At 37.1% G+C, this 279563-nt stretch overlaps 40 protein-coding genes, 2 non-coding genes and 2 pseudogenes across 64 annotated transcripts in view; 21 read left to right on the top strand and 23 right to left on the bottom strand.

Annotated features, from left to right (window-relative positions):
• LOC119995887 (ATPase family AAA domain-containing protein 3) overlaps positions 1–1083 on the bottom strand; it is a 6667-nt gene extending 5584 nt beyond the window's left edge. Inside the window, exon 1 of the mRNA XM_038842354.1 lies at positions 560–1083. Within this exon, the coding sequence (XP_038698282.1) occupies positions 560–880 (321 nt within the window). The 5' untranslated portion in view covers positions 881–1083. The remainder of the gene's footprint in view (positions 1–559) is intronic.
• Positions 1084–2466: 1383 nt separating this feature from the next.
• Positions 2467–5511, bottom strand: LOC119995799 (4-coumarate--CoA ligase 2-like). The gene is made up of 6 exons (XM_038842240.1): positions 4388–5511; positions 3404–3602; positions 3171–3316; positions 3005–3072; positions 2829–2931; positions 2467–2728 (listed from the first exon to the last, which is right to left on the bottom strand). The coding sequence occupies exons 1-6, from the start codon at positions 5441–5443 to the stop codon at positions 2609–2611; spliced, it is 1692 nt and encodes a 563-aa protein (XP_038698168.1). The 5' UTR covers positions 5444–5511; the 3' UTR covers positions 2467–2608.
• Positions 5512–6555: 1044 nt separating this feature from the next.
• LOC119996875 (FAS1 domain-containing protein SELMODRAFT_448915) lies at positions 6556–7395 on the bottom strand. Its single transcript, XM_038843655.1, has one exon. The coding sequence runs from the start codon at positions 7345–7347 to the stop codon at positions 6556–6558; it is 792 nt and encodes a 263-aa protein (XP_038699583.1). The 5' UTR covers positions 7348–7395.
• Positions 7396–8482: 1087 nt separating this feature from the next.
• On the bottom strand, positions 8483–14599 carry LOC119995862 (cellulose synthase-like protein D2). Of its 2 annotated transcripts, none has more exons than XM_038842318.1 (4): positions 14134–14599; positions 12458–13356; positions 10746–11553; positions 8483–10538 (listed from the first exon to the last, which is right to left on the bottom strand). In XM_038842318.1, the coding sequence occupies exons 2-4, from the start codon at positions 13321–13323 to the stop codon at positions 8784–8786; spliced, it is 3429 nt and encodes a 1142-aa protein (XP_038698246.1). In that variant the 5' UTR covers positions 13324–13356; positions 14134–14599; the 3' UTR covers positions 8483–8783. The 2 variants fall into 2 exon arrangements, with proteins under 2 accessions (XP_038698246.1, XP_038698247.1); XM_038842319.1 differs by lacking the exon at positions 14134–14599 and adding an exon at positions 14013–14111.
• Positions 14600–19521: 4922 nt separating this feature from the next.
• On the bottom strand, positions 19522–25271 carry LOC119997227 (probable arabinosyltransferase ARAD1). Of its 3 annotated transcripts, none has more exons than XM_038844106.1 (9): positions 24678–25271; positions 24069–24242; positions 23646–23803; positions 23367–23430; positions 22700–22815; positions 22478–22616; positions 21370–21480; positions 20973–21041; positions 19522–20011 (listed from the first exon to the last, which is right to left on the bottom strand). In XM_038844106.1, exons 1-9 carry the CDS (start codon positions 25164–25166, stop codon positions 19883–19885), a joined length of 1449 nt encoding a protein of 482 aa, XP_038700034.1. In that variant the 5' UTR covers positions 25167–25271; the 3' UTR covers positions 19522–19882. The 3 variants fall into 3 exon arrangements, with proteins under 3 accessions (XP_038700034.1, XP_038700031.1, XP_038700033.1); XM_038844103.1 differs by having other exon boundaries at positions 23283–23430; positions 24678–25268; XM_038844105.1 differs by lacking the exon at positions 20973–21041 and having other exon boundaries at positions 23283–23430.
• A 109-nt stretch (positions 25272–25380) lies between these two features.
• Positions 25381–28827, top strand: LOC119997228. Its single transcript, XM_038844107.1, has 3 exons — positions 25381–25573; positions 27513–27868; positions 28006–28827. Exons 2-3 carry the CDS (start codon positions 27515–27517, stop codon positions 28570–28572), a joined length of 921 nt encoding a protein of 306 aa, XP_038700035.1. The 5' UTR covers positions 25381–25573; positions 27513–27514; the 3' UTR covers positions 28573–28827.
• Positions 28828–31292: 2465 nt separating this feature from the next.
• Positions 31293–32358, bottom strand: LOC119997465 (nuclear speckle RNA-binding protein B). The gene has a single exon (XM_038844511.1). The coding sequence runs from the start codon at positions 32266–32268 to the stop codon at positions 31516–31518; it is 753 nt and encodes a 250-aa protein (XP_038700439.1). The 5' UTR covers positions 32269–32358; the 3' UTR covers positions 31293–31515.
• A 1308-nt stretch (positions 32359–33666) lies between these two features.
• Positions 33667–33862, top strand: LOC119998017. The gene has a single exon (XR_005468149.1). It is a non-coding gene; the product is annotated as a U2 spliceosomal RNA (small nuclear RNA).
• Positions 33863–34180: 318 nt separating this feature from the next.
• LOC119995904 (glycerol-3-phosphate 2-O-acyltransferase 6-like) lies at positions 34181–36629 on the bottom strand. The gene is made up of 2 exons (XM_038842376.1): positions 35923–36629; positions 34181–34578 (listed from the first exon to the last, which is right to left on the bottom strand). Exons 1-2 carry the CDS (start codon positions 36538–36540, stop codon positions 34522–34524), a joined length of 675 nt encoding a protein of 224 aa, XP_038698304.1. The 5' UTR covers positions 36541–36629; the 3' UTR covers positions 34181–34521.
• A 1470-nt stretch (positions 36630–38099) lies between these two features.
• LOC119996873 (dof zinc finger protein DOF3.5-like) lies at positions 38100–38684 on the top strand. The gene is made up of 2 exons (XM_038843654.1): positions 38100–38476; positions 38558–38684. Exons 1-2 carry the CDS (start codon positions 38100–38102, stop codon positions 38682–38684), a joined length of 504 nt encoding a protein of 167 aa, XP_038699582.1.
• A 187-nt stretch (positions 38685–38871) lies between these two features.
• Positions 38872–42137, bottom strand: LOC119997573. Of its 2 annotated transcripts, none has more exons than XM_038844692.1 (9): positions 41867–42137; positions 41679–41744; positions 40735–40815; positions 40563–40616; positions 40413–40481; positions 39717–39779; positions 39390–39529; positions 39205–39270; positions 38872–39088 (listed from the first exon to the last, which is right to left on the bottom strand). In XM_038844692.1, the coding sequence occupies exons 1-9, from the start codon at positions 42104–42106 to the stop codon at positions 39049–39051; spliced, it is 819 nt and encodes a 272-aa protein (XP_038700620.1). In that variant the 5' UTR covers positions 42107–42137; the 3' UTR covers positions 38872–39048. The 2 variants fall into 2 exon arrangements, with proteins under 2 accessions (XP_038700620.1, XP_038700621.1); XM_038844693.1 differs by having other exon boundaries at positions 39390–39472.
• A 3996-nt stretch (positions 42138–46133) lies between these two features.
• LOC119998029 lies at positions 46134–46233 on the bottom strand (annotated as a pseudogene).
• A 12468-nt stretch (positions 46234–58701) lies between these two features.
• On the top strand, positions 58702–61019 carry LOC119997940 (glycolipid transfer protein 3-like). Of its 2 annotated transcripts, none has more exons than XM_038845174.1 (6): positions 58702–59214; positions 59307–59362; positions 59593–59723; positions 60117–60252; positions 60530–60670; positions 60785–61019. In XM_038845174.1, the coding sequence occupies exons 1-6, from the start codon at positions 59049–59051 to the stop codon at positions 60854–60856; spliced, it is 702 nt and encodes a 233-aa protein (XP_038701102.1). In that variant the 5' UTR covers positions 58702–59048; the 3' UTR covers positions 60857–61019. The 2 variants fall into 2 exon arrangements, with proteins under 2 accessions (XP_038701102.1, XP_038701103.1); XM_038845175.1 differs by having other exon boundaries at positions 60765–61019.
• A 790-nt stretch (positions 61020–61809) lies between these two features.
• LOC119997431 (uncharacterized protein C57A10.07) lies at positions 61810–66111 on the top strand. 2 transcript variants are annotated; one of them, XM_038844453.1, is made up of 4 exons: positions 61810–62134; positions 62242–62922; positions 64721–64845; positions 65560–66111. In XM_038844453.1, the coding sequence occupies exons 2-4, from the start codon at positions 62343–62345 to the stop codon at positions 65878–65880; spliced, it is 1026 nt and encodes a 341-aa protein (XP_038700381.1). In that variant the 5' UTR covers positions 61810–62134; positions 62242–62342; the 3' UTR covers positions 65881–66111. The 2 variants fall into 2 exon arrangements, with proteins under 2 accessions (XP_038700381.1, XP_038700380.1); XM_038844452.1 differs by having other exon boundaries at positions 61810–62922.
• A 256-nt stretch (positions 66112–66367) lies between these two features.
• On the bottom strand, positions 66368–69045 carry LOC119997433 (pathogen-related protein-like). Its single transcript, XM_038844454.1, has 4 exons — positions 67351–69045; positions 67118–67250; positions 66747–67045; positions 66368–66648 (listed from the first exon to the last, which is right to left on the bottom strand). Exons 1-4 carry the CDS (start codon positions 67498–67500, stop codon positions 66499–66501), a joined length of 732 nt encoding a protein of 243 aa, XP_038700382.1. The 5' UTR covers positions 67501–69045; the 3' UTR covers positions 66368–66498.
• Positions 68743–68826, bottom strand: LOC119998047. Its single transcript, XR_005468173.1, has one exon. It is a non-coding gene; the product is annotated as a small nucleolar RNA Z221/R21b (small nucleolar RNA).
• A 246-nt stretch (positions 69046–69291) lies between the features above and the next one.
• On the bottom strand, positions 69292–74209 carry LOC119997430 (protein LAZ1 homolog 1). Of its 2 annotated transcripts, XM_038844450.1 has the most exons (9): positions 74012–74205; positions 73499–73856; positions 73341–73397; positions 72297–72405; positions 71159–71343; positions 70980–71068; positions 70504–70759; positions 70144–70389; positions 69292–69955 (listed from the first exon to the last, which is right to left on the bottom strand). In XM_038844450.1, exons 2-9 carry the CDS (start codon positions 73637–73639, stop codon positions 69659–69661), a joined length of 1380 nt encoding a protein of 459 aa, XP_038700378.1. In that variant the 5' UTR covers positions 73640–73856; positions 74012–74205; the 3' UTR covers positions 69292–69658. The 2 variants fall into 2 exon arrangements, with proteins under 2 accessions (XP_038700378.1, XP_038700379.1); XM_038844451.1 differs by lacking the exon at positions 69292–69955 and having other exon boundaries at positions 70175–70408; positions 74012–74209.
• A 1097-nt stretch (positions 74210–75306) lies between these two features.
• LOC119997429 (putative UDP-glucuronate:xylan alpha-glucuronosyltransferase 3) lies at positions 75307–79577 on the top strand. 2 transcript variants are annotated; one of them, XM_038844448.1, is made up of 5 exons: positions 75307–75524; positions 75851–75889; positions 77049–77258; positions 77483–78123; positions 78390–79577. In XM_038844448.1, the coding sequence occupies exons 1-5, from the start codon at positions 75469–75471 to the stop codon at positions 79409–79411; spliced, it is 1968 nt and encodes a 655-aa protein (XP_038700376.1). In that variant the 5' UTR covers positions 75307–75468; the 3' UTR covers positions 79412–79577. The 2 variants fall into 2 exon arrangements, with proteins under 2 accessions (XP_038700376.1, XP_038700377.1); XM_038844449.1 differs by lacking the exon at positions 75851–75889.
• Positions 79578–88407: 8830 nt separating this feature from the next.
• LOC119996115 (putative transcription elongation factor SPT5 homolog 1) lies at positions 88408–115057 on the bottom strand. Its single transcript, XM_038842639.1, has 22 exons — positions 114630–115057; positions 94593–94828; positions 94334–94480; positions 94040–94198; positions 93874–93957; positions 93107–93177; positions 92666–93023; positions 92379–92534; positions 92181–92278; positions 92055–92103; positions 91828–91980; positions 91603–91746; positions 91388–91481; positions 91078–91239; positions 90947–90995; positions 90772–90869; positions 90552–90630; positions 90316–90370; positions 90041–90158; positions 89803–89946; positions 89109–89209; positions 88408–88711 (listed from the first exon to the last, which is right to left on the bottom strand). The coding sequence occupies exons 1-22, from the start codon at positions 114952–114954 to the stop codon at positions 88463–88465; spliced, it is 3129 nt and encodes a 1042-aa protein (XP_038698567.1). The 5' UTR covers positions 114955–115057; the 3' UTR covers positions 88408–88462.
• Positions 115058–126666: 11609 nt separating this feature from the next.
• Positions 126667–128766, top strand: LOC119997740 (bidirectional sugar transporter SWEET1-like). Its single transcript, XM_038844925.1, has 6 exons — positions 126667–126882; positions 127000–127036; positions 127458–127553; positions 127817–128096; positions 128185–128304; positions 128412–128766. The coding sequence occupies exons 1-6, from the start codon at positions 126846–126848 to the stop codon at positions 128568–128570; spliced, it is 729 nt and encodes a 242-aa protein (XP_038700853.1). The 5' UTR covers positions 126667–126845; the 3' UTR covers positions 128571–128766.
• An 11402-nt stretch (positions 128767–140168) lies between these two features.
• On the top strand, positions 140169–148963 carry LOC119996496 (transcriptional corepressor SEUSS-like). The gene is made up of 10 exons (XM_038843155.1): positions 140169–140500; positions 141030–142440; positions 142533–142652; positions 142926–142974; positions 143091–143305; positions 143439–143507; positions 144707–144804; positions 145417–145510; positions 146590–146659; positions 147809–148963. Exons 2-10 carry the CDS (start codon positions 141370–141372, stop codon positions 148756–148758), a joined length of 2736 nt encoding a protein of 911 aa, XP_038699083.1. The 5' UTR covers positions 140169–140500; positions 141030–141369; the 3' UTR covers positions 148759–148963.
• A 354-nt stretch (positions 148964–149317) lies between these two features.
• On the bottom strand, positions 149318–150212 carry LOC119996497 (thioredoxin 1-like). The gene is made up of 2 exons (XM_038843156.1): positions 149883–150212; positions 149318–149756 (listed from the first exon to the last, which is right to left on the bottom strand). Exons 1-2 carry the CDS (start codon positions 150097–150099, stop codon positions 149437–149439), a joined length of 537 nt encoding a protein of 178 aa, XP_038699084.1. The 5' UTR covers positions 150100–150212; the 3' UTR covers positions 149318–149436.
• A 1250-nt stretch (positions 150213–151462) lies between these two features.
• On the top strand, positions 151463–159698 carry LOC119996481 (small RNA degrading nuclease 5-like). Its single transcript, XM_038843128.1, has 14 exons — positions 151463–151643; positions 151804–151860; positions 151950–152015; positions 152252–152385; positions 152496–152608; positions 154188–154313; positions 154439–154509; positions 155002–155061; positions 156362–156417; positions 157757–157817; positions 157953–158220; positions 158326–158507; positions 158589–158884; positions 159423–159698. Exons 1-14 carry the CDS (start codon positions 151539–151541, stop codon positions 159544–159546), a joined length of 1719 nt encoding a protein of 572 aa, XP_038699056.1. The 5' UTR covers positions 151463–151538; the 3' UTR covers positions 159547–159698.
• A 185-nt stretch (positions 159699–159883) lies between these two features.
• Positions 159884–163722, bottom strand: LOC119996480 (scarecrow-like protein 1). Of its 3 annotated transcripts, none has more exons than XM_038843126.1 (4): positions 163524–163722; positions 163194–163253; positions 162144–162212; positions 159884–161987 (listed from the first exon to the last, which is right to left on the bottom strand). In XM_038843126.1, exon 4 carries the CDS (start codon positions 161916–161918, stop codon positions 160146–160148), a length of 1773 nt encoding a protein of 590 aa, XP_038699054.1. In that variant the 5' UTR covers positions 161919–161987; positions 162144–162212; positions 163194–163253; positions 163524–163722; the 3' UTR covers positions 159884–160145. The 3 variants fall into 3 exon arrangements, with proteins under 3 accessions (XP_038699054.1, XP_038699053.1, XP_038699055.1); XM_038843125.1 differs by having other exon boundaries at positions 163536–163722; XM_038843127.1 differs by having other exon boundaries at positions 163574–163722.
• Positions 163723–172925: 9203 nt separating this feature from the next.
• Positions 172926–174488, top strand: LOC119997742 (transcription factor MYB54-like). Its single transcript, XM_038844927.1, has 2 exons — positions 172926–173235; positions 173445–174488. The coding sequence occupies exons 1-2, from the start codon at positions 173067–173069 to the stop codon at positions 174212–174214; spliced, it is 939 nt and encodes a 312-aa protein (XP_038700855.1). The 5' UTR covers positions 172926–173066; the 3' UTR covers positions 174215–174488.
• Positions 174489–176593: 2105 nt separating this feature from the next.
• LOC119996872 lies at positions 176594–178315 on the top strand (annotated as a pseudogene).
• A 765-nt stretch (positions 178316–179080) lies between these two features.
• LOC119997166 (basic blue protein-like) lies at positions 179081–179657 on the top strand. The gene is made up of 2 exons (XM_038844007.1): positions 179081–179339; positions 179436–179657. The coding sequence occupies exons 1-2, from the start codon at positions 179162–179164 to the stop codon at positions 179633–179635; spliced, it is 378 nt and encodes a 125-aa protein (XP_038699935.1). The 5' UTR covers positions 179081–179161; the 3' UTR covers positions 179636–179657.
• A 1120-nt stretch (positions 179658–180777) lies between these two features.
• On the top strand, positions 180778–182071 carry LOC119997164. Its single transcript, XM_038844005.1, has one exon. The coding sequence runs from the start codon at positions 180861–180863 to the stop codon at positions 181854–181856; it is 996 nt and encodes a 331-aa protein (XP_038699933.1). The 5' UTR covers positions 180778–180860; the 3' UTR covers positions 181857–182071.
• Positions 182072–183077: 1006 nt separating this feature from the next.
• Positions 183078–187179, top strand: LOC119997165 (ras-related protein RABC1). The gene is made up of 7 exons (XM_038844006.1): positions 183078–183319; positions 183422–183582; positions 184200–184268; positions 185142–185207; positions 185523–185644; positions 185967–186095; positions 186894–187179. The coding sequence occupies exons 2-7, from the start codon at positions 183447–183449 to the stop codon at positions 186999–187001; spliced, it is 630 nt and encodes a 209-aa protein (XP_038699934.1). The 5' UTR covers positions 183078–183319; positions 183422–183446; the 3' UTR covers positions 187002–187179.
• A 589-nt stretch (positions 187180–187768) lies between these two features.
• Positions 187769–192151, top strand: LOC119997343 (chaperone protein dnaJ 10-like). 2 transcript variants are annotated; one of them, XM_038844284.1, is made up of 11 exons: positions 187783–187898; positions 188000–188131; positions 188220–188279; positions 188970–189052; positions 189478–189631; positions 190194–190323; positions 190713–190871; positions 190982–191160; positions 191390–191470; positions 191587–191730; positions 191891–192151. In XM_038844284.1, the coding sequence occupies exons 2-11, from the start codon at positions 188045–188047 to the stop codon at positions 191978–191980; spliced, it is 1167 nt and encodes a 388-aa protein (XP_038700212.1). In that variant the 5' UTR covers positions 187783–187898; positions 188000–188044; the 3' UTR covers positions 191981–192151. The 2 variants fall into 2 exon arrangements, with proteins under 2 accessions (XP_038700211.1, XP_038700212.1); XM_038844283.1 differs by having other exon boundaries at positions 187769–188131.
• A 260-nt stretch (positions 192152–192411) lies between these two features.
• On the bottom strand, positions 192412–196713 carry LOC119997344 (F-box protein SKP2A-like). The gene is made up of 5 exons (XM_038844285.1): positions 196558–196713; positions 195946–196249; positions 193973–194321; positions 193753–193894; positions 192412–192882 (listed from the first exon to the last, which is right to left on the bottom strand). The coding sequence occupies exons 2-5, from the start codon at positions 196224–196226 to the stop codon at positions 192512–192514; spliced, it is 1143 nt and encodes a 380-aa protein (XP_038700213.1). The 5' UTR covers positions 196227–196249; positions 196558–196713; the 3' UTR covers positions 192412–192511.
• A 4188-nt stretch (positions 196714–200901) lies between these two features.
• LOC119996309 (pentatricopeptide repeat-containing protein At3g26540) lies at positions 200902–205608 on the bottom strand. 2 transcript variants are annotated; one of them, XM_038842895.1, is made up of 3 exons: positions 203351–205608; positions 202254–202611; positions 200902–201249 (listed from the first exon to the last, which is right to left on the bottom strand). In XM_038842895.1, exon 1 carries the CDS (start codon positions 205577–205579, stop codon positions 203504–203506), a length of 2076 nt encoding a protein of 691 aa, XP_038698823.1. In that variant the 5' UTR covers positions 205580–205608; the 3' UTR covers positions 200902–201249; positions 202254–202611; positions 203351–203503. The 2 variants fall into 2 exon arrangements, with proteins under 2 accessions (XP_038698823.1, XP_038698824.1); XM_038842896.1 differs by lacking the exon at positions 200902–201249 and adding an exon at positions 201268–201525.
• Positions 205609–206689: 1081 nt separating this feature from the next.
• Positions 206690–207397, bottom strand: LOC119997830 (SKP1-like protein 1A). Its single transcript, XM_038845033.1, has one exon. It carries the CDS (start codon positions 207303–207305, stop codon positions 206862–206864), a length of 444 nt encoding a protein of 147 aa, XP_038700961.1. The 5' UTR covers positions 207306–207397; the 3' UTR covers positions 206690–206861.
• Positions 207398–208098: 701 nt separating this feature from the next.
• LOC119996435 (putative pentatricopeptide repeat-containing protein At1g77010, mitochondrial) lies at positions 208099–211309 on the bottom strand. Its single transcript, XM_038843070.1, has one exon. It carries the CDS (start codon positions 211104–211106, stop codon positions 209040–209042), a length of 2067 nt encoding a protein of 688 aa, XP_038698998.1. The 5' UTR covers positions 211107–211309; the 3' UTR covers positions 208099–209039.
• A 4660-nt stretch (positions 211310–215969) lies between these two features.
• LOC119997916 lies at positions 215970–217233 on the top strand. Its single transcript, XM_038845145.1, has 2 exons — positions 215970–216700; positions 216967–217233. The coding sequence occupies exons 1-2, from the start codon at positions 216033–216035 to the stop codon at positions 217025–217027; spliced, it is 729 nt and encodes a 242-aa protein (XP_038701073.1). The 5' UTR covers positions 215970–216032; the 3' UTR covers positions 217028–217233.
• Positions 217234–220119: 2886 nt separating this feature from the next.
• On the top strand, positions 220120–227503 carry LOC119997913 (TOM1-like protein 4). The gene is made up of 10 exons (XM_038845143.1): positions 220120–220319; positions 220752–220936; positions 221514–221592; positions 221875–221973; positions 222108–222221; positions 223300–223448; positions 224507–224588; positions 225815–225900; positions 225981–226169; positions 226622–227503. The coding sequence occupies exons 2-10, from the start codon at positions 220827–220829 to the stop codon at positions 227241–227243; spliced, it is 1530 nt and encodes a 509-aa protein (XP_038701071.1). The 5' UTR covers positions 220120–220319; positions 220752–220826; the 3' UTR covers positions 227244–227503.
• A 466-nt stretch (positions 227504–227969) lies between these two features.
• Positions 227970–230510, bottom strand: LOC119997914 (magnesium dechelatase SGRL, chloroplastic). Its single transcript, XM_038845144.1, has 5 exons — positions 230260–230510; positions 229324–229500; positions 229022–229180; positions 228629–228775; positions 227970–228488 (listed from the first exon to the last, which is right to left on the bottom strand). The coding sequence occupies exons 1-5, from the start codon at positions 230416–230418 to the stop codon at positions 228369–228371; spliced, it is 762 nt and encodes a 253-aa protein (XP_038701072.1). The 5' UTR covers positions 230419–230510; the 3' UTR covers positions 227970–228368.
• Positions 230511–231600: 1090 nt separating this feature from the next.
• LOC119996871 (wall-associated receptor kinase 3-like) lies at positions 231601–247056 on the top strand. The gene is made up of 9 exons (XM_038843653.1): positions 231601–232438; positions 232536–232712; positions 232847–234058; positions 238645–238862; positions 238982–239071; positions 240490–240949; positions 241032–241205; positions 241312–241697; positions 246376–247056. The coding sequence occupies exons 1-9, from the start codon at positions 231601–231603 to the stop codon at positions 247054–247056; spliced, it is 4236 nt and encodes a 1411-aa protein (XP_038699581.1).
• LOC119996870 (magnesium dechelatase SGRL, chloroplastic-like) lies at positions 247053–248154 on the bottom strand. Its single transcript, XM_038843652.1, has 2 exons — positions 247951–248154; positions 247053–247226 (listed from the first exon to the last, which is right to left on the bottom strand). Exons 1-2 carry the CDS (start codon positions 248152–248154, stop codon positions 247053–247055), a joined length of 378 nt encoding a protein of 125 aa, XP_038699580.1.
• Positions 248155–249436: 1282 nt separating this feature from the next.
• Positions 249437–257209, top strand: LOC119996869. The gene is made up of 8 exons (XM_038843650.1): positions 249437–250277; positions 250363–250533; positions 250644–251855; positions 251934–252075; positions 252673–252755; positions 254445–255314; positions 255410–255586; positions 255713–257209. The coding sequence occupies exons 1-8, from the start codon at positions 249437–249439 to the stop codon at positions 256915–256917; spliced, it is 4701 nt and encodes a 1566-aa protein (XP_038699578.1). The 3' UTR covers positions 256918–257209.
• Positions 257210–263330: 6121 nt separating this feature from the next.
• Positions 263331–266429, top strand: LOC119996868 (putative wall-associated receptor kinase-like 16). The gene is made up of 6 exons (XM_038843649.1): positions 263331–263543; positions 263593–263627; positions 263833–263903; positions 263972–264664; positions 264748–264927; positions 265062–266429. The coding sequence occupies exons 1-6, from the start codon at positions 263331–263333 to the stop codon at positions 266279–266281; spliced, it is 2412 nt and encodes an 803-aa protein (XP_038699577.1). The 3' UTR covers positions 266282–266429.
• A 3668-nt stretch (positions 266430–270097) lies between these two features.
• Positions 270098–271262, bottom strand: LOC119997770 (uncharacterized serine-rich protein C215.13-like). The gene has a single exon (XM_038844959.1). It carries the CDS (start codon positions 271217–271219, stop codon positions 270263–270265), a length of 957 nt encoding a protein of 318 aa, XP_038700887.1. The 5' UTR covers positions 271220–271262; the 3' UTR covers positions 270098–270262.
• Positions 271263–272147: 885 nt separating this feature from the next.
• On the top strand, positions 272148–274843 carry LOC119996027 (putative wall-associated receptor kinase-like 16). Its single transcript, XM_038842525.1, has 3 exons — positions 272148–273246; positions 273331–273495; positions 273589–274843. Exons 1-3 carry the CDS (start codon positions 272373–272375, stop codon positions 274800–274802), a joined length of 2253 nt encoding a protein of 750 aa, XP_038698453.1. The 5' UTR covers positions 272148–272372; the 3' UTR covers positions 274803–274843.
• A 1176-nt stretch (positions 274844–276019) lies between these two features.
• On the bottom strand, positions 276020–278822 carry LOC119997558. 11 transcript variants are annotated; one of them, XR_005468042.1, is made up of 7 exons: positions 278324–278543; positions 278181–278240; positions 277366–277499; positions 276896–276990; positions 276728–276820; positions 276545–276591; positions 276020–276114 (listed from the first exon to the last, which is right to left on the bottom strand). XR_005468042.1 is itself a non-coding variant. In XM_038844667.1 (3 exons), exons 1-3 carry the CDS (start codon positions 278649–278651, stop codon positions 278051–278053), a joined length of 381 nt encoding a protein of 126 aa, XP_038700595.1. In that variant the 5' UTR covers positions 278652–278822; the 3' UTR covers positions 277750–278050. The 11 variants fall into 11 exon arrangements, 1 of the variants encoding a protein (XP_038700595.1); XR_005468037.1 differs by having other exon boundaries at positions 276728–276795; XR_005468041.1 differs by lacking the exon at positions 276020–276114 and having other exon boundaries at positions 276426–276591.
• Positions 278823–279563: the final 741 nt, after the last annotated feature.

The raw sequence follows: 279563 nt of genomic DNA, 5'->3' as shown, positions 1-279563 counted from the left end.
CTCTACTTGGTTGATGCGAAAAGACAGGATGTCAAGACCACATAATATCATCCTCTACCTAGTTTGCTGAGAAAAGATTGGTATGTAAACAAAATCCATAATTTTCACTATAAATAAATAGATTGTATTAATTGACAAAATATATTGCATAAACAAAGATCTTATTTTCCTTTCTCCACTTCTCTATAACTCTTTGTAGAGATGATATTTTACTTGGATCAATTACAAAGAAAGACTATGCTGCAAAACAACTACATGAGAACGACACTCTCACTGACACAATAAGTGCCCCAACAGTACAATAATGAAGCAGAACTACTACAGCTTACCCACCAACATCAACTCCAGAAACCTCCAAATCCCTATCAAGCCATGGCATTCCAATGTTTAAAAAATATTTCACAACAACGAAACCGGAAACCACCCTAATTATCGTTGCAACAACAAACCTTTTTGCAGAAAAACAGACAACACAATATTCAATAAGAACAGCAATACGATGCCAAACACAAAAAGAAATCATGGGCAAAGAGCACACGAAGACCACCAAATTCCAAACCTTTTTAGGCTGAGGCGAAGCCTCGATCTCCTTCATGGCTTCGACCCCCCTCTCCAGCGGCACCGGATCAAACCCTGCTGAGCTCGTCCTTGGATTATTATTCCTGGGCTCAGTTTCAGCAGACGATGGAGCCGAATTCTCCGTCCGAGATTTATCTGCAGAATGAGATTGAGGAACATTTGATGGAGGACCAGCAGGAGGAGAAGAAGAGAATGGAGAGAAATTGAAGGGACCATCGGCAGAAGCAAAATTGGATTGGGAGGACAGAGAAGCAGAGGCAGCTAAGGCTGAGATTAGCCCCATTGCATATGTCTTCGCCATTTTTGAGAAAACTTTTGCAGCTCAAACACGCAGGGAAAAAAAATCAAAGTGAGAAACCAAGAAGAAGGAGGTTTATTGCGGGAGTTGCGGCTTGAAGAGAGAGAGAGTTAAGAGGGAAAAATTGATACTTCCCATCGCCGGAGGCAGAGAAGGTTCGGGGGTTTTGGTAGGGTTTATGGTTGGGTGAGCTCGTATGGCGGTTCATATGTTTAGGTTTCGTAGGCGGCGGGCTTTCAGTTTCTGGTGATAGAAAATTATTTTGTAAACGAACCGGGTTCGACGGTTCGTTTACAAAATTCATTTTTTAATATATGTTCGGTTTGTTCGATGAAAAATTAATCTCATGCAAAATAAAAATGAAGCAAAAATTTATCATCAAAAATAAATTAATTTTTTACTGTTTAACATTTTTCATTTTTTTTGGTGGATTATATAAGAATATTTTTCAGGATAAACCTGTGAAGAGAGGGTAAAAAAACCCATACAACTATGCCATACATGGATGCTAAAATACGCATCCACAAATATCAAATTATGAATCAGTACGTGGCTCTTTCAAACTCTAACTCCATTTATTTCGATTCCTACCACAAAAGTAATTCTTTGTGGTATTTCAAAAAAAAACTCCATTTATTTCAAAAAAAAAAATTTTGGAAACTCGTTAATTGAAAACTTGAAACAAATATTCTCAAAACCAAGATGATATGTGTTCATAATTGTTCATAATCTAAGTAGCATGAGGAAAAATGTGGGGACCATTTTATACATCAAAATTATGGACATATAGTGCTTCCGTTCCCAAAATTATGAATTTTCCTAAAATTTAAATTTTCTTAAAACAAACGGAACATAGTATCTAATTTACTTTCAATTCATATTTCATACTAATCGAGAACTTGCGCAATGCGGGAGAAATGTCAACAAAAATATAAATTTTAAGTTTCAACAAAAACAATATTGAAATTAATTTTTTTCAATATATATGTGTGTGTATGTTGTAGTAATAGAATTAAAACCAAGTTATTATTACTATATCCCTAATTATAGAGTCTAAATACAATTACCATACAAATCACATTGATTTTAATGTTTATTTTTCAGTAAAAAATTTTCTCATTGGATACCACCACGTGGTATGACATATGCTCTAAAGATTTCGACTTTTAAGTATTATATATCCACAATAATAAAGATTTTAACACTTGATATTCCAATTATCTCAACGGTTGAGTTGGATGCACAGTACATAAAATCTTGTGCATATAACTCATTCACCGGGATTATTGATTGTATTTAGACTTGTATCATCACTTAGGTATTAAATAATTATACCTCTATTTGGATGTAGAGATTTCATACTACAATTCAGTCGCGAATAAGGGTACCTACAATGAAACTGTAGGTAGTGGAATCATTAGATCGTCCAATCATTCTTTTGAAATAAAAAAAAAAATATGGATCCCACACTTAAAATTAAATCTACGGCCGCAGTGAAAATTGCAACGACTGTCCACCCTTCACTCATCCAGTCGCTCTTTGTAATCACACAATCTTCCAATAAAAAGCTACTTGTTTGGTTCACACGATTGAATATTGAGAAATAAAACGATCTTATTACAAGAACAAATTGTTTTGAAGCAATTGACTTCACATGCAAAGAAAGATGGGAGCAATAGAATACAAATTGTGCAAACACTAATGCAAACAAGCAAGGCCTAGGCCTGGGAATTAAGTATGAGCAGCAGTGGCTAGCTTGGCTCTTAAATCTTTTCTAAGTATTTTTCCAGAGGGAGATTTGGGAATTGCATGAACAAAGTAGACCTTATGCAGCCTCTTGTAGAACACAACCTGCAGCCAAGTTTGCCACAAAAGAAAAATTATTATTAATCTAAAAAGAAAACTCTCAGAGTCAGAGTCCAATAGTAATTAAGTTAAATTGGTACCATACCTGTTTTGATATGAATTCCTTCACAGCCTCTTCAGTGAGTTCAAAACCCTTTGATTGAACGATGAATGCCACCGGAACTTCGCCGGCGACTTCATCCTTTTGGCTGTATAAAAAAGTAATTAATTAGAATCTTAATTAATTAATGTTTGACAAATTTAATTAGTAACTGGACTTACGGAACAACAGCAGCATCAGCAATTGATGGGTGGCTTACAAGGAGGGCCTCCAGTTCTGCTGGTGGCACCTGAAAAATAACCAAAATTAATGTCAATTAAGATAAACAAATATATACATACACATATACGTATACATGTACATATGTGGACTGTAACTCTAACATGCCTGGAAGCCTTTGAATTTGATGATCTCCTTCACTCTGTCAACAATGAAAACCTCTTCGTCGTCGTCGACATAACCAATGTCACCGGTGTGAAGCCAACCCTCGACGTCTGTAGTACTTGCTGTGGCCTCAGGATCATTCAGATACCCTAATCAAGTTGTAACCAGTTTAATTAGTGTAAATTAAATTAAGGTACTATGTGAATAATAATGAATGTATGTTGAGTATACCTTACCTTTCATAATTTGAGATCCACGAATGCAAATCTCCCCAGACTGGTTATAATTAAGGGAGCAACCGGTTTCGGGGTCGATGACCTTGAGCTCGGCATTCCGGACCACCGTGCCACATGAACCAGACTTGGTCGGAAACGGCTGCTTTGCAAATCCAAGGCTCATTGATAGGACCGGTCCCGCCTCCGTCATCCCATAACCCTTTATTTCCATTCAAAATCACAATGTCAAGGCAAGCCTTAACCACCAAAACAATATGATTTTTGTTACTTCTATCTCGTCTAATTGTATCAGTTAAACCGAATACCCGTCACCTAACCGGTATAATTCCGATACATATACGTAAAACACTACTTCAATTATGTGCTCTTTTTTTTGGCACTTACGTTAGATGATTAGGTTTCATTAATGGACGCAATATTAGGTTCATCTGTTTATGTACCTGCCGATGACAGATAGATGAGCACGTCATATGCACCTTAAAAATCAGGTTGTCACTTTCTTGAACCCTAGAGTTTTGCTTTTGGACATATGAACTCTTCCCAAAAGGTTTCAAATCATGAGGATTTTGAAAATTGATTTGTCTATAAAGTATAAATAGAGGGAGAGAGAGAGTCACCAATTCATTGGCTATTGAATATCCACCTAGGCTCTAATTAATTTCAAAGCTATTTGTGGAACCTACCCTTTTATTATTCGATAATGATAAGAAATATCAGTTATCGAGCTACTGAGTTGGGCGTAGAGAATCCTGATGAATTCGTAGTCTTCATATTTCTCATATTATATAAATATATACAACTCATTAAGTAAGATAACTTGGATTCCAACGACTGAGCACCACCTATCTTTCCCCGAAATTTGAAGATGAATGCGAAGCAAAATGACTAAAATACCCTTATACTCTTAGAAAATGACAAAGATACTTCTGTAATTGAACGTGATATTTTTGCGCATACAAGCAACTGTTAGTTAGTGTTACTAACCTGACCAAAAATGGCTTGAGGCAGCCTGTCCCGGAGAGCCAGTTCGAGTTCCTTCCCCAGCGGAGCCGCCCCGGACAACACGACCCGAATGGAGCTCAAGTCGAATTGGGCCACCATCGGATTCTTCGCCAGCGCCAGCACAAGCGGCGGCACCACCGCTGCTACGGACACCTTGTGTCTCTGTATAAGCTCCAAGAATGCCCCAATCTCAAACTTCTGCATCAACAAAACCGCAGCCCCTGCTCTAAGCGAGCACAAGAGGACACTATTCAACGAGTATATGTGAAACAGAGGAAGCACACAAAGAACCACATCTTCTGGTCTCAAATACAGATTCGGGTTCTCTCCATCGACTTGTTGTGCCACACTTGTGATTAAGCTTTTGTGTGTCAAGATTACTCCCTTTGGAAGTCCCGTAGTCCCTGAAGAGAATGGTAATGCTACCGGGTCTTGAGAATCAATTGAGACAATCGGGATCTCTGTTTCTTTTGCTGGTTCAGAGAGTACAGTGAAAGGCAGACAATTCTCTGGTGGGTCGTCAATGGTGATAACCTTGAAATCCTCTCCGAATTTGGGGTTCTCTTTAAGCTTGTCAACGTATTGTGACTGAGTAACGATCAATTTAGCACGACAGGCATTCAATTGCTTGAAGATTTCGGTGGGTGTGTAGAACGGGTTTGCAGTTGTTGTTACTGCACCAATCATTGAAGCACCCATGAAAGTGAACGCGAATTCTGCACAATTTTGGAGAAGAATCATGATCACATCGCCCTTTTTGATCCCTAAGCTTGACAACCCAGCTCCAACGTTCGTTGAAATCAAATGGGTTTCCCCAAAAGTGAAGACCTTCCCAGTGGAGCCAACAATCAAACATGGTCTTTCAGAGAATTCAGAGAGGTTTTGGAAGCAATAGGTGTGGAGAGGGAGGTGATTGGAGATTGGTATTTCCGGTAACTTTGATCTAAAAACATGATCTTTTTCAGTAGATGGTGTAGGAGGAGAAATGGTGGGAGAGATTTCTGGTTTTTGGGTTTCAATGGAAGCTACGGAAATCATGGTCTTTGAGTGTGATATGAAATTATGGCACAAAAATGACTGATTTGTTAGAATATAGACGAGAGTGTGTGTGTGTGTGTGTCTATATATATATACATACATACATAAAGGAAATGAAGAGGGGTAGATAGAGAGAATGGTGATTGAAGTTGGTGGCAATTAGAGGGAAGCCCCAAGGCATGCCCATCGCACGTTCTTCTGCTATACCTACCCTCTCTATTACACTATTACGTGCATACTTCGCCTACCACAACTGCATTTCAGCTTACATTAAATATACCTTTCAGAATTTAATTATTTTTTCAGAATTGGTATTTTGATTTTTTTTTCTGGTATATGCAATGCATATTAGGGAATCACTAATTTTTTTTTTATTATAAATGAATATTGGAATGTCTCTTGTAAATTAATTTATATGTATTGCTGATTTGTGTCCATATGTGTATTGGTATTCTTTTCCTTTTATCTTCCACATCCAAAATGGGAATGAAATCACTCATTGTTTGATACACATAAGACTTTATCATGGGCCTACAATTAGGGGTGACAAAAAAATCGGTTTCAGATCCGTTCTAGTAGGATAACATCACGTGTTTACAAAATATTTACATGTCCAGAATCTAACCCGGATTGGATTTCGGATGTACTTAATTGATCAAATCCAAATTGATTTAAATCCGGACAATAACCTAATCCGGGTTAGAGTCCAGACAAGTCAACCAGACAAGATTTATGTGTTTCAACTTGGACCCAGTTTTAAACCCGACAAAAATTTTGTGTTTGGACTCGGATTTCGAAAATATAACTTATGTCCAAACTTGATTTAATCCTGGTCGAAAAAAAATGCAATCACTCCAACCGAACAAAATTTTGTCACCCCTACCTACAAGTCTACAACTACAAGACCTTACTTAAAATTTAAAATGCGAGTTGGGTTAGTACCTAAACCACCCACACATGGAAAATTGGACTTAATTTTCGATTCAAGCCCAATCCAATACCAAAATTGATCCACAGTAGTTTCTTTTTTCACGTTAAGAACTTTTGACATTTGATGGAACTTGCATGTATTAAAAATGGAAACTTGATGGAACTTGCATTATATTAAATATTTATATAAAAAGCCCCACAATTGGCAGCATGTAAAAAGAATTCAATATTGCTCCATAAGGCCTACATTTGAAAGATGGTGATCTTTGTGGAGGAGGAGGAGGAGGAATGGCTGGAATATTGTGATTAGAATCACCAATTGGAGTATGAGTTGGAGGTGGAGCCAAGAGAACAGGAACTGTGTTATTGGAACAAGTAGGCAAAGGAGGAAACTTGGGCAAGATTTTTTCTGGTAACATTAACACCCCATCAATGCCATGGCACCTAATTGAAGACCCTCTAGTGCAAATATTAGGGCTAATAATTTTCACATTGTTGAGAAAATAACTCAACCTCCCACCATTTGAGATCTTCAACATGTACTCAGGGATCGAGCTAGGAATGAAGGATCCAGTTGGGATGTGTTGGAGGTAATCGAACAGCAAAGGCGATGGAATCGAATGGCGAAGCAAGAAATCGGAGAGATGTTGTTGGGGGATTCTGGTTCTGGATAGCATTCGATCGTTAGGCATCAAGAAAGTGATGTTCCCTTCAAGTCTCTGATCGATCGGAGACATGTTGATTAGCATGACAAAGGTGAAGTGGTTGGCTGTAATCATCTCTTCAATTGCAACAAGGAGGTCTTGGTTCTTTGTTTGGGTGGCCGGTGAGACTACTACTAGTAGTGCCATGAGAAGGGCTAACAAGGTCATGAAATTGGTCGTCGTCATCATCATCAATGGTTGTGTTTTTGTGGTTTTGGTGATGAGAGGAAAAGCTGATTTTGATGGGGTTGGTTTAGCTTGGACATGCATATGTGTAGTGCCAACAACCTTAGATCACATCTCTTGCATGTGTAGCTGTTTTTAGGGGCTTTTTGAGTCACATAATTAACTTATAACAAGAATACATTCACCCTGTATTGAGCTTTTACTTTGGCATTGATTTTGCTCTAGTTGCACATGTCACATTTGATTTCATGCCAATGGTTGCGTACCTGAGTCCACGAGGGTTCTGGACGAACTCTAAAAAATGGGCTCTCTTTTTCTTTATTAGCTTTAAGTTGAAATGAAGTAAGAGGTTATTTGACCTTTTTTTTTTCAAAATTGAGCTTAAATGGGTTTTGGGTTGTTATAGTACTTACTTTTTTTTTCTTTCAAAAACATATAGTCTTGGAGATTTGGGGGTTTTGGACGGCTACCCATGTCGTCCCACCCCGAGGACACCTCTGTTTTATGCATTAAACGTTATTAGTAAATATAATATGCCACATGTTTTGGTTTAAGATATTTAGGGACACTTTGGTGTGATGGGAGTGTTGGATCGGAGCACCCACACCAAAATCTCCCACATGGAAAGATTTGCAGCTATTAATGTAGTTTATGACACTATAAATGTGGCTTAAGGTTCCAATTGTGTACTGCGACCCAATTTGTCCAACAAGTTGCCCAAGTTGTTGCAGATGGATTTGTAGGATTTTCTCAATTCTAGGGAGACCAAGAAGTCAAAATCTTCCTCCATCATGGTTGGGATCCATTAGTCATTTTCTTTGTTTTCAAATATCATTATTTTTAAAAAAAAAATTCTAAAAAATAATAGATAATAGGTATCAAAAATTTTGAATCTAATGTTGAATAAAAACTCAAATTCATTAAAGAAAATGCATGAAAATTTTGAATGGTTCTAAACCATTGACTTTTTATGTATTTGTTTCTCAAAATAATCCGGATTCTGTTTTAGGGGAAAATTTTACTTTAGATGATTGAAAGGATAAAGGCTCAATTGATGAGAAGACATTTACTTTAGATGATAAAAGGAATAAAGGCTCGGTTGATGAATGATGAGATGATAAAAGGGAATCCCTTATTAGTTGCCCTCTGTAACACAATGCACTGAATTTCCAAATAATAGAACTTTTTAATTTTTTTTTTTTACGAAACAGGTTTATGAAGCAATAAAACTGATAGCAGTCATCAATATACATATACTACATCATACAAAAACAAAATGCCCTGTGAACCACTATCAATCTCTCCTGGTACAGTGAAACTTTACTTAAACTGCTACAAGTGAGTGAAACCAAATCTAAATGGGCATCAACAAACAAAGCAATTAGTCTCTTCTCCAGAATGTAATGTTCTTATGAAAAAGAATGTATACTAAGAGGATTATGACATAAAAAAAATTTCAACAATATTGAATTTATATAAAAAGAAAAGAAATATTCCAACTCAACAGTGAGATGTCCTAATCAAGGGAACTGAAAACTGCCTCCAATAGTGTTGTTACCAGCAGGTGGGTTGATTGCAACCCAAAGGAGGGATATGGTGATTGCAATAAGACCTGACCAGACATAAACAATGGTTGGTGTTCTTCCTCTTCTTCCCATGAGTCCTTTCGCAAACGGGTATAGATGAGCCAACACCCAGAAACTGAAGAAAACGCCGCCTAATAGTCGACTCCATTGGGGTATCACACTGTATATTGTTCTGCTAAACCCGACAGCTATAGCAATCAAGTTCACCATCATGATTGTGATTGGCGGTATCATCAGCGATGTCCATTTAACAACATAAAGATCAGCAAACTCATCATCTACATCGTCACCACCTGATTTAGAAGTCAAGGTGAAAGAAATTTCGATTCCAGCAATGACTTTGAGTAGCCCCTGAAGGACAGCAGCAAGGTGAGCACTAGTACCTCCAATTAACCAAAATTGTTCATTCCTCCACCACTCCTCTAGATCAATGCCTGACCATTTAATCTCGAGCACAGCGAGCATGGAGAGTGTCACAGTGATGACCAGAAGGTAAACAAGGAAAGTCACACTGAGGGTCTGCACAATGAACTGGCCAGAAAATAGAGAAAGTGCAGGAAGGAAGCAGTAGACAATCAGGAAGATCGATGTAAAAGGGTAGATTCCAACATTGAGGTACGCTATCCTCTGTAGAAGCTTCATTCTTGTGCTAGCAAGCAATGCATTGTTACGAGAGAAGAAAATCTCAACAGAACCAGTAGCCCACCGAAGGACTTGATGAAGCCTATCAGTCAGATTAATTGGAGCAGTACCACGGAAAGCATCAGGCTTAGTCACGCAATAAACAGATTTCCATCCCCTGTTGTGCATTCTATACCCAGTGACCACATCTTCAGTAACAGACCCATAAATCCACCCAACACGCTGTCCCCACTCAGTCTTGTCTTCATACCAGCAGGAGATGACACTGATTGCCTCTGCAACAGTTGATGCATCAAGGAGTTCACGGGGAATAGTAAGAGCACCGGGGGGGCGTCCATGTTTCACAGCCGGGTGATCAGCAAGGGGGCGACCTTGGAACTCTGCCACTGGGATAGAATCAATAAGGAAACTGGAGTTCCCAAACCTCTTGGGGAGCAGGGATAGGTTCATCTCTTCATCATCAGAATCGCCCATTCTTAGAGCCCGGTTCTCTTCTGGGGTATTTGAAACCGAGGAATTATTTTTTCGACGAGTAAAGCAGGAGCTGCAGCAACCAGAATGGTGCTCTTTTGCTCGAGGAGGGTCAAATCCATAAAGAGCAACCCTTCGAAAGAGGCATCCAGTACCGACATAGACCGGACCCATAAGCCCATCAAGTGCCCTCATGTTTACATCAAAGAAAACGGAATTGTGATTGGCATATCTGTCAGAAGGATCAATGCCTTCGAACCTCTGAGGAAATTGGACATAACAGATACGATCACCTCCTCTATCCATCATGAAGCACATGCCCTCCCTCATCGCTCGGGAGTTGTAAATGTAGTGGTCACAGTCAAGATTGAGAATAAAGGGCCCATTAGACATGATGGCTGATGCTCGAACCAGGGCATTCATGGCACCTGCCTTCTTGTTATGATCATAGCCTGGACGTTTCTCGCGAGAGACATAAACGAGCAGTGGGAGACGGATATCAACATCAGTGAGGTCAATAAGCCCATCCTCAGCAGTTCCATGGAGTGGTTCGTCACTGGGAGGCTTCAACATAACCTACACCCACAAAAATTGTAGTACATACAACAATCATAAATAAAAATTAAAAAAAATTCTCTCATAATAGTATTCTTCTTCCAACTGAGGCCATACACAAGTACCAGAATACCGCAATAATCCCAATGAACCATTAAAACTGGTGGACCCATAATATGTCAATCATAGAGAAATTGAAATTAAGCTATTTCAAGATCAAAGAAATACCTGTATAATACCAGCATGGTCACCCTTAGAGTGCTCAGGTCCAGGCTGTAACCAAGTTCCTGGCCAATGAGTTCCATCAGCCATCCATGTTGCTTTTGGAACCTTGACACTCTCCACAGGTTCATCAACTTTGTTCTGTCGTTGAAGCTTCATGGCCTTGATTTCCTCCCGGGCATGATAGGCATCAGACCGTCGGCGGATGGAATCAGGCGAACCATTGATCCGGACCTTGAACTCGTCATACTCGCGCTTTACTCGTCTGCGATCTTTAACAAAATCTGACTTAACTTTGTTCTTATATGGATCCCTCTTTAAATTGAAGTATGATTCTGGATTCCTAGGCTCAATATCATGTTTACGGCAGAAAGGAACCCAAATGTTAGCAAAACTTGCTGCTTCTGCCATGGCCTCAAAAGTCAAAAGTGCACCTCCATCATCAGACACATAGCAAGCAAGCTTTTCCACAGGGTATCCAGCAGCTAAAATTGACAAGATAGTGTTCGCAGTGACAAGGGGCGGTTCTTTCTCTGGATCTGCAGTAGAAACAAAAATATCTATGCCTGGAAGATCGGATTTTCCCGCGGGATTACTTGGGCTAGGTGTTTCAAATTTCTCCTTCAATACATTTAGATCTGTACAACGATTGACAGGACAGAACTTCGGCAGCTGGTCAAGAAGCCACGAAAAGGCGAACCAGATTTCACAAACAATCGACATCCCCCAGAGCCACATTGCGTCTTTGTTAGGATTGGTGACCCTCCATGTTAAAAACAGTCCAAGAGCAATAATCCGAACAAAAATTAAAAGCCTGTAACCATTGAAACCAGAAAGAAAAACCATCAGCCTATACCACCACAGTATGGTCTCTGTACTAATTACAAACCATGGCTTAAAGCTGAAATCAAATAATGGAAACAGAACCAAACAGGATGTCAATAAACATGATCAGCTATGTGTTGTCTATACAGCATATCAAGGCCTGCACTTTAAAGAAATATCCAAAGAAGGATAAACAACTCCCATGCACAAAGATGAACAAAAGTAAGAGGTGCAGAAGAAAATGGAAAGACTGAGAGGGAGGGAGAAACAGAACTTGGATGAAAATGAAAGCTCCATATGTGACAACCATAGTATCTAAGTTCTAACAAAACCATTTGACTTCATACCATTGAATTTACATGATTTTTTTGGTTTTGTTTTGAATGATCTAAATCATTAACTGATGGCTTCTCGGTTATTTCCATTATCCTCTAATAAGGTGACATAAAAAACTGCAACAAAAGGTTTCCTTATTAGCCAATCAGTTTACAAGGAACTATTTACATATGGTCAACCAATTCACAATCACATGGTACAATTAACAATTTAACATCAAGGTGACTATTTTATTACGTAATTATCAGTGTGTGGACAACAAAGTTGCCACCATGCTTCACGTTTGTTATCACAACCAAGTGACAAACCACATGAAAGCATTGTAAAAAGAATGAATTGTAACACAAATACATGTTAAACAGGGAGAAACATCAGATGCTATTGATCCAAGTTTTATCTTTGTAACCTAATGGAGATTATGCATATGCTAAATATTAAATGGAAAATATCACCGCTGCCCCACTTCAACTCATTTTTGCAAAATGAAAAATTAGAGTAATCCCCATCATAGATGACAATAAAAACTTGGAAAAATGTCTAAGAAACAGACACTGTACCGGTATGGGCTGATAATAGCAGCTGGTATCTTTAGTTTCCGAGTAAGTGGCCTCCATGGTTTGTTCATCAACTCCTGATGCTCAGCAGCTTCATCATCTTTGCCATTTCCAATTCCCCCATCCTTCGGCCATATAGCATTGCCATAACCATAAGTCCCTCTTGTTTCAAACAGCCATCGATTGTGGTCAAAATCTCCAGTTTGGCTTCTCATCAGCACTGACTTTGTTGACTTCATGAGTGAGTACCTTCTCTCCATTTTGGAAATTCCACCTGGGGGAGGAAGTGGGAGTGGCCTCCCATCCTCCACAGCCACTTCATCCAAATCTGTGTTCTTATAAGGTTCCTTACATCCTGGGCAAATTCCACCTCCCGTTTTTACTGCATCAATATAGCAATCTCTGCAAATCTTGAAATCACACTCACAAGGGAGAATATCTTCACCACGCTCGTCACTCATCACTTTGGCATCACAACCAGGAATTGCACATGACGACCCTTTTGCACCAGCCATCTGGGGATGGCTTGCTTCAGATTCAATCACCTTGTCCATGAGATGAGCACGTGTGACACTATTGAATCCACCTGTAAAGAGTGAATTTGACACATACTGCTCTTCAACCTTCTGTGAGACTGATGGATCCATTGGTTGGTTGTCAGGGGTTGGAGGAATGTGCACAGTATAGTTCATGAAATCCGTACTCCCAATTTCACTGTCCAGATCATCCCTTGAGTAGCTAATGTAGCGACCAGAGGAACTTCTCCGGCCAAATGTCACAGTTGGAGGCATTGGAGGCTTTTGAGAATCAAGCACATCGGACGAAGTTGAGAGATTTGACCGACTTCCTTTGAATGATCTGGAAGCCATATTTGAAGGTGGCTAGAGAAGAATTATTAATAGCTGAAATTTCAATATGCAGAGATAATTAGTCTCCATAAGTATACAAAATTGAATAGATTGTACAACTTGTAAGATCAGGGGTTTAATGCTTTATAAAAAAAATACAAAAGAACAGGAATTTAATGGAATTCTTTGATTATCCACCAAGATGTCATAGACAAAAATAAGCAGATATGATATCCTTAGATTTGAACACAGGCCCAACATATGATGAGAAATCTAAGACCATGTTATATTAGTGTCTTTGCAACCAAACAATGCCTGAATCTGAAAAAAAATACCTTTCAGCAATGTTTCAACCAAGTCATCTTTTTTCCTATCATCATCCTTTTTCCTCAAGTCCCACAATCAAGAAATATTTGAGATCTAAAACTTCAATACCATCCATAATCCCACATTTTCTCAGCAGATAAACAAATTGTTTGTCCCTCAAAGCTCATATTCGGTACAAATGTAAACATACAAGGACAATCTTCAAGAAATCATGTACTTGAAAACAGATCATTAAATAAAAATAACAACATGAAGCCCAGAACAACAGGAAAAAAGAAAAGAAAAGACCAATCAAATGAAAAACCCAAGATTCAGAATCCCACTTTCGAGTCAACCAAACAGACTAAAAAAAAAAAACCCAAAAACCCTTTGAAGTAATTTACCAGCTACTAAGCACGAAAAGATAGTACCGCATTCCGTTTAAGAACCCAGAACAGCAGATCCGGAGCTGCACAATACAATACAAGTCTCTTTATCTCTTATAAGAGCTTTAAAGAATCATACCTCTCAACTTGTGGGTCCTCTCTTAGGAATAGACTAACAGAGATCCCTTTTGTCCGATCCTATCAAGACCGTCGTGTTTAGAACAAACGGCAGCAGAACAAGACGCACCACATGACAATCTCAAAATGAAATGTTCAAACTCCTCGTGTTCTGGCGTCCAATTGTGCAAATAAAAGAAATAGAGAGAGCGATAGAGAGAGAGAGAGAGAGAGGAAAAAGGACCAAGTCGTGAGCGAGACTACAAGCACTACTACGCCATGACTGGGACAACAAAAATCTGCTCACAAGTAAGTCGATTGATTTGAATGGGGGGTTTTATTATTATAGAAAAGAAAGTAAATTCAAGGTTCTTGGCTGGCTTTGAAAGCTCAAGAGTGGTGGTAACATGGGTCGCCGGCTATAAAAATAAAATCAAAATTCCATGAGAAACCGTCTGCCTGCCTGTCGTCTGGCTTGTTTTCGTTTTTGTGGGGGGGTTTGTGTGTGGTTTTGTACTTTGTAGTGGCGAAATACGTGTTTTTTTTCAGACACGGAGAGAAAATGATGGCTTTGCGATTATTTTAGGTTTATTACCCAAGTGAGAGGAAAGTGGAATGAGTAGGAAGAAGGGTATTCTCGGTATATTTGGAGTAGATGAGGAAGAATTTTAGGGTATTCACATTTGACAATTTTGGCAAAGAAATTAAAAAAATGTAAATTTATATTTTCTTTTTTTGTAAATTGATACTTTCTTTACATTTTTTCTTTTTTTTTTTTGTAAATGGACACTTTCTTTTGTTTGAACTTTGAACAAGCTTTTAAGTGTGATGGCAAAAGAGAATTGGCAAGGGTCTCCTCTGGATATTTATATAAAAAAATTTGAAAATTTTTTATTCAATAGTGCTAGACAACCCATATAGTGATAATCCATGAGAACCAAAATCTCTTAAACATAATTTTAAAACGTTCTAACACTCAAAATACATGTTAAATTTTTTTAAAAAAATATATATTCAAAATTAGAGCATAAAACTCTTTCTAACAAGATCCATTGTAAATGAATTTTACCTGGTAAGTCGTAATTCCATTATTTTTTTCAATGGAATTTCTTAATTTTATTGTTTTTTTTCAATGAAATTTCAAAAACAAATGAATTCAGAACTAAAACAACGCATTCTAAATTGTGCTTTTAAAAAACAATAGAATCCATATTAAAACAATAAATTTTGGACAATAAATTATGAGATAAAATAGTGTAAATAAAACTTTTTCATTGATTAAATCAATAGAATAACCATGTTGGGCTCTCATGGGTTACCAAACAGAGGTGCTACATGTCATTTTCATTTTTTATTTATAACGAGGTAATTGTTTGTTTTATAAAACGTTTGAACCTTTTTATTTATAATGTGGTAATTTTTTTTTTAGGTTAGGGTAACATAATGTAGTAATTGTCTTATTTTATGAGAAACTATCATAATTTTTTCTCCCCTCGTAAATTATATGATATTTAAGTGAGTATATCACCTCATTCTTAAATTCATAAATTAATTATCCAAAAAAAAAATCACATCTTACTTATTGAAAATGTAAAGAAAAAAAAATCATTGCTCGTCTCTAACATCTCTTATGATATTTTTATAATTATGGATTTGGATTTCAGAATCATCCATTAAGTTTGTACTAACCAGTCCTTGTTCATTCATTCCTAATTTCAAACCATTCCCCCAAACTTGTCATTTTTTTTTGTGTGTATTGTACACGGCAATCCGAAATTGACAACTAGAATGATTCTCATCTAATATAAATCCATATAGAGATAGGGGAGATTCTATTACTGTCAATTGCTTGGATTATCTCGAGAACATCTTCTTTTAGGATAAAGTTTCCGAATCCAAAGTCTTGTGCTAGCATGATTCCAAACCTGAATGCCATGACCTAGCTCCATCTATGTGCAACTCCTTTGTATGTTCTATGCATGAGGGCAATGAGTTCCACTGTTTGGGATGTGACTGGGTTGAATCATCAAAGTCTACTAATTTGGTATGGGGAATAATTTCACCCTTTTAACCACTCCCACCCTACTTTTTCAACTGTTGGATTTGAAGGACCTGAACTAGGTCTTTGATTAACTGTTTAGTTGAATTATAACATAATGCTCTATGGTATTGTTGTAATGGTTTTATCCACGTTGATTTCGGGTCGGATAATAAGACTTATTTATGAATATTTATATGTTTTGACTTAATTTGGATTGAATTTTGAACATATTTAGCTGATTAAACCCATATTGACTTAAATACGGACAAATAAATCGGATAAAATTTATGTGTTTGAACTCATACCCGATTTTAAACAGAACAAAAGTTTTGTGTTTGAATTCAGATTTCGAACATATAACTTATGTTTAAACTTGATTTAATCTAAGTCGGACAAATTCAGTTTTTTCGGATCGGACAAAGTTTTGTTATCCCTAGTTTTATCATTTTTTAGTTGAATTATCTAAATGAAAGGATATAAGGTGTTTTTTTTTCCCCTTTTTTACTCATTAATTGAAAGATCTTTTTTTTTTTTTTGTTCCCTAAAAACTAAAAAACGTGGCTGCTTCGCTTCTCCTCCAGTTCTCCAATTCTGACCCTTTTATCCGTGTTGGCGGGTCAAATGCCAGTTGTCAATTTGTTATTACTCTCTCTGGACAACTTCAGCGCACTTTGCTTAGAGATCTTTGCCCACTAATATCACGCCACGTTTCGATCTTTTTTGTAATTAAAAAACCCGACTTGAGTTTCCGTCTAATAGGAGGTATTGATAAAGAGAATACCTATATTGCCCTTTCTCAAATTCCTAAAGTACCCTTAATTTATCCTCTGGGCCATTAATTGCGGATCTATCGGAATGATTAGCGACGGTTTGTCTGTCTGTGTCCTGGTTGGCTTTTTGCTTTGCGTCTCTATCCATAAACCTACGTTCCTCACAAAGCCGTACACGTCACCGCGTGTTTTTAACTACTTTAATAGAGCGCGTTAACGACACTTTCGAAGGTGTAGGCCTTAACTTTTTATTTTTAAACATGCTTTTTATCCGCTAGGGTCAAAGCATGGAGACGTTAACATGATCGTGTGGGCCCGACTTATTGGCCCACAAAGAGGCCGTTCTCATAAACTTTAAGCCCAACACCCCAATTTTGGCTCTGAAATTTGAATAAAAATGTTTTTTTTTCCTGTACGTTTGGGCGGACAATAATAAGACATCAAAAACAATCATAAGGTTTCTATTCAATCATCGAAATAATCGATTTAGAGTTCCGTAATTCGTTTAAAATTATAAAATTTATAATTTGAATTCAATAATTTGAGATATTTGCCATATCATATCACATTTTTTATTTTTTATTTTTAAAACTTGTATAACTTTTTCTCTATCTTAGATGCGAATTGTAAACTCAGAGAATTATGAAAACCCCAAATCCCAAAATAATTTATATAAACAAATTGATACATGTTATTTTCCATTATGAATATTCTTACTTTCTCTTAAATGGATTTTGAATTTTTCATCCCATGTTATTAGAATAGGAGTCAAATTCTCTCCTCATTCGTTCTTGTTTTCTTCGAGTTTTTCAGTTCGTTTTTTTAGATCAACGCTTTTGGACGAACCTGAAGATATTGTAGAAGATTTGTATGAGTTATTGATTTGTTGTAGTTTTTGTGGACGGAAAAAAAAAAGATCGAATTGCCATTTTTGTGTAATTCAAAGGAGAATGAGTCATTTTTTCTAACAATGTCAATGCATGGGGGGATCGATATCCATGACAGGTGAAGTAGGGCTAAATTTGACCTTGTCTTTTAGTCTTGGAAAATGCACATGGTTGATAATATCAAAGTCAAAAATTGTGTTTCTTAACTTCCTCTTAGACAAAATATCATTTCCCCCAATATTAATTCCTCATTCATGGCAATAGATGAGATATCACTATCATGAGAAGAACTTCTATGGTAGTTTTGCATGGATGTGTGTTTGGTAAAGATTTTTCCTTAACTCAATTATAATCACGAATTAATTGATTCATACGCTACTAACTCTTTCAGACGTACACACATGCATATAATATATATACAGAGTGTCGTTCCCATACACACGCCCATAACTTACAAAGTTAGGGGCATGCTCTTTTTTCTTCTTTTATTCCACTGTTAGTGTGGGGCCCGGTTTGGGCCCCACAGCAGAACATAGTATACAAAATGGACGCCTGTAATAGATGACAATATGCGCATATATATATATAGTTAGCGGTGTAGACGAGTTGAGAGGAGCCTAATAGAGAGGTGTTTGTATTTGTTTATTAAGATTCTTAACAAACTCGAGCCGGGCTCGAACTTTGATCAAGTTTTAAATATACTATTTGAACTATATTTGTTAAGAAATCACCCTGTTAATATATATAGATGATTTAAATTTTTAATTATTAACAATGCGTTTTTCTTGAAGGATAACATCCCGTAATAACTTTTATTCGTGAATATAAACAATCCAAACAGTTTTAAATTAATTGGGGTTTTTTTTTTATTATTTATAATCCAGCAGTTTGCACCTCACGGAACAGTGCATGTGGGGACAAGATGATCATTGTTTGCATTTGCACCACTAAGGTTGATGTGCGTGCACACAGTGTAGTAGTGCATGTGGTGGGCCCGAGACAATTCTTCCCCTCGATCTTTGTGTATCAGATCCATAGACTGCTTGGACCCACAAGAGCCGTCCAGATCTGTTCTAATTTTCTATTCCGGAGAATTTCCAAAGAAAAGCTCCAAGATCTCAAGCTATAATTTAAATTTCTATGAATCTATGATTGTACTATATTTTTATAAAGGGTCCGGCAAACTTTTTATATTAAATAATGTTTTTTAATATCAATTTATCAACCCATAAACTCAAATTACAAATTGCAAATCATAAACTCAACACTGAAAAGTTTTATTCAAATCTGTATTTTAAGTTCAAAAATTTAATTGAGAGTATTCCACACATGACATATTGGGCACCCATCATCAAGACTCATATAAAATATGAAGCTTTCATACTGGCTAGGCTCGACCTAAACTAGTCTCCAGTTTTTTTGGTGGTTGAACTAACAACTTGATTAGATAACTCTCAACATAATATATTGTATTTTTTAAAAATAAAATATAATTACTAAGTCCTCTATTTATTTTTGTTTTAACCATGTATGCATAATTTACTCCCAAATAAGATACGAAAAGATTATTTTTAAGAATTAAACATGTAACCTCGAAGCCCCACCCGTTAACTTTACCAGCTAATTTAAAAGGTCAATTTGGTAACGCCATTAACAGCCATTAGGAAGTAACCAACCATAAGAGCAACTAGAAAGTAACGAAACCATCTTCCTGCCGGTAGCCAAATGCAAATTTTCTTAACCAACCCTAACCGCGCATGGTTTGTTGCTGCTGCTCAAAGAATTCTGATATCACTTTTTCTTGCATAGCTTCAGCATGGGTGATAAAAGTCTGTTCTTTCACCCATTCTAAAAATCCACTAAGAAGAAGCAAAAAGCAGCCTAATGGGGTCTAGAAATTAAGTAAATACATAAGAGCACAAAAAACAAAATTGATATTCGACATAAAACTGTAAATATACAGTACATTCCAAAAATGGCAGGCTATAAACCTAACATTACAGTTAAACTAGCAGCCTTGCACCCATTAGTGGAAGAATAAATGTGAACTGAGAAAGAGTTCTTAATGATACCTTAAGACACGGGGGAGACGACTGTACTGTTGGCTCGCCTGCAATCACAAGTACAAATACTTCTAGACTCTTTCACCACTCGCTGTGATCTGCGAGTGTGAAGTTTGGTATTCACCAACTTTCCAGCCATCTGTTTCAAAAATTGATGGGTTAGCACGATATCACAAATTCACCCTCTTTTGCCATGAATATTGCAATTAATCCAGAATGAGCTTTAATAACATTTTAGACTACATCAGATTCAAAAGGAAAAGAGAAATGGTTGTAATTGCTGAGCTAAGTAAAGTTCTTTCCTACTTTCTGTACAAGTAGTATCATGACTCGTGAGAAATAGAAGAGAGAATTGCATACATATCAATCCACAAATGTCAAAAATATTAAGTTAAACAACCCATCTAGTGAACATCACCTCACTCATCCGGTCATCCTTTAGACCATCCTAGACATTACTCCATACGACAAGGCTCAATTGAATACCCAGAAAATAGTAATCAATTCAAGTCCTAATATCACTCATAACACTTTCTAAAAACCTTTGATCTACTGCTCACGATGGAAAAATAACTGGCTCAATGAAGTACATGTTAAAGACCAATCGGGAAAAGTACGGCACAATTTTTTGTCGCTAAAATGTCTCCAAGAATCCTAAACTAAGCTGCATGGACCTATTCAAAAAACTACAAGTCCAAAGAAAGGCCTCTAGACCAATGTTAAGATAGCCATACAGTAGAAAGTTATCATAAAGTGGTCAAACAAATCGAGCTCTTCTCAAGTACTTAAAGCTGAAGCTTTCCGAGGCTTGAGCTCATCAAACTCACAACTTCAAATATATTGGCAAGTTCAAGTGATTTGAAGTCAAAAAAAATATGAACATGCTTTCAGAATGAGCTTCAGATCAAGACTGAAGTATGAATCAAACTTGAACTCAGCATAATTTTAATCAAGCTGAGGAAAAATATCCAAAAGCTTCACCTTGATTACAGGATTGAGTTTCATGCCACACACTTTTTATAATTACTGATACCATTATGTATAAATGATAACCACAAGCAGGAGCCAATTCAGGGGTACAAAAGGACACAGAAACAAACCATTCTCCAAAACATGTCCTCTGGACCCAAAGGCAAAGCCGGACTGGAATACAGGAAATGCCGTGCATACTGGAAGGAGTGCAAGTAGTATAATCAGTCAATAGGGGGGACAAGAGTCTCATCATAATTTGAAAGGTAAAAATGTAACAAAAATTTAAAAGGCAAGACAATAAAAAAAAACTACTGCTTAGGATAGTATAAAAGGATACGGCAATAATCTCAGATACAAAATAAACTAATAAAGGCATAAACATGCTTCCAGCAACAAAAGAAATGAGATAAATCAGTCTTCCCAGATCTAAACGTCACCTAATGGCTAAAAGAATAGACCATGAGGTGAACATTCTGCATGACAAAACATAACAGTTGACCTTCCACAAACATAACAGCCACAAACCTTGGCAAGGTTCCTTTGCAATTCTCTGGTTTGGGCACGGCTAACACCTTTTAAGAACTTCAAAAGAAAACCTGGTTGTACAGCATCACTCGAAGAAATAAATAATGCAATCTGCATCCAGGATAAAAATATCTTAAGCCCCTGCAAGTGACAAGCAGTGCAATTGTGCAAAACTTCTTCAAATTTGACAAATATAGATTTTGGGGCACGAAACCAGCTGACAATGTGCTCAAAAGTCTAATAGATCAAAATTCAACAGCTAATAAAACACAAGTAGTTGTAAATCACTTTCTCCTTTCTCATCCAATTACCTGCCGTGTATCATGTAGCACATGATAGCTAAACATAATCAAATTAATAATGCTCATTTGAAAATTTTAATTATTTTTTTTAAATGAGAGGCAAAAAAATAAAAATTGATCGAATACAAAAGAACTTCAACGGAATACAGGAAACTGGTACCCATTTCCTCCATTGAGACGTTGGCTCTTCAGCAGTTTGTATGCCTAACATATATCTTAAGCCAACTCCATTTTGTATCTTAATTTACCACTAGTCACCGGGAGGAGAAAATATATTGGTGCAATCATCTAACTCGTTTTTCCCACCTCTTAATGCATCAACTGGAACACGAAATGTTTATATGAGTAACAAAAACACAGTTGCATGCATAATGCCACCTCTCAAAGCCATGATGGCTAAAGATTTACAACCATTGGATCACTTTCAAGACATCAACACACCCGACAAAAATTTAAATGCAAGCCTAGTTTTAAACTTATTCTATAAACAAAAGAACTGATAGATCAAATTTCTAACACCCAAATAAAAACAGTAACACCAGGAAAAAAGAACACTTGAATTTATTAAATGAAACTTTTGAATTGCAGCATATGTAACATGCATAATTTCCCGGAATGAAATTGGTAATACTTAACAGGTTTAACACCATCGTTGCAACACCTGATTTGTCTATGCAAATAATATATTCTGATCGTCTACAATCCTATCAGAAACTCCTCAATTAAACTGTTCAATACCTTAACTATTTCAAGAAATCATTGCGTGAAAGAAAATAAAACAAGCAAGTTTTCGAATTTAAATATACCTTTCTATAGTCTAGTATTCCTTCAAAAGGAAGCTCCAATTCATCACTAACTATAACAGGTATACACCCACTGACAATAGCATCAAATAATCGAGCAGATGATGGAGTGTCACCAGCAGGACTCAAGCAAAAAATAGACCTGATAAGAAAATGAAAAACTCAACTACTTTAATGAAGTGTGAAATAAATACCCTGCAAAAATGGAGGAAATATCCTACTCACTGTCGCATGCCCTTCTGAGCTGCTGCTTTCCCTTCCTCTCCAGCAGTGCCCTCTTCTATCACTACGTTTTCAGCACCACTCAGTTCTGCAACAAGTTTAGCACGTATCTTTCCTCCCTGAAATAATGGTAAAGCAAGCAAAGTTTAACTTAAAAAACATGCAAACAAGCAGGATACAGGAGTAATCATTGTGAAAATGAAATGAAATTAACAGTTTTCCAACTCTATCATTGGAATAATTGATTGAATGGCAGTCAAAGGAAATTATTCTATTGGGATTTTAAGTGGCCAATGGAGAACATAACAAATGCTTAGTTGAACAAGCTGAAGGTTGTTGAAAAAAACTCCTTCATATAGACTTGGTATAACAAAGGGAAAGAGACCATTCATTATTTTAGGCAGTTACAAGGAAATGTTAGAAATCTATTGCATTATGAAAAGGCTTGTGTAGTTCATACATCATTCAAATTAAGCTAGTGCCACTGAATTAAACTTCCACCTCAACAGAAAACAACTATTGTGTTAGCAAAACTTCAACCTACTCATCTGATAATGTAAAGTACTAGTTAGCCCAAAACTCTTACAGCATTTCGTTTGAGCCGTCCACGGAAGTAGAGCAGTATGATCCTCTTTGATTCAGTTTTTGAGAGGCATTCGGTATCACATAACTCCAAGTTGGGGACATAAGGCAGAATTAGGTCTTTCTCCAGCGAAACTTGACCTGGCTTGTACCTGAAATGAAAATAAACACTTAATTAACCAGTTATAAAGGGGATTCAACCACAGGTTCAGTGGTTTAGGGATCACTTCACTCCATTGAGGTGGTGGGCTCAAATCCCATGTCCCCCACCCCCACCCCCTAAAAACGACAAAACGAAAAGAGCTATACAGATAGCAATAAACTTTTTTGTTATTTACACTTAGTTACAGAAATATCATTTAGTTACCAGTTCCCAGTGGAGTCCATATCTGGCAATATCCAAATTGCGTTCTTCATATATCTACGAACAGACTTGAAGGACCAGGGATGATGAATAGGAAGTATGTGATCCCTTCCTTCAGATCGCTTCCATGCTGGCTGATCTGTCACCCACTTCAAAGCTTCCTACACCATGGAGACAGTCCATTACATTTTTCACATCTATCACATGAAAATGCTGCAGATATAATACCACCAAAATCATCTCCTGAAAACACAATATTTTCCAGAGCCTCAGAGAAAGTTTATAAAAAGCAAGAGTTACAACAGAGTATTCAAAGAGAAAGAAGTAGCTTTTGAAATATAAAAAACATTATCTCTAGATGCCAGTGGAGACAAGAAATATGAAAACATTACAGCGATAACAGCAATTCTGGAAATGCACTCACACCCTATAAAGTGGCTTGCATTGTTGCTTCTCCAACAAGAAAAAGCTAATCGTCGTGAAGAAAGGAATGTAGTACAAGTCAGCTTCCTCCTGTCGATGGACTCTCACAACAGTTTTCAAAAGCCTTTCGGACTCAGGAGCAATCAAATCCGCCCAAAGCCAATAATCAATAGAATGCTGCACAGACAAAGTAATAAAATAAACAAACACTCACATCTCCAAAGAGCACAAGACTCAAATCCCCAAAAGTTAAAAGGACTGTCGGGAAACTATCAAACTGGAAAAACTAAGTTCTTTTGGAGGAAATTATTTGTTAGTACATTATTCATTTGATGGTAACTATTCAATCAACTCTCAATTTCGCTAAACAGCTTGGCTTCCTCATGAATCAAAACAGAAAACATGCTAAAAAATAGGCTATTGCCAAAACTACATGCTTCATTGCTAAATTGAGATTAAAAAGACCTATATCTCTTGAAACCGTAAAACAACTTACAAATAGACAATACAACACCTGAATTGTAACAAGTGAATTAAAAAACTTGAATAAGATAAACTAAATTGCAAAGTTAAAGCTACAAAATTTGGTGGAAAAAAATAGAAGAAATAAACCTGTTCAATCAAGCGATGGACGGGGCTTCCATTGGAAGTTAGATTGGAGGTGTCCTTGTATGTATTCCTAAACAGCCAAAGCAAATCGTACGTGAACTTGCTAGGCATCTCGTAAACGTAAACCCGAATGGGCAAATTCACGGGATAGTACGGATCTCCGATCATCCGCTCCGCGTCTCCCCTATACACCATATCGTCCAATCTCTTCACATCCTCATCGGTGGCCTCAGAACGCATCGTATCGTCGCGAGCCGGAGGAGATCTCGGGGCCTTGCGAGTGAGGAAGTGCTCAAGAGATGCCACAAAGGAGGTTTCCGGCTTAAAGTTAGGGCTCGAGTAGTGGTTCTCGTTCGAGTAACGATTTGAGTGAGGGGTGCGAGTGAAGAGGAGGAAGAGAACAGAGAGAGCAAGCAGAGAGAGAGCGAAGAGGAGTATTGGAGATTTAAACGCCGATCTTGTTGACGACAATGGTGTGTACTTGCCTGCCATTCTCGATTTCTCTCTGCTACTGTGTTCGCATGTGTTCAGAGACTAACAATTAACGACGATCATTGAATCGTTGCAGAGAGCCAGAGACGAGCAACAGCCTGCTTGCCGGCCTGGCTTCTAGCCCATTGGGCCGAGAATGAACAAAGCCTGGCCCAAAATAAATAAATGATCTTTATAAGGCATCATTACTGTTATTCTCTGTTTGGGGAAAAAAGAGATTCTAGTGGTTACGCGCCCGGGGTTCTCAACGGAACCCGAAAGCAACCCCGAGTATACGAAACCCTAATTGATTATTGAATTGTAGCTTGTCACACTAATCAATGCTTCACCAGTACTGGCCACCGTTAGCTTCCATCCTCCGTCGCACCACCGTTGTTCGTTGAGACTGTACATAAGTGCTCTTTCTGGTTCGTTTCTTTCCAAATAAATTTGCGGCTAATTGATTCCTCCTGTTGCAGTTAATTAGCTTTCAATTTCTAAATAATTAGGCGTGAGATTGAGATACAGAAATACTTGTTTTCTCTGTTTGCAATTATAGTTTTGTATCGTTGTTTCAGTGGGATTCTCGGATGAAGTAGTTGATCTAGTTTTTAGTTTGTTCTTGCATTTTCATACTAGCGTCGAACAATCATACATGTTTTCGATTTGGCTCGCTAAAAGTGGCTCCATATGTCTCATAAATTTTATGGTTTGGAAACTCACATCACATGCTTAGAGCACCTGGAATCAGTAGATGAGGGCGAATTGAGACTCTAATTTCTTTGGCGAATGCAATTTCATGGATGGACTTCTTGCAATTGGAGGGAGGCTTAGTAGGACCTTCTGAAATAGTTATAGAACATGATCCCTGGATCACAGAACTTACCAGCATACATTTTTCATTGGTTTGCAAATAAATGCAACCTTAATGTCTGATGTAGACAATGAAACAAAAAGGCAGAAAGAGTAGTAAAAATAAATGAAAACATAAAACAAGTACATCAATAAATTAACTAAACTGAGCTAATATTTCATATTAGAGTTTCAATTGAATTGAGCCGAAACCTATTCACCTTTAATTAAAGTTGGTAGAGGACTTCTTTTCATTTCTTCATGCTTGTTGATAATTTCTAAATATCACTCGAATTTATGTGTCACTAAGTTGCTGGTTCTGATATGTAAATTGTAGTTTTTATATTTAATATTAGATATTATTAGAAAAAATTAGAATAAGTTCGAAAAGAGAAAGAATAAAATTTTAGTCAACCTCAGTAAAAGACGGAACTCGCCCCAGGCCTAAATAGTGATAACGAAAATGGAAATGTGGCTATGGCAACAGTATCATAAAGATACACTTATTAAATGAAATACTCTACTTCAATTCTCAATCTAAATAGGAACTATTTAGAATAATTAAACCCATTGTATTACTTAATTATTAATATATTGATTGCAACGAAATCTTTCATAAATTGGAATTGGATTTCAAGCTCGCAACTTCCATTTTTTTCTTTCCTTTCTTTTTCTTCGATTCGGATCGAAAAATAGAACAGTTAAGTGAATAGAAAACCAAAAAGGGGGTTCATGGCCAGGGGTAAGGATGCCCGAGTAAGAGTTATTTTGGAATGCACCGGGTGTGTTTGAACAGTTAAGTGAATCCCGTTTGCCCTTAGTTACAGGATATGGTGGACATCTTTTCCTTTTGATGCCCTTGTTAATAATTTCAAAAATTGTTTAATTGTATTGGAAACCCTCAATGTATAGTTCTCCTTTTGAGAATCTCTAGAAGTCTAGGTTTGTGTAATTTGCAGAAAGAGAAGTTTAGTTGATGTTTCAGTTGAATATTGACTGGTTCTGATATTTGTTGGGTAGAAAGCTCTTAGCTGTTGTTTGATTTGAGCAATGGCTGGTTTTGAGGTGTTGGTTTATCATTCTCTTTAGCTTAGTAATGATAGCTTAAGTGACCATTGATAGGTTGAAAAGAAATTCATCTGTTGATGCCATATTTTTCTTGTATGATCTGTTAATTTCATATACTACCAACTGGCCAATACACAAACTTAGCTTCTTGCCTTTAATGTAGACTTAATACATTGATGCATGGCGTTTGTGGTTTGTTATTTTCGGCAGAGTCATATCTGTACTTGATTTCATTATTCTAGTTGTGCACTACCAGTGAGTGTCAATTTTGACATTATGTCATGCTATGTTTTTAGTTCATTACTCGGTCTTTATGGTTCATGTTCGTGATACTTGGTCAGATTATTACATCATTTGATAAAACTGTCCACATATGCAATCATTATTCTATTGACATTTATGTTCAATTATTTCCTGTAATACAACATCAATGTTTAATTCAATTAGGAATGGACCACTATGACTTGCAAGGACAGAGAAGGGAGATGAAGCATAAAGGGAGGAATGTTGTTTGGTCCATTGCCATGGACAAGTGTTTGATTGAATCTCTTGCTATACAGGCTAGAAATGGGAATAAAATTGACAAATGCTTTAATGAGAATGCATATACTGCTGCTTGTATAGCTGTGAACTCTCGTTTTAATTTGAACTTGAACAACCAAAAAGTTGTCAATCGTCTTAAGACAATCAAGAAAAGGTATAAGGTGATAAGAGATATGCTATGTCATGATGGGTTCAGGTGGAATCTGCATACAAAGATGATTGAGTGTGACAGTGATGATATTTGGAAGAGCTATGTTGCGGTAAGTCATATATATACACACATACACATACACTTTTTCTTCCGATTTCAGATTGATATTTTGACCTTGTAATTGTTTTGGAACCTTTTCACACTACCGTTAGTGCCTTTGTGGTGACCTTAAAATATATTGAACAGGCTCACCCTGATGCAAGAGGCATTCGGGGCAAGCAGATTGAGATGTATGATGAACTGAAAATAGTTTGTGGAAATTATCAACCCCCTAGCCGTTGGGCTAAGATGAAGGACGAATGCCATCCAGCTGAGTTTAGGAATTTTGAAGATGATTCTGCTTCATTTGTCTCTCCAAGTTCTGAAGACCAAAGTGAGACTGATGGAACAGACTCATATACTGCAGGACCTCCTGAGTTTATGCCAGATGGAAGCCAAGATCTTCCTCCTCCTATCCACCCTCTCCGACAACTTCCAAAACGGCCTCGAAGTTCTGAAGCTCTTCAGGATGCATTGTTATCTGTCGCATCAAGCATTCGGCGGTTGGCTGATGCAATGGACCGAAGCAAGAGTGCAATCAATCCCCAGGAACTCTTAGAGGCAGTGATGGAGGTCGATGGTTTGGAAGAGGCAAAACAAATGTATGCTTTTGAATATTTAAATGCAGATCCTGTCAAAGCCAGAGCTTTCATGGCATATAACCCTCGGATGAGGAAGATCTATCTGTTTCGGCAGTTCTGGTGGTGGAAATGAGTGTTTGCAGTACAAACTGGGAATTTTTTTCGCGTATAGTTGACATTTTGTTCGCTGTACACATCAAACTTCAGTCAATCTCAGGATGTAAATATACAGACATTAGATTTTTGTAATGTGATATTGATGGCTGGAAACTGGTACTGTAGAGACATTTTCCGGCTTCTAGCAGTCTCCTTTGGAATCTACAGCCCACAGGTGTTAGATCTTGCTTTGCTTTTCCTTTATAGAAATCAGGCTCCTCTCTTTGTTCTTTCTCAATTTGGTAGCTCACATCCTCATTCGTTATGGTGGAATTTATCTGGTTTAAAATTTTGGTTACATGACTACCCAATGGGGATTCACCCTCTATTGAAGATGGAATTCATCCGGGGGATTATAGCATTTTTTTTCAATGAAAATTAAGTTTTACTGGGAAAAATTTATCATGTTTAATGAAGTTTTGAGCACGCGCGTAGATTAACAAGTCAAATTGAAACAATCGACAAAAATGTGTTGGGAGATGTGAAATTTAGTCATGAGAATTGTTTTGGAGTGACGTATAATTAGGGATTAATTATTTAATCCTCTGATTAATTTATATATTAATCCAGTATGTTGTCTTCATGCCAGCTGACATAAAACTATTCTTTTTCAACAACCGATAATAATAATAATATATAATAATCTCAATTTGATCCTTCATGGCCTGGTTTTTCTTCAAAGAATTTAACTACTCCCACGTAAAAATACTTTTCCATGACAATGTATATAAGTTTTTTTTAATAAAAAGAGTAATCAAGTGATTAACTATAACAATTGGTTTATTGACTTTTGGGTGTAGAAAAGTAGATTTGTCGTGTAGAACATATTTATTACTTATTTACAGCACAAAATCCTTGACTTGTAAGACGACTTTTTAATTGAAAATGTTAATATTTATGGCATATTTACGTAATAAATAGTACTGTGAATAAGAAATTAGATAAAACCATTTTCGTAGGTAAATATTTGATACAACCTTGTTATTGATAAAAGTAAAACACATTTATTTGGTAACTTTTTTTTTTTTATATATCTTATCAAGTATTAGGAATTTACGATCCGAGTCACTAATTGAAGTGGTAAGAATGATGTATATCATCCTGGTAACGTAACGATGGTTCGAATCCCGCTTTCCTCTAATTTAAAAAAAGAGTTATTAGAAATTTATAATGGTTAAAAAAATTACAATTCTCTTATCATAAAAAAAAAAATTAGCAATTACCCTAAAGACAAGGCCCACCGTATGACTTGTTAATCATGGGTTCAAACCCTTAAACCCCACATGCCAATGGAAAAAAACACATTTAGCATGGTCTACTTTTTTTTTTTTTTTTTGACATTTTCTAGCATCAAATCAAAATATAACAAGTCAAAGTTTCCGTTGAAAGTCAACGTCATTATTTAAATTTTGTTGAGTGTGGATGAAAATTATAGAAGAGTCAATGTTTCATCCAATCAAGCCCAACTGTCATTTTAATTAGCTTGTTTATCCAAATCAACCAATGTTGATGTTAGTATATATTTAAAAGAATTTTTATGTGTGTTTTTAACATAGAGTAGAAGGGTATGAAAGTGATTAAGGTTTTGGGAATTGTGCTCTAGACCCAAGTTCCAATCCTACTACCGTGATTTCACGAAGCTTTTTCGGTGACTCAAGTGATTTTCTATTGTTGGTGATAACTAGGCTTTGATCGGACTGATTTAGAGCTTCATTTTGGTAGTTCGTTCGTCGAAAATGATGGTCGAACGGCCAACTTCCGATATGGTGGCGCAAGGAAGGAGGAAGAAGAAGGAGGAGAGAGGGTATTTTGATAAGTTGCTAGACTTTGTCATTTTTTTCTAAAGTTTTTTTTAGATTATCCTTATTAGAATACAACTTTTAAGTTTTGTACTTATGGATAAAAACTCCTTATATATATATCAAAAGATCGGCATTGGGCCTCTCCGGGCCTTTAATTTCTAAACTAATTATTTTTCTTTTGCTTTAGCATTACAATTTTTATTTTTGGATAATGTTTGAGACTTCCAAAAGGTGACCCCCTAAAAGACCTCCATTTAATGTGGAGGGTTGGATGTGAAGTGAATCCTACATGTGTGTTTTTAATCGATGACTATTTTAATGCCACATAGATTCGAGGGATTTTTAGAGGCCAAATTTTAGGAGTCTATAGCATTGTCTTTTATTTTATTAAAATTGTTTAACCTATTTTTGATTAAAAACTAAACGTTACAACTTCTCTTTAAAGATATCGTCGTTCTGTTCTTAATGAAAATACGTATGAGTATTATAAAAAGAAGTACTAGTCTCTATGAGAAGTACGATTTTGAGAAAGACATAAACGAGTATCACAATTCTTGGTGCTTTTGTGTGCAAAGAGTATTCTTACAAAGATTCTGGGTTGTTTTATACTGGGGGATACATTGCTATTCAATGCTAACACAATTCAGAGGCAGAGTCACAAAATCATCTGAAAGAGAGTGACCTAGTTCATGACTCATCCATCATCTCAAGTTTGTGGTTTAGAACATTAATTGCACGCGGAGCCCTTCCAAACTCTCTCTCCCCCCAAATATCTTGAACCCTTCTCCCAAATTTTGTGAGAGAGTTTTTAGATGAGGAAGCATGTAAAAAAGGAGTATTGAAGTAAAATGCAATGTTAGTAATGTCAAATTTCAAATATCATGCACAACAAAAATAGCATCTATAAGAGAGGAGGAATTATATTAAGTCCCATAAGATGAATATTGTAGACAAATTGCCCCTGCATCATATTATCATGGGCCCAACTACATTCAATAAAAAGGAGCAATAAACAAAGCCATTAAGAAGTATCCAACTAGCAAACCTACCCAAAATATTTCAAAATTCCACTTTTAGCCCCCCCAATTTTGTATCTTCGCCCTCTTCATTGAAGATAATTACAAATCAAAGAAATTATTGAAAAGGTCAACGGAAGGTGAAGTCAAATGGGGTGAAAGAAAGCTGCTTTGAGAAGGGCTAGGCATGAAATTACTGTTAATCCCATGTATTGCAGGACTCAAATCATGAAAAAAGCTGCTTTGAGAAGGGCTAGGCATGAAATTACTGTTAACCCCGTGTATTGCAGGACTCAAATCATGAAAAAAGCTCCCAATCCAGTTCGGATCGGATGGCGCAGAGAAAAAGCTCGGTGATATTGGTTGCAGAGAAGCTGGTCCCGGCGACAAAATACCAGGAAAACTAGTACTTATCATGTCCATCAACACATCCTCGCCAATCTCTTCCAATCCCTCATCGCTCACTTTCTTCTTCCCTTCCGGCGAGTTATTAGCCTTCTCGACTGTCGCATATCTGGCCGCAGGCGATACCGCCCCACAATCGTAATTGAACGGATTAGATGTTATACCCGTGGCGGAAGATGAAGAAGAAGAAGACGATGTTGATGATGAGCCCGTGAGCCGTTGAACTAAATTCATGAACTCACCCGGATGGGTGTGAATCACTTTAGGGGAGACGGTGTAAATTATGACCGGAGGCCGCGGTTGCTGTTGTGGCTGCTGTGGTTGTTGTTGTTGTTGTTGATGATGATGTGGTGGTGGTGCCAGCGGTGGTTTTCGGATCTTGTGCGAGTCTTTACGGACCTTTAGAGGCGTCGGCCGTGGGCCCTGCAGTTCTTTTGACGATGAATCCATTGAGTAGACGAAGAGAAGAAGAAAAATCAAGAGCGTGAAAGCGTATTATTGTTTGTATTGTGAAATTTAGGGGGCATATATACATATATACATATATATATATATATATTAAAAATGATGATAGTAAAGTATTGGGTTTTTGTTCAATTAATATATTTATTTTTTGGTAAGGTAAGGTGGGTGGAGGGAAGGAGCTGGTTTCTTACTTTCTTTTAGTGTTGTCCATTTTTGAACTTGTCCAAGTTACCTTATTTTATTTTATTTTATTTATATTGTGAAGGAGTCATGTGTCACATCAGCATTTAAGATTTTGGTTTTAGATTTAGATTTAGATTTAGATTTAGATTTAGATGTGACCCAAAATGAGCCACATCGGGAGGCTGCAGCGTCTAGAAGTAGAAGCATTGAAGACAACAATAACCGGGTCTTCTGAAGGATGGTTGAGCTGTTTAAAAATAATGTAAGAGATGACTGAGGAGAAGAAATAAATAAGGAGATGAGAGAATTTGGTCCAATCCATTTGTACGAGGAAATATTTGGTTACGAGCACTTATCGTATTGCGCTTCCTTGTTAGACCGGTGGAAGACCTTGGTGGTCATGGCTATGGTCCCAACAAATCCCTCCAAAGGTTAAATTTTTTTTTTTTTTTTTTATGGTGAGTAGCATGTCCCATGCTCTACTGAATTGTGTGTCAATCAAGGGATGATTTCACTTTCCATGCTCTTTTCAAGTGCCCCACTATCAAACCTGATTGGAAGTCATGATCTTTCTAGGAATTACTTATGGTTACTGTGGCGATCCCAATGGATCTCTTGCATTCAGTTGAGATCGCACAATTTCATGCAATCAGAGAACGGATCAATTTAGTGAATGTAACAATCATTAGCGATTCGAAGTGAGCACATGAGATGATCCAGCATGTGGATCTCTGTTTGAATGAGGACGGTAGTGTGATTTCAATAAATTAGGAGTTCAAGAGGGGTCTTATATAATCTCGAGTTTCTATATTATTCTACGACTTCTAATAATGTTGTCCATTGTATTGTAGAATTTGCTCTCTGTAGCTCTAATCCGTATTTATAAACTGAATAATATTAACTTCCAAAGACTCTATTAGCATAGACTTTTCCAAATGATTCTTAATAATATGCGGTTCTTACTATCAAATTACGGGGGTGGCCACATTCAAGGCTCTCTTGGGTTAATGAGGTCTTGTTTGTTGATCAATAGTTTTGTAACTTATAATCTTCTGTTATACCCACAACGAACATTTTTTTTTTTTTGGTATGGGAAATGTGTGAAGTGTAGCTGTAGTACAACCTTACTAGACGTTCTTTGGTTGTGCGAAGGTTAAGGGAAGCATACTACAAAACCGACGAAAAAACAACTAACAACTCATACCTTTCTCGGCCTTTTGGCTAAGATCAAGTGTAGTATCTGTTCTTATCAGTTTAATATCTGATACGTGGGCCATTGGTTCACATGATATTAAATTAATTTTTTGAGGGTGACGGCTCAAAACGGTAGCTCGCTGCTGGAGCCCTCGGGCGTCGCTTGTGTGTTGCACTACTACACAGGCCTGGCGCACCCCCTCCAATTTTAGTCTAAATTGTTGCTTTGGTCAAGTTCAAACATGAAGTGGCCTTGGAGCATTTTAAAATTGAAGTAAAGGAATCACATCTTGATTGATTTTTCAGGTCATATCTAACCCTGTTCTTTCCAGGAAACCCAACTTGTGATGATTTTTCCAGGAAACCCAACCCCTGTTCTTTCTATTGTTCAAGACCACAGATAACCTACTTCGCAGAAGACCCAGATCCCATTCATAATTATTGCATCAAAAACTAAACTTTACGGAAAACCCAAATCAATGGCTTAAGTTCGATCAGATCTTATCATTACAAAAGTATAAATATATCAACGTTCTTTATGATATTGAATCATATCTCGATATATTTTTCCAAATATAGAACTCCTGTCTTCATGTTAATACATTAAACACAACAAATAATTGTACAAAGGTGCACAAAACTGCTGCACATTTAGAGATCACAGATGAAAAAAAGAAACGCTGCAAGTAAAAGTTGGCGTTCTTGTGAACACTAGACCTTCTGATAGATAGTTCCAAAACAAGATCACGATAAAGGTCAGCCCCATGAATCTCATGAAGGGAAGGCCTCACTCATCACAAGTTGAGATTTAGTTATGCAGCCCAACGGAAAGGACACTTTGAAACTACACCAACAATATCTCTACACTTTCGATAAATCTAAGGGCTCGCATTTAGTTCTTGGCACCATGTATCCCTCCTGCAGAAGTGCAACAAAACATAGATATTAACTCTAATGACAAAAAAAAAAAAAAAAAACCTCTACTGACAATAAAATTAACATTGACCAATGTCAAGAAATCAAGATTCAAGTAGTGCGGTAGTCATCGTCATCTCCATTACTCCAAGCACTTTTCCTAAGTTACTAAACTGATGATCATCACTGAAAATAATTTCATGCATGTTCTATTAGACAAATAGCGATTAGTAACAAATTGGACAGGTGTGTGTAATTCGTATTTTGCCTTTCCTTTAGTTTACTGTTGAGTTTGCAGCTGATTAGTTGATCGTCGTACAAATGACTAATAGACAACCAAGGATGACTATACCCCAGCAGCACATAACCAAACTTCATGGAAAAATAGAAGTGTTAAGTCAAATGGATTTAAAAAAAAAAATTTGAGCTTGCTTGTTGGTCTAAGTCCTTGCACACTGCGCTCTCATAGATGTCAAGAGGTAAACTCTTATGCACAAGACTCCCATAGTGGGCAGGGTAAGGGCAATAAGGATGCACGCAAATCTTACCACACATAATATGTAGAGATGATGTTTCCAAGGACTAAACCCATGACCTTTATGTTGCACCCCTGCACTCTACTAGGTCGCACCATCTGCATTTCTTGCAGATGTCACAAGAAACGCACTAATTTTTTGTTTAAATAAAGGAATGCACCCATTGAATCAATGATGAAAAGGCATATCTAAATGCATAATCTGCTATTCATGTACTGTACAAGAACCAAATGCACTTAAACATGAATTACAGCTTCACTTGAAAACAATTAAGTGGTTTGGACATAAAGAACGCCAGGTATATGAGTATGAAGGAGCAAGTAGTGGTAACCTGCACCTTATAACTTGCACGAGGTGCAAAGTTCAATTCTCTCCTCCAGCAAAAAATTAATAACAAAACCCAAGAATGTGTCAGAAAAAAAAAGAAAAAAAAGATAGCGTGGTGTTCGTCCTCTCTTAGCATGTGAAAAATAATCAAGTGGTCTGTAAAAAACAATTTGAGATCATGATCATGAGCAAAATAATGCCATAACTTTCCCGATCAAGTTTTGCAAGAAATAAAAAGCAGAGATAGTCCTACATGTAGTCCCCATATTGTGCAAAAAGTCTGTAACAAACGATTTGAGATGATCATGAACAAAATAATGCCATAAATTTCCAGATCAAGTTTTGCAATAAATAAAAAGCAGAGTAGGTGGTCCTACATATAGTACCTATATTGTGCAGAAAAGTAAAATTAAATAGAAGACATTTCGCATAAAAAACAATAAAAAAAATATTAATGTTTAATGATAGATTGCTGTAATCAAACCTTGCATATGGACATGAAATCATGATCCTTTTCTGTATCACCAAGCCCTACATCGGGTAAATTGGTACCAAATTCCATCAAAACCGCATCCCTTTTATGTTTTCCCAAAAGAATTCCTGGTTTACTGACAAACCCAGTTGCCCTCCCCGATGTTGTGACCTCCAACTCCGTTCCAAGAACCTTATCAACCCCTAAGAACGTCTTCGCAAAGGGCTCAACCATAATCCTCAGATTGGCAGTGACTATGTATCTTTTACCGAACGAATTGAACACCTTCCAAGTTATTGGGTGCACATCGACCGCGTAAAGTCTCGGTAACACCGACCTCGAAACAAGCTCGATGTCCTTCAATTTGAGACCAGATAAAGTGATGAAGATGAAAACTTGTGCAGCGAGTGATTCGGATATGAATAAATTAGTGAAGTACACAAATGGAGCTGATACAAAGAGAGTCAAGAACCTCAAAAGGCTACCAGCTTCGAAAGCTAAAAGCATGTAATAAGGGAAAGAACTTGGTGCGACGAGGAGGGTACCGTCTAGATCCGCCGCCACCGTCTGAGTGGATCGTCCTTCTGTGTTGCATTTTGTGATCGGTTCAAAACGCCGATCTGAACCCATCACACGGAGAGGAGTGCTTATTGTGATTGGGAGTAGAGTGCAGACAGTGAGAGGGCGAATCTGGGATTTTAAAGGAATGCGAGCTGACAAAGTTTGACAATGGATTGTCCATGTGTGGTTGAGAAATCAGATTTACAAAATTAGAATTGTTTATATTTATTGTTAATAAAATATTATTTGATGATTTCAAAAAAATTATCATCCAATTATATATCAAAAAGTGGCACCAAGATGCTGAACTGACACATCGGTGAGGTATTGAACAGGCTCTCCCGAGTTGCTGATCAAAGCATAGTCGATATGTCGAGTCAAGCTGAGCAAACGTTATCCGAAGAGTGTGACTGAGAAGATAATACATCTTTGTACGAAATCGTGCAACATGCATCTCGGAAACCCTAGGTGACTAATCACCAAAGGGGGAAATGAGAATTTTGAGGGAGTTCGATTCTTATTAAGAAATGAATTAGGAACTTTTCGAAAATCCTCATGAGAATAGGGGGAAAAAGTTCTTTTATAACTCATATAAAAGGAAGCTTCAGCGTGAGACAAACGATTCTTAACTCTACACTTTTGATTGCTAGTATTGAGATTTGAGAGAGAGTTTTGAACACTAAACACTCTCAATTAATAGTATTCCGAATTGACTTCTTAAGTGTCGGGGAGATTCCCCGAGAATAAACTTGACACCTCATAGCTCACTTTTTTCCTATGCAGAAAGTTAAGTAATGTCGAACAATCACATCTAACACCTAATTTGACCACCTGATACTTCACTAAGACCAAGCTCGTTTTGGATAGTAACACCAATGTCCTAATGTGGACACAGCACAAAACATACTAGTGGTTTTTTTAAAAACAAATTAGCACACCGCACAAGTTACTAGTGGGTTTGATCCCGAGATGTTTACATGGTGGATGGTGGAATAGGGGATGTATTGACCGTGAAAATCAGGGTGTTTTTTTTTTCTTTTGGTAACACATTGTGCACGTGCTATCCACATGCATCTCTCACATTACGTGCATTATTTCTTTGGTGATACGGTATGTCAATGTGAACAGTTCACTGTATTCAACTCCCCACTTAACATGCCCACATCTCGCTTGCTGCGCCTCCTCACTAAATTACCAAACTTCCCATACTTATTACTATTATTGTTATTTATAACAAAAAATGACTAGAAAACACTTGAGTGGCTAAGTTGACCAAACGCTAGTTTAATACACCCAAAGGGGATCGCGATCTTTTGGGTCTAACCACAACCCAATGGAACAAAGGCCGCCACGTGAGGCAATAGAGTCATGACCAATCCGGCTACTATATGCACATTTATCTCTAAACCACATGTTACACTAACCCAACACCACTACACCGAGAATTACGAGTAGCTTAAATGACTTCATATGTGTGATATCTCATAGAGATCTTTAGTTCGAGTCTCCCCATCATCTTTCCCTGTAATTTAAAAAAGAAACACTACACCATATATTATGTCTCTCAAGTGTGTAATTCAGCAAGTATATCCAATCTCAGTGACCAAATGATTTTTCTTCGCCCTTCAATGGTGGAGAATAAGTGGAACTCAAATATTGCTGGTCATGGGGTTGCACCAAATTGCCCTAGTTGTGCCTCTTCAAACACCAAATTTTGCTACTACAACAATTACAGTCTCTCTCAGCATCGTTTCTTTTGCAAGGTCTGTAGGAGGTACGGGACTAGAGGAGGCTCCCTGAGAAATGTACCGGTTGGTGGTGGTTGTCGTAGAAATTGCCGGACCAAGGCTGCTCGCCGGATGATTGACCAGCTTAGTCTTTATTCCATAAGTTCTAGATTGAATGGTGATCAACAGAATTATGTGCAATTTGGGAGTCCTAATTCGGACTCCAGTACAACTCACTCTAACGGGAACCTAATTGACATGACACTTGCTTTTGCTAAGTATTTGAATCAAGATTTCTCCTCTGGAGAAGATTTGTGAACTTCTGGTTCCTCAAATTCTCTGAATCAAGATTATGGTAGGCCGGAAAATCATGTGGCAATCGATCAGGATTATCCGGTGACCGGTCTAATCGGGGAATCGAATTCAATTGAACATGATTTCAAGTTTCCTACAAATTTAATCAGTGATGGTTGGAGGTTCCTTTAATCTTCCAATGTTAGACAATCAAAACGCCACCGTTTTGAACTGGTGATTTATTTACAAGCAAGCCTCGCTTTCACATTTCTACAACAGAAATATATCACGGCATAAAAATTAATACATTTACTGAAATAAATTAAATAATATGAAAAAAAGAGTTTGTGTTTTTGTTACTGATTTTTGGTTATGAAAATGAAATAATTAGACCATACCTTAAATAAAATTAAGGGTTATTTTACAAAGCTGTTTATGGATTAAAAATCTAGGGAATTTTTCTTTTAATAAAAAAAGCAGCTTACCTGACAGCAAAGTTTACAGTTTACACTCAGCGTATGATCTTTTGAGAAAACTAAAATCGACTAATAAGTCACTACTTTGCCTCTGGATGCCACTTTATGCTGCATCCCACACTGTTGGCAGATTACATAAACAAATAAATACATTAAACCCAGCAAGAACAATAGACAAAAACTTCAATGGTATCTGAAATAGACGGGAAAAAATTATTAAACATAGAACTGGGTACCTAGGTTTCTGAATAGTTGATACAGGCTGGCCGCTGAGAACACAATCTATAGCCACGCTTAGATCCCTGAATAAATTACAATTCAAGCATATCTTTATAATAATAATAATAAATCCAAGAAAATAAAATGGATCTTTCTATTTTTTATGGGAAAAAAAAATTATCTTAACATAAAAGAAACCAACCTCCCAGTGACAGGCACATTATTACTAGGCCGGGAATCATCAAATTGTCCATGATATACCAGCTCAAATGGTCTCCGACCATGCTGTGATTCGTGCAATAAATTACCATGGTTAAAAGGTCCGGCAAAACAATTTATAAGCTACATTAAATTTTACAGAACAAGTGTCCATATAAGCAAAAACTGGTTTTACTGGATCAGTCTAGGAGGGAAACTGGGAAAGTAAACTAAATAACCCACACCCTCACAAGTCACAATAGAGTCAAAATGGCATGACACACCAAGCTTGAAAAATAGATGTGGAATAGCTAATCATGATCATAGTCACCTTTCTAAACAGGAAAAATTCAGGCGTGGTAACTGCTCCAAAATCCCGTGCAACATCTTGTGACTGCAGTTAAAAAGTTTTAACTCTGTTAAAACTTCAAAACCTGCTTGCAAGACTGTACATATTCATGAAACGTATAATAGTTCACAACATTACATGATCCAATGAAATTAATAAAAGTTAACATTATTTAGATCATATCAATAAGATAAATGAATGATTTAATACGTTCAAGTGTAAAGATTTTGACTACACAGAAAACTTTAATGAGCTAACAATCTCAACTCCAAGAAAGACTTCTATGGTTTTCAGCTTAGCACATTATAAAGTTCCCCTAAGTCTAACAGAAATTTTTTCAAGATTTTAACAGTAAAAGTCCAGGATCAAGCAGTATCTGAGCATAATGCATAACCATAGGTTTCCCCAACAAACTTTCTGATATTCTGATATGCAATTCTTTACTCGATAGGGTCTTATGGAAGGAGTAAAAACAGAAATTTGCATCAAAAAAATTGTTCTAGATGTGCTTCATCGCCTCCAGGAAGCACAAACCCAAAGAGACAAAGGTATGATTTATTGCTATTGTTAAGTCCTACAAAAATAGGACATATACATTCAGGACAGGCGAACATAACCACGGGGATAAGCCATATAAAAGGAGAGCAATAGAGCAGGTTGAGAATGGAATTAGCATACCTCATCATATAAATAAGGGAAAGGATACTTAAACAATTTCGCCTCTTCTGCCATGAACTGTGGACCATCCTGTGTAGAACATTTCCATATTGGAAAAGTCATTTGACAGCTTCAACACAGCTCTAATCTCAATAATGAAGTCACTAGAACCTGTGGATGAGTAGCTATCGAATTTGAAGATATTGCAACAACTGCAAGTCCTTTCTGCAATGCCACACAACTAAATTTTGATATGATACTTGGGTTTGGCTATTACTAAAAAGACAAAACCAATTTTTGAGTGAAAATTGGAGCAAGCCCCATAAAATAAAAGGATAGTTACCTTCATATAAAAATTCGCAAGCTTCACAATATCCTTCTTCAAGTGTTTAACAAATGGGCAGTGATTGCAGATAAACATTACCTGCAACGCATCTCATAGTCAACTCATAGTTCTTCAGCTATAAGTAAGAATTAGTATTCTAGTTGCATTCTAATAAAAAAACAAAGATAAGCGATTCTTTTTAAGCAAATGCAGCCACGGTTAAATAAATGATCATGCCTCACGGATCCACAGACCTGATTTAAGGCATAAGTAACAAACTCAACCAAAGTTTTTGCACTACATTTATCACATTAATGTGCTCAAGATATAGTAGTAATTTGCATATTTATCCTGCACGTGGAAAACTAAAACCTCTACATGGTCGAATTCAATAACGGCACCGCAAAATGAGTAAAAGAAATATATGAAGAAATATTACAAAACTCAGGACATGTCTCTCAACATATGAGTCAGCCATTCTGCAATATTTTTTTTTCCTATTTGTTCAATTATTTGCTGAATAATCCCTAGGTCCCATGAGTTAGCTAAACAGTAACCTAAAACTGGATTTGATGTTTGATTTCTCATTAGATTTACTTGAAGTGCAAATGTTTAACTTCAATTTTTTCCTTCGACAAGATTCTATGCCTTTCACTAACACTTATGTTAGCCATTACGGCAGACTTGAGAAACAAGCCAAGGAAGTAATGTGAAGTTCCTACTTGGCTCATTAGTGCTCTTCAAGTTTTAGGATATTTCAGCTGGAGATAATTGTTTAGCCCGCTCAATTCAACTCTTCCCACCTCCCATGGGCTTAAATTACAAAAGATTATTGAGGCTTAATAACAACATTCTAACAATGTTAGGGGTACTAAACTACTAATCCGAACTTATGGTCTTCTATCAAGTGGATGAGAAATAACTTCATAGACGCCATAACACAATGAAAAGTAGAGGCATACCAATAAAGCTGGATGTCCTTCAAAATCCTCCAATTGCCATACTTTCCCAGTCAGCGGCTCTGGCAACTAACACTCCCATCATACCCACCAAAAAAAGGGAAAACAAATGAGCTATTAAAGCTAATTCAGAGACGAATCAACTTTCCTTGCAATTATATGAAGTACATACAATTAATAAAGAACAGAACCTGGAAATCGGGGGCCCTGAAGCCAAGCGAGACCCCTTGGGACTCTGTTCTAGCAGCTCGAACTACGAGCTTGCTTGCGGGCGCAGTGTGCTTTTTCTGCAGAGGATATGTGCCCATTTTCGATTTGCAGTTCGAACATGGTGTCACAAACGAAGATGATTTCACCGCTAACGTACGCGGGATGGAGAGTACCAAATGTGCGACTGTTGGAGCAGCGGGCACTGCAGTCACAGCAACCATGATTACCAGATGATTTTGAGTAGAAGACGAATTTTGTTATGTGAAATAATAGGAATAGTACAGAAGGGTAGTGTTGTCTTTTGAAACTGTTTTATCGGGTCTGGTTTGGGCTGAAATTATGGGCCTTGCTCATTAGGCAACCGTCGTCTTTTGGAATAATCGGGGCCGGGTTTTGTCACAGCTTTAGGCCCAGGATAATTATCAGGCTAACTTGCCTTTACATATTTGAGAGTGTAAGTTTTTTTTTTTTAAAATTTTTTTTTTTTACATGGAATCCACCCGTGGTAAACTCCGAACCACATGAAAGACCCGTAGTTTCATTGACCAGTTGAGACCTAGGTAAGACCCAGTGCGGAAAGATAACACATGATGACATTCGCACACGCTGAGCTGAGCAAAGACCTATCTCGCAAATTGGATAATGGAAACACTCAAATTCACAACCTCTCACTTGCATTAAGAGTTAACACGGCCAAGTTCACCATCTCAATCAACAACCGGTTCCGGTTGTTTTGAGAATCTAAGGTGATTGGATCACTTTGATGTTTATATCATGCAAATAATTAGCTTGTGAAACCAATTCAAACATGCATCTTGTATATATTCATGAAAGCATGATGTTTACCACCCATCCCGAAGGGATTACTAACGTTCCTCTAACAAAAAACATACCACCTTGAGAGGAAGAGAAGATTAAAAGGAATATCAAATAGGTAATTATTTCCAAAATATATGTATATTAATGTACATCTCAACAAAATTAGGGAAATAGTTGTATGTTGCAAGTAATGCATTTACATTTGGATAGTAGAAGGTGATTAGTTAGTAAATCAAGGTAATCTAATAACTAATAGAGAATTCCAATTATATTTTTCCATATAATTACTCGAGGATTAGTGTTTAAATATTCCTTAACTAAGCAAATGCATAGTTCTTATAAAAAAATTGTAGTATCATAACTAACATTGTTCCTCTAAAATTGGTTGGTGAGGTTACCAAAGAATCCAAATGCATTCACACCTTGAAATGCGTCACATATATAGTAATATTGTTAAACTACACCATTAATTAGTTTAAGGTTAGCTTCATGTTCGAATCCAAGTTCTGACTGAACTCAACATTTTATGTACATATGTGCTTACGATTAAGATTCTAATCTACCACATACATTATATGTTTTATGGTTCGAGTACTTCTTTTTTGAAATAGGGATTTGGGGAGGGTGACCGGACCTCTATTTTGAGGTCCTAATACTATCTAATTAGGAGGTTCTAGTGTTTATAGTAATTCATTTGTGTTTAAATAAAGTAATTTTACCCTTATACATGTTTCCCGTTGGTTTTGCAGGAAATCGGGCTTAAATGACTGAATTGGGCACCTTTAGAGCTGAAAGAAGAAGCTGGGACTCAGCAGGTGTCCGGACACCTGTCCGGACAGTGTGTCCGGACGCCTCAAGTGCCGTCCGGACACTTTCTTCACAAATTGAGACAGAGGCTTCAAAGTTGATGGAAGCATGAAGTGTCCGGACACCCGTCCGGACACCCGTCCGGACACCTGTCCGGACACCACCGCGGAACTGCAACTTTTCTGCACAACATTTCAAGGGCATTTGGGGTAAATCATGTATATAACCAATGGGGAACGTTTGTATAAGGGCAGTTAGGTATTTTCAATGGTAAAAGGGGGAGAAAACCCTAAGATTTCTTCTTCCTTCACACAATTCATCTCCTCCAAGTTCTTGCCTCCATTGTTTTCTCTCAACTTCTCTCTCTAAGTTTTTCTTGGTTTTTCGTGATTTTGTTTGTAAACGTTGATTTTCATCTATAAAATTGATGTTTATACCCATTATGATGAGTGGCTAAGTTCTCTTTCTAGTTTCTAGTCCCAAACGGTGGGTGCTTGGTTTCAATTACTCAAGGTATGTTCATGGAATTGTAGTTTTGATTTTGCTCTTTTAATTTCGTGGTTGTGTGATTAGATCTATGGAGATGACATATTTGATTGTATCTTTGGATTGTCTAGTCTAGGGATTGCATCTAATGTGTTTGATTGAGAATTGTTAAACCCATTGCATGATTTTCTTAATTAATTGAGTTTTCCATAGCATAGCTATTAATTATGTGTATTGATGATGGAGTTTTGGGTTAATTTAGGAATGTGCATGAGAGAGTTATGGTTAATTGATCTTTGAGTGTGAAACTAGGGTGTTAGCCAAGCCAAGCCCCAAGGGGGAACATTAATCCATAATATTAGGTGCTTATCCCTTTGCGTTCATCGTAGATTAAGAGACCCGATGGCCTACATGTATGAATTGAAGTCTTATATCCCAATTCTCTTTGCATATGCATGATTGATAGTATCACACAATGCATTGTGTATGGTTGTGTGTGTTTGCAATAATACCTTGAGTATGAGAACCGAGTAACCACCGGGACGGACTAGAGACTAGGTTTTTAATTAATTGTTTTAAATTCAATTTGTGCTTACTTTGATTACAAAATCGCTCATGCTACCGAGTCATTCGGCCCATTTCTTTTACTTGCTTTTATTTGATATTCATTGTGTTTATTAGTGTTAGCTAGTCATTTGCATATCATTCACTTCAAATTTGCATTGCTTCCTCGTGGATCGATACCGGACTCACCGGTTTATTACTTGACGATACCCTACACTTGGGGTAAGTACACACACACACTTTGGTGTCGGTCAAGTTTTTGGCGCCGTTGCCGGGGAGGCGAGTGTCAAAGACGGAGTTGGGTGGCTTGTAGATGCTAGCTTTATGCTATTAAACGCCATCAAATAAGGAAGGAGCACGGTCACGCTTCAAGGGTAACTTCGTTCCTCCCTTTTACTTGCTTTCTAGTGTAGTTGATTTAGTGTAGTTGCTGCAAAGAGAAAAAAAAAAAAAAAATCTGTGAGGAGAACTTGGCGGATGGGGCTAACTTAGATTCCTGTGGGCGATGGATGCCACCTTGTTTGCTGCTTGGTAGTGATACGTTGTTTGAGAGAGCTTTGCGCATTTTTCTTTCTATCACTACTTGCTACATCTTGGTGTGTAATTGTTCCTGAGGTTGATTGTCATTCTATTCCTATCTTTGCTCCTGTTCTTGCTTGACATTGTTCTTGGTTGTTTGTTGATTGAAAAATCTGGTGTTACTTGACTTGGTTGGTTGCCATCTTTCGTGTTATTTGATAGTTTTGTTTGCCATCATGTCTCATCTTAGAGATAGTGTTAGTGGGCATGGGTCTAATAGAGATGGGAGAGGTGGTGACATAAATGCGAGTGATGCGGGGAGTGTACGTGGGGGTGATATCAATCTTGATGCATTACGTCGTCTTTTACAACGTGTGAACATTGATGAATTGATGAATCCGGCGCAAGGGCAAGATGCCCAAAATGTGCCAAATGCCCAAAATTTACCAAATGTTCAAGTTGAGCATGCTTTGCAAAATGCACCTCAACCACTTCAACAAGACAATGCGGCACAAATTGCCCCACAAAATGTCTACCAACCTCCCAATATGCCTCCCGCATATCATATACCTCCCCCATACAATTATGTGCATCCCATGTATTATCCAATGCCACAAGTGCCACAATATGCTCCCTTCGGACAAAATTTACATGCACCTCCTCCTGTGGAGTACATTCATGCCCAAGAGCATCGCACTTTGAGGGAGCTTACGCATCCCGCAAGGCAAACTCAACCTTCTTGCATCATCATGCCACCGAACCAACAAAATGTGAGCCTTAAACCATCCATGTTCCAAATGATTCCCAAATTCCATGGAATGGAATCGGAACGACCATATTCACATGTGCGTGATTTTGAATCGGTGTGTACTACTTTTGGTGATGTTACATGCACACAAGAAATTTTGAGACTCAAACTTTTTCCATTCTCTTTGAAGGATCATGCAAAACAATGGTTTGAGAACTTGCGCCCCCAATCCATTGCGACTTGGGCGGCAATGCAAGAAGAATTTCTCAACAAATATTTTCCTTCCCACCGTACCATTTCTTATCAAACACAAATCATGAATTTTCATTGCAAAGAACATGAAACTTTCTTCCAAGCTTGGGAGAGGTTTAAGGATTTGTTGTTTATGTGTCCTCACCATGGATTTCAAAAATTTCAAATTGTGAATTTCTTCCACAAATCTTTGACTCCATCTTTGAAGAAATTGGTTTCCACTATGACTCAAGGTGACTTTTTGAATAGGGATGCCAATGAAGCATTTACTTTCTTTGATGGGTTGGCGGAGGAATCCCGATCTTGGGAAGCTCCTCCCCTAACCCGACATGATGTTGTGCCAAGCTCTAGTGGCAAGTTTGTGTTGAACGAAAATGATGATGTGCATGCTAAACTTGCTTTGTTGTCCAAGAAATTGGAGTCCTTAGAGTCACAAAAGGCCCCTATAAATGTGGTTGGTGTTGACGACCAAGTTGCTTGTACTTTGTGTGAAAGTAGGGATCATAGGACGGATGAGTGTAATGCCTTACCGGCTTGTAAGGAAGTCCTATTTGGGCAAGGTTACAATGGGAACAATTCTCAGAACTTTAGGAAGCCCTACCCTACCAATCACCAAGGTAACAATTCGTACAATGAGAATTACCCTTGGAGGAATCATCCAAACTTTGGGTGGAGGAATGATGGGAATGTTCAATCCCAATCACTCCCCAATCCACCCCAACAACAATTGCCTCCTCCAAGTGTTACACAACCACCTCCACAACCTTACATTCCACCTCCTAAGAGGTCTCTTGAAGACACTCTTAACATTTTCATGCAAGCTCAAATAGGGGAGAATCAAAAGGCCACCAAATTCCAAGAACAAACCAATAGGGCCATTGAGGATATTAAGAGTCAAATCACTAAGGTCACCCAAGCTCTCACCACATATGAGAAGGGTAAATTCCCAGCTCAACCATACCCCAATCCATCCAAACAAGCCAATTTGCTAGAATCTACTAGTGGGGGGGTGAGTGGACATGAACAAGCCCAATCCATCCTCACTTTGAGGAATGGACGCATTGTGGATAGACCCATACCAAATGAGAATGTTGATCAAAATGACGATGTGCAGAATTTTGGTGATAGAGTGGGGAAAAAGGACAAAGGAAATAGTGGAAAGGAAGAGAGTTTGGAGAAATTTGTGCAGGAAAATGATTCACTAGGTGCAAGTGTTCGGACACCTATTTTGGATTGCCCGGACACTTCATCCAGAAACTCAGAAAAATGTGAGAAAATACCAAGAGGAGAAGAGGAGAGTGAGGGGCAATCACATAGGACAAGGGTAGACACGTCTAAGGATAGAGAGTGTATCACAAGGCCACCATTTCCTCACCGATTAGGGAAGAAAACCAATGAGGCTCTACACAAAGAGATGTTTGAACTTTTCAAACAAGTGAAAGTGAACATACCTCTTTTAGATGCCATCAAACAAGTTCCCTCGTACGCAAAGTTCCTCAAGGATTTGTGTACCGTGAAACGCAAATTGAATGTGAAGGAGAAGGCTTTTCTTACGGAGCAAGCAAGCTCCATCTTACAAGCCACCACTCCACCTAAATATAAGGATCCCGGTTGCCCTACCATTCCAATAGTCATAGGGAACCATAGGATTGAGCAAGCATTGTTGGATCTAGGTGCTAGTGTTAATCTCCTTCCATACTCGGTCTATCAACAATTGGGGTTAGGTGAGCTTAAGCCTACAAGAATTACCTTGCAACTAGCCGATAGATCCGTCAAGATTCCTAGAGGAATAGTTGAAGATGTGCTAGTTCAAGTGGATGAATTCTACTTCCCGGTTGACTTTGTGGTTTTAGATACTCAGCCCCTCCCTAGTTTTAGCAAACCAATCTCGGTCCTTCTAGGTAGACCCTTCCTAGCAACTTCAAATGCTTTGATCAATTGTAGGAATGGTGTCATGGTGCTATCTTTTGGGAATATGACCGCGGAGATGAACATTTTTAATGTGTCTAAGCAAATGGGAGAGTTTGAAGACATTAGGGAAGTAGATTGGATCCATTCATATGTTGAGGAGAACTTAGAGAAAACTCTTGCTAGGGATTCGGTGGAAGGTGTGCTAGCTTTGAGCGAAAAAGGTAGTCAATTTTTAGTTGAGGAAGAGGAAATTAATGAGGTTTTGGAGTCTTTAGCTATCCATAGCATAGGACGATTCAACCCACCCATTGAGGAATTAGAACCTTCCAAGACTAAGCTTGAATCATCTCTAGAGCATCCACCAACGCCGGAAAGGAAACCCTTACCAAGTGAGCTGAAATATGTATTTTTGGGAGAGAATGAGTCATACCCCGTTGTGATATCTTCCCTACTTACTTCTTCCCAAGAAATGAAACTTGTGCAAGTGTTGCAAAGGTATAGAAGGGCAATAGGTTGGACAATTGCTGATTTGAAGGGTATTAGTCCTTTGGTTTGTACTCATAGGATTTACATGGAAGAGGAAGCTAAGCCCATTAGACAAATGCAAAGACGTTTAAATCCGAACATGAAGGAGGTAGTTAGGGGGGAGGTGCTAAAATTGCTTGATGCGGGGATAGTTTATCCCATTGCGGATTCCAAATGGGTATCTCCTACCCAAGTGGTCCCCAAAAAGTCCGGAATTACGGTAGTTAAGAATGACAAGAACGAATTGGTTCCCACTCGAATTCAAACCGGGTGGCGCATGTGCATTGACTACCGTAGACTCAATATGGTTACTCGAAAAGACCATTTCCCCTTACCCTTCCTTGATCAAGTCCTTGAGAGAGTAGCGGGTAGAGCCTATTATTGCTTCCTTGATGGGTATTCCGGATATAATCAAATAGAGATAGCCTTAGAAGACCAAGACAAGACCACATTTACATGTCCATTTGGAACTTTTGCTTATAGACGCATGCCTTTTGGGTTATGCAATGCTCCGGCTACCTTTCAAAGGTGCATGATGAGTATCTTTAGTGACATGGTTGAGAAAATTGTGGAGGTCTTTATGGATGATTTCTCGGTTTATGGAGATACCTATGATCAATGCCTTGCTAATTTGGCAAGTGTGTTAAAAAGATGTGAGGAGAGCCAATTGGTTCTCAATTGGGAAAAGTGTCATTTCATGGTGACACATGGAATTGTATTGGGACACATTGTGTCATCCAAAGGGATAGAGGTTGACAAGGCAAAAATTGAATTAATTCAAAAGTTACCTCCCCCTACATGTGTTAAAGATGTGAGATCTTTTTTGGGTCATGCGGGTTTCTATAGAAGGTTCATTAATTCTTTTAGTGCCATTGCCAAACCTTTAAGTAACTTGCTTGCTCAAGATGTCTCTTTTGAATGGACACCACAATGTCAAAAAGCCTTTGATGATTTGAAAGGTGCCCTAACCACCGCACCCATTATGCAAACTCCCAATTGGAGTATGCCCTTTGAACTCATGTGTGATGCAAGTGATGTGGCGGTTGGGGCGGTCCTAGGACAAAGAAAAGAAAAAAATGCTCATGTTATATACTATGCTAGTAAGACTTTGAATGATGCTCAAGTGAATTATACCACCACTGAAAAGGAATTACTAGCTATAGTCTTTGCTTTGGACAAGTTTAGATCTTATTTGGTTGGCTCGAAAGTCATCATCTTCACCGACCATGCGGCTTTGAAGTATTTGCTTTCAAAAGCGAATGCCAAGCCTAGGTTGTTAAGATGGATTCTCTTACTTCAAGAATTTGACCTTGAAATTAAAGATAAAAAAGGAGTGGAGAATGTAGTAGCCGACCATTTATCTAGACTTCCCGGACAAAATTTGATTTCACATGGCATACCCATCAATGAACATTTCCCGGATGAACAACTCTTCCTCACCAATGCCATCTCATCCAAATTGACTCCATGGTATGCGGACATCGCCAACTTTTTGGTGTCCGGAAAAATGCCATCTCATTGGAGCAAGATTGATAGATCCAAATTCCTTCGCAATGTGCGAAACTTCTTTTGGGATGACCCATATTTGTTCAAGTATTGTTCCGATCAAGTGATTCGGAGATGCATCCCCAATAATGAATTTGAAAGTGTCATGGCCTTTTGCCATAAATATGCTTGTGGAGGCCATTTTTCCTCCAAAAAGACCGCGGCCAAAATTCTTCAAAGTGGCTTATATTGGCCTTCTTTGCACAAAGATGTCCATGCTTATTGCCTATCTTGTGACAATTGCCAAAGGTTAGGTAATTTAGGAAAACGTGAGATGATGCCCCTCCAACCTATTAACATCTTGGAAATTTTTGATTGTTGGGCCATTGATTTCATGGGACCTTTCCCTAATTCATTTGGTTATTTGTATATCTTGGTTGGTGTGGATTATGTGTCAAAGTGGGTAGAGGCTATCCCTTCTCGAACAAATGATCACCAAGTTGTGATAAAATTTTTAAAAGAAAACATTTTCTCAAGATTTGGGATGCCTCGAGCCATCATAAGTGATGGTGGGTCTCACTTTTGCAATGCCCCGGTTAGAACTTTGATGAAACGATATGGCATTTTGCACAAAGTTGGCACCCCATATCATCCACAAACAAGTGGCCAAGCGGAATTGGCAAATAGGGAGATTAAACGTATTCTTGAAAAAACGGTTGGTCCCAATAGAAAAGATTGGTCTTCCAAATTGATTGATGCTTTGTGGGCTTACCGTACTGCATATAAGACTGCCCTTGGAATGTCTCCTTATAGACTTGTCTATGGCAAGGCTTGCCACTTGCCGGTGGAATTGGAGCACAAGGCCTATTGGGCCATTCGCACTTTGAATGACTCCACCGATCAAGTTGGGGGGCATCGCAAACTCCAAATCCAAGAGATTGAGGAGTTGAGGAATGATGCTTTCGAAAATGCCAAAATTGCTAAGCTCAAAATGAAAAGATACCATGACAAGCACATTGTGAGGAAAGTTTTTCATGAGGGACAAAAGGTTCTTTTATACAACTCCCGGTTACACTTGTTTCCCGGGAAGTTACGTACCAAATGGACCGGACCTTTTATTGTCCGCAAGGTTTCCCCATATGGAAGCATTGACATTGATGATCCTAGGAGTGGAAAAACTTTTAAGGTTAATGGCCAACGATTGAAACCATACTTGGAAAATTTTAATGAATTGGCCGAAGAATGGGACCTTGTGGATCCCACCCCTTCCTAGTGTGCGTGAAAAGAGCTCTCTTGTAAATATGTAGTGTTAGATTATTTTTCATTCATTTTTGGTGTGTTTTTGTATGTTCACAATGCATTTTACAATTTGTTCTTGCCTTGTTTATCATGCTTGACATTGAGGACAATGTCTCATTTAAGTTGGGGGGTGAGAGAATTGTGAATTCATTGTGAAACTTGCTTTATTTTGGTGTGCTTTTGTGAATATTTAAAAAAAAAAAAATAAAAAAAAATAAAAAATAAAAAAATAAAAAATCTTGTTGTGTCATGCTTGGATAGTGTGGTTGGTATTAACTTTTTCAGGATACGCTTCGTTTCTCACGATTCCGATCACTTTTGAAGAGTATGGTATGATTTCCTACCCTCTATCCTATTGTGTTGTGCTTTGTTGTTCATACATGCCAAATGGACTTTAGGAAGGGAAGGGTAGATGCTTTTGGGATTCACTACCAATTTCAACGTTAATTTCTTATTCTTGTTCGAACGTGCAAGTGTAGAGTAGGTTTCTTGATTTCTTTTGTGAAGTCGAAGCATGTGATTGAGTAGGATGACTATGATCAATCTTTCTTGGGATGATTGGGACCTAGTTTGATATCAAAACTGTGATTAAGTGGGCATCTTGGCATTGAAGCAATTGTATGACTGCGTTTTTGGATCCTTTTGTCTGAAAATAGAATTACCTTTTTACCCTTCTCATTCTTTTGAGCCATTCTTCGTGATATATATGGGGTTTTTGGGTGATTCTTTTCACCAATTATTCATTTGACATCTTATAAGCGTGTTCTTCAATAGCTTTGCATTCATTACATTTGATTACTGAGAAGTGTGATTTTTGTATGTGCCACTTGCTTATGAACTTAGGATTGATGGATTCATTAGGTTGAGAGATTTGAGCCTAGCCTATTTATTTGTGAGTGATCATAAGCCTATATTTCTTTAAGCCTTTTATTTCACTTACAAGCCTTGTGTGAACCATTTTCCCAAATATTTCCCACCTTTGGTTGCAAGGTTGGGTAGGAGCTTCAAAAATAAGTCGGCAGTGATATTATCCCTCCTTATTCTGAAAAAAAAAAAAAAAAAAAAAAATTGAGGGTGGTTGTAGCCATTAAAAAAAAAAAAAAAAAAAAAAAAAAAAAAAAAAAAAAAAAAAACCGCATAGAAAAAATAATCAAAAAGAGGTGTATGCAATAAAGTTAATCCTTTGTGTGTAAAGGATGAGAAGTGTTTGAATTTGTGGTGCAATGGAAGGGGTGACAAAATGAGAATTTAGCTCACATGTTTGAACTTAACCTTGCAACTTGTTACCTAGTTCCAAATTCTTCCTACCTTGTCCCTTAGCCACATTACAAACCATTTAACCTTTTGATGAATTTGATTCAAGGTAAGCAAGTGAGTTGGCGGATGCATTAATTGCTCTTGTAGGTGATTTCTTTCTCAAAGCTATGCCCATCCAAATTATCTTTTATAAACACATATATTTAATTCAATTGTGTAAGTCATTTACTTAGCACAATGTTTTTATGTTTTTGTGTACATTTGGGATTGGGGATTTATGAACACCAAAAGGTTCCGTAACAAGGTTTTACTTGTGTGAATGTATTGAGTTGTCTTGCTTGATTGCACTTATATTTTTCATAGTATAAAAATGTTCTTAGTCATCTTTGAGGGGATTTGAGATTGATTTTCTAAAGATTTTGCATGCCTTCAACTAGCGGGGAAATTGGGGGATTAGCTCTATTTCTTGCATGTAAGAACTTAAGAATCATTTATGGTGCTTTCAAAGTAATAGTGGATCCCTTGGCAAGTGTTTGTGGGTATCGCTCTGATAAGCCCTCACGAGACTACAACTCGTCCACTAGGGTGACCTAGGGGTTTAAAGGCTTGTTGCATATGCTAAATGCAACCGTGATGCCTACGTCAGTGAGTTAGGATTTTATTTTTAGAAGTGTTTGCATTGCTAGGGACTAGCAACGTCTAAGTTGGGGGGTGTGACCGGACCTCTATTTTGAGGTCCTAATACTATCTAATTAGGAGGTTCTAGTGTTTATAGTAATTCATTTGTGTTTAAATAAAGTAATTTTACCCTTATACATGTTTCCCGTTGGTTTTGCAGGAAATCGGGCTTAAATGACTGAATTGGGCACCTTTAGAGCTGAAAGAAGAAGCTGGGACTCAGCAGGTGTCCGGACACCTGTCCGGACAGTGTGTCCGGACGCCTCAAGTGCCGTCCGGACACTTTCTTCACAAATTGAGACAGAGGCTTCAAAGTTGATGGAAGCATGAAGTGTCCGGACACCTGTCCGGACACCACCGCGGAACTGCAACTTTTCTGCACAACATTTCAAGGGCATTTGGGGTAAATCATGTATATAACCAATGGGGAACGTTTGTATAAGGGCAGTTAGGTATTTTCAATGGTAAAAGGGGGAGAAAACCCTAAGATTTCTTCTTCCTTCACACAATTCATCTCCTCCAAGTTCTTGCCTCCATTGTTTTCTCTCAACTTCTCTCTCTAAGTTTTTCTTGGTTTTTCGTGATTTTGTTTGTAAACGTTGATTTTCATCTATAAAATTGATGTTTATACCCATTATGATGAGTGGCTAAGTTCTCTTTCTAGTTTCTAGTCCCAAACGGTGGGTGCTTGGTTTCAATTACTCAAGGTATGTTCATGGAATTGTAGTTTTGATTTTGCTCTTTTAATTTCGTGGTTGTGTGATTAGATCTATGGAGATGACATATTTGATTGTATCTTTGGATTGTCTAGTCTAGGGATTGCATCTAATGTGTTTGATTGAGAATTGTTAAACCCATTGCATGATTTTCTTAATTAATTGAGTTTTCCATAGCATAGCTATTAATTATGTGTATTGATGATGGAGTTTTGGGTTAATTTAGGAATGTGCATGAGAGAGTTATGGTTAATTGATCTTTGAGTGTGAAACTAGGGTGTTAGCCAAGCCAAGCCCCAAGGGGGAACATTAATCCATAATATTAGGTGCTTATCCCTTTGCGTTCATCGTAGATTAAGAGACCCGATGGCCTACATGTATGAATTGAAGTCTTATATCCCAATTCTCTTTGCATATGCATGATTGATAGTATCACACAATGCATTGTGTATGGTTGTGTGTGTTTGCAATAATACCTTGAGTATGAGAACCGAGTAACCACCGGGACGGACTAGAGACTAGGTTTTTAATTAATTGTTTTAAATTCAATTTGTGCTTACTTTGATTACAAAATCGCTCATGCTACCGAGTCATTCGGCCCATTTCTTTTACTTGCTTTTATTTGATATTCATTGTGTTTATTAGTGTTAGCTAGTCATTTGCATATCATTCACTTCAAATTTGCATTGCTTCCTCGTGGATCGATACCGGACTCACCGGTTTATTACTTGACGATACCCTACACTTGGGGTAAGTACACACACACACTTTGGTGTCGGTCAGAGGGGATAGGATTCGAACTCACGACTTGATGGGTGGATAATCGCTTACATGCAATGTGATTATCGTTCAATCAACGGCTCACTTGCTGCTCAAGTACTACTTATTACTTAATGATACGATATAATAAGTAATTAATTTTATGACAACTGGCTTACACAATTGCTCGTCATTCCTAAAAAATACTTCAGTAGTTATTCGTGATAATAATAACTATATATGGAAGTGATGGGAACAAGCCATCAGTCAGACTGACTTAATTGGATTGAAATCACATATTAGTATAATAAAATATAATTATTAAATATATTGAATTTTATGAAACCTATAAAAACATGGAAATATTTAGCGAGTAAATTCTGTTGATGGTTGTTGAAAATCTCAACCCTACTCATATTAACGATATTGTTCCCTTAGGGGTTTACTGGTTCTCGTGGATACATCGAGCCTGCACAACTTTGTTCTTCCTAAACCGTCTCACTTAATGTTACTTAGGTCCAATAAAAGACCTCAATGAGTGGTAGGGACTTGGATTATTTTCTTATAAATCTACATCATTTGGGTTATCCGAGTGATGTGGGATATTTAACACTCTCATGCATGTATAGGTTGGGTCATACACTTACACCATACCCAACAAGTGGACAAGTAGATGCTCCAATATCATGTTCAAAATCTCAGTTTTACTCACATCAACGATATTGTCCACTTTGGAATGTATGACTTTATTGATACAACAAATTAAGTTAGCAACTTAGTATGTATAGTAACGACGAATTGTTGTTTCAATAGATGCTAACCAAGCTTTTAAAATTTGGAACAGGTCAATTCACAAACAAATAATGACATTATAGAAGTTGGATCATAATTGAAAAAGGTTTAGAGGATATATATATATATATATATATCAAACGTAAGATTCTTTTTAGAATAAAAAATTAGGGCATGATTTTGATCACTATTTCAGGGTATGCTTTGCGACTTGATGTTAACTAATAATTAAGAACTAATAGAAGCTTCTATGAGACACGAAAGTGACTTAAAATGCATAATCTTTTTAAAGAATTGTAATTGATGTAGATATCAAACTTTTTGGAAAGAAAAAAGAAAAGAAAAGAAAAGAATACCACCGGCCTTGGGAAGAAAAGAAGTTTAAAAGGAGTATCAAATTGTTAATTATCCCATATATGATATATGGTTGGTTATAATGTATTGCCAAACTCTTTTTAAGATGTAGGGTGGGTCCAAAATAGGGAGACCTATATTATAAACTTTGGAATTTTTTTCTCTGTTGAGTGAATCCAAGTTGTGCACTTATATTTTACGCTAAAAAGTGATTAATTAGTAGATAAAGATAATCTAAGAAATATTCCAAGAAGTAATGGATAAATCCAATTATATTATTTCATAGAAGTCAAGGATATTACGGGGCATTTGGTTGGTATTTTAAAGAGGGAATGAGGCGAGCCGAGGGTGAGAATCACTAATTCCCACGTTTGGTTGAGTTTGGGAGGGTGGAATCTCAAACTATCCCACCCTCATTATCTCCTTATGGAGATTAGTCAAACTCACTAAAATTGTGAGATTTACTAATCTCCACAACGGAGAATGAGTTTGATAATCAAAAGACTATCATATTCCTTATTAAAAAGTAATCACAACCATTAAATTAATCTATTCTTATTTTTATGTACAAAAAATTGGGTAATATGAAAATTGTACAATTAAAATTCTAACACTCATGCTCATTTTTCATTTCATACCAAAGATGGTAATGTTCATCTTACACTCATCTCATACTCACTTGGAGTGGATTGAAAGAACATCCTAATCGTATATGCTCCCTGGGACAGCAACCGACTAGTGGACGACTTAGCATCCTTCTGCTTTGATTATGTAAAATTGCAAACACAATCATCTTATGGGGAGTAGTTCCACCTTCTCTAATGTCCTTTTACGTTTCAAAATGTATTGATTTGATATCAATACTGTTGTGAATAACGATGGCTCAATTCGATGAAACAATAATACAGAAACAAAATAAAGAAAACGAGCAAAACACAAGTTTAATGAGGTTCGACAAATTGTTTATTTCTAGGACGAAGCCAATGAAAGTTCCATTAATATGAACAAAGATTACAAAGAATTCCAAAGAGAAAACTCTCTATGCCAAGAACTATCCAAAATCTCACTCGGAAACAACAATCAACTCTCTCACACTCTTCCCAAACAAAGCGGATCAACAAAACCTCAAAGTTGTCAAAGGATTGCCGCAAAGAAAAGAATATGTCTAACTTTTGTTGTGTGTATCTAGTGTTTACAACATATAACCTATTTATACTATATGAAGAGTTTAGGGTGCCCGAAAAACTAAACTGATTCACGTTAGAACTGCTATTGTACGCCAGCTGTCCGGACGGCCACGTCTATGTTAAATTCTGCCTCCAAGACTGCTCTGACCGTCGACTGTCCGGACAAGTGCAAAACTGCAGCATCTCCAAGGTTTGTTTTTCACCACAATTTTCAACAAATACAATTTCCTTCTCAAAAAAATAAGTACATATTCTTTAACCAGATGAGCTAAGCAATTACGTATATATTTCTTGTAAAGGAAAAAAAAATTTAGTGCATGTCACAACTCACAACTAATGTGACCTAAAATTGATTGATGAGATATTACTCAAAGAATCCATGGCATTCACACCTTCAAATATTGCGCCACATAGTAATGTTAATTTAACTACATCATTATCTTAATTAATTAGCTTCATGTTCTTATCTAAGTTTGAATGAACTTAGCATGCTTGTGCACATGTCTGCTTACGATTAACATTTCAAACTATGACACACATGCATTAGTTGTTCTTATAGCTCAAGTTTATGTTATATCTCATAATAATTAGTCTTTTAATGAGGGTTATTTTATCTCAACTAGCTTACTTAAATGTTCGTCATTCTTGCAATTTGTCAACAGACAATAGTTGTCGAGATAATAACATCTCTGTTGAAGGGGGAAAAAAACACAATGTAGAGATCGACCATTTTTTACAGTCAAGTAATTATTATTCCCTGTGAAAGTTGGAGTAATAATTAATATTCTACGTGATTACAATGATATTGTTCCCAATGAAAATTCAGGTTAGAACCTTATGAGTCGATATGATTTGACCCTAGAGAGATTCATTAGTAATTTATTATTAAATGGTTCAAAAATCACTTCAAAAATACCCCTAAACTTCTAAACCCAACTCATAAACCTTAAATCAATTTTAATCTCAGCATTTGATTATATCCAAGAGCGTAAAAATTCAAGCCTTTACATAATAAACCCTAATAATCAATAGCTATCACTTCAAAAATACCCTTAAACTTCTAAACCCAACTCATAAACCTTAAATCAATTTTAATCTCAGCATAGCATTTGATCATATCCAGGAGCGTAAAAATACAAGCCTTTACATAATAAACCCTAGTAGTCAATAGCTATTAAAAGCTTCTATGAGACACAAAAGTGATACTCAGTCCCTATGTAAATGACAAGATAGTATAATAAAACCAAACTGTGACCTGGTCAAACTTCCAAAAGAGTGGCAAATCACAAATTTGTTATAATAATGTATCCCATATACTATATTGAAAATCTTAATCACACTCATATCAACGATATTATTCATTTTACGTTTACGGTTCTCATGGATACATCGGACTACCCTCACTGAATTTCTTCCTCCCAAACCCAACAAATGAGTTAACTCAACCCACTTAAACTTAGGAAAAGATCTAATTGATGATAAATTTAAAGACCTAATTGATGATATGATCGTTATCTGTTCAAGCAATCAAATCTAATGAACGGCTAGGAACGCTTTCTCTATTCCATCTGCTCACACACATTATCACAATCACAAGAAACCAAATATGATATATATATCCAAATAATTTTACATTGTAATAACAGTATTATGATAAGACATATATAGATGTCCTCAATGTCAAATTTTGGGTCACCATCAATGCCTTACATGAGATATGAACGATAAATAAATTCATATTATGAAATACCCAATAAATTGAATCATTAAAAAACAAAAGATAGCTACTTGATTCCATCCATATTTCTTCCAGTAATTAACAAATACTTTGTCCCTATGAAACTAATAAATTTTTAATACCTGTTTGATTACTCTCTCTTGTTGGTGGTTGCTTGTCACAACTCACAGTACAGCAATAATATATATATATATATGAACCCCAACTGTGAGAGTCAAGAATAAGTGCAGAAGAGAGAAAGAGAAGAGAAACACAGAGGTTATTGAGATGAAGAGGACAAGAGAAGTGGAGAGAAGATCAGAAATAAAGTGTTCCATTGAAGAACTCTCCATATTTGTCAAACTTAACCCTCCTGTTGGTGACAACTACGATTCTGCCCATATACCCACCAAGTCTTTTCTCTGTATTTGCAATTTGCTTCTTCAAGTTCTGGGTTAGTTTCGCTCTTCAACTTCTTCTTCCTCTTCTTATATCTTTAGATGTAGTTGATTTCTTGTGGTCGTGTCTTTGTCCTTTCTTTTGCAGATAAGATAGGCCCAACAATGGCCGTTTTGAGACAAGACATTTATCAGAATATCCAGGTAATTCAAACCCATTACTGTTCATTTTTTAATTTTCTTCCTTCCAATACTAATATAATGGCTTCACCAACAAAACCCACAAAATATTTTCAACAATTTTTAGTCTTTCTTTTTGGGTTCAATGTGGCCATTTCTGTTCATTGTGTTGACAATTTTTCAATGTCGGTAGAACAGTGATTTAAAAGTGTTTTAAACTTCTTTTTGTCTCTCTTGTTTTGTCTCATTCCAAGAGGATAGAGGTGGTGTGCGAATCTGATTCTGCAGTGAATTCAAATTTGGTTGAGATGTTGAAGAAAGAAACCAATCAAGGCATTGCAAAAAAGGGTAACACCTCAAGTAAAGCCTTTGTTTGGCTTACCAGGTAACTAGCATCATAAACAATGATCCTTCAAAATCTGTGAACTTAGTTTCCTGTGCCATAAACAATGAGTCAATGACTCATATACTTGATTGCTCAACTTTGGACCTTATCTGTCATAGAACTTAGAGATGCTTGAAAAACAATATATTATCAGAATCTGTTAGGTTTGATCTTCCATCGTTGGTTTTCACAGCAAGAATTTGTCCGCTTTGATTTCTACTTAAAGCCTTAAACTTCATCTGCTTTGTTTGAATTGAGGAGAGCCAGCCGATTCCGATTGAATTATAGAAAGATAACTTTTGAAATTGTATAAAGATTGATGAACTGTGTTAATTTTTTAAGATGCTTACTTATTTTTAGGGAATCAAAATTAACTAGCATTGTATCCCTCAGATCATTGGATTTTACGGTGGCTTTATTGTTACGATTATCAAAGGACCCGGGGCAGAACATGGAACAAGCTGTGGAGGAGTCATATAACATCACTCTGAAGCCATGGCATGGATGGATTTCATCTGCTGCTTTTAAAGTAACTACACATCCTTTCATTCTTTCATTCCCTCCTGCATTTTTTCCCCATCTTGCGCTGTTATGAAGATACACTAATATACTTTTCGGATTAAATTAAAAATTGTAAATTTGATTGTGTCACTGAATCCATACTAATCTGACATATTGCCCATCCCAATTCCTCTATGTTCTTGACAGCTCTTCTTTGTCTGAGTAGAAAGAATTATCAGTCTCCATCTTCATCCCAGTTCAATGTTTTGTTGTTGGAGTCTCCTACTAAGGAATAGTGTGTGCAGGTAGCTTTGAAACTAGTACCTGATAACGAGACTTTCATTGATATTCTCACGGCGAAGGGCGAAACCTATGAAGCGCTCGAGGATATCCAAAACTATGTTACATTACTTGCACCCATGTTAGAATACATCCATTCCACTCTGGTAAGGATTAGTACATACATATTCACAAGGCATAACAAGAATACTATTTTTTTTTCCCGTCTTCATTTTATTTACTATCGCCTAAATTTTGCAGAGATTCTATGATTTGGACAGGTTAAAGTCTACCTGAGGATAAATTTTGGGCAAATCAAGAGCATTGTACATTGTCACTTACACAGCTTTTAGTTTTCTACAGCATGGTTCTCTTTTATTTTTTTATATATGTAGACATCTCTGTAGTTCCTGACTTGTAACAAAGATATGTATATCAGCTGCACTTGGAACTCTCACATGACTTGTAAAAATTTTCACAGCTTGAAGTAATGACAGATTTTCTTGTCCTGATGTCTTTCTTAACACAGCAGTTTTTATTAGTTACAATATCACTGTGTTCTAATTAAGTAAATGCAGAACATCTTTCCTCAATAGATGAGAATCCATGGAAACAAAGACGAAGCGATTGAAATCATCTTTTCCTAGCAGAAGTAGTACACCAGTTTCTTGAACAATAATGAGAGAGATTGCAAGGAATGAGTGAAGACAAGTACACCAGTGCAAGTATGAAGTAGAAAACATTTACCTGTTTTACATGTTACCTCAACTTCCTGGTTCCGCTGTTTTGTTCTTCCATTCTTTGTTGACTTCATTATATGCAAGTATGAAGTAGAAACATAAGTGATACGGATCCCAATTATCCCAGTAATCAATCATGTTCTTTGATTGATGTATACTAGATTTTGCGGGCCTCTACACTTACATCAATTAATGATCAAGATTGATTACTGGTATCTCTAACATTTTTATATCAAGAAATCTTGGTATCTGGGAATAGACCAAACTGGTATCTTCGATAAGATCATCTTGACTACTTCAACTCCATGAAAAGAAAAAGTTTTCTACTTCCAGAAAAAGTTTTCTACTTCCAAAAATGTTAAGGATCTCAATTATCCCGGTAACCAATCTTGGCGATTGATTGATGTATGTGTAAGCTTCTTATCAATGGAAAAAAAAAAAAAAAAAAAAGCCCGTATGGGCTCATGGGCTATGGCTACCGTCAACTAAAGGCCGTATAATTGGGCCTTACATGAGGAAATAAGCAAGACCTTTTACTGGACTACTCCTTTTTAGAATGGTTCGTGCTCGTTAAATTTCTCTCTGTCTCGGTTGACAAATTCGACTTACATGATACATCACAAAATAAAAGTTGAAGAGCTGGAAATGACAATGGTGAGTTTGAATTGTTCGAATCCAGACGAAGCAAATCCTGATCAAATTCTGGCTTTCGATGGTACTTTTTTCACATGATTCTCTCAAAAAGTACTCTCTTTAAGTAATAGTTTTCTTCCATGCACAAAAAAGTCTGTAGATCGAAAGCGGTCAGAGTAACCAACAATTTATAAGTTCTCTGCACTTGTTTCACTCCTGCGCGTTGATTTCTGTATCTGGAATTCCAATCCCCACCTGGTATTTTCTTGATTCCGAGCTGTGGGATTGATTGACCGACATTGTCTCTGATGTTGTGATTAATCGATCGTTTCTTCTAAGTTGCCTGTGTTTGATTCCTTATACAGATTACGAAATTCACGATCCCATCGATTTGTTTCTCTGAATTTACATGTGGGTATGCCTGAATTCCTAAATCTTTCGCTCAATAAGCTGGGCTGGTGCTATCATGAACATTAATCCATTTGGGTCAAATAGTCAAAAGTCCTTCAATGCATACCCAAGAGACTTTGATTTAGAATCTGGAAGCTTTAGAAGACCCAGAAGACCCAAAGGTTCAACATTTCACCCCTTCAGAATGCTCAAATCTCTTGGTAATCGTCTTCACTATTATTGCAAGTTGCATCCTTGTCTTGTGTTCTTCCTTTGCTTGTCATTTGTAGTCACGATTATCATAATTCTGCCATTCCATTATCGACCCATGAATAATTATCAAAACTTTGATATGGGGTCGGAGAATAATCCATTTGCGAAGCTTAAGAACCTTGTAATGGTTGCTGGCCATTCGGTGTATACTAGCAGTAGTTGTGAGAAAGTTGATAAGGAGGATTCCTGGTTTTTGGAGTCCTATCAGAATCATCCAGGTCAGGCCGCTACTTTTGTGACTCATATAGAGGAAGGGATTGAGTCTGCATCGAAAGATGATGGGGCATTGCTTCTGTTTAGTGGTGGTGAGACTCGAAAAGATGCCGGGCCACGTAGTGAGGCACAGAGTTATTGGACTGTTGCTGAATCTAGAGGATGGTTCGGTAAGTCTTTTGCTTTTCTTACCCTTTAATTAATTTTGGCCTGCAATTGTTTGAGTTGCCATCTCATATTTTCTTATTGCTAGAATTATATTTTGTGCATTTTTGTCCCACACAAGGGAAGCACAGTGGAGAGGGAGGGTTGTGGATTATTCCTAGTATCTGGGGTTTTCTCTGTATGGATGGCTCCAATGTGGTCTGTCTTGTATAGCTTTCTTTCTTCTTCTTTTGATATGTGCCCCGGAGAGCTTTCTTATATAAAAAAAAAAGAAGCACTTTTCAGTTGTGGATTCTATGGGGATTGTCAATTAGTTTCCCACTTTTCCTTGGTTGTAAAGACCAACTCTTATACAACTAAAACTGCTCTCATCAGGGGTATCTATTTGTGAGGAGAGAGAATTATATAGGAGTAGACGCTAGAAGAAATGGTTAAGGTTTCAGATGAAATATGAAATACTATAAGTCACCATAATTTAGTGCTCTTTCACTGACTAGAAGTGTGTATTAGATGCAAATGAACCTCTTCTGTATTTTTGTGCTTTTTCATAAGATCATTTGATATATTAAACTTTTCTTTGATTAAACATGAGAACCTTGAAACTTGATATCCTGTTCGTAGGCATCCGGAGTGTGATAGAAACTACTTAAAAGCTCACGAGTCATGGTTCATATTTCAAAGTTTTTAGCTTGAGGGATTTATATCATCTATTCAATATCAGTGAGAAGTTAGGTTGGGGAATTTTGAAAGGCATGTTTACAAAAATGTAGCTCTACATTGATCTGCATAGATATTCTGAGAGTCCAAGGAAGGTTGGAAGGTTGAAGCCATATTTTTTTGCCAGAACTTGGTCAGGCCAATGTTCTGGGTGCAATTTCAAATGCTTATTAACATCTGCTGTTTTCTTTTGAATGCCATATTTCCATACCTATTGTAACTGTTGCTTTGTTTTGTGTGATTTGCAAAGAGGTTTTCTGCTTTGGGGTGAAAAACAAAATTTTTGCTCTTAATGGCAGAAACTTAAGTTAGTTTGTGGTGCCTGAAATATTTTCATATCTGTATCTATTGCTTGTGAGTGCAAGTACGTTTGGCCTATGGCTAAATGTATTTGTTAGGGTTGATGACTCCTTAAGAAACTCCTAGGTTACTAGCAAATTAATTGTATAGAACCGAATTCACCCTAGGAAATTCGATTTTGTTTATGCTTCTTGGTCTAGAAAACTCTCTTATTTTACCACCTTCAACAAAAAATTGTATATTGAGTATGGTGGCAACAAATTTAAGGAATCCAAGAATTCTGCTTGCATATTCATTGTTGATTTGAAGTATTTAGAAGCACCCTCTTTAACATTTTTGTCATTGTTGGAAAAGTACCCTGTTTCTCAACTTTCCTCCTGAATGCTGGTCGAAATACAAGCTTGACTAAAAAATGTGGTGGTAAAGTCACCTGTAGCTGCATGATCATCAGTAAAAAATAATTCACTACATTAATCTGCAATTCTGCATCATCAAAGAAGTATTTTGAAGTAAAAGGCCACATAATTGAGTCTTTTAATGCAGCTTACAGATTTTTAGATTAAGGCATTAAGAAGCACGTAAGGAACCTTTTGACCACTATTTCAGGATCTTTTGGTTGCACTTAAGGTTACTGATTGCTAAAAAAAAAGGGAGATGGAAAAGGAAATCTCATGACATTAATTTTACACTATGCTCAATTGTATTTGTAGACATTATTGCCTGTATGGTGGTTTTGAGCCATCTAATCGTGATTATTATTATTTTTTTCATTATGTGAGATATCAGGCAAGGAAGAAAGCGTGAGATGGAGAGCATTGACAGAAGAGCATGCCAGAGATAGCTTTGAGAATCTTCTCTTTAGCGTGTGTCGGTTCCGAGAGGTCACTGGCGCATATCCTCAAAATATAACTGTAAGCTTCTCTTTAGCTGCTTTTTATTTATTTTTCTGTAGAGCTATCTGCCTTTAATGGAATAAGAAATATGGGAGACAAAAAGATAATTGAAAACCTAGGTTTGAATTTATAAATGAGGACAACATTGAATGTGATTGTAGGCAAAGGTACAAACATGGATGCTAGAATTTCCAAAAGCATAGGCGCTTGAATGTCCAGTTGTATTTGTAATAGTGTATGTATGGATGCAATGCAATGAACTTCTAGCTGCATATAACCCGACTGACCTAGACAAAATAATGGCTTAAAAAAACACCTAGAAGCACGCAAACCAATTAAAAGGGAAATCTTTTTCACAAAGATTCCTTGACTCTTAAAAAATTAAAAGAAAGAAAAACCAAATTAATGTAATGGCTTCATGCATCAGTTACGCTAGCACGCAAGTCTCTACTGCTATTTTTCCCAAATATAAGGTTTGCCAATTTTAAAAATCTCACCAAACACCTTAGACCTTATAAGTTAGCTTTTTTTTTAGAGCTTATAAGCTAGGTTATTTTTACCAAATATGATATCTATCAAACAGAGCCACTGTATTGCCATTGCTTGATTATTTTTGATGTACTTTGCATTCTATGGTGGTTGTCTTTTCTTTCCTTTTCATACGGGTTGAGTTTTAGCCTTTTAGGCAGGTTGGGTGTTAAAGTGTATTTTAACATTTTGTGAATTTGTTAGGTTGTAAGCTACGATTTCAAAGAAGAGAGATTCGCACATCTGCATCGCCTTGCAATCAGATTCCCAGAGTCAAGGTTCTTCTACTCTGGTACCCCTGCCTCATCAACTTCCAAGAAAGCAGCTTTGCAAGGTGAGGCATTGGTTAGAGCCCAATTCCAAGAAGATCCTTATGGGTGTAAAGGTTCACTAAAGCGGAAAAAAGTACGACGTGATCCTTTTCATCGCACAATCCCTTACCCTAATGGCTGTCCTGAAATTCAAGGTTTGTTCAGATATTGTGGGTCAGTTACTTATCCAGGGTCCCTACCTTGGACTGAGTAGAAATATACATAGCTGTTTTTCTTAATCCATGACAAGCCACCTAAAAGTAACAGAAACAGATGTTTCATACTTTCATTAGATGAATAGGAATTCTCATTTCTGACTTTGATGAGGTTGTTGTCAGATAATAGGATATTAGTTTTGCTTGGTTTATCGACATGTTTGTTGGAAGAGCTCTATATCTGGTCATTTCAATATGATAGATGAGAACCTGAATTGCCCGTGGCTTGAGTTTCTTGCCTGCTATATTAACTTGTAATGTGCGCTAACAAAAGCCTTGTTGTTTTCATTGATATAAAGTAAGGGGTCACCAAACCAGTCCGAGCCTGCGGGCAAAAATCCAGCCCAAGCTTGAAATGACAACGAGCCCTGGGCAGTCCGAAAAGACTTTTGTCCCAAGCCCGGCTCAAAGTCCAAATGGTCAATCCAGACTTGGGTCCGATGCCGAGGCCTAACTGTAGTGATTACATTTGATCCAAGAAAAGTGTTAAAAACAACTTAAACCATCTGAAAATGCTTTATTTCTCTTTGAAACATCCAATTCAAACATTACAAATAATAATAAAAAAAAACCCCCACACTTTAACATGATCATGCACAGAAGGAATGTTGCATTGATCAACCTGTGTTCCTCAAGACCGGGCAGCTTGATGCTGCAGCAGATGCCTCCATTTGAGCATCCAATTTAGGACCCTTTGAGAGAGGCCCAAGCAACTCTCCCGGGTCATAAAAGAACTCCACCTTCACAACTCTCATCTTCTCATCCACCTTTTTCAACCCCAAAACAAGGAAAAAAAGAAAAGAGAGTTTTGATTCAAGAGGAAAAAAATTGGAATTGAAGAAACAATAATAAAAAAAAAGTATACCTCAAAAATGGTCATGCCGTAGAATTGCACCAATTCTCCGGTAGGGGCATGGTCTTTGAAAGGACCTTCCATGTAACCCCAGTGCCTGAATTTGTATACAATCACCGGCGGACCTGAATAAACATGGAGAACCTCCACTGCAAATCCCCGTGGGAATGTCGTTGTAAAAGCCTTATGAGATGATTCTGCAGTTTCATCAGCAGGATTGTACAACCTTAACTCTTCAGGGATGGCAGTTTGCAGCAGAGCGTTATAGCCACCTAGTTTTTGCAATTCAGCTAAGCTAAAAGCTTTTCTTCCTGTAAAAGAAAAGACGTTAAATTTGAACAATTAATCTTGTTTTTGATTGAGCAAATCATGGATTACCATACCATTTAGGCTTAAAGTGAACTTGTTTGGGTCAACTGATTTGTAGTCATCAAGACATGCCTTGTGGAACAGCTCCATTTCATAAGTCTTCACCAGGTTCTGCACCGTTTCTTCAAGTGAACCAGATGACCATATCTGCCATGAATAAGTTCAATTTCAATTCATATCTTCTATTAAAGAAAGGGAAAAAGAAAAAAGAAAAAAGAGAGAGATAAACGGAGAGAAAGAGAGAGACCTTAGTTCTGCCTTGTTCGAAAAGCTTGTTGACAACATCATAATTGGGAGCAGCACCAAATCTCCATTTGGTGTTTTTCTCTCCTTCTCCATGTAAGAAGGAACGGTACTTATCTCCACCTACAACACCAGCTGATAAGGATTCTTCCATGTCAACTCAGTAGACAAGAAAAATGGGGGTTTGTTCTTCAATCTGAAATTTCAGGACAGGGGGATTTCATATAAAACAATATCAAGTCTGTTTGTACAAAGTGTGAAAAGAACACTAGGGTGGTGGTTAGAATGTCGGCATTCCTAACACATCAAAATTGCATATTAACAAATAGAGTTGTATTAAGAATGCAACCACCCTATACAGATAATACTATTCTAAGTATTGTTGATTCTAGATATTCCCCAATTTACCAATGAATCAATCCAGCAAATACTAAGTTGTATTAGAATTTTCAGTCAAATACATATTAACAAAATTGTCCGTTTTGAGTTATTCAATTATCATATATACATAGTGCCCACACTGTTTTGTTTTCATAAAAAGTTTAACTGCATAGTTACAATGAGATATTTAGGGTTACTAATACTTGATGATCTATCCATAAGGATATCAAAAAGGGCTAATAGGTTACCCAAATGTAAGGAATTGACTTCGATACAATACTATAATTTTCAACCCAATACACATTAAAATCTTGTTCATTTTGTATTGTTCAATTCTCCTGAATATATTGAATCTGCACACAACTTTACCTTCCTAAAAATTCATCTCAATAGTATTCTCACAAAAACAAAATCACAAAAACAAAAACACGTTTAATTATGAAGTTACCGTCGTATGTTTTCCTTTAAGAAAGGAGTGTATATTTTCCTTCAAGAAATCCCGTTGTTAATAATTAAGAAGTGAAATTATGTATGTTAACAGACTGACCTTTGCCAATGAATCAATCCAACAAATACTAGATTGACTTTGTGTGATTGAAATGTTCAGTACTCAGTAGACACTAGATACCATGGTCAGTCACACATAATTTGAGGCAAGGAGAGGTTGTTCACAACGTTTCAAGCCCTGGACTGCAAAAGATCTTTGTGATCGCTAATCCAAAAACAAGAAACCAAACAAAATCAAATCGGAAAAATATGAACTTTAAACAAATGTCGTCAGTCAATATTACGAACAACAATTTAGGGACTTTTTCTCTCAGAAAGAAAAATCAAAGCAGGGAGGAGGACCATCAGAAACCGAATGTAATCCCCAGAAGCAGAAACTGCTATGCGGTCCGCATCGTGGTTGAATCAAAGAAGATCCACATCACTTGGTTACCTCCTCTATGCTTTACATCAATTTCTTTCATAAACAAATCGAATCAACAAAAAACAAAACGAAGAAATTCAATAAGGGCTCAGATACGAATGGGTAATTCAGAATTTATCAGCACAGATTTCATCAGAGTGGTGCATGACTTGTTCCTCATCACCGCCCCCAAAATTCAACACATCTAATTCAAAACAAACAAAATCAAACGACAATTTATAAAATCTACACTAAAAAGAAAACCAAGACTCAGAATGACAAAGGTGCGTGCTTTCCTACGAGAGGAGGTTTCAATGAAGAAGAACGATGGCTGTGCTCCACTATTTATGTATTTGGAAGACGAAAACCCTAATGATCTCCCTTAAAACCGAAATGACGTATTTACCCTTGTCTTTCCAATTATCTCCTCCTCACCCTTAGGCCTTAGGAAGAAACTGATCCATGGCCCATGGGCTTAATAAATTAACTACTTCTTTGTATTACTTGCTCCCTCGTTCAGTTTGTTCTTAACCTCTTTACTCATTCGCAGAACATGCTGTATGAAGTTGAACAATCACAGTCCTTAACCTTTTTCACCACCTTCTTTTCCCAAAAAAGATCAGCTCCACCAGAGGGAACTGAAGAAACAAGCTATTGAAACAACTGAACTTCACTTGTAAAGCCAAAATCTGTATGATTTCCAGAACTGCTAACAATTAAGTATCCTCAATTTACAGAACTGATAAAAATGAAGTATCCTCCATTTACAGTGAAAATTGATGCGTCTCTTCAGCCTAGCAGACTCTGCAGCAAAACTTAAATAATTGTTCATCAACAATTGTTCCACTGAATCATTTCTATACATTTCAGAGTTAGAAGGTATTATTAGCCTATTAGGTTCTCTCCCTGGGGAGAAGGGTTTTGCAGGGAGACTTTTTAGACGTGGATATATCTACCAACATGATAGCAGAATGCCGGTTAGGTGTTGCTTCTATATTCATATAATCCACAGTTTTGAACATCATCTGCCACTTCTCCTCAAAGATGCAGTCCCTTTCGGATGATAATGTTGTCTGTTTCCATTAGCCAAACCACTGTCACTGATGCTCCCTTCATTAAGGTTATCATTAAGCTCAGAAAACTCTCTCGACCATGAATTCAAGGGGATAAGAAAACTATCATCCTTGGTGCTCTTCCTCTGCTCCTCGTGACGTTTTACATTTTCAGATATCTGATGAATGGTCTTATTTATCTTTGCAAGTCCCCTTTCAACTGGCTCAACAACATGTGAAACTGTGTACTTCATGTCGTCCACAATCTAGCACAACATAAGGAAAATGGAAGGGTAAGAAGCATGAGGTAAATAATTAAGTATATGAGTATTTGCCTTACCTCAAAGACTTCAACAATCCGACCATCTAAAGGATTTAGCTAAAGATAAAAATAGAAAGACTGTAGATAAAATATGAATGCAATAAATGGGGAGGTAAAAGTTAACCATCTTACAATTTCACCACTACCGAGGACCACATCACGAACACTCTGCGGGAAATTCAGACGCTTCTCTGTCTCATCATGCCGAGCCAGGCGAACTCTAGTAGTTCTTTCACAATCACGAACCTCCTCTGGATCTGGAGGTGTTCCTAGAGATGCATAGTCCGATAATACAGCTACATTACGAACACATCGATCTCCTTTCTTGTAGGGTACCGCAGGGAAGACGTAAAGATGCACAACAGCAGCAACTCCCATCTGCCAACAAGTATTGTATCTTATAGGAACCCAAAAGAAATAACTACTATTTTCAGAGACTATATTCAGATTTTTCCACTTGAAAATGGTGACAATAAAAAACTCTTTACATACCTCTATGCAGATGATATAGTCTTGTATACGTGTTTTTAGCTCTTGCGCCAAAGACCCTTTGAAGGCTCCCATGGAGAACAAAAATGCGATAGCAACACCTTGCCACCACGTCAGGAAAACAATTGACTTGAACGTCAGAAACTTGGCGAGGGGTTTAATTGGTTGTAATTTGTCTTTAATTACGGAATAGAATTGTACAAGGCAATACAGGGCCCATGTCTGACTGAAATTGAGAATAACTGCCAAGTATGGATAGCTGCAAACAAATAGGATTCATGTCGGAAATAAGGAGCATGATGACTATAAAAAAATTCAGTTTACCATGTTCTGACAGAAATAATAATCAGGTTACCTAGTTAGTTATAACAAGAAAACAGAAAATTACAAGAAGAAACCAAAAGGTCAAACTCAGACACTCATTTCGTCTATCATGCAAGAACACCGAAATAATACCACAGTGAATAAGGATGTCCTACCCGTATCTCCACTCAAATTTCCCCTCTCCATAAACCCCAAAAGCTTCAAGAATCATTGCTATAAGTGCACAAATCAGCTTTAATATCATCTGGAGATCAGATCTTTCAATAAGTGACAGAAACAGCAACAGAAAGTGAAGAACCAATGAAATTAAAATAAGATAAAAGTAAGCACATACATACTGAACAATGCCGATTTTGACAGCATGGTAGAAGTCCGCGCCAAGATTCCAATTTCTGAGCAAGCAGTTCAAAGGAAAAGGATGTTCTACTTCTCCATAAGCGTACGAGTCTTTCAAAAGAGGGGTGCTGGAATCGATTAAGGTCTGACTTTCCATAAAATCAATTGTGCTTTCCTCCCCACCTTAGGAAAGAAAATTTTATGCACAATAAGGAGAGGAAAGAGAAGAAAAAGTTTTAAAAAAAAATAAATCAAGGGTGATGCATAAAATCAGTTGGCTGTACTTCGCCTGAATATGTACACAGACAGAAAATAATGCATATTTACAGAGAGAAATCTCTCAACAGTGACAAACATATTTAAATGAGTATTGTACATCTATGTGAAACTAAAGCCAAGCAATACTTAAATGCAATATGCATCACCTTCCTCCGAGATCTACATGGCATAGCAATGGTCATCAGACTGTCCGAGTTCTACAGCAACTTCGATATAGTTCCAGACTCTTTCTAAACAGGGAAGTCTCTAATAGAAATATTACCACTGCGGCTTTGCTACGTTCTCAGTAATAAGTAATAACATTTAACAACACCGCAATATTTTCCTTTGAAGCAATGAAATAGAAAATTTCTACTTCAGTGAGTTTGAACTAGCAGTTTCTAACCAAATTTCATCATGCCACATCAAAAAAATAAAATAAAAATTGAATGATCTTATTGAAGCACCAAGAAGGCACAGCCGAAACTAGGAAAGCTAAACTAATGGCCTCAAAAACTGTTACAAAGTAAGGAAGACAAAATTTTGACACAATGAAACCAATTATCTATAAATACGTCCATCGAGGCATGCTTAAAGTTAAAAATCCTATTATTTCTCTCGAGCCATATCAAACACATACCGCATTCAAATTACTGTCATGAGTCCATTTCTTCATGCTGTAACCCTTATAGATCATTTCAAAAATCGATATTTCTTATAATGATGACCTAAAAGACACCAATCTATGGAAGTTGGATCCATGAAAACAATTTCGGAGGAAAAAAGGGGAGATCTTATCAGCAATTTCAATGTTGAAATATTATTTTCACAGAACACAATCAATGCAATATAATTGCCACCAAATGAAATCAGCATACCCAAGCAGGCTATCAGATATCTCTCAAAGCAATACAAAGCAAAAGCTTCATAACAGTCTCGAATTGCTTCCCAGTTGAATGCAGAACCTGAATCCAATAGTGATAAAAACTGCCCAAAGATGAAATAGAGAACCATGTTTCAGAATCACCCTAACAAATTCATTGTTAACAACTAAGCTGGACAAGCTGAATTAAAGTGTATTGTGCTAGCAGTGAGAAAAAGCGTTCCTAAGTAAAACAACAGAAGACAGAGAGTCAGAGAGATATAACTAGAGCAGAATATAACATCCTCAGTTCTCATTCAAGAATAAGAATTGCCATCACTTGATTATAAGTTAGCTTTTGCTCATCCATATTTTTGGAGAATACATAAGACGGAAAGCGGAAAAAATGATGTTTTCCCAATATGAAAATCCTTTTCGTTTTTCCACATGATTTTATTTTAAAAAATTTAACTTCATCATTTGTTTTGAAAGAAAACCATAATTTTCAAATGTTGCATCATATTAACTAAATATTGCATATTTTTGAATGATCACCGCAGATTATATATTTTCCATTGTTTACCATATTCATGTATCGCATGCCATGACACACCCCAAATCTTCCGTGAAATATAACTTATTGGAATGCCTAAAAAATCGAGCCAGATACTGATTTGTCTTCAACCACACACACAAAATCTTGTAACGATTACTTATAAATTTCATAATTGCAGCTTTTGAACCTGGAAATGCCATAGATTAGCCTCGTAAAGCATTTGAGCTACAAGCCACAATAAAAATGGCCCAAAGAAGTAACAATAAAAAAATAACGATGTGTGAAAGTGAAACAAGGTCAGCCTGTAGAAAGGTTCCACCAAGCTCTTGAAAGTGCAATCGACGACCAGATAATTTTTTCTTTTTTTACATTCAAGCAAGTACATCTACAAATAATCTACTTTAAGACTATCAAATGCACAGAAATTAGTAAACCATCAAAAAGTATGAAATCAAGAAAGAAGCAATAAAAGAGGGGAAGGCATAGATGGGTTTCTTTGCATACCGATTCCAGTGCATAAACAGGAACCATTAGAATGAGCCCAATCAGAAACTTCTGCTCCTGAAATCAAATGTTACAAGGAAATAACATATATAAGCATAATCCCAAAATGGAATGTAAAAAGAATAAATAAAAAGGAATGTAGAATTTAAGGCAAAAACCTCCGGCTGATTATAAGCAGCTAAGTGCTCAAAGATTAGGTACATTGACAGGACAAGAGCAACAAGTACAAATATACTGGCACTGAAGATTGGCCAGCTTAAGGTTACAGAGGAATCAGCACCCAGATTTAAGGTCAACATTTGCCCCGATTTGCCAGACAATTCAACCAGTGGGGAAACAAAAGGCAAAGACTACAATGCCCCCTCACAAGCCATTGTGAAAAACCATAAAACGAATGCGATACTTTCTGATCAATCGTAGAATATGCTTAACCGTTTCGCAAATTGCTCCGGAGCATCAGACTCATCAAAAAGAAGAACACATCTCACTTTCTCCGACAAGAAACCTACTTTTCTTCTGTTACACAAAATACAAATCAACAGTGAAAACTCCGAAAGGCAAACCACATTTCACAAAAAATACATAAGTAGAGAAACCAATAAGGAAAGAACAAGCAGAAAACCCTAGACCACATCATAAATCAAATACAGAATCGACAAAGTAAATCCAACCTCTTTAAATCCGCATAGTTTCGTAACGTGGAAGAGGTTCGAGCCTCCTGGCCAGAGATTTTCCCGTAAAATCGACCCTTGATCGTCACGCCGAGAAAGAAAGATCGTTTACGGGTCTGTGCGAGTCGTTGAAAGGAAGGTATGACTTGGTGGTCAGGGGAGGCGGTTGCGCAAAGCTTTTCTGCAACGTGGATTCCTTCATCAGTACTCATATGGGACTGGAGAAGGGCTACTCTCACCGCAGCAAGGCAAGTTTGGTTCTAACTTGATGTATTTGCTGCGAATGGAGGAGTTCCACGTTGGATGTTTTGGATGATATGTCAACCTGTGGCGTTGCACTGCCTGACCCAACGTCATTTTAGTATAAGGATCGTAACATTGTTTATCTAATTAATTAATTATCACGTGGAACTTTCTCTCCACCCGAGCAAGTGTCCACGGCAGCAAAGAAATATGTTCTGAAAGCCAGGTCAGTGAGAAGTACCTGTTGACGTGGCGGTTGAGTGTGTGCAAAGTGTGCAACTTCTTTATATCAACTTTTTTAAAGTTAACCTTATCACCAGTATTATCAGACCCGGACCGGCCCATCAGTCGAATTGCCTCACCCGGACTTTTATACTGAAGATGGGCCGATTCTGTTGTTGGCCGGAACACTCATCTGACCCGCATCAACAGTCAAATAAATAGGGTTAGGACTTAGGACTAGGGAGGAGTGATGGACTATCCAATCCTTTTGTCTTTTTCTTCTTTTTTTGTGTTTTTCTGATTTGGCCCAGCCCATTTATGCCTATGGAACAGGTGTAGACTTGTAGTCAAATTATTAATTAAAAATTAATTGCTGTTGCAACTTTCTGTTTTTCACATATTATAAATTGAATCCCCAACTAATCTCCTTTCATTATCAACTACTACTCATCCCATTCAAAAAATCATCAACTACTCGTTGAATTATTTATTCGAATATAATTTATTTTTAAAAAATATCAGTTAGAGATTAGCTTCAATTTCAAAAGCTGTAAATATTGATTACATGAGTTGTATTTCCAGGGCATGAATGTAACACCCAACACCATTAATTCTAGCCACTTTTTTTTTTTTTTTAAATTACCTTCATGTTATTTCCTTTTGATAACAATGTCCTGTTTTCACTTCGAGTTTGCGGTAACTGTCTTGTTTTTATTATTGACAGCATTTAGAAAATAAAATTTGAAAAGAAAAACATTAACTGAAATTAAAAAGATTATTAATTTTATTTTCACCAGTCTAGTCAATACTGGTACAGTGGTAATACGCTGTGAAATTTAACACTTCAAAGTCCGCCATCGCCAATCACCGGACGCAGATTTCATGTCTCTCTCTTTCCCCTCAATAAACAAACACTACCACGCACCAACTCTCTCTACTCCTCGAAATTGTTTATGAGAGTTTGATGCACATATGCCGCAGCTGAATCGAAGATGAGAGGAGCCTCCCCCAGTCCGATTGAGGCCAGGCACCGCCCTTCCTCCTCCTCGTCAGTAACTTCCTCCCTCTCTCTTTTATGTATTCTGATAATTTCTTGGAGCATTATATATGCTTGTTTCTTGCGTTTACTTTCGTTGACTGTCCTTGGCATTCGGATTGTACTTCATCATTGTCGAGCAGTGTTCGTGCTTCGGATCTATTGCAATTATCGATTTTGTGTTGCTGCTATAGATATATATTTTTTAATATCCGTGTTTGGTTTGGTTTGGTTTTCGTTTTTTGTGCTAGGCGTGTTTGCGTTGTTTGTCAGTGTGGAATGATCGGGTTTTTTTTTCTTCATGATATTATTGTTGACTCTTTGATTCTATGAATTAGGTCTTTTAAGTCTCAGGATCTCGATTTGGTACTCGGCAGGTACGTTTCCAATATTAGCAAATTATGTGATTTCCTGCATTTTGGCAGTTATGCTTATGGATAAAGAAATTTGACTTCGCTCTCAAACATGAAGAATCAACTTTAGTGTTAACTTGTTTATTCACACACTATAATCTCCTCATCTTACTTTTTCTTTATAATTATGTTTAGCATTCCCTTTCAAGGTTGTTGCTCCTATTAGAAGAAACCAAAGAATAATCAGTTGTGTATTATACTTCTATTGATGATTACATCGCATCTTTTAGAGTCATCATATTGATTCTTTCTGTTTGGCTCTTTTGCAATCCTCTGATAAACCAATTGAAGTATTTCACTGCTAGAATGAATGTATGAGACAATCTATAGATTTAGGTTTGGCTTTGGTGTCTCCAGCACTCTTTAGGTTTAGCTACAACAGAATAATTACAATTTAATGATTTTGTGGTGAATGGTGACTTGGTGAGTGATTCCACATTTCGAAAGCAAAAGGGCAAATGGAGTGGGCACTTGAATAGAATAGTAATATGATGCTTTTTCTCCATTCATCGTCTTTAGGCATTGATGCTTTCTGCACTAATTGCCAATTTGACAGATAAAGTTTTCTTTTCAAATTTGACAAAGAAACTAAAAATATATGAAACTCTGTCTTATGTGTAGAATAACTAAAGAATCGCACTAGTGTTTCTGTGAATTCTATTTACTGCATTGATTTTAACTCAGTTTTTACATTAGGGAATTTGTTATGCATTGGATGGATTTGGGGGCTCCACAATTCCCTAGAGTCTTCAATTCATATATATCATGGTGGAGAAAAAGTTGGACAAATTTTAAAAATGGAAAAACAAAAAGGTGTTATGATGTGGCACACCTCCCAAACCATTGGATTCAAATTGTAGACTCTACAATTTTAAACGAATTGCGGATCCGGAGTGGATGCCCGAAGGGAATTATTACGTCAACTGTCAGTGTTGTGGTCAGTGCATTTGCCCAAAAAATATCGTTGATTTTTCAAGCCACAATAGCACAGGCCTTCACTGTCAATTCATACTTTGTTTGCCTCGTTGGATGATTTTGTTTATCTTGTATTTGCCATTTTGGCATTCTTTTGTTTCTTTCATAAATAAGGTGTAATGTATTGATGGACACCTTCTTGGAACAGTGAAGAGACGAACAAAAAAAGATTCTCAAGAGATTGGGACCTGAAAGATGATGAAAAGGCCCTGCATCTTCCCATCCAATTTAGGAAGTTAAACTGCAAGATATCTCCCTTAAAAGTAGCGCTGGTCATCATTGTATTGGTAGCTTTTGTCACTTTCTTGCACTCTCCTGCAGTTCACATTACAGATCGTCCATCCCATATTAATTCTTGGTATGTTTTTTTTATGAATATTTTTATTCATTTTTTGTTACCAAAATTTTTTCGACCTTCTCTAAGCTTTCTTTTGTTTTCTTATCTTCTTTTTGGTTGCTGAATTTGTTTCTTTTCACCTTTGTGGTAATTAAGTCATTTGGCTAATGGTCGCCTAACCTTTTCTTCCCTAAAAAGGATTGACCTTTTTTATGATATCTTGAATGGAAAATTATTACATGCAGGTCACCAAGTTTTGTAAACAGGTGGATTAAAGAGACTAATGCAATCGATTCGCATTATATATCAACTTTGGAGGTCAACTGGGATAAACTTTCTGATATTATTGAGAGACTGAATGACCGCAATCTGTACCAGGGTGTTGGCTTGCTAAACTTTAATGACAGTGAGATTGATCAATGGCAGCAGCTGATACCAGATGTTGAGCATGTTGTTCTGCTTTTAGACCATGTCTCTACGAACATCACTTGGGAATCACTGTACCCCGAATGGATTGATGAAGAGGAGGAATTTGAGGTTCCTACATGTCCTTCTTTACCCTGGCTTCAAGTTCCTGGAAAGCCTCGTATGGATCTTATTGCTGTCAAGCTCCCATGCAACAAGAATGGAAAGTGGTCAAGAGATGTGGCTCGTTTGCATTTGCAGCTTGCCACTGCCAGGCTTGCTGCTTCAAGTAAAGCTTATCATCCAGTACGTGTGTTATTGGTGACTGATTGCTTTCCAATACCGAATTTATTCACTTGTAAGGACCTTGTTTTGCATGAAGAGAATGCATGGCTGTATGAACCCAACCTCAATGCGTTAAGGGAAAAGGTTCAGCTCCCAGTAGGTTCATGTGAACTTACTGTTCCTCTCAGGGCTAAAGGTCAGATTTAGACATGTTCGTTACATTTTCTGTTTCTCTAATTTACTCTTAAAATTTTGTGCCTGTATAGCCCTTGGTATGTTTAGTTGAATTATTTATCGTGTGCATTTGTCATATGCTGTTGACATTTGTCACATGCTGCATATGCCTGTTCTTGTTATTTTCATTACTCAAAGGTCTTTTTTTTATTGTATTGGTAGTCTGGGAAGCATGTTGGAACTGTGTTTCTATAGGTTCAAGAAACTAACTAAAACCTTCTGTAACAGATAATTTTTTCTCTGAAAGACCTCTCCGAGAAGCATATGCAACAATTCTGCACTCTGCACATGTATATGTTTGTGGAGCAATTGCTGCTGCTCAGAGTATCCGAATGGCAGGTTCAACAAGGGATCTTGTGATACTTGTCGATGACACAATTAGTGACTATCACAGAGGGGGTTTGGAGGCTGCTGGGTGGAAGATCCATACAATCCAAAGAATCAGGAACCCTAAAGCTGAACGTGATGCATACAATGAATGGAATTACAGCAAATTCCGCCTTTGGCAATTGACAGATTATGACAAGATCATTTTTATTGATGCTGATCTGCTTATACTCAGAAATATTGATTTCCTCTTTGAGATGCCAGAAATATCTGCTATTGGAAATAATGCTACGTTGTTTAACTCTGGTGTTATGGTGGTAGAACCATCAAATTGTACATTCCAGCTTCTTATGGATCACATCAATGAGATTGTTTCCTATAACGGTGGGGATCAAGGGTATCTTAATGAAATTTTCACATGGTGGCACCGAATTCCAAAGCACATGAACTTCTTGAAGCATTTCTGGGAAGGTGATGAGGAGGAAAAAAAAGAGAAGAAAACTAGTCTTTTTGCTGCTGATCCTCCTATCCTTTATGTCCTCCATTACCTGGGTAATAAACCATGGCTATGCTTTCGGGACTATGACTGCAACTGGAATGTAGACATTTTGCAGGAGTTTGCTAGTAATATTGCTCACAAGAGGTGGTGGAAGGTGCATGATGCCATGCCGGAGAATTTGCAGAAGTTCTGCTTACTACGTTCTAAGCAGAAGGCACAATTGGAGTGGGATCGGAGGCAGGCTGAGAAAGGAAATTATACTGATGGCCACTGGAAAGTCAAGATAAAAGACAAACGACTAAAGACTTGCTTTGAGGACTTCTGCTACTGGGAAAGCATGTTGTGGCACTGGGGCGAGACAAATTGGACAGACAATGCAACTGCTACTCCGTCACCACCTGCTATTACTACTGCCAGGCTCTAATTCTTTGTGACCCTGCTTCTTCATACTTACAAATTACATGTAAATGATACAGGAGAGCACAATTGAGTTTCCCCAAATGTTTACATTGTGCACAAACTCTACTCCTCTGCGCCCTTGATGCAAATGAAGCCTCTTGTTATGATGTCTTATCCATTGATTTTCCTAACTCTAGCATTTGCCTTAAATTTTACTGTTGTGTTTTGTATATGTAGTTAGAATTTCCCTGATTCGCCTGATGCTGTCCTGGCGACTTCTTACTACTTTGAAGCTCACGTAAACTCCACCACTTTCCTCTGGCGGTTTAGATCAAAGCATTTGGACTACGTAGGCTCTGGAGTCTGGGTTTCTGGTTTCTGTCTCTCATCTACTCTTGGTAGTGGAAAAGAAAAAGAATGTAATCGTTTTTAAGAGCTTCTTAGAGAAGGATTGCAAATCCCTTTCTATTTTGGTTTCAACTGTCGGATTTCGTCTCAGGAACCAGGATTGCCTTCCCATTGAAGGAGAGGCAAGACTACTGTTCCAATGAATTGAACCCTTGATTTAAAGGGAAACCATAACATGGTTATTTGGCTTTTTACTAGTGATGACAAAACTCTTTCAGGTCCAGATGATCGAATTTGTCAGACCCTGATTAAATCAAATTCGGACATAAGTTATATATCTGAAATTGAGGTCCAAACATGTCCGGTTTAAAACCGGATCCGAGTCCAAACACATAAATCTTGTCCAGTTTTGTTGTCTGGACCCTAACCCGGATTAAGTTATTGTCCGATTTACTTGTCTGGATTTAAACCAATATGAGTGTGGTCAATTGAATACGTTCGAAATCCTATCCGAATTAGGGTCCTAACATGTAAATATTTCGTGAACACATGATGTTGTCCGACCTGAAATCGATTTTTTTTTGCCACCCCTACTTTTTACAACAGAATACCTCAAACAAACTAACAAAGTGATGTGTGTGTATTCACAGAAAAGTGTGATATGTTAGTAATAGAAAAGTCTTTTTTTCCTCATCTTCAGTCACAAAATTAAAGGGCCCCATGCCCCCCTCCGATTGCGCCTGAGATACCGCACTTGATCAGGGAGTGCCGCATGCGCCAACTAGAATAATGAGTCAACATACAGATAGAAATGTGAAACCCAAGATGAATCTGTGCAGAGGAGAAATCTAAGGAAAGTGAGGTGAAGGTTACGTAGACATTATCCTGATTTAGAATAATACAGTCATGAAGATCGAACACACACCTACACACACATTGTAAAATGTAAATACATGTACATGTGAAAACAGGGACAAACACACGATTTTTTGTGTTGTTATTTTCTTCTTCGTCTATGTGCTGGTACATATACAAGTAAGGTCATGATGGTCATGATGACCTACACATGTAGAGATTTCCTAGTCTAAAATGACGGCCATGATGGCCTACACATGTGGACATTTCCTAGTCTAAAATGACGGCTTAATGTGGACATTTCCTAGTTTAAAATGACGGCCATGATGACCTACACATGTAGACATTTCCTAGTCTAAAATGACGGTCATGATGGCCTACACATATGGACATTTCCTAGTTTAAAATGACGGCTTAATGTGGACAAATCAACGTCATGACAAACATATCTTCAGTCAACTTTGTGTGTCCCGATTATTCTCCTTGACATCCTGAATATCTGCTCTAACATCCTTGACATCTGTTTTAACACTCCCCCTCAAGTGGGAATAAATGTTGATGATTCCCAACTTGTTAATCAAGGCCAAGAATTGTGAAATCCCTACTGATTTGGTAAAAATATCTGCCGGCTGTTTCAAAGTTGGAACATGGAAAGTTTTGATCAATCCAGCTTGAATCTTCTCTCTCACAAGGTGGCAGTCAATTTCTATGTGTTTGGTTCGCTCGTGGAACACAGGGTTTGATGCAATGTGTAGGGCTGCTTGGTTGTCACAATGCAGCCTAGCTGGTTGTGAATGTTTAATACCAAGGTCATGTAAAATGTATCGTACCCAAGTTATCTCACAACATGCTGATGCCATCGAGCGATATTCCGCTTCTGCGCTTGATCGTGAAACCGTGTGTTGTTTCTTGGTTTTCCAAGAGATTAGTGAATGTCCAAGGAAGACACAATATCCCGTAGTTGAGCGCCTTGTGTCACGACACCTTGCCCAATCTGAATCACAATAAGCATTAATCTCCATGAGACTGGTTGCCGAAAATAGAATTCCTTGTCCTGGTGCCTGCTTGACGTAACGTAACACTCGGTGAGCTGCTTCCAGATGAGGAGTACGTGGTTTGTCCATGTACTGACTAAGTATATGAACAGCATATACCAGATCCGGTCGAGTAATCGTCAAGTATATCAATCTTCCAACTAGTCTTCGGTAGGAAGTGGGATCACTTATGTACTCTCCTTCATTCTTGCTAAGTGACAAATTCTGTTCCGTAGGGGTATTAACTGGCTTGGCACCAAGGTAACCTGCATCTTCCAGTAACTCAAGGGCATATTTACGCTGTGAAATTGCAATCCCTTTGTTGGAGCGAGCAATTTCTATTCCTAGAAAATACTTCAATGCACCGAGATTCTTGAGTTTGAACTGTCTCATGAGATCGGTTGTGGTCTCTTTGATGTCTTGTAAGCTGCTTCCTGTGAGGATTATGTCATCAACGTGAACAAGCAAAGCAGTAAAGCTTCTACCTCGGGTTCGGATGAATAATGAGTGATCTGATTTAGATTGAGAGAAACCAGTCAATTTGAGTGCAGTAGTCAACTTAATAAACCATTGACGAGAGGCCTGCTTCAATCCGTATAAAGATTTGTGTAATCTACATACTCGAGTCTCCCCCTTTCGTCCGAATCCCGGAGGTAAAGACATGTAAACTTCTTCCTCGAGATCACCATGAAGAAAGGCGTTGTTGATATCAAGTTGGCGAAGATGCCAGTGTTGGGTGGCTGCCACAGCGAGGAGAATGCGGACTGTAACAAGTTTGGCAACTGGGCCAAAGGTCTCACGGTAGTCAAAGCCGACAACTTGATTGTACCCTTTGGCAACCAATCGGGCTTTGTAGCGTTCAACAGTACCATCAGGATTAAGTTTGATCTTGTAGACCCATTTGCATCCAATGGCTTTCTTGTGTGGGGGAAGGGATTGTAGAGACCATGTATTGTTGTCTTGAAGGGCCCGAAGTTCTTGATCCATAGCTTGACGCCATTGAGGATCCTGAACTGCTTGGGAGAAGGTGTTTGGTGTTTTGATGGCAGAGATGGAAGTAGCAAAAACTCTGTACAAGGGAGACAACTGATTATAGGAAACAACATGAGAAAGGGAGTGATAAATACCTGCATGTCCAGCCAATGAAGAGGTTGATGTTGGTGGAGATCGAGCGGGCAATGAAGCTTCTGCATGGTAGTCTTGGAGATAGCTGGGTACACGAGTTGGGCGTTGTGATCGAGTGGAAGGCAGAGACTGTAGGGAAGTAGATTCTGATGTGGTGGTGTTGGGTGGAATAGGTTCAAGTGTAGGAGAGGAATGTAGTTATTGCTCATGAATAGGAAGTGTCGGTGGCTGGATGTTTGCATGAGAAGGATGGGGTTCTTGTAGTATCGGATGAAGAAGGAAATAAAGGTGAAGTAGTGGGAGGAATGGCAGCGGAAGTGGAATGAGGGAATATTTGTTCATAGAATATGACATCCCGAGAGATAAAAAACTTTCCAGTTTCTAAGTTATAGACTCGGTACCCCTTTGTCCCATATGGATATCCAAGAAATATGCAACGGATGGAACGGACATCAAATTTAGTAGGGCGATGGTGATGTGTGGAGGCAAAGCATAGGCAACCGAATACGCGCAGATGCATATAGGAGGGTGGTTTCTTGAAGAGAATTTCATATGGCGTTTTACCTTGAAGGACAGCAGTGGGTGTCCGATTGATAAGGTAAGCAGCTGTAAGAATGGAATCCCCCCAAAATGTTTTGGGAAGTTGGGCTTGAAACAAGAGTGCACGGGCAACATTTAGAAGGTGGCGATGCTTGCGCTCGGCGACTCCATTTTGTTGTGGAGTGGAAACGCAACTGGTTTGATGTAAAATTCCCCTGTTAGAAAAAAAATCTTGCATTGAAAATTATGGGCCATTGTCACTACGGATAATTTTGATGCAAGATGAGAATTGTGTTTCAACAAAATTGATGAATGAAACAAGGAATTTCCGTGCATCTGATTTGGCATGCAAAAGGTAAACCCATGTGCAGCGAGAAAAATCGTCAACAATGGTAAGGAAATATTTGTCTCCATTGAATGTTGGAATGTGATAGCCCCCCCAAATATCAACATGGATTAACTCGAATGGTATTTTTGTAGTAATAGAACTTAAATGAAAAGGTTTACGAGTTTGTTTGGCAAGGGGACAGATAACACAATCATCAATAGAGCAAAAATCAATATTCTTGGTAGACAAGGAAATAGCTTGTAGGCTTTTATTGGACAAATGACCTAAACGTTGATGCCAGAGATTGGAGGAAGTTGAGGCTGCTGTGGAGACAGAGTGACACCCAGATATCTTCGAAACGTCCAAATAGTAAAGCCCATTGCGCTCAGTTCCCATCCCAATCATCTTCCCCGATCGTTGGTCCTGAACAAAACAAGATGTATCAGAAAACGTTGCACAACATAAGGAGGTCTTAGCAAGTTTGGCTACGGAAATTAAATTCAGTTTGAATGAAGGAACACAGAGTACATTATAGAGAACGAATGTATCTGAAAGGCGGATGGTCCCGATGTGTGTTACAAGAGCAAGTGCATGGTTGGGTAGATGTACATGTTGGTTAAGGACTGGTGTCTTGGTGGTCAGAAAGGTCAGTGAACATACCATGTGATCGGTGGCCCCTGTGTCAAAAATCCATTGGGTGTCTGGAATAAAATTGTTTGCACAAACTTTGTTACCTGACATGTTGCTCATGGTGGTGGCTGCACTCACTTGACTTGCCATGTTTCCAATTTTGTTTTGATTTATGAGGGCAATGAGATCATGATATTGTTCTGCCGTGAGATTGTAAGGAGTGGATGGTGTATCAGTTCTTTCTGATTGGGAATCAACATGATGTGCCTTTGAGCGGAAATTGGAATTGACATTGGATTGGTTGTTCCTATCACCGTGATTATTGGCTCGCTTCAACTTTCGACAAATATCAACAGTGTGTCCTTTGTGACCACAGTATTCACACTTGAGGTGTGCACGACAGTCTTCAGCAGTGTGCCCCATGAGATTGCAGCGGTGGCAACGCACATTGTTGTTTTGCTTCGAGAATCTCTTTTGAGCCGAACTGAAACTATTCCTGGCAGCAAAGGCTGCTGCTTCCGATGTCTTTCCCAAGACTTGGGATGATACGACTCGCTGTTTTTCATCCTGGTTAATGAGGGAAAACACTTTGTTGACTGGAGGTAAAGGTTCCATGAGTAAAATCTGTCCACGTGCGGCTGCGTAGACCTCATTGAGTCCCATGAGGAACTTGATGGAACGTTGTGTTTGTTGGTACTGCAGTAGCGTCTTGGCGATATCTCCACTGCAAGATGACATAGGACATAGAGCATCTCGCTTATCCCATAAACTTTTCAATTTAGTATAGTACTCACCAATGGTCATGTTACCTTGTAGGCAATCATGAATTTGTTGTTCAATTTGGAATAAGTATACACTGTTGGAAAGGCCAAGTCGATCCTTCAACTCATTCCAAAGATTGTGCGCGTCTTCATTATACATGACGCTTTGTCCAATGTCAGGTGATATTGTGTTGAGGATCCATCCTTTGACAAGAAGGTTGCATCGAATCCATTGTTTCATCTCCACTACGGACTCTGCAGGTGGTTTAGTCACAGTCCCATTAATGAAACCATCCTTGTTCTTTGCAATGAGAGCCATGAGCATCGCATGACTCCAAAGAGAGTAGTTGTCTTGATTTAGTGTTTGATTCACTAGGACAAGACCAGGTTGATCCGAGTGATGAAGATAGAGAGGATTGCTTGGGTCGTCATACTTGTGTGATTGAACTTTGGTCATCTCAGATTTTTCTGGAGTGCCGTCGTTGTTCTTGGCCATTGGTGCTGTTGGTAGTGATGGAAGAAGATGGTTTGTTGCTGGTTTTGTTTACGTAGTGTGTTCTTGAACCTACTCCGATACCATGTGAAAACAGGGACAAACACACGATTTTTGGTGTTGTTATTTTCTTCTTCGTCTATGTGCTGGTACATATACAAGTAAGGTCATGATGGCCATGATGACCTACACATGTAGAGATTTCTTAGTCTAAAATGACGGCCATGATGGCCTACACATGTGGACATTTCCTAGTCTAAAATGACGGCTTAATGTGGACATTTCCTAGTCTAAAATGACGGCCATGATGGCCTACACATATGGACATTTCCTAGTCTAAAATGACGGCTTAATGTGGACAAATCAATGTCATGACAAACATATCTTCAGTCAACTTTGTGTGTCCCGATTATTCTCCTTGACATCCTGAATATCTGCTCTAACATCCTTGACATCTGTTTTAACAGTACATTTTCTGGATAAGAATGTACGAATATCAGTCCAAACAACCACGCACCATTACTTGTTTCTTATTAGATCCCAAATTCAACAAAAAGATTCAAACTTCCCCCCTTTCTAATGTAATAAGCATGGAAAACAGATATAAAGAAATTCCATGTTACAATTTCCAAAATAAAAAATACCATAACCCCTTCAAAGTAGAGGCAAACTCGTTTATCCCAAAAACAAGTTTCCCTCATAAATGAAAGGAATCGAACAACGATCAAGCAGCGGAATAATAAAAAAAAATTTGATTCCTAATCCAAGGATCTGTTTAAAATCAACATTCGATTATGAGTTTAGAATAGTTATCCTTATAGCGCGCCTTTCGTACTGTCGAAGCATACAACGAACACGAACTTTCTGATCGTGTCTCTATGGTATCCACAAGAACAATGCAATCTTCGTGTACGTCTCACGTCCACGAACGAAACTCACGAGCCCTCCGATTGCTAGACCGAAACAAACCCGCCGTCTTCAAATCCGATTCAACACCTTGAATCAGTATAGTGAACAAAATAGGAGAACACCTTTCGAAAGACTCTCAACCTGTTCTTGGAAGAACTCACGTATAACTTATATGTTTTCACAAAACATATATTCACCTTTTTTTTTTCTTTGTCGAATATATATATATAATTGAAAACGGAATCCACACTTCAATTATATCTCTTTGTTAACATATATATATATGTATGTATGTATGTATATGCACGTTCAAAACAAATGTGGTTTATCTATATATCTATATATATAACGTGTGTGTATATATATATAAAGAAAATGAGATAAAATAGAATTCCAAAAATGTTTTGAGTCCTAGTCAAATACTTCTCTTGGATTCTAGAAATTTATTAATACCAAAGTCAAAATATCCTAGTCCAACTAGGACCGAAAAATGCTCACATTAAATATGAAATTCATCTCATGAATTTTACGTTCCGTATTGCTTATCATTCTTAGTGTATGACCCTGTAGGTTCCCGTAATGTTGGTAGTAATTATAAAATCCTATTTTAGAATTACAAGCAGTGAGTGATGTCTAGCAACATATCACTGTTACCCAAATTACGAGAAAGTTAATATTTCGACTCAACCTTTACCGCGACTAATGTTACCGTGTTGTAAATTCCTTTTATCCTCGATATCTTGATTGAACACGAGACATGGATATGTCACCCTCGTATAGCTCAATCAATGTTTCCTGATTCCCGAATAGGCTAATCGAAACAAATGACATTGATATCATTATATCAACTCATTTGAGCATGGCCATGCATTTATCAACTCTATTCAATCAAGAGGCTTTAGATATCAATCCCGTGTTATGAGAAGGACAAATTCCATCTTGATCACTCATATCCCTCTACATAATTTATTATACACCTGATCATCACCTTTATAGCCACCTTGTTAAGGGCAACGTTTGACAGTGTCAAAATGAACAATTTCTTATGTCGGGAACAATGGTGATCTAAGGTCGAAGGACTACAAAACACCATCATCCCTATGAAATTATTTATGACATCCATAACATGATCCATGTAATGATTTCATGGTGGGTCGATCCAGTACATAAATTCTCCAATTTATGTATCTACGTGTCGACTTAATATCATATATTAATCAAGCACATATTAGCCTCTACATATTATTGTCGTCCCTATTAACAATAATATTTGGCTAAGGACATTTAAGAATATACATTATATTCTAGGGACATTATTACAATAATTCATACTACACAGATATAAATAATTGCAATAACTAAAAATAACTTTATTAATAAAATATCCATGATAATATAATGTGTTAAACAATCATCATATGATTAACTTTAGTGCACACTCTCCAATAATAAAAAATTCATAGATCATTTTTCGAAAAATATATGAACTTTTACAATATTTATCCCTTTTCTAATACCACATCGTTTAATTCAAGTGTGTGTAGTATATAAGGCTAGTAAACCAAACATCTTTTTAAAGCCCTTAGGAGCGGTGTTTGGTTAGCTAGTTTTGTATGTTGTGTTTATGTTTGTCTTTCAAAAAAACTAAACTTCCCGTTTCAGTTCGGTGTGTGTATTTGCCTAAATTGTTTGAGTTCGCTTAAAAATCGTGGTGTAAAAAATACCACATCGTTTAATTCAAGTGTGTGTATAATATATAAGGCTAGTAAACCAAACATCTTTAAAACCCTTAGGGCGATGTTTGGTTAGCTAGTTTTGTTTTTGTATGTTTGTGTATGATTGTCTTTCAAAAAAACAAAAATGTAAAGAGGGAGATCTTCATTAATTAACTATTAGTCCACTCATTGCTACTCATTAATTTTGATATGCAATCAATAAAAAGTGTTCCGGGACAGCAAGGGAATTTTAAGAACAGCAAAATACAAAATTTTGACGATCTACCAAAAAGGCATATAATATACATATAATTTAGTTGAATCATTTATTAGCAAGTCTATGATGATTGTGCCAGTTTTGCCAGTAAAACCATGTCTAAAATCTTAACATCAAGAGTGTCATCGACTTTTACAATTCCATCAGTGCCATCTACACCAATCAACCTACCGGTGGCTCCACGTTGCCCACCACCCATGATCTTAATCTTATCTGATTTCCTTGGAGCCACAATCTCAATTTCACTGGGAGCTACTGTCACAGTTTCACCATTGCCATTCGCCCCAAGGGCTACCCTACAAGTTCCATCCTGAAACGCATGATACCAGCGTTAATCCACCATTCCAAGAAACACATTCAAAATACTCAGCTTCAAGAGAACAAGAAGATTTTCAAAACCCTGAAGCCTTCACATGGCTCCTTCATGCAACAATGACCAATTTTTTAGGTGTATTGTGAGTAATTGATCCCACAATTTACAAATCCCCCCCACTCCTAGTGGAATCAAGAAGGGGAGAAGCTGCCTAGAAGTATAGATTCCAATTCTATATCTTTTTTTTGAGGTAAAGGGGTGGAATTACATCCATAGCCTATTACTTTCTGAATTCCTTTGGCATGCGCATTTCAAGTGTTCCGAGTACTCGTTAAATTCTGTCGGAAAAAAGAGTCAAAAGAAAATTTGAATTGAAGCTATCAGGAATACATACCGGAAGCATCTCTTGGATGACACCAACAACAGAATCATCTCCTGACCTGCGTACATTAACCTGGATGTCTGGCACGAACCACGGTCCTTCAATCTCGCCACCTACACGATACAAGGCGGCAACTTAGGACTTATGAAAGAAAAGAACTTATCTATAAAAATAAAAACTACATGAGAGGAAAATACTGATACATGAGAAGGCAGGATGGCAGAAGACTACAGCTATTATGAAGTTCAATACAAATCAATCCATCCGCTGGAAATCAGTGTGTAACTTTAATTGCACAAATTAGGATTTAGATGATACAATGAATTGCCAATAAAAGAAAAGAAAAACAACTTTAGGATCTCAAAAACTGTAGATATTCCTCAACGTGACATGGGTACTTCCATTTTAGACATAATTGTCTTCTCTCTGCAAATAGATGGGATGCCCTAAGATGGAATCTTTGGTGCTCCAACAAAAACAGAAAGGAAAGGAAAGAAGCTTTCAATAGATGACAAAAGTAAACCTAAAATGGAATAGGGATCTGGTGACTTCGAAAAATCTAGAACTAGCAATAGAAAGACTATGTGATGCAATCTCAGTGACAACACTTAAGGACATTCACAAAGAACTGTTATATAACTGCAGCAAAATTTACAGAGCCATCACATAATATAAGGTAGCAAGGATGTGACACTGAAACTCAGACCTATAACAGGTGACATAACATCAAGGCCACCCGTTCCAGGTGTCATTGGCTGTCCTCCAGGTGTGCCAGGAAGATAGGATGCTGAGCTTGGCGTCATTGGCTGCCCACCAGGAGTTGATGGCAAATATGGGCTTGGAGTATTTGCTATAAAATGCATAAAATTCATTAGGAGGGGAAAAAGAAGATAATACTCCGACAATCACATAAACATATTATACATAGTAATTGCTGTCTCTACCATAAGAAGAACTGCTGTCTCTTGGTGTTCCAGCTTCATGATAATTGCCACCAGAGGTGTTTGCCCAGCCTGAACCAGGGGTTGGTGCTTCATATGCCCGCGAAGGAGGACTTCCTGGCTGAAAAAAAGGGAAGAAGAGAGATGAAAATGGGAGAGATTTTTCTTCTCTCTCAAAGAGTAAGTGTATGCACAAGTGCGTATATATGCGATTCCGACCGTATATACATATAAAAATTTGCACCGATAATAAAGGAAAATCAAACAAAATTTCTTACCTGATACTGTGGACTTGTTCCCCAAGACCCAGGATTCCCATCTTCCCAATTATCCCTATTTTGTTGTCAGCAGCATTGCAATGAAATAGATCAGGAAAAAAAAAAAGGTCAACAGTTAACTGCCCCCAATTAATAAAGCATCTCATAGTAGAATTTCTAGACCATATTTGATTATTCCATCCAATCAATTTCGAGAGAATAATTGCAAGAATTATACGCAAGTTTCAAGAACAAACCTTGGTGGACTCATGGGTGTATAAGGATTCCATGCCCGGTCCCGCATAGGTGTCCTCATGCCATCATGAATAGGTGTTGCTGAAAAATTACATAAAAAAGAAACAGAGCAGAATAAAATTTAATTTTGAATATAAAATCTTCTTTTCTAATTGACCTGGCAATCAATAGACAGCGTGTAAAGCTTTAATATAAATAAAACCACCAATAAATAGTACAAACCTCCAGAATCTCTCATAGGAGTCATATATGGATGCAATGGAGTACGAGAAGGATGCATGGGAGTTTCACTTCCCATCCCATACCGATGAGGTGTATCACTGGAAGAGTGTACATATCGATCAGAAAATTATCAATGACTAAAGTACAAACATGTAAATATGAAACACATATTTACCGGTATGGGGTCGAAATGGCTACACCATCAGCAATAGACTTGCGATCAACTGCAAATAAGACAACTGTTATAATTATATAGGAAATAGGCATCCAGTATACACAGGTATTTCCCCGAGCCAGCAGACTTGCCTGTGACAACCTTCATTTGGGACTCTAATTCTACTCGAACTGATTGGCCTTTAACATCTACAACTCGACCTCGGTAACCCTTAAACGGACCCTGGCGTATTTTTACTGTTGTACCAACCAAAGCATCATGTCCACCTCTTCCACCTCTATTCTGTCCTCGAGCTTTAATCATTGAAGAAGAAGATATACAAGAGAACTCAGTTTTTATCGAAAATAAATTACACATTATAAGACGGAGTAAAGCTCACCCTAAGAAATGCCAAGAACCTGAATGATGGAATATAAATACTTTAATGTATTAACAACTTACAATTAATTGGAGGGCCTCCTCTAAGAAAATTCCTTGGTGATGGGGGTATACGAGAAGGAGCTTTAAAGCTGTTAAACCTGGAGTAAGCGTCACCCTAGCAAAATGGTTTATAATTGATTGTAAAGAAATCCGAATCAAAAGGTACTAAACAACCAAGCTGCATCCTCAATAGAGAACAAATTTTATGAATGGTAATTGAGCACAAGAGAAATTACATTTCTGTCACCGTTGGCACGAGATCCACCAACAACAATACAATAATCGGACTTAGCACAAATAAACCCAGTATGCTCGAGGTAATGGCGATCATATATGAACAGGACTCCTCTATATATGTGCTCCACAGGTCCTTGTTTGCCCTACCAAAACAAAAACAGGTACCGCCAATGATCTATGAACTTATGTGATGTGTTAAACTAAACAAGATATAAGAATCTTACTTTACAAGGACCCTCCAGTATCCTAACAATGTCTTTAACCGATACAATATTCTTGTATCGATCCTGCCCATCGAACTTCTTCTCTAACTTGCATTTGATCTCTCTTAATTTAGTAAGAGTGACCTCAGGTCTCTCTGGAACTCCCTTAAGAACCTATAATAAGCAATAGAGTTAGTGCAGTAAGATGGGGACTAATGTGCGTCAGACATGCAAGTTAATTCTCAGACCTGAAATGCTTCACTTTCCACACGTATAATAACACCGAAGCTCCTATTACTGCGCCAAGTAAAATGCAAAATAAGAATGCAAGTGGTATAACTACATTTTTAATTCTTTGGCAAACGATAGCTTACTCTAGTAGTACAAGATCATGGAGCTCATACTCCCCCATTTTAGTAACACCAGTAGTAACCTCAGAGCTCTCTACAACATCATCAGCAAAGACACGGATCTGAAGATACAAATAACATGTTTATTAAATTGCAATAAAAAAGCAACCCATAGACTCCAAAATATTGCTCATACTGTTCTGGAAGAAATATGTCACTCACGTGTTCTTTCGTTGTGTCAGAGAGAATGATCAGAACATGTTGCTCCACCTTAACAACCATACCAGTTGCTCCTTCTTGTGTCCCAGAAACAATCTTGACATGATTCCCAGGTTCAAAATATTTGCAAAGCTCTTTTTGATTGACGGCAAGAGTTGTCTGCATAATATAATTCAAACAAAGTCGTGACTTAAGTCCTATTATCATTATATCAACGGCTACTCGTACTAAAATGATATTACATATGAGAATAAGCTCAGCAGTATATAGCATTCCAGATAAATTCTTACCGGAAGACCCTTCATTTCGGGTCTAATATGGACATTCTCTTCCTCCACTTTCTCAACCCATCCCTTTAGGTTTTTCAGATCTCCTTTCACAACAAGAACTGCATCACCCTTCATAAAATGACCTTTTTTCCTATTTGCAAATAACGTTGACAAATTCGTCATATCTCCATCTCCATGCTCTCCGGGCCTTTGAAACTTTTCAAGTTCATCAAACGTGGGTTTTATATTCTGGGAGCTAATTGATTTGATCGACGCAGTTTTATACAAAAAACAATCTTTAAATAGCATCCCACCAATGTTCTCAAAGTAATCACCAGTCATTGGATCCCGTCGACGCTCTACTCGTATATGCAGTTCCCTAAACATATGCAGAAAATCAAGAAGCTGTCAAAAAATATTTCAGAATAATTACATACAGAAATAAAAGAAAATCACAATTACCTGGCTTCATCAACATTCATAAAACGTGGAGGAGGAACAAATGCCTTCTTCTTTGGAACCTCTCTGCCTTCCTGTAAAAAATAAACAATACATAGATAAATACGGAGAAAAATTATTGTTCTTGCAATTACAAGGTAAACAAACATACAAATGCAGCTAAAATTTATTATAACAACTTAATGGGTAGAAATTCACTTGTATAACCCATGTAAAAGTCAGTTCACTAATCCAACTCCAAATTGACATTATCTCAAAGTTATTCTTATTAATGCAGAAGAATATTTATTCAGGGCCACCAAGGAGGTGAAACCCAAGGAGAAAGATACACTAAGATCAGTTACAAAGCACAGGACAAGAAAAAAAATCATTAAGTACCCCCGCAAGGTCAATTGTATGTAGAAAGTTGTTAAAATTTTATCAGCAGAGAGCTAATTATATATATACTGTCTACGTCAGTTTCCTTTTCAGTGATAATTCTTTCGTTTCTTTCCAACAAAACAAGCTAACACGTGATCATTGGTAAACTATGTTATGACTTATGACATCCCTTTTTCCTTTGTCTCTAAAAATATTACTGCATGCAATAAATTATGAAGCTAAATCATTGCTGACAATTGCTCAGAGTACCATAATAAATAACTTGGCATTTGGCAACAAGTATTAGGCTTATTCATTTACACACAGAAAATTAAGACAAATGTCCATGCATGGCAAGTTTGGTATGAAGAAAAACAAGTGTAGAACACCTGAAAATTGTTTATACTCACCAACTTACTTGCAAGTGCTTGTAAGTCAATCCTCGGAATTAGTTTAACTGTAACTCTCTGCCTAACATTATCCACATCAACAACCTTTGGAGAAGACAAGAAACTTGGGATCAGATAAAATAAAAAGTAAGATCAGCGCATATAAGATAAAAGTTATAGACCATGCCTGCGCTAAGTCTCCTTTGTAAGTTCCGATTTTCATTCTGACCCAAGTGTCCCTAGAAAGATCGATGCTCTTGGTTTCAACAGAAAGAACATCAGTCATTTCTACGATTGGAACAAGCGTTATTTTCTGGGCATATATATTGCGCAGGCCTTTGCATGCCTGCAAAACAAACAACCAAGAGGGGAAAAAAAGAGAAATTGAAAATAGCACAGAAATATGGCAAGATCATCATTCTATAACACTAGCATGTGTCGCCAAATAAATAAACTTACTTATGCAGTAAACAAGGATTACCTCCCTCACGTGGGCTTCTTTGTCTGCTTCTATATAGATATAGTTTTTCAGATGATCAAGGGCAATTGCAGACCTGATTTGTAATTCAGATCCTTTGTCGATATATTTTTGCATTAGGCAAACAGCCGTCTCTCGCTCACGACCAATCTGATTGTCAAAAATGCAAAGTTCAAATGTCCCATATCCTCGAGCCACAAAAGTACGACCTTATAAACTGTAAAAACAAAGGATAAAGATCAAACAGAAATGATAATCGTACCGCACATTTGACCATCCACAACTTTGGATCCCGAACGGATGGTAGAAGTGCTTGTTGGTCAACATCTGTAGTCTCCTCATCATACTCTGCATGACTTGACCTTGCGTATCTTGCCTGAATGCTTCTCTCCAGAGCTTCAACATCTTCTTGTTCGTCCTCACGAGGAAGCAATGGCCGTCGATGGATTCTTCTATCATCTTCATCACCTAGCTCGGCACCATTTTCTTCTATGAAGTCTGCATGCCTCATTATAAATATGTATCAGTAACACTGAAGCCATAATACACACCAGCAAGCAGAAATAATAAAGAATACATAAAAAATGCAAAGAAAACTAGCATCAGTCTACAAAGGCATGGGCTCAATTATTTCAGCCACATTGACTAGTGAAAGCGCGCGCGCGCACACACACACACACACATATTACACCAATAGATATTCACAGGATCTTAAATAGATGAAACTTCATATGGGGTATGCTAAAATTAGTGAATGGACCAAGTTGACTAATGGATTTTCTGGCCATGGTTGCTCATCTACAATATGCACTTCATTCTATGTTACCTTTTAAACAGATTAGTAGTTATCAAATGCAAACTCGCATTATTATTTGCAGTCCCGATCTCGGTACAAGGAGATTAAAGATATATGAACAACAAAACCTCACATATGGGAAAGCTAAGATTGTTTTCTCTTTTTTGAGGAGCTGAGGGAAATTTAAAAATCAGATTACACTTTTAACTAAGTTCCTAGAAAATTATAATTCTGTCAGCAGAAATCCCCTATAATACACAAACGCAACTCTGGATGAAAAAGTAGTACTCATCCAATCATTAAACTGACAGTCTGACACGCCCATTTGCTACGGTTGAAAACAATAAAAAGTGATCAACTCAAACTACAAACTATCTTCAACTTTACAATATATTTCTGAAATACCTTTCAGAAATTTTAGGAGGATTTCAGAAATTAATGATGACGACAGTTAACAGTTTTATATTGTTGGGTTAGTTACATTAAACTTGACGTTCCATTCTCCATTAAAATTTTATTGTGGCCTTAAGCTTAGCTGCCTCCTATTCTCTTTCGCACATGGTTGTTGCTCTAATAATCGTTTTTTTCTATACCCAATGTAAACCTTAGTGACTCCCAAAACAGACACAGTCAATGAACAAGTAACATACCCAACGTAATTCAGTCGATTCCTTAGGTTTTTCCTTAGGCTAAACTTTGGAATCAAACTTGATTCTTCAGCAGCCAAACAGAATTAATACCATAAGTGAATCAAAGTATCAAATCACAGAAAATTTAGCAGAAACGTGAAAGAACATTGATTACATTGCATGTCATCCAAAAAAAATTTAAAATATAAATATAGCGATTCACAAAAAAGCTAATAGCTGTTAAAAGAAGTATAGCGTATTTTTTAAAGATAGGCCTTTCAAAGTACAAAAGTAAACCCCAAAACTGCTATAACACCTAGTAATCAATATCTTTTATATAGTTCCTTCAAAAGAATATATTATAACATTAACAATAAGTATATAGACTATGGTGATAAGTTGATTCTCCTTTTGATTTGACAGGAGGATTTTCCAAATCCACAGCAACCAAAACCTGAATTTTGTTCTAAAACTAGAGCAAACCCAAACCAGCTAAACAGCCTAAACTACAAAATTGGCATTTTTGGTTTGGTTTTAACAGTTAAGTCCTTGGTTCATGGCTATACTTGGAAGGGCCTGGCGAACATTTTTCACTAAATATCCAGAATATAAATGGAATGATAAAAGTTTAAAAAACCTTAAAAAATGAAACTTTCAGATCAGAAGCTTTAACATCCACTAGACAATTTCAAAGAGCAAACTGATGATCCAAAACAGTAAAATCTATTATGTAAAGTAAGCCCAATTTATCTGATAAGGCAGGCCTCTGCAAGCATCCTATCACTCCACGCCACGGGCGAACAAAAAATAGAAATTCACAAAAATAATTAGCAATAGATTTATTCGCAGTTGAAGCAACCGGCTTGAAAAACAATGAAGTCGCCACCAATTGATTTTTAGGATGCAATTGGACATCCGTTCTGGTCTACGAGAAAAATGGGCAAGGGGGTCTATTGAGCATGGGGAAGGTGTTAGGCACCCCACAACTCCCGAAAACAGTTACCTTTGAATGTTTTCCTATTTGGCTCTGATTTGTTTTTGAAAATCCCATTTTGATGGGTTTTATTGGGATGTAAATGAAAAATCCACTTGGAGTGGTTTGGAGAACAAGGTGCACGGGATCATTGGGGCCATTCCCGGCTTGGCCAAGGATTGGAGAAAACACCACTTGGAGTGGGTTTGGATATTTGGAAAAAGGGGCTGCACGGGATCATTGGGGCCATTCCCGGCTTGGCCAAAGATTGGATAAAGCACCACTTGGAGTGGGTTTGGATATTTTTGAAGAAGGATTTTTTGAGGACTTGGTTGATGTACCAAAAGGGCCCACAATCAAGAAATATTTAATTTAAGTCTTACTCACAATTATGTTCTTCATGAGAAAAGAAAGAATCCATTTATGGCTCATTGAATGGGTCAAATATCTTTAAACCCACCGTTGAGTCCGTAAATAAATTCTCCTAATCCCTAAAAACACATTTGCTTTCCGGATCCACGAAATCCAAATGTTTTCAATGAATGCCCATGGAACCCCAATATCTTGAAGGCTCTTTGGTATTTAATCAAAACATAAGGATTCCATAATTTAATCTTGATGTGTTTTATTAATGTGAGACGGCTTGGATTAATCCAATGACTAACGTGTTGCATTTATTTTCATGACATTCAAATAATCCTAGCATACGTCTAAACATCATGGCATGGCGTGAAAAATCAAAATCCTAAGCATGCATTCTAATGCAATCATCATTCACACAATCATCTCCTAATATCTATATGCTTCTAACACCCTAACATATTTATGTATGCATTTCTATTTTTACATCTACTATTTTTTATCCAATTACAAGGCTTACTCTTTACAATTATGTACACAAGACAAATATAAAATATTATACAACAATTGGGATGTTGCCCACGAGACCCATTGCTCAAATCCGGCCCAAATCCTCTAAGTTGCCCTTCGGCCCATGCGGTCACAAGCCCGATTCAAGCCCAACAAGTAAACACAAAAATGGGTCAATAAGTATCCAAATATAATATCAAACCAAGCTCTTTTTGAAGATTTATATACATATAAACATATATACAGTATATACATACACGCTCATACATACATATATAACACATTAAATATGCACACACAGACCCACGGTATCTACACATATACATACACTGACAAATGCATATATACACATACAACATATATATACACACACAGACACCATAAATATAATATATACACTCAAACATAATATATATATATACACCACACACGGCATATAATATATACACACAAACAAACAAATTCATACATCCCCCACCATATATATATATATACATACACACGGACACAAACCCATATATATATATACATTCACAGATACATGCTCAGATCAAAAAATAACAAAGGCCATATTTCATTCAAGATCAACCATAGATGTTCTAGCAACGCACGGACAAGTTAAAATCAAACTCAAATTAGTATATCACATACAGGAGACAGAGTTTCGATCATTCATCATCACCAGATGATAAACACATACGCACGTACTCACACTATGAACCTGAACTAAGCATAATGACATAGAACTACACACACATGGGCATAACAAACATATTTTCAAAAACTTGCAGAAATGGATTCACAAGTATCTTCAGAAACGGTATCATCAGAAACATAGAGTTTGAGGAAGGATGAACATATGGGCAAGCTTTTTTACTGTCACAGTCATGGAAGCCAACCAATATAAACTAGAATCAAGGCACCTACAAAAAAAAATGAAATCAGATTCAGAGGGATGGATAACTACCTTCTTAGGAGGATGAATCCCGATTTACGTCTTAGCTCCTTTCGTCCCCCCCTTCTCCCAACGGTCCCTTCTTCTTTAAGTTCAGTTCCCCTTCCAGTCTTTTTTTTTTCTTTTTTTTTTCCTCGGCTGCTTCCCTCTTCTTCCTTTTTTTTTTCTCCTCCTTCCCCCTCTTCTCTCCCGATCTCCCCCCCTTTTCTCTCCTCCTCCTCCTTTTCTTCTTTTTCTCTTTTTTATTTACCCAATTTCCCCCTACTTTTTCTCTCTTTCTCCCCTACCTTTTTCTCTCCTCCTCCTCCTTTTCTTCTTTTTTTCTTTTTTATTTACCCAATTTCCCCCTACTTTTTCTCTCTTTCTCCCCTACCTTTTCTCTCCTTTCTTCTCCTTTTTCTTTTCCACTTTCGGCCACTTTTCTTTTTTTATTTTTTTTATTATTTTTTTTTGTTATTTTTTAATATATTTTATATATTTTTTATTTTTTTATTTTTGTATTTTTTTTTGGCCGGACGAAAACCGGTTACTACAGCTGCCCCCCTTTGTATGTCTTTTATGAAATAAAAGGCAGACAAAGGTGTAGTTAACCGAATTTCGTACGGAAAGGATAAGGAAAGATGCTCGGGATCACTGTAGCCATTCCCGGCTTGACTGAAAAAGTGCTCGGGATCATTGGGGCCATTCCCGGCTTGGCCGATGCTTGAATGAAATCCCACTTGGAGTGGGTTTTGTAAATTGAAAAAACAGTGTGCTCGGGATCATTGGGGCCATTCCCGGCTTGGCCGATGCTTGAATGAAATCCCACTTGGAGTGGGTTTTGTAAATTGAAAAAACAGTGTGCTCGGGATCATTGGGGCCATTCCCGGCTTGGCCGATGCTTGAATGAAATCCCACTTGGAGTGGGTTTTGTAAATTGAAAAAACAGTGTGCTCGGGATCATTGGGGCCATTCCCGGCTTGGCCAATGCTTGAATGAAATCCCACTTGGAGTGGGTTTTGTAAATTGAAAAAAACAGTGTGCTCGGGATCATTGGGGCCATTCCCGGCTTGGCCAATGCTTGAATGAAATCCCACTTGGAGTGAGTTTTGTAAATTGAAAAAGACAATGTGCACGGGATCATAGGGCCATCCCCGGCTTGGCCAATGCTTGAATGAAATCCCACTTGGAGTGGGTTTTGTAAATTGAAAAAACAGTGTGCTCGGGATCATTGGGGCCATTCCCGGCTTGGCCAATACTTGAATGAAATCCCACTTGGAGTGGGTTTTGTAAATTGAAAAAACAGTGTGCACGGGATCATTGGGGCCATTCCCGGCTTGGCCAAAAATTTTCTTTTTGTTTGAGAAAAATTGCTCGGGAGTTTTTTGTAATCTCACCTTGACAGAAAGATGTTTCGAGCAGATGATATGCTTTGATTTGAGGAGAATGACTACGTCCAAGCGGTATCTTCTGCATAAACCTGCCATAATACAAAGAGGACAAACCATATGCAAAAATGATGCATGTAATGACCTATTTTGCTCAAATATGAATGTCTCATTAATGAGTGAATGCATGCTCTCTCAAGGCTTTGCCGTCCTTAGTCACGCGTACAGTTGCGAATTGCTAGAACAAATCTGCTTCTTTGTAGGGTTTGACCTTCTGATTATGGATTTTCGATGCATCTTCTCTATACTGATTAGCAAAAGCCTTCGCTCATTCCCAAACCCAACTCTTCAGCTATCTCTTTTCTTCTCTGCATGTGTGCCCACTTTTGAGCTCAAGGCTGCCAATTCATCTGGATTTATTTTCATTTCGTTGTGCGCGTCACATGATTATGATCTTCCCTTTCCTGCTAATGCTTACCTCGGCTTCAAGTCTTTTATTCAAATCCTTTCCAGCTTAGGATGCCAAAATCCAATCAAATTCCTAGCAAGAGTAATGTCCTAATGCATATTCCACATTTCCTGTCAAAACTTTATCAGTGATAAATTCAATAGTATAGCCATGCATGTCAATTAATGAATGCAGGTGATAAACTTTTTGGAACATGGATGGAGAATGGAGTTGGGGTATGGAAAACAGATGCCACAAGTGACAAAACTACAGAAATGAATTTCTTCACCATTTTTATTGAAAGGACGAGTGCCGATTGACAAAGGTATGTACAAGAATGTAGAGAAGTCAAAGGAAGAAGGGACAAACCCAACTTCTCCAAGATGAAATATGTAATAATTCAAAGATTCCACCAAAACTGCCCCAGTTTTGGTGTGCACCCAATTAACAATGATCAAATCTGACTCGTCTGAGACTGTCTCTGAGTCCTCCATTTTTGCCAACAAACTTCTCATTCTGTTTAACGAACAAACAAATGATAGTATAAAGAGCATCCTGAGAACTGCCCCAGTTTTGGATGTTTGCCCAAATAACTGTCCTCCAATCTGGCAACTACGAGGTCGATTCTGTACTCCGCACCAATGTCAATGCAAGACAAGTTAACAACCAACAGACTCATGTCTCGACCTCCTTTCTTGCAGCCATAATTAGAGTACCCGTGAGGGTTTTCACTCCAATAAAAGTTCTTGTTGTCCCTAATTTTTGCCTAGAGCGCCTTTTCAGGCTTTCACTCTAGCGGGTTTTTTTTTTTTTTTTTTTTTTTTTTTTTTTTTTTTTTTTTTTTAAGCATAATACTGCCTGAGAACCTCAACATTTACTGGGTGAGGCAAATCATCTCCATCCATCCTTGTCAAAATTACTGCTCCACCAGAGAATGCTTTCTTCACCACATATGGTCCCTCGTAGGTAGGAGTCCATTTTCCACGGTGATCTTTTTGAGGTGGCTGAATCATCTTTAGCACTAAATCCCCTTCTCTGAAACAACGAGGGCGCACCCTCTTGTGATGTGCTCTTATCATTCGTCTTTGATAAAGTTGTCCTCTACAAAGTGCCCCTAATCTTCTCTCCTCAATAAAATTTAGATGTTCATAACGGGCTCGGACCCACTCCGTCTCCTCCAAGTTGGCCTCCATCACTACTCTTAGCGAAGGGATTTCTACTTCAATGGGAAGGACCGCCTCTGTCCCATATACTAAAGCAAAAGGACTTTCACCAGTGGATGTACGCACCGAAGTTCGGTACCCATATAAAGCGAAAGGAAGCTTTTCATGCCAATCTTTGTAATTCTCTGTCATCTTCTGGATGATTTTCTTGATATTTTTGTTAGCCGCCTCAACAGCCCCGTTCATCTTGGGACGATAAGGAGATGAATTATGATGCTTGATCTTGAACTGCTCGCATAAATCATTTACTATCTTGCTGTTGAAATTCGTGCCATTGTCAGTAATGATCCTTTCGGGAACCCCATAGCGACATACAATATCTTTTCTCAAGAATCGGGCGATAACGTTACTTGTTACTTTAGCATAAGAATTTGCTTCCACCCACTTTGTAAAATAATCAATTGCAACCAGGATGAAACGATGTCCGTTGGAAGCTTTGGGCTCGATAGAGCCAATAACATCGATACCCCACATTGAAAAGGGCCAAGGTGCTGCTAATACCCACAGAGGGTTCACTGGGACATGAGTTTTATCAGCATAAATTTGGCACTTATGGCATCTGATCGCATAGTTAATACAATCTCTTTCCATGGTAAGCCAATAGTAGCCTGCTCGCAATATCTTCCTTGCCATTGAATACCCACCTGCATGAGTACCACATATTCCTTCATGAATATCTTCCATAATCTGTTTGGCTCCATCAGTATCCACGCATCGAAGAAGTACAAATCCCGAGCTTCTCTTATACAACACGTCTTTATCCAAGAAAAAGGAGCTTGAGAGCCTTCGGATGGTGCGTTTGTCATTATCTGAGGCCTCTGGAGGGTATTCTCCTTTCTCCAAATACTGCTTCACATCATAATACCAGGGTTTGCCATCAGGTTCTGCTACTATATTCAAACAGTGCGCCTGAATTTTACGCTTCTCAATCCTGATAACCTCTACTTCTCCTCGAGGGTCCAAATCAAACATAGCTGCCAGAGTGGCCAAAGCATCTGCCATCTGGTTTTCTTCTCTTGGAATATGATCAAATTCTACACAATCGAAAAACTTCATCAATTCCTTGATATGCTGATAATACGGGACTAACTTGGCATCCCTGGTTTCCCATTCGTCACACAATTGCCTGATCACCAATTGAGAGTCACCATAAACCTGAAGCTTTTTAATCCCAACATCAACAGCAGCTTGAATTCCCATGGCACAGGCCTCATACTCGGACACATTATTGGTACAGTTGAAATAAAGCTTAGCAGTAAACGGGGTAACTTTTCCTTCTGGAGAAATAAGCACAGCCCCAATCCCATTACCAACGATATTAGAAGCGCCATCAAACAACATAACCCATCTGTCAATATCTTTCCGACTCTCCATCTCTAAGGACAAGATTTCTCCATCTGGGAACCCTGGATTCATAGGCTGAGAGTCATCAATCGCCTGCTCTGCTAAGTAATCTGCTATTGCACTTCCCTTCACTGCCTTCTGAGCAACATACAAAATATCGTATTCTGACAACAGCATCTGCCATTTTGCAATCCTCCCCGAAAGAGATGGTTTTTCAAAAATATACTTGATCGGATCCATCCTCGAGATCAACCAAGTAGTGTGATAAAGCATATATTGCCTGAGCCTATGCGCAGCCCATGCCAATGAACAACAAGTTTTCTCCAACATGGAGTAGTTTGCCTCACAACTGGTGAATTTCTTGCTCAAGTAGTAGATCGCATGCTCTATTCTTCCTGATGAATTGTGTTGCCCTAACATACACCCCATCGACTTGTCCGATATAGTCAGGTAGAGAATAAGTGGTTTCCCAACAACCGGAGGCATCAAGACCGGTGGATTTTGTAAATACTGTTTAATTCTCTCAAAGGCACTTTGACATTCATCATTCCATTCTGATGGGTTATTCTTCCGAAGTAACTTAAAAATTGGCTCACACGTAGTTGTCAACTGTGAAATGAACCTTGCAATATAATTGAGTCTGCCCAAGAAACCTCTGACTTCTTTCTCGGTGCGAGGGGTCGGCATCTCTATAATCGCCTTCACTTTATCCGGGTCTACTTCAATACCTCTTCTACTGACAATAAAACCCAACAACTTCCCTGAGGTTGCCCCAAATGTGCATTTCGAGGGATTCAACTTCAATTGGTGCCTTCTCAACCTCTTGAACAACTTCTCCAGGTTAATCACGTGATCTTCATCCTCCTTTGACTTAGCAATCATGTCATCCACATACACCTCAATCTCTTTATGCATCATATCATGAAACAGAGTAACCATTGCTCGCTGATAAGTAGCTCCCGCATTCTTTAGACCAAATGGCATGACTTTGTAACAAAAGGTACCCCATAAAGTGATGAAAGTAGTTTTCTCCTGATCTTCCGGTGCCATCTTGATCTGGTTATATCCTGAGAATCCATCCATGAAGGAGAACGCAAAATGTTTAGCAGTGTTGTCTACTAGTATATCAATTTGGGGTAAAGGAAAGTCATCTTTCGGGCTCGCCCGATTAAGATCCCTGTAATCCACGCACATCCGAACCTTACCGTCTTTCTTTGGGACTGGTACGATATTTGCAACCCAATCAGGGTATTTTGCTACAGCAAGGAATCCTGCATCAAATTGCTTTTTTACTTCATCTCTAATCTTCAAAAGCATCTCCGGCTTCAATCTTCTCAACTTTTGCTTCACTGGCAGACAATCTGGTTTCAATGGCAATTTATGGACCACTATGTTTGTATCAAGTCCTGGCATATCTTGATATGACCATGCAAAAACGTCCTGATATTCATGTAGCAAACGTATCAATCTTTTTCTATCTCCTCCTTCAAAAGCTGCACCAATCCTAACCACCTTTTTCTGATCTTCAGTTCCCAAGTTAACAACCTCAGTTATTTCTTTATGCGGCTGAACTATCTTCTCCTCTTGGTTAACTTGCCTTAACATTTCTGGCGATATCTCAAATTCATCCTCAGTGTCGGAATCAGATTCAACATTGTTAATGGGTGCCCCAAAATCTGGTTCATTCGGTTCATCTTTTTTATTATCATCAATTTCAGTCCTGTTGAAAGGGAATGTGTGAGATTTGAATTTTTAGAAGTGATGTATGAAATAAGGTGAACAGATGTGAGAATTTTGAACAAAGATTTTTATTTATGATAAGCATAGCAGAATCATCCGAAACATGAGAATATGCGAAGGCCATACTATGCGAATTCATCAAAAGATAAAGTAAAGACATGCTCATTACAAAAACCCAATCAGTGGCCGTGAGCTAGACCACAGATCATAGTGCATATGGAGATTACTCTTGAAGGCTGTTGATCGAGACTGGCAGTTCAAAACTGGTCCAGTTGTTGAGCCCAAAACCTGGAGGCCGAGGAATGACAAAATAAGGCTTAGCAACAAAGTTCGGATCTTCCTCTATAACAGCAACATGAAAATCTTCCAACTGCTCACACAGCTCTTCAAAATTCGCCCCAGCTAGATTCCTTTCAACTTGATCAATGGGAAAATTAAGGGTCAATTTTCCTAGAATTGCCCCTGCATTGAGCGGATTGACCTTTTCCAAGAAATCTCCAAACACGAAACTGTCATACAACCAAGGAATTGACCTTTTCAGAATATTCAGCTCTCGACCCTCAAAACGAGCGATTCGCCTTGCCTGTTTCTCAGCTTGGGCCTGGACCTTATCAATTCTACTGGGCTTATACCCAAGCCCCCAGCGCTCAGCCTGTTTCAATACAGCTATTGGCTTCTTTATCCCCTGCTCCTCTTTACCTAAACCTCCTCCTGGTCGGAATCCCATCTTCAACATAATTCTTCCAATAAACTTAGCCACTTTTGATAAACGGGGCTGCATCAGAAGCTGCTCCTCCTTCACAAAACTGGCAGTAGCAATTTCAAGGGACTGGAAGGAGCTTTCAATCCCCTGCAGGGGCGCATCGATATGGAGTGAGTTTGAAACGCTAGCCACCATCCATTCCGACTGGCCTTTAACAATGTAGACTCTTCCTCCGTGAGCAAATTTGAGATTCTGATGTAAAGACGATGGTACAGCACCAGCAGTATGGATCCACGGCCTACCTAATAGGCAACTGTAAGTCGGCGATATATCCATCACCATAAAGGGGACATTGAATGTAACATTTGCGATCTCCAAAGGGACCTCGATCTCCCCCATTATCTCCTTCTTGGTTCCATCAAAGGCTTTAGCCACCACTAGTACTTGCTTCAAATATGATCTGTCAATTGGCAGCCTATCAAAAGTCTCCTTTGGTAGGATATTCAACGACGATCCATTGTCGATCAAAATACTTGCCACTTCAAAACCCCTACACATGGCCGAAATGTGCAACGCTTTGTTATGGCCCATCCCCTCATCTGGAATCTCCTCTTCAGTAAATGATAATAAGTGAGTTGCGAGCACATTTCCGATGATCCCGTCAAAAGATTCTGTTGGTATCTTTTCTGGCACATAGGCCTGATTCAACATTCTCAACAACACTTTACGGTGTGGCTCCGAACTCATGATTAATTCTAAGATGGAAATCTTTGCCGGGGTCTTTTTCAACTGGTCTACAATCATATACTCGCTTTGACGGACAATCTTCAGAAACTCCTGAATTTCTACATCAGTCACTGCTTTCTTAATTTCCTCACATACAATATGATCTTTCTTTAAATCTTTCAAATTCTCTTCCGCTCCTACAACGTCCTTGCCCTTCCTTTTCCTTTCAGCTTCCGCTCCTGACATTGGGTCACCTGACTCCTCTCGAGAATAAACCCGTCCAGTTCGGGTTATCCTACTCACCCCTGAGATATTATCCACAGCAACCTCAAGATCATTTTTCTCGTATACCCACGGAACAGCCTTATCACTTACGTAAGAAGGCTTTGAAGGATGTGGACCTTTGACAAACGGTTGATCTTCTAAAAAGTACTGCAAAACAATTGGCTTCGTCCTCCCACCAGGCCTTGGTCCTTTATAGAATTCATCCCCAATAACATTGACTGCATTCAGGCACCCTGACTTCACACCAAATACTACTTTCTTGCTATCAATCAAATCCTGCACCCTTGCTTGAAATTGAAAACAATTCTCCAGAGAATGTCCCTCAACTCCTTTGTGAAATTCACAAGTCTTCAACTCATCATAACCATCGTATCTCAACGTCAAGTCCAACTCCTCTCTTTTAATAAGTCCTTCATTTTCCAAAGCACCCAGCACCAAACTCAGAGACATAGTTACCTCCGCAATTTTCCTCCTAAAGTCATCCGAATTCTCAACAGCATTGGTACCTCCATTGCCATGGTCTGGCAGAGGATTAGTGGTTACATCGGGCTTCCTGATCCCATCAAAATTCAACCATCCAGAATTGACCATATTTTGCACAATCCTCTTGAAGGCCAGACAATTTTCAATTGAATGTCCAGGCGACTCTCCGTGATAGGCACATGTCACCTCAGGGTTATACCAAGGGGGGTAAGGTGGATTCTGGGGTTTCCCTCCCGGGATAGGTGCAATAGCTGCATTTGACAATAACTTGTCATAACATTGGGCATAAGTCATCGGTATCGAAGCGAACTGCTCTATCTGCCTTTGGGGCTTGGGATTATTTTCAAAGTTTCGGTAATTTTGGCGGGGTGGTTGGTACGCTTGCTGAGGTGGTTGGTAATTTTGGTGAGGTGGCCGGTAAGCTTGTTGAGGTGATTGGTAAGTCTGTTGTGGTGGTTGGTAAGTCTGTTGTGGTGGTTGGTAAGTCTGTTGTGGTGGTCGATAAGAATACTGAGGTGGCAGGTAGGAATTTGAGTTTGGGTAGTGGCTATATGGACTCGACAGCCTAGGAGCATTGCTTCGCGGCCTGTAATCAGAAGTGGGAGACCCATAAGTGGGATTGCTGCTATAATTAACGGTATGCACCTCGTTTTCCTTCTTCTTCATCTTCCCTCCCTTCTGATACTCTGGCTTTTCAAGCATCGGGACGCTAATGCTAATATTTCCTCTTTGCATGCATCTCTCAATACGTTCCCCTGCTCGGATCATTTCTCCTAAACCTGCATGCCCCCCTCCAGCAATTTTTGAAGTATAAGGCTCTCGAAGTGCGTCAATGAATGCATTAACCAGATCTTGTTCCGCCAATGGAGGGTGCATCTGGGATGCTAAGTCTCTCCATCTATGGGCCCAATCCCGAAAACTTTCTCCTTCCTTCATGACAGTACCCTGAAGATCATAGATGGTAGGGACCTTCTCCATGTTATGCTCATACTTCTTAAGGAATAAATTAGCCAGATCCTCCCAAGTCTCAACAGTAGACGGATCTAAGCTTGTAAACCACCGAGTTGCACTCCCCGTCAAACTTTCCTGGAAAAAGTGAATCAATATCTTTTCATCATGAACATATGGCTGCATCCTCCGACAATACATGGTCAGATGATCTAGAGGGATTCCAGTACCATCAAAGAGAGTAAAAGCCGGAAGTTTGAAATCAGGAGGAATGATCAAATCCTTCACCAGACATAACTTATAGGGACTTAAAGCGCCAACAGGCCCAAATCCTTCCATTGAATTCATCCATTTTTCCATCTTTTTGTATTGCTCCATAGTAAGACCTCTTCCTTGCTCCCCTTTAGCCTCTACGGGCATGACATATGTTTTCTGCTGGCAATCCAGTGATGGAAATCCACCATCCCGGGCTGGCCCAACTACCGGCGCATTTCCTGAGAAGTTCATTGCCGCGTTGTCATAAAGCTGAAGCATGGGCTCTCCTTTCTGTGCTGAACTTTCTGCAACTGCTTTTCCTTTCATAAGCTGCGACATCTGAGTAATCAACATAGCCATTTGTTCTTTCAGATCTGTAATTTCCTGGCTCTGTTTCTGGATCAGCTCTTTCTGCTGTTCGTTCTCCATTGTTCTAGCGATTCGCAACTGTAATCTGGTGCGATAAGGATGACGGTGATATGAATGAATTGGTGCTTTTTCTTTTTTATGTGCCACCTTCATGATGAAAGAAACATTTATTAGTTAATCAGATCTGTTAACTATGCATATGCATGATTGTGAGTTTATGTGCTTCCTAGATTTCTTTGTAATTGGACAAGAGAACAAGATTGTCTTCTTTTATTCATTTCATTCATTCAAAGCATACAAGAAGAAACATCAGATTCAGTCCACTTGAACAACCGGAATTTCAACCATAACAGCACCTCCTGCTTGGATTGCATTCAACCTCCTCTGAAGCTCCTGTAAGTCACTTTTCAAATTTTTCAAAAATGCCCATATCTGTGTCAACTCTGGCATTTCCAAAATAGGATTGGAACTCAACTTCTGCAGACGTCGTTCATAAACCTCAGCCCATTCTGATAGGGTCATCAAGCGACTCATCATCAACCTTACTTTGAATTTGGTACTTGTCTGCTCCTGTTGGACCTCCTCCAGCATTGAATGAAAATAATCATTCTGTTCCCTTAAAGTTGTGATCCCTTCCATCTGTTGCTGGTTTTCTTCAAGCATCTTATTCATCTGGTCTGTCAATCTATTCTTCTCAGCTTCTATTCTTCTTTGCTCTTCTTTGTCTAAATACATCTGCAATTGCAGTTGATAAGCGTCCTCCTTCCGAGATGCAAGTTCTTCATTTAGCCTCTGAATATGCTCCTGCATTTCTTGAAGTTCTGCTTGTGTCCTACAATGTTTTGTTGCATCCTTCTCTTTTCTTTTCTTCATCCTCTTCTGTAGCTTCGAGAACTTTTCCTTCAGTGCATCAAACTGTCCTTTTTCTACTTCTCGGGCTTCCCTCTCCCCCTGGACCTTCTTTTTCAATTTTTTGCATTTGTTCTTATATCTGTTATACTTTTCTCTCCAGGAATTCTGAGCTATTTCTACCTCTTCGGCAATCAAGGTGTCTACTGCTTCATCAAGCTCATTTGATGGTATTTCCAGACCTGAATTTTCATTTCCAACAGGTATCGTCTCTTTCTTTTTCATGCTAACAAAGCTATGACACTGGGTGATAGTCTTCTTCCTTCCTCGGAGCCATTGCACATATCGATATTTCCCTTCCGGGTCTGCAGTAAGCCTTCCGCGCTCCATTATGTGGGTCCTTTTCCATGCTTCTAACACTTGGTAAGACATACGTTTCGCCTTCTCATCCCCATGCGCGAATTCAAACTCCCACAAGCCATGTGTAATTGGCGTACATAAATTGCCAGCCTCTTGACGCAAGAACATTGCAGGTGCTTGACTGGTGCCTCCCCAGGGTCCCACCAAAGGCACCCAGTTGTAATTACCACATCTATAAAGCAAACCTTTGGGCTTGTACCATGTTGCTCGATCAAATGTCTCCTTCGGTTCTAATTCCTCTAGGAATTGTCTCCACACGTCAACAGCTGGTACATTAGATTGCATCTCGGCCATCTTGAAATTCTGAATGGGATCTCTAAGCATCCGGGTATGATCTTCAAATACAATCATCGGAGCTCCAATTCTTTTTGGGTACTTTAAGTGACTCACCAACCAGAGTCCTAATAATTGCGAACACCCCCGAAAGCTGCCTTCTCCTTGAGTGCGACAATGATTAAGGGACCGGATTGTCTCGCATAACATTGCAGGTATTGGATTGGTACCATACTTGACAAGGTGAACCAATTTAATCACGTTCTTTTCTACATATCCTCCTGCACAAGGAAATAACACTGCTCCATACACTGCAAGGGCAAAAGCCATCTGCCCTTCCGGAGTTGCAAACCTCCCCTGAGCGAAACCCACAAGCCTGTCAATTGGAAACACCCAAATATTACCTTTATCCTTTCCAGGAGTCCTGGTATGCTCTATCTGTAAAAGACGGTGAACAATCTTCCTTCCATCAGTAACTTCCTCCGGATTATAAACCTTGTTCACATGTGGATCATATCCCAACAACTGCCCATATTCTTCTAATAAAGGAGACAAATCTGTTGTATTGAAAGTAAAGCAGCGATATGCAGGGTCCCAGAAATGCATAGCAGCCTGAAGAAGAGTTACCGGTGTTTTGACAGTTAATAGATGCCCAATACGTCCATAAATTTTCCCAAAATTACTGCGTGCTTCATCACTTTGTGCCTCCCAAAACTGTGCTAACCCTGGTGGTGCCTGTTCTTGAAACTGTGTCTTCCGAACAATTCCCAATGGTAAATCGTCTTTTAAACTATCTCCGAGTTCTGCCCGCAATTTCTCCAACACATCTCTAGTTTCCCACGGGTTGTCTCGTCTTATGTCACTGGTTCCTATCACTGCTTCCGCAAACATCCTCTTGTCCAATTGCAAAGAATGTGCCTAGTGAATGCATGGGGGAATGAAAAGGATGAATATAAGATATGTATGAACATGTATGAGTGATTAACAAACATGCAAGCATATATGGACACGTATGGCAAGTATCATAACCTAGGCTAACATATTCATGGCAAGTGTATAAGACATGTACATGTATGGTTTGATGAATATATACATATAGGTATGTATCAAATACATATAAACATGTAAATGAGGAATAAAGGTACATGGTATTTAAATGTACAGGAAATAAATGGAGTTAAGGATAGGAGAATCCCCCATTGTTCCTAACAAAATCAGGTTCCTACCAATTTCTGAAGGTCTCGAACCGGATCTAGGGTTATGTAATGTGCATATGGGTGGCATTTCTAACTATAACGCGGCTACGCGAGAGGCCACTGGATCAGGTTAGTTCACACCCCATATCTGGAAGTGGAACCCATCCCCCAATATCTTGAAGGGACGTCAATCCAGGAGGATGTCTTTCCTTGCTTACGTGAGGACAAAATCCATCAAAAGCAAAGATCAACCCTCACTAATCACTAGTAGGACCCGGTTTTTATGGGCCATTTGTGTGCATGTGAATAGTGATGTGTGTGCGGGAGAATCATACCATATCCTCAACAAACACTCAATTTTATGAAACACAAAAAAAAACCTGTTATTTTATCTACAATCATGAACAAACACATTAGATTCCTCGAAATGTTGAAAGAAAAATGTACAACAAAATAAACAAATCAACCAAATAGGAAAATACTAACAAAAAGGCCCGACCCCTTTGGTACAACAACCAATAGTCCCCAGTGAAGTCGCCAGCTGAAGCAACCGGCTTGAAAAACAATGAAGTCGCCACCAATTGATTTTTAGGATGCAATTGGACATCCGTTCTGGTCTACGAGAAAAATGGGCAAGGGGGTCTATTGAGCATGGGGAAGGTGTTAGGCACCCCACAACTCCCGAAAACAGTTACCTTTGAATGTTTTCCTATTTGGCTCTGATTTGTTTTTGAAAATCCCATTTTGATGGGTTTTATTGGGATGTAAATGAAAAATCCACTTGGAGTGGTTTGGAGAACAAGGTGCACGGGATCATTGGGGCCATTCCCGGCTTGGCCAAGGATTGGAGAAAACACCACTTGGAGTGGGTTTGGATATTTGGAAAAAGGGGCTGCACGGGATCATTGGGGCCATTCCCGGCTTGGCCAAAGATTGGATAAAGCACCACTTGGAGTGGGTTTGGATATTTTTGAAGAAGGATTTTTTGAGGACTTGGTTGATGTACCAAAAGGGCCCACAATCAAGAAATATTTAATTTAAGTCTTACTCACAATTATGTTCTTCATGAGAAAAGAAAGAATCCATTTATGGCTCATTGAATGGGTCAAATATCTTTAAACCCACCGTTGAGTCCGTAAATAAATTCTCCTAATCCCTAAAAACACATTTGCTTTCCGGATCCACGAAATCCAAATGTTTTCAATGAATGCCCATGGAACCCCAATATCTTGAAGGCTCTTTGGTATTTAATCAAAACATAAGGATTCCATAATTTAATCTTGATGTGTTTTATTAATGTGAGACGGCTTGGATTAATCCAATGACTAACGTGTTGCATTTATTTTCATGACATTCAAATAATCCTAGCATACGTCTAAACATCATGGCATGGCGTGAAAAATCAAAATCCTAAGCATGCATTCTAATGCAATCATCATTCACACAATCATCTCCTAATATCTATATGCTTCTAACACCCTAACATATTTATGTATGCATTTCTATTTTTACATCTACTATTTTTTATCCAATTACAAGGCTTACTCTTTACAATTATGTACACAAGACAAATATAAAATATTATACAACAATTGGGATGTTGCCCACGAGACCCATTGCTCAAATCCGGCCCAAATCCTCTAAGTTGCCCTTCGGCCCATGCGGTCACAAGCCCGATTCAAGCCCAACAAGTAAACACAAAAATGGGTCAATAAGTATCCAAATATAATATCAAACCAAGCTCTTTTTGAAGATTTATATACATATAAACATATATACAGTATATACATACACGCTCATACATACATATATAACACATTAAATATGCACACACAGACCCACGGTATCTACACATATACATACACTGACAAATGCATATATACACATACAACATATATATACACACACAGACACCATAAATATAATATATACACTCAAACATAATATATATATATACACCACACACGGCATATAATATATACACACAAACAAACAAATTCATACATCCCCCACCATATATATATATATACATACACACGGACACAAACCCATATATATATATACATTCACAGATACATGCTCAGATCAAAAAATAACAAAGGCCATATTTCATTCAAGATCAACCATAGATGTTCTAGCAACGCACGGACAAGTTAAAATCAAACTCAAATTAGTATATCACATACAGGAGACAGAGTTTCGATCATTCATCATCACCAGATGATAAACACATACGCACGTACTCACACTATGAACCTGAACTAAGCATAATGACATAGAACTACACACACATGGGCATAACAAACATATTTTCAAAAACTTGCAGAAATGGATTCACAAGTATCTTCAGAAACGGTATCATCAGAAACATAGAGTTTGAGGAAGGATGAACATATGGGCAAGCTTTTTTACTGTCACAGTCATGGAAGCCAACCAATATAAACTAGAATCAAGGCACCTACAAAAAAAAATGAAATCAGATTCAGAGGGATGGATAACTACCTTCTTAGGAGGATGAATCCCGATTTACGTCTTAGCTCCTTTCGTCCCCCCCTTCTCCCAACGGTCCCTTCTTCTTTAAGTTCAGTTCCCCTTCCAGTCTTTTTTTTTTCTTTTTTTTTTCCTCGGCTGCTTCCCTCTTCTTCCTTTTTTTTTTCTCCTCCTTCCCCCTCTTCTCTCCCGATCTCCCCCCCTTTTCTCTCCTCCTCCTCCTTTTCTTCTTTTTCTCTTTTTTATTTACCCAATTTCCCCCTACTTTTTCTCTCTTTCTCCCCTACCTTTTTCTCTCCTCCTCCTCCTTTTCTTCTTTTTTTCTTTTTTATTTACCCAATTTCCCCCTACTTTTTCTCTCTTTCTCCCCTACCTTTTCTCTCCTTTCTTCTCCTTTTTCTTTTCCACTTTCGGCCACTTTTCTTTTTTTATTTTTTTTATTATTTTTTTTTTGTTATTTTTTAATATATTTTATATATTTTTTATTTTTTTATTTTTGTATTTTTTTTTGGCCGGACGAAAACCGGTTACTACAGCAGTCTTTTTTTACAGCAGATAATTTCTACCCAGCTCAGCATTAATACATTCCCACTTTAATTATGCTGGAAAGAGATGCAACTTATAATAATTCTCCTGACTCCTGAGGCAAAGATGAAGATATATTCAACAAGGATTATAAGTAGCCCTCATCTATTTAAGTAAGAAATGGCCTTGATGGAGACAAAAGAGCATTTTAAGCTTAGTCTCTTCATATGCTCTTTTGCACCCGGTTGTTGTATATATATACATATATATATTTATTTATTTATTCCCATTCAAAAAAATAGAAAAATTAAGACTTGTACCAAATCCCCTCAACTAAACCCTAATTCTAACATTACTTCTCACACAAATTAAGACTTCTATCAAAACCGACTAAGAAAATCAAGATGAGAAAAACTGAATATAATTTCATACCTTCCTCGCCGTCCTCCTCTTCTTCCTCCTCATCGCTATCAACTGTCGCTTCTATATCAAAAAAGTCCCTCGCGGTTCGCCTCTTCGGTTTTCGCCTCCTCCCACCACCACCACCACCACCACCACCGCGATAATCATCATCGTCGTCGTCTTCCTCCTCCTCCTCCTCTTCGTCCTCCTCAGCCAAATCGTCGATAAAATCTGATCTCCTACGCTTCCTATTGGAAGCCCCTCTGTCCTCTTCTAAATCTTCCTCGTCGAACGCGTACTCCTCCTCTTCGGGGTCCAGCTCTTCTTCGTATTCGTATTCTCGGTGACGAGCCATGTCTAGCAACGCCTGAAGCTCTTTCGCGAAGTGATATGTGCTCAGTGCTCCTGCCAATCTACCGCCATCTGCAGGTTTACAAAATTATATGATGACAAGCTTTCGTCTCCGCGTTGCTTCATATCTTTCTTACATTTATACTTTTTGTGAGCTCGGGCTGCATCCTGGGCCAAACAGGCCCATATAGATATGGATTCTTTGTAAACTAAGCACTTTCAGTAAAACAAAATGCAATTACCACTAAATACAGAATTTGAATAACACTAAATTAATGTTACTATTTTCGTTTTTGTTTTGGTTTAACTAGTTTTTGTGGCTGTCTTTTTGATGGATCTAATTCTCATATGTATAAATTTATCTGTTCAACTTATTTTTTGTAATAGGAAGTTTATTTGTCAAGATTCATTTTTCGTTTTGGTGTTTTTATGCTGGTTTTTTTAATTTTTTTTTCTTTATGTTTTCAACTTATTTATTCAAACAAAAACCCTAATACGAAGTTTGTCTTTGAAAATGTATCTGTGTAAACTTATCAATGGGAATTTGATGTTTATTTCATCTTCTTTTTGTTTCCAGTAAAAAATTCTATACTCGTAGGTATAAAGATTGTGTGCGAAAGATAAAGATTTTTTGTTTAATTATGTTGCGCTCACACAAGCCAGCCATATAAAGATTGTGTGCGAAAGATACGGTTAATAACTTAATATAATAGTCACACACAAGTTTATATGGCTAATAACTTGATTCGACTTTCTCATATAAAAGTCGAATCCTGCAACCATCAAAGCATGCATGCCCTTCCAATTCTGATTTTTGATGGCTAAGCTTGATAGCTGTGATATGGCTTCAGTCCTTCAATGGAACAAACTCCAACCTCCCTGCTTACTCATCCCAACTCAAACATGTCATCTCCATGTCTCAAATTCAAGTCAGCAATCTCGATTTTTTTGCCTCCGATGCCGCAAAAGTACTCTTGGCATGGGTTGGTTATCTGGCATTGTTGCTATTTACTAACCTCTTTGGCTAGTGCTTCTAATTGGTTCCACACTCCTGCTTGGTTGGTTATGGTGTTCAATATCTCTTTCTTACAAACCTGCAGGTTTGATTTCCTCTCTCTGGTATGCACATATTTTCTATCTCACTGTGCTAGCCGGAAATAGTATTTGCTTGATTAACTCCGGTTTGCTATGTTGTTGCCTTTTGTAATTTTCCATCCAACCGTCAGGTTGCCAATGGACTAACAACCAGCTTCCAAGGATTGAGTGTTAAAATCTACAGAGACATAGTTGATGCCGTCTAACACTCCATTCCGAAGCGCTTTCCCTGTCCATTCGCATGCTTGTGATAAATGAGAGCTACTGAGCAGCCAAATAACAAGGATCCAATTGGAACATTGTGATTGTAAATATTCCCATTGGATCTTGTTGTTTGGCTGCCCAACAGCCAATGGCGGAGATAGGCGGGTGGAGTGACCCCACTCAATTTTTTTAAAAAAAAAATTAATATATGTAATATTTTATTTGTTATTTGTCAAATTGTAATGTGTTTGTTTTTATGACTATGATTATTTGGATTATTTTAACTAATATTATTTTGTCCTCTTAATAGGTTATTTTGGTATATAATTGTTCATCATTATAGAAAGTACGACCCCAATGACAATCCATCCCAACTCCGCCACTGCCAACAGCTCTCATTTATCACAAGCATCCAAATGGACATGGAAGGGGCTTGGGAATGGAGTGTTATGCAAGATCAACTATGTCTGTATAGATTTTAGCACTCAATCCTTGGAAGCTGGTTGCTAGTCAATTACTAATGGCGACAGCATAGCAAGCAATGTTGATCCAACAAATACTATTTCCGGCTAGCACCGTGAGACAGAAAATATGTGCACATGACAGAGATGAAATATATATGGTTTGTAAGAAAGAGATATTGAACACCATAACTATTGTGCCCAGGAACTCCGAGATAAATATAAATACAAACAGACAGAGATATTTACATGGTTTGGCAATTGCTTATGTCCACGGGTGGTAGAGATTAATCACTTTATCACCAACGAGATTACAAGAATAAGTACCACTCACAAACCCAAAACCCAATTACACCCGATGTCTCACAAACACTCTCTTTTTATGAACTCTCACACACTCACTTTTCTCTGTCTGTCTTGCTTGCTTCACTCTATATATAACATGGAACAAAGCTTGCCTATTTATAGCTCTAACCTACCGAGAAACATGCTAAGTATTCAATGCATATTGAAGACTTTTCCATGGACATATCTTGTAGTTGATATGCGCATGGCTTCATGTCATCTTCATGCATGCCTTCATTTCAACTATAAGATTGCCTTTTGCAATCTTGCAAACTTATCTTCCCATACGCCATTAATAATTTGGCTACACATGCATTCATACATTTATGAATGTATGCAACCATTTGTCATGCGTGACCTTCATTGTGAGCCAATATTCAACCAACCAACCCAAGAGTTTTGCAGCATTGGAGGCAAATGCGAGATTGTTGAGTTGAATTTGAGACATGGAGAGGAGATGCTTGAGTTGGGATGAACAGGTACGAAAGTTGGTGTTTGTTCCATTGACGGACAGAAGCCATATCACTACCGGTCACCAAGCTTAGCCATCTAAAAGCAGGATTGGTTGCAGGGGCGAACTCACACAAAAAGCTCAAAAGGTCCAAACTTCCTTTAGGATTCAGGCATAGATTCAAACGCATGTAATAAGATTTGTAAACATTTTTTTAATACTTTTTAAAAAGAAAAAAAAAGACCTAATAGTAAATATTTTGTTTTATGCTAGAGATTATTACTTGCCAAATGTCACCAACTTCATCATTCGATATTTCGATTCGCCACATTATATAGTAACTTGTGACCTACAAATATACTTTGAGAGAGTGGACTAATGGAAGTACGTACGTATTCGGAATTTACATGAACCAAAATTTCGAGATTATACATTATAAGCTTTAGTAAAACGTATAATAGTATTGAAATTATGAAGTATTGTAGAATTGTGGAATTAGAGAATTTGAACACGTAACAAAATTTTCAAATTTCATTTTTGTTTATTTATGTTGCATGAATGAAAGAGCATGCATGACACGTGTCATGAAGAATGAAAAAATAGAAAAACAACTGGCAATGTGCGCCTCACTACTTTGGATGACGATGATGGCTCACCTACAAAGACAAGGAAGGTATAGGTAGACAAATTTGTCTCCAAAATTGGTCTTAAAATGATGTTATACTACAAAGATGGAAGTTATCAAAACGTAGCAAAAACTAGCTCTCTCTTCTTTCTCTTATATTGACATGTCTCTAATATTTGGTGCTATGTCGTTGACCAAGTATTCAAGGATATTCGCATATCTATGTATATGATTGTCTTTCCTTATATATGAGAGGGGCAATTAAGTTATGAGTCTTCTTTTTCCAACTCTAAATCATGACATAACAATTTCAATGTACGTAGTAAGGTATTGAAAGATTGATTTAACATGTGTTGACTGTGTTTGTGCCAAATTAACACAAAGTTCGATTGTGCATGTTTTTCCAGAGATGAGTCGACTGCTGAACAATAAAATTAGGAATACGGACCCATTTTAGGGAAATATATGTGTGTGTGTGTTGTAATTTGAGGAAAAATAATTTAGAAATATCTTTTTTATATAAATAATATGATTTATTAGTTATTTTTATTGTGAGAAAATATTTTTGATTTCTTCAAAATCTTAAGGAGTGATTATCACTTGACCAGCGGATCTTTGTCTAATACATCTACAATCATAGAATAAATCCCTTCCCAGATAACTTTTCTTGCTTGCATTAAGAAGGCCAAGAAAAATACAAGACAATACATTTAAATTCAATCAACAGAATTCCATTTGATGTTACAAATACTATAATTGATTTCATTAATTAACAACTATTATTTGCATGATATTATTTATTTTATACGTGTTACATATATATACCCATCTCTTTTGCATGTATAAAGTATCATTAATTTCCTATGCTACATGCCATCACGTTATAATGATAAATGATAACTATATAACTAAAGTATTTTTTTTACCCATTGATGTAAGTCTATATTAATTTCGAGTACCTTAATTTAATTTTTTTCATAATTTTTCAAGATTTATATATTGTGGGATTTGGTTCAAACATTTTTGGCTGTAGTCATTGAGCTGGAGCGGATGTCGTTGTGCTAGAGCGCACTTGGACAATTCAGTGACCCGGCTGAAGCACTCACACTGACCAGTCACTTGAGCGGAATGCCATGTCTCTCAGACCAGAATGTGAGCGCTCGAACGAGAAATCCTATGCTCTAGATCTTTACTACTCGTTGACGTAGATTATTGTCGAACCAAGTAAATCTCTCTCGTGACTTTTACAGTGCTTGGGTTTGATTATCTTTGATTTGTTTAGATCTTAATATTGGTTTAGTAAGGCTATTATATTGTGTGATTTGTCTATATTTTTTTTATTAGTATCATTATCCATACTTCACCATGTAGTTCTTGCGAATAGAGTTGAAGTCATCCCACTAATTAGGTATTTTATTGAATTTTGAATTCCTTTTGTGATCTTTTTCTGGTGGTCTGGAGTTATCTTCAACAAAAAAAATTCCTTCTTTTTGTTATACGAAGAGAAAGAAATAAAATTAAAGATCGATCAATCGACAATCATTGATAAATGTCTAATAGAATTGCTTTATACACCTAAAAAAGCATGGAACATTCCATGAAACAGTGGCATGCATTATTTTGTTTCTTATCATATCCACTGCATTATATTAGAGAGATAGTCTTTTTAATTAAAAGTCAGAAGAAAAAAAAAAACGTCTCTACATATATTAATTCGTAATCCATTATAAGTGTATGCTTTCAACATCTTCCACATTATATGGGATAAGTACGTACTAAAGATTATGCATATGCATGCGTTTGAAGATGATCATGATGTAGGATTAATTTTGCTATATTTACAATAAAACCACTTAGTAGGACTGAAAATTGTTATGTTGTCAGAATTGCATGAAATTTGACCAAGTGACTCGGGTCAACGTATTTGAACAAGACAAGTTGCTAGGCCTTCAATCCCACCCTAGTTTTGCGAAATTTCAACGTTTAGGGCCTTAAACTGATTGTTTTATGTTTCAGGGGTATTGTAATAATTTTACATTTTACATTTTTCATACTTTTAGGGCTGTAGCCGGCCCTAGAAGTCATTAATTTTGATTTTGAGAAATATATTGAAATCTTAGAGAGTTTTCTTTCAAATCTGGTGGATTCCAATGCTCTATTTGTTGATTAAACGTTGATTTGATCCTTTTTGTTGTATCCGTTTGTGTCAGATCATATATCGTGTTTCATTCAATTAATTTATTATTATTATTAATCACATAATCAAGATAGATATCTATAAAGAGGAATGTGACACGATACACCACTTTGAGACAATGAAGAAAGGATATTACAAAGAAATTGAATTGATCATGATCTCCAACCAAAGTTGTTGTGAATTGATGCAAAGAACAAACGAATTATCGAGAGAGAAATGGAATAAAAGGGTTTTGTTGGGGATACCGAGTCTTAATTGGAGAGTCCATGCGCATAATCGTGCATGTTTGCATACCTCTTTGGCTAAACCTTGAAAATATTAATGTCAATGTTTTTAAAATCCTCCTAACCATTATCCTATACTACAATAATTCTTGCTAACAAAAATATTCATGCAGTGACAATTCCACCTAGAAGGTAATGAGTTACTCCTACAATATGTCCTATATACGAGTAGGTTACATATATATATATACATAATTGTACTTTATTCCAATTCCAAATTTTTATTGTATTAGGTTATGAGCCGATCTATATATATTAATCACTTAACACTCTTTTATTACTTAGTCGATGTAGCATAAATCTCGCATCGATTAGGTAAGTCTCAACCGAGTGATTTATATGGGCAAGTCTATCACCTTAAAATCAACTAGGCATTTTCCTAGGCTTAGTAAGTTGGGCTTAGCCCACTTACTGGGTTTTGGAGGAACAAATTCATGAGGGTAGTATGTTGTAATCACGGGAACCGAAACCCCAAAGCAGACAAATATAGTTGGTTGTTTGGGGTGTGAATTTCTGACATGGTATCGGAGCAATTCTGTCCAAATAGATATAATCTCTACTCCACTTATTGGGTCTGGCATAACGCAGATCATAAGTGTGGGGGAGTATTATTATTCATCAGATAGTGTTCCGTCACACAAACACGAATATGAATTGTGCGAACATTAATTTTTTAAAAATTGCTCTTTTTTTGCATTGCCCCCGCACCATTAACAGAACATTATTTGGTCGCGGCTGCCTGAAATTTTATTTCAAAAGTAAGATTACGTGATAGATATGTATGTTGGTCGTATCATGGAGGTTAATAATGCACTAATTTATAGATACAAATTGGTTTCATGAATATATATGTAAGCATCACCTTATCCTAAAGAGTTAATATGGGTTACATAAAAGCATGTTCTATTTATAAAAAAAGAGAAAGTATGTCTTATTATTTATGCATGCTACGTGTTTGAACCTCCCATGCAGATCACTTTAGCCTAAAATTAAAAAAAAAAAACTTGGATTAATTCTTTCTCCATTTCACTAGATATTAAAAAAAAAGTATTATATTATACAAAAACAAATTTAGTGTTGGTGCGTTTATGGGTCTCACATGGAATTGTTGGCATTATGATCTGCTGCGCAACTCACAAGGCTTGTCAGTCTGTTTTGTGGTAGCTAGTGCAATGTATTGCTCATGCTAGTGCGTTTATGGGTCTTGTATGCATATATATAATTCTCACACAAAAAAAAAAACCCACCTATTGTCACAACAAAAAGGTTATTAAATATAAGGTAGGAGTAAGCACATATTGAAGATAAGTTACATGAAAATCGTTTAAAATGGTATAGACATGTTCAACATAGAGATAGTGGTGTGGCGATGAAGATAAACGAAAGAATTTGTCTAGAAGAGAGTAGGAGGCGGCGAGAAAGACTTTAAAAGATATGACTTGAAGTAATAACAAATGATATGAACTTAATGGGAGTAGATGAATGTATGATCCATGATAAAAATAAATGGAGAAAACGAATACATGTGGTGAATTCCCGTTGATGTTCTTACAAACATGTAACCGACCCCAAACTTGAGTAAAAGATTTTGATGATGATGATGATTCCAAGTAGATCATTAATGGTCCCCGTGGGTTGTTTCTGCATTCGATTTTGAATTGAATTGATCATGCTAGTGCGTTATGGGTCTTGCATACGTTTCATATGGGCGATGTATTAACATATATTTCATGATTTATTTCACATTTGGAGAGACAAAATTGATCCAAATATTCGAGAATTTACGTGAATTCTAACCCAAAACAATTTATGAGCTATAAAATTAAGTATATGCAAGCCCATTAAATCCACACGAAAACTATAAAAAAAAAGTAGGTCTTAGTCCACACACCATGGTAAGTAGAGAAAGAAAGATAATTACCAATAATTGAAATTAAAACCATAGATAGGATTTTTGGTGCAATATTTGCTATATATTATGTAGGTTGCTTTGTATATATTCATATGAGTAGGTGTGACGTGTTATCAATGCTTGGAATTCAAAGATTACCAAGGCAGAACTACCTTCTATGCATGATGGATTGGTAGAACAGAAGCTTATCTGTTTTGCTAAGTAAAGGATAGATTGGACTCTCTCCCACCCCCCAATCTTTGTACTACAAAAAGCACATGTGTAGTGGTTCGAATATATATCATTATAACCCTTTAAAGGGAATGTTTTCATCTTTTTATTCTTTAATTTGATTTGTATGTGTGGTTTGTGCTAACACTTTTTATTATTGCTAAGCAAATATATATATACTTTTCAATCAACAGTATTATTCGGTTCCTTTTCATTGTTTGCATCTTGTACGTGTAAGAATATATGCAAACTATTTAGTGATAGTTTAGTTGCTTATCTCTCTGGACTTAAGGTGTATGATGCTCGAGGTCGGGAGTTCTGACCAACTAGATGTGATATTTCCTTATGTAATCTTGGTTTATTGGTTGTCCCACTTCCGGGACTCTAACCACATGGGTTTTGGCCTAATTTTACATGTTGTGAACTTGGTGCGGGATGATATGGTGGTTTGAAGTTTACGCCCATTCAGTTGTTCGAAAGTCATATTGACCAATTGGGTTAGGTGATTTCTCGGTTATCATAAAAAGTGTTATTAGCTAATTAATTTAATATTCTCAATAATTGTCTCCTCCCTTTTTTCTTGTTGGAAGACAAAAGCACTTTGAATTTTAAATTTGGGAATGGAACTCCTAATTTGCGTATATTTGGAGGACTTTTCCATAAATTGAAAGAGTTTGAATTATGGTTAATCTGCCTAAACCCTATCATTATAAGTTGCTGAATATATATATATCTCATTATCAAAAAAAAAAAACAAATATATATATATATATATATCTCATGTGTTTGCCATGTTAATATTCCTATTAACTAATTTGGATTGTCTTGGAAGCAAACCGATCTTTGACTGATGCAGACACATACATGATACATCTCCTATGTTTTGGGTAACTTACCATATCTATAATGTCTTCCGTCCATGAACATTTTATTATTGTTAGATGTTATTGAATGTTGAAGTAACATATATATATATATATATATATATATATATATATATATATATATATATATATATATATACATACATATATATAGGTGCATATATGGTTAAAGTTTCCCCCATTTTTTCAGTCAATCCTGGAAATATTGTAGCCATTGGTCTAAATTTTAAAAATATGGACATGTGCTTAATTGCTTGTTGAGCTCTAGGTGATAAATAAGGACCAAAATCAAGATCAAAATAACATACCAGGAAAAATTGGAACATAACTTACGATATCATAAAAAGACACCAAGAAACTGGCTTGAAAACTGGTATTAATATACCAGGCAGAAAATGGAAACATATATATATATATATATATATATATATATATATATATATATATATATAACTCACAAATGAAGGGTTTAAAAGTGATTCTACGTAGCTATATATATGTATATGTAACTTGTTCCTTAATAAAGAATAACTCTTCCAACCAGCCACTCCTAGATTTCATGTAACTTACTTTTTAAGTTTGACCAATTGAATATGATATCAATCAAGTTCATTAGGAGACATACAGAATGATTTATTTATAGATATGTTGTGCCAAATGCTCTCGAATATTTCTTTCTTTTATCCCTCTAATTTATTTATTTTAAAATTATTTGTTTTGTATTCAAGAAGAATACTCCATAGTTGATATTTTACAAAAAAAAAAAAACACATTATCGATTATTCTTTTTAGTTGAAAAGAGGCAAAGCTCAAATTGGACTTTATTTTTTCCAGAAAAAGGTGGTGAATGATTTGTTGGACAAAAGTCTCACATCGGTCAATGACCAGGCAAAGTGTCTGTATATAGGAGCAAGCCTCCTCTCCCCTTAATAAGACCTTTTATGGGGAGTTGGATAGGGCCCAAAATTATTTACATCATTGCCCATTGCCAATCTGGATTCCAAATCATGTTTGCTACTCTTGTGTATTAATATTTATATTGGTTTGGCACTGTATCTATATATATATATATATATATATATAGCTACTCCCATACTCTTTTCTTATAATGCACAAATAATTAATGTTATGCTAAGTTGTTAACTAGTGCCTTAAGTGGATATTAAAACTATACAGTGTCAACTCCTTACTTTCACATCCAATAATCGAAAACATGATCAACCGTTAATATCTTGCAAAATTAAGTAATGATTGATAAGACAGCTGGTATCCCGGTTGACGAATTGTACGTACATGATTTCATGTACATCATGTGGGATATGTGGAACCCACGAATTCACTCGAATCATGTGTTGATGTCTGTCCAACTCAGCAATTATGATAATTATTGGGATTTTCATCATTTTCGTGTAAAATTTTCATCGATAATTAATTTCTGATTTTTCAAAAAATACTTTACTTTATAAATTGAAAAAAAGAAGAAGAAGAAGGATGGGTTCCTTCTTTCAAAAAAAAATTCCTATTTTTAGGTATAGTGCATTAAAGATGGGTCCCGCCCAAATGCTTCATATGTAACTGAACACCATCAACCATGTCATAGACTCATATAGTCGTTAATCAGTGCCTTTTTTAAAAATTATTTTTCACCTCATGATCCCAAAACTTGTATGGTATTTCCACTCCCTGAACAGGATAAATGAATGAGTATATTCCATATATTTTAAAATATGAACCAATTTCAGTCAACGCATATATATATATATATAAACTGATGTAGTAAATAATGCTATTTCACTATTTCAGGAAGTTTAGTTTACCCAGATGGTCTTTTGGACTCTTTACACTCAATGTACCATAAACACAACAAAGTGAACAAACTCTAATTGCTCCCTTTGTATGCTTAATCAATCATTCTAGCCGAGAATCTAACGTTGGACTTATTATATTAACATCTCTCTTACATACTATACTAAGCTCGTCAATAGCTAGGGTTTGGTTTCGGAAAATAACCCGTGGATAGGCCTAGCTACTACTTACTACTAATGTGTTTCTAGCTAGAGGATGGATTGTTGCCTCTTAAACAAGTAGTGATCAAGTTGTATGTTCTACCAAACCCTAAGTGATTAGTAAGTGAAGCATTGGCACATTTGAGAGTACAAACCAGATCGAAGCATTTGCTGCCATTAATTTTCTGATGATAAAAGTGTTTGTATTGAATTACGGCCCCCCAACACCAAGATCATAAATTGCTACGTCCAAAAACACGATCACATTTGTGTGTTTCTTTCATCAAAATAGACCAAAAAGGGGACCATATTATGGAGTCCGTCAATCATCACTATTTCGGCAAAAAAAGAACACCGGAGAGAACGAATAAAGTGTTCAACTTTTTTTTGGCAATAGGCTCATGCGGTTTGATGACTCGACTTTAGGCTCGTATCATATATCCAAATATTAAACTTGTATCCTGTCGTTCTTGCTTACGAAAAAAAATCAAACCTTCCACCCAATGGTGCAGAAACATACGTACACGGTACAACAGCTTCAATAGTACTGTGACCTTCTTTGCACCAATTCAGCCAAAACTCACACTTTGTATTATCTCATAAACGAACAAATCCAAAAGGAGTGAAAAAGCAAACAACTTGAATCTTGAATCCCCAAAATGAACATCATCATCATTATCATCCGAGCCTTTATCCCAAAAATTTAAGATCGGCGTCTATCTATGAGAACATGATCGAATATAATCCCCAAAATGAACAGCATTGTAAAAATATAGAAAGTTAGAAGGAAAAAAAGAAGAAGCCCTTTTCTCAATTTCTTTTTTTACCGTATCACATGTCACACTCACCCTCCATACGTACAATGTCAGTTAGCGAGCAGTTTCAGGAATCACACACAGAGAAATTGACAGTTTTCCTTACTAAAGCCTAGGCTATACGGATAAGAACGAAATCAAGAATTTACAGTCTATGAGTGTGTGTTTGTGTATATAAACTATAAAGGGCAGTCATTTTTATTTGGGTGTTTGTCTGTTGTTGCCTATATAAACCGCTCCCTCTTGCTTGTTCTTCTCATTCATTGCCACTTACGATTTAATGCAAAGGCGCGTGTGCCATTCTCTCAAAGCAAGTTCTGGTTCTTTTAAAGGGGAAAAACTTCCTTCTCTCTAGAGTTCTTGATTAGATAAGATTGAAAGAAATTGTTGGAAGAAGATACTAGTAATGGAGGATATCGCGCGTTTATTGATTGGAATCTTTGGTGGGTTTTTGATTTCTTTTCTCTTCAATTTTCTTTGCTTCTGAGGAGTGATATGGGTGTGCTCTGTTTCTTGGTTTTTTTGGGGCTCTGATGGCCGCTCTGTTTTTGTTTGTGCAGGAAATGCAAGTGCTCTCTTTCTGTTCTTGGCACCCACGTATGTTCCGTGAAAACACAATTTCTCTGGCTTTTTCCCTGTGATTTCTTGAGATTCCATCTCGGTTTTTTGAGATTCTCCACGTTTACAAGTTCTCTTCAAAATTTTCTTGATCATGCACTATCAAAGAGAAACTGTAGATAAATATAATTCTTCCTAGTGCCCACGTATGTTCCTTGAAAAAACAATTTTTGTAGCTTTTTTCATCGTGATTTCTTGAAATTCCATCTAGGTTTTTGACATTTCTCTCCGTTTACTATTTTTCTGCAAAATGGGTCTAAGAAAACCCACGAAAAAATTTTCTTGCTCACACGCCACTAATTCATTCCCCTTTGTCCATCTCAAGAAAAACTGAAAATGGAAGTTACTACTATTCTTTTGTTGAATCTTTTTGAGAATTTTGAGTTGTATTTTGTTTCAGAATTACGTTTAAGAGGATCATAAGAAGCAAATCAACGGAGCAATTCTCTGGAATCCCATACGTGATGACCTTGCTCAACTGTCTCCTTTCTGCGTGGTTAGTTTCGCTTTGTTCTGACTACGTTTCTTTACTTTTACCTTTTTAACCCTCCATTTGGTCTTTTATTACTTGCAAAAGTAGTCATAAAATTCAGAGTTTGCGAAAACAGCCAAAGAATTTGGCTCTCCGGGTGCCTGCAACTGTTATGATCTGATCTCTACGCCACCAAATTTCTTCAATTGTTCTTGAAGTTGTGATTTCTTTGTGGAATCAAAGATGGGATTTCATTCGTTCACGTTTTGATAAATTGGGGCATGCAGGTACGGTCTTCCATTTGTGTCAAAAGGCAACATCTTGGTTGCCATAATCAATGGCACAGGAGCAGCCATTGAAATCATATATGTGCTTCTCTTCATCTTCTATGCACCAAAGAAGGAGAAAGCCAAAATCCTTGGACTTTTCACAGCAGTACTCGCTGTGTTCTCGGCCGTGGCGTTGATCTCATTGTTTGTCTTGCATGGCAAGACCAGGAAGCTCTCCTGTGGATTTGCTGCCACGGTTTTCTCAATCATCATGTACGGCTCACCTCTGTCAATCATAGTAAGTCTCATACCCACCAAAACCCATAAATCAATTCTTCTTCTTTTCTTCCTCAAATTGAGATTATAACATATGGATTTTATTGCAGAGGATGGTGATTAAGACCAAGAGTGTGGAGTACATGCCTTTCTTTTTGTCACTGTTTGTGTTCTTGTGTGGCACTTCATGGTTTGTGTTTGGACTACTTGGTGGCGACCCATTTGTTGCTGTAAGTTCAATTTCCTCCATTTCTTCCAATCCCAAGAAGTTTAATCAATCTTGAGATGTTTCAGTGAAATGGGTATTTGGGTTTGTCTGTTTGTTTGTGTTTTGCAGGTGCCGAATGGATTCGGGTCGGGTCTCGGTGCGATCCAGTTGATTCTATATGCGATTTACCGGAACAACAAAAAGGCCACCATTGATGAGTCTCTGGAAGAGATGAAACTTCCAAAGGAGAAGCAGTGCTCACGAAATGGTGGTGATGAGCAAGTGTAACCAGTGTTGGTGTAATGGTGTGTGTTACGTGTCTGCGTTTCGAGCAGCTTGTGTGAGTCATAAAAGAAGAATCTTTGCAAAAGTTTCTGGTTTTCAGGGCCCAAAGAGGCTTACGTTTGCACTTAATTTCTCTGTGTACGTGGTGTAATTTTGTTTTCAAGTTAATGACAATGGCGGACGCTTCTCCACTTTAATATGTCATCTGTGTTCGGAAATTGTGTGGTTAAAAAATCAACAGTTACGAATCCCACATTGATTAGATGTGGGAGTTTCATCCGCTTGTTTAATCTCTTAACATCTTAGAGGCCATTTAGGATGGGGTGTCGGGGCTCTGCTGTTACAGCAGGCCCCGCTGTAATAGTAATTTAAGACAAAAAAAAAATTTATTTTATTTTGAAAAAATTATAGATGTATAGTTTATGGTCTAACTAATCCAACGATATATTTTTTGTTCAAAACAAAAATCATATGCTACATGAAAAATGCTTAACAATTTTAGACCGTCGGATATAAACTCAAAACATTTGATGTCTGGATCAAGATGAATTTGATTTTTGTTTCAAATAAAAAATATATCGTTTGGTTCGTTAGATCATAAACTACACATTTATAATTTTTTCAAAATAAAATAAAAAAATTTTGTCATCCAAAACATCTACAGCGGGGTCTGTTGTAGTAAAAACTACAGCAGACCCTGCCACCCTTTAGGATGAGCTTTTGGGCTAATATGAGACAATATTTTAAGTGTTGTTGGACCTAACATTTCTCCCATATCCATTCTTCAAATCATCACACAAAAAATGAGCGTGGAACTAATAAATTATATTGAGACGCTTTAATATCAAAACAATATCACTTTGATCGGCCTTAAAAAAAATTGCAATACTTCCTGATAAAAATTTTTTATGGTTGTTTACAACTTCTTGAAATTATATTATCAATAAATATTCATATTGATGTTTGGTTTCATAAAATAATAAAAAATATTAAAATAAATACATATTAAAGTTGATGAAAAATAAAAAAATCATATGTAATATGAAATAATATCTATTGAAGTTGTGCTCAATCAAATTTAAGGAATATATAAATCATCTAACTTAATTTTAATGATTTGAGTTTTGAGAGACGGCTTGCTTCTCTATATTAGTTTCACTCAGAGTCCAAAACTATCGGACTCCACTAAAATAGTATGCTGGAGTCAAAAAGAACCACTCAAAAAGATGTGCTTTAATTTATTGTATCAGTGAAAACGTCACTCCTATGTATTCCATATTTTTTGGGCACTAATTTTCTCAGTTGGTCCAACGAATTTGTCACTACAGTAATTTGTGATTACAATAACCTCTCCGTCGTGAAACAACAAACACATGTAAAGTAATGTCAGGATTGATTTATACGTGTCAAATATTGAGTGCGTCATGCGCACCACGTCATCACGATGATGTGGTGTGCTGATACCACTGAATATTTTCTCTTCTTGTTATGGATTAGTCCACATCATTTGGCTTGACATGCATAACTCATGCTGTATTTTTTTTAAGCCAAAGAAAAAACTTACAAATACACTTAACATTATTTATAAAAATTAAAAAAAAAAGATTTGGATTGGGCTACAGCTCAGTGCAGCCAGGCACAATCTCTGCCCTTCATGTCAAATCTTGTTAATTAATCAGGATGGTTAGAGTTTGGGCCGATTAAAATAAAAATTAAGATAATAATCACAATTACTGTTAGTTGTGTGGTTGATGTCATCAAATAAATGGTACTAAGGATACGTTTGTTTTAAGGACCATGCTTTTTCTTGTTTTCTAAAAGAAAAAACTTAGTGAGAAGTAAAAATTTTGAAGGAAAGAAGTGGAGGAAAAAAATTTGTCTAATCTATTTTGAGGAGAACAAGTAAATTTTAGTCCAACGTAACAAAATTGTCTATATATATATATATATATATATATATATTAGCCCATTTTTAACCTAGTCGACCAAGGCTCCCTTTGTTTCAAGTAAAATCAAACTTTTTTGAAAATATATAGTTTTCATAAGGGAAAATAATTAGTTTTTCAAAACATAATGTATGAAAATATATATGCACCAGCCCTTTTGATCATTTCTTCACATGTACCACTAGTAGCATTCAAGTGATGCCTTTTGATTTCACATGTTTCAGCCTGTAGTTTGTGAATCGGCATAAAATAAGAAATGATCTCTCCAACGCATAAATGATTGGGAAAAAGAAAAACTATTTGAAACAAATACGCAAAGGCGGAAACTATGAGTTTTTCAACAATTTAGGGTCTGTTTAGTATCACTTTTGTTTCTTGTTTCTTGTTTTAGTTTTTAAAAAATAGAAAACAAAAACAAAAAAAATATTGTTTGTTTGTATTTTCTGTTTTGATTTTATGACCAAAAACAAACTTTCAAAACTTTTGAAAAAAAAAAAAAAGTTTTTAAAAGTTTTGGAAACAATATTTTTTGTTTTTGTTTTTTATTTTTTGAAAACTAAAACAAAAAACAAAAGTGATACCAAACAGACCCTTAGCTTTGCTTGAAACAAAACGAAACATAAGTGTGTTGTTTAATTTAGCTTTGAACTTCCAGATGATGATTAAGGCTATGCTTAGCATGAGGGTTAAGAAATATTTTATTAGAAAAATAAATATTTTAGTATCGAAATCCTTCCAAACACTTGTCGTTCCTATTCTCATGAACCCTCTAAGCAAATATAACCTTAGGGTAAGTTCGGGAGGAAGATTTGCAATGGTTGGGTAGGGGATGGTTCGAAAGGATTCCCATAAAAATACATATAAATTCTATTATAACCAGCATGAATCATCCACTTCCCAACCAACGTTAAACATTTCTCCCAAATTAACTTAGCCCGAGCTTGTTAGTAGTGGAGAGATGTTGGGGCTCTGCAACAGAAATAAAAATAAAATTAATATGAAAAATCTATGTAATGTTTTTGACTTATATCCAATGATTTAGAATTATTATGCAATTTTTATGTTGAATTTGATTTTTATTTTGAAAAACAAATATATGATTGCATTAGTAAAACGATGAAAACATAAATATAATTTTCAAATTTTTTTAAAAAAAATGTAAGTCTTATAAACCTAGAGCGGAGGCTGCTGTAAGAAATTTATAGCAGCCCCCTGTCATCCTTAGTGGAGTGACTAACAAGCATGATCATGATCATCATGCCCCCTTATTCAATTAGATCAAAAGTGGGAAATGATTATTCCTTGTCCAACCTCGAGTGGGTTTCACTGTTCTATGCCTTATATATATATATATATGATTATTCCTTATATATGTACATGAATTCAGTACTAATATATATATATATATTTAATTCCATTTACCACTAATAACTTGGGCAACCAATATTGCCTCTTAATTAGCAACCATTGTCAATGAAAGCGAAATGGGTTCAATGATCTTGCATGTGCATGTTCTGAGTGCTTAGAGAGATGGGTTTTGGAAATTGCAAACTCTTACAAGTGTCTGGAGCTTAATTGAATCGTTTTAATGTCATATTGAAATGAAAAATGTGGTAATTAAAGCAGATTCTCTTCTTTTGGAGAATCTTGGACAGGGAAAGTCAATGTATTGTGGATATATCATATATATATAAACGGTCCCAAATTGGAACCCACTAGCAAAGAACAATATTATGTATTGGCAGGTAGTGTGGTCTATTAGCAAAACAGGCTTTTAATTTGCATGCATGCATGCGAATGCCTGAGCTGATAAACTGGCCAAATGACCCGCTCCGAGTCTTAAAACGGAACGACGCATTCCTCATTAAGGATGGCAAAAAAAAATCGGCTCAGATCGGTTTTGAGTTGGACAACGGTCGACACATGTTTACGAAATGTTTATATGTCCGAACTACTTCTTGGACAGTGGCCACGACCCTCAGAGCCATTACTTTGGGCTCTAATGCCAGTTTAATCGGTTTCGTTTGTTTACTGTTCAATCCATATGTTTAAAAAACTATTAGTGTTATAATAATCCCTAACTCATTTAAGTAACATGACATTTAATTACTTTTTAAGAGGGCCCCCTGTTTTAGAGTTCATCTAGGATCCCCGAAAACTCAGGTAGACCATTGTTAGTTTTCATATAGAACATCACTTCACATTAATTATTTGTCTAGATTCCAACATAGTTTTCTATAATCTTCATTTTTATGCATCATGATTTTTTGAACAACCAATTTTTTATTTTTTTTTTTGGTGCTTGTGATATGTGTCTACATAAACAAGGTATTCGTAGATCTTTGGTGTTCTTATGATTGAATTTAATTTCATATCAAAATTAATGAAACTAGATAAAATTAGGGGACAAGAATAAAAGGCTTACCTCTTGATGGCCTATCAATTTTTGGTGATTGTGATAACATATGCATTCTTTACATTCGCCAGGACCCTAGCTTTAATTTGAATATATTCACTACGAAAATATTCTTTTTATTTATGAATAAGAATGAAATATAATCAAAGTTGTATATCAAATCATGATCAAATAAGCGAAGGAGAAAATTGAGCTAATGAATCGTTTTTTATGATATGGAGGAATCCAGTTACGTATTTCAATTCGATCTGTTGAAATTAGAACATTCGCAGACAACACAGATAATAGAGCAAAGGTAAATAGAACAATCAAAATAAAGAGAAAGAAGAAGAACATGATAGGTTTACGTGTTGAAAGAGAGCTTGAGGAAGCTTAGTGGCTTGTTTATCTTGTGTGAGGTGAGTTCTTTTCCCAGTTTTCTTCTCCATTTTGTCTCTAGAGCACTTAAAAGAACAAGATGGCACCTAAAGCAAGCTCGTTCTCTTTGTATTGAGTAGTCTCTCAGTTTGTAAATCTTCTCCTTATAGTGAAATTGGATCTCTACGGTCCATGGACGTAGGATCACGTAAAGTTCGCCTCTTTTCATTATTGCTTTGATTCTTTGCATATTTAGCTTTTGGGTGTTTAATTTCGTCAATCCATTTGATGCTTTGTCTGTGAGTATTGGGATTTATCACAACAAATAAGAACTCTAACCGTGAATCATTAGATGCCAAACAATGCCTTCTGAGCCCTGGCTTTTGTCATGATTAATCTATAACAATTAACAAACAAAATTTTAAAAGATCATCGTCAAAATCATATTTGGAGTACCATTGTGGAAGCTTTTAGGTTCATTTGTCAAGTTCTGGAATGGCAGGCATATTGTCTAGGGTTTTAGCTAGCTAGGTAGCCATTGAAGTTGATCATGGGCCAAGCTAATTCAGTGCATATGTGTTGTTGTTGCCATTGTCGACATGTTTTGGGCCGGGGCAGACGGTGACAATTCATTTTTCTGTTTGGCCCATTTCTTTATATTAGCTTAATTAGTTTTATATATATTATAGTTTGGTCGTTGTTTTTTTTTTTTATCAATCTTCAAAGCATGATCATTCCTTGCTCAAGTTTAAGGGTGAATTTGTTTGGAGGATTAAGGTTCTCTTTAATGATATTTGAATTGTAGAATAAAGAGTTAAGTCGAGTGAATGAGGGGAAAACTTTCCAGTCACTCGACTCTACAAATCAACATTTTGTAAAACCCCAAAATACAATATACCAACAAAACTAGGACTGTTCAAAAAAAAAATCGTGTCAAACCGAACTGATCGATTGGTCAGTTATTATCAAATACCATATATTAGTGAGGGTCGATCGAACACCGACAATAATTGACCGTTCGGTCGGTTAAATTTTTGTCAAAAAATTGAAAAAAAAAAAAAACATACCGGGACACCCTAATCAAAAGGACTAAAATTCACATACTCTCAAGTATAAAAGCCTAGCAACATTTTAAATTGAACTTCAATTCGATTGAGCTTTCTTTATCCAAGTATATGCAAATCTGAATTCAAATGAAATGCCAATGTTTTCATGTTGAATAAAAATCAATGTTTGACCTTGAATTCAAAATTCTTAATGAAATCCAATAACAAATTAGAATTTGGCAAAGTCAATTTAAGTGGAATTTAAACGATTTTAAACTCAAATTTTTCATAAGATTTTGAATCTATTTATTATTTTTTTCGATTTCATTAAAAGGAAAATAGAGAGTCTGGGAGAAGATCATTTGAATATAATAGAATGGGATATACCCAAGTGGACCTCAAATGACATATTACTATATTTAGAGAGGCAAGAGAGAATCTTCTTTTATAAGTTCAGGTCCGTCCAACTGTCAACTTGCTGCGCTTGATATTACCTTTAACCGGCCGTTATGCCTTTTTGTCCTCTTAAAATAACGGTGTTCCTTCCGTCAAATGACACGCAATCACGTCACTCCATCCATCAACATCCATTCCCATGCAATGCATACATACATACATACATATCAATGACAATGGCATGCATGTACATGTCATTCATATACAAAGCATTTGAAAAACTTTTAAAGATTATTAATCATGATTAGGGTTTTCTTTTGTAGTAGTAGTTCTAACGTCGCCGCTTACGTAAGAATTTCAGAACTTACAATTACGAGTTTACCCTTGTATTTTCATAAATAAACAAATATGAGCCATTTATGATTTATCATATTTTAACTTTGACGAGGAGAATCATGGGGTCTTTTAGTCCATCTAAATCTTGAATACTTCTCAAAATATATTGACGAGTCATGAGATGATAAAATATGCAGAAAAAAAGTTCATTGCCATTAAATTGATACTTGTTTTCAAGGGATTTTAGGTACGTACTCCGAATTTTCCAAACAAATTAAAAACGAAAAAGTATAAAAAACAAACATATCAAACATATTCTTAGATCTTTTACACCTAAGCTATATACTACGGGAATTAATGGGACCAACAAATGACAAACCAATGGGAATAGAAATGAAGTAAATGAAGGGTGGTGATTTTGAGATCAAAGGTTTCTCTGGAAGGTAAAGATTTTTTTTTTAAAATACCGTTGAGAATTGAAATATATTTTCCATTATAATCGCACTTTGGACACACATATGTTTAATACTATCAATTGCCAACCAAGTCACATTTTGTTGATAGAAGGTAATTTCTTATACACATGGTCCATGAGAAGCGATTGAAAAGCCTTTGATCTCATCAAAGAAAGAAGAAGAGAAAAGACCATACTTTGAAGAATAATTTGATTGCATGTAACCCTAATTTTCATATTTTTTGGCCTTCTCGTTATGATTAAATCTAGAGCATTTAAATTCCAAAGTCATCAAATATAGCTCAATATGTTGGAAATGTCAACCCATCAAACATAGCTCAATATTATTATTATTATAACCACATTAGAGAGTAGCCACAACAACTTTTAGTAGAAAGCCAATGTCGTTTTGACTGATCACAACTTGGTCTTCAGATTTCAGTCTTCAATAATCATATTATATTATGGCCTAATTTTATTTTATTTATTTGGATTGCAATAGTGGCCGACCTTATAGTTAAGCATGAGTTGTACAATGGCATGCCCCCTCTACGCATGATCTGGAGGTTCTTTTGCTGTTCACTCGAAATACACTATTTTATTGAGATATTTTCTCCCCATCAGGGATATTTTTGGAATTTCATGCACTCAGCATGGATATGGTTGAAGTATATCATGATTGGAAATGATTCTAATTGATAGAAACCCATTGCACTGTTAAGTTGAAGTTTCGTCATTTCGTTCGTGTAGTTGGGTTTCATGTTGTGGCTCGCATCTCTCCTGCATTTACAATCAATTGGGTGATAGTTTTATCGGTGAATTTTTATGAGGTTAAACAAAATGGATTTGGGATGTTTGAAATTCGATTTCCATTAGGAATGATATTATTGTGACCACGCATTAGGTTTCGGACAAACTTATCATATCGTTAGGTAATAAACTTTTATACTTGCGGGTCAGACGATACAAGTTTAGGTTTATAGTATATGCCTAAATTGCAAACTCGTATGATGTCGTTCTCGATTATATAAAAAAAATATCTTTTGTGTTTGCTTCTACGTGTCATGTACATGGAGCTTATACATTGTGTAACTACTCACACTTGTGACTTGTCCATTAGAGAACAATACCACACAACTACACAAGATCATTTCGTGGAATAATTATATATTTAAAAATATTCCTTATTATTATTGTTATTTATGAGATAAATTGAACATTATAAAATATCTTATAATATTTTTGAAGAAAAAAAGTTTTTTTTTTGTTTCCAAGATATCCCTAGACAAGCGCAGGACTAATCATCGGAGGTACAATCGGACGCCAAAGGCGGGGACCTCTCCCAATAAGGTTTTCTGCATCCATAAGGACTCGAACCCAAGATCTTACTTAAGCGACCAAAGCCCCTTACCACTCAAACCAATATTCATTGGTGAAAAAAAGGTTATTCATGTTGGGGTCAGATAATATTCTGGTATTTAATAAAGCCTGGATAAAAATTTATTTTATAACAAAATCAACGTTCTAAAATTCTGGTATGTGTGATATCAATTCTAGTTAGTGACCCGCTAACATTGCACTTTTAGTAAAGTGCAAACTGCAAACAGGTTAAAAAGAGTCAATGGAGCTAGGACCATTCAACGGCCGTGATTGAGACCCTCAAACGAACAAACGAAGACTCTGTACAAATTCTAGGTGATTAGAGGAGTAGTCTGTAAGTGATTATTTATTCATCTAGATGTGATTAAACATTGGTTTATATATACATATACTCATTCTCCGGTGCGGGATCCATCTAAGATCATTTATTTTGATATAAGTGCAGGTCAACACGTTAATGGTGTTACATGAATTCCGCACTAGAACACAACTCTATACCTTTCACACAATAAATTTTGAACGAAGTAGGCTTGCCAGGCCCAGTAAAAAAGAAATGGACCTTGACAGTAGTGGTAAAAATTGTCTGAAAGGCCTGATGGCAGAGGCCCAATTTGAAAGAAAAGGTGCATAAAAACACAAAGCCTCGTGGATTTTTGCAAGAAAGATCAAGTCAATGGGTTATGGGAATCAACATTTGAAAGAAAAAAAGTTGTTGAGACAATGATTAAAGACCACGATAAAATTGTTAGAAGAGAGAGAGATGAGATAACGGAAACCCCTACAATGGTCATTCATCTTTTTGGGATCATTCATCTAAGGGTTGTTATGAGTAACACTCCCTCTCGAGTTGTTATCAGTACTCTGATTTATAGTGCTAGTCATTTTTTTTTAATTTGAGAAGTTGTTTCTCACTGACGACGATGCCAAACTGATGACATTCAAAATTGTCGTTGATCTTGGTGACATATAAGGTGGTAGATTGACATTGGATAATTTCATAGTTACTGTTGAGGATGGCTTGCATAGTAGAATACGTGAGCTAAAAAGAATCCGAGGGTGTGCTCAGGGGACTTCTCCGACGTTTAAGTTAGTAAGCTAACAACTGGGGAGTGCTCAGTACTATGAACTCTCTCTAGTAGCAAGTAAAGTGCATGGTTCATGATCATTTACCTATAATGAGAGGTTCCTTTTTATATGAGCTGAGAGAGTCTTAATTTTGGTAATAATAGATATATTCTTGTTGATCTCATGCGGATTTATATAGCGAACATATTTACAAATGACAATCATGAGCATATTGTTGTTGTTCTATGTACGATAGTATATGACCATTTCCATTTCAGAAGTTTTTTTTTAAAAAAATTATTGTCGAGAAATATTTTTAATAGTTGATGAACGCGACATCAAAGAAGAGTTCAATTTTGGTTATACTTATATATGGTTGCACACTCTCCACATGAAAAGTGAAATAAAATATTAGGTGATTATAGTAATGTGGAATATGTGCCGAACATTACCTTTACCTCTAATGAACATATATTGGGTGAATTCAATCTTCAAGCATGCAAAAATCTAGTGATTCACACGTTAGCCGTTGAGACGACTGACACAACGGCAAGCCTCTGTAAATTTTACAATAACAAAGGGAGAAGGTGACCCTTCGTGACCCGAGTACATTTCGACGCTTAAGTTAGTATCGAACTTAGCGAGTTTAGTAATAGTGAAATGAACAAAAGTCTTGCGTACCTTGGGTCAACCTCAGTCTTTATATAGAATAAAGTCTTTCCTTGACTCTTGACTGTTAATATTATTCGTTCACAGGATGTCGTGATAAGATCAAATGTTTTGATCTTCATCTCTTGGTGTCCTTAGACATTAGCTTGAGCGTAGTTGGGATATACCTTGAGAGGTGAGAATTATCTTCTCACAACTCTTTATTCCTAACATAACTTCTAGGAAGCTGCAATAGGTAACTTTCTCTACCTAATGTCACCTGTTATGCTAGTTATCTAATGCCACCCGTCATGCTGACTTGACATGACTCATTTTACTTATAGCTACAGATAAAGCATGAGCTTGAATCACTAATAGAGTCAAAATATACACAAATATGTTGTCAAAAATATTACACGAATGATTAGCCAGTTGATATGAACACCGACGTGTTAATTAGGGCATCAATTGCATTTCTAAGCAACTCCCACACTTTAGAATCACGATATTAGGAGTCTACCAATGATCATATTCTAATCTATGCCCAAAACATAGTGTACCATGATAGGGACTACAAAATCACACACACAAACATAATCCTCCGAAAGTGGATCCAAATCCAATCAATGGGAGGAGCAATTTAGTAAATAACTCCCCGTGAAGGGTCATTCTAGTAAGATGACATGCCATGCATAATGTCATGCATAATGCCATGTCATGACACAAGAGCATAGTGCATCTCATACACATGATTAACACACATAACGCATCGCACATTTGTATTTCCTTATTATATTAATCAGTCGGGACCAGCAATATACAAATTTCCAATTTTAATAATTTTTCTCTTGTGCGAATTTAAAATAAGGATCGAAAATGCAGAATTATGTTTTCACTGATAATTTATACTATGTGAAACACAAAGCAAAGTAGTAGGTCTTACTTATCATCTCGCTTATTTACACCATCAAAAAGTGCTATGTGATACACATTTTAGATCTTTATCTTAAGTCTGAATAGAATAATTCTTGATATTAACAAATATATGTTACGTTAATAAATTATAATAAAATTAGTGTTATAGTATATATAAAAATTCTCAAGTGTGGATGTCCGTAACTTAATAATTTACAATCCTCCACTTTTTAAGCATTCTAAAAAGTGAATTAACAAGCGGGGCTCACTGATTTGGGCCTCACTTGTTCAAAAAATAATAGGGTGCACAAATTATTAAGTTGTGGGTGTAAATTATTAAGTTGTGGATGTCCGCATAAGAGAAGTACCGATCATGTGTGTGTATATATATAGAATCTACATATAATTACTAAATAAATTACGTATGTATATATTTTTATTTTTAACAAAAACTTCTTATTGGCTGTAGGTGGGTAACCTATTTGAGCTTTTAGCCTATTTGAGCTTTTAAATATTTTATATAAATAATTAAAATAATTATTATGATTAGTATTTTTAGAGGAAGAATATTATTTGACTAATTTCCCAAAGGAGAGAAAACAGAAAGTTAAAGAAGGAATGAAGAAAATTCAATCGGATCGAATACAATTTTGACGTCCGTAAGGACACAGCGCAGCATATCACTCCCCTTCTCTCTCTATCTCTGATTCTCTCTCTACCTCCTTCTCTCTCTAGATACAGCGAAGGGACGCACAGCACATACTACGCCAAAAACTCTCAGAAGAAACAAAGCAGTATGTATTAGATTTTGGATTAGATTACTACAGCAGAAATCGACGAACCCTAGAGGGGGACTTCAAACTCATACAGCAGCTCTGTCTACTGACTAAAAGACATGAATTTTGATTCTTTATGAGTTTGATTGAGGAAATAAGCCTGTGTATTAGATATTCTCTCATACTGGGTCTCAGTTGGTAAGTTCTCTTTTTCTATTTAAGCTGTGTTAGTCCTCACGATTTGTGTTTTTTTAAAACCATTAAGATTTTTTACTTTTTGGGGCTTTTGGATCGATGGTTTGTATTTTGTACTGTTTGGGATCGATCAGTCCGTGGTCTTTTAACATTCTTTTTTGGAGTCTCAATTGTTCTCTAGTTTTTGTATTTTTAATGAAGTTCCGAGTTTTGCTCTGAAAGTCTTTCTTCGTCTTGTTTCTGTGTTGAAATTTGAGATTCAAGCAGTGAAAAAGCAGCTGCCTTTTTTTTTTTTTTTTTTTTTTTCTCTTATTTTTTCTTTCGATCGGCTTTGTTTGGTTTCTGTGTATTTTGGGTTTAACCAAGAGTTCTAGTCGAAGATGATCTCAAGTGATTTTGTTAGGAATTTGAGCTTTTGAAATTGCCTTTTTTTTTGTTGTTGTTAACAACGCAGTTATTTGATTTGTTGTGCAGTTAATTTTCTTTGCTTTTTTGTCAGTCACAGTGGATCTAAATTTGTTTTTATATCCAGAGAGATTCATGTGAAAGCCGTGAGGATTGGTCGTCAATTGGAGGCAGTGGAATCGAGAATGTTCAGAATCCAAACGTGTTCATTGGTATTTATTTCTTTGGTCTGTTGCTTTTGTTTGGTGAAGCTCAACGCAGTACTTTCAGGCTCAGAACTCACCCCATTTTTATGGTGCACAACAAGGGCTTTGAATCCTACACCTGTGGATGTGAGCTTGAAATGTTAAATAATTTGGGTATTTTCAGTTTTTCACACCTTGTGTGACTGTTGTATTCATAGAATAATTCATGTTTTAGAAGTTTTGGTACTCTCTTGAGTGCTTTTAGATTTTGATTCTTAGAAAATGGTACCTTCGGGGCCGCCTACTCCTTTGGGTGGTGCCCAGTCTGTTCCCCCTTCACTTTTGAGGTCCAATTCTGGAATGTTGGGTGGTCAAGGGGGTGGTCCTCTGCCTTCGCAAACTGGATTCCCTTCGCTTGTATCACCTCGTACTCAGTTTAATAACATGAATATGCTTGGAAATGTGCCCAATGTGTCTTCTCTAATTAATCAGTCTTTTGCAAATGGAGGCCCAAATATGGGGCTTTCCGGTTTGGGGAGTAGCCAGCGAGGAGATATTGATTCTGGAGCGGAGTCAGATCCCCTATCAAGCATTGGCGGTGGAGTGGGGTTCAATGCTCCATCTTCTTTCATACCTTCAAACATGGTGAATCCTAGTACATCTGGTCAAGTTCAGGGTCAGCAGTTTTCCAATGCTTCTGGTAACAAGCTATTGCCAGAGCAGCAGCAGATACAACAACATGAACCTCAAAATTTTCAGCATACTCAACAATCAATGCAACAGTTCTCCGCCCCTCACAGTACCCAGCAGGTGCAGCAGCAACAGCAGTTCCAATCTATTCGAGGAGGGCTACCTGCTGTTGGCCCAGTCAAGATGGAGCCACAGACAACCAATGATCAACATGGATCGCAGCAGCAGCAGACACAGCAGTTGCAGTCATTGAGAAATCTTGGCCAAGTGAAAATGGAAGCCCAGCAACTCCAAAATATGAGGAATTTGGTTCCTGTGAAGATGGAACCCCAACATTCAGATCAGTCTTTGTTTCTGCATCAACAACAACAGCAGCAGCAGCAGCAACAGCAGCATCAGTTCCTCCACATGTCAAGGCAGTCTTCTCAAGCTGCTGCTGCACAAATGAATCTCCTGAATCAGCAAAGAATTTTGCAGCTTCAACAACAACACCATCAACAGCAACTCTTGAAGACAATGCCCCAACAACGGTCCCAATTATCACAACAGCAATTTCAGCAACATAATTTACCTTTGAGGTCTCCCGCAAAACCACCATATGAACCTGGGATGTGTGCCCGGCGCCTCACACATTATATGTATCAACAGCAACACAGGCCTGAGGTAACATTTCCTTAAGCTGAAAAATCTATTATTAGTATGTGGTAAGTGGTATGTGGATGTATGATTATGCATTTGTGCATATCCTGGTGTAGGACAACAACATAGAATTCTGGAGAAAATTTGTTGCTGAGTACTTTGCTCCCCATGCCAAAAAGAAATGGTGTGTTTCTCTGTATGGAAGTGGCCGGCAAACAACTGGAGTTTTCCCTCAGGTATGGATCTATAGAAAATTAGTGGCAATAAATTGTAACTTCCAGTCCAATCCTAGTGACCTTCTTCTGATGAGTATTTATAGTTAAATGAGATTGATATTCGCGGATCATACATTTAAATTTATACGTGCTTGGAAATTCTCATTTCTGTTTGGCGCTATTATGGGGCTTGTATTGTCATAAAATATAGGTACACCGTAAGCATATTAATGGCTAATCTGTTGTTTGCCTTTCTGTACCATTATATTCTTAACGAGCAACATTTTGTTGCAGGATGTATGGCACTGTGAGATATGCAATCGCAAGCCAGGCCGTGGTTTTGGTATGTCTGTGGATCTTTGAATTTGTAGAGTTGTGTTGTTTTTATTGTTGTGAGATCTTATTGGTCCAATCTACCACTCTTGCAATATTCCTCATTGGACGTAACTGTTTCTTTAGAGGCAACTGTGGAAGTTCTTCCAAGATTGTTCAAGATCAAGTACGAAAGTGGTACTTTAGAAGAACTTCTTTACGTTGATATGCCCCGTGAATATCATAATACCTCTGGTCAAATTGTCCTGGATTATGCAAAAGCTATACAAGAAAGTGTTTTTGAGCAACTTCGTGTTGTACGAGATGGTCAACTTCGGATAGTTTTCTCTCCAGAATTGAAGGTTAGATATCAATTAAAACCTAGCCTCTTGCATATGAACTGCCATCTCGTAGCTGATGAACAAGTGTCTTGCTGAGGCATTATAAATTAGCTTTATATTGTTTCTTATTATTTGTTTTTATCCTTTTGGACAGATATGCTCTTGGGAATTCTGTGCTCGGCGTCATGAGGAGCTTATCCCTCGAAGATTGCTGATTCCTCAGGTTGCTGATCAGCAATTCCTTGTTATCATATAAGTGGCTTGTTTGTGGTGTTAATTCCTGGAAAAGACTGATTAGATTGGACTTTGGAGCCGTATCAATGGAAACTAACTTAGAATAGTTTGTGTTCTACTTTTCATATTCTTGTTTTAGTTTCTGGGTAACACATTTGCTTTCTTATATAGATAAATCTAAATCTAAATCTAAATTTCATTTTTTTGACAACTTTTGAATGTGGCCTTAACATGACATGATGAACCAAGAAGGAAAAATTCAAGCAAATAACTGATCATAATAAAGAGAAGATGATCTAGGATTGTAGTTGGAATGAAAAAAATTCAGCCTAGAGTTTCAGAGAATCAGAGTTAAACACTCAGGTCTGTATCTTAAAATGTAAAATAGATCAACATCATCCCTGTAATACATAACCTGAATGTTTGTTTGCAATAGGCTTGAGTGACTCAGAATCCTAATACTCCATCATAAATGCTCTACTTCAGTAAAAGTCTTATGCTAGTCATGCGACCTCTTCATTTTTTGCAAATTACTTGGGAAACATAATGGACTATACATGTAATAGACTTTAATTATCCCCTTGCATCATACTACTTTTTGAATTTATTCAAAATTAAGGCACCTGTTATAGGAATTTTTCCCTGAAAAATATGCCGGAATTTGAGAATTTAATTTGCATTCTTTTTGCTGTCGAATATCATGTGCATCGATTGGAGTACTTTAGGTTTTGTCTAAAAAATCCTAAGCATGTTTATAGAGTATGAATTCCTCATAGCTGTGTACATATGTTTTCTTCCTGGCACTAAAAAACTTTTCTCTACTTTGTGTCATTTTCTTCTCTTTTTGTGTATAGCTTTATCGTTGTATTATCTGACTTTGGCATGTAGTTCATATAGTATGAATGTTATTTGTCAGAATGTTTTGCACTTTTAGATTTGGATGAGCTTTGGTGTGCCATTATCTGATTAATATTACTCATTTGGATGTTCTATTGCTTGAGTCTCTATGTGAGTGGTTTTATGGCCCAATTATATGCATGAGAATTCCCATGTAACCCTTAATTTTAAAATCATTATCATTATTTTTTCTAAAAATGGAATTTTTTTTGGGGAAATATGGAATGATAATCTTTACTTACTGGCTTTAACATCATTATAATGTAGTTTTTTTTTGCTTGTCTTGTGCAGGTTAGTCAGCTTGGGTCTGCAGCTCAAAAATATCAGGCTGCCACCCAAAATGCATCATCTAACTTGTCAGTTCCTGAGTTACAGAATAACTGTAATATGTAAGCCACTTACATTTCTTTTGGCCGCTGATCGATTCATTGATTTCTTTTTTTTTTTATGTTTGGATATGGCTGATGAAGATTTTGTTTCTGCCTCATTCTCATATTTCTCTTTTTCTCACTTGCCATCTGTCATGTAATTGTACATTTGTTACTCACTTGAGTATGTCTTTTAGGTATTTGTGTTCAGTTGTTGGTCAGCCTCCATTTTGATATTTACGAACTTGGGTAGCGATCAACAATAATGTTATTACTGTTCCTCTCTGGGAAAAGCATTTATTTTTTCAATTGATTTGGAGGGATACAATCTTATTTACATGGAATTGAATTTGAAATATCACATCATGTCATTTTGAAGTCTCAGGAAATTAACATTTCCCTTGTTTCTGTTGGATTTCTCTACCTTTTTTGTGCTATTTGTCTTCATTAATCACATATAGGCCTTGATCTTTGTGTTAGTTTCTGGCAGAAAATGGGAAAAGCTTATAGATTCAGCATTCTGTGTTATTTTGGTTTAATGCTCACAATGCATGAATCCAGTTGCATATTTATTTGTTTGTCTGTGTTTATAATGTTGACCTATAATAACGTTTTTGTTGTTATATTCATTAGGTTTCTTTCATCAGCTCGTCAACTATCAAAAGCTTTGGAAGTGCCATTGGTTAATGATTTGGGATATACAAAGAGATACGTGCGATGCCTTCAGGTGGTGTCCTACTATCTCTCATCATCAATGTGGCAACTTGACTGTCTTGATTTCTGTTGGTAGTTAATTTTGCTTCTGCATTAACCTTCATACAGTGATAGGATGTGTTTTTTTGGGGGTTGCAGTCATCCTTGGGAAAGAGGGAAACCATTTCTTTTTTTGACTTGTACTTCTCACATGGGTGAGAGTGATTTTCTTTGTTGGGACTGCCTTTTTGCCAGAAATTTCATTTCCAATTTGGATTCTTTGTATGCATATTGTGTGCACTTGTTCCATAACTCTTGAGTTTGTAAATTGATGGAGTGAAGGCCTTCTTGGTATTTTCGATTGATATACTTTAGCTGTTGGTGTGGCATAGTTTCCTTAAGACGCATCTCCATCTATGTGACTATGATTTTCCACCTTGGTGTTTTTCACCATTCAAAAAAGAAGGATTTTCTACCAAATGAACTCCAATAGCTACTGGGTTTACTTCGTTTTAGATGGTGTTATTCCACTTGATTAAAATTCTTTAAGCATCAGAGCTTCTCCATTTCAATGATTTTCAAAGGAAATACCTTCTCTGTTTACCATTTATGCTTGATTGTTATTTCCTACTACCCTCAAAATTCTTGATTGGCGAAACCTTTTCATTTGATCTCATATCATTTTGGCAGACATATTTGATTTACATGTTTAACCAGTGGGTTTCCTTGAACGTGTGGCATGAAGATTGAAGATAAATTTCTGCATTTCTGAACCTTTGGTTTCTTGCAATTATATGAGGAGCCTTGAATTTATTGCAAAGTAAGATTTGGAATTTCAATTGTGGCAATAGGTTCTCAAGATAATGAATTTGGTTTTGCAGCTTTTGCTTGAAAGTCAAAACAGTTTCATCAAGTTTATGTTTCCCTTCTACAGTGAATTCACCCTTTGTTTTTCCTTTATCATTTGTGTTGTTGTAGAATATCCATAGTCTGTGGGACAGAAGACTGCTACGTTTTAGGACTCTCTTTTTTGGTGGATCTCTGTCAGTGGAGTTTGTTTGTGATATCCTATTGAATTCTGCATCGTTCTCTGACAATTTTTTGTGGATGCAGATATCAGAAGTGGTTAACAGTATGAAAGATTTAATTGATTACAGTCGAGACACAGGGACTGGACCCATGGGTAAGCTCAACCAGAAATGTTATTTCCTTTGACATTATCATTGCTGATCACTGTTGGTAGTCATTTTGTTAAGCTATGGGTTATAAATTGTAATAATAAACGAAAGATACGGCTCTATAAAACTCGACTTCCATACATTGTTATTTTTTCCTGGGCGAAGGCAATGATGCTTCTTGTAGTGTTCATTGGGGTTTTAATTTGGTGTTTGGGGCTCAAGATGCTTAGGGAATTTCGGTTTGTATCGGGTTCGGGTGTAGTGGCTGGAAAAAAATGTGGGTAAACATATTGGTGATTTTATGACTGCTTGAACTGTGAACGGGGATAGTAGAACACTAACGGCTTTTTGGATTTTCTCAACTAAGCTTCAACCTTTTGTTTGAATATTTGGCAATTTTGTCTTGGAATGAAGATAAACTAGACCATGTAGAGTTTGGATATGTGTGATGTACTTATATGTCGAGCAATTTTCTTTTAGGGAGATGAAATTGGTTAGGTAGTTTCAGGTTCTCTACTTAATCGTAGCTGCTAGAGCATTCATTATATGTATTCCTTTACCTCTTAATTTTCGAGGAGCTCAAATACTAGTTATGCCTTATTTTTAACTTTGGGTTGAATCTTCTAATTCTGGCAATTCCTTAAAACATATGGTTGCTTACTTCTTTACTAATAAAAACAAAAACTCCTTTGATCAAGGGTAAACTAAAGGCAATTCTAACCAGAGTTTTATTTTTCTTAAAGTACACATCCAGTTGTTTCTCTCATTTCTTTATGAGAAATTCAATCCATCACTTGTTTGGTAATGGAGGACAGTTAGGTTGAGGTGATATATCTGTTTGAGGAGCTTTGAAATGAGGAAAACTAGCAGACTTGAGATCCTATGCGTAGCATTTGAACTATTTCCTTTAAAAGCATTATTCGTTTTGCATGTGTCGTCCTATATTTTTACCCTCATTAATTTTTCTTAGTTTCCTTCAACTAACATGACAAAAGAAGAGCAGTAAGGTATATTGCACATCGAAATTCATAGTTAGAAATGTATCAAATTGGGTTATTTCTGATATGCATTTAAACTTTAAAGTTGTGCAAGTTTTAGTTTCAGATTTGTTTCTCTTATGTTTGATGCGTCTAAAAACTTTTGTTTCTTCTCAGAGAGTTTGACTAAGTATCCTCGGAGGACAAGTGCTTCATCTGGGTTTCACAATCAAGCTCAACAGCCTGAGGAACAGTTACAGCAACGGCAACAGCAGACATTGGCTCAGAACTCTAACGGTGACTCTGGCCAAGCAAATGCGATGCAACTCACAGCTGGTAATGGCATTGGTGGTGTAAATAATCCTCTTAACGCAGCATCGACTTCTACCCCTGCCAGCACCGTTGCTGCCCTTATCCACCAGAATTCAATGAATTCCAGACAGCAAAATTCGATGAATAATGCCAGCAGTCCCTATGGAGGAAATTCTGTTCAGATTCCTTCTCCTGGTTCCTCTAGCACAATTCCAAATGTGCAACCCAATCCTTCCCCTTTTCAATCTCCAACACCCTCCTCATCCAACAATCTCCCACAAGCATCTCACAGTGCTTTACCTGCCACCAATCATATTGGTTCCACAAATTCACCTGCAAATATTTCCTTGCAACAGCCAGCTCTTTCTGGTGATGCTGACCAGGGTGATTCTCATAGCTCTGTCCAGAAAATTATTCATGAAATGATGATGTCCAGCCAACTCAATGGCACAAGTGGTGGTATTGGTGGTGCTTCTTTATTGGGGAATGATGTAAAAAATGTCAATGGGATCATACCAACAAATAACAGCGCAGGTCTGAATGGCGGCAATAGCTTGATGGGCCATGGAACAGTGGGCAATTCTGGTATGGGAAGTGCTGGATACAACACCATGGGTGGTGGACTTGGTCAGTCTGCCATGGTCAATGGACTTGGATCTACAATGGGTAATAACTCCATTGTGAATGGAAGGATAGGATTGAGTGCCATGGTTCGTGATAATCAGCAACAGGATTTGGGAAACCAGCTTCTCAGCGGTTTAGGAGCAGTTAACGGGTTTAATAATCTTCAGTTTGATTGGAAATCATCCCCTTGAAGGCTTATTTTGATCTGCTGATGTTTCATCCTTGAATGTAGCTTATGGCTTAATTGCCTTGGCCCTGTGTAAAAATTGCAGTACACTGGTGTAGTCTTGGGGCTTCCATCCTTGTACTAATTTCAGGAAAAAATGAAGGGTTAAAGGTAGCAGTGTTTGGTCAATTAAATATTTATTTTTAAATGCTTTAGATCTTCATTTTTTTTTTCCCTTTCTTTCAACCTTACTTTACCCCCCTGATTTATGATTCAAAGTTCAAGCTGGCGTTCCTTCAGTGTACTAGTCTTGAGATGGGATTTGGAACGATTATATTTCATGCAGAGAGTTTGTATCTGGAGAATCCATTGCCCTCGCTTTTACATGGATATTGTGTATGAGTGGCCTGGCTGCTTGCAGTATTAGAGAACCATTGACGATGGTTGGAAAGAGCTTTTAGTAGTATTATGATGTAGCTTTCTTATTACCTTACCTGTTATGATCTTCTTTTCCTGTCTTGATTCATGAAGGTTGGTTTTGTTGGTTCAGTCATTGCAGCAGGCGATTTGATTGTGTTTTAGTGTAGAGAGAAGATTTACAAATGGAAGACATTCATGATCAGTTCATGATAATATTTACATACCCAAGAAAGTAATTTGCTTCCATTTAATTGAAGGAAAAAACAGTTGTTTTGTCTACCAACTAACTCTCTATGTACTTCTCAATTGAGGCAGATAAATTGGCTTTGGGCACAGCACCAACAATGTTTTCTTTTCTTTCTCCTCTCTGGAAGAAAATCACAGTTGGTATACTCCTTATTCCGTATGTTCTGGCAATGTTTGGACATTGGTCTGTGTTGACCTTGCAGCAGACAACCTTTCCTGCATATTCTTTTGCCAGTTCTTCAATGACTGGTAATAACATCTTGCATGGTCCACACCATGGTGCCCAGAATTCCACAAGTACTGGAACTGGGCTTGCAATCACAACGTTATCCCAGGTTGATTCTGTCACCACTTGAACTGCCAGATTTCAATATTTAGTCATTGACAAAGCCTCCATAAAAATAAAGAACAAAAAATAGTTCTTGGGCTCATATCTATACATTACAAGCTACTATCTATATGATGGAGAAGAGGTTGACAGACCTTCATCTATGGCTCCACGAGCTTTGCAGACAATGCGAGGCTTCTGGGATCTCCCTCTGGATGAAGAAGAATAAGAAGATGAAAATGACAGCAAATTGGGTTTATTGGGTCCTCTACAAGCTGGCAAGTGAAGCTTTTCTGTGGAAGATAATGGATGGCAACGTTGCAGGAGACTGGTTTTGGCAGCACAAACTTGAAGACAGTTCTCCAGAGCCATCCCTCTCTGTTTCTCTGAATAAACTTCTCTTCACCGTTTAATGGAGATTTTGAGATTTTCTAAGAAATGAGCAGAAGATGTGGTATATGTCTGTTGACAGATTGTCAAAAGATATTTTGTCTAGTTTTCTTGGAATCTCTTAATTTGGCAGTGGATATTGTTAGAAAATTGTGAGGTGCTAAGTACAAGTGGATAACATACATTTGAATCTCAATAATAATAATAAAATCCAATATTCAAAACTTCATGACCCCAAAATTATCTTTGACTTTTGGTATGACTTCTCTTGATAGTTATATGGGAATCACCTGAAATTATATGAAGCTACACACAACTCCTCTATGACAACACGTTTCCTTGACGGAAAACATTCCGTAATAATTCTGCAGTTAAGCGTGCTTCTGCGAGAGTACTATTCTATTGGGATGGGTGAGCTCTTGAGAAGGCAAAGCTGTACGAGCCTGATTTATCCACGAAAACCGGACAACTCAAAGTGAATAATGTTGTTCATGTTTATTTTTCTTAACCATTAAAGATATGAGGAAGAACTGTGTCTAATGCCTAGTTACTTAAACGTAATATGTAATATCCCTTTGCAAAGAAAAAAAAAGGATGTTACAGGAAGATGAGAATGTGACCTCATTCATGGTTTCTACGTTCTAGCAAACCTTGAAGACCCGACTATGATCGAGCTCTCTGTCAGATGGAGCCAAAGCCTGCAAAGATGCCAAATTTCTGTTATAAGCTGATGATTTGTATTTTCTTTGCCACAAAGAGGTTTAATCAAGCTAGTGCAATGTCAGAAATTCATTAGGAGCCAAAACGAGCTAAAATGGAGAAGTGCAGAAAAGATAAGGAGAAATGACAATGGAGGTTGCCAGGTTGGTAAAAAAAGGTTCGACGCCGCACCCGCACCCGCACCCGCACCCGCACCCATTCTAAGGGAAAGACAAGGGTAAAAATACTCCTAACTTTTCAGGCGTCAAAAAAAAAACGTAATCTGACCCAGATTTTATCGGGTCAGGATAGTCCCATTTCGTGCAAGCCCAACAACAGTGACGACGTGTTTGAGCGTTTAATTTTCATGGGGGTGGTGTTTTTAATTCTCCCTCCGTTTCATTTTAATTGTCCTCTTCAATTTTACACACACTTTAAGAAAATGCATTATTACTCTTCAATTTAATATTTATACCCTTATTTATTGGCTTGGTTGTTGAGCTTTTTAACTTTTTAATTTAAGGATAATAAGAAAAATGGATGAAATTAATTTTAATTAATGGAAATGAATAATAAAATGAGACGAGGGAGTAATAAAATTTTGGGTTAGGTTATAAACTCATATAAAAAGAACTCTGGGCAGTGGGCACAACCTGAGTGCCTCTCTCGGACTCGGACGATATATTTAACTGGCTGTCGTCGCCGCGGAACGGGAAAAGGAAATGCAGACTACGGCGCACAAAAGGGAGGCGGTAGCTTTAGAGGAAGATAAATCAAACGACAAAGACTGCCGCGGCGCCGATTACTACGATATATACGGACCTCAAGTGCCCTCTTTTTTCTCTGAATCATATATGTCGTTTTTCTCTTCGGATAATTGTGGTCGTTTTGATATTACTAGCACAGATTAATGAAGTTGCTCAACTAGTGCAATAATGGATAATTTTTCGACTTCTAGGTAAATAATGTGGAGTATTTGATTTGCAGGCGAAAGCTGAAGTGGTTTTCAATCTGCCAGAAACTAATTCGACTCTGAATATGCAAGTAGGGTTTCATGTTTTAGTAAAATTTGGATGTCTATGATGGACAAAAGAAGGAACAATTTTGTAATAGGAAATTTCAATGTTAAACAGGATGTTCAAGGTCTGGTCACCTGGGTGCTTGCTGAAGGATTCATGCCCTCCTGGGTTTTTATCAAGGTTCAAGGATTAATAATCCCTTGTGTTCCCTCTGTTTTTATTTTTTTTTGTATGGCACGGCCACGGTTATATATGGCACTGGCATCAGCACATGAATGCATATATTGATACTGGCCTCTACTAAGACTTATGTGTTAATCACAGTCTTCGTCTTCATTTGGGCCCTTCTAATTTTTGGATTTTGTGAGTTACTCCTTACTGGTATTTGATTGAACAACTTGCATCTTTGTACGCAGAACAAGCCTCTGATACCAAAAGTCGTTATGCTTTATGTCCCTGGCTTGGATGCAGCTTTGTACTTATCACAGTCTAAGATACTTTCTGGCTTTAAAGAATGCTGTGGAAATCCAAGGGCGCTTTTAGCTCTTAGGTTAGTTATGTTTTCCTCCATTTTCCTGCCTTTTTGGGGACATTGTTTGCTGTTCTTAAGTACTGTACAAGTTACAACATTATGTTTCTTGTGTTTTTGTACCATGTTAGGTGTGTATCAGATGATATGCAGACAATAGATGCACTCCTAACATGCAAGGTGAAAAGAAAGAGGATCGAAAATAATTCGGAGTCAAATAAGCATATCAAGATGCCACACCAAGGTCTGTGATCCATATTCTATGCCAGATAATAAATTCCTGTAGTTAACTTGTTACTTATGATGCCCTGTTTCTTTAAGAATTATGCATATATTGATATTTACTCCTCATTTTTGGATCAGTTTAGAAGTAAATATTATTAATTTAATTTTGATTTTATATAGAGAATTAAAATGCCTGCATGCCTAAATGAAGAAACATATAAGAGATGGAGATATATGTCATAGGTTTCAAAGTTTCTCTGTCTGCTAATGTAGTATTTTGCTCCACAGCAGTTTTTGGTCTAAAGGTCAAACCCTTCAAAAGCAATAGACTCGTCTTGTTCAATAGGGTGACCCTAATCTCACACCAAATTATTGGCCTGGGAGTGGAATCATAAACCATCAAATATCTTGGCCTTCCTTTTGGGAGCAAGACAAAGATACTAGTAGGTATTGGAATCAGTTGTGTGGAGATACTTGAGAATTTTGATTTGATTGGTATTGAGAAGAAATTGGCAAGTTGGAAGAGCCAATGTCTATTAAAAGGAGGTAGACTTAGACATGTGAGAGCTTGCTATCAAACCTGCCTATGTACTCTACGTTCTCCGTCCTTATTCCATGGCATAAACATGAAAACGTTTTCAAAGAAGATTTCCTTTGAGGGCTGAAAATTTCACTTTGTGAATTGGAGATAGTCATACTATCTCTTGCTATGGGGGGCATAAGTAAGAAAATCTCTTACTAACTTTAATGGGAAGTTCCTTGGGAGTTTGACTTGGAGATTTGGATCAGGAAAGGACCCCATATATAGAGGAAGGCTATTGTCGCCAAGCATGGGATCATAATGGGTTGGGCTTCAAAGGTTAACACAGGTCCACGTATTCTAGGAGTTTAAAAGAGAGTTTTTGGCGTGGCACTTGGTTTGATTCATACCCCTTAAAAAGTACAATTCCAAACTCTTTATACCTTGGCGAGAAACAAGCATAAAAAATGCAAGCTAACTTTAGAAAGGCAAAGAATGAAGTCCAATGGAACATCCCTTACCACAAGGAGGCAATGGATTGGCGAGTAGAGATGCCCATAAAATTGTTCAAGATCATGTACAAAGTTGTTGCAAACCTCAAAATGATTACTTTAAATGGAAAGTTCTTGAAGAGGGCCCTTTGATGGTTGCCTTGCTAGAGTAGTCTAGATCTCTGGGGCTTCAGACTATCTATAAAACAAGTTTCTCAAAATGGCCGCACTAATGAGGATTACCTTCTTCCTTTGGAAGGCAACTGGCAAAGGATTGCAATTGGACATGTGAACATGTGACCCAATGGTAGAGTTGTAGTGGTGCAACATAGAGGTCACATGTTTAATTCCTGAAAATAGCCTCACCACGACACCACATATTATGTGGAGGTAAGGTTTGGGCACATCCTGCATGTCCTGACCCCGCCCACTACGGGAGTTTTGTGCACGGGAATTGTTTACCTTTTCTTTTATATAAATATATATGTGTTTGTGTGCTCATCTAGACTTTGTATGTGACATGGTGACCCTAAGATAATTTTGAGCTCACTGCATGTCAAGTTGATGAATCTAATCTTCTCTTGCAGAAAGTGGTTCTGTTACGGATAATTTATCCTCTGCGGAACTCTTGAAAGATTTGCCTTTCCCTATAACATATTACACGCTTACAGAAAAACAACTGGAAGACAATGGATATTGTGTCAATCATCCAGGTCATACGAATGTCCTTTGTTGTTGATTTTTATGTTCTTTTCTAAACTCTTACTTTTGTTTGATTCTTATTTTATTTTTCCCTACTTCGTGTTGATAATGTAACTCTTTGATTGATGCTGTGCAGGTTTTCTTTCTACTCTTCCAGCACCTTTAGGATCTCCTCCCTACCAAATATTGGCACTAGATTGCGAGATGGTAAGTAGATGTACATGATAAATTGTCAGTTTGAATCGAGGAAGTAGTTGTTTGGAAATGTGAACTTGTTTGAAATTAACTGTTGCAAGGAGTACATAGAAAAAAAAAATCTTCAGATGCTTCCTTTGCCTTTGGTTTATCAATTTCATCCTCCGAAAATGTTGAGGCCATGAATTCTAAAGAAGTAAATTTATATACTAGTGGTGCTTATGTTGTTTGAGTTGATATCAGTTTTCAGAATATTCAAATTTTGATGCTTACATTTTTCATGAGAATTGGGAAGTCTTAAAATTTTCCCTTCTCAGACAAATAAAAAAATTTCCAGTCATATTTCTTTCAAACTAGTCTTTTTTTAAAAAGAATATTTTGAGGTTCCGAAATTATTAATGGTTGCATTCTGTCAAGTTTTCTTGCTTTGCATGTAGTTCTCTTGCGTTCCGTTAAATCAATCTTATTTGTGAATCTGTTTATATGGTTTTTTCATGTTGTCAGTGTGTGACAAATGAGGGTCTTGAGCTCACACGAGTAACGCTGGTGGATATTGATGGGAAGGTATGCTCTAACCAGTTTTTTCATGCTTTCTATCCTGTAGCATGATGTGTCTATCAATATCCAGCATCTTAAGTTTAAATAGATGACTGCATTTAACTGTACAGCTTCCACATATTCAGATTTTAAAGAAAAACGAAAGATCTGTAAGTTTCTGTTGGGATTTGTGGTTTATTGCAAGAGTCGATCACTAAATTTTTTTAGTTTTGAACAAAAAACAATTTCCTGAATTGTTTCTTGTAATTCTGCTGAAACATCACCTTGTAGCTGCATCTTGATGTTGGTTTATTGGATGTGTTTTATTTTATTTTTAAAAATTTTTGGCACTACTTTTTGAAGCATATAAGTATTTATCTGCATTGTCATTGTCGTTAATTCTTTTAATACTACCAGCAGTTTGTCAGAAAAGTTGGTATTCAGTCTCCGGTTGATCATGAAGTTCAATTAAAAATTAATTTATAGCGAAGCTTGGCAATCCAATCATTCAGAACTTAATGTGTGCTTCTTTAGATATTTATTCGGGTTTGGACTTGTGAAGCTAATTTTATTTTTTTGAGGACTAATGATTACTCGAAACAAAATAAATTTTCATTCCAATTATCTAGGTAATCAAATTCAGTAAATATTATGACTGAACCAGTTAATTTAGTATGTTTTGGTTGTGAATTCATTTTAGGTTGCTCTCTGAAGGCATCTAGCATACTATCCCAATTGACAAGGATTTATGTTGTAAGCCTTTTGGAAGTACAAAATGATAGACATCCAAAGAAAAACTGTTGGAAAAATTAGCGATTCAAGTAAAAATATGTGGCAGAACTTACGTAAACGACTTATAATCCTAGTTAACATTATCATGTTATCCCAAATATTTAGCCAAGATTTCAAAATAAGCACAAACCTTCAGTAACCGATCAGTATTCGATATCATGCGTAGAACAAAATATAAAGTATGTCTGCAATTCTCAGTTCTTTGTTAGTTTGAGTGTGTTCGGCTGAAAAATATTGCCAAAATGGGTGAAATTGAAAATCGGTCTCTTTCCTTTTTAATGAACTGAAGTTCCCCAAGAAGCACGAAAGAGGTGCGAACAAATTACAATTGATAAGAGGCTGAGTGTCAGGCTCAAACAGAATGCTGATTTTCTAAAAGTTTAAAACAAACTAACCTAAAATCAGATATTTTGACCAAATTAATTTATTTGATTTAAATCTGCTTGTTTTATGGTTTGGTGGAAAAGTTAGATGCAAGTTGTGCAACTGTGATTTTTTACCAATTTGTTCCCTAATCTTGCTTACTTCTTTACAGGTGGTGCTAGATAAATTTGTTAAACCGTTGAATCCGATCGTTGATTACAATACAAGGTAATTCTATCTTGCCGTTTAGAGGGCCATTATTTGAACCTGTAACTTCTACCGATTCTTTAACTTGAATTATTACAGATTCTGTTAGATGCATGTTAGTTAAGATGCATGGATGGTAAGTATATTTTTATTGCTTGGTTGGTTCATTTCTACTGGGTTTTATGAAGTTTCAATTTCTTTATTTTTTCTCTTCTTTCTCCCTCTCTTTCTCAATAGGGGTGGATAAGGCATATCCATCTTCTTATCATTGGCAATATGGCTTTATTGGTGCATATAGTTACTTCCTGGATGATGAACTTCCAGGGTGATTCATCATCATCCTGAAAGTCCTTGTCCCTACTAATTTGGGGTTGGCTACATGTATCCCATTTATCTTTGAGTCCACGTGACCATTTGTTTCTGCGTACATCTATACTCTCAACTAATCCTAAAGATTCCATATCCTTTCTTATTAGCTCCATTCATAATTTTTTTGGTGTTGCTCTTCTCTTTTTATCATCTCCTACTTCAATTTTCTCAAATTCTTCTCACCGCCACCGCCACTGCCACTATCTCTACACTGTACATGCCCGTACATACTATCTTAAATGTTTTTCTCTCATCCTATCTTAGATCAACACTACTCATATTCTTAGACAGTTAGACCTAAGAGTCTCATTTCTTATCATATCATTCTTTTCTTTGGTTGCCAACATCCAAGGCACCATTCTCATTTTTGCTGTATCTTTAATATTACAAAGATGCATTGTTTTTAATTTGGGTGTACACGACTAAAATTCAAGGACATAATAACTGTATTAATAAACCTCTGGGCATGGGAAATGAGTTTATCTAAGGCTACATTTGTTTAGTGGAGGCAGCTTTTTGCTCAGGAAAAAAAAGAATTAAATTTTTAGATATAAGTGGTAAAATTTAATCTAGTAATGAGGTTAATCTAATAACCTCCACTCTAAACTGTCATGTGGTAGTTAACAGACATACATTACCAGTAATGGGGTGTACAGGTGAATGATTTGTGATGGTTGCTAGTACTGGTCTTGACTCTTGACTATCATTTGCATCATGGTGATTGATGATATCCACTGGATAAAGACTAATGGGAGTAAATGATGGAAGAGTTGAGCTCACCCTGGAAGTTAAATTATCTCTCTGAACACATTTTTCCATTGTTTAGAATAATGTTTCCCATTAACTCAATAGTAGGAAGATAAAATCTTGACTTAGTTCCTTATGTGCCATGAACTTGTGACATATCTGTATCAATCAATTTTGTCTTACAATGTTCTCTCCCCCATGCGATATTATGTTTGACCAATTAGTAATACCGTTGATAATGTAGGTTTAGTGGAATTACGTATGAGATATTGAATGGGGTTACGACAAGGCTAAAGGATGTTCAGGTTTGTCATTCTCTCCTTTTTCTCATGCATTGGTGCCTATCAGAGTCACTGGTGGTCAACAGTGTTGCTTCATTGATCAAATTGTTTCTTAAATATCTTTTTCCTGATTTATTTACAGTTTCTTCCTGTATTCAGAAAGATTTCAGAAAGCTTGTTTACAAAGAGACCATCCTAGTTGGGCATTCATTGGAGAATGACTTGTTAGCTTTAAAGATCTCTCATGAGTTGGTGATAGATACTGCATTGTTATACAAACATCCCCGTGGACGATCTTTTAAAACTGCTCTTAGAGTTCTTGCCAAGAAATTTCTTTCCAAGGAGATACAACAGTCAGGATCAGGACATGACAGTATTGAAGATGCAAAGACTGCAATGGATCTTGCATTGTTAAAGATCAAACATGGCAAGCAATCTTTTTTTAAGTGTCATTTGTGCTGTGTTTCTCCATATCATATTGCAACTGTAGAATTTCTACCTTGAACCTCATGTATGCTTTGGCTCCTCTTAGGTCCTGATTTTGGATCCCCTCCTTCATTTATTCGAAAGAAGCTCCTAGCAGTTTTGAGTGAGTGTGGCAAAACGTCCTCATTCATTGATGATAGTTCGATTGTGAAGAGATACGCTTCTGCATCATCCCATGCATTTCCTGTGTCTTCTGATGAAGAAGCTCTTTCAAAGGCTAAAAAGGAGGTAGGTAATGCTGCTGGATATGACATTTTTTACTTATCCATTCTTCATGCAGACTTTATATTCCGTTTCTGTTTGTTTTAGGCGAAGAATGCTCGGGTACAGTTTGTCTGGACTCAATTCTCAGAATTAAATTCCTATTTCATAAGGCAAGCAGCAGACACAGAGAAGTTATATGGAAAACTGGCCGAGATGATATCTTTGCTTACATGTCATGAGACATCTGCCAATGGCAAGGGCATCAAAGAGGGCATTTCACTTGAACTAAAGGAAATTCTATCACAGATAGATGCTGGAGTCCGTTCCCTCTATGCTGCATTGCCTGTGAATGCCATGTTCATAATTTGCACTGGACATGGAGACACTGCAATTGTCAACAGGTATGTTCTTATCCAATCATCGTTATTGACTTACCATAAGTATTATGAGTTGCGAAAATACATGACAAGGGTTGGAAATGATTTTGATCCTTGCATTTTGATAGTTGCATATTGGAGCTTGTACTTCCCTTGGGAATGAAAGCAGTTCTCTTACCATTCCATCTTTTACAAAGTTAATTGCTTTCAAATTTTGGGTGCATCTGCTGGTTGAATCGAGGGTATGAGTATGGACTCTAGTTTGTCATACTCATTTCCCTCGTTCTTCGCATTTATTCTTTCACTGGTTAAAGTGAGTTTTGGCAAAGATAGGGAATGTTGGTATGTTTAGCAGTGCTCCCTACATGGGTAGCCACAAATTGTTGTGCCTAGATTTGCAGTCTCATAAAAATTTATCGTTATGCTTTCATCTTCAAATTTGTTTGAACCTTTGATGTAACCATGAAAGCTGTTCAATTCAAGTTTTGATGTTACAGTATTGGATTTTTGCTAGTCAATTTTATCTCATCTTCTTTTCTCATTTCTTTCTACATGGATAAAGATTGAAGAAAATGCTGAATGAGCAGAGTGAACCAGTAATAGGCCGCGAGAAGATTGTGAAGGTCTTGGAAGAGGTTCAGGCCCGGGCTGAAGTAGCATTGTGTTTTGTAGGTGTGAAGCATTAAATTTTCACCTCAAATCTTTCATATGGTTATGTAGATTTGTTCCCCAAGCTTCAAAAATTAGATGTAAAAAAGCCAATTATTGTTGAAATGACGAAATGCTTTTCTGCATTTATGTTTGCATAACAATAAAGTGCTTTTTTATTATTACGAAATATCATATCTATTGGCACATATATGTGTACTGGATGTATAGCTTATATGGGTGAAAGAAGCATAAAACATCAAATCCTGCAACAGCCAACATAGGATAGTTTCATTTTAGGGCCATGCAAGCCTGCAACCTAAACTGTGTGCATTGATAAAATGGCCATGAAAAAGACATTCCTGGCACTAGAAGTAGAAAATGAAATCATTGTAATCATGTAAAAGTAATTGCAGCACAGAACAAAAATTCCATGAAGCAATGGTTTATTAGCAATCCACTAATAATACTTGAGGGTTTAATTCTCATCGAAATAAAAAAAAAACCCACTTATTTTACAGCTACGATTGTATGTCAGTGTGCATATTTATCCCACAAATCATAAGAAACTACAAGCAAACAGAGCTTAGTTAATAGTTGAGCAAAAGTAGTGGCTATGGTAATAAATGATACCTTTTCATCTCCATGCTGAAGCAACAATTAAGTTTTTGTCTTCCCAGCCAAAGTGAAGTGCACCTATTTCCTGCTTCACCTTGTACCTGTTGCAGTACTGCCTGATAAGATTCTGAATCATGTTAGTTACACTCGGACTAATTGGGCACGAAGTGAAGCCAGCCATTGTCATCCTCGCCCTCCATTTTCCTGCTACTTCATACCGCTCTATCCTTTCTTCTCCCTCACATGCTACTATGTTTACTATGTCCCGTGCTAGGCATTGCCTCTCAACATTCATTCTGTCCTGGCTCTCCCTCGGGAGGGTAACATCAAGAGACTGGAAAACTGCTGAATAATAATTATAAGCTTCTACAAACCTTGGAAAGAAGGGGGATGTGTTGGTATTAACATCTTGTTCAACGACGGTTACAAGTTTCGGATTCAGGCTTTTGACCATTCGGAGAAGCTGGTCTCTCTGATTTACTGTTGAGACGCTCTCATCGGGCATGTGGTGAAGCTGGAAAGCAAAATTTACTACCAGTGCTTCCCCAGGGTAAATGTTGAGCATTGATGGGCTGACAACTGACGTTTTCGATGCCACTGCTCGAAACTCAAATGGCACATTCAGTGCCTCAGCAAGTTTCTCAAGCCTTTTACCGATGATCTCTAGCCCCCCTACAGTGCGTTGAACAGACTCAGGGTCATCAATCCCGGTTAACCTCAAGTGGGGTCGTTTGCCTGTTCCATCCGCAATTGTTCGCATCAGTGTTATGTATTGGCTCCCTTGGTTTATGTCAAAATCTACTATGTGAACCCTCTTTTCATCTCTAAATGCCTCGATTATTGCACCATTTGCCGTCATAAATCCAAATTTAAAACATGGGCAGACTTCAAAGAGTATCTGCATGGCTGCAAGCCTATCAGAAGAAGGGGGCTCCTTGCATTTGAGAGCTTTATAGAGATATCTGCCAGAGGCAGCCATGCGAGCAGCCAGACCTTCCACCATGTAGGCTGCAATCCTTTGAGGAGGATCTCCTTGAACCGAGACCATCTGCCGAAGATCATTTATCATATTTAATGCTTCCTCAACATTACCTTCTGCAAGTGCATTGGCACAGTCAAAAAGCAATCGCTTCATAGACCGAGACCGAGGAGATACTTGTGATATGTCTCTGTTACTGCTGATGCTACTTAAGTTTGAATCAGAGGAGGAAGATTCCTTAGGCGAGTCTTGCAGCGATGCATCATTTATTGGTTCAGACCATTCACCATCAATTTCCATGTTTCGACCCGTGCAGAAAATGTCTCCGTCATCTTCATCATCATTATCATCAAGTAATGCCCTTTCCAGTTCCCGCATCTTTAATCTCATCTTATCTTCATCAAAGTCTAATGTATCCGGGCTTTGACTTTCCACGCAAGCTGACTCAAAATTGGATTCATTGGTACTATGATATGCCATGGAAACCAAAGAGGTGGTGTTATAAGCATCTTGAGCAGTCATAGAGGAACCAGAACTAGTTCTCAACTGGTAAGACAAGGCAGCTTGTGGGCGTAATGAAGTTTCCGATATTCCAGAACTAGACTGGTGACTTAGTTCTTCTGTTGGGGAGTCAAGAAAGTACTTCTCATAACTCTCACTGTGGTAAGAATCAGTCATATGCATGTTCTTGCGCTTATCAGAGCTGAATGTACGGGTTGTCACGCCAGAGTTGTCACTGCTCCCCTTCAATGTGTAGAGCTTGGAATTCCTATATGATGTGTCAGATTGCCCTGCCGGCCTAACTAAAGACATTTCCTTGTTTCTGAAATCACTCAGTTCTTGGGAAATATTTCTTGTACCATAGATTTTAGCTGTTTGTTGCTGCAAGAAAGGTATAGCAACGATCAAAACACTAATCATTGTTGAAAGTGAAAGCTACTAAACCAAACAGCAATTAATTAGAGGTTTTAATAAACTGTGGAAACTTTTAAAGACACTATTTTTTTCCGTTTTCTATTTAGTTCTTTTTACTTTTACCTTCGATTCACAAACAAGCACCTGGGGATGCCACGCTCGGTTGAAATGCTTTTGAACCTTGAGGTTTACCTGCATTAAGCCAATAGAACCGGTTGGGGAAAACAATTCAGCAGAACCCAGAGGGGAAAAAACAGTCCAAGAACACAAACAATCAAACTCTGTGCGTACACACGTCTTAACTCTTAAGTGTGTAAGAGAGACAATGCACATTTGTGAGTTTTAAGGCTGATCAAAATTTCTGAAAAGCCAAGAGAGAGGGAAATCATTGGTTGTTAAAAATCAATATGATTACCATTTTGGGATTTCCATATTTCAGAATCTCGTTCAATTGCAATGCAACTAAATGATAGCAGGGAAGTCTTATTTTTGAAGGCAACGAGAATATTTCATATGTTTGAGCATTCATGTAGATGAATAACCTTGTAAATTTCTTTCTACTAATAATAAGGTATGCATTTTCAGACAAAAAAAAACAGGTCGAAAAACGGGTTGAGTGACCTTGAACAAGAGAAATCATTTGCTCTCTATTATTATTCATCCGAAGTACTTGACTGCGCGACAGACATCCGATGTAGCAAGCTAAAATCAGATTTACACAAAGATCTATGTTCTGATAAAGAATTAAAAGACAATTGGCATAACATATCATAGGTAACTTGAGGGAAAAACTACTTCAAGATATGTTTCTTCCTTAATCATGAACAAAAATAACAATCCAGTGACTTTTACCATTAAAACCATAGCCCACCTTGAAGCAAACTGGTCTACGGAAAGATTACACGTTTGATTGCTACTTCATGGAATATAAAATCCCCCAATTCAAGCTAACATGTGGTTATTGGAGTGCAGGGGATACTGATAATACTTCAAACAACAATTTTGTTGAGATGGCAATACAGAAAGCACCACGAGAGAGAATTAAGGGGAATGAATCCCAGTAAAGGACTTGAAGAAAGAATCATAATCAATTCAAACAGAGATGCAAAGGCAATTGAACAACCCATCCAGAGCAAGAAAACTAGTAAGGAAAATCAAATCTAGGGTTCATACCTGTTCCAGAAGAGATACCTCAAAAGAGGAGGCAATGATGACCAAACCTGTGTGTCAATCCTGCAAAATCCATTGAAACCCAGAAGAAAATGAACCTTCAAAATGAGTTTGGGGGAAGACAAAAGCATACCCTTTTGACTATAAATAGTTAAATACAGTAATTAAGAAGAAACCCAAAAGCCAAGTAAAATAATCTTAAAATGTGAAATTAGCTGTTCAGTTAGGTTGAAACGCAACAATCCAAATTAACCTAACAAACAAACTTGAAGACAACATAAGCACAAAAAAAAAAAAAAAAAAAAAAACAACCAAGAGTCAAGGAATCCATACACAAGAAAGTACCAAGAATCTAACAAAAAGATCAAAATTCCAAGACCCACTTCTGGAAGACCATCCCAAGAAAGACCCAATTCTTCAGGGGTATGAGAAAGGCAATGAGAAAGAAACTTCCTTTTTTTTTTGGGTTTAACTTGCTTTCCACTTCTATACACCAATCCCTCTCTGACTAAACTTGGTTTGACATTGATATTGTTGATAATAAGTTATCATGAATTGTTGACAAATTGAATTGATGAATTACCAAACTGGCAGGCATGGGTTAAAAGGCAGAAACAACAGCAACATGAGAGACAAATGTACGGTCTTTGTTGAAAAATTGTGCAAAAAGTTGATGTGGTGGTGGTGAGGATGAATCAAAGTTGAGTGGATTGCAGCTTATGACAAAGTCAAAAACTTTTCATCTCAAAAATGATAAATTACGAATATGAACTCTCCTGTCTCACACAACATCAATATTCGGACCTCCACTTAATTTCACCCAAACTTCAACGTCGTCATGGATAGATTACCCAAATTCGGGTCCATAAACTACAACCTGGTCATGAATCCAGAACCCCGTTTTACAATCTATTCAACCCTCTCTTGAAGTTATAGCCTACCATTTTAATATTTTCCCATTGGATTGATTGTGATGCAATATTCAAAGTCTTGTACACCTGTGAATGTAAGAAAAAAAAACGAAGAAAAGTCTCCTTAAAACCATCATGTAATATATGAAACCACATTGACCATGCAAATGTCATTTTAGTCCCCACAAGAGATATTTTAACATAGCTGAATAAAAAGAAGAAAAAAGTCATTTCAGGTAGTGCAAGTGTGAAAAGAATCATTGATGTCATGAATCACGAGAAACAGTGGAATTAGGCATTGAAAATTTTGGAGAAGAGATCATTATGGATATACGCAACTTTCTAATTTGTTAATTATTTGTCCTAATCACTACTTCTTACCCAAAAACAAGATGCTTCTTTTTTTTTGTTTTTTTTTATCTATAGTCTAACTAAATACATAAACAATTGAGGTACTAGATTAATGACACACGAGAATGGGAGGTAGCCTCGTTGGTCAGGTTGTCTGCCTATAACCTTGAGGTCCAGGGTTCCATTCTCACCAGGGGATTGAGATTTGGGTAGTTCCATCCGCAATGATTTAATGTACACAAACTTTCGAGAACATATCATTGTGAAATTTTTGGGGAACAAATCATTATGAATATACCCAACTTTCTAATTTGTTAACTATTTGTCCTAATTTATTTAAAAAAAAAAACTATTTGTAAAATTTTTGGGGAACAAATCATTATGAATATACCCAACTTTCTAATTTGTTAACTATTTGTCCTAATTTATTTCAAAAAAACAAACTATTTGTCCTAATCACCACTTCTTATGGCAAAAACAAGGTGCTTTTTTGATCTATAGTCTAACTAAATACATATATCATTGAGGTACTAGATTAATGACACACAAAAAACACTTTTTTTTTTTTTGAAAAATACCATAGACTGAATTGTTAGGGGTGTTCATGGTCGGTTTTTATCATAAATTTAACCAACGTTCAGTCAGTTATTGGTGGTTTGGTCGGTTTTTTCAGTTTTTCGATTGATCCCCACTAACATACATTTGACAATAACCAATCAAACAGTCAGTTTGGCAGTCGACTCGATTTGACACGATATTTTTTGGATAGCCCTACGAATTGTATTCATTTACCCAATAATTTAGGCAATAGAATTTGAGGCTCATATGTACTCGAGCCACCATAAAGATTGATTACATATGAGAACTTCAAATAAAGAACCGACGAAACACCATATTACAAACGATACCGAGATCTACCCGAATAGACTAAATAAACAAACAAGAAAAACAATTAGAGCACATTGAACTATGCCGGATTAAACCAAAAAAAAAAACTTGAGTGAAACAGATATGACCATTTGAGCAATCCGCCAAATAGATCTAGATCTAAATCCAGATCCATCGAAAGCACGCATATTGATACTTGAAATTCAAACATGCTAATGGTTCTTTGATCATACACCGTTCTTGAAATCAAGCTATCTCCCAAACGGAAATTCGGAGGAGAATCCCATGATCTACCTATATTATTAAAACAAACAACCAAAGAAAAACATTAAAAAAAAAAGTGTTGGGGAGAGGAGGAGTCGGTGAAAGAAAGCATATTACATGGTACTATAGTCTATTTTGAAAATTTTTAATCACAAAGATAAGTAACCATATTATTCTGTGTAGGCAAGACATAGAGAAGTTCAAAATAAATTAATTTTTGATAAATATATAGTCTAGCAAGATATCTAGAGTTCCAGTGCATTCTCCTAGATGCATGCACTATCTTCCAAGTGATTTTACCGAGCAATCAATGTAAGTGATAAAGGGTAATCCATGAAAAAAATTGAGATGGTCGATGATGAGTTTATCGGGCCCTTTGGGTTCTGTTGGGCCTTATTATATCATAAGCCCAAAAATCTAATATTAGGTGAAGAAGTACTTTAGGAGAGCCGAGGAAGCTAAGATGGGCGATTGATGAAAAACTGATTGAAAAAGGAAATAAAAGAAAATGAATACCATATCGATATATATATATATATATATATATATATATATAGACACACATTATATATTCAGATATGTTAGGGTGCCTATGTGATGATGTAAAATTGGACACTGGTTAAATATATAAGGGTGAATCATTCCAATTGAGAGATCTAAATTCGACTTTCCATGTCAATATTCTGCGATTTATCAGAATATTTGGAGACAAAGTTAACAATCTAATATTCAATTGTGCGTGCAGTTACCTCAATTAAGGAATATATAATATTTCAAAAAGAAAAGAAATATATAATATTCTATTTCCTACCAAATAATTAAATTAAATCACTCAAAAAAAATAAAGAGATAGCACCAATTTCAGATTGTTGTTGTGATTCATTTAAATAATTTATAAATAATAATCTTTAAAACTTAAACTAATTAACTAAGACTAATGTGATTGATCAATTAAATTGACTAGCATATGTTGCTCAACTGAAGGGAGGATCGTATAACAATACAATTAATTTTTCACCTACTTTTGATTTAGAAAGTCCAATGCCGCCATCCTAATTTTATGATGGCATATGACCTCGCAGTCATATATGTATGTATGTATGTATGTCAAGCTGATTTTATGTATGGCTTTTTTTTTTGATAAATCTGAAATTTATTAACAAAAAGAATGAGAAAAAGTGAATCTCAATTACAAAGCAAGGAAATTATTAGATATATTATCTTATAATCTGTATTTACTGTGTATACTTGCTATTAGTTTACCAGCTGTACACCAGCTGTCTTTGGTCTGTAGAAGTAAGATACTTTTTGCTATTAGTTTACCAGCTGTACACCAGCTGTCTTTGGTCTGTATAAGTAAGATACTTTCTGTATTGTTCAATTTCAACAAGTCAATATTATACTCAATCTTCATGGTATCAGAGGTTCATTAGGGTTCCTATAACTATGGCTTCCGCCGCCTCTCAGATCTCGTCTTCTTCAACGGGATCACCTTCTCTAACTACTACAGACATTGGAAGTCCCAATTTGACTCGATCTACTCCCCCTCCACCTTTCTCTACTACTCTCCCTCCACCTTTTTCTTCATCCTTCTCCTTGCCGTCGCTTACTCGATCTCCTCTTGGGTACTTATCTTCACCTCTCTCAGCCCCATCTCCTGGTTTTCCTTCTCTATTTCCCACCACTACTTCCGTACCTCCATTTGACACTACTTCATCCTATATTCCCTCTTCTACTTCTTCTCCTAATGTCACTCACATTGTCTCCACCAAATTAGAAACATCAGATGACTACTCACTATGGCGAACTCAAATTCGTGGACTACTTATTCAACACGATCTTCTGGGTTTCATTGAAGGGACCATTCCTTGTCCCTCAGCAACTTTAACTTCCTTTAACAACCAGGTTTTGCCAAACCCCTCTTATTCTGTATGGCAACGAATGGATCAGACTGTTCGCAATTGGATCCATGCTACACTCTCTCGATCTGTTCTTGCCGATGTTCATATGCTTTCCACCGCACGAGACTTATGGGTCATTCTTCACCGCCGCTATCGTGACATATCTATGGCTCGTAAATTGGAGCTTCGCCAAAAATTTCACACTTTTCGCAAAGACATCAAAACAGCCGATGTCTACTGCAGGGAACTCAAAATCCTTGCTGATCAACTACGTGACCTCGACATTTCTGTCACTGACACAGATATTATTGCTCAGGGTTTAGCTGGGCTGGATCTTGCCTACAAAGATTTTGTCACTATGATCTCTAATCTTGACAGTGATCTCTTGTATGAAGACTTTCGTCGTCGATTGATTGCTTATGAAGATCGTCGTGTACGCATGGAGGACATCACCTCATCAACTACTCCAGACCACAAAGCTCTTGCTGCCAACACCACCTCCTCGGATCCACCACAGTCCTACCGTGGTCGTGGAAATTATAGGCGTGGTGGTCGTGGCCGTCGTGGCCGCAGTTATGGCACCTCTTATTCTGGTCGTACATACTCTCCTGGTGGCCGAAATCACAACAATTTTAACTCTGGCCATGGATACTCAGGTTATGTTCCCCCTGCTCATTTTCAGAGACCTTCAGGTAACTCACCTTCTCCAACTGGTATTTTGGGATCTTCTCCTCGTGTTGATGTGTGTCAAATTTGTGAGATTCCTGGTCATAAAGCAATTCAGTGTCATCATCGTTATAACTCTGCCTATACATCTGCGGACCTCCCTCGTTCTTTTGCTGCTATGTCATTTGGTGATCCGTCTGAGTCTGTTTGGTATCCTGATTCTGGCGCTTCCACTCATATGACCCCCAATGAAGGTATTTTCACAAATTCCTTCCCTTACCATGGCTCACAAAAGGTTTTAGTTGGTAATGGACAATTGCTTGACATACATAAAATTGGCACAACCACACTTCACACACCTGTCAAACCATTACGTCTCACTAATGTTTATCATGTTCCTCATCTTTCTTATAATCTTCTCTCCATAAAACGCCTCTGTCAAGACAATAATTGTGTTGTCTATTTTGATGGTTCTCTTTTTTGTGTCAAGGACAAGATCACGGGGATTCCTCTCCTCAAGTGCACCAGTGACAGAGACCTTTACCCAATCAGCTCTCATTTTGTTCAACCTTATGCTTCTGCTCTAGCTGCCACTACTACTCTTGGTACTTCATGGCATCGTCGACTCGGCCATCCCAACTCTGCTGTTCTTGACATTATCCGGCAATCATGCTCTTATTTAGGCATTCCCAAATTTTTGACCCAATGTACTTCATGTTGTTTAGGGAAATCTAAACGTCTCCCTTTTCATTCAGTTGAACATTGTACTGTTGCCCCTCTAGAGCTTGTTCATTCAGATGTTTGGCAGTCCCCTGTTGCCTCATTTTTGGGATATCGATACTATGTAATTTTTGTGGATGATTTCTCTCGTTACTCTTGGCTTTATTTTATGAAATTCAAGTCTGAAGTTTTTCAATGCTTTCGTGCTTTTCAGCTGCTAGTTGAGAATCTGTTCAGTCGAAAAATTAAAATTTTTCAAAGTGATGGAGGCAAAGAATTTGACAATCATATGTTCCATAATCATTTTACCTCCTCTGGCATTCTTTTTAGAAAATCTTGTCCCCACACCCCTCAACAAAATGGGTTGGCTGAACGGAAACATCGCCATGTCATTGAAATGGCTCGAACATTGCTTATTGATTCAAACCTTCCTCATCAATTTTGGGCAGATGCTGTCTCTACTTCCATCTATCTCATAAATCGGCTTCCTACCCCCCTCCTACAAAATCTATCCCCATTTCACAAGCTCTTTAACACCCAACCAAATTATGCCTTCCTCAAACCCTTTGGTTGTGCATGTTTTCCCAATCTAAGTGCTACTACTTCCCACAAACTATCCCCAAGATCAATACCATGTATTTTCTTGGGATATGCAACCAACTATAAGGGTTATCGATGTTGGGATCCTCTCACTCGTAAAGTCCATATCAGTAGACATGTCATTTTTTATGAAAATGATTTTCCCTATTCTACCTTGGTCTCTTCTCCTTCCTCCAATATCACATCTGAACCACCATGTCTCACCTCAACCTATACCTTTTCCTTCCAGGATCCTCCTCCACAACACATCCCTTTCTCTCCTCCATCAGCCTTACCTCTATCTTCTACAAACTCATCTGTCCAGAACAAGACAATCCCTTCCTCATTGACACATACCACTTCTCCATCTTCTGAACCTCCTTTCCCCCTTCCCATCACCTCAGATTTTCCTACTTCCACATCCTCTGAACCTCAATCTTCACTGCCACCTACCATTTCTTCATCTTCTGGTTCTTCTCTCAATATTCCAGTCACTTCATTCAATTCCTCTCATTCTTCTGTTCATTCCATGATAACTCGTTCCAAGTCTGGTATCTCCAAACCCAAATTCATTCCCTCCCTTGCTGCTACAATTAACACTGTTGAGCCAACTTGTTATAGTCAAGCAATTAAAGATCCTAAGTGGCATCATGCTATGGTTGATGAATTTAATGCCTTACTAGCTAATGACACATGGTCTCTTGTTCCATTTGATGCTACTAAAAATCTTGTGGGCTGTAAGTGGATTTTCCGCATTAAATATAACTCTGATGGTTCCATTGAACGATACAAAGCTCGCTTGGTAGCTCAAGGTTTTCATCAACGTCCTGGCATCGATTTTCATGAAACGTTTAGTCCTGTTGTCAAACCCACTACCATTCGACTTGTTCTCTCTATTGCCTTATCGGCAGATCAAAATAAAATATCCTAAGACCGAGAGAATAAGACAGAACCGAAATCATAATCAGCTAGCAGACTACCACCTTAAGTTTTCAGGAACAAAAAAAGTAAACAAAACGAAAGGGTAGAAGATAGATATTGTCGACACTAATGGAGAAGATTGTGATAGTAGACAAATAAGATCTTAAGAGGTTTGATGATGACCCATTTGAGAGGAGAACCATATATATAAAGGTAGCTAAACTCTCATTATCTCACACCACTAATTAATAATGATAATTTGATTTTTATATTAAAATCATTGAAAAATTAACCAAACTAACTGTACATGATCCACATACCATATATATATATATAGACAATACAATATTTTATGTAGCATAAATTAGGGTTAGTTTCATTAAGGATTACATACAAGCAAAGTACTACAACAAACAAAAAAAATCTTATGGGTTACTTCACTTCACCACCACCATTTTTGTTGTGTTGGATCACACGTCATCTCCATCAATCTTAACTAGAACCTTGCAGAATTTAATATTCTTTGTACTAATTATGAGAAACTTTTTAACTTTTTTCCTTATAGGCTGCTTATATATATATATATATATATATATATATATATATATATATATATATATATATATGAGTATATGATAATCTATTAATCTAATTATATCGTTCCATGACCAAATAAGATAGAGAGAGAGAGAGACGAGTCAAAGAAGTTTGTTGAATTCGATAGTTAGGGTTTTTTCTAAAGAAGTTAAAAATAAAAAGGTAACAAGAAAGAGAAAGGGCTGCTTATTTGGGTTACTTGTTGAGAAGGTGAGGGAAAATTAATAAGGATATTTTGAAGAAAAATAGGTGCATGTTTGGCTGTGCAAGTAACTGAAATTATATATATATATATAGAGAGAGAGAGAGAGAGTTTGACAGCTATATTGAATCATTCTATTTGTGCTTCATGCTTACACACACGAAGAGAAGAAAAAAAAAAGAAAGAAAAAAGAATGGTTACTTCTAACGGTCTAGTACTCGTGGAAATATATATATATATATATATATATATATATATATTGATGGAGATCGAGGGAAGTTAGTATGTGCACTTCAAAACAGAAAACTATGTGTACATTGACATTTAATAATTAATAGATATAGAAGTTGCACGACATTCCACTTAAGGTGCAACATAAGCAGCCCTGTTGAAAGATTAATTACTTCTAATTAATGCCACCAACAATATTGACTAGCTACTAATCCATCCATTAGGGTTTTCGTTCAAGAAACATGCAAATATTTTATGGTGGACATTATCATATATATATATATATATATATAAAAAGTGAATAGTATTGCATTTAGCCATTTATTCCTTAAGTTTATAAAAATCAAGAGTGACAGTTTATCTTAATTAGGTCGCAATAACAAATTAACTAGATTAATTAGCTAATTTGATCGATGAACATGGCAGATGGGCAGTTAAATTATATGGTGGTCGAACACTAGCAATCATTTTCTTAACTACTCTTTGTTAATATTGAATGAAGTTAAAGCAATTATTAATATTGCTAATTTTAAGGCAACAAAAACATGTACTGATTTTGACATCTTAGCCTTGATGGATTCTCTTGTGGCCTTGTAATGTAATCAAACTAAGGGGATGTCACTACATTTTACCCTATGTCGATCTTACCCTTTAATTTTAAGATTCATGTGTATTTATATTACTCAGAGCGTGTGGAACGGGAGACTACACGTGTTTAAGGATATAGTCGAGTAAAGTCTCAGACTATATCCGAAAGGAAAAGAAAGAAAGAAGAAAATTCACAAACTCAAACTGCTTTCACAGTAATTATAAGTAGGCAAACTATAATACATTTGAACAATATCGTTAAATGTTCAAAGATGTTTTATATGCAACATGGTATTTATAAAAATGGATTGAGATTCCTTAACATTATATATATTATTATTATAGAAATCAATCATCACTTGTGCACATAAAATTAATCTTTCAACGTTTGCATTTGACTTGCCATCCGCATGTGCAAATTAGAATGAAAGAAAAGGGCAGACGGTTTACCCATACCTTTCTTGATGCTGTTCTTACACGGCATTCAGAAAATTAATAACAATCAATATATATAGACACACACACACACAAACATAGGCTAACTTCACAAATTAAGCTCCAACTGTTATGTCAAAGAAAAGAAAAAGCTCAACTGCCAAATACATAAATGGATACATACTTTTGCAGCAAAATTAGAAAATCTTTTTTTTCTTCCTTTTGTCATTTTTTTATTGCCGTGTGTGTTTTTTTTCGTAAACATGTTAAAACAAATTAAACCTAATACCGTAATACGGGTTCTCCGTGCAAAATGATTCATCCTTAACCAACTCCGCTATGCCTGTAGTGAACATTATTTGATTTGACTGTTTTATGTATGAGTATTACGTAGTTATACATGTACAAAAATATTAACAGAGGCTTGAATATATATATATTTATCGTGTAAAAGAAAGAAAAGTGACTTTCCATCCACAACCCTAGACCAACCCCCTTGCTTTCTTGTTTGCTCGTTTCTTCTTCTGGCTCCCTCTCTTATAAATCTTCTTCTACACTTTTTCTCTCTTTCTCTCTGCTGAACAGAGCTTCATGTTAAATAATTGCATCGTCAATTACGGCTATGGATGAATCTGGCCGAGCTTGTGTTGATGATCAATCCAAGTCATCTTCATCTTCATGTTCTCGAGGACACTGGAGACCCGCTGAGGACGACCAACTCATACAACTTGTTGAACAATATGGGCCACAAAATTGGAACTCGATCGCCGAGAAACTCCATGGAAGATCAGGTACCACATATATATATATACACACATGATTAATAAGTTAATCACCCCTCTATATATCTTTTTTTAATTATGATTTCCTTAAAATTACTTGATTATTTATGTAACTTTCTAGATTAATTAGAGGGTTTTTCGATGTTCAATCGTGGCATGTACTAATAGGGTCGATTGAGTTGTAATTTTTTTTTTTTTTAATTTTGAAATTTTTGTAGGGAAGAGTTGCAGATTGAGATGGTTTAATCAGCTGGACCCAAGAATTAAAAGGAAACCATTTAGTGAAGAAGAAGAAGAGAGGCTACTGGCGGCGCATCGAATCCATGGAAACAAATGGGCGTTAATAGCCAGACTATTCCCTGGTAGAACCGATAACGCTGTGAAGAATCATTGGCATGTTATTATGGCTAGGAAGCAAAGAGAGCAATCTAAGTTGTGTGGAAAAAGAACTCACCACGATGAGGTTCAAAACCATGGAATTAGTACTACTATTGATAGTACTCAACCAATGAAATTAAGTTGTCAAGATTTGTTCAATTATTCAAGATTTGGGCTTGAAAGTAGTAGTACTAGAGATAGGATTTTCACAGCTTCATCACCATCTAATTCCCCGGCGGCTTCATGGTCATTTGCTACCACATTAGACAATAGTTCATCTTCGATGTCAAGATTTGCAGATAGGTTTTCCATTAATTACATGAACTCTTCGGGTTATGGCAGCGCGTATTGGACTCCGAATAGTAGTGATTTTGGGATTTCAAATTGCAGGAGGATTAATGTTCCTGGTCCATTTGGGTACTTCAAGCTTGATGATCAAGAATTTGAAAATGGTGGTGGGATGATGAAGAAGAAAAGATTGATGACGAATAATTCGTCGACATTAGCGAATATGATGAAAGTGAGTAATCAGGAAAAGCAAGGAGAGGAGTCTACCAAACATGCTGATGTCCCATTCATAGATTTTCTTGGTGTGGGTATATCTTCTTGATCACTTAATCAAACACCTCTATATAGCTAGCTATGTATAATTTAATTTCTTATATAAGTATTGACATATAGTTTGTTTCTTCATTTTGAGTACTTGATTTTTCTTTTTTTTGTTTTTTCATCTTAGTTCATATATATATATATATATAGGCTTGCTTCTACATATATAGCCTCCTATAAGAGCGCGCACTTGCATTGGTATTTGTAAAATCACATATATTCTGGGTTTTAAGGTTCAAAACATGAAATGCTACTGTAAATGATTTGTTTGGTTATAAAGTAGCATATATATTACTTGAAATACTCTATCAAATGGAACCATAATTGATGAAAATGTTATCTCTCTCCCTCTCTGTGTTTGGGTATATCTTGTATGTATTATGTATCTTGTAAGGGTCTAATTAAGTGAAAGATATTTCCTTCCAGCCGTAGCCTCATGAATTAATCACAATAAAAGACGAATTTTGGGTTCTTAGTCTGGATTTTTGCATTGGCTAGATCATGTATAGATGGATGCATGCATGCAAGCTAGTAGTTTTTGAACTCAATTTTCATGGGATTTCATTTGCATGCACTTGTAAATGTTAGGGCATAGGACACCATGTAAGTTTCCTAGTTATCAAGGACCAAATTTTGTCTCCTTGTTATAATTTAGCAATGAAGAGAAAATATTAGGCTATATACTTTGCGTGAGTGTTCAAACATGCCCTAATCACAAGCTTTACTCGATCGGTAATTCCATTAATTAATTTACGTTGATTTTTGAAACCCTAGCTTCTCATATTGATATTTTCAAACATCACAAAATATTCATACGAATGGGAAAGCTCTAAAATAGAAAAATGCTTTTAGTTATATATGCATGCATTTTCTGTTTGGCTACGGTGGATTTGGTGAGGGATATATATATATATATATATTGAAACGGGGGAGAGGGGATTCAAATACTGTTCACCAGGGTGATACACATCATTCTTACCACATTAATTAATGGCTCGGGTGTGTGAGGGAGATATATTGTTATAGTTGTTCCATAGCAATTAAGTCCCTTCTATGACGTTGATATATATTTAAATTCATTAGCAAGAGTCTCATGGTGATTTATCAGTAATATATTGTAAAAGAAGTGAAACATGAAAGAAAGTGACTCTCATTTATTCTATAATAGAAACATTTGTCTTCTCCATCTTAGTTCTTCATCCTATTTGCCTGGAATAGTACATGAAATTTACATACGCCAAAATCTCATGATTTCTTTATCATAAAAATCTCTTACATATAGCAACAAATTCAATTCCTGTGATGATAGCGCAATCTATATGTCACAAGTTTAATTTTTATAAAGAAACTCTTTATATTTGTAATAGTGCCGACCTTATAGTTGGAGCCTTCTGCATGAAAGTTATTCATCTGTTTTTATATATATATAACAACACAGGTTAAAGTCTTCAACTTTTCGGTTTGATTCTTGATTTTAGCCCACCATAAGAGAAAATTCTGTACAAAAATAATTCAATTGGCTATTTTTGACTCTTTTCTTTTTTTTTTGAAAAAGGTCACAAATAGGAATGTATTCGTTTACTCCAAGTGTAAGAGAATTTGAGACCTTAAGACACTCGAGTCATCATAAAAATGGATTAACGATGAACTAAAAAAAGAAAAATACAAACAACAATCATTATCAGACACTCCCGAGTGACACCATATTACACCGAACAATTTCCAAACGACGTCGTACTCCACTGGGCTACACCGGGTTACATAGATTAAACAAAAAAAAAATCAAACAAACAATACCCTGGTTCGAGATCAATGATCTTGGCTTCTCCTTCAACAAAAGAGGTCAATCTCCCTCAGATATGGGAGTTTAATAACTATGAACCAAATATATGTCGTTGGAACACACCAGAAACGTCGATGATTGAAGATCTGCGATGTATGGAGAAGATCTAGAGTTGAAGAGAAGAAACCCTGAATCAAACCTTATTCAAACTCAAAACATGAAAAAGTGCATAAAGAAGGAGATCGAAAACAATAGTAGAGGAGGAGGAAGTGGAGAAAAAGATTTTCGCCTCCTCCTCCAAATAGATCTGGGGGAGTTGAGAGACGGGGTTTTTTTTTAAATTTTAAAATATCACTGAGAAATATTTTTTATTGAAATCGAACATTAAGCACAGTAGTAGTTGAGAAGTTGAAGGAGCAATTTTTTACCTTAAGATAATACTTTGTGCTATTTTATAGCGTGATTAAGAATAGGGGGTTCGTAATGGGCCTGTGACCATAGCCCATAAAAAACTTCCCATTTATCCTGGTCCATGGGCCCAGCAACATAAAAATGGTGTATCATTGCGACCCGCTCGTCTCCTGCAGTCAAATGTCGATGGATCGTCCCCACATCCAAAATGCCACAGCAGCAGAGACGTGGGGTGGCACCAGTCAACGTACGCCGGAGAAAATGTCGATGATAATGTCCACTACTGCTACTACACTTCACTGCAAACCTTACTCCACCATCCGCTCTAACACCGGCAAGACCATTTCAGCTTTCCCGACGGTGAGGATGCAGACGCGCATTCACCGTCTGATCTAAGATCAAGGGATAGTTCTGATACCGGGATGCTACGACGCTCTTTCTGCTGCCATAGTTCAGAAAACCGGCTTCAGCGCTCTGGCTTAATCTCCGGTTATGCCCTCTCCGCCTATCTCCTTGGCAAACCTGACTTCTGCTTGTTTACGTGCGTCTGCGTCCCTAACCATCTCCTTTTCCTACCTTTTTTTTTTGCCTGCTCTAATATTTGACATTGTTGCAAATTTTGGATTTCAAAATTTCTTTTGGATGCCTTTGGTGATCTAGGCAACCGAGAATGGCTGCAGCTGCGAAGACGGTGTGTGCAGCAGCGGCTCCACAGTTACCAATAATTGCTGATGCCGGTAGGCGTGCTACTTAATTTATGTTCTTTATTCTTCAATCTACTGAAAGATAGTGATTGTTAGTTGACATTGATGTATAATTTGGGAATTGCTAATAGAGCAAGATGAGTAAATATATGTGCCTAAGGACATTTTAGCTGTTAGACTCCAAATAGATGCACCTATGTTCTCCATCACCCAGTTGTTATATGCATCAGCTTCTGATTTGCATAACACTTCATCCTCAACCACACCTCCTCTGTAATTAATGTTGGAATGACTAAGCATACAGCAAAAGATTATGTTTTAGCTGAAGTGGAGTGGAATTAATGTTCTTTTTGAAGAGTATTTTCCCATAATGTCTACAATATAAGCCTTTGAGTTGAGGCACCACTCTAATTGCAAAAGTAATAATTTGAGCCAAAGAAGAATGAATAGAGGAATACCAATGAGTGACAGGTTTAAGAGAACTGAAGGCCCAAAACAACTCAGTACTTATAACATGGCCATACACTGCTCGGAAATGTAAGTACAGAAGCAAGAAGAAACATCGATGTGAAAAAAACGATGCATAAGATTCCATTAGCTCTTTTACAATTATCTTCATCTTCAACAACATTGTAGATAAAGTCTCGAATTGCTTACTTGGTGTTGCTGTCCTGTAAAGCATAGAGTTTTTCAATAAGGTAGAAGTTGTTCCCAAACGATTACTTGGCTTTTCGTCTTTTCAGATTCGCTTTTGGTAAAGGCGTAAATGTTTGCATGTGACATTTCATTATTGAGAATGATAAAGTCTTGTCTGAGCTTAAATTTCTGATGTTTTTAAATCACAGTTCAAAAGGTTGGAAATTTTTTGCTATTATGCCAAATGTGGCTGATGAACTAAGAGATGCTCCGAGGCATGTCATCTATTTTCGATCATAAATTTTCCCAACCATAAGATATCCGAGTGGCTTCTTTTGGATGTCTTTTGAAATATACAGACATATGCATGCCTATAGAGGTGATGCATCGACTCATGCATTACTTGATGTTCTAAAGACTTTGAAGGAGAATGGAACCACTAGATAGCCTCCACAAGTTGGCTCCCTCTGAGGAGTATAATCAACTGGTTGGCTTGGAGTCCTGGTTTGAGCTTGAAGCACAATACTCCAATTTGGAAAGTGTGAGTCCAAAATCATGATGCAAGGGGAATAGGTAATCCCAAGGCCCTTTTTTTTCCCTAGATAAGGAACATCCCCCTGGATCCTCTTTTTTTTTGTAATTTTTTTTTTCTGGTAGTATGTGTTTAACTTTATCATCAATAATAGACTTTTTGAATTATTCCCAAAATATTTGTTTTTCACTGAACCGTATGATGTTCCCATTTTACTGTAAGTTGTTAGCAGCTGCCACTAATATCTCCATACATTTTCCCAGACATCTTATTTTTATACTGTTATCTGTTCTCGCATTCTTCAAAACTCATAATGAATATTAACGTACATTGTAACTACTGAACAAACCATATTAGTGCTATATTGCTTTTGGTCCCGTTTAACAGTTACTCTATACCACTCACAATGGTCAAACTCGTGATAGGGTTAAAAATTCAAGGATCCGCCATGACCTTCTATGCAAAACGGATTTCTGCATCCAATCAGAGTACGGGTGTTCTAGACATGGAGACCTCGTGACACCACTGTCTAACATTTCTTGATTCAGAGCTTCGCATGTACTATGCCACCATTATATCATTCCTTAGTGGGGCGACTGCCTCTTTTCGAAAAGGTATGTAACAGTGCCCCATTTTATCAGTTGTGGGGGTTGTTGGCTTTCAACTTTTCTGAGTTTTTCTCGATATTGCCATTAAATTGTCAAATATCTCGGCTTTGGAGTTTGGCCCAGTCCCACATTTTCCAGACTTACATGTTCTGAATTCTATCACCAAAAAATCTTATATAATCTAGTTCTAGTTCTCTTGTTTTTCATTCACAGATAACTTTCTTGCTCGTAACAGTTCCAGCTTTACTTAGTTACTTGCTCGTATACTTACAGGATGTCTCAGGGAAGAGGCAGTGCATGTAGAATCCTGCTCATTGGAGCACTGATATGTGTAGTTCTCCATGCTGAGCTTGTCCAAGCTGCAACTTTTACGGTCGGAGATGCCCGTGGATGGACCTTTAACGTGAACAATTGGCCAAAAGGAAAGCGATTTCAAGCCGGTGATGTGCTCGGTGAGTTAATTTTTTAGGTATTTCCATACTGTTGTCAGTGCTGCTTAATCACATCATAATTACCATTGTTGTTTTTGTTGATAAAATGTGTTGCAGTGTTCAAGTATGACTCGACGATCCACAATGTGGTGGTTGTTGACAGAGATGGTTACAACAACTGCAGGACTCCCAGAGGAGCAAAAGTGTATAGATCAGGGAAGGATCAGATAAGGTTAGGGAAGGGACAGAACTTCTTCTTGTGTAATATTGCTGGGCATTGTGAATCTGGAATGAAGATTGCTATCAATGCAGTGTAGAATCTCCAAAGTGTTATCACCATGGCTGCTACTTAGTAGTGGTATCAATAATAATTGTACCACTAATCAGTCCATGACTGTTATCTTTTGTTTAAGAAGTCTCTGTTAGTTGTTGCGAGCCCAAATAAAAATTATGCGAGAACCACGAGTAGCTCAAATGATACTCGTGTGTGTGGTATCTCATAGAGGTTTCGAGTTCGAGCCTCCTCGATCCCCATCCCCATCCCCTGTAATAAAAAAATAAAAAATAAATAAAACTATGCGATTTAATATCTCTATATCTGTATGCTACTTTTGAAGCTTGTGGTTATGGATGTCTGAGGTGTATTGATGTGCACTACAAATAGAACCAGGACCACTTAATAAGGTTCCTTTTTTCTATATATATATATATACACACACACACACACTAAGGTTTATTGTGTGTATTTAAATTTATCCTACTTAAATATATAAATGCAGGGGTAAATTGGTAATTGGGTGTTCGGAGAATTCAGGAAGCGTGTTGACTGTTGACTTTAGTTTGATTTGACCGAGAGATAAGAATCATAAGTTTCTCCGTTGGCGTGAACGACCCGATTAAACGAGTCCAGTCCATGCCGTCCTCTTTGGTACAAATAATTTGCCCTAGACTTCCTAAAATACCCTCCAACATCCCCCAATAATTGTTTTTTAGGCCTTGTTTATTGTTTTCTTGTCCAAAAAATTCTCCAAGAAAGACCTTGTAAGGGAGTGTAAGAATTTATGTTAAGGTGTAGTTTGATTAGCGGAATCTAATTTTTCAAGAACAAGAAGAATTTTTCTTTTATCAATAATTCTTTTTTTTGATTAGTGGAATCCTTAAAATTTAAAATTTCAAAGAAAGTTGGATTCTTTCCAAATGAAAGAAGTATCCTATTGTTATAATCTTCAGTTATTTTTAATTAAATATTTATAATATTATTTTAAAAAATATATAATTTCGACAATATTACACAATAAATTAGACATGAACATGACGTTCTCGATCTTAATTATAAACAATTGAATATATTTTGGTTGACTTGACTAACAAGCTTATTTGAAAGTTAGTCGAGGGCAATTTGGTAATTGTGTTGGGAAGTTTACACCACACCTTCCTATTTTATTTCTAGACGACCCATCGCCATACCTACTCCACCTTCCTTCATTTTCTCCTTCAACCCTCTTAACTCTCAAAACAATCCATCCACCCCAAACCCAAATCATGGATCGTGAGCAAGAAGAGATGCAATTCCTCGGACTCTTTGGAATCTACAAAGAATCCTATAAGATCATCCTAACATGGAGGAAAATCTTCAGCCAAATCACCTTCTCATTAATCCTACCTCTATCATTCATCTTCCTAGCTCACATCCAAGTCTCCGACCTCCTCTTCTCCAAGATCATCAACAACCAAGTAGAACTCGACTACACACGCGATGGCACCGCCCGACACGATAAGCTCTCCAACATCATATCCACCGAATGGGCATATTTTTGGCTCTTCAAAGCAATCTACTTCACCTTCCTCCTCATCTTCTCCCTCCTATCAACCTCCGCGGTGGTTTACACCATCGCTTGTGTTTACACCGGTCGCGACGTCTCCTTCAAGAAGGTGATGAGTGTTGTCCCTAAGGTTTGGAAGAGACTCATAGTCACTTTCTTGTGTGCTTTTGTTCTAATCTTCGCTTACCATATAATAGCAGTATTTATCTTCATTGCATCAATGCTTATGGCACCAACTAGGGGTGCTAGATGGTTTGTGATTATTATTATATCTGGATTTTACATAGCGGGGCTTGTTTACTTAAGCATCATATGGCACTTGGCCAGCGTCGTATCGGTACTCGAAGAGGCTTATGGAATTCAAGCAATGATGAAGAGCAAAGCTTTGATCAAAGGGAAGATGTGGGTGGCTGCGATTGTGTTCTTCTTGCTGAGTTTGTCACTTGGAACTCTGCAGTTTGCTTATAGGGTGTTGGTTGTTTATGGTGGGGAGAAAATAGGCATTAGGGTATTTTATGGGATTATTTGCGTTTTGGTGCTTTTCAAGCTGATTTTGTTTGGATTGGTTATTCAGACTGTGATCTACTTCGTCTGCAAATCTTACCATCATGAAAATATCGACAAGTCTGCTTTGTCGGATCATCTGGAGGTTTACTTGGGAGAATATGTTCCTCTGAAGGCGAAAGACGTTCAATTAGAACATTTTGAGGCTTGATTCACAATGTTTGCTTGTAGAAAATTATTATGTAATTTTCGTTCATATTGACCTCTCAGGCCATCCATATTGATGCCCGGTCGTCTTTTACTTTGCTCTTATATATATCCCATGTTTATAAAAAAAAAAAAAACAAAAACAAATGGGAAACATATATGTTGTTTTTGGTTGTATGAATGATATGAAATTTGTAGTCTTTAAGCATTTAAGCTTCCATAATTTTCTTCAATTTGAATGATGTCAAGTAGTCCATCTTGATGGATTTGAATTTGGTAGAGGGAATATTAGGTTTGTGGGGGAGAATTATTTTTATAATGAGATAATTTTTAATATTTTCCAACTTATCCTTTTCAAACATTAAATAAATGTTGGGAGTATGCATTATGACAGGTCAAAGTTGACTAAGTCTTGGTTTGGTAAAACATTTGAAGTAGTATACTTTAGAACATTAAAAAATGCGATATCAAAATTAGTATTTGGGTCGCTTTCTCATTATTTTAACCTCAAACACCCAAAATATCCCACATTTCTCTTTCGCATGGCAAGAGGAATGAGGAAAAAAAAATGAACAAAAGGGCCCAATTCAACCAAGAATACTAAGCCCAAAATATAAGTTGGCAGGCCCAAAAGTGGCCCATTCGGAACAACACCTGCCCAATGTAATTGTGCGAAGTCTAATAAATGTAAAAGTGAATAAATTAAAAATAAAACATGAATATACAAGAGCAACAATAGTAGGGATCCTAATAATAATCATCCCAAAAATATTTCAGTAATATGTGACATGCATTTATTGGGTATAGTGACATCATAACAAGGGGTCGATTAAAAATCACATCCAATGAATATATGTCATACACTGTTAGGATGCTTATGGGATAATTATCATTTTTATTATTTTTGATACGAGATTGTTTATATATATCAAACTCAAATTAATAAATAAAATATAATATATATATATGTATAAATTGTATAATAACGTATGGTATGTTGACCTTCAACAAGCCAGTCCTCGTTATTTTCTCGTAAAATATCTTAACTCATCTCTAACTCGTTAACTAAACGAAATGAAGACAGGAAGACGGATAACGTAAGTCTTTGAGTTGAGACGGGTTATGCCGGTACCCATTGAGTACGAGAATTTTTGACATATCTGCTTATACGTACCGTCAAATAAATATCAAACTCAACGGCTTTGAGCCAGGTAACAAAATTAAACAACTGAAATCGTTCGCACCGGATCTGAGGTTGCCACCCCGGGCAAGTAATCGGTGCGCCGACACAGATACAACGAATCACGAAAACCGTAGAGCTTTCGATTTCTCTCTTTTTTTTCTTTTCTTTTTTTTGATTCGCTTGCTTGCTTTCTGTGTAACCTCTCCTTTACACTTATTTTGTCTCCTTCGTTTCATTACATTTTCTTCTTCTCGTCAGTCTTTCATTACTCAGAAATTCATCAGGTATTTAGTGCTTTCTTTATCTCTCTATGTAGGTGTCGGTGATGTGAAACTGTAAACTGAAGCTATGTATGTGTGCGTTTAAATTATTTTTTTTTGATTTAGTGGGAGATTTTGGATTCGGAATTTGATGGACCCATCGTCAAGTCAACCAGAGTTCGACTACCTGTTCAAGTTGTTGTTGATTGGGGATTCTGGGGTGGGGAAGAGTACACTGCTGTTGAGTTTCACTTCCGATACATTCGAGGATCTTTCTCCCACCATTGGTAAGCTTGGCCTTTTTATATTCGATTAGGTATTTGGATGCTGTATTGCTTTGCTGCAGAGAACATCAATTCAGGAATTTTGTCTTATATTGATTTTGTGCTTTTTGATACCGGAGCTGTATGTTCTGGGCAAAGCCTTGATGTGATTTATAGTGTGTAAACTGACTGGACATAGTCCTTATAAATAGGTCTAGGACGATGTTTTCCCTCGAATCTATGTTCTGTTTTGTGAAGAAATCTTTACATTTTGAAATTTGATGTCTTGGATATTGATCTTTTTGTCTGTATCATGTCATTCATAATGCAATCATATGGTAAATATTTTTTGTGTCTTGCAACTTGCAATGTCTCCTTAAATGGGATGCCAGAATGGTGTCCTGTTTGACAAGAAAATGATTCAGCAAACATAATTTTCTTTCCTAGCCGAATTAAAGTTGTTGGAGTCTGCAGTGGAGATTGGTACAAAATAGTTGTTAATATCAGATTGCTAGATGCATGTAATTTTAGTGGACGGGGAAAGTTAGCTTTCATGTTTATCTTATTGTCTATACCCTGTTCTGATTCTTTCTTTTTCACACTGTCATGTTTTGAATTTTGTATTTCTCTGCCTCATGTAGGGGTAGACTTCAAGGTGAAACATGTAAGAATCGGTGGGAAAAAGTTGAAGCTTGCTGTATGGGACACAGGTACTTGTCTGTGTTTTTGATAGTTTTTTCAGAGTATTTATGTCACACGTTGATTTCCTGGTGATTTTCTTTAGAAGATATTTTACGTTGGTTGTATGATTCCATTTTAAGTGTCATTTCTCAGCATTTATTGACTGATATTCCTTTTAGCGTAGCATATTAACTACACGAGGCTTTGATAAATGGAGTGGCGTATTAGGAAAATATCCATTGCAAGTTAGACTGTTAGTTATATAGATGTGTTCATTTTTGTGGCCTAGATTAGGCATAAAGTCAATGGAATTATTTAAAGTTCATATGCTTTAACGTAGACTAGCAATCTTATCTAAGATGTTGGATTTTCGGCCGGGATTTTTAAATCATAACCAAGATTTTTTCTTTGAGGTTTGAATTAAACTGCTTTTATGATTTGCACCATTGTGTAGTCTAACTGATATAAAAATGAATAATTAAATAATTTTCCAAATGTGGAAAGCCACCTGAGAGGATACGGATCTCCTTACTACTGAAAGTTCCTGATTCCCATGCATCAGGAAAGATTATGGACATTATATCATTTTGGCAATAAGAAATATTTCTTTATGCTAAGAATCTATATGATGATTTATGTATTTTGGCGATGTCCAATTGATTAAGGAGACAAACTTGAAATCTGTCGGGCTTACTTTACACCATGTTGCATGGTTCATTTATCTTCAATGAAAATATTGTTTGCCTATTAATGTCGATTACTGTCTTCCACTTCTGGTTGGCTGAAACATCCATTTCGCCATTGGTATTTGTTATCATGTTATCTTTGGATTTGGTTTGAACATAATGCGACCCACTGATGAGTAAAATTTTATCCTCTGTGTTTTTTTCCTCACCTGGTAGCTGGGCAAGAAAGATTTAGAACATTGACTAGCTCATATTACAGAGGAGCTCAAGGGATAATAATGGGTACGTAAATTGTTTTTTATTGTTGTTAACTTCATTTGTTTCCCATTTATGATATCTTTTATTTCTAACACAAGAAAAAATTTACTTTTCTACTTTGCTCAATGTATGGAAGTAGGGTCATATCTTTATTTTTTCTGTAGTTAACTAGCTATTTTGTTTGTGTGGGAGGTTATTCAAAAATTTTGTTTATGAAGTAGGAATCCTATTGCATAACTTTCCTAATGGTTTACTTCCAACAATGATCTACAAACTATCATTTCTCTCGAACTGAAAAGGTCTTGCATTGAAAGTTTTTGTTTTGTGGAATCGGTACAGTATATGATGTAACACGGCGAGACACCTTTACAAATCTAGCTGACATATGGGCTAAAGAGATCGACCTGTACTCAACAAATCAAGATTGCATCAAGATGCTTGTTGGTAACAAAGTTGATAAGGTATATATTTAAATATTTCTTTCTACATAAATATTTATCTTTGAAGTATTTCACTTATTATAGTCAGAATTAAAGGAAATTCTGAATGCGAGGTAATGTGGTGGTACCAATTTGTTGTTTTGGAGTTTGGTGTGTAACAATGAATATTACTCTGTGCTCATATTGCTCTAGCTCTTAGCCAGTTAGCCTACTCCTGTATGCTATGTTGACAATCTGTATTCATGAGAATGTTGGATGTGATTGTTAAGATCCTCAAATTCCATTTTCAAGCAGTTTTAGTTTTTTAATGGTATCATTGTCACCCAAGTGCTGTTGTCTGTAGGAAAGTGAAAGGACTGTGACCAAAAAAGAAGGAATTGACTTTGCTAGAGAATATGGTTGCCTTTTCCTTGAGTGCAGTGCGAAAACTCGGGTTAATGTTGAGCAATGCTTTGAGGAGCTTGTTTTAAAGGTACATGAAGTGTGATTATTCTTGCATGTATTTTTCCTTGTTCTCCGATCGTTGAGTAACGTGAACTTAAATATTTTTTCGGTCAAGTTTGAGAATGTTTTAGGCATTTAAATTGAATATGCGTGATTCTTAATCTCTGACATGGAGTACTAAATATCAATGGCTACATTTCTCGTTTTCCATTTTTAAAGATTTTTAATTATGAAATCATTATCGGTGAAATGGCATTGAACTAAATGTAGACTTCCATCCATTTGAGAAGCACTTCCATTTTCTGCAATGCTAGAAATTCCATGCAATTAACTGCGAGAACTGAACACCTACCATAGTGTTACACTGAACATCATATCACTGTTACAGTCTTTTCATGTAAAAATCTAAGGCAGTTTAGCATCCCAATGCTACAAGTTTTTAGTAGTTTAAGGCTCCATTTGATGAGCCGGATAAGTACGAGGATTGGACTATATTGGACTAAATACAGTTCTATATTTGTAATATAAAATTGACAAAATCTAAACTTGAGGTTCATCAGCTAATTATCTGTCTAGTGTCATATTATTTGTTACACATGTAACTGCTAGTATAGCTGGTAATTCTGTTTGTTGTTTGGTTATAGGAATGTAAAGAACCACTATGTTAATTGTTTTGTTAGATAGCTTGTTTTGAGTAGAAGATCACTCATTAATAGAAGATATCTATTTTCTGAAGCCTGGTATCTATTCTTGATCGTTTCATCGCCCTCAATGACACAAATGTGATTTAACCTTGACCAATGGTGGTGTGTTATCTTGATTGCAGATTTTAGATACGCCAAGCCTTTTGGCGGAGGGCTCATCTGGAATGAAGAAGAATATCTTTAAACAGCCACCTCAACATGATACCTCCAGTGGTTGTTGCTCATGGTGATTGTAGACTGCTGTTAACCGCGATGCAATGTTTTTCCAGTAGCTTTCTAAATCTTTCTTTCCTTTGAACTTTTTTTTCCCCTTCAATCAAATGTGGTTAGTATTTGGAAACTAAAATATGTGTACAAAATGCTCCTATCTGATGCTTGAAATTCATTGATATAACCGGCTTTTGGATATTGGTGTTGTAATGGGCCTACTTTGGCCACGTTATTTTGCCACCTTCAGGTCAACAATGTGTTCCCAGATTGCAACAAGGCTTTTTTGCATTGTTCCATGGGGAACGATATCTTAGCCAAAACCAGAAATGGTGTTAGGAATCAATGCTTTATGCAATTTAGCTGGCAATATGTGGGGCGGGTGACTACTGAATAATGTCCCCATATGAACATAATCATTCATGCTGAAAAGGGTCCTACCTTTTTCCTTTCATTGTATATAAAAAAAAAATTGGACTCTCAATTGATTTGTAAATATTTTTCGTTCTGGGCAAAGACTCGTCCTTCAGACTTAACATCCTCGTTTAAACATGAAAAATTGGTCTTACCTTTTATATTGTCACTTCTCCCTCATTCTCCTCGATGCGGGATCTTTATCTCACACCCCATACTAAACTAGCCTCACTTGATGATAAGTTCTAAAAATGGGCCACAGTCCAGCCCATGGATACGGTTTATTAGATAAGAGCCACATGGATCGTACCCCACGAGAGGCCCAACCCAAGGCGGCAGACAGCTCTGCTTAGTTGAACAGGTGAAACACAAACACACGATAAAATCATAAAAAGCAACATATGACGGTTAAAATACTGTTTTGCGCCCGCGAAAAAGCGGTTTCAGGTATTTGTTTAATGGGTGGGAAGAACTGGAAAGGGTGCAGAGGCTCGTGGGGCTCAAATGTGGTCACTTCACTCACTCTCTATCTCCCTCTCCTACACACATACACGCTCTTTTTCTTCTTTTCGTGCTCTCTTTTTTAATCATTTGTTCACATTTGAAGGCTTGAGACTCTTCTTGGAGAAGCTCAAGTCTTGCAAATCCGAGTATGGTGAAGGAGACAGAATATTATGATGTACTTGGTGTCAGTCCATCGGCAACCGAGGAGGAGATTCGAAAGGCGTATTATCTGAAGGTTTGAATTGGGTTTTTGAAGGCATAATTGTGATGATTAATCCTTGATCCTTGCTTTTCTAGTGGAGGTGATGCTTTTATTTGTACAGGCAAGGAAAGTTCATCCAGATAAAAATCCAGATGACCCTCATGCTGCTGAAAGATTTCAGGTAAGCTTACAGCTACTAAAGCCGAATTTACATTTCGTTTCTTTTCTGGCCTATATACTATGCACAGAATATGTTTGTTATTTGGTTTGCCTGAAAACTGAAGTTCTCCGGTCTCTAATGCAGACATACTAATTACCTTAATATTTTTAGCAATTCATATTTTCAAAGAAGAATATGAGAGGGAATTTTGAAGATTGTTTCTGAATGCTAGTTCTCTGGTGTAAGCTTAAAAAATTTAAGTCGAAGATACCAAAAAGAGAAGAGATCGGAGCAAAAAGATGTGAATGGAAATGATAAAAAGGGATGTCAATAATATGGGATTAGTGCAGAGTGTAGCTTTAGAATAGAACAAATGGTAATGGAGTGAATTTTTCTCATGGATTCATGTAGCCACCTCAAATTGTTTGGGATAAGGTTTCACGATGATTATTTTCTCGCACTAGTGCCTCAATAAATTGCTGTTATTGGCAGAGAGTTTGATCTTATTTTAGATCTTCTGCGCCTTAATTTTTGGTGAAAAGGTAAACAGAATTTTGGAGTATATCACGTGCTCATCCATGAAATGTTCTACAAAATTTTGAGTATTTTTTTTTTGTAAAAATGCAATTGAAACATATATATGCCTTTTGGACTTCTATTTCATGTTATTGGAGTAGGAGTTGGAAATAGCTAACCCTTAATTTTCTGCAGGTCTTAGGTGAAGCATATCAAGTTTTGAGTGATCCTGTGCAAAGGGACGCATATGATCAAAATGGAAAACATTGCATATCTAGGTAAGAGTTCTGCATTTTCTTATGCTAAAAAAGGTAAACAACTTCAGTGTACAAGACTCTCATTGGGGCTAGGTCAGGGACATATACAATGTATGTAAGCTTTACCTGCACATAATATGTGGAGAGATTGTTTTCAGGAATTGAACCTGTGACCTCTAGGTTGCACCCTGCAACTCTGTATTTTCTTATGCTTTTCTAAAATTTACTTTGGCTACTTTGATTTGTTCTACCTTTTCTTAAGTTGAATAGACATGAGCCTTTGCAGCACCGTGGTTTAGTTTTCTAGCCATAATTTTGTTTCTATCAAGTTAGCAAGATTTCTTATAGTTTCTTAAGAACCAATCCTACAAATTGGATTATGGTTTCTGTATCGTGCTCTTTGGTTTAAAAATAGTACGATACTATCAGAATTTTCCGTCTGTCAGGGAAACCATGTTGGACCCCATGGCCGTTTTTGCCCTCCTATTTGGAAGTGAATTGTTTGAGGATTACATTGGACATTTATCCGTGGCATCAATGGCTTCTTCTGAATTAGCTAGTGAAAGTGACAATCCTGAGAAGCTACATGATAAACTGAAGGTAAGTGTGTTCCGAAATTAGTTCTTTCACAACTTTTACTTTTTGGAATCTGGCAATCAATTTAGGACTTTTCACAAAGGTGCCTGAAAAAATATCAATGTGCAGTGGTGATTATTCTTTTCTTTATGTTTTATGGGGTTAGGCAGTTTGCCTCATTTGATACTTCTTCCACCACACTATCACTGGAGAATTTGATAAATACATGAAACCATACTCTTTATTTGTCGAATGTGTACAATACCTGCATATAACACTTACCGCGCTCCTTAATATTTGTCTGAATTCACCGTTAAAAAAAATTCCTCAGCCTTAGAATTCTGTAGCAGTCATATCTTTTTAGTAGTTGACTGACCTGTGCCTCGGAAGCATGTAGTTTCTGTAACTTGATTGTGCACGGACATACACTAGCATATCAATTGAAACTTAAAAGGAAAAATTCTTTGTACTGAGGGTTTTGCATTCCTAAACTATCACCCTTGTAAAACAACCATTGAGATTTAAGTGTTTTAGCTTCATTTTTTCATATCATTGACTTTATGCAATGGTTGATTGTTTAATGAAGGCTGTCCAAAAAGAAAGACAAGAAAAGCTGTCAAGGTTGCTCAAAGATTTTCTTAATCAGTATGTCCAAGGTGACAAAGATGGATTTGTACGACGTGCTGAATCTGAAGCCAGACGGCTTTCTGGGGCAGGTTGATTAAGTGTCCTACTCCCTTAAATGTTTATGGCTTCTCTTTTATTCGTCTTCCTACCCTAAAGCGCATATACCAAACAATGTGACAGTAAGGGATACATGCTGTGCCTAAATGTTGCGATTTTCATGCTCTCAAGTAAATTGTATTCAAGTACTAGAAAAAGTTTACTCAAGAATTTAAATTTTCTGGTGGGGAAAAATCTTGTGAGAGTATAACACTCGATGTCATGGAGAATAGATAATTTGGAAGTCTATATTTGGTATCTCATGAGTGATGAACTTATTGGTGGTAACTGTTTGTTCTTTACTAATTGTTATGTCATTTCTGTTGCTCTCTGTACTTGATAATTGCATGATTCACTTCTATCCATCATACTAAAAATACAGCTTTTGGGGCTGATATGTTGCACACAATTGGCTATATATACTCAAGACAAGCAGCCCAAGAGCTTGGAAAAAAGGCTCTGTATTTGGGAGTACCATTTGCAGCTGAGTGGGTTAGAAATAAGGGCCATTTCTGGAAATCACAGATTTCTGCAGCAAAAGGTGTGTTAGTGTCAGTCAACTCATCACTTTTTTTTTTTTTCATTTTAACTTTTTAGTTGAGCAATAATAACTTATGGTTCGTTAATATGTTTGAGAAAATATATATCCAGGTGCTTTCAAGTTGTTGCAACTTCAGGAAGGCGCGCGCCAGCAATTCAAAATGGATGGCAATGGTAATGGAAATGACATTGAATCACATTTGCGTTTAAACAAAGACGCGTTGATGAGCTCATTATGGAGATTGAATGTTGTGGACATTGAATTAACTCTTGTACATGTATGCCAGATGGTAAGTCTCAGTTTCTCATTTATAATTTGTTGTTACAGATAGAATTCTATTTTTCAGTTTTCATGATGGATCACAACTCTTGTGATTGGAATTGAATTTGATCATCATGTCAGGCTGCATATCAACTTTTCTTCATTGATGCTTTGATTTTATTTTATTTTATTTAGGTTTTTGTGTTAGCAAGAGTGATTGCTCTCATGAATTTGAACTCTTTTTTTTTTTTTTTCAGGTGTTAAGGGAAAATAATGTTAAGAAAGAGGAACTTAAAGCTCGTGCTTTGTCTCTGAAACTTTTGGGGAAGATTTTCATGGTGCGATATTTACTGGAATGTAGTGGATGATCTCATGTTCATGATTGTTACAAACTTCCGCTGTTCTTATGTCCTGATGATGCTGAATATAGAAATATGACATGATTATGTCTCAGGAGGAAAAGCAAGCCAGAAGTGGGGGGACATCAAAAGGAAAAGCTGCTGCAGATATAGATGACGATGATGGAAGCAGTTCTGACAGCAGTAGTGAAGAGTCGTCGCCGAGAATGCTTTCATATCGAACACCTTTTCTCACTCAGGCATGTTACAAAACCTCATGCACTCTTATGAAAGTTTTCTGTGTTCAATGCTTTGAAATTTGATCTGGTGACGAGAGTTCGTCTTGATCTATTTCTCAGATGAAGATATTGCTCAATTGATTGGTACATCACAATTGTTCCCTATTTCTTGGTTTTGCAGGGAATAGGAAGACTCTTCAGATGCCTCTGCAATCCAGCATTTGACGTGGATGACGACGAAATTGTGTACAAAAGCAAAACAGGACACTAGGAGGTTTGTGTTTTCATAAGCATTGTTGATCATAAACATATAGAAAAGCATTCTGTTTAATCAAGGACTTTGTGTAACAAGACTGGTGCAAGCCATGAATTAATGTTCTATGGGGTCTGATCTCGCGCTGGACGTGGAAAAAGTTGGCTCTAGCAAGTTCTGTCGAATTCTCATCTCTATTAATAAGAGAGATTGGCAAATTCCTGAATTCTTATAAATGCAGATACGACCAGAGACATTGTCATATAATCATCCTATTGCATTCCTAAGAGTCAGAAGACCAATCCATCCTCACTGTAATCCGTGCGGTATACGTGCACTTATGACATGAACAAAATACTTGACCAGAGATGACATGAGAAGATGTTTATACATTTCTGGAACCACAATATTCAACAGCAAAAGCTAAAGTCACAGGAGGCATATCTACGTACCACACAAGAAGAAAAAGTCCGGCAACTTCAAATATACTTTTATTCAGTTATCACCATGAACACATGTACACAAGGCATAATCTTTCCATCCTAGCACTCAATGAGCAGGATGCGAAATCATGTTGTAGGTGCGATGTGCTTGGACAGCGCATGCACAATGCACTGATGTCAAATTCAAACAACCACTCATGACGAGGGAATTCCTCCTGGCGCAGGTGTGAAGTGCAGGATTTGAATCACATACTGCCTGAACAGCAGGCGGTGTGAGTGATGTGCATTGACTGATGTTTAGGCTCCTTAATCCTTCCTCGTCATATTTCCTCTTCATGGATTCCCACATCGATTCCTTGTTCTTGACTCGACTTTGAACCAACGAATACATTGCTCTGTCAGTGATGTTACGACAGTAATACAGCCCAAGTGATCTCAGATGGGGACATCTGTTTGCCAAAGCAATCACACTATCATCTGCAACAAATAGAAATTCTCAGTGTCAATCTTACCACGGTTTGAAATTGGAAAAAGAAAGACAAAAATGTTTTCTGCCATTAAATGCCTCAGCTAACACCATGTAAAGTGCTACTCAATACTGCTGCATCTTTCCAGAGAAAACTGCAATTTCAATTATGCGTCCATCTATAGTCAATCTCTATTTTCAAAACCCAAAAGGCATGATGGTACGTTTAATAAGGATTATGCATGAAATCATACATATGAATTAGGCCCTTACTCATAATAGGTTACTAGCATATAAATGATTGATTATTGTGTACAACGAATTTCCATACTTCCGATATAAACTTATTTCACGAGACAACTGAACTGAAAGGAACAAGGTAAAATCCACACAAGTTCATACTGAAATGTTTTTCAACCTCTTCATCTAAAGCATGAACAAGTCGAAAACTAAACTAAAATTCTATTGATCACCAATATCCGGAGCAATATGATGCACCATCCTTCTGAGTAATGGAACAAAGAATGAAGACATCACAGATGGGAAGAGAATTGAAGCTTGGACATCATATCTAAGTGCATAATATGAACTAATTTTTTGTAAAGCAACCATATTATAAACTAACGAATTCAAAAAACCAACAATTCCAATTTAGTTTAGAAGCAGCTCAAGTTAAGTGGATGTTGGGTTAACAATTATCTCTAACGGATAGAAGGAACCACGGGTACAAGGAAACAAATTAAGATATCATAACAGGACAGCTCAAGTTCTCTACACCAGAACCACCGGAATCCTCTCGTCATTTGGAAGTAGTGATGAAATATGACATTTGTTGAAATTTTCAAAAACAGAAAATTGAAATATGATGGATGCAAAATTACCAGTTATAAGGACGCAGCTGCACAAGTCGAGGGACCTGAGATTGGGACATCCATATGCTAAACTCATCACCCCTATATCAGTCACATTCTCACACCACCCCAGATTCAAATACTGTAATTGACAGCAGTTACGTCCAATAGCCTGCAAAGGATTCACATGGTTTTATAAATACTTAACCTCTTAAGAGCATATAAAATTCAAGTTGCGACTCATTTATACCTGCAATGCTTTGTTGGATGCAGCTTTTACACATCCGCAGAGATTTAAGACTTTCAAATTCCGGCAAAATGCAAACAAATACTCAAGTGCATCATCACTGAATGAAGTGCACCCACTGATATTGAGTTTAGTGAGATTAGGACAAATATGAGCCAAGGCATACAGGGAGCGATCACTAAGCCTCAAGCTTCTGCTGAGGTCAAGATCCTCCAGATCATGGCAGCTATTTGCAATTACTTCAACAGCATTATCCTCGAGTTGCGGTTTATCTTGACGCAGAAGCAGAGTTCGCAATTTCGTGAATTTTGGAGCAAGCGATAAAACCAAGTCGTTCATGTTGTTCTTGCACCTGGGAAGAGTTGATGCCACATAATGATCAGTACATACCACATATGTAGCTTTTTTATAAGACAAAGCAGAAAGCAACTTTAAATCTTACATGGATTAAAAAGCAATCCCCACTATACTTATTGGGTTAATCAAACTTATGCCATCATAAATCCAAGTCAATGTTACTTTGCCCCTGCTAGTTCACATTCCGATTATTCACATCCTCAGAGTACACAACTTGTAGAAAGTTATGAGATGATTTATATTCAACTCTCATTTTTACATTAAAGCATAAATATGTTGTATTTGCTATTGCCCCATGATAACAGGAAAGTAGTCAAAGGGCATACTGCGGATCAGCTAATTAAATAGCATTAAAGCTTAAACTGTTTGAATTTGTTAGCATTTACGAAGAAGATAACAAGATGATCGCACAAATCATGCATTAGCTAATCAAATAGAAGTCCAATGGGCTCATGCACAGGATTTCTAAGTCAGTCAAAGACTCACAAAAAGCAGCAATATTAGGGTAACAAAACCTTAATCGTGGTCAAGAAAGAAAGACGAGTTTTTTAAACCAACTTATACCACCACATACATCTTCAATGATATAGAGTTATATGGGGTGATATTTGTTATCTCACTTTAAGGGTGATATAAGTCGAAGACAGCAATTTGCACCTTGGTCAAGTAGAATCAAAATATAACAACTAGTGGCATACTCAAATAACCTGCAAAGCTTTCTAAGGCCATTTCTAATAGCTACACTACCATGTGTTTTTTAACTACTTACCCAAAAAAAAGTGTTTTTTAACGTCCCGGAACAACTACAATTGAGAAAAAAATATTAATTTCCTATAAAGAAAGAGTACTAGTCATCAACAGGTGATCTTGCTGCTTAAATCAGCAAAGTCATACAAATTTCTCAGCACTATATCTTAATTCAGGCATCCTTTGGTTTTCAAATCCGAAAAGCATTCACTGTTTTGTAAGGCAAGTTTCAACCAGAACTGGTCAAAGGAATTCTATTCATGAGAACAATATCAAAGCCATCAGCAAGGATATTGCAAAGGAAAAGACAATTAATCAGGACATGCATCAGATCAGTAGAACCAAACTTCTGATACATCACATTATGCATATCAGTATGGCCACTGTAATTACTAACAAATTTCTGAAACTTAAAGGAGTGGGGAGACTGAATAGAATATACAAATTGAAGAACATACAAAATCTCAGCATTAATATCTAACTCAATTTATTTCCACACTGAAATAAGCATTTACGTGGCATGATTAATTTGGATACTGCTGGAATCCTGCATAAGAGAATTGTTAGATGATATCCGACTATGGTTTTCCTCAGCCACAAGTGAATAGGGTACTATAAAAGGCACCTTCCAGAATCATAAACAATTTGCAGGCATAAGGTTAGATATATTGTAAAAACCAGATATAAACACACATCATGTGTTCATTAAAATGCCTCGTCTACCATGTTTATCACAGTAAGGAGAAGAGACTTTAAGAAGAAATAGAGAGACCAAAAATGTTAAAGCAAAAAAAAAAGTATCAATGGAACCAATAAATCACACAAAGAGAATAAGATGTAAACATGAAGAGGGGTCAAAGAAAACAACAAACCATGAAAGGGAGAGCTGTGTGAGGCCTAAGCACATGGCATCCCTCCACCCACAACAAACCCCTGAAACCATAATCACTGTCCGATCGTCAACAAGCGAAACAATCCTCAACAAAAGCTCCATAGGAATGTCTTTCCACTCAGTGATTACAACACCCTCCATCTTCACTCCCCTATCACTAGCACGATCAACACCAAGACTCATCAGACTCTCAAAGCTCATTTTCAAGTCCTCAGCCCTCAATCTGGCGGCACCCTCCATTTCAGTCTTCTCCCAGAACATTCAACAATCTACCCTCCTCTAAGCTGCATAAAAGTTGAAACATTAGTTTGGTTACTGCCTCAAGCAAGCTCAAATTAAACAATAAAACCACAAAACACTTCCCATAACCACCAAAAAGAGACAAAATCAAGTATGATGAAAAAAAAATAAATGAATTACAAGTTCAGCAAATTAGATCAATGTTCCCTATCGCAAGAAAATAACCAATTCCGATTATTATCTCAAAACAGGAACTGCTAAAAAAATCCTAAAAACCCCATCGTCAATTAAACGATCGAAAAGGAAACAAGCGATCAAAAACGACAAAGAAGAACTGGGCTTGTGATGGTACCTCGAATGGAATGATAAATTTTGGGTCTTTGATTTCCTGTTGAAGGAGGAGACGAGGGGGTCACAGGCTCTGTATTCTTTTAAGACAAAAACCATATAGAGAGAGAAAAGAGAGGGAGAAACGTACGGGAGATGAAGAATACTTAGCGACGCGTGCGATGCCACGTGTCAAAAGAGTGGTTGATGCGATACGTTAAAAAGCGTAGGTCCCACGTGAACCAGAAGAGGAGAGGAGAGCAGAAGAAAAGAAAAGGCTGGAAAAAAACAAAGAATAAAAAGAAAAAAGAAAAAAAAATTCATTGAAATTAAAGATAGAAAATGAGAGAGAGTTGTAGAATATTCCATTTTTTGTATAGAACCGAAACCGCCGCACTTGAAAAAAAAAAAGCAGCCAAACAGAGGAAAATGGGCCCTCCAATACTTGGCGATATGACGTCCGTCTTAGCATTTGCCCTTTTTATCACGAATTAAAATAAAAAAGCAAAAAAAAATAATTAAAATAATTATTTTATATTATTTGCTTTTGATATGACTTGACGTCTTTTGTCTGGAACGAGGTGTTAAATGTGAGGAGTAATTCAATAGTCTTGGGAAGTAAGTTGGAATTGTAATACTCCTAGTAGTAGAGAGGATAAGTATGACTACTACACCTTATCAGGTCAGGTCAGGTCAGGTCAGGTCAGCCCCATAAGAATAATCTATCCTGTTCCTTGTTTTTTCTTTTCTTCTTTTTTGTAGGCAAGTTTGTTTCAAAATCAATCATTTTCTTTTGCAGATCTCTCGAGAATTTCAATTTTCCAAAATATTAGTAGTTTTGAACTGATGGTACCAAAATAGTCTTCTGTTGAGTCTTGACATGTGGCACGTAAAACCATGCTCTAAGGAAGAAAGAACCAAGGACACCAATTGAGTAGAAGACATTTGAAGAATTGACATAAGACTCATATAGGTCCACAGTATCCTATGATGACCAAACACCATTATGTAAATTAAGGGTGCAAAATAAGATAGGATAAGATTCACCTTTACGTAAATTCGTATAAGGGAGAAGAGATATACTCACATAAACTCATCTAATTCATATAAAAATGAAACCTACTACATGTAGACGATTCCTAACTTTGCTCTTATTTGCTACTAGAGATAGCTCCGAACACGGAGAGGTCACCAACGCACCCTTGAGGGCCCTTAGCTTATTTGTTTTTCTATGCATGTCATATTCCTTGACAACACCAAGGATAACATGTGACGTTAGTCCAAGGATGATATTTGACGTTAGTCTTACCACTTGATGTGTCATCAAAACCGAAGATAGTCTTGAACGTCATATTGAACAATACCTAATACAATTTTTAGCGTCATGATGAATCAACTTTTGCATACGGTGAATCCTATGTAATTTCTTTTTCTTTTTTGTAAGTCATGCTTTTAACATTGTTATTGATAAGCACTTTTTTTTTTTTATTGAGAGCCTCCTCAACGCTTCTCTTCATTACCACAATGAATATTCCTCTCAAATCTCAAGTACAAACTAGAGTTGTAATTAAGGAATAGGATACTTTGCCTAGTCTTTCGTTTAGGGTTTCTTTGTATTGATATTTTAGAGAGTTAAATGAAAAGTGAGAGATAACTTCGCCTTACTTGAATTACGGGAGGGAGAGTTAAGTGGGGGTGAAGGAGAGGGGAAGTTCCCCTTAACTCTCGAACTCAACATTTTGTTACCCCTCAATTTGGGGGTTTGTGAGGTGAGGTAAAAATTTGTGTAGTATTTCTTAATTAATCATTCAATTAGATTATATCTCTTACCTCTCAATCATTAATTCCCATTTACTCTATCATCTATCAAAGTAAGGGTGAGCCGAGGTAGTTTATCTCCCATAACTTTCTCTTACATAACTCTTCCTCCATTAACTCTACTCTACCCTTCATTTTTTAATCCAAGGAAACCGTTATGGAAGTGTACTACTATTTCATTTTGTTTTTCACTCCTGCCCATTGCAAGGAATGTTGCATGTGCATAATTAGTTGTCATCTTGAAGAAAGACAAATTCTTGGGAATATATTTGGGCATGTTTTAATCCTAACGCCTTCTATTAACTAATGTTATGATGGCTTTGGTGTCATTTGACCAGCGGAACCTAGCTTTTCAGAAATAAGAGATTTACTTTTTAAATAATTTCTATGATTGGTTGGTGGAACCCTTAGAATTTATAATTTTATGAAAATTCAAAATGAGGAATTCTCCTTTCCTCTAAAAAAGAGAAGAATCCTCCTTAAAAAAATTCTAATTTTTCTTAATTAAATACATATAATGTCTTTTTGAAATACACATAATTTTGATAATCTCCTACAATTATGTATTTTAAATATGTCATTTTTTATTTTTTTTGCTTGTTCTTTTGTTTTTAATTTGAATATTCAAATTTTAAATCTATCATACAATGTGAAATAATTGTAATTTTTACTATAGCCAATCATGTTCGAGAAAGCCAATGATGTCAGGAAAATAGTATGACAGTGTGATCCAAATATTGGTAAGGACATCCTATTTTCATTTTCGTTTCCAAATCCGTGAACCAAACGATTCCTTAATGTATTTTGATCTCTATATATATATGTGTACTTTTTTTTCTCTATTTCAATAACTACATTTCATACTAATTATAAAAAAACATCATTGCATCTCTCTACTTCTTAAGGTCTTAACTAAACAATAAACATGGAAGGAAAAATTGGGGAGAAAAGTGTAATCAAAGGCCTCCACGATATATTTAAAAGAAGAAGAAGCCCTACATGATTAAGCATCACTAACTTTTAACACATATAATTGCATTAGAAAATTAGCATGAATGGTGCTGGTGGGTCCTAACTCCTATCTCATCTTAGGTTAAAGGGACTCTCATTGTTCATGAATTCTGCCCCGAATTTCGTCTTGGTACGTCTTCCTATGTATATATACATATATACGAAAATAGAGATGGAATGATTGATTGAATCAGTGGCCCTTTTTTTTTTGTTTCATGAATAAAGGATTTAAAAACCGTATATGTTTTTTTTAAAAAAAAATTTAGATATTTATATATTTGAGCAACCAAAGCACGTACTTTCTTTAATAGGTTAGGTGATTATGATAAGTAGCCGGTAGCAACTTTAATTATAGCTAGGCCTGTCGTTTATAAACTTTTCATTTCACACACACACACACACACATATATATATGTGTGTGTGTGTGTTTTTTTATATACATTGCATATAATATGATTATATCATTATCAGCAACCTTTTGATTCATACGAAACTTGTTGACAATGCAATGCATGCATCCAAACAGAATGTGTAATTTTCATACAGAACAAATTCGAGCTCTTGCTCCAACGAAAGATAAGGGATAACCCAATAGATGATATAATATAATAACATTCTCACCATAACTTTGTTCTTTGTTGGAGTTACACTTACAAACTCGTCCAAAGAGCAATAGTTCAAACCGAACATTCCATAACGGATGAGTACTCTCATGGTCACGGACATGGAGATTTATCAGGTCCGACTATTAAGGAAACAAAAAAAACAAAATCCATTTTCAAAGTTGGTTGCTTCGAATGCTGAAAGAACTGACAGTTGTTTTAGCCGATGTGTGTAGAGAGCGCAACTGTTGAAAGACAGCTAGTCCATGCCCATATATGTTAACCAAGTCACAAAGAAGCTAGCTAAGCAGTTGACAAAGACGCTTATTTATTGGTTGCTTATGCGTGAATGCTTCAAATTCTTACAAAATCTCATCCATTCATTCTGATGATATACGTACTCAAGCCAGTCTCTATATGTTGGGTCTAATTTAAGCTACTCTCAACATGTTTGCTTGAGTGTCACGGTGCTAACCTGTTGACATTTTCCAAACTGATATTCCTTCACCATAAACAGCTCAAAGGACAGACAAAAAGGAGGCATATAATCATAAGCAAATTTCCAAATTCATATTCTTTTCTTTGCCAATTCACCAATTCAAAAGATGAAGCAACTTTCTTCTACGTCCTTACCAGTGATTTAGCAAGGCTGTCCAAACTAACCAGCATAACCGAAGTGGCAGACCCGCCCATAACCAAAATGTTGGGCCTTTTGTTTAACTTTACTTGGGTTCAGGCCCGAAACTAATAAAACCCGGCCCATAATCGAAAACCGACCAGTCGGTTTTTCCTCGTAATACATTACCTACTCGGTTTTCGGTTAACTTATGTCATTTAACCGAAATTTTCAGTTCGGTCAAATTCAGTTAACAATAACTGAGAAAAACCGACCATGAGCAGCCCTAAAAATCATCTTAATTACTAGAGAAGAAATGAAATGATGCAACAGTTGAAAGTTCAAATTTATATTTTACTTTCATGTTCTTACACCGAGCATGCAATTACAACCCCAGCATACCAGCACATGTTTTTGTCAGCTGAGCATGGGGGGCTTATTAATTATCCTATGCAAATGTCCTTGCTACTCATATTCTCATTGACAGAATTTCAGGCTTGAACCTTTCCAACAAGTTTCCAAAGAATAAGAACGTTTGGCCAAACCACTAACCTCGTTTGTCTTGGCCTGTGTACCTGGTGATTTCTTCACATGAACAGTCATTGTGTGGCCAATTTCTCAACTTGGTGCTTCAATAGTTTTCTTGTCCACCGGGTTACCAGATGCGTCGCTGATGCAGCAGTACGACACAAAGTAAGTACAAACTCAACAGAATGGAGATTATGAAGATTCTCTAAATTCAATAACCAGCATTCAGTATACATCAATGGCCGCAACGCCCATTGTCAGCTTGGGACTGAATAAAAGCACAAGCAAGCAAGTCTAGCAAATTAAATCTGTTCCAGCCACTGGAGTTTGATTCGCTTATACTATTCCCCAATCACGAACACTGAATCAAGTTCGAAAAAGAATAAACATTTTTTTTCTCTATATGCAGGCCTCTTTGCTAAACAAGTTTAACAGAATATAAATGAATTAGTTTATCATATATTCATATAGTTTTGGAAAAGAAAAAAGGATAGTTGCGGCTATAGTAAGCATATTTATCACATCCATCAATTTCCACACCTAATGCATTCCATCATCAAAACAACTATGCAAGTAGAAATTAATTCATTAATATGATTTTGGTTAGGTTTATAGGTTCTCTTGACTTAGAAAAATGAGCATGCAGACAAAGCCCGCCATCTTATCAGACTGTTTTACGACAAATCATAAAATACCTATATAACTATATCAAGAAATATGATCTGGTGACACCGTGGTAACTAATGGAACTTCATCTGTAGAAGCTAGTAAACATCTAACTGAGCTGAGTTCTGTGTTCTAGAAAAAGAAGTTACCTCATAGTGTTTTGTGTGGATTTTGGACAAACAGAAGTAAATAACCCAAGAAGTCTTTACATGGTTTGTAAAGGGCTTTAGTTTCTCAGGCCTATTGGCATTATAATTCAGCCTTCAGGAGAGACTCAAAATGTAAACACTAATTAGCTCACTGATATGCAATACACCTCACATTAAGATTTTAGTGAGTTGCGTGAATCATAGCTGTAGAAAAGGATTGCATACAGCAGGTGGCAATATCATAGTTTTGCAATTGAGAATGAAGAAAGCATAAATGTAAGACTAAATTGCCTAGCTGTTTGATTCAGTAAAACATGGTATGCTTACTGACCTGATATGTCTTTCTTTGAGGATGAACCAAAATCCAAGGAAAAGCTATGCTCCAGAGAGCTGTACGTGTGTGAAGGCAATCAGGTATTGCATTCCCTTTGAGCATCTCCGAGCTTTGCGGGAATCAATGGATGCTGAGTAGCTTTGACAAGAGATAACAGACTGCTGAATGGTTTCAATACCTTCAGAATTCATCAACGGTACAGGCTTGGACATGGAATAAAAATTTCTCTGTTGTACAGCATCTACTTCATCTGAAAGAATGAGACCTCAAGACTTCCAAAGACGAGCTATCTTGAATTATAGCAAGTTTGCATGGTATTTGTGCAAGATAAAACCTTAGATCCTTTCTAAGGTGCCTGTCAAGATTTCAAAGTTACTTAGGGAGTGACTAAAATAGAGAAAACAAACAAGCCATAAATGAAATATAACTCATCTACCGCATACAAGTCACTTGAAGTACAGTTCATTGATTGAATTTATAAATGTTGCTATGTATTGTCCGCAAGCACTGTCAACATATCTACTCCATTTCACCAAATGGATTTTTTCTTGATCCTTGATCTCTAACAGCAGATTGAATAACCAACTAAAAGTAATGGAATATTATGCATAATGTACTAGAAGACTTCTGGAAAAGCGCCCTTGAATCTACAGTGAGACTGAAGTATGATAACTGACACCCCAGAATAATTATAAATTATTTTACCCCTCACCAGGGTCATATATTTATGCAGGAACTATGTTAAAAACCAATAAATATTTAACTAAATGACGTGGTACTTAAATAATTAAAAACTATAACATTACTACTATAATTTCTTTCTTCCGATTCACATCCTCACAAACACAAATGTGTACCAGCTAAATATCAGGCCTGTTTACATACATGCTTTTTACATTACTTTGAATACACAATTATGGGACGCCTACATACATTCAAAAAGTATGTGATGAGCATGAGTAGACTCATATCCCTACATGTATATTAATATGTAATCCATGTATGAAGACAATTCCTTTCCTAAGAAAGGGACTTCAAAATTCTTTTAAAATTTCTACTTTAATACTAAGAGTCTAAGATCAAGTCATGCTTACACAAATCTGGTGCATGTATTTACATTTCTGTCAGGGGATGCTAAACCCCACGTAGCTCTTCAAGAACTTTTGCTAGAGAAAATTCACCTCGCTATCCTTTCTTGCCCACATTGATTCTCTCTTTAGTTTCAATACAGAAAGGAATTCGAGGAGTCAACCCATTAGTCTTGTTGCAGCCCATTCCCCTAATCTCGAGTGCCCGAACTCTTTACATGCGTCAAACACTCTGGTCAACATAGGGACTGTAGGCTCAAATGGCATACCCTCAACAAAGCTCTCAAGCTCATTTATTCGCCCATATCTACTGTAGAGTTCGATTATGCACTCATAGTGCTCCAATCGAGGTATAATATGGTATACACTGCTCATAGAATCAAAATACAGCCTACCTAACTCCACATCACCTTCATATATACAAGCAAGTAATATGGCATGAAAGGTGAGATGGTCTGGCTTAATCCGATCCTTCTCCATCAATTCAAACAATTCTAGAACATCTCTACCCCTTCCGCTATGACAACATCCAAAAACCATGGAGTTCCAAAGAACAACATCCCGTGTATCTGCCTGTTTAAAAATCTTAATAGCGTAATCAAGACATCGGCACTTGGAGTACATGTCAACCAAGGCTCCCACAACAACAATATCTATCTCGTAACCATTTCTAGTCATGAACCCGTGAATTTGTTTACCTTGTTCAAATGCAAAAATGTTTGCACAAGCTGCCAAAAGGGTTGCAAATGTATACTTGCTTGGTTTAGCCTCCCACTGCATCTCTGAGAAAATGGTCATAGCTTGCTCACTCAATCCATGACGAGCATAGCTAGTTAATAAAGAATTCCAAGAAACTTTATCCCGCCATTGACTCATTTGGTAGAACCAACACCTGGCACTTCTCAAGTTTCCACATTTTCCATACATGTCAATAAGAGCATTGCCAATATATGTATCGAAGTAGAAACCATGGCGGTAAACAAAGCCATGAATCTGTTTCCCCATTTCAACATCCAGAACCCCAGCACACACATTAAGGATTAAACGAAGAGTGACATGATCAATTTCTTTACTTTTTTTAAGCATTAACAACACAAAATCTAGAGCCTCTTCCCATTGAAGAACATGCATGTATCCTTCCAGCATTGCATTCCAAGTAATCACATTCTTTTCAGGCATTTCATCAAAGAACTGTCGTGCCTCTCTAGTTCTTCCACTCATCGCATACCCCAGCAGGACTGAAGTCCCAGAAATCACATTTCTGCAATCAGGTTGGTCAAAAATCCTACGCGCCTCCTCCAATTTTCCACACTTGACATACATATTAATAAGGGAGCTTGAAACCACCTCTTCCTCATCGAAATTAATCTTTATTGCTAGTCCATGAATTTGAATCCCCTCCTTGAGTGCAAACATATTAGAGCATGCGACAAGCGCGGTAGAGAAAGTAGAATTCATGGGTTTGACATCAGTCCCAAACATCTTAGAAAACATAAAAATTGCTTCTTTTCCCTCATCCATCTCAAAGTATCTTCTCACAATCACATTCCAAGAAACAGAATTTGGATTTTCAATCTCATCAAACATCCTCCTTGCATCACTCATAACCCCACGCTTCCCATACACATCCACCAGAGAAGTCCTCAAAATCACATTTCCACAAAATCCATACTTCAAAATATGTACATGAACTTGCCTCGCAAGCCACAGATCCAACAACATACCACAAGAACCCAAAACACTCGCAAACGTAACCTCATTAGCAAAAATGCCAGACTTGTTCATCTTCAAAAACATAGACAACGCCTCTTCCGCACACCCACCTTGCGTGTATGCTGTAACAATCGCATTCCAAGAACCTCCATCTCTGTGAGGCATTTCCTCAAACATCTGCCTCGCGTCTTCCAAGCATCCGCATTTACCATATGTCTCAATGGCTCGGTTCAAGAGGAAGACCGGTGGAATGGGGTCGTGTGTTACTAAATGGGATTCGACCTTCCGGGCATCAACGATGGCATGATTCGAAGAACAAAGTTGGAAGAGATGTGCATAGAGCGAATGAGGAACGGGAAATGGGGATGCAAAGAGAACTGACACGGCCTTCTGCAGGCGACCAGCTGAAATATGAGATAGGATCGTTTTGGTCAGGGAATTGACGGTGGTGGGTTGGATTCCGCGCTTGCTGCTTTTGTTGGAGCCAAGGCGGTTGAGTATGGAAGCAGCATTAACCGCCATGTACCAAGGTAGTTAAAATCGCATTTTAAATCGTAGGCCTATATTTTGGACTTTGCGTCTTAAGGATCTATTGATCTATTTGGACAAAATGATATTTTTCACCCTTCAATTATTGATCGAGTTTCATTTTCATCCTTTGACGCTTTTTTTTGCCCTTTTTAATCCCCAAACTATGGGAAAGTACATCGTTTGTCCCTCGAATAAATCCGGCGACGGAAAAATCCAACGTGACTCTCTATTGTTCTTCAGATCAGATTTATCTACGCTTGCCACATAGGTGTCATGTAAACATTTTTCGACCCCAATTTCACTGGAAGGATAAAATTGATACTTTTCAATAGTTGAGGGACGAAAAATAAAAAGAAAAAATTAAGGACGAAAATGAAACTCATTCCATAATTAAGGGACAAAAAATATATTTTTGCCGATCTATTTGGGAGTGGGAGAGAATACTCATGCACTTACCGATAAGCCCATGGGCTTCAAGAGCCCACGACCAAGGAGAATAATTACCTGAGCAAGAAAGGCTCAGATTTTTCGTGGCAAAGAAAACTTGGTTGAATTTCTAATATTTATGTTGACTATATACAATGTTGAAACTTGTTTTTTTATGTCATTGTGACGTTAATATGTTATTGTGTAGTTATTATAATCTTTGTGTTAAAAATATGTCATTGAACATGTCTGATATTTTTATTATTTTTATTTAATATTATTGATAATTATACTTAATCTACCGGATACACGATTCCGATTTTACATTCCCTTCTGGATTTTACTACCTTCATACTGATAGACACACAACGCAATAACCACACTACAATCAAGAACAAGACAATAACATAATAATAAAATATAACTAATAGTAGACATACATATAATAGCACCACTAGATTGGTTTACTAAATAATTTCAAGATCTTTCTTTTTATATGAATCAATTTTTTATAGGTAAGTTTTCATACAAATCAAATAGAATTTGTTAATAGACCAACTCCCAATTTATGATCCCGTCTTATATCAACACAAGTGACATTCCAAGTAATCAATTATTATTATAAACATACATAGAAATCATTGACAAAAAAAATTCTTGTTCTTGAAAAAGTAATCACCTAGCATTCAAGCAATCAAATGTCAAAAGAAATGATTGGAAATTAGATTAGAGGACAAATTTTCCTTCTTGACTTCCAAACATGAAACTACTATCATTAATCCATAAAATTATTGTAATAATAAAAAGTTTCAACCACATTAGTTCACTCCTAAGACAATTCAAATGGCTAATTGAATAAATAATAAAAGAAGTTTGAAATCTCGTTTTTGGATTTTCCCCTGCATATTTGTGCCATGGTCAAGTCCAGCAAATTCAAGATCCCCAAGCAGTCGGCGGCGACCATGAAATCGAAGAGTGTGTTTTCGCTGACGTCCACCAAGTCGGCATCGAAAGACCTTAGACTCTCACTGAGCTCGTACTTGTTATGCGCTTGTTTCTGGCAATAATCGATCACCTTTGAAAGGATCGCACTGCTTACTTTGGAAACCTCAATCGGAGCATAAACGAAATCATCGACCGAAGAAGTAGTAGTAGTCGTCGTCATCGCCAGTTCCCTCTTCACGTCTATCAGACGCTGTATTGTTCGCATCTCCATGGCCACTTTCTCATCCAACTCGAATCTCTCGCCTTCCAAACTCGTCAGTATAACCTTCTTCATGGAGGTCGGCATTGTGTTTGTCGTTGACGGAGGATTGAGAATTCATGAGTGGAATTATATACATTGGAATTGGAATGGGAGGGTTTAGGATTCCTTTTGGGATTTGGAATTTCTGGATCCTTCCGCTTATTTTTTTTTAATTAAAAAGACATTATTTTTACAAGAAAAATAAATTATAGTTATAATTATAAATCAACACCGAAAATTAAGCAAATAAAACACAGGAAAGTCATGAATAATCTTCCTAAAATAATAATAATTCCAATATCCCTTATTCTTAGCCTATAAAAGAGGGTTCAAAATAAATCAAAAATTTCCAAAACCCTAACATAGTATCGATTTCAACAAGAACAAGAAAGACTATTAAAAAGAAATTTAAATTAGAGATGATCTTATTGAGGCAGGACTTTGCTGAAACTTACTAATTTATGCTCTAAATTGTAAAAAAAATTACTCCATTGGGCTTCAGAACGGCCCAATTTACCAATTGTTTATATTCATTGTTTTGCCAGTTATAGCGTCTATGATCTCCAGTAGCACAAGCTAGGCATTTCTTTGAAATAACCGGTTCGACTCCCGGCTGTGGAAAGCTTTTTTGGTATTACCATTTTGTATTTTACTTTTTGTAAGTTTTTTAGATTTCAACCTTTTTTTACTTTTTAGTCCACGGATTAAAACAACAAAATGCCAAAAACAGCCCGAACCCAAGTTTAACTGGGCGATCCCAATATCCGGAATTTACATGGGCCGAAAGGCCATGGTTCCTCACCAAACATTGCATCCAAATTCACTTGATATGTCCACTTCAATCATCACAGTAATAATACACTTAATCTACTATAAATAAATAAAAAACTAATGGGAAGGAAGAACAAATGCCTTGTACATCTTATATAAAGGATAAAGAGGAACTACAATGTTTTGAGAAGCCAATATGGAAGCGTAAGATTTACTTGGATCATTAGGCCTTGCTGTTCAGCAATTCCTATTGATCTCTCTTGTGAGTTGACAATAGATATCAACCGTTCTGCTCAACAAGGTAAAAATCAATAGCTTTCTGTCAACCAAAAAGGGAATGTAGAACAACCTATCTACTTGGGCGTAAAACATCACATGGTAGATCAAGGACTAGATAACTACTTCCAACAACAAAACAAAACTGGCAGATCCCAGGGCAAGAATGATGAGAGATATCAGTGTAGCTGCGGCTTCTGTTCTTAATGGAAGTAACCATTTTCAGGGTTAAATTTAGTTTTGGAACTTAGATATCCGCATCCCAAAATACTCGAAGACCTCCACACTCCAACCTTCTATGCAGGAATGGACTTCTCTGCTGTGACAAAGTCAGTAATACATTCTTGGAACAATTTTTGAGGTCCCCTGCTTGAGATATCCAATTCACATTTTTCAATTTAAATGGTTCTCTTATCTTTCTGCTTGTTTTTAATTCGAAGAAGATAAACATGGAATCTGAAAGCCATGATACTTCAACAGGTCGTATATTTCCTGACCATGGCAAGGGACACCATCAACCATGATACTTCAACATTGCATGTTTTTCAACAGGTATCATTTTCTGGTGACATAAGAGACCATCAAACCATGCTAGCCTAGTCCAAAATGATATCTTTTGATTGACCGAAAACTTCTTCTGATTTTGGAGCTTCAAACTGTGAGCAACAAGCTGTGAGGATAACATGTTCTCCTACCTTCATGTGGCAAATGAAGAAAATGAAGATGCCTTGATCAACAATCAGCCCAACTGCATCCGGGATTCTTCTGTATTTGCCTCTCTCTCATCACCTTTCTTACTAGTGCTGAGCCTTCCCAATCTCCAGAGGAAGCAAATAGGCTAGATAGCTGCACATATGCACCTGAATTCTCAGGATCAAGCTCAATAATCTGCTCTGCCACTTTCTTCCCCAGAGTCTTGCATCCATGAGCAACACAACCTCTCAACACCGATGACCACATGCTTGCATCTGCATCATAAGGCATATGTTCAATGAGATTTATTGCATCCCCTAGGCAACCAGAACGAGCAAAAAGATCAACCATGCAAGAGTAATGTTCAATTTTTGGATCAATATTGTAGTCCTGTTTCATTGCATTAAACCACTTCCAACCCTCTTCGACCAATCCACAATGATCGCAGGCAGACAGGACCCCAGTAAATGTAATATCTGTTGGTTTCACGCCAGCATGCCTCATGTCATTAAATAGGGTCAGTGCTTCACTTCCATAACCATTGTTGGCATACCCAAGTAACAGTGAGTTCCAAGATATTTCATCAGATTTAATCATAGTGTCAAATAACTTTCGTCCATTATCAACAAAACCACACTTGCAATAAAAATCAATGAGGGAGGTACAGATAACCTTATCAGAATCAAGCCCAATAACAGTTGCCCTGGCAAAAACCTGCTCACCTAATTCGAGCGAAGATATACTAGCAGTGGCAGTGATCACAGCTGCCAGGCTGAATCTGTCCATCCTCAAGTTCAACTCATTCATTTTGCTAAAAAGATCTAACGCTTCACGTGGACAGCCATTTTGACTAAGACCCCCAATGATTGAGTTCCATGATATCAAGCTTCTACTCGGCATTGTCTCAAATATTGTTTTTGCATCCTCAATTCTGCCACAATTGGAATACACTGTAATCATAGAGTTTAGCAAGATTGTGTCATAGGATTTGAGTTCACTAAATAGTTTACAAGCGTCATTGGGGCTTCCACACTTGGAGTATGCATCAACAAGAGCACTACTAATTACAACGTCATTAACTAGCCCAGCTTTGCAAGATATGTCATGCATTTGTTTTCCGTGATTGATGTTGCCTAAGCTACCACAGGCACTCAATAAACTTGCAATCATGGAGGAGTCTCCCAGAAATCCCTTTCTACGTAACTCGTTGAAGAGTTCAAATGCCTCTTTTTCCTCATTGTTTGAGACATGTCCAGAAATCATTGAATTCCATAGCACAAGAGAAGTATTATTATTTCTATCAAAGATTCTTCTTGCATCACTCATTCTACCAGAAACTGCATATCCCGAAATCAATGCGGAAAGGGAAAATTCATCTGGGCATGCCATCCTATCAAAAATGTGACTTGCACTATCCAGATCACAACATTTTCCATAGAAATTAATCAGTGAACTTCCTAATACTGAGTCAAACTCAACTCGAGTAACCAAAATATGTGCATGAATTTGCTTCCCATATTTGAGGGCACCTAAATTGGTACAAGCTCCAATAACAGAAGCAAACACAAAAGTATCACCACAAGAAACTTCTAAAGGGTTTGAAATCAATTCCTTAAACAGGCCAACAGCTTCTGCCGCACATCCATTTCTAGCATAACTATGAATCATTATATTCCATGCAACTGCATCTCTCTTAGGCATCTCATTAAACATATTCCTGGCAATATCCAACTCACCCGCTTTTGCAAACCCGGAAATGACAGTGTTCCACGAGAAATCATTTTTGTGGGGCATCACGTTAAGCATTTCCAATGACTTCTCTCTACGCCCTAGTTTCATGTAGCCATCAATCATGGTGTTCCAAGAAAAACAGTTTCTTTGAGGCATCTCATCAAACAGTTTCTCTACATCAGTCATCCTGCCACACCGCGAGTACATCTGCAGGAGACGGTTGGCCAACGAAAGAGTGGAACCCAGGAGACCCTTTTTGTAGAAGAAAAGGTGGAGCTGCTTCCCTAGACGAAATGAATGGTGGTTGTGGCATGATTGGAGAAGACGGGCCAAAGAGAGTAGATCAGGATCCATGGTGATGGATGATCCATTCATGGGTCTTCAGCTCATATTTTTATGTGCAATGGAACAAGACAAACAACGAGGGCTTGCTCTATTGATGTTTTACTTCGACAGGGTTTTGTCTCTGGATTTCGAAGTTCTTATATGGCGGTAACATGGTGTAACGAATCGGAACCGGGTTTTAGTACCAAAAGTTTAGGCAAGGACAAGGATGATGACGTGAAGAAATATATTCCATTTTTTTGATGACGTGAAGAAATAAAGATTTTTTAATGAACGCTTTCGTTTGGCGTTCCATGATTTGATGTTGTTTATTGAGAAAGATATCATATGCTTAATCAATTTGTACTTCAGGCCTAAATTTGGGTTATCACGATTTGATATTATTTATTGAGAACGATACCATACAAACTTGTCAAGCTTGTACTTTGAGCCTAAACTCGAGTCGTCGTAATTTAATATTGTTTATTGAGAACAATATGTTGTTTACCGAGAACGATACAATACAAGCTTGTCCAACTTGTACTCTGAGCCTAAACTCAGGTCGTCATAATTTGATGTTGTTTATCGAGAACGATACAATACAAACTTGTATTTTGAGCCTAAACTCAGGTCGTCAACGATATGTTGTTTATTGATAACGATACAATACAAGCTTGTTCAACTAGTACTTTGGACCTAAACTCTGTCGTCATAATTTGATGTTGTTTATCGAGAACGATACAATACAAGCTTGTATTTTGAGCCTAAACTCAGGTCCTCAACTATATGTTGTTTATTGATAACGATACAATACAAGCTTGTTCAACTTGTACTTTGGGCCTAAACTCTGGCTAGAATCCAATACGTGGCTACAAAATTATTGTTTTTAGTGAGAATCGAACTTAGGACTTCCCAATTCAATACGGTTTAACCTGAGAAAGATTCACCAATTAAACTATATATCAGTGAAGTGGTTATTGATGTTGCTCTTTTTCACCGACTTTTCTACATATATCTAAGAAATGTAGAATTGAAGAAAATGAACAGAGACCGGTGAAATGAACAATTTAAACCGGACCTCAGTTAAGTCTCTATGGGCTACCCAACATTGAGAATATATTCGGATTATTAGACACCTCAGCAATAGGAAGATATTCAACTGTTTACATTAGCAAATGGCAATGGCTATAATAATGTTTGCGAAGTTTGAACATTAAAACACACAAGGAATCAAAGAAGGGACCAAAGGAGTAGTACCTCCCATGCACAGCCGAGAATTGTCTACAAAAGATGAAAAGAATGCATCAAATATGTGAAAAATGATGAAAAATGATGCGTTCTCATCTACATCACTACGACCATAGAGCTAAGTATGAAGACTTTTGTAGTTGATGGTTGAAACCTCAATAATATCCATACCATAGAAAGACAAAAACAAATTACTCCCCATTCTTGGAAATTTGCGATCAAATAATTAGAACCCGTCCATCCAATTTTTAGTATTGATAATGGATGGTGATGTAACCACCTCTTAGGGTGTAACCCATCCTCCTAGGTTACACCGCTAGCTTATTCGTGGTTACTAAATGAAGGTAGTCAACAATATTGGTGGAACTGACCTCTTTAATAACTGTTATGATTGTGATCGTTAAGTTGTAATAGGGGGTAATTGATGGATTCGGGGGATCCACAATTTTATATAGTCTATCATTCACATCTATCAATGGTGTAGAAAAGTCATATAAGTTTGAAAAATAATAAAAAAATAAAATAAAAATATGGTGTGATGTGTCATATCTTTCAAATTATTAAATTCAAATTGTTAACTCTACAATCAATCTATATATATATATATATATATATAACGGATGATCCAAAAGGCTTCTCCTTAGTGCCACGTGAATGCCTTTAAAAAAAACTTATACAAAAAATAAAAAGTAACGGACAAAAGAAAAAGTTAAATATATTGAATAACTTTAAGACTCATAAACACAAACAGTTAATAATATACAAATAATTTTAAAATCATATTTAATAATACAACAAATAATCATATCAATTATCACCTATTAATTACATAGAAAAACAAAAAGATAAAAGCTTAAATGAAACATATTCACAATATAGGTATAAAATAACATACAAAAACATACAAGATCACAATAAATTTCTAAGAGATACTACAACTTCATGTGAAAAATGAACAATTTCAACAAAATTCCTAACGATATGACCCTACAAATCATGGAATTAGTTGTCAAACAACAACCAAATTATACAATTCAATAAACTCTGATGATGAAAAAGATCCAGTTTAGGATGTATTCTTAGGAGATTTCATAGAGGATGATCCCGTATAAGATAATCCCTTAGTGGATGATCGTACAAATGAGGAATTTAATCAAATGTGAGATACAGAGTACAACAAATTATATATTATATATGCTTATTGACATAGTATGAAAAATTCTGGTTTGCTGACATAAGAAGCAATAATAAATGAGATGCAAAAACTAGGAGACAAAGGAGGTGCGCTATATTTTCTATAGAATTTAGAATTTATGAGATGTGTTTTTAGTTATTTTACAATTTTGTTCAAAAAACCAACGCAAACAATAATTGTTAAACTCTGAGCATATTTTTTCCTTATGCATCAAATTTTTTATTTCCTCTTAGAAAATTATTTCTTAACATATTGAGAAAAATGTATTGTAGTTATTTGTTCATCTCACAATTATCTTCATTTTCTATAATTCAAGCTCTATTGTTCATCATGGTAACAAAGTATCGAAAAATTATCAAAAATCTTTATTTTTTAAATTAATTATGTGTCCCGCGAAGCGTGAGCATGCAACTAGTTTTAAATAAATTACGAAACTACTAGATCTGTAATTGGTGGTGGTGTAGGCCCCATTACATCTCTTGTAGTTGTAACGTCTCTTAATGAGAATTGTAGTAACAAATAACATTTTATTATGTATTCCCTATAGTTTGGACACAATAATATATATGATTTTTATTCTTTGTTTCTGGTTTCTGTCTCTCTAACAAATCCAAGTCTCTCTAACAAATCCAAGAGCCCTCCTCTATTATGCCATCCACTTCCTTCCCAATAATTAAAGGTTGGTATAAAAAAATCTTCATCCAAGTCTCTCTAACAAACCCAAGAGCCCTCCTCTATTATGCCATCCACTTCCTCCCCAATAATTAAAAGTTGACATAAAAAATCTTCAAGAAGGTGGTTGAGGTGGGTGAAAAGTAAAGATAATATACATTATTTGTTATAAGTGTAATCTTTATTTCTTTGATTGAGGTGAAAGTAAAAGAGAGTGATTTATGGAGATTGCTTAGCTTATAGCCTAAAAAGATATGATGTTTGTTACCAATAATTGTTGATCTGAGTGGTAAGGCAATCTGATCGTTTATCTGAGTTCTTGGGTTCAAGTCCTTATAGATGCAGAAAACTTTCGTATGAGAGATCCCCTAGGTCTTGGGTTCAAATTCTTATGAATACAAAAAACCTTCTTAGAAGAGATCCCTACCTTTGACGTCCAATTGTATCTTGGAGGATTAGTATTGGGTTTGTCTTTGGATACGTTCGGAGGATTAATTTTGGATTTGTCTTGGATACCTTGGTAAAAAAGAAAAAGAAAAAAGAAAAAACATATGATGTTTGCTCCTTTTTTAGTACAATAAGTGATGCATAGTTAGATGTAAATGGGTCCACAAACCACAAAGAGAGCGTGTATGAGAAAAAAGAGACGTTCAAAGATTTGATGTCACTTCACTCTATGTATGTATTTTCCAATTTTGTCATATTCGACTCCCTCTATTCATGCATTAAGATCTTTTTTTGTGGGGGATAAAATCAAGTTTGGTGGAGGCCACGTGTCCCTCTTGCGACTGACATTTAACAAAAATCAACATTAATAAAGGAAGAGGAGCATTCAAATATTCAATACCCACCATTATCGCTAAGACAACCGTTGGGAGTTGAAAGGAGGACGTAGTTAGGGACACGCAATCACCAATTGACAATGATGCAAGATGCTTGGGTCATATATTTTGTTTGATACAGAGGGAGGAAGGAGAGATGAGAAGTTCGAACTCGAGATTTATATTAGATAGATAACCCATATAAATAAGTGTCATATAAACTACTCGTGATTCTTACATGTTCATATCGTCCTTATGCATGGTCATTGGTAATATGGTTATTCTGTGACATTTTCATGAGCTTTGCTTGTAATTCGGTAACTAATTCATTATTGTCGTAACAGAGAACGTGTCTGGTTGGATTATTCTATGCGTTTCTAGAAAAAAAAAACAAACATAGACATAAAGATATTTTTGATTGTTATAAACGCACATTTAATTGTATTTAAAATCTTAGGAACCAATTTTTAGAAAAAAAAAAAAAAACTGATTAGGAGGTAATATTTAATATTTAAAAATTGTGAATTTGATTTATACAGAATCCATACATAGAACCAACATGCATGGTTTGCGAATTATTATGCGGCCATTAATTGCGAATTGGATGCCACAAAACCTATGAGGTAGCCTTTTCTTGATTTTGGTTTGTTTTTTAGAACCCCACACCAAATAATTAAATTCGATTCCTTAATGAGAATGATCAATTAGTTGCACTAAGATATTTTGTTAGATACTCCCAACCAAAAGTCAAAATAATAAAAAAACGAATATTATAATTTTCTCTTTCCATTAAAAGAAAAAAAGAGAGAGTGAGAGACAAAACTCATAGCTGGCTCATGACGAAGACCAAAAAGAGATAAAAATTGAGGCAGATAAAGGTCCTACTTGTACCAATCCATCTGGAACAACTTTGACTTTTTGTTTCCATCAATAACTTAATCACAAAGAAATAAATTTTTTAAAATTGACATACCAACCCCCACAATTCGATACAACCCACAAATCCCACCTTCTCTCCTTTCAATCCCACAAGAAGACACCATGTTTGATCCTGCAAAAAACCCAGGATCAAGATATGACAGTTATGGTGTTCTAAACAGGGGATCAGAATTTGGGGCTGAAACTGATGAGTCTGGAGAGTCTACACCTCCCTTGTGGAAGAAAAGTCCTAATCAGTATCGAGACTTGTCGCCGGAGGCGAAGACTCAGGCGATTTTGAGGGGACAAATGGAGCTAATGGAGATGGTGGGTCGGATGCCGGAGTCAAGTTATGAGCTCTCTCTGAAAGATCTCGTTGAGCGTCCATCGAGACGACAAGAAAATTTTATGGAAGAACAGAGAGTTAATATTGATCGTGAAATTAGTACCCAGAGAAGAGAACAGGAGGTAGTGAGGAAGAAGAAGAAATTGCAGATGATGAACAGAAATGGAAGCATTGAGAACAAAGGGTTTTTGTTGAAGATGGGTTTTCCAGTTTCTAATTGGGGGTCTAGTAAGAAGAAGAAGAAGAAAATGGATTCGAAGGTTTTGCCTAAGCCTGTGGTGGCGGCGGCGGCGGAGGGAGGTGGAAGTGGAGAGGAGTGGTGGAAGAAGAGGTATGTGGTGTCAGGAGGGGAGAGTGAGAGTGTTGGATTGAGTAGTAACAGTGGGAGCTCTAAAAGCAGTGATAGCAGCAGCAGTAGCAGAAGTAGCAGAGGCGGCAGCAGCAGGTGTGTTTTGAATTCTATTCACTTGTTCTGTTCATATTTTCTTTGATCTTTAGCTTGTGAGGCATCTTGAACATTCTCTTAAAATTGTTTTATGAATATGTTTTGTCTTCAAATTTGGGCAATTCTGGTCTTTTAGAAAACAGAGAACATCTTCAATACATACAGATTCTTGTTTTGAGCAAATGTCATTTGATCTTTTTAGAAAATTTTTATGATAGGTTTTGGTTAGTTGTTGGTTGTGACATGTATTTCTTAATTTAATGCAGGCATATAGGTGGTGGTTGCTGGGCTCTTATCTGCAACAAAAGAGGCAAGATAGCAGATTAAACAAGCTGTGAGACACCATCTCTCCCTCTCTCTCTATATATATATATACACTAGCTGTGACATGTATTCCATACTGCTATCTTGTTTACATATATACTAGTAGGATACAATGTATATGGCTTTTACTGTTGAAGAATCTTTCATGATCATATTTTGTCTTTCCCTTTGATTTGATTAATGTCAATGATAGTATGTTGTCTTCATAAGAAAAATCAGCAAAAACATTATTCATATCTTTGAATATTGAGATCATATCATAGGTGAAAGCAAGCAAATTTCATGGTATGATGCAATGAAAGAATTTAAGGATCTAACCTTTAAGTTTGTGTACTACAATAAAATGATCTTGTTGGCTTGTTTTACGAACCCTCTTTTGCCTTCTAAATCTTTGCTTTGAGTCTCTCTAGCTTTGATCAAGGGGCTACTAGAGCTCTTGTAGTTTTCCACTCATCAATCCCAGAGCTCAAAGATGGTGACTTTAGAGAAATACATTTTCATATTAAATTGTTGTGTTATGAGAAAAAAAAAGATGGGTATATCCTTATGTATCCGCGTGTATATATATATAACCAAACTTTTTGGTAAACCCTAATTCAAAATTAGTTAGGATATTCAATCCTATTTATTGTATTTTAAATTGGTTTTTACTTAAAATAAATTCTTCACATGCCAAAAATTATGAGATCGCCCCTTTAATTCTAGGGTGACGGAGGGATCGTACCACTCGAGCCTCTCTTCTTCTTCTTTTTCATGCTTTTCCCGAAGATCTGGAGGAAACTGCAAACAATACGATTTTCCTAAACCCGATCTTATAAAAATAAACGCCCATGGTCTGGTTTTGAACATGCTATGTTCTTTTATTTTGTGTAGAAAATGGGCCTGGCCCCATAGCTTGGTGGACTCAAATCACCAAACGCAACACTTATATGCTGCAAATTTACTAAAAATCTCTTTTATTTTGTATCTCCATAGGTTATCCAATCAATCATTAAATTTTATTTACACTTCCATCGATTTAAAATGCAATTCCAGTGTTGCAAAAAAGGTGCAAAACTCAAGCTTGTCTTAAATCCAACAAAAATGGGGCAATCCAACCCTAGACATGCCCAAATCCAACTCGACTTCGGCCATTTATACCTAGAAAAATGTTTCGTTTTCCCAATTTTTTTACTACATTTTTACCCCATTGATTTGAAATGTTGGATGTTGAAGGGACCCTAATATGTGTTCACAATCAATGGATATTTCACTTATCATATGAATTGAGAGTTAAAATGAAAAATAAAATTTTGAGAGTTTGTAGTATTGTTCAGGGATAAGTACGGAAAAGCTCTCGAACTTTGAACGGAGTGATGTGGCCGTTGTGCCATTTTTTTTTTTAAATTTTCTCATTTATGACGTGGTAAGACATGTGGAAATAACATATAAGATTGTGACACGTGAACTTGTTTTTATTTTTAAAAAATAAAAAACCTGAGTATCATCATATTTGTTTCATACATATTATTGTAAGTATAGAATTGTAGAAATGGGTCAAACAAACCCCTTTACTCTAGAAAAAAAAAGGGTCATTTAAATCCATTAGCTTTGCACAAATGGGTCAATTAAGCAGTCTTTGAAACAGTGCAGAATTACCTAAATTTTGAGGAAAAAGCTGCTGAAACTGAAACAAATGCACACATAGCTGCCGAAACATACCAAAAAAAATGTATCCAAACTAGTTCAAAAATGTATCCAAACTGGTTCCAAGCAAAATACTCTCCAACATAAGAAACACATATCCATGCTAATTTCCTTAGCAATATGCAGATCCAATACTCTCCTACAAGTTCATAATAAATTCTAAATTAAAGCAGGCAGACTATGCTAAATTCAGTCTCGCCAATCCCTCATCCTTTGATGATTTATTCTTCATTTTTGATATATGACTTTCTCGATCAATCACGCTTGACAGGCTTGTTCCAGGCTAACAAAAAAATTTAGAAAGTAATTTGAGATAACATTTTTGAAGTAAATGTATAAGAAAATGTATCAAAAGTCTATAATTTACATTCAGTTCAGGATTGATATACAACCCAATTCTAATTAGTAATTAGCATTGTCATCTTCTTTGACTTGCTCTAAGGTCTACATTCTTTGTGAAAAGGGCTGACATTTGTTGATTTGCCAGCTTCCCATTGGATTGCCCTGCCTTGCTCACCTTAAACCTTTTACTTCTCCCAAATCCCAATTGTCTCGTATTGGGTCAAAACCTTATGTCAATCTTATTACCTTGTGACAGTTGACTTACACTTTGAGTGGGCCCCGCGGTCTGCAATTAAAAAAAAGAATAAAAACCAGAGAATGGAAAGAGGACAAAAAAAAGAACGCGTTTTGGGCTCTATATGGGCTTCCAAGTTTCAACCCTCGTTAAGAGTCAAAGTTTGGAAAACTTGGAAGAATTTAAAATATTTAATTAAAAATAAAAGATTTAAATATTAAAATAAAATTAAAGTTGAAAGTTCCTTATTAGCATCTTGAAATCAATTAATTAGAAGCACCTTCTTTTCTTTTCTTTTCTTTTTTTTTTTTGCATTTCTTTAACTTTATTAGAGTATCTCCAACAACAACAATGGTGTAAAAATATACAGAGAACTCAACGATCAAGAACAGGAAAAAATTATGAACACTAACTATCAATTCCCTACATTTTTTACAATACTTATTCTATTTCATTTGGTGATTTGTAAATATGGAAACTAATTTTGGATTAGTAAATTTACGATCTTTGTGACAAACTCTATTGGAGTGATTTTTGTTGTATTTTTGGCTTGTAGAATAATTACAACCCCTATCACCATAAAAAAAAAGGTTTATAATATAATGCTTGATATTTGTTAAATTTAGTGAAAACTTTCTTAAATAAAATTAGTTGATTTTCTCTCTCTAATTAATAATTAATTTGTTTTGTAAAAGATAATATTTTTCTTCATTTTTTGTATTTTTAATTTTTTATTGAAGATGTAAAATTTATAAATATAAAAAAAATTGTTTGAGAAAGTAATTGATAGAATGTTCCATTACAATCTATAAAGGATGAAACTTCTTTGGCTGACGCGTAGAAAATACCACCAACAAAACCCCCTCTCAAATCTAAACTCTCAACAACAAAATTCAACGCCTCTCACAATCATCGTAGTCATCAGTATAAAACCCCAATCTTTGAATTTTCCAGTTCCCGACTTTTCAATTCGTGCCGGTGAACTTTCTCCCAAGATCTTCTCGCTCAACGATTACGATTACAGTATACAAGGTAAATCCTTTAATTTTATCTTATATATCCCCTTGATCATGTGAATGCTAATGGGTTGCTTTTAATTTGGCTTTCCAATTAGCATGGTATTCTTCTGTTTTTCCTTTTTGCTTTTGATCAATTTTTGTTTTGTAGGGTTTAATTTTTGGGTAATTCAATCGGATTGTTTCGATTTCCGATCAATGTTTTCTTGGCAAATGTAGCTTCAATTTTGTCGGTTCCCTTTCTTTCTTTGAAAATTTTATTTTAATACCATTTTTCTGAGATTTGACTTTTATTTGTCATACTAATGGTTTCATGAGGTTATTATTTTCCCTTTCAACAGTAATGGGCCCCTGAAAATGGATTCTTCAATGATTTTCTGCTCAATTTAATCTTATCTTATTCTTTTCTGATCAATTCATATCATCAATCACTTCAATTTTTTTGTAGGCCGACTTCTGTGTCATTGATACTGCCCCTAAGGAGAACCAAGGGTTTGTGATTTGAGGCTAGTGGCTGAGGGACATGGCACATAACGCAGCTGCAGTTGCTGAGAGGGCGACAAGTGATATGCTGATTGGTCCAGACTGGGCTATAAACATCGAATTATGTGATCTAATCAACATTGATCCTGGGTATCATTCCGTTGCTTGTTTTTTTGTTTGATCAATGTTTTCAATTCAATAGTTGTTCGTGTGAATTTATGGCTCTAAAAATTTGGCCGCTTAGGTTATGCAGTATGGCATTACTTTTCCTTTTAGAGATCTACAAGTCTTCCTAGAATAATGACTTTGGGTTAGACAGGTTTGAGTTCAGACTTCAGAGATTAGAATGTGCAGAACAATGGCATGATCTTATGGACCTATAGGCTATAACTCAGCTGGGGAATAATTTATCTCTGCTTCGGAAGCAGTATAACTTTTCGTCTGTTTGTTCAATTTGTCACAGAACAGGACTGGGATTACATGGTGTTATATGTATGCTCAGGTATTTGTTTAGGTGACCTATTAGGTGAAGCTAACTGCGGGTTCAAGTGGGTTTTGTGGCTTCTTATTTGTGGTCAAGCGCTGGGCTTTTGTGTTCCTATTGGTGATACTTTTGGTTTTAATTCCTTCATGATCTCACATTATTGTATTTCCAGTTAACTTCTACTTTCAAATCTTGAAGCTTGCCTATTTTGGTTTGTACTGTTAAACTGGGTTGCTTTTACAGGCAAACGAAGGATGCTTTGAAGATACTTAAGAAGCGCCTGGGAAACAAGAGCCCCAAAATACAACTTCTTGCTCTTTATGTTAGTTCTTCTCTATTCTCGTAAAATTTATAGGGAATGGATTCTATATTAACTTATTAATCTGAGATAACTTCTACAATAATTACATATCGGTAATATATTATCGTTGTGAGGTATACTATATCTTATAACTTGCTGATGCCCATATTTGCTATAGCTGAGTACTGTATCAACGAACCTGTGTTATGTGCTTTTTTTTTTTTATGTAGACATGTTATAGACATAATAAAAGGAAGCTACTAGTCATCTCATGCTTTTTTTTATTTGAATTTTTGGCTCTAGGCATTGGAAACTCTCAGCAAAAATTGTGGTGATAATGTATTCCAGCAGATCATTGAGCGTGATATCCTTCATGACATGGTTAAAATAGTGAAGAAGAAGGTGCCTGATATCTTTCTGTACCTCCATTTTCATAAAAGAATTTATGTCTGTATCTGTGTCACGGATCTTTCTTATTTTTTGTACCATTTGATGCTAGCTTGTTATGCATATTATATTCTCATGTTATCTCACAGCCAGAATTAAACGTGAGGGAAAGGATACTTATTTTGATTGATACATGGCAAGAAGCTTTTGGAGGACCCAGGGGAAGGTATCCCCAGTACTATGCGGCATATAATGAGATAAGGGTAATTGAATTATTGTGCTGCTTTTGTCTCTTGTTAATTATACATGTTTCATACACACACACACACATGTGAACATGTGGCCCAGTGGTAAAGTTGCAGGGGTGCAACCTAGAGATCACAAGTTCAATTCTTGAAAACAGCCCTCCACATATTATGAGGGAGGTAATATCTGTGTACATCTTGTCTATCCCTGACCTTGCCCGTCATGGTAGCCTTGTGCACGGTTATTTTTTACACACACACCCCTTTCATAACACCTACCCAGACTGTCCACAGCCTAAGGTATACGGTCTAAACTCTGAATAACAACAAGAATTGAAAGCTGAATGTTAGAGGGTTGCCATTTAGTAATTTAATGATTATAATAGCATTATTCAAAATTGTTGCATCTATACCTATAATCAATAGAATGTATAGTCTCTTAATATTTTGCTAGTGGGATTTTGCGCTGAATGGAACTAGTACATAAATGTTATCATTAGAAAAAAAAATGGAGCATGACGGTATGTAATAAGGATTCCACTAATTGGGCGTTAAATATTACTTTAATTTAATCATTTATAATTTTCTTTTGATCCTACTTATTTAATATGAAAGTAAATCATATCATTTAATTTGTTAAATTAATATTATCTAAATATATATGAGAGGGTCATACCATTCCCCGCCCTTGAAGTTCCTTCAAAACACAAGAGAGAAATAGAGATGAATGGAACATAGCATTATTCAATAAAATACTTGTTCTATCCTTGGAGAATTGCTGGAATATTTATTTCAATACTCGACTAGGTGCTAGCATATTTGTAAAATACAGAGCACACACAGGAACCACTCATCTGCCAGAATGCCAAAATACCCTGTATATTGCTAAAAACTAGATGTACATAAAAGTTTCCATTGAACACTTGTCCTCCTGGCCGTTTCCTGCGCACATCTTTGAGCTTTCACCTTGAAAAGATACGGTAGCAACTATATTATAATTTTTATCCTTTTCTATATCGCTCCTTGAGGTATGATTAACCTTATTTTTACAGATCAACTGATTTTATTCAAGTGGCTTATATTTGATAATTGACAGTCTGCTGGAGTTGAATTCCCTCCAAGAGCAGAGAACAGTGTGCCATTGTTCACTCCACCTCAAACCCAACCGATAGTTGACCCTACTTCTACATATGAAGATGCTGCTATTCAGGCTTCTTTGCAGTCTGCCGATGCTTCTAGTCTCAGGTAGGTCTTGAACCATATCTTGCTGCCTTAGTTCCTTCTTCCTTCTTCCTTTTTGTTTTTGTTTTTCTTTCTTAGTTCTGCGGCAAAAACTGAAAAGTATATTGTGACCTATGTACTTTTTTCATTTTAAAGAAATTTGCATATATTTTTGTTGGAAAACACCTAGCTTGGTCGAGAAATTGTTCTTCTTACGCGACTCTGCAACAAGTAACTTGTAGAGGGGCGAGGGAGGAGAGAATTTCATCTTTCAAAGTTTGTTTCTTTCTCAGCACCTTTAGACTTAGTGATTCCATCAATGTGGTTATACGACCTAAGAATGAAAATTAAGTGTGCAAGTCTCACTGCTTCCTTCGGCATATTCTTGGGAATTTAGCAAGATTAGGTTTCATAAAAACCCTAGTCGATTATATCTGGAATGATTTAACTTCAGAATTCATGTCATAGTGTTTTGTTTTGTAGAGGCAAGACACAACGGGAGTTCCTTCAGAGTTTACTAATGATCACCTTGTGGCTAATTTGGTCGGACAGGAACAAATGAATTTTTAAAGAAAAGGAAACTTATGCAGACCTATTAATAGATTATCTGCTCTTGACTAGCAAGTTTCTGCTTTCTAGAATCTGTGACAACTTTCTAGACACAATTTTGGCGGGCAGTTAATGTATTTTCTTTTGTCAGACTTTGTAATTCTTGTTATCTTTCTCTTTCGGTTTCACCTCCTTGGTGGCCCTGAATTGAAATTCTGTGCAACCAAAAGAAAAGAAAAGTCTGCTGTCATGATGGTATTACCAAATTGCAATAATGGAAACCACCTGTTTATTATTGGTAACTGCGTGGAAATGGTGGTCGTCTCTGAAATGATGATGATCAGATAGTTGTAATTTAAAGGATGTATTTTGCTTGGTACTCATCAACTCTGGATTGAAGCTTTTCATTTTGTTTAGTGAATGCCTTCTTTTAAATTAGCTTTTAGGCCTGCTCACCATCTACATCTAGGCATACTAGATTGATGAGTAAAGCTAAAACTTATGCCTTTTGTGTTGCTTTTTCTGCTTTTCAGCTTGTCAGAGATACAAAATGCTAGGGGACTAGCAGATGTGCTAATGGAAATGCTTGGTGCTCTGGATGCTAAGAATCCTGAGGTACTTATGTAGTTATGTTAAGGATTACATGAGAATATTTCGTTACGAGCTTTGGTTGCCTAATGTGGTTTTAAAACTCTTTTCCCTGTAGTACAAAATGCAGTGCCTTTTACTTCTACTATTCACTGGTTTTTGAGATTGGGAAATGTTAAGCTTTTTTGCTTTATAAGGATGCTAATTTTAGATACCAATATCTCCAATGTCATATTATGGCTGCAAGCCTGCAATACGTTTCTATAGTTTATTATGTTTATCGATTGATTCTGTGATACCATCAGTATGCTTTATATGATGTGTTTGAATCAACAGTGCGTTCACATAATTTCTTCAAGTGCAACCAATTTGTGATGTTGTTAACTGTGATATTATTTCCTCCGTAGTGCTCTCTTAGAATAAAGTGTTCTTAACGATTAGTTCAGTCAGAGAGAATGATTGCAAAATGGAGTTGCAGAATTAGCCAGGATGCCTCTTGTTGATTGGTTCTGTATGGGTGGCAACCCATTGGCGTCCTTAATGTAATACTTCCCTTTTGTTGGTTCGGGGAAAAAAAAGCACATAAAATATTATGTTCACGGGAAAGAAAATATCGTTAGATACTTCATAACGGAAGACATCATCTTCATCTTGTCTATATCAACCATCCAGATGAAACTGTTCTTTTGAAACAAAGCAATTTGACATGTCTTTATGAAACCTGGGAAGTTCTCTGCGAATATGCAGATTTTTTTTTTCATCAAATTTTTTCATCAAGGAACCAATGGGGTGCGATCTGAAGAGGAAAGATTTATATGATCAAATACATACCCTGAAGAGGGACGCCAAGACTAAAGGGTAGCTATCTAAGAAAAGATCATAGGAGGATTCCTTCTTGTTGAAGTCACTATTGTTCCTCTCAATCCAGATCATCCATATCACATTGGGATTAGCCGATCATGCTACTTTGATGTGTGCCCCTGCGGCCCTGCCTGTCCTCTAGGCTAACAATTCCTAGTCCATTGAAGAGTTTGGGATCCAGTGACTGCCCAGCATCATCAAAGCATTTTATCAAATTTTGTGGACCACGGACAATGCAATAGAAGATCTACATAGACAGCATATGTTAACCAGATATTATGAAGATCTTAGATAGCCATGCTTCTTGGTTGAATAGCATCCCTACTCTAATAAAATAATTGTGTACAGTGATCCACTGTCATATGTTCTTATTGTCTTGGATTTACTTGCAGGGAATTCGGGAAGAAGTCATAGTTGACCTTGTAGACCAGTGTCATTCTTACCAAACGCGGGTCATGCTTCTTGTGAATAGTACAACGTGAGAATCAAATGCCATCTTCTGTTGTTTTCCTTCATTTAAAAATCATGATGCCAACACTATAATTGCTTGCCATCCAGGGATGAGGAACTTTTATGTCAGGGACTGGCACTAAATGATACATTGCAGCGTGTTCTTGGCCGTCATGATGACATTGCAAAAGGAACCACCATTCTCACAGGAGGGCCAGTGAATCCAGTTTCACCTTTTGTTGATGTTAATCACGAGGATGATGAATCAGAGGATGAGTTTGCCCAACTTGCTCACAGGTAAATGTGTTGGAGGCTTCCATTAGTTGTGTGTTTTTTATTATTTTATTTCTTGCCCTTTCTCAGTTTCTTTTACCTTTTAGATCCTGTTAAACTGAGGCCATTACAAAAGCTACCCTTAATGTCTCTTGGATCTTTTGCACAATGTCAGTTGAGTCTTTTGTTTCTTCTTTATTCCGTTTCTTGCCTGTGGTGTAGCTACAAGTTTCTTGCCTGTGGTGTGGACTTGTGTCAGTTGAGTTTTCATTGTGTACCTGGCTTGTTCTTCTTGAACAATGCAAGTTTGGTAGCTTGCTAAAGACATGACGTTCTCAATATTCGCAACAACTTAACCTTCATTCTTAATAAAAAATGAAGTACATGCAGAAAATGATCTTTTGGTGTATGAAAATTATGCATCTGATATCAGCCTCTTCTTTGGAAAAAGTGTAATTTTGATATTATCTTTGCAGGTCAACTAGAGATGGTCCACAAGGACTGGTGAGGAAACCAGCCAGTGGCAGGAGTGAGACAGGGCAAGTCAGCCCACTTATTCCTCCACCTCCCCTATCGAGGAAGCCAGTCGCTACTGATGCCGGTAATGTTGATTACCTCAGTGGTGATGCGTACAAATCTGAAGAATCTCCTGATATGCTAAACCCAACAGCATTCATTGCTCATTCAAGCTCAAATTCCACCTCCCCTCCTTATTCCTCAAAACCAGCAAAGTCGACTGTACTCACAGGAGGGCCTGCATATGATGAGCCAGAACCAGCTCCATTTAGCAAATCTCCTGATCAACTGCCCCCAGCTCCTTGGGACACTCAGTCTGGCAATCTTCCTCCCCCACCTTCAAGGTATAATCAGAGACAACACTTCTTTGATCAACAATATGGTTATTCAAGTGGTCCTTCTCATACAAGTACCGGATCTAGTTCCTCTTATGATGGCTTAGTGGGACAGGCTCAGAATCTCTCTCTCAATTCATCTACCCCTGCTAAGCAACAAAAAAGTGAAGATGCTCTCTTTAAAGATCTTGTTGATTTTGCAAAAGCCAAATCATCGTCACCTTCCAAACCCAACAAGTCATATTGAGTAGTTGGGCACTCATTTGTGGTTTTTTTTGTCAGTTCATCTGGTGTTTAGATGAGATAGAGAGTCGAGCTGTCGTTGTGATCGAATAAGCATGGTATTAGACCTTTGGTTTTGTGGTTTGTCTATACTGTTTTGCAGTTTGAATTTGGATGTTATTTGAATATTTTAGGAACTAGATCTTTGTATATGTATGTATAATATTGGTTGACGTTGTTATTCCTGGCATGTGTATGAAAATGAGACCATTCTTTTACTTCTCACACACATATATAGGGCTAATGCAACATCTCATCACCGCACCGAAAGATACATCATTTTTTGATTTACACACTAATTGTCAAAACGTGTCAAAATTTGGTGCCAAATTAGCAACTCGGGTAGAATTGGTCTCATTTTGATGACGTTTAGGAGAACTCAACCATATGGTATTTGGAATCTCGATAGAGACAATTTCAAAAGGGTTGCTTTTGTGCGTTAAGAATTCAAGGTGTACTTTGGAGAGATCATTTTCTAATTAAATGGCAGATCCAACAGAATTTAGATCATTTCAAGGAAAAAGGGGCATGTCCTTCACTGTCTGGTGAATTTTTTTGATAATTTCTCAGTCACTATCAATGCTTGCATGTCATATGCACATTGCAGAGACAAACCAGCTAGTTTTATCTTCAAAGATCAGATGAAACCAATGCTTCAGAAATGTAGACTTTGGAGAAGAAGATAGGTACAGAAAAGTGACCAAGCACAAGTGATCTTTCAATGCATGATGTACACAAAGAATGTGATGGTGCAAACTACTTTATTCACAGTTGAGAATCACATTGCAGACTGAAGCCAATTGTCCGCGGCCAACAAATCAAGACATCAATTATCAGATGAACAAATGATAATTCGTTGTACTTAAGAGTATCGATGAATGATCCCCTAATTAATTGGTTGATGGGAAAAGAATCTAATGACCCTCAAAACAGTCCTTCAAATGAAGAGTGATCAGTTTTCGGTTTCATGTTTTCTGGAGGGGGGTCATTCAGGTGTGACAACGACGAAAAATTGACTCTTCCTTCCTTTGGATTCAGCCTGAGCAGCATTTTTTGTGGCACGAAAATTAGCCATTGATGAATGAGGATGTTATAGGAGGAAGGCAAAAAGAGCTTGGAAGATCGATTTCCGTCCTTGCAACTTTCGAGAAGGATGGTATACATCTTTACTTGAAGTTAACAAACCTGGGAATTGACCTTTGTGTCTTCCCTGAAACATAAATGGATAACAATTGTAGTACCAAATCATTAATTTTAAGAAATATTGCAAGATTTTAAGCTACATGGTCATCAAAGGATCACTTTAGCTTGAATACCATCTATATGTGTACCCAGTGTAGGTGATTTTACCTGAGCAGCATCCTTGAGAGGTCCCCAACATTCCAGTCGATTGTACTTTCTTGAGCTAGAGTGGAAGTGAACCCAAACTAAAGAATCCATCAGCTCAGGATGTGCTTTAAAATTTGCTGAATCTCCATGTACCACAGCCTTAAGCACCTGACTTTCCAAATCAACGATCATGCTCAATTTATTATGATCCACATACAAATCATTTATAGCATTTCAACTAGATATAACAGCATATGGAGAGTGAACAAATTCTTGAAACGACTAAATTTACGAAGAGAAAATGGATCAGCAGAATGGTCAAGAAGGGATTCAAATGTGGTTAAATGACTGAACACAAACTCAAATCACTTGCTGGTATTGAATGTATCATTTTTTTGATAGGAAAAACCTTACCAAAGGCATCTCCTTCGAGAATATGTGGTATCTAAACTCAGCAGCCAGGTCTAGCGCGAGGTTGGGACCGCTAACATAGCAATGGATATGCAGACACAATTTTCCGTCAGTTTTCTTCCATTCAGCAATCACATCATCCTTGCTATACCACCCTTTTAACTGTCATAGAAACAAACACAGTGCAGGCATTTACCAAATAAAACACTTTTTTGTACAAGTAAGCAGAGAAAAAACAACATAAACACTTATAGGAGTTGGTCATTAGATGAATGACCACATCGACATATTGGAAGGAAGCGCACCTGGTCAAGGTTGATAACATTGGAGATGGTTAAAGTCAGATTTGCAGTAAAGTCACAGTGAGATAGGATGTAGGATCTTGGTATAATTTCCAAACACTTAATCATCTCTTCGCCCATATAAACAACTTTAAGCTTTGAAGCTTCAAATCTTGCCGGAGGAACCAAAAGCCTAACAGCCTAGTGAATGAAACACTCACAATTAGACACTCAATGAAGTAGTTAGCTGACATCTCTTTAATGGCAGAACAAGGTTGCTCAATCTCAATGTAGCTATTAACAGTTCGACAGTGCAACCTGAATTACATTGACTCAGCCTTGTTATTCTGCACATCAAATAACTTGCTTTTTCTTCTCACTATGGAACTATGCAATAAGAATAAAACATGATCGTATTGGGGTATTCTTTACCAAGAAATTCAAAATAATCAAAGATTGGAACCTAAAATGTACAAGGGCATGATTTATGCTGATCCAGATGTTTTCAAATACAACTATACTAATTCCCCTAGACATACTGCATGAATTTAGATCCATGGCGCAATCGAGGTACAACAAAAAATGGGCAAACAATATTGGTTAATATGCCATAGAATCGATCAAACCAAGAGACAAATTCTTCCCTCCCATACCCATTTGAGAAATTGTTAAAATGAAACAATATTCAAGTAAAATAAAAAAAAAAAAAAAAACTGGAATTAGTGCTGATGGCCATGAATCTATTGGGCACAGAGTAGAGTCATGGCTTCAATTTCCAACAACGGCCACATTTTCTTTTCTCCCCAACAAGATACATTCACTACGAGAAGATTTAAACTGGGATAAAAGTAAACAACCATTCATGAATAACTTAAATCGAAATTAGTCATAGATATAATATATTGCAATGCCACTAAACGCACATCATATTCATGCAGAGAGGATATAGAAATACAGTACCTCAGAAACAAGGGTATTATAGGAGGCCCTGCTGTTGTTAACATTAGAGGGAAGAAGAGGTCTTGATCTCTTCAGTGACTTGGTGTAGCTGTGATTAATAGAGAAATCCTTCTTTGTAGTCGATGGTTGAAAGGTATAGTAAGCACAATGGCAGGCCATGGAAAATGCCTAGTACACTCTTCCTCTTCCTCTTCATCGTTCACTCCTCACCATTGTTTACTCTCTCTCTCTCTCAAGAATGTTGTGTGACAGAGAGAGAAACAGAGAGGGCAAAAGGAAATATGTGGAGGAGAAGAATGAAAATAGCGTTCATAGTTCCTTGGCCCTGTGGACCCCTCACCCCGAAATCTATGTCAATGGTGCACTGTGATTGGTGGTGGAATTTAAAGTTGCGACACGTCACCATGTGTGGCTCGTTCTCGATTACTTTTTGGATAATATGGTGACGTGGAACAAAACCAGTCTCACAGGGCCTCGTTATTGTGGACCTTATGAAATCAATTTGATCTTGGGCCTCAATGTCTCTCAGGGGCCCAAATTTGAATCCATTTCACACTGACTGTAGGTGGGGCTAGGTGCAGCCAAGCCCAATGACTTATTGGTAGAATCTTAAATCTATATTATTAGTTTAAAAAATAATTTAGAGATTATATGTTGTTGATGATATGTTGAGCTACATGAGACTAAATAAAAAAAAAAACCATAAAAAAGCTTAAAAAGTAGATGAATTATATAATTCTATTACCTTTTGTATAATAATAATAGAATATACCTAATAATATTAAAAAAGAAAAATCTATATCAATTTATTAGAGAATTATACTCACTTTATAAACGATCAAATAATACACCATATACATTAACCACCCGTTCTTCTAAGTCAAAGTCGAAGTCGCCTCCTGGCCCTCCTCTAACACTTTAAATGATGTGTGCTGGATTCACCAATACTCTAGGACCCTCGCATATATGAGTAATTATTCAGTGGTTTTGAGACTCGGAGCGTATATCATACGTTGATATGATGCATTAGAACTATTAAAATAGTGTCAATTCACAGACGGTTGCTATATTTTTAAAATTTAATTGCAATTATCAACTACTCATGCATTGTTACCAATCGTTCTCATGAAGTGGTATCATAATAATATCATACTATTGATTTTGATACATTATATCATACGATATATCAGAACCATTGTATAATTTCTCCCCTATCCTACCATTTTTTTTTTATTTTTTTATGATTTTTTTATGTGACGTAAATTATGGGTTGAAAAACTCAAAATATCTTGTTTGCCTATAAAACCTTCTGTAAGTGAAGCAAAATATAACCACATAATGATGAAACTTGGCATGCTTGGGTTAGTAATATTAGCAGCAGCAGCTGCTCAAACCCTTCCCGGCTGCAAAGACAGTTGCGGAAACGTCAGCATCCCATACCCGTTTGGGTTGAACCCTGGTTGCTGCTTGGGCGAGGACTTTCTCATCACTTGCAATAACACCGCTTTCGACCCTCCACAAGCCTTCTTAACGACCTTTGATATCCCTGTACTCAACATCTCTCTCGACGAGGGTCTCCTGCTCATCACCTCCCACAAAACTTATCGTATTTACAGCTCTGGAAACACAACCTCATACCACAGAGAGACTCTCATTCTAGAAAAATTTTCAATTTCAGATACCAAAAACAAGTTCACTGTCGTCGGATGCGACACACTTGGTGTCATTGTCGGTTTCTGGGGCCAAAGTTACACCACTGGTTGTGTGACGAAGTGCGAAAGCATTAATGATGTTAAGAACGGTTCTTGCTCTGGCATCGGCTGTTGCCAGACCACTATCCCAAAATATGCCATGGACTACGGTATTACTCTCGTAAGCTATGAATATGATAACCATGACTCTGTTTTTGAGGTCAATAATTGCAGCTACGGATTTGTAGTGGGGGATGGCTTTTACAATTTCTCCTCTTCCCATCTCTACAATCTAACCACTTCTTCTTTTCCTATGTTTCTTGATTGGTCGATCGGGTATGAAACTTGTCATGAAGCCAAAAAGAACCAGACAAGTTATGCTTGCAAGGAAAATAGCAATTGCTCTGATTCACAAAATGGTCCTGGGTATTTGTGCCATTGCCTTGAAGGTTTCAATGGAAATCCTTACCTCCAAAATGGATGCGTAGGTGAGAAAAAAAATTTCCAATCATTTTGATTGAACCTCACATATTTACTTATGATTCCACTGAAGAAATTCTTTTTTCTTTTATTTATATTTTACAGATATAAATGAATGCGAAACAGGGTCACACCACTGCAGCCATTTTACTTGTCACAACTATCCTGGTGGATATGGCTGTTCATGTCCACCAGGATACATTGGTGATGGATGGAACAACGGTACCAACTGCAGAGTCAATCGCAACTCCAAGAGGTTTCCGGTCATCGTTGTTGTACTGGGTCAGTATATATATATATATTGATTTCAAGCAATTTAATTTGATTGCAAACGCAGAGTGAAGTGAGTATGTAAGGGTAGTTGAACAAAGATATTACTAATGGTGGTGGTACTTGTTGATATGCATCTTCTGCAGGAATCAGTATTAGCCTCTTGGTTTCACTTCTTTTAGTTTCATGGTTACACATCGGACTCAGACAAAGAAAGCTCAACAAGCTAAGAGAGAAATTCTTTGTGCAAAATGGTGGGAGTTTGTTAAGAAGAGAACATTCAAGACGCAAACTGTCTAAAGAAACAACTCAAATATTTACAGAAGAAGATCTCAAGAAGGCGACGAATAATTACCACGAGAGCAGAATCCTTGGTAGAGGAGGACAAGGAATAGTCTACAAAGGTATATTACCAGATGAACGTGTAGTAGCCATAAAAAAGTCGTCCCGGATTGGAGATGAAAGGCAAGTTGAAGAATTTATTAATGAAGTGATCGTCGTCTCCCAAATTAACCATCAAAATGTGGTTAAACTACTGGGATGTTGTTTAGAGACACAAGTCCCTTTACTTGTTTATGAGTTTGTCACAAATGGTACACTCTTCCACCATATCCACAATGTAGAAGACAACAATAATTCTCCACTGCTTCCCTGGGAGACTCGTTTCAAAATAGCGAGTGAGACAGCCGGAGCACTTTCTTATTTGCATTCTGCTGCTTCAATTCCAATCATTCACCGCGACATCAAGTCTGCAAACATTCTTCTAGAGGACGACTACACTGCCAAAGTAGCCGACTTTGGAGCTTCAAGGTTAGTCCCTAATGATCAGACTGAATTAGTCACACTTATGCAGGGCACTCTTGGATATGTGGATCCTGAATACTTGCAGACAAGCCAATTTTCAGACAAGAGCGATGTTTATAGCTTCGGGGTTGTCCTTGTCGAGTTACTCACGGGAAAGAAGGCATTTTCATTTCGAAATCCGGAAGACCTGAGGAACTTGGCTATATATTTTGTTTCTGCAATAAAAGAAGATCGATTGCTTGAAGTTCTTGATCATAGAGTGGTAAATGCGAGCAATGTTGAGCAGGTGAAGGAAGTAGCTATGTTGGCTAGAAGATGTGTGAGAGTGAAGGGAGAGGAAAGGCCAAGTATGAAGGAAGTTGCATATAAACTAGAAGGGCTGAGAGTTAAAGGTGATCATGATCATCGTCCTTGGGTTGCTTGTGATTTGTACCCAGAAGAAACTGAAAGGTTCATTAAGCCAGCAAATGGTGGTGATCATGGTGATGCTGGCAGTGCTAGCACCAGTAGGACAACTGGGTATTCTGTCATGAGTAGCATGGAAATTAAAGCTGGTAGATGATTCAGTTTCTAGCATAATCAGATCAAGTAGTCTATTGTATATATTTTGCTTGTTTGACTACTTTTTTTTGTACTTTCTTTGGATGTAAGAGTGTTAGTGTTAATAAGGTTTCTCTCATACGGTTGCATGTGTATTGTGTATGCAAGTTTGTATTTGTTGAGTGAGTCATGGGATATGATTCAGTCAAAAGCTACTGTAGAGCTTTTGAAAATGTAAAACAATCACCAAATCCTGTGCATACAACTGGACGAGTTTGGTCACCCCTACTTTGAATGATAGAATTTTTTCGACTCGGATTAAATCAAGTTTGGTCATAAGTTTTATGTCTGAAATTGGGGTCCAAACAGATAAATCTTCTTTGGCTTATTTGTCCGGACCCTAACCAGGATTAGGTTATTATCCGACTTACTTTTTCGGATTTAAACTAATTTGTATTTAGTGAATTAAATACATTCAAAATCTAATCTGAATTAAAATTTGGACATATAAATATTTTGTAAACACATGATATTGTCTGATTCGAAATCGATTTTTTTGTCATCTCCAGATGCAGCCAAACCTAATGAGTTAACAAAAATCGTGGTATCCCAGTCATCCCAACACTGAGGTGGCTGGTCACATGGCAAATGTGGGGCCCATTTTCTTCTCTCCACATCTTCTTCTCCGACAGTGATGGAGGAGCCGATGGCAGAGATTGAAAATCAGAGGGATCAATTGAGATCTTGGAACGAAGAAGATGAAGATGCTATTTCTTTCGGGGTTTGAGTTTTGGTTTCTATTTTGATTTGTTCTTCTGGAAAAAAAAAAAAAAAAAAAAAAACTAATCCCCAAATTGTTCTCCCTTCTCTTCTTCTCTTTCAAGGTTCGATTTAATGTTATTCCCTGCTGCATATCTGAAAGGGGTTCGACCAAAATAACTAGGGTTTTTGATAAAATAGTGCGGTCAAATTCTTCGCCGTAATCTTAGGAACTCTCAGTTTCAAACCTCAAATGAAACTGAAAGTTGTCTGTTTGTTCAAAACCTACGTCAATGGTGCGCTGTGAGTGGCGGTGGAAAATCTATTTTCAATTTTGTTTTGTTGTCTTACAATGATGGGCTTGGGCCTTGTTATTGTTGACCTTACGAAATCAATTTGATATTGGGCCTCTATATTTTGTCTTTAGAATGAGGAGTAGACTGTCCTTTAAAGTCCTTGCCGTTGGATTAACGGCTTGTTCGTGGAAGCTCCTTGTAATTTGCAGTAGGGTGAGCTCGGTCCCCACCTCACAATCAGTTCTGAGTCAAGCCGAATTCGTCCCCTCCAACACTTCAAGATGTGTGTCAGATTGATCAAACTCAAGGACGCGCAAGTAATTATTCGGTCGTCGTGACACACAAGTCATACGTTGATGTGCTCCCAGTTCTGAGTCAAGTCGAATTCCCCGCCTCCAACACTTCAAGATGTGTGTCAGATTGATCAAGACTCAATGACGCGCAAGTAATTATTCAGTCGTCGTGACACACAAGTCATACGTTGATGTGTTCCCAATTCTAAGTCAAGTCGAATTCGCCCCCTCCAACACTCACATTGATCAAGACTAGGGCTCGGCATTGGGCCGGACTGACCCAAAAATATGAGGCTCGGGCCCTACTTTGAGAATCGGGCTTCGGGCAGGGCCCGGGCCGGGCTTGACTCTCAAAATGAGGTCTGGGCCTTAAGACTCGGGCCTTTGGTCCCGGTCTCGGGCCGGACCCGAATTTTTGACTATATAATATTTATATATGTATTATTTGAGGAAAATATATTATATATATGCATATGTGTAATATATACGCACTATGTATATGTATATATACACATACATTGCAATAATTGTTTAGCTATTTTCTAACACCAATATAGGTATTGAAAAATAATTTAATTTAATCCTTGCAACTTAAGAAAAAGGTTGTTGAGTATAGTGAGAAGCAAGAGTATCTCCCGCAGAGGATTGAAATATAATTACAAATCAAATCTAATTGTGACTTGAGCTAAACAGTATTGTGACTCGAGCTAAACGACTAACTAAGAATAATCGGTACGAAGTAAAAACGTTTTTTATTCTTATAAGAGAAAGAGTCAAGGGAAAGCTATCCACCACTAACAATCATGTACCGTTGCAACCTTCATCTGTATTTCTTGATTCACGAATGACGATGTCTAAGATAAAACAATGGCATGTTGATTTTATCTTGTTGCTCTCTCTTAATTGGTATGTCAAGTGCATGGCATGTACTCCTTAACTTAATTCTTAAGATGCAATCTAGAATGACATGTTCATAGATTCAACACTCAAGAATCATTAAGCACAAAGAAAGCAAACATCACTAAATTCATAAGATGTGGCACGCATCTTATATCACTTAGAAATCAATTCACATGAATATAAGCTATCTTATACATTGGCTACTTGAGACTTTATGAAGATATGGACGATCAATCTTATTGTCCTAGCCATAGAATCCTAAAACATGTATCTAAGCGTGTACTCAAAGAAACATATCTCAGATTTCATCAACAAGTAACATAGCGAAAAGATTTTCATTCGATCTCAAGAAATAAGATTAATGAAGCATCAATACAATCATGTTCGGGCTTTAGCCAGCCCCTTAACTGAAGGAAAACTAGCCACTCATCATCTGTTTTGAACACTAAAACATATAAGAGAAAGAGACAACCAAGTAGTAGATATTGGCTTGCTTGCTTTGCTGCTGGTTTCACCTTCTCTTCGTGCTCTCCGTTCCTTCCGTTTGTCTCTTCTTCGATGACTTTTACATCCCTTTTATAGTTCCACAATAGGGCACCACCGATTGAGACTTTTGAGACAAAATAGGAATTAAGTCCAATTACCATCAGGAAGTGTTTCTCCTAATTGATATAGAACTCGACTTTCAATACACTTCTCCTTATGGAAACTGAACTTAACTGACTGAGAGAGTTGTCATTGACTTCTAACACAAGATTCGAGTGCCCCGTAATCTCCCAAGATTTGTTCCGTATCTTGAGTACCAAGAATAGTAACTTGAGGTATCAAATCTTCTAATTTCGTATATAATTTCTGCATTGAACCACTGATGCTAAAACTGATGCAACTTCCTCTAGAAAACTCCAAATTACGAACCGTAAAATTATATGGAAACTAGACTTCTAGATCTTTCCAACGGTATATTATTCGTTGTCCAGTTCTTTCTGAGCACATCCAGTTTATTCCGTGAAGTTGACGAATCTGTGTAGAAACCTGACTTCGCTTCAAAATTGTGAACATATTCATCTTTTCTCATTTCACCATATTTTTACCTCTTTAGCTCTCAACCACCATTAGAGACGTATTCCTTGAAAACTTACACAAAACACATCAAAACAACCAATTTCACAAAGAAAACTAGTGCAAAATGTGCATAAATATGTGTTATCAATAATATATATATATATATGTATATATATAATATATATATATATATGTATATATATAATATATGTATGTATATATATAATATATGTAAATATATACATATTATATATATATATAAATAAATAATGTCGGGCTTGGGCTCTGGCCGTGCCAAAATTGGCCCGAGGTGTCGGGCTTCGGGTTGGGTCCGACCCTAAAAATGGAGCCCAGGCCCGGTCTAATTTTTGGTCGGGAATAGGCTCGCGGGTCAAATGGTGATCCCTAATCAAGACTCAGAGCATCCACAATGGGATAATTTTAGAGTACTTGAGATGATACTTTCTTGATAAGTTAAGCACTACATACACACTTGTGATAAAAAAATGACACTTGAAAAATTAGTCCATACTTGATCTTTGAAGTTCATGGTAATTGATGAATAGTGAAGAGAGAAATGATGAAAAAGGAAGAGAGATGTGATGAAAGGTAAGAGAAAGATGATCGAAAGAAAGAGAGAGAAGATAAAAAGGAAGAGAGAGATGATGGAAAGGAAGAGAGAGATGATGAAAATGAAGAGAGAGAAAATAAAGAAAATGAGTATAGAGAGCTAAAATGTATGGAGTGTTAATGAATAGTATAGGTTGTGGGATCCACTCACCCAATTAAATTGTGCCACGTAAGAGAGAGGAGAAGAGAGAGAATATAATTTAGGGAAATTTGGAGTGTGTGCATAAGTTTTATCACTGTGGATGCTCTAAAATGATGAGTAAATAATTATTCAGTCGTCGTGACACACAAGTCATACGTTGATGTGCTCCCAGTTCTGAGTCAAGTCGAATTCGCCCCCTCCAACACTTCAAGATGTGTGTCACATTGATCAAGACTCAATGACGCTCAAGTAATTATTCATTCGTCGTGACACACAAATCATACGTTGATGTGCTCGTAAATTTGCACCATATTATAAATTTTGGTACACCAATCAACATATGATATGATGTGTCAGGATTATTGAATAATTTCTCCCCCTATCTTCCATTTTCTAATTGTTTTTTATGTTTTGTTAGAAGATAATACAACAAAAATGTGCCTTAAATTTTGGGTTTAACCTGTAAAATCAACATATCTTGTTCGCCTATAATTCTATAAAAACTTCCGTAAATGAAGGAAAATATAATCAAACAGTGATGATGAAACTTAGCATGCTTGGGTTAACAATATTAGCAGCAGCAGCAGTAGTCTGCCAAGAAAGTTGTGGAAACGTCAGCATCCCATACCCATTTGGGTTAACCCAAGATTGCTACCTCGACGACCGCTTTCTCATCACTTGCAACACCACCACTTCCGACCCTCCACAAGCCTTTTTAAGCACCAGTAATATTCCTGTACTCAACTTCTCTCTCGACGAGGGTCACCTCCCCCGTAACTTATCATACTTATAGCGCTGAAAAGACAATCTCATACGACGGAGACGCTCTCAGTCTATCAAATTTTCGAATTTCAGATTCCAAAAACAAGTTCACTGTCGTCGGATGCAACACAGTTGGTGTCATCCGTGGTTCCTGGTGTTGGAAACGTGCAACGCGGCGGAAGCGTATAAGGACCTCATAGACATAAACGATAGCTAGACAAGTTTCAAAAATTTCTTATCAAATACTAATTACCATAGCACAAACCATAGATCAATTAATTGCAAAAAGATTATATACCTTGAGATCTCTCTGATTTGATCTCTAATAATCATGAACGAAGGATGGAGTCAACGAGTTTGATACTAAGCTCAAACCTGCGGATCTTCCACCGTATGCACCAATTCCCAAACTTGGATTGAGAGGCTGGTCTCTTTTCTCCAAGAACCTGAAGAACACAAACCAAAAACTAGGAGAAACGATTAGAGAGTAGAGAGGCCAACTGGTGTCTCAAAACTTATTTTTAACAAAACACACACTATGTGTGTATTTATAGGGTTTGGCCACACCTAGGGTTTTCTCCCTAGGTGGGCCGGCCCCTAAGCCTCTCACTCTCCTAATTCCGGTCCGTTTTGGTTTTCCTGTATCTTCTAGTATTGGGCTTCTGGGCTATAGTGGGGACCAACTAGGAAAAATAAAATATGGGCTTCCTATGAATTTAATTATCAGCCCAAACCCATGGACATAATTATAATTCATAAATTATAATATATTCCACTAAAATATTATAATTGCACTCCCCGTTTTATCTCAAATTAAATCTGAGCCTTTCGTTATACTTGTTCATAAATTCCTCACGTTAAGTTATAGATACCCGTCAATTAAATATGCCACTGACATATAATATTTAATTGACATCTTTAAATATTTCATTGATCTCACCGCTTAACTTATTTGAATGTGTCGGATTAATTAAAATCCACCTGCAGGGTTTTGACACAATCTCAAATCCTATAAGCATTCTCAAGAGGGTAATTGGACGTGAATTTTATTAACAGATTATTTTTCATCGTACAATTAATGCGGTGGCCCAACTCACTTGGTGTTTGTTGGCCTGTACAAAAAGATTTCACCCTTTAGTAAATCAAAGTCTCGTACATTAAATACACATGTACTAATAATCTTTAATAAATTAAGAATATGAACAATTCTATAACGTTTGTATGAGTGTACAATTTTCCATATAGTCAGACTGGGAAAATTGACTCACACGTAATCCTGATCAATACACTCCAAGTGTACTGGTATAGTAAGTTCAAGTTTTACCGCTCTCCGTAACCAAGATAGGTATACTTAAATACTATACCACAGCCAAGCTGACGGTTTGTCCAATTTCGTCTTAGCTGTGATCGCTTACTTATATTCGATAGGAACTTATGAATTGATCTTCCGTGTGCAAGCTTACACTGTACACACCAATTCATATACCATATAGAATAAAAGACACTCATACCAATATGTCATTTCTTATTTTAAATGCTAAATATATTTTATTCAAATAAATAAATCGAGTTTGAATATTATATAAAATAATGGCCTTTAGCATACTATTCCTATCACCTGGGGCCAAAAATACACCACGGCTTGTGTCTCATTGTGTGATAGTATTACTGATGTAGTGAATGGTTCTTGCTCTGGCGACGGCTGTTGCCAGACCATTATCCCAAAAAATGCCAAGAGCTACGAGATTTATCTCGACAACTATTTTGGAGATGACGATGTCTCTGTTTTCGGGTTCAAAAATCGCAGCTATGGGTTTGTAGTGGGGGATGGTTTTTACACTTTCTCCTCTTCCCATCTCTACAATCTAACCATAACTTCTTTTCCTATGTTTCTTGATTGGTCAAACGGGGATCAAACTTGTAATGAGGCGAAGAAGAACCAATCAAGTTACGCTTGCAAGCAAAATAGCAATTGCTCTAATTCACAAAATGGTCCTGGGTATTTGTGCCATTGCCTTGAAGGTTTCAATGGAAATCCTTCCCTCCAAAATGGTTGCATGGGTAAGAAAGAACTTCCCAATCATTTTGATTCAACCTGACATATTTATTTATACTTCCACTCAAGATTTTTTTTTTCTTACAGATATAAATGAATGCGGAACAGGGTCACACCACTGCAATTCTAGTTGTCACAACTATCCTGGTGGATATAACTGTTCATGTCCACCAGGATACATTGGTGATGGATGGAACAACGGTACTAGCTGCATGGTCAATCGCAACTCCAAGAGGTTTCTGGTCATCGTTGTTGTACTGGGTTAGTATATGTATGTGGATTTCAAGCAATTTAATTTGATTCCAAAAACAGAGTGAACAGAGTATATGTGGGTGCTTAAACAAAGTTATTACTAATGGTCGTGCAGGAATCAGTACTAGCCTTTTAGTTTTACTTCTTTTAGTTTCATGGTTACACATCGGACTCAGACGAAGAAATCTCAACGAGCTAAGAGATCAATTCTTTGAGCGAAATGGTGGGAACATGTTAAGAAGAGAACTTTCAAGACTCCAACTGTCTAAAGAAACAACTCAAATATTTACAGAAGAAGATCTCAAGAAGGCGACAGGTAATTACCACGAGAGTAGAATCCTTGGTAGAGGACGCCAAGGAATAGTCTACAAAGGTATGTTACCAGATCAACGTGTAGCAGCCGTAAAAGAGTCGTCCCGGATTGGAGATGAAAGGAAAGTTGAAGAATTCATTAATGAAGTGATCGTCTTCTCCCAAATTAACCATCGAAATGTGGTTAAACTTGTTGAGACTAGTAAGACTTCTCTTAGTAATGTAAGAATAGTCGGTATGTGCATGTGCTTATTTTGTAAGGTCAATGCTAGTGTTAAGCTTTGACTAGATATTATGAGTTTATTAGTTTTTTATTTAGTGGCTGTAATGAGTTTTTCTAGAGTCTTCTCTCTGTCATATATATATACTTTGTAAGATCACTGTTTGAGTAAGAAGAATCCAGAAAACCAAGTTTCTACAGACAAAACTCTAATTTCAGTTTCTCTCTTCCTCTTAGTTCAGTCAGTTTGTTCTATTGCAGTTTAATATCAGATCAGTTATATTTCGTGACAGTGGTATCGGAGCTGAACTTGTTCTTAGCAGGACCCGTGAGGAAGGAAAGATGTCAGGCGCTACTACTCCACCAGCACCTCCAGTGTTTAAGGGGGAAGGCTATGACTTCTGGTCAGTGAAAATGGAAGTTATTTTGAATGCTCAAGATCTGTGGAGCACGATAGAGAAAGGGTATACTCCAGTTGAGATTTCAGATGATTTACCACTTCAGCAGTTCAAGCAATTGAAGGACGCTCACACAAAGAACTTCAAGGCTTTGTCTCTCATTCATGCTGCAGTGTCAGAAGAGATTTTTTCCAGAATAGTTGGTCTCAAGTCTACAAAGGAGGCATGGGACAAGCTTAAGGAAGAATATCAGGGCAGTGATCGTGTAAGGGCTGTCAAATTATGAACTCTAAAGAGGGAGTTTGAGCTGCAGAGAATGAAAGATGTTGAGTCTGTGAAGGATTATTCAGATAAGTTGATTGCTTTGGTAAATAAGATGAGGTTGTATGATGAGGATCTTACTGATCAGAAAGTTGTAGAGAAAATCTTGATTAGTTTGCCTGATAAGTTTGAGTCTAAAGTATCTGCAATAGAGGAGTCATGTGACCTCACTAAATTGACAATTTCTGAGCTTTGTAGTAAGCTGCAAGCCCAGGAACAAAGGGTTTCTATGAGACAGGAGGAGGTTACAGAAGGGGCTTTCCAAGCAAAGCAAAAAGGTTGGAAGAAGGGTGCTGCCAATTTTAAAGATGGAAAGAAAGCTGGGAAGGACAAGACAAATAAAGAAAAGACTGCTGAGAGTTCTGATCAGCAACCTAAAAAAGGGAAATTTCCACCATGTGGGATTTGTTCTCTAACTAATCATGCTCAGAAGGATTGCAGATATAAGGGAAAGACAGTTAGATGCTGGAACTGTAATAAACTTGGACATGTTGAGAAGAATTGCAGGCAAAAGCAACAATCCTCAAGTCAGCAACCTAGTCAGCAAGTTAATTTTACAGATGATAAGGAGCACCAAAAGATTGATAATCTTTTCATGGCACAAGGTGTCTCTCAGTCTTCTGCAGCAAATGTGTGGATTATAGACAGTGGTTGTACTAGCCACATGGCCAAAGATGAAGGGCTATTCATTTCTCTGGACAAGTCTATAAGGCCCAAAGTGAAGTTGGGCAATGGACAGATTGTAGAAACAGAAGGTAGGGGTACTGTTGCTGTTGCTACAAAAAGAGGTACCAAACATATTTCAGATGTCTTGTTCATTCCTTGTTTGATGAATAAATTATTGAGTGTGCCTCAAATGCTGAAAAGAGGATATGCTGTTCATTTTAAAGATGAAATATGCACCATAATTAATTCTGAAAATGTGGTAGTTGCTAAGGTTCATATGTGTGGAAATAGTTTTTCTTTGAATTGTGCACTTGGAGTTCAATCTCTCTGTGCTGCCAGAGTTGATACTATTTGGCTGTGGCACAAAAGGTATGGGCACTTTAATTGTGCTGCACTAAGGCAAGCAATGGTGAAGGGTGTTATAAGAGATCTTGATGCAATAGGAGATTTTCAGGGTGTTTGTGAGGCTTGCCAACTTGGTAAACTTCACAGAACCTCATTTCCAGCTAGTTCAAGTTGGAGAGCTACTAAAAAGTTAGAACTTGTGCACATAGACATATGTGGGCCTATGAGTGTTAACTCATTTAGTCAGAACAGATATTTCATTCTCTTCATTGACGACTTCACAAGGATGACTTGGGTGTACTTTCTGTCTAGCAAGGCTCAAACTCTAAATGTATTCAAGAAATTCAGAGCTCAGGTGGAGACTCAAAGTGGGAATAAAATCAAGGCTTTGAGGTCAGATAATGGGATGGAATATTGTTCTGCTGCTTTTAAAGAGTTTTGTGAAAATGCTGGCATATCTCACCAGTTAACTGTGAGTTATTCACCAGAACAAAATGGTGTTTCAGAGAGAAAGAATAGAACTGTACTTGAAATGGCCAGGTGTATGCTCATGGAGAAGAAGCTGCCAAAAGTTTTTTGGGCTGAGGCAGTATATACTTCAGTGTATTTGCTTAATAGACTACCAACAAAAGCAGTTGATGGAAAAACTCCAAGTGAGGCCTGGTTTGGAACAAAGCCATCAGCAAAACATTTAAGGGTGTTTGGATCAATTTGTTACACTCATGTACCTGTTGTGAAGAGAACCAAGCTGGATGAGAAGGCTGAAAAGGGTATTCTGTTGGGGTATTCTTCACAATCCAAGGGTTATAGGGTGTACAGTCTCAAGACTAAAAAGATTATTGTGAGCAGAGATTTTATAGTGGATGAGGAGGCTTTTTGGGACTGGGAAAATGAGAAAATTGTGAATTTATCTCAGCCTGAATCAATCTCTAGTGATACTGATTTGAGTTCTGCTGGTGGTGTAGATGCATCAATTACCAATACAACAGATGAGAAAATTCCTATGAAGATCAAGCCACTTTCAGAAGTTTATGAAGCATGTAATCATGTGGTAGCAGAACCTGTATGCTTTGAAGAAGCAAATCAATATCCAGAATGGAAGCAAGCTATGAAGGATGAAATTGAGATGATAGAGAAGAATTCCACTTGGGAACTTGTTTCCAGACCTCCAAATCAGAATGTGATTGGAGTCAAGTGGGTTTATAGAACCAAGTTGAACTCTGATGGTTCTATAAACAAGCATAAGGCAAGGTTAGTTGTTAAAGGTTATGCTCAACAACCAGGAGTTGATTATGGAGATACATTTTCCCCGGTTGCTAGGCATGATACTATCAAGCTTCTTATTGCCTTAGCAGCTCAGAAAGGATGGACTATATATCATCTTGACATAAAGTCAGCTTTTTTGAATGGATTTCTGGAGGAAGATATTTTTGTTGAACAGCCTCAAGGCTTTATTGTTGCAGGAAAAGAAGAATGTGTGTTGAAGCTGAAAAAGGCTCTCTATGGTTTAAAACAGGCCCCAAGGGCCTGGTATAGTAGAATTGATGATTACTTGCACAAGCAAGGTTTCAGGAGGAGCTTCAATAAGCCTACTCTGTATGTTAGGGATGATGATCAAAATTTAATTATTTCATTATATGTTGATGACTTTTTTATCACAGGTAGTGATCCTGCAGCAGTTGAAGCTTTCAAATTAAAAATCAGAACTGAGTTTGATATGTCAGACTTGGGGAAGATGTCCTATTTTCTTGGTATGGAAATTCTGCAAAGTAGTGGGGGAATCTTCATGTCACAGAGAAAATATATTCAAGATGTCTTAAAGAAGTTTAAGATGGATGCTTGCAAGGAGGTTGCAACACCTCTTGCTGTGAAGACAAAATTGTCTCAGAATGATGGAGCACAAGCTGTTAATGCTTCTGTGTACAGGAGTCTAATTGGAAGTTTGTTGTATATCACAGCAACAAGGCCTGATCTTATATATGCTGCAAGCCTTTTATCAAGATTTATGCAAGCTCCTAGTCAAATTCATTATGGGGTTGCAAAGAGGGTGTTGAGGTATTTGAAGGGAACACTTGACCTTGGCATCTGGTTTGACAGGAATGGAAGTGGAACTCTAGTGGGTTACTCTGATAGTGATTGGGCAGGAAGTGTTGATGATTGTAAGAGCACCTCAGGTTATGTGTTTTTGTATGGTTCAAGTGCTTTCTGTTGGAGTTCTAAAAAGCAGGAGATTGTTGCACAATCAACTGCAGAATCAGAATATGTATCTGCTGCAGCTGCTGTTAATCAAGCCATTTGGCTGAGGAAATTGTTTGACGATGTGGGGCAAAAGTTACTTGAGCCAACAGTAATGTATTGTGATAATAAATCAACCATAGCCATTTCAGAAAATCCTGTTCATCATGGGAAGACAAAGCACATTAATGTCAAGTTCCATGCTGTTAGAGAGGCTGAGAAGGTAGGAGAGGTCAAGCTGACTTATTGCACATCAGAGGAGCAGTTATCAGATATATTCACCAAGCCTTTGCCCACAGCCAGATTCAACATTCTGAGATCAAGATTGGGTTTGATAAAGAGAACCCTTAAGGAGGAGTGTTGAGACTAGTAAGGCTTCTCTTAGTAATGTAAGAATAGTCGGTATGTACATGTGCTTATTTTGTAAGGTCAATGCTAGTGTTAAGCTTTGACTAGATATTATGAGTTTATTAGTTTTTTATTTAGTGGCTGTAATGAGTTTTTCTAGAGTCTTCTCTCTGTCATATATATATACTTTGTAAGATCACTGTTTGAGTAAGAAGAATCCAGAAAAGCAAGTTTCTACAGACAAAACTCTAATTTCAGTTTCTCTCTTCCTCTTAGTTCAGTCAGTTTGTTCTATTGCAGTTTAATATCAGATCAGTTATATTTCGTGACAAAACTACTGGGATGTTGTTTAGAGACTCAAGTCCCTCTACTTGTTTATGAGTTTGTCACAAATGGTACACTCTTCCACCATATCCACAATGTAGAAGGCAACAATAATGCTTCACAGATTCCACGGGAGACTCGTTTCAAAATAGCGAGCGAGACAGCCGGAGCCCTTTCTTATTTGCATTCTGCTGCTTCAATCCCAATCATTCACCGTGACGTGAAGTCTGCAAACATTCTTCTAGACCACGACTACATTGCCAAGGTAGCCAACTTTGGAGCTTCAAGGTTAATCCCTCGTGATCAGACAGAATTAGTCACACTTGTGAAGGGCACTCTTGGATATATGGATCCTGAATACATGCACACAAGCCAATTGACCGAAAAGAGCGATGTCTATAGCTTTGGGGTTGTCCTTATCGAGTTACTCACTGGAAAGAAGGCATTTTGTATTCAAAATCCGGAAGACAAGAGACACTTGGCTATCCATTTTGTTTCTGCAATAAAAGAAGATCGATTGCTCGAAATTCTTGATCATAGAGTGGTGAATGCGAGCAATATCGAGAAGGTAAAGGAAGTAGCTATGTTGGCTGGAAGTTGTGTGAGAGTGAAGGGAGAGGAAAGGCCAAGTATGATTGAAGTTGCATATAAACTAGAAGGGCTAAGAGCGAAAGGTGATCATGTTTATTAAATGCTGGTGATCATGGAGATGGTTAAAGTCAGATTTGCAGTAAAGTCACAGTGAGATAGGATGTAGGATCTTGGTATAATTTCCAAACACTTATTCATCTCTTCGCCCATATAAACAACTTTAAGCTTTGACGCTTCAAATCTTGCTGGAGGAACCAAAAGCCTAACAGCCTAATGAATGAAACACTCACAATTAGACACTCAATGAAATAGTTAACTGACATCTCTTTAATGGCAGAACAAGGTTGCCCAACTCAACTCAGTCTCAATCTCAGTCTCAATCTCAATGTAGCTATTAACAGTTGGACAGTGCAACCTGGATTACATTGACTTAGCCTTGTTCTTCTGCAAATCTAACAACTTGCCTTTTCTTCTCACTAGGGAAATATGCAATAAGAATAAAACATGATCGTATTGGGGTATATTCTTTACCAAGAAATTGAAAATAATCAGATATCGGAACCTAAACCGTACAAGGGCATCATGATCTATGCAGATCCAGAAGTTTTCAGATACAAGTCTAATAATTCAAATATTGGTTAATATGCCACATAATCGATCAAACCAAGAGAAAATTTCTTTCCATACCCATTGAGAAATTGTTAACATGAAACAATATTCAAGTAAGATTAATTAAAAGAATTAAAAAAAACTGGTGCAGATAGCCATGAATCTATTGGGGACAGAGGAGTCAGTCATGACTTCAATTTCCAACAATGGCCACATTTTCTTTTCTCCCCAAGAAGATACATTCACTACGAGAAGATTTAAACTGGGATAAAAGTAAACAACCATTCATGAATAACTTAAATCGAAATTAGTCATAGATATAATATATTGCAATGCCACTATACGCACATCATATTCATGCAGAGAGGATATAGAAATACAGTACCTCAGAAACAAGGGTGTTATAGGAGGCCCTGCTGTTGTTAACATTAGAGAGAAGAAGAGGTCTTGATCTCTTCAGTGACTTGGTGTAGCTGTGATTAATAGAGAAATCCTTCTTTGTAGTCGATGGTTGAAAGGTATAGTAAGCACAATGGCAGGCCATGTGATGCAGGATGAATAGTCCATGGTGTGGGTAGTAATCCCACATCGGTGGTGACTGGCTCCAAGTTGCAGTATATAAGTGGGCCAAACCTAACATTGGACAACCGGTTTTCTAGTGGCTAGTTAGGGTCTCTTGTTGCTGGGCTTGGGTTGAGCTGGGCCTGTGGTTGTTGCCCTCGCTGCATCAGTTGGTATCGGAGCCCGCGGGGGCCTGCCCGTGTGTACTGAGCAGGCTGAGGCCTGGGAGGAGCACGTGCATGTGCTCTCTGTTGGCAGGAGGGAATGATGCAGGATGAATAGTCCATGGTGTGGGTAGTAATCCAACTCCATAAATGAATAGGCTCTGGGGCAAGCCGGCCTACGATAGTGCCAGACCACGGGCCTACACGCAGGAAAGTGCGCTCTAAATGAAAGGACCAATGATAAATACCCGCCACAGGGGATGGGGGTCCAAGTCTAGCATCACAAGTTTGGACCTAACTCTCTATCGAAAACTCAGGTCCGCCACAGGACAATGATAAATACCCGCCACAGGGGATGGGGGTCCAAGTCTAGCATCACAAGTTTGGACCTAACTCTCTATCGAAAACTCGGAATGGGGGTCCAAGTCTAGCATCACAAGTTTGGACCTAACTCTCTATCGAAAACATACCCGCCACAGGGGATGGGGGTCCAAGTCTAGCATCACAAGTTTGGACCTAACTCTCTATCGAAAACTCGGAATGGGGGTCCAAGTCTAGCATCACAAGTTTGGACCTAACTCTCTATCGAAAACTCAGGTTGACAATAGGAGATTTGTCCTCTTTTATAAGCTAGAGTCCAAACCCACCATCTTCTGATGTGGGATTCTCATCACCCCCCTCTAACACTTTAAATGATGTGTGTTGGATTGACCAAGACTCTATGACCCCCGAGTAAATCAGTAATTACCCATTGATTTTGGGACTTGGAACGTATATAATACGTTGATGTGATGCATCAGAACTATTGAGATGATGTTAATTAACAGATGGTTGGTGTATTTTTAAAATTTTAATTGTCATTCTCAACTATTCATGCATTATTATCAATTGCTCTCGTGAATTGGTATCATAATAGGATCATATTTTTGATTATGGTATATTATATCAACATATGATATGATATATCAAAACCGTTGAATAATTTCACCCCCAATCCTACCATTTTTTATTTTTTATTTTTATGATATGTTCACAGATTGTACGATAAAATGTGACGTAAAGTATGGGTTGAACTTAAACTCAAAATAATATCTTGTTTGCCTATAAAACCTTCTGTACGTAAGTGAAGCAAAATATAACCACACAATGATGAAACTTGGCATGCTTGGGTTAGTGATATTAGCAGCAGTAGCTGCTCAAACCATTCCAGGCTGCCAAGAAAGTTGCGGAAACATTAGCATCCCATACCCATTTGGGATGAACCCTGGTTGCTACTTGGACGATCCCTTTCTCATCACTTGCAATAACACCGCTTTCGACCATCCCCAAGCCTTCTTAACGACCAGTGATATTCCTGTACTCAACATCTCTCTCGATGAGGGTCACCTGCTCATCACCTCCAACAAGACTTATCGTATCTACTCCAATGGAAACACCACCTCATACCACAGGCACTCTCTCAATCTAAAAAAATTTTCAATTTCAAATACCAAAAACAAGTTCACTGTCATCGGATGCGACACAATCGGTGTCATCGGTGGTTATCGGGGCCAAAGATACACCACTGGTTGTCTGTCATTCTGTGATAGAATTACTGATGTAGTGGACGGTTCTTGCTCTGGCGTCGGCTGTTGCCAGACCATTATCCCAAAAAATGCTAAGAGCTACTATATTGATCTCTACAGCTATTATGGCGATGAACATGCCTTTGTTTCCGAGTTCAATAATTGCAGCTATGGGTTTGTAGTGGGGGATGGTTTTTACAATTTCTCCTTTTCCGATCTCAACAATCTAACCACTTCTTCTTTTCCTATGTTTCTTGATTGGTCGATCGGGAATGAAACTTGTTACGAAGCAAAAAAGAACCAGACAAGTTACGCTTGCAAGGAAAATAGCAATTGCTTTGATTCACAAAATGTTGCTGGGTATTTGTGCCATTGCCTTGAAGGTTTCAATGGAAATCCTTACCTCCATAATGGTTGCATCGGTAAGGAAAAAAATTTCCAATTAGTTTTTGATTCATCCTCACATATTTACATATGCTTCCACTCAAGAATTTTTTTTTCTTACAGATATAAATGAATGCGAAACAGGATCACACCACTGCAATTTTACTTGTCACAACTATCCTGGTGGATATAATTGTTCATGTCCACCAGGATACATTGGTGATGGATGGAACAACGGTACCAGCTGCAGAGTAAATCGCAACTCCAAGAGGTTTTTGGTCACCGTTGTACTGGGTCAGTATATTTTGATTTCAAGCAATTTAATTTGATTGCAAAAACAGAGTGAACAGAGTATATGTGGGTACTTGAACAAAGTTATTAGTTTCTTACTAATGGTGGTGCAGGAATCAGTATCAGCCTCTTAGTTTTACTTCTTTTAGTTTCATGGTTACACATCGGACTCAGAAAAAGAAAGCTCAACAAGCTAAGAGAGAAATTCTTTGAGCAAAATGGTGGGAGCTTGTTAAGAAGAGAACTTTCAAGATGCAAACTGTCTAAAGAAACAGCTCAAATATTTACAGAAGACGATCTCAAGAAGGCGTCGGATAATTACCACGACAGTAGAATCCTTGGTAGAGGAGGCCAAGGAATAGTCTACAAAGGTATATTACCAGATCAACGTGTGGTAGCCATAAAAAAGTCGTCCCGGATTGGAGATGAAAGGCAAGTTGAAGAATTCATTAATGAAGTGATCGTCGTCTCCCAAATTAACCATCGAAATGTGGTTAAACTACTGGGATGTTGTTTAGAGACAGAAGTCCCTCTACTTGTTTATGAGTTTGTCACAAATGGTACACTCTTTCACCATATCCACAATGTAGAAGACAACAATAATTCTCCACTGCTTCCATGGGAGACTCGTTTCAAAATAGCGAATGAGACAGCCGGAGCACTTTCTTATTTGCATTCTGCTGCTTCAATTCCGATCATTCACCGCGACATCAAGTCTGCAAACATTCTTCTAGAGGACGACTACACTGCCAAAGTGGCCGACTTTGGAGCTTCAAGGTTAGTCCCTTATGATCAGACAGAATTAGTCACGCTTATGCAGGGCACTCTTGGATATATGGATCCTGAATACTTGCAGACAAGCCAATTTTCCGACAAGAGCGATGTTTATAGCTTCGGGGTTGTCCTTGTCGAGTTACTCACTGGAAAGAAGGCATTTTCATTTCGAAATCCGGATGACCTGAGGAACTTGGCTATATATTTTGTTTCTGCAATAAAAGAAGATCGATTACTCGAGATTCTTGATCATAGAGTGGTGAATGCGAGCAATGTTGAGCAGGTGAAGGAAGTAGCTATGTTGGCTAGAAGATGTGTGAGAGTGAAGGGAGAGGAGAGGCCAAGTATGAAGGAAGTTGCATACAAACTAGAAGGGCTGAGAGTTCAAGGTGATCATGATCATCGTCCTTGGGTTGCTTGTGATTTGTACGCAGAAGAAACTGAAAGGTTCATTAAGCCAGCAAATGGTGGTGATCATGGTGATGCTGGCAGTACTAGCAGCAGCAGGACAACTGGGTATTCTGTCATGAGTAGCATGGAAATTAAAGCTGGTAGATGATTCAGTTTCTAGCATAATCGGATCAAGTAGTCTATTGTATACATTTTGCTTGTTTGACTACTTTTTTTAGTACTTTCTTTGGATGTAAGAGTGTTAGTGTTAGTAAGGTTTCTCTCATACGGTTGCATGTGTATTGTGTATGCAAGTTCGTATTTGTTGAGTGAGTCATGGGATATGATTCAGTCAAAAGCTGCTGTAGTGCTTTTGAAAATGTAAGAAAATTACGAAAATAATAAACATCTCATTAGTTAGTAGATGGGAACTTTTTGTTTTTTTTTTCTCTATACCCCCGGTCCCACCATTAACCCCACCTCTTTTATATTTTTATAATTTTAAATTTATTTGGTTGAAAAAATAAAATTATTAAAATACAATATTATCTAAAAATAATACTATTGAAATATAATATTAGAATTTTTATTTTAATACTTTGTCTTATGATGTGAATTTTTTGTATGTTTATAATTATTTTAATTTGAATTTTTATGATGTGAATTTTTTTATATATCAATAATGATTTTAGTTGGAATTTTTATGATGTGAATTTTTCTTGTATGTTTGTAATTATTTTAAATTGAATTTTTATGATGTGAATTTTTTTTTAGGTTTGTAATTATTTTAGTATGAATTATAATTTTTATGATGTGAATTCTTTGTATGTTTGTAATTATTTTAGTTTGAATTTTTATGATGTGAATTTTTTTTGTATGTTTGTAATTATTTTACATTGTTTCATCAACTATATCAAGACGAGGACGACAAGTTCTATCACCGAGTTATGTTAACCAATTTTCTCTAACACTGTGAAGATACGTCGTGAATGTCATCGATGTAGCAATTGATAATAATTTTGGGTTTAAAGCTATTGCTGGCTTGTTAGGTCTCGAAGGAGGTGAATTTGCTTGGTCTTCTATTATTAAGCGTTATTTAATCGAAGAGCTAAGGGCACATGTTAAGAAAGAAAAAAATGTATTGGAATGTGAAAAAATTATGTATTTTAAATTTAAAAAATTAGGTAAGAGAGTGTTCATTACACATGGCATACTCTGATATGATACGTTACAGTGAATCCTTAACATGTGCTTTTTGGGCACACGTTATCAATACCCAATTATTAATACTAATTCAATTATAAACTCTACCTAATTACATATTAATAAAAATAAAGAACAGTAAAAAACAAAACCACAATAGTTATTAAAATTTTAATCATTACCAATTAGAATTTTAAATTTTATACGAGGTTAATTATATTATGTGGATTTCAAGATTTGCACTTTTTGACAACCACATGACCATTTTGTTTTCCTATGGGTATGTATAACGCACAAAGAGAAGCGGGATTCTAATACTATTGCGGTCTAACTAAGACTGGGACTGTTGTTGGGTCTGCAAGAGAAGCGGAGCAGATGGAGACGGGAAAACCTTGCTGCGAATTTTATAGCTCATCATGTTTGAAAGATTGGGACATTTGGAACAATCGATAATAGTATAAGAGAAAATAAGAGAAATTACCATAAAAACGTCTTCGTCTCCACCAAAATTTGATATGAATGAACTATCAATACCGGAAAACAACGCGGCTGAGAAATTGAAGTCTACAAAACCACTGATCAGAGAAGAACCCAAAGTTCATCCCAAAGGAAGCAAAAGAACAGGTGTCGCACAAAGGGAAGGAAAAGGACAGCTGTTCTACAAAGCAATATGAACAACGAAGGAATGAAATGACTCACAAAGGAAGAAATTCGTAAAAAGCACTCATATGTGCGGGACCCACGTGAAGCGGGAGAACCATTAAACACTCACGAGAGTAGGGAAACAACTAAGAAGTCGCCCTAAAATACACTACGTTGCCCTCCCTATTAGTATTTTACATAGATTTGTAAATCCATCTTGCTAAATGAGTGGGCTCCCGATTTAGTTATTTAGAGGGATTGAATTGATTAAGAATGACCATTGCTCATAAAGATTGTAACAAATAAAAGATAAATAGCTGGAAGCACAAACACGTGCAATTGGGCGTGGCCGACCAAAACGTGTTCTTCTAAGTCAAACCGTAGCCGCCAGTTCCAACATTTAAAATGATGTGTTCAGATTGACCAAGACTCAATGACCCCCGAGTAGATGAGAAATTACTCGGTGGTTATGGAACTCCGACAATATCTCATACGATGATCTGGGGCAGCAGAATTAATGGGATGGTGTCAATTCACATGTGATTGATGCATTTTTAAAATTTTAGTTGCAATTCTCAACTATTCATATATTGTTACCTCTCAAAATATCATCTCAGAAGTCCTCCAAATCTATGTGGCATTAAAATAATCATTGATTAAAAACATACATGTAGGGCTCATTTCACATGCAACACTTCACATTAAATGAGGGTCTTTAGGGGGTCACTTTTTGGGTTTCAAATATTATCCCTGGTTACCAATTGTTCTCGTGAATTGATACCATAATAGTATCAGTTTTTTATGATATGTTCACAGATTGTACGACAAAATGTGACGTAAATTATGGGTCGAACTCAAACTTAAAATAATATATTGTTTGCCTATAAAACCTTCGGTAAGTGAAGCAAAATATAACCACACAATGATGAAACTTGGCATGCTTGGGTTAGCAATATTAGCAGCAGCAGCTGCTGCTCAAACCATTCCAGGCTGCCAAGAAAGTTGCGGAAACATTAGCATCCCATACCCATTTGGGTTGAACCCTGATTGCTGCTTGGACGAGGACTTTCTCATCACTTGCAACAACACCGCTTTCGACCCTCCCCAAGCCTTCTTCATGACCGCTGATATTGATAATATTCCTGTACTCAACATCTCTCTCGACGAGGGTCTCCTGCTCATCACCACCACCATAACTTATCGCATCTACGACAATGGAAGCACAACCTCATACTTCGGAAACGCTCTAAATCTAACAAAATTTCCAATTTCAAATACCAAAAACAAGTTCACTGTCGTCGGATGCAACGCAATTGGTGTCATCGGTGGTTCCCAGGGCCAAAGATACACCACTGGTTGTCTGTCATTGTGTGATAGCATTACTGATGTGGTGGACGGTTCTTGCTCTGGCGTCGGCTGTTGCCAGACCATTATCCCAAAAAATGCCAAGAGCTATGATATTTATCTCAACAAATATTATGACGATGAATATGCCTCTGTTTCCAAGTTCAATAATCGCAGCTATGGGTTTGTAGTGGGGGATGGTTTTTACACTTTCAACTCTTCCCATCTCAAAAATTTAACCAAGACTTCTTTTCCTATGTTTATTGATTGGTCGATCGGGGATCAAACTTGTAATGAAGCAAAGAAGAATCAATCAAGTTACGCTTGCAAGGATTATAGCAATTGCTCTGATTCACAAAATGGTCCTGGGTATTTGTGCCATTGCCTTGAAGGTTTCAAGGGAAATCCCTACCTCCAAAATGGTTGCATAGGTAAGAAAAAGAATTTCCAATCACGTTGATTCAACCTCACATATTTACTTATACTTCCACTCAATAAATTCTTTTTTTTTTATCTTTTTTTACAGATATAAATGAATGCGAAACAGGGTCACACCAATGCAGCAATTTTACTTGTCACAACTATCCTGGTGGATATAATTGTTCATGTCCAACAGGATACGTTGGTGATGGATGGAACAACGGTACCAGCTGCAGACTCAATCGCAACTCCAAGAGGTTTCTGGTCGTTGCTGTTGTACTGGGTCAGTATATATTCTTTTCAAGCAATTTAATTTGATTGCAAACACTGAGTGAACTGAGTATGTAAGGGTAGTTGAACAAAGTTATTACTAATGGTGGTGGTACTTGTTGATATGCATCTTCTGCAGGAATCAGTATTAGCCTCTTGGTTTCACTTCTTTTAGTTTCATGGTTACACATGGGACTCAGACAAAGAAATCTCAACAACCTAAGAGAGAAATTCTTTGAGAAAAATGGTGGGAGCTTGTTAAGAAGAGAACATTCAAGACGCAAACTGTCTAAAGAAACAGCTCAAATATTTACAGAAGAAGATCTCAAGAAAGCGACGGATAATTACCACGAGAGCAGAATCCTTGGTAGAGGAGGACAAGGAATAGTCTACAAAGGTATATTACCAGATGAACGTGTAGTAGCCATAAAAAAGTCGTCCCGGATTGGAGATGAAAGGCAAGTTGAAGAATTCATTAATGAAGTGATCGTCGTCTCTCAAATTAACCATCGAAATGTGGTTAAACTACTGGGATGTTGTTTAGAGACAAAAGTCCCTCTACTTGTTTATGAGTTTGTCACAAATGGTACACTCTTCCACCATATCCACAATGTAGAAGACAACAATAATGCTCCACTGCTTCCATGGAAGACTCGTTTCAAAATAGCGAGTGAGACAGCCGGAGCACTATCTTATTTGCATTCTGCTGCTTCAATTCCAATCATTCACCGCGATATCAAGTCTGCAAACATTCTTCTAGACGACCTCTACACTGCCAAAGTAGCCGACTTTGGAGCTTCAAGGTTAATCCCTCATGATCAGGCAGAATTATTCACACTTGTGCAGGGCACTCTTGGATATATGGACCCTGAATACATGCAAACAAGCCAATTGAACGAAAAGAGTGACATTTATAGCTTTGGGGTTGTCCTTATTGAGTTACTCACTGGAAAGAAGGCATTTTCTTTTCGAAATCCGGAAGACGAGAGAAACTTGGCTATCCATTTTGTTTCCGCAATGAGAGAAGATCGATTGCTCGAGATTCTTGATCATAGAGTGGTGAATGCGAGCAATGTCGAGCAGGTGAAGGAAGTAGCTATGTTGGCTAGAATATGTGTGAGATTGAAGGGAGAGGAGAGGCCAAGTATGAAGGAAGTTGCATATAAGCTAGAAGGGCTGAGAGTTGAAGGTGATGATGATCATCATCCTTGGGTTGCTAGTGATTTGTACCCAGAAGAAACTGAAAGGTTCATTAAGCCAGCAAATGGTGGCGATCATGGTGATGCAGGACAACTGGGCATATTGTCAACATCGAGTAGCATGGAAATTAAAATTGGTAGATGATAATAACCTCTCTCCCTTCTCCGATGTATTTCCGCTGCAACTTCTCATCGTGGGTCCTTCCAAAGTGTGCCCTCTTGCTGTTTAGTAATAGCCCTTCTCCTTAGAGGCATCTTATTATTGTTATTGGGCTTATTGTTATAGTCATTCTTCTTGTGGGCTTTTATTTTAGTCTTATCTTTGGGCTCCATGTTTTCTTAGCCCATTATTTATCTTTTATTTTTTACTTTACATTTTTATCAGTACTATCCTTGACAGAACTTGTGTTATAAGTTCAGGAAAGAGTCGTTGTAATCTTCACGGTTTTGAATTAATGAATTAGTGTTTATTCACCTTCTTCCTCTCAACTTATTCTTCTTCTTCCTCACCTCCTCTGTTCTTCTGATCTTCTATACCTGCATAGAAATCAAGGATATTTTGTTAATTCAAAATATATAAGATGATTCTGTTTCTAGCCTAATCGGATCAAGTATTCTATTGTATTTTACTTATTTGACTTATTTGACTCTTTTTTAGTACTTTCTTTGGATGTAAGAGTGTTTGTGTTTAGTGTCAGTAAGGGTTTCTCTCATACGTTTGCATGTGTATTGTGAATGCAAGTTTGTATTTGTTGAGTGAGTCATGGGATATGATTCAGTCAAAAGCTACTATAGAGCTTTTTAAAATGTAAAACAATTACGAAATCCTGTGCGTACAACTGGAAGAGTTTGCCCATTTCTACTCCAAATGATCGAATTTGTCCGATTGGAATTAAACCAAGTTTGGATATAAGTTTTATGTCTGAAATTTAGATCGAAACACATAAATCTTGTTCGGCTTACTTGTCCGGATCTTAACCCGAATTAGGTTATTATCCGACTTACTCTTCCGGATTTAAATTAATTCGGGTTTGGGGAATTAAATACATTCAAAATCTAATCCGGATTAGACTTCGGACATATAAATATTGTGTAAACATGTGACATTGTCCGATTCGAAACCGATTTTTTTTTGCCATCTCTTGATGCATCCAAACCTAATGAGTTAACAAAAATCGTGGCATCCCAGTCATCACAATGCTGAGGTGGCTGGTGACATGGCAAATGCGGGCCCACTTTTTTTGCGAGTTGTAAATCTCGCGTTCAATACTTCAATCAGATGGAGATCTCGCTTCACTCTCTTTCTCTCGTATAGCATCACTGTAGCTAGAGAAAAATTCCTCTCTCCACATCTTCTTCTTCGGCAGCTATGGAGGAGCCGGTGGCAGAGATTGAAAATCGGAGGGATCAATTGAGATCTTGGAACCAAGAAGATGAAAATGCTATTTCTTTCGAGATTTGAGTTTTGGGTTTCTATTTAGATTTGTTCTTCTGGAAAAAGAAAAACTTAATCCCCAAATTGTTCTCCCTTCTCTTCTTCTCTTTCAAGGTTCGGTTTAATGTTTTTCCTTGCTGCATATTTGAGTTTTGGGTTTCTATTTCCTTGTTCGCTTTTGATAGGGGCTCGACCAAAATAACTAGGGCTTTTGATAAAATAGAGGGGCCAAATTCTTCGCCGTAACCATAGGAACTCTCAGTTCCAAACCTCAAATGAAACTGAAAGTTGTCTGTTTGTTCAGAACATAAAACGAAAATCTATGTCAATGGTGCACTGAGATTGGGGTGGAAAACCTAATTTCAATTTGGGATTTTTGTAGGTCGGTACATTAGATTGTACTTAATTGTAAAAAGGTACAACCACTAAAACATCATTTTAAAAAAGTACATTGGGATAAGTTTTTACCAAAATAACCTCAAATTTGATTTTCTCTCTCCACGAACTGCAATACAATAGTGATACTTTTAAACAGAAAATCCAGCATAGTGTTTAGTTTATATCTTTTCCTCATAAAACGATGATACAAATGTTGGAATGTAAATTTGATTGCATTACATGTCTTTCTGGATCAATTGTATCATTTTAGTGGATTTTTAATAACCTCAAATTGGATTTTCTCTCTCCATGAATTGCGATACAATAGTGATACTTTTAATCAGAAGGTCCAATTTAGTGTTCAATTTATATTTTTTCCTCATAAAATGATGATACAAATGTTAGAATGTAAATTTGATTGCATTACATGTCTTTCTGAATCAATTATATCATTTTAGTGGATTTTTAATAACCTCAAATTTGATTTTCTCTCTCCACGAACTGCGATACAATAGTGATACTTTTAATCAAAAGGTCCAATTTAGTGTTCAATTTATATCTTTTCCTCATAAAATGATGATACAAATGTTAGAATGTAAATTTGATTGCATTATATGTCTTTCTGGTTTAATTGTATCATTTTAGTGGATTTTTTGTGTTAGTGATACTATAGTGATACATCTCTGCAACTGTAAATGTTTTTACACAACAAGCAAGAGAGGTACAAACCAAGAAAAGAAAATCAAGAAAGGAAAAGTAATTAGGAAGAGGAAGTATGCATATTGGTTCAATTATATCTTTTTAGTGGATTTTTTGTGTTGGTGATACTATAGTGATATATCTCTGCAGCTGTACAGTATCAATTTCCCTAAATTTTCTTCTACTTATTATACGAAAAGAAAAAAAGACAAAAAATAGAAAACAAAATCAAACAAGAGTCATTCCAATCAATTTGATGAGGATCACCTCATCAATTCTCACACTCTGTATTTTATAGTGCTGAGAAAATTTCCTATGAATCGTACCGCAATATTTATCGATATGTTCTTCATACTTTTTGTACAAAGAAGGAATTGTGATGGATAAGATGGCTCCTGTGACAGTATCAATGACAAAGCTTCATAAAAGCCAAATGGAATTTGAGAGGAGAGAAGAAGAAGAGAGGAGAGAAGAAGAAGAAGAAGAAGAGAGGAGAGGAGAAGAAGAAGAGTATTGTAGGTATAAATTAAAAAATGTCTTAAGTTAGATGACCAAATTATCCTTAAATTATATTTTTTTATAATTTTAAAAAGGCTTATGACCTTTTTACAATTAAGTTGTCCAAATTGTTTTTAGTGTCAATTGTCTTTTTCAATTTTGTATTGTTGTCTTACAATGATGGGCTTGGGCCTTGTTATTGTGGACCTTACGAAATCAATTTGATCTTGAGCCTCTATATTTTGTCTTTAGAATGAGGAGTAGACTGTCCTTTAAAGTCCTTGTCGTTGGATTAATGGCTTGTTCGTGGAAGCTCCTTGTAATTTGCAGTAGGGTGAGCTCGGTTCCCACCTCGCCATCAGTTCTGAGTCAAGTCGAATTCGCCCCCTCCAACACTTCAAGATGTGTGTCAGATTGATCAAGAGTCCATGACGCGCAAGTAATTATTCAGTCGTCATGACACACAAGTCATACGTTGATGTGCTTCCAGTTCTGAGTCAAGTCGAATTTGCCCCCTCCAACACTTCAGGATGTGTGTCAGATTGATCAACTCAATGACGCGCAAGTAATTATTCAGTCGTCGTGACACACAAGTCTTACGTTGATGTGCTCCCAATTCTGAGTGAAGTCGAATTCGCCCCCTCGAAACACTTCAAGATGTGTGTCACATTGATCAATACTCAATGACGCGCAAATAATTATTCAGTCGTCGTGACACACAAGTCATACGTTGATGTGCTCCCAGCTCTGAGTGAAGTCGAATTCGCCCCCTCCAACACTTCAAAATGTGTGTCACATTGATTAAGACTCAATGACGCGTAAATAATTATTCAGTCGTCGTGACACACAAGTCATACATTGATGTGCTCATGAATTTGCAGGATCGTTGAATAATTTCTCCTCCTATCTTACCATTTTTTAATTTTTTTTAATGCTTTGTTAGCAGATAATACAACAAAAATGTGTCGTAAATTTTGGGTTTAACGTGTAAACTCAAGATATCTTGTTTGCCTATAAAAACATCTGTAAATGAAGAAGAATATAATCAAACAATGATGATGAAACTTAGCATGCTTGTGTTGGCAATATTAGCAGCAGCAACAGTAGCTGCTCTAACCATTCCTGACTGCCAAGAAAGTTGTGGAAACATCAGCATCCCATACCCATTTGGGTTAACCCAAGATTGCTACCTCGACGACCACTTTCTCATCACTTGCAACACCACCACTTCCGACCCTCCACAAGCCTTCTTAAATTATTAATAGTAATTCAGTTAGAACGCTACCTTATTACCTATTAATAATATTAATAAAGTAAAGTAAAAAAAAAATCCACAATAGTTAGTCAAAATTTTAATCATTACCAATTATAATTTTATATTTGAAAATTCATCTCGCTAAATGAGTGGGCTCCCGATGAGTTATTTAAAGCGATTGAATTGATTAACAATCATCATCGCAGATAACACATTGTAACAAATAAAAGATAAATTGCTAGAAGCGCAAACACACGTGAAAAGTTGATAATTTGGCACAAAATTTTCTTTTTTGAGAAGAAAAACGAGATTCCATTAACAATTATCCTTGTCTGCAGTTACAAATGGAATAATAGAAAGAGGACATTCCTCTAGAAACAAACCGTCCTCAGAAGCCATTTTTCCGAGTTTGGCTAATTCATGGGCCACCGTATTGGCTGACCTCCGTACATGTCTAAAAGAGCAGGAATGAAACTGACGAGAATAAACTAAAATATCTATAATAACATTTCCACAAATGTGAAGTGAAGGTTCATGTGCATTCAGTTCGGAGATCACTTGTAAAGAATCACTTTCCACAATGACTGAGAGTAATCCAATAGATAGAGCAAATTCAAGGCCGAATAAGATGGCTCCAGCCTCTGCATGAAATACACCTAAACCAGCATGTCTTCCGAAGAAACCGGACCCAAGAACATCTCCAAAGTCATCACGCAGCACCACCCCAAAGCCCACCTTTAAACCACCTACTGCTGCATCACAATTAAGCTTAATCATCCCCGAAATAGGTGGTCTCCAAACACTTTGAAGTAGTCTCACGTGCTGTCTCGAATTGGAAGTTAGATGATCAAACTCCTCCCTAATATTTCCCACTCGGTTCAAAAGTTTAGCAGGCAGAAGGCAACTTTCATCCCACAAAACCTTATTTCTATTATACCATAAACTGCAACAGATATATGAGAACATCTCTAGTTCCTTTGAGTCAAAAGCATCACAAAGCATCTGAAAAAGATCAAAAAAAGAAGGACCACCATCTCTATGCAACCGAGCATCCCATCCAATTATTTCCCAGCACCTTCGAGCCATACAACAACTCACCAAGACATGATGAATAGTTTCCTCATCAACACCACAAACAACGCATAGGCTAGGCACATTCAGACCGCGTCGTTGAAGACCAGTACGAGTAGGAAGACTATTTTTACAAGCCCTCCACATGAACATTCTCACTTTATGAGGAACCTGCAATCTCCATATCCTAACCCAATATCTTTTCAAAGGAGCAGTTGGGCAAATATTAGCGCCAGATCTCAATTGCTTAACCATATGATAGGCCGAGCGAACTGAAAATCTTCCACTAGCATTTGGAGCCCACAACACCACATCACTAGGCCGGCGATAGGAAAGAGGAATTTTCATTATATCCGCTACTTCCGAAGTCTGAAACAGAGAGGTTAGAAGACTCACATTCCACGTGCCATTTGCTTGATCAATTAACTCCCACACCTTAGCCCGATGGTGAAGAAAAAAGGGGGAGGATAGAACATGTCCCCCATTGAAATTAGGCAGCCATTTATCATCCCAAATACCAATTGATAAGCCATCACCAACTCTCCATGTACATTAACTAACCAAAACGTAGCACAAAATTTTCTTTGGGTAATGGAATTAAATATTTGGCCCACCAAAACGTACCAATACACCATGTACATTAACTAACCGTTCTTCTAAGTCAAAGTCGAAGTCACCTCCTGGCCCTCTAGCACTTAACATGATGTGTGTCGGATTGACCTCAATACCCCCTAAGTAAATGAGTAATTACTCAGTGATTCTGGGACTCGGAACGTATATCATACGTTGGTGTGGTGCATTAGAATTATTGAGATGGTGTCAATTCACAGATGGTTTGTGTATTTTTAAAATTTTAATTGCAATTCTCAACTACTCATGCATTGTTACCAATCGTTCTCGTGAATTGGTATCATAATAGTATCATACTATTGATTATGGCACATTATATCAGCAGCATATGATATGACATACCAATCATTCTCGCAAATTGGTATCATAATAGTATCATATTTTTTATTTTGGTACGTTATATCAACATATGATATGATATACCAAAACCGTTAAATAATTTCACCCCCAATCTTCCTCTTTTTTTTTTTTTTGATATGTTCACAGATTGTACGATAAAATGTGACATAAAGTATGGGTTGAACTCAAACTCAAAATAATATCTTGTTTGCCTATAAAACCTTCTGTAAGTGAAGCAAAATATAACCACACAATGATGAAACTTGGCATGCTTGGGTTAGCAATATTAGCAGTAGCAGTAGCTGCTCAAACCATTCCAGGCTGCCAAGAAAGTTGCGGAAACATTAGCATCCCATACCCATTTGGGTTGAAACCTGGTTGCTACTTGGACGATCACTTTCTCATCACTTGCAATAACACCGCTTTCGACCCTCCCCAAGCCTTCTTAACTGTTGAGATGAGTCAAGTATAGAAACAGTTTTACTGTACTGTTTTGACTAGGTTGGTTTGATTAGTTTAGTAAAATACTTTTCTGGTTGTGTCATATGATGTAATCCTTGAAAGGCTGTGATTTAGCCACGTGTATGGCTTGATTATTGTATCTAGAAGTGTCTAGGTGTCTCAGTTTTAAAAAAAACTCTCTACTTGTACTGTCGAATGTGGACCTCTCTGTAGAAGAAAAAGAAGATCTTTTTTTTTGCTGAGTTTTTCCTCTTGTCTTTGGTTGAGTGTCTGCAAGTTTGAGTTCTTTACAGTTTTTATTCTACTTGGTTGCTGGTGGTTGCTGGTCTTGAAGTTGTTAAAGTAGTTGAAGCTGTTACAGAAGGTTAGTTTGTAGTTTGTTCATTGTTAGCAGTGTTTCTAGTCAGTAAACTCAGTTGCAGACCTTGTAAGTTGTTGATCTTAGTCTCACTACTTGTCTTCATATTTCAACATTAACGACCAGTGATATTCCTGTACTCAACATCTCTCTCGAAGAGGCTCACCTGCTCATCACCTCCGACAAAACTTATCGTATTTACAGCTTTGGAAACACAACCTCATACGACGGAGACTCTCTCGGTCTAGCAAAATTTCCAATTTCAGATACCAAAAATAAGTTCACTGTCGTCGGATGCGACACAATTGGTGTCATTGCTGGTTCCACGGGCCAAAGTTACACCACTGGTTGTGTGACAAAGTGTGATAACATTACCGATGTAGTGAACGGTTCTTGCTCTGGCGTCGGATGTTGCCAGACCATTATCCCAAAATATGCCATGGACTACGATATTACTCTCGTAAGCTATGAATATGATAACCATAACTCTTCTTTGGAGGTCAATAATTGCAGCTACGGATTTGTAGTGGGGGATGGTTTTTACAATTTCTCCTCTTCCCATCTCTACAATCTAACCACAACTTCTTTTCCTATGTTTCTTGATTGGTCAATCGGCGATCAAACTTGTAATGAGGCGAAGAAGAACCAATCAAGTTACGCTTGCAAGCAAAATAGCAATTGCTCTGATTCACAAAATGGTCCTGGGTATTTGTGCCATTGCCTTGAAGGTTTCAATGGAAATCCTTACCTCCAAAATGGTTGCATGGGTAAGAAAGAACTTCCCAATCATTTTGATTCAACCTGACATATTTATTTATGCTTCCACTCAAGATTTTTTTTCTTCTTACAGATATAAACGAATGCGACATAGGGTCACACCACTGCAATTTGACTTGTCACAACTATCCTGGTGGATATAACTGTTCATGTCCACCAGGATACATTGGTGATGGATGGAACAACGGTACCAGTTGCAGAGTCAATCGCGTCTCCAAGTCCAAGAGGTTTCCGGTCGTCATTGTTGTACTGGGTCAGTGTGTATATATATATATATTTCAAGCAATTTAATTTGATTGCAAACACAGAGTGAACAGAGTATGTAAGGGTACTTGAACAAAGTTATTACTAATGGTGGTGGTACTTGTTTATATGCATTTTCTGCAGGAATCAGTATTAGCCTCTTAGTTCTACTTCTTTTAGTTTCATGGCTACAAATCGGACTCAGACAAAGAAAGCTCAACAAGCTAAGAGAGAAATTCTTTGAGCAAAATGGTGGGAGCTTGTTAAGAAGAGAACTTTCAAGATGCAAACTGTCTAAAGAAATAGCTCAAATATTTACAGAAGAAGATCTCAAGAAGGCGACGGATAATTACCACGACAGTAGAATCCTTGGTAGAGGAGGCCAAGGAATAGTCTACAAAGGTATATTGCAAAATCAAGGTTTAGTAGCCATAAAAAAGTCGTCCCGGATTGGAGATGAAAGGCAAGTTGAAGAATTCATTAATGAAGTAATCGTCGTCTCCCAAATTAACCATCGAAATGTGGTTAAACTACTGGGATGTTGTTTAGAGACAGAAGTCCCTCTACTTGTTTATGAGTTTGTCACAAATGGTACACTCTTCCACCATATCCACAATGTAGAAGACAACAATAATTCTCCACTGCTTCCATGGGAGACTCGTTTCAAAATAGTGACTGAGACAGCTGGAGCACTTTCTTATTTGCATTCTGCTGCTTCAATTCCAATCATTCACCGCGACATCAAGTCTGCAAACATTCTTCTAGAGGACGACTACACTGCCAAAATAGCCGACTTTGGAGCTTCAAGGTTAATCCCTCATGATCAGACAGAATTAGTCACACTTGTGCAGGGCACTCTTGGATATATGGATCCTGAATACTTGCAAACAAGCCAATTGACCGACAAGAGTGATGTTTATAGCTTCGGCGTTATCCTTGTTGAGTTACTCACGGGAAAGAAGGCATTTTCATTTCGAAATCCAGAAGACCTGAGGAACTTGGCTATATATTTTGTTTCTGCAATAAAAGAAGATCGATTGGTCGAGATTCTTGATCATAGAGTGGTGAATGCGAGCAATATTGAGCAGGTGAAGGAAGTAGCTATGTTGGCTAGAGGATGTGTGAGAGTGAAGGGAGAGGAGAGGCCAAGTATGAAGGAAGTTGCATATAAACTAGAAGGGCTGAGAGTTAAAGGTGATCATGATCATCCTCCTTGGGTTGCTTGTGATTTGTACCCAGAAGAAACTGAAAGGTTCATTAAGCCAGCAAATGGTGGTGATCATGGTGATGCTGGCAGTACTAGCAGCAGCAGGACAACTGGGTATTCTGTCATGAGTAGCATGGAAATTAAAGCTGGTAGATGATTCAGTTTCTAGCATAATCGGATCAAGTATTCTATTGTATACATTTTGCTTCTTTGACTCTTTTGTTTAGTACTTTTCTTGTATGTAAGATTGTTAGTGTTAGTAAGGTTTCTCTCATTTGCATGTGTATTGTACATGCAAGTTTGTATTTGTTGAGTGAGTCATGGGATATGAATATATGATTTGAGTCAAAAGCTACTTAGAGGTTTTGAAAATGTAAAACAATTACGAAAATAATAAAGCTACTAGTAGTTTGTATTCCAGTATCCCAACAACTTAGTTGGATGCACATAATTCAAGTGAATTCGTGGGAACTCCACATATCTTACATAATGCATTTCAAATTCAATGCGCACACTCAACAACTGGAATATCAACTGATGAGATCTCGATCATAATTAAAAACTATTATGTAATGCGGTGTGGTCCATGTTGTTTGGACACTTATAGTGTGTTCTCTTCCTAATGCATTTGAAATCCAGTGCGTACAACTCAACAGTTGGAATATCAGCAGTTGATGATATCTCTATCATAATTAAAATGATCATGTAATGCCGTGTGGTCCATGTTGTCTGGACACTTATAGTGTGTTCTCTTCGGTTTAAGTTAACGGCTATATATCATGTCTTGATGATGATATGATTTGTGTTTCTGCAACAAGCAAGGACAATTCCTAACTGTAAGTCTGTAACTGAAGAGATATGTTGATGTAAGAAAGTAATCAAGAAATGGAACAAAATTAATGTTAGTGCATCTTTTGCAGACCCCACCACTAGGGGTGTCTACAATCAATTTCGATCGAGTTTTTTTCCTTCGATTTTTTACATAAATTTAACCGACCAATTAGTTAGTTATTGTCGGTTATTCGATCGATCCTCACTAACATATATATGTTTAACAATAACCGACCAATCAATCAATTTGGGGGGTCAATTCGGTTTGACTCGGTTTTTTTGTGAGCCCTGCCCACCACCCTTCATTAAATGAAGCAGGTCAGCTAAAATTAATTCTTCATATTTAGCGGAATGCTCTTTGAATGGGCTTTGGTCCATATGTGGGCCCAATATCCATGTTACATTTACTGGCCTTGGAGAGAGACAGAGGGCTTTGGTCCATATGATGGGCCCAATATCCATGTGACGTGGCTGGCCCAGGAGAGAGACTAAGAGAAGGATTTCAATCGTATTGATTATTGAATGAACGATCAACTTGGCAATAGCCCAATTGATTACTTTTCCGGACTTAAAAATGAAAACTACATGAGGTCGGAAGTTCAAAACTAGCTTAGATATTTCTTAGGGATTCTTTAGTTCCGTGGGCCTTGCAACTCACTTTTGAGGTCTTCGACTCACTTACCCGTATAGATTTCGACTCAATCTAAAGCACATATCGTCGTGGTGTAGGACCCGAGTTTAAAATTTGGTTCAGGGTCACAAAGTGGTCCTTCTTCGTTAAAAAAAATAAAAAATTAATGAATGAAGGAATGGAAGTGAATAGTCCAAAGCAAAGCAAATGGTGGATTTTTATTGACAGTGTGATAGATGATGATGGGGAGGTTCCTTTACTTCAAATGCCAAAATGGTCATTGCATTGTAAAAATTGTGTTTTTGATTACCTGTGTTGGAAGAAAGGGTTAACCTAAACTCTGGCTTTAAAATAGAATATATATATATACTCTCTCTCTCTCTAAGCCATTATCTCTACTGCAACAGTGCTTTTGGCTATGTTGGCAAAGTAGTATACAAGAATGTCAAGATGCTTACTTTTGACTCCTTTTAGATTGTTCTCCCAACATATTCTTTTAGGTTTTTATAAGGTTTGGCTTGTTTAGCTTCTGAGCTATCAAAAAAATAATGAATGTTTTCATGATTGAAGGTTTAGAATACTAATTATAGTGCTTTGGTGGAGTTTGTTAAGCATAGGCTTAGACGTCTTTACAGACCTTTTTATATATTAATAACACATACTTCATTGGGTTATTTTAATGCCTCACTTTTTCAAGAGAATTTGCATTCATGCATCACATATATAGCATGCATTGCTGGTTAAATAAAAACTGTTCCAACATACACACTTGGGTAGATTTATGAGTATTTGGATAATCAAACTGTTGATACGACATAAGAAATCAATGTAAGAAATCCACTTGAACAGTGAGAAATCTGTTCGTGTGTGTATATTGGAACAATTTTTAACTTTAGGTTTTCAAATTGAAACGTGTGAACACTTTGTGACTGAGATGGAAATCGACAACTCTTTTTTAATGACCAAAAGTTAAAAAACCCGTCAATTGATTAACCAATTGTTTAAGAGACACTGCTAGTTATACCAGTAACAAGTCTAACAACAAAGGTTATGTTACCAGAATTAAAATATTCATACCCAACTAAGTAGAGAGGAGAAATATGAATATTAAAATCCCTCAAATTCCTCACCCCTCAGTCTCTCAGATTCTACTATTATTCTAACAGTTTTAGAATTATCAAATGCTGGATTGTCTGCCATTGACCCATGTTTCCTCAAACAAACAAGTTGGCAGTCTCCATACATTACTCAACATGTCTGCTGCCACAAGCACTCTAAAGCTGCCATTTTTGGAAGTTAAAGAAAGCAGAGATTTCAGGCCATCTGCAGAGTAAATAGCCAATCATGTTAGGTTCTTGGAGGCACAACTGCTTGTTCTTGATCACTCTTCTTGCTTTCTTTGTTCTATCAGAATCATCAAGACTGCCCAAGGATTACTACTCTTGGGAACAGATGCTGCCTAAAAAGCTCCCCACTCCTACCTCAGCTCCTTCAAAAGGTACCAATTCAGTAACTGCTTCATTTTCTACTGCTGCGAGAACCGATACAGACCGACCTTCATCGGATGGAAAGGTCTAGTTTCCATGAACAGGAGGTTACTTCACTGCTAACTGTAGAGAACTTGCATTCTAGAAGCTGCAGCAGTCGAAAGAAGGCATGCTCGATTTTTGTAAACAACTATTCGTCAGATTTGTCGATAAATTCTCCCCGGTAGATTCGATCAACGTTGTCCTGGTGTATGTTAATTGCAGAGAAGATTGAATAACTGATACTGACCAAGGTGAACGTTGAGATAGTGATCAGGAGACGGATGATACGACACGAATTGATAAGTGAGCTTGATTTTGTGATTAAGAAGTATAGCATGTAAAAGCTCACAGATAATGACCTGTAATAACAACCATTGATGTACACAGAAAGTAAATTCTTCTAAGTATAATTCTCTTGAAATATTTACTCTTGCTCAAACTAATACAATCACACAATCATTTCTCGGTTGAGTCACAGTACACTAATTTCATCATGCGTAGGCCTCTGCAGACTGCAGCTGCTCTTTATGGTTTGATCTTCATAGGTTCTGCTAATCAATAGCTTCAAGTAGGGAAGATAAATCCAATAAATTTTAAGCGAATAAGAGCACTTGCAATGGTGTTATTTTGTCTGGACCAACAAATATGTATGGGGTTTTGTGTTTTGCTGATGTGGTTGTATTGGGTTTTGTGTTTTGCTGATGTGGCTATATTGGGAGATGTGTTTTATATTGAAAGATTGTGTTTTGGTGTAGTTTTATTGGGGACAACATGAAGGGCATGGGAATTTGTTGGCCACCATGTTGGGTGGGAAGGAAAATGTATAGGAATATGTGTTTTGTTGGTGTGATTATATTGGGAGATGTGTTTTGTTGGTGTGATTGTATTGAGAGACGTGTTTGCCTTGACTTTTTATGTAATAGAAGTGGGACCCAATATAAATTTTTGCTGGGCTAGCAAATTTACACTACTGAAGTTGCTCTAACGATAGAAGAATTTGATCCAGTTGATCATTGTAAGGCATATTGAAGAATAAATGAATAATTGTAGGTACCTAAAAGTGACTCTTGAAAAAGAAAATGAGAAAACAAAGTTCAAAATCTTATGAACAATTAACACACGCATACATACTTTGACATGCATTAATCTACATAAAGATAAAGCAATCCAAGGAGATGAGAGGATTATCAATATCCTCCATCAGGACGAGGTCGTTATCAAGATGAGACAATGCTTCTCCAACTGCAACTTCATCGATTTTCGAACTAATCCGGTGAATGCAAGTTTCTCTGTTCCTCAAAGGAGTGCCAAGATAATTTAAATTACGGATTGGACTTGGGGGCCTCAAAGACTCCTTTAGAGCAGAAGAGACTGAATTGTTACTAATCCCACCAAACTTCGAGCCAACGGTACGCGCTGAGCAATTAGTCTTCTGTGTAGTTGATGCAAATCCTCTGCCATTGTCCCCGTTAAGGCCATGAGCGGAAAATCTCCTACTCGGAGAGGGTGATCTCAGTGTCCTACTTGGTAATGAAGAAGACGATGTGTCCCTACGGAAGCTCTTTTGTCTTGTCAGAGTACTTGGCGAGCTTGCTCGAACCCTCTTCTGCGGTATGGACAAATGTACCTTCTCTTGAATCAACTGCTTCGCCAATGACTTATCCAGGGCATTCAATTTTTGTGAACCAATTTTTGTACTCGACGAAAACGATCTTTCCCTGATTGAATTAATGCGGAGAACGTGTGGATTCTCCTTGAGACATGACCACAGGAATTCATTAGAGAAAGACCTGTCCTTGGAGCTCAAAACTGAAGATGAGGTCGACAACGACGAGCATGATCTTATAGCAGTACTAGTAGTGGTGTTGCTTGTTGTTCCGGTTAACGAAGAATTCGAAGAAGTAGAAGCGGTAGGAGAAGAATGGTATGGAGATATTTTGTTAGAGACAGGAATTGGAGATACTTTAGGTGTTCTGGTTGGAACTTGTTGAGTAATAACAAGCTTGTCTTGGAGTTGGACACAACCACATTCTTGTGTGAAACTTTTCTTGGGTCTGCAAGTGCTGATGCAAGAACCCATTTCATGAATCTTCAATGGAAACATGGGATCATTGTGTTTTTTTTATACTGTCTTGGAAGTTGTAGTTTTGAAAAGCAAAGGAAAGTGTGATTAAAGGAGTGGTCTTTTGCTTTTTGTTCTTCTTCTTTTCCTTCTTTCAGATTTGTTTTTTTTTTTTTTTTGAATTTTGGTTGGCGGGTTTATGTTTCCGTTGAATAACGGTTATGTAATTTGCTTTTAACTTTTATCATGCGCCAAGAAAGCTTTTTTCAGTGAAGGCATAATAGTCAATATTTATTATATAGCAAGCACAGTCTAAGGTTTGTGTGTGTGTAATCATCAAAAGATGCACTTGTATGTGCTGCATAGTCTAAAGCCAATTTTGAACTCTGTATGCCGTGTTCATAGTCGTTACTAATTTGAATCTCTCTATGGAGGTACGTTAATTGATAAACGGGAGAAATAAACTAGTAGACCTCATAATTAGGGATGTTCACGGTCAGTTTTTGTCGGGTCATTTTTTTCACTCGATTTTTTGACATAAATTTAACCGACCAATCAATTGGTTATTGATAATTGTTCAGTCGATCCTCCTTAATATATATTTGATAATAATTGACCAATCAATCAATTTCGAAACAGGACTTGAATTTTTCAATTAAGCATGGGCCCAAAACTTGGGTTCAAACAGTCTCTGTCAGGCAGGCATTTGATTAGGTCTACGATCTATACTAATAAAATCTTAATATTTCCTGAAATGCATATTCCATTACGATTAGATTGGACAAAATGATCATAAAAATGTATCTGGTCATCTTCATGACTTTCTCTGCCGTCGCAATTCGCTAATTCAAAGAAATGCATGTTGACAAATTTGATATGGGTAGCTTCTATTTCTAATATATAAACGCGTTCGTCTTGAGAATTTGCGAAGTGACGAGTTTGTCAAGGATGCATTCATTTTCTCCGTCGAAGTTTTCTTTGACATTGAAAGCTCACCGATCATAAAACAAATAATTACTCAAAAGTTGACACATACCTACAACGCGCCCCTGCTATTTCAGACGGGATTAGAAAATTAGCTTTGGAATAAACAACTGATGTATGTTTGTGTGAAACTGGTCGTCCTTTAGTGTGACAATAAAAGGACTAATCAACCACTATAACCAACAACTTCTGCGCTCAAAATCTCTACGCCATGGCGATCCGAAGAGCGGTGATTCAAGTTCTTGTAATAAAATGTATGCTGTTAATAGCAAATGCAGCAATAGAAGTACCTACAGCCAAGCCAGGATGCCAAGACAGATGTGGGAATGTCAGCATCCCATACCCTTTCGGCACCATAGAGAACTGTTACTACGACCCTGAATTCCTCATAACATGTGATGAAACTTTCGATCCTCCGCAAGCGTTCTTGACAGGAAGCCCAATCAATGTCACTAACATTACCCTTCAAGGGAAGATGCATGTCCTGCAGTTCGTAGCTAGCGATTGCTATAATGCATCAGGTGCAGGAGTCTATAACAACGTACCAAGTCTGCAGCTTTCCAAATTTGTAATCTCCTATTCTGATAACAAATTCGTCACTGTTGGTTGTGACACCGAAGCAACGATTCAAGGGAGGCAAGGGCGCGAAGGATACATGAGTACAGGATGTAGTACAAAGTGTGACAGCATCGACAGTATATCCAATGGTTCTTGTTCTGGAATTGGGTGTTGCCAGGTATCGCTTCCTGAATCTGTAAGTAACTTTAATGTCACGGCGAGTAGCTTTAACAATCATAGAGGTGTTTGGAACTTTAGTCCTTGTAGCTATGGGTTTGTTGTTGAAGAAGACCAATTCAATTTCACTTCCAATTTACTTCAAGATCTGCAAAATGGTCAAAAACTTCCAATGGTTCTTGATTGGACGATCGGGAATGAATCGTGCAAAATACTTCAAGAGAAAATGATGCCTTCTGAATGTGAAGGAAATAGTGCTTGTTATGATCCGGATAATGGGTCAACGGGATATCGTTGCAAGTGCTTTGATGGTTTTGATGGAAATCCATACCTCTCTAATGACTGCCAAGGTAATCTCATTGATCTATCTCATTTGTTTCCAAACAATGATGCAGTTAGTTTTTTGTATTTAAGTGATTATTTTTCTCTTGCAGATATTGATGAATGTGAAGATCAAACTCTGAATGACTGTGAAAGAATTTGCACCAACACAGTAGGGAATTACACATGTTCTTGTCCTAAGGGTTATCATGGTGATGGAAGAAAAGCCGGAAATGGTTGCACGATGAATCGATCCCTAGTGATTCCTATCGCGGTTGGTAAGTTGATCAATTCAGCTGATCAAGCAGGATCCGAGAATAATCTTCGAAAAGTAGTCATTGATTCTATCATTTTTGTTTTCGATCATGCAGGAATCAGTGTAGGAGTAACAGCATTGCTAATTTGCATTACTTGGTTATACTGGGGAATCCAGAGATGGAAATTCATCAAACTCAGAGAAAAGTTCTTCAAGCAAAATGGAGGTTTGATGCTGCAACAACAGATTTCAGGATTGGAAGGATCTGCTACTGATTTTGCCAAAATCTTCACAGCCGAAGAGCTCGAAAAGGCCACCAACAACTACGACGAAAAAAGAATCGTTGGAAGGGGAGGGTATGGAACAGTTTATAAAGGAATTTTAACAGATGGAAGACTTGTTGCCATCAAGAAGTCCAAATTCATGGACGAAAACCAAATCGAGCCATTCATCAATGAAGTGATTGTTCTTTCACAAATCAACCATAGAAATGTTGTGAAGCTTCTGGGATGTTGTTTAGAGACCCAGGTTCCATTACTGGTTTACGAATACATAGCCAACGACACCCTCTCCGGTCACCTCAACAGCAAGACTAAAACCTCGAGGCTGCCTTGGGAAATTCGTCTCAGGATCGCCGCGGAAACTGCTGGAGTTTTATCATATCTGCATTATGCAGCTTCAGTGCCAATTATACACCGAGACGTCAAGTCCACAAACATTCTCCTAGACGATACTTACACTGCAAAAGTGTCCGATTTCGGTGCTTCAAGACTGGTTCCACTAGACCAAACCGAACTATCAACAATGGTGCAAGGGACTTTCGGATATTTAGACCCAGAATACTTGCACACAAGCCAATTGACAGAGAAGAGTGATGTTTACAGCTTCGGAGTTGTCCTCGTCGAGTTACTTACTGGACAAGAAGCACTGTCTTTCCAAAGGCCTGAAGAACAGAGAAATCTGGCAATGTATTTTATTTCCGCGCTGAAAGGGGATCGATTGCTCGAAGTTATGGAGGATTGTGTAGTGAATGAGTGTGATACACAGAAGCTGAAGGAGGTCGCGGAATTGGCGAGACGGTGTTTGAAAGTGAAAGGAGAGGAGAGACCAACAATGAAGGAAGTGGCAATGGAACTGGAGGGGTTGAGGATAGCGTCAAGGCATACATGGGCTAATAGTGATGGAACAGAGTTGCAAGAGACAGAGCATTTGCTTGGTGATGATAGATCAGATGGTTTGAGTTTCTGTTATGGGACTAATGGTAGCACAAGTATGGGATATGATAGTGTAAAGAACCATGTACTTTTGCCAGTACATGGTGGAAGGTGAATTCTTTTTCTCTTCTGCTATTCTAAAGTGATTCTTTTTCTCCTTTTTTTTCTTCTTCTTCTTTTGATAGGAATCCCTAGTCATTTATGCCATTGGTAAACCCATGGAATTTGTAAAATAACTGCAATGCATCAATTTTATGGATTATGAATTTATTTTTTTTTGTCTCAGTTATCTCAAATGTTAAGATAGACGTATACGATTTCAAATGATCATATGGAACCCACGATTTCACATGAATCATATGTGTCCATCTCGGCATTTGGGATAACTAGACTTTGAACAAAAAAATATTAGGATCTTTAGTATTTTTGCCCTTAATATGAGTATAGTGCCTGACAAACGTTTGTGGTTAGCAATGAAAGTGGGCCGGGCCGAGCCTGACTTTGACAGTCTGTAGGCTCGGCCTTATCATTTTTGAGGAGGCCCGAGCTTGATAGAGCCTCAAAAACCATGGCTCGGGCCTCCTAATAAGCCCTGGACTCTTTTGTCTTTCGAGCAGAGACTATGACAGGCCATCCTCGGTTAGTGGTGTTAATTTCTTAATTTATGAATAAAATTCCCGTAAGGGTTGTTTCTCATCTATTGGAGGCAACAACCCCCATGGGCCGAACATATCGCCCATTTTTACTTCCCGAAGGCAGAAGATCCATTGTTTCCATTGAAGCGGACTGGCCCAAGACTTTAGCTTTAAAGATCCTAAATGAAGGGCCGTGCGTGAATGAGGGTGATGTTAATAGAGACAATATTATAAGATAACCCGTCATCAATGACCTAATAATGTTCCCTAAGAAGAGTTTGTGGCAGCAGAAAAATGGTTTAGTGATGATCGAAAATTTCCTTCCCGACAGCATACTTAGCAAGTAGATAAAGTTTTTGGAGCAAACCTAAAAAGATACTAAGAATATAATATTGCTAGCCAAATTGAAAAATCCAAGTCAATATTCTTAGAGTAAAACATTATTTCAGGATTTTGGAGCAAAGTCAAAGATATTAAGAATATTCCTATACAAATTGAAATTTCCAAGTTATTACTAGTTATGGTGCCCGCGCGTTGCAGCGGGACATCAAGAATTTCATCATTTTTCACGCTTTTTGGAAGCCAAATGAGAGCATATCATTGTTGCACTTCACCATGCAAGTTCAATGGTATTTGCGTTACAAAAGTTATACAACCACCTACAGGACATTCCTACTTTTGAGTAGAAAGGCTAAACAAAGAAGTATGAGCTCCGACAGAGCTACCTCAACGGTTCACTATACGTCACTATCATAGCGAGAGTAAGACAAAGGCCTAAACCGTGGGTAAGGCCTGCAGAGAAGAGAGGTGCATAAAACACAAATGAAGCAAGCATTGAACCAAAGGAACGCATGCATAACAGCAGCAAAGAAACCAACCAATGGCAAGCAAACATAAAAAGACAATCTGTTAAAGAACGTATCTAAAGTATGGGACAAAAATTCAATTACGCAGGGCATACCATGTAAAGAATCTATAAAGCATCAAATAGAGCGATTGTAAGTAACTCTCTATTGAACTGGTCTTCCTATTATAGATTTGGCAGACACAATTACTCAGTAAAAACATGGGAAAAAAAAAATAATCAGTCACTCTTGTCAGACAGTGAGAACAAATTATTCATAACATAAACAGTAGTGGTAGGAAAGAAATCAACAGTCAAATTTAAAAGGCCCCTCACAGACTCAATTACATATTTATTCTCATGTTCTGAAAACATTACCTATTTTCATTTTTTTTGGGTGCCTCTGCCACAGCTGGGGTTAAGAGCTGAAAAAAATGAATCACAACACTACATTAAGTAACTTCTCGGAAAATAATTTAACATTAGAATATATGTGGTTATAAGGCTGCCATTATGTGGACATATTGCCCTTTGTGCAAACTCTAAATGCTCAGATCTTACCTTCTCAGTCTCGATTCGAGTTTTCTTGGATTTTAACTTCTCAATGCTTTATAGGTTTTACATCAAAACTGCATGAACCCCACATAAGTGAAACTGCATGAAACCCATATAACTTCACCCCTTTTTTCAATAAACAAAGAAGTACAGTTTGGGATGGGTTGATCTTACCAGTATGTTGTCGGATGTTTTTTCCTTAGACAGGCGAAACCAAAATCAGTAAGGTGCAGTCTTTGTTTAAATCATGCTGCGCAAAGGCAGTGCTTCTACAATAAGAAGGTTGACAAATACATGAACAATTGTACATATGTAAAAGGAAAAAAGAATGACTAAAACGAAAAAAAAATCCAGAAGAAAGTTCCTCTAAAGAACACAGAGTTTGGTTCATTTTTGAAATGATGCAAACATTTGCTACCAGGTATTCAGCATGATTTAAAGACAATTGAGCTCCTAATCAATCAGTCTTATCTCTTTAATTTTTACATAGAAAGTTTACACCTACTAATATCAATGGTCAATATGAGAGGAAAGCTTGTAAGGAAAAAATTTTATAGGTGAGTAAATAGGCAGCATGGTTTGAACTCTAGCAATTTGAAGGAAGAAAGTATCAATAAGCCAACTTCATTACAGGCGAAGGTTACCTGTTCTTGAAAATCTCCTTCAATGATTTTGAATTCAATATCACGCCTCTTCCCTGAGGAGAATGTTTCTCATAGCAATCCAAAATGCCTTTAGCATTGAATTTTAGCCGAAATGGAAAATTTTGATGCCCTGTCTGTTCAAAAGATTGATCAGTCAAATAAGTAAGGCCCAACAAAGTTCTGGACCAAATTTATGGGCACATATTCATTTATGCTGTGGATGCGAAGACTGAAAATTAACTTCTTTTTTTCTAACCGGCTATTTTAAGTATATATTTGCCTAATATTGAGTGATATAGAGATGGAAGTCACGGGCCTTGTGTGCAATATAACCATGGATCTAAAACTGTAATCGGAACTCACAGAATGTTCTTATTAGTAGTTATGTTGAATTGAAAAGCTTCATTCACATCACTTGATGCATGTCTTATATGTCCCTTCATGATATTGTTTGTATGATACAACCATATATGAAAAAAGACATCGAACATTACTGCTTCACTGAATGGTTTCGCAATGACGATAAGGAATGGCATAGAAAACAGCATTCACATCTCAAGAAATAGACATGGTCAATTCAACGTTGATTCCTTCCTTACATATATACATATGGATGTGTGAAGTTAATGCTTACAAAAAGTTCTTGGAGGAGGGATTGAGGGGAGGCGTTAATGTATTTGGGGAATCAGATTTTGCGAGAGCAAATGGGCAACGATGAGGGCTTTGATGATGCAGACAAACTAAGAGTATATCGAGGCAAGCATAACAGGAAGTGAAGGCAACAAAGATGATTTTCGGAGGAAAGATAGCCCCACCTTGAGAATAAATCTAGTATGGGAGTCCAAGCACGCTGATAAACATAGGAGAAAATTGCACTGTAGGAAACGCAATTCCAGGTAAGCAAGAAAAGAGAGAGGAAAAGAAGAGAAAATAAACAACCTTCAGGAAGCGAACGTACCATTGGATTTGACTTTGGAGGTCCATGGTCGATTTCCGTTTACGTTGCGAGTTACCCTGGCGTGTTGAAGGCCACCAACCCAGGACTTTCCCATTCCGGCTTCCAGCGACTCCAGCCAGCTCTGCCACTCCACTCTCCAGCGAAGGAAAATGTCGCTTTGCGGTTCGTGTCATGTTAGATCTGGCCGTGATCGCAAGAGCGGAGAGCGAGAGAGAAGAGAGAGGATCGAGTGGTTGAAGACAGAGGGAAGAGATCTGGGTTATATGAGTCTACTGCAAATACATGAACCTACAACGATGAACAGGAAATACATGAACCTGCCTGGCATTTTTCGTACTCTGAAATTCTGCTCTGCATCATGTGTTGGCGAAATCTTCTCCAACCACGTCGATGCACTGTCTACGGAAAAGGACAATATAGGCTTCGAAACAAAACATCAAAATATCGTTTTTTTACCACAAAACCCATGGCACGACGTCGTTTTTGCTGTCCAGTCGCAGCACCAATCAAACGCCACTACCGCGAGTAAGAAAATCCGCACCGAACTCGCCACGAAATCTCGTCTACAGTTACAATTTTAGATATAGTAATAGATTTCCAAGATTGTACTTTTACTGTAGCATATATTGTGTTAAAGTTATTATGCATTTAGTGAGTGTATTGAATATAATAAATTTATTTATTATAACAATAGTGAATATAAAAATATTAATTTTTTAAGACAAGTTAACTTTATAATTAAAAATAATAAAAATATCGATAATTCTAACAATTCAATTAACAAAAAAAAAAATGTACTTGTAGATCTCCTCCTACTCAATCACCGCTTCGCCTGGGCCAAGTGGCGCCGCCGCCTTCCTCGGGTGATTGCGGTGCTATGAAGGATGCGTGACTTCTACATGGAGATTTCATTCCAATTTGAGAGCTCTATTATCCCCTTGGTTGGCAAGATACATACAAGAGGATTGATGAATTGTTGTTGCCGGAGAGTGGGTTGGGAAGAGAGAGGTGAAAGGGTAGATATGAAACTTCATTAGTAATGGGAGGGTATATTTGGGAGAAAAGTCAAAATGAAACAATTGAGAAAATGAGAATATATTGTTAACAAATGACCTCGGTTTTTGAGCTTGAATGTTTATATAGTGCATCAAACGGACTAAGACATTATTATAGATTTTTATGTCCCTTCAATTTCATAACCAGTGTTTTTAATATTTTTTTCTTTGTCCAACAATTATAG

The sequence above is a fragment of the Tripterygium wilfordii genome, chromosome 4 (genome assembly GCF_013401445.1).
Source record: "Tripterygium wilfordii isolate XIE 37 chromosome 4, ASM1340144v1, whole genome shotgun sequence".
NCBI classification, from domain to species: domain Eukaryota; kingdom Viridiplantae; phylum Streptophyta; class Magnoliopsida; order Celastrales; family Celastraceae; genus Tripterygium; species Tripterygium wilfordii.
This window is presented reverse-complemented; position numbering and strand designations above follow the sequence as displayed.

Coding starts and splice junctions, on each gene's coding strand:
- LOC119995799 (XM_038842240.1), bottom strand. CDS start 5,443: ATGATTTCCGTAGCTTCCATTGAAACCCAAAAACCAGAAATCTCTCCC. Junction 3,603..4,387: donor CTCAAGCCATTTTTGGTCAG/GTTAGTAACACT, acceptor ATGGAAATAAAG/GGTTATGGGATGACGGAGGC. Junction 2,932..3,004: donor GCTGATGCTGCTGTTGTTCC/GTAAGTCCAGTT, acceptor TTTTTTATACAG/CCAAAAGGATGAAGTCGCCG.
- LOC119996875 (XM_038843655.1), bottom strand. CDS start 7,347: ATGCATGTCCAAGCTAAACCAACCCCATCAAAATCAGCTTTTCCTCTC.
- LOC119995862 (XM_038842318.1), bottom strand. CDS start 13,323: ATGGCTTCCAGATCATTCAAAGGAAGTCGGTCAAATCTCTCAACTTCG. Junction 11,554..12,457: donor GCTATTATCAGCCCATACCG/GTACAGTGTCTG, acceptor CAATGGTTACAG/GCTTTTAATTTTTGTTCGGA. Junction 10,539..10,745: donor ACCATGCTGGTATTATACAG/GTATTTCTTTGA, acceptor TTGTGGGTGTAG/GTTATGTTGAAGCCTCCCAG.
- LOC119997227 (XM_038844103.1), bottom strand. CDS start 25,166: ATGGCAGGCAAGTACACACCATTGTCGTCAACAAGATCGGCGTTTAAA. Junction 24,243..24,677: donor TCCATCGCTTGATTGAACAG/GTTTATTTCTTC, acceptor TTGTCTGTGCAG/CATTCTATTGATTATTGGCT. Junction 21,042..21,369: donor TGCAAAGGAACCTTGCCAAG/GTTTGTGGCTGT, acceptor CACTCCTTCCAG/TATGCACGGCATTTCCTGTA.
- LOC119997228 (XM_038844107.1), top strand. CDS start 27,515: ATGGACCACTATGACTTGCAAGGACAGAGAAGGGAGATGAAGCATAAA. Junction 27,869..28,005: donor TTTGGAAGAGCTATGTTGCG/GTAAGTCATATA, acceptor TATATTGAACAG/GCTCACCCTGATGCAAGAGG.
- LOC119997465 (XM_038844511.1), bottom strand. CDS start 32,268: ATGGATTCATCGTCAAAAGAACTGCAGGGCCCACGGCCGACGCCTCTA.
- LOC119995904 (XM_038842376.1), bottom strand. CDS start 36,540: ATGGGTTCAGATCGGCGTTTTGAACCGATCACAAAATGCAACACAGAA. Junction 34,579..35,922: donor ATTTCATGTCCATATGCAAG/GTTTGATTACAG, acceptor GCACTTCTGCAG/GAGGGATACATGGTGCCAAG.
- LOC119996873 (XM_038843654.1), top strand. CDS start 38,100: ATGGTGGAGAATAAGTGGAACTCAAATATTGCTGGTCATGGGGTTGCA. Junction 38,477..38,557: donor ATGACACTTGCTTTTGCTAA/GTATTTGAATCA, acceptor AGATTATGGTAG/GCCGGAAAATCATGTGGCAA.
- LOC119997573 (XM_038844692.1), bottom strand. CDS start 42,106: ATGGTTGCTGTGACTGCAGTGCCCGCTGCTCCAACAGTCGCACATTTG. Junction 41,745..41,866: donor TCAGGGCCCCCGATTTCCAG/GTTCTGTTCTTT, acceptor TGGGAGTGTTAG/TTGCCAGAGCCGCTGACTGG. Junction 39,089..39,204: donor TCAACTATTCAGAAACCTAG/GTACCCAGTTCT, acceptor ATCTGCCAACAG/TGTGGGATGCAGCATAAAGT.
- LOC119997940 (XM_038845174.1), top strand. CDS start 59,049: ATGAAGAGGACAAGAGAAGTGGAGAGAAGATCAGAAATAAAGTGTTCC. Junction 59,363..59,592: donor ACATTTATCAGAATATCCAG/GTAATTCAAACC, acceptor TCTCATTCCAAG/AGGATAGAGGTGGTGTGCGA. Junction 60,253..60,529: donor TTTCATCTGCTGCTTTTAAA/GTAACTACACAT, acceptor TAGTGTGTGCAG/GTAGCTTTGAAACTAGTACC.
- LOC119997431 (XM_038844453.1), top strand. CDS start 62,343: ATGAACATTAATCCATTTGGGTCAAATAGTCAAAAGTCCTTCAATGCA. Junction 62,923..64,720: donor TGAATCTAGAGGATGGTTCG/GTAAGTCTTTTG, acceptor GTGAGATATCAG/GCAAGGAAGAAAGCGTGAGA. Junction 64,846..65,559: donor CATATCCTCAAAATATAACT/GTAAGCTTCTCT, acceptor TGAATTTGTTAG/GTTGTAAGCTACGATTTCAA.
- LOC119997433 (XM_038844454.1), bottom strand. CDS start 67,500: ATGGAAGAATCCTTATCAGCTGGTGTTGTAGGTGGAGATAAGTACCGT. Junction 67,251..67,350: donor TCGAACAAGGCAGAACTAAG/GTCTCTCTCTTT, acceptor TATTCATGGCAG/ATATGGTCATCTGGTTCACT. Junction 67,046..67,117: donor GTTCACTTTAAGCCTAAATG/GTATGGTAATCC, acceptor TTTCTTTTACAG/GAAGAAAAGCTTTTAGCTTA.
- LOC119997430 (XM_038844450.1), bottom strand. CDS start 73,639: ATGTTGACCTTAAATCTGGGTGCTGATTCCTCTGTAACCTTAAGCTGG. Junction 73,398..73,498: donor CTGCTTATAATCAGCCGGAG/GTTTTTGCCTTA, acceptor ATTTGATTTCAG/GAGCAGAAGTTTCTGATTGG. Junction 71,069..71,158: donor AAATCGGCATTGTTCAGTAT/GTATGTGCTTAC, acceptor TCTGATCTCCAG/ATGATATTAAAGCTGATTTG.
- LOC119997429 (XM_038844448.1), top strand. CDS start 75,469: ATGAGAGGAGCCTCCCCCAGTCCGATTGAGGCCAGGCACCGCCCTTCC. Junction 75,890..77,048: donor CTCGATTTGGTACTCGGCAG/GTACGTTTCCAA, acceptor TTCTTGGAACAG/TGAAGAGACGAACAAAAAAA. Junction 78,124..78,389: donor TGTTCCTCTCAGGGCTAAAG/GTCAGATTTAGA, acceptor CTTCTGTAACAG/ATAATTTTTTCTCTGAAAGA.
- LOC119996115 (XM_038842639.1), bottom strand. CDS start 114,954: ATGGCTCGTCACCGAGAATACGAATACGAAGAAGAGCTGGACCCCGAA. Junction 94,829..114,629: donor AGAGGAGGACGGCGAGGAAG/GTATGAAATTAT, acceptor TGAGGCATGCAG/ACTTCATAGAAGAAAATGGT. Junction 91,482..91,602: donor GTGCCAACGGTGACAGAAAT/GTAATTTCTCTT, acceptor CCATTTTGCTAG/GGTGACGCTTACTCCAGGTT.
- LOC119997740 (XM_038844925.1), top strand. CDS start 126,846: ATGGAGGATATCGCGCGTTTATTGATTGGAATCTTTG. Junction 127,037..127,457: donor TTTCTGTTCTTGGCACCCAC/GTATGTTCCGTG, acceptor ATTTTGTTTCAG/AATTACGTTTAAGAGGATCA. Junction 127,554..127,816: donor AACTGTCTCCTTTCTGCGTG/GTTAGTTTCGCT, acceptor TGGGGCATGCAG/GTACGGTCTTCCATTTGTGT.
- LOC119996496 (XM_038843155.1), top strand. CDS start 141,370: ATGGTACCTTCGGGGCCGCCTACTCCTTTGGGTGGTGCCCAGTCTGTT. Junction 142,653..142,925: donor CAACTGGAGTTTTCCCTCAG/GTATGGATCTAT, acceptor ATTTTGTTGCAG/GATGTATGGCACTGTGAGAT. Junction 145,511..146,589: donor GATACGTGCGATGCCTTCAG/GTGGTGTCCTAC, acceptor TTGTGGATGCAG/ATATCAGAAGTGGTTAACAG.
- LOC119996497 (XM_038843156.1), bottom strand. CDS start 150,099: ATGGCTCTGGAGAACTGTCTTCAAGTTTGTGCTGCCAAAACCAGTCTC. Junction 149,757..149,882: donor TCGTGGAGCCATAGATGAAG/GTCTGTCAACCT, acceptor GAAATCTGGCAG/TTCAAGTGGTGACAGAATCA.
- LOC119996481 (XM_038843128.1), top strand. CDS start 151,539: ATGCAGACTACGGCGCACAAAAGGGAGGCGGTAGCTTTAGAGGAAGAT. Junction 152,016..152,251: donor CCTCCTGGGTTTTTATCAAG/GTTCAAGGATTA, acceptor CTTTGTACGCAG/AACAAGCCTCTGATACCAAA. Junction 155,062..156,361: donor TGGTGGATATTGATGGGAAG/GTATGCTCTAAC, acceptor ACTTCTTTACAG/GTGGTGCTAGATAAATTTGT.
- LOC119996480 (XM_038843126.1), bottom strand. CDS start 161,918: ATGTCTTTAGTTAGGCCGGCAGGGCAATCTGACACATCATATAGGAAT.
- LOC119997742 (XM_038844927.1), top strand. CDS start 173,067: ATGGATGAATCTGGCCGAGCTTGTGTTGATGATCAATCCAAGTCATCT. Junction 173,236..173,444: donor GAAACTCCATGGAAGATCAG/GTACCACATATA, acceptor AAATTTTTGTAG/GGAAGAGTTGCAGATTGAGA.
- LOC119997166 (XM_038844007.1), top strand. CDS start 179,162: ATGTCTCAGGGAAGAGGCAGTGCATGTAGAATCCTGCTCATTGGAGCA. Junction 179,340..179,435: donor TCAAGCCGGTGATGTGCTCG/GTGAGTTAATTT, acceptor AATGTGTTGCAG/TGTTCAAGTATGACTCGACG.
- LOC119997164 (XM_038844005.1), top strand. CDS start 180,861: ATGGATCGTGAGCAAGAAGAGATGCAATTCCTCGGACTCTTTGGAATC.
- LOC119997165 (XM_038844006.1), top strand. CDS start 183,447: ATGGACCCATCGTCAAGTCAACCAGAGTTCGACTACCTGTTCAAGTTG. Junction 183,583..184,199: donor GGATCTTTCTCCCACCATTG/GTAAGCTTGGCC, acceptor TGCCTCATGTAG/GGGTAGACTTCAAGGTGAAA. Junction 184,269..185,141: donor GCTTGCTGTATGGGACACAG/GTACTTGTCTGT, acceptor CTCACCTGGTAG/CTGGGCAAGAAAGATTTAGA.
- LOC119997343 (XM_038844283.1), top strand. CDS start 188,045: ATGGTGAAGGAGACAGAATATTATGATGTACTTGGTGTCAGTCCATCG. Junction 191,161..191,389: donor TTGTACATGTATGCCAGATG/GTAAGTCTCAGT, acceptor TTTTTTTTTCAG/GTGTTAAGGGAAAATAATGT. Junction 191,731..191,890: donor GAACACCTTTTCTCACTCAG/GCATGTTACAAA, acceptor TTGGTTTTGCAG/GGAATAGGAAGACTCTTCAG.
- LOC119997344 (XM_038844285.1), bottom strand. CDS start 196,226: ATGTTCTGGGAGAAGACTGAAATGGAGGGTGCCGCCAGATTGAGGGCT. Junction 194,322..195,945: donor ACACAGCTCTCCCTTTCATG/GTTTGTTGTTTT, acceptor AACTCTTCCCAG/GTGCAAGAACAACATGAACG. Junction 192,883..193,752: donor CAGCTGCGTCCTTATAACTG/GTAATTTTGCAT, acceptor TATTTGTTGCAG/ATGATAGTGTGATTGCTTTG.
- LOC119996309 (XM_038842895.1), bottom strand. CDS start 205,579: ATGGCGGTTAATGCTGCTTCCATACTCAACCGCCTTGGCTCCAACAAA.
- LOC119997830 (XM_038845033.1), bottom strand. CDS start 207,305: ATGCCGACCTCCATGAAGAAGGTTATACTGACGAGTTTGGAAGGCGAG.
- LOC119996435 (XM_038843070.1), bottom strand. CDS start 211,106: ATGAATGGATCATCCATCACCATGGATCCTGATCTACTCTCTTTGGCC.
- LOC119997916 (XM_038845145.1), top strand. CDS start 216,033: ATGTTTGATCCTGCAAAAAACCCAGGATCAAGATATGACAGTTATGGT. Junction 216,701..216,966: donor AGCAGAGGCGGCAGCAGCAG/GTGTGTTTTGAA, acceptor AATTTAATGCAG/GCATATAGGTGGTGGTTGCT.
- LOC119997913 (XM_038845143.1), top strand. CDS start 220,827: ATGGCACATAACGCAGCTGCAGTTGCTGAGAGGGCGACAAGTGATATG. Junction 225,901..225,980: donor CTTCTTGTGAATAGTACAAC/GTGAGAATCAAA, acceptor CTTGCCATCCAG/GGATGAGGAACTTTTATGTC. Junction 226,170..226,621: donor TTTGCCCAACTTGCTCACAG/GTAAATGTGTTG, acceptor TTATCTTTGCAG/GTCAACTAGAGATGGTCCAC.
- LOC119997914 (XM_038845144.1), bottom strand. CDS start 230,418: ATGGCCTGCCATTGTGCTTACTATACCTTTCAACCATCGACTACAAAG. Junction 229,501..230,259: donor ATAATACCCTTGTTTCTGAG/GTACTGTATTTC, acceptor TTCATTCACTAG/GCTGTTAGGCTTTTGGTTCC. Junction 228,489..228,628: donor CTCTCAAGGATGCTGCTCAG/GTAAAATCACCT, acceptor TTTATGTTTCAG/GGAAGACACAAAGGTCAATT.
- LOC119996871 (XM_038843653.1), top strand. CDS start 231,601: ATGAAACTTGGCATGCTTGGGTTAGTAATATTAGCAGCAGCAGCTGCT. Junction 238,863..238,981: donor TAAGCACCAGTAATATTCCT/GTACTCAACTTC, acceptor TTCGAATTTCAG/ATTCCAAAAACAAGTTCACT. Junction 239,072..240,489: donor ACGTGCAACGCGGCGGAAGC/GTATAAGGACCT, acceptor AATGGCCTTTAG/CATACTATTCCTATCACCTG.
- LOC119996870 (XM_038843652.1), bottom strand. CDS start 248,154: ATGTGGGATTACTACCCACACCATGGACTATTCATCCTGCATCACATG. Junction 247,227..247,950: donor ATAACACCCTTGTTTCTGAG/GTACTGTATTTC, acceptor TTCATTCATTAG/GCTGTTAGGCTTTTGGTTCC.
- LOC119996869 (XM_038843650.1), top strand. CDS start 249,437: ATGATGAAACTTGGCATGCTTGGGTTAGTGATATTAGCAGCAGTAGCT. Junction 252,756..254,444: donor CTTGTTAGGTCTCGAAGGAG/GTGAATTTGCTT, acceptor CGGTAAGTGAAG/CAAAATATAACCACACAATG. Junction 255,315..255,409: donor CCTCCAAAATGGTTGCATAG/GTAAGAAAAAGA, acceptor CTTTTTTTACAG/ATATAAATGAATGCGAAACA.
- LOC119996868 (XM_038843649.1), top strand. CDS start 263,331: ATGATGAAACTTGGCATGCTTGGGTTAGCAATATTAGCAGTAGCAGTA. Junction 263,544..263,592: donor TAACTGTTGAGATGAGTCAA/GTATAGAAACAG, acceptor TGGTTTGATTAG/TTTAGTAAAATACTTTTCTG. Junction 264,928..265,061: donor GGTCGTCATTGTTGTACTGG/GTCAGTGTGTAT, acceptor CATTTTCTGCAG/GAATCAGTATTAGCCTCTTA.
- LOC119997770 (XM_038844959.1), bottom strand. CDS start 271,219: ATGTTTCCATTGAAGATTCATGAAATGGGTTCTTGCATCAGCACTTGC.
- LOC119996027 (XM_038842525.1), top strand. CDS start 272,373: ATGGCGATCCGAAGAGCGGTGATTCAAGTTCTTGTAATAAAATGTATG. Junction 273,247..273,330: donor CCTCTCTAATGACTGCCAAG/GTAATCTCATTG, acceptor TTTCTCTTGCAG/ATATTGATGAATGTGAAGAT. Junction 273,496..273,588: donor AGTGATTCCTATCGCGGTTG/GTAAGTTGATCA, acceptor TCGATCATGCAG/GAATCAGTGTAGGAGTAACA.
- LOC119997558 (XM_038844667.1), bottom strand. Junction 278,241..278,323: donor CTCCAAAGTCAAATCCAATG/GTACGTTCGCTT, acceptor CGTTTCCTACAG/TGCAATTTTCTCCTATGTTT.